Source organism: Adelges cooleyi, unplaced genomic scaffold (assembly GCF_023614345.1).
Source record: "Adelges cooleyi isolate 19-005CV unplaced genomic scaffold, UGA_ACOO_1.1 ACOO_flye_CR_arks_rails_tigmint_CR_PRNA_41, whole genome shotgun sequence".
In the NCBI taxonomy this organism is placed as follows: domain Eukaryota; kingdom Metazoa; phylum Arthropoda; class Insecta; order Hemiptera; family Adelgidae; genus Adelges; species Adelges cooleyi.
This window is the reverse complement of record NW_026096090.1, coordinates 4,229,903-4,460,115: the sequence shown is the minus strand read 5'-3', so window position 1 is coordinate 4,460,115 and position 230,213 is coordinate 4,229,903. Positions and strand designations below refer to the sequence as shown.

General features: G+C 30.5%; 10 protein-coding genes and 1 non-coding gene across 21 annotated transcripts; 5 read left to right on the top strand and 6 right to left on the bottom strand.

Annotated features, from left to right (window-relative positions):
* The first annotated feature begins 3,838 nt into the window (after window positions 1-3,838).
* Window positions 3,839-154,776, top strand: LOC126841928 (metabotropic glutamate receptor 2-like). Of its 2 annotated transcripts, XR_007686248.1 has the most exons (15): window positions 3,839-4,236; window positions 14,084-14,590; window positions 36,332-36,477; window positions 65,377-65,692; window positions 83,766-84,017; window positions 95,165-95,449; window positions 111,286-111,435; window positions 120,112-120,245; window positions 123,331-123,656; window positions 134,376-134,538; window positions 135,391-135,604; window positions 141,198-141,349; window positions 142,158-142,308; window positions 149,711-150,197; window positions 154,489-154,776. XR_007686248.1 is itself a non-coding variant. In XM_050578739.1 (14 exons), the coding sequence occupies exons 2-14, from the start codon at window positions 14,140-14,142 to the stop codon at window positions 149,818-149,820; spliced, it is 2,850 nt and encodes a 949-aa protein (XP_050434696.1). In that variant the 5' UTR covers window positions 3,839-4,236; window positions 14,084-14,139; the 3' UTR covers window positions 149,821-153,217. The 2 variants fall into 2 exon arrangements, 1 of the variants encoding a protein (XP_050434696.1); XM_050578739.1 differs by lacking the exon at window positions 154,489-154,776 and having other exon boundaries at window positions 149,711-153,217.
* A 1,440-nt stretch (window positions 154,777-156,216) lies between these two features.
* On the bottom strand, window positions 156,217-158,982 carry LOC126841771 (ribosome biogenesis protein WDR12 homolog). Its single transcript, XM_050578417.1, has 9 exons — window positions 158,732-158,982; window positions 158,020-158,105; window positions 157,610-157,832; window positions 157,369-157,509; window positions 157,103-157,278; window positions 156,975-157,036; window positions 156,642-156,888; window positions 156,436-156,568; window positions 156,217-156,359 (listed from the first exon to the last, which is right to left on the bottom strand). Exons 1-9 carry the CDS (start codon window positions 158,800-158,802, stop codon window positions 156,218-156,220), a joined length of 1,281 nt encoding a protein of 426 aa, XP_050434374.1. The 5' UTR covers window positions 158,803-158,982; the 3' UTR covers window position 156,217.
* A 1,635-nt stretch (window positions 158,983-160,617) lies between these two features.
* LOC126841770 (formin-like protein) lies at window positions 160,618-189,912 on the bottom strand. 2 transcript variants are annotated; one of them, XM_050578415.1, is made up of 18 exons: window positions 189,253-189,912; window positions 179,650-179,733; window positions 170,228-170,314; window positions 170,052-170,131; window positions 169,187-169,329; window positions 168,890-169,083; window positions 167,512-167,588; window positions 167,274-167,445; window positions 166,543-166,803; window positions 166,216-166,477; window positions 165,858-166,150; window positions 165,583-165,799; window positions 165,365-165,492; window positions 164,065-164,229; window positions 163,717-163,996; window positions 163,371-163,651; window positions 163,157-163,273; window positions 160,618-162,143 (listed from the first exon to the last, which is right to left on the bottom strand). In XM_050578415.1, exons 1-18 carry the CDS (start codon window positions 189,502-189,504, stop codon window positions 161,931-161,933), a joined length of 3,306 nt encoding a protein of 1,101 aa, XP_050434372.1. In that variant the 5' UTR covers window positions 189,505-189,912; the 3' UTR covers window positions 160,618-161,930. The 2 variants fall into 2 exon arrangements, with proteins under 2 accessions (XP_050434372.1, XP_050434373.1); XM_050578416.1 differs by having other exon boundaries at window positions 166,234-166,477; window positions 189,253-189,911.
* On the bottom strand, window positions 178,247-178,318 carry Trnam-cau (transfer RNA methionine (anticodon CAU)). Its single transcript has one exon. It is a non-coding gene; the product is annotated as a tRNA-Met (tRNA).
* An 837-nt stretch (window positions 189,913-190,749) lies between the features above and the next one.
* Window positions 190,750-192,769, top strand: LOC126842017 (translationally-controlled tumor protein homolog). The gene is made up of 2 exons (XM_050578869.1): window positions 190,750-191,227; window positions 192,485-192,769. Exons 1-2 carry the CDS (start codon window positions 190,874-190,876, stop codon window positions 192,650-192,652), a joined length of 522 nt encoding a protein of 173 aa, XP_050434826.1. The 5' UTR covers window positions 190,750-190,873; the 3' UTR covers window positions 192,653-192,769.
* A 971-nt stretch (window positions 192,770-193,740) lies between these two features.
* Window positions 193,741-204,941, top strand: LOC126842015 (exportin-2). Of its 3 annotated transcripts, none has more exons than XM_050578868.1 (21): window positions 193,741-193,983; window positions 198,435-198,519; window positions 198,608-198,759; window positions 199,275-199,476; window positions 199,645-199,802; window positions 199,904-199,996; window positions 200,357-200,449; window positions 200,513-200,680; window positions 201,485-201,614; window positions 201,681-201,844; window positions 201,903-202,089; window positions 202,153-202,354; window positions 202,494-202,597; window positions 202,690-202,846; window positions 202,920-203,011; window positions 203,186-203,394; window positions 203,465-203,562; window positions 203,760-203,927; window positions 204,056-204,202; window positions 204,283-204,443; window positions 204,546-204,941. In XM_050578868.1, exons 2-21 carry the CDS (start codon window positions 198,435-198,437, stop codon window positions 204,698-204,700), a joined length of 2,925 nt encoding a protein of 974 aa, XP_050434825.1. In that variant the 5' UTR covers window positions 193,741-193,983; the 3' UTR covers window positions 204,701-204,941. The 3 variants fall into 3 exon arrangements, with proteins under 3 accessions (XP_050434825.1, XP_050434824.1, XP_050434823.1); XM_050578867.1 differs by lacking the exon at window positions 193,741-193,983 and adding an exon at window positions 198,088-198,344 and having other exon boundaries at window positions 198,417-198,519; XM_050578866.1 differs by lacking the exon at window positions 193,741-193,983 and adding an exon at window positions 198,088-198,344 and having other exon boundaries at window positions 204,546-204,940.
* On the bottom strand, window positions 194,623-196,795 carry LOC126842018 (NADH dehydrogenase [ubiquinone] 1 beta subcomplex subunit 9). Its single transcript, XM_050578870.1, has 3 exons — window positions 196,535-196,795; window positions 196,068-196,210; window positions 194,623-194,958 (listed from the first exon to the last, which is right to left on the bottom strand). Exons 1-3 carry the CDS (start codon window positions 196,630-196,632, stop codon window positions 194,765-194,767), a joined length of 435 nt encoding a protein of 144 aa, XP_050434827.1. The 5' UTR covers window positions 196,633-196,795; the 3' UTR covers window positions 194,623-194,764.
* A 2,757-nt stretch (window positions 204,942-207,698) lies between the features above and the next one.
* Window positions 207,699-210,618, top strand: LOC126841889 (cathepsin B-like cysteine proteinase 3). 4 transcript variants are annotated; one of them, XM_050578652.1, is made up of 7 exons: window positions 207,745-207,809; window positions 208,440-208,468; window positions 209,054-209,233; window positions 209,635-209,829; window positions 209,889-210,033; window positions 210,107-210,229; window positions 210,328-210,618. In XM_050578652.1, exons 3-7 carry the CDS (start codon window positions 209,099-209,101, stop codon window positions 210,522-210,524), a joined length of 795 nt encoding a protein of 264 aa, XP_050434609.1. In that variant the 5' UTR covers window positions 207,745-207,809; window positions 208,440-208,468; window positions 209,054-209,098; the 3' UTR covers window positions 210,525-210,618. The 4 variants fall into 4 exon arrangements, with proteins under 4 accessions (XP_050434608.1, XP_050434609.1, XP_050434610.1 ...); XM_050578653.1 differs by lacking the exon at window positions 207,745-207,809 and adding an exon at window positions 207,984-208,002; XM_050578651.1 differs by lacking the exon at window positions 208,440-208,468 and having other exon boundaries at window positions 207,699-207,809.
* Window positions 210,619-214,493: 3,875 nt separating this feature from the next.
* Window positions 214,494-217,813, bottom strand: LOC126841945 (peptidyl-prolyl cis-trans isomerase FKBP8). Its single transcript, XM_050578766.1, has 5 exons — window positions 217,178-217,813; window positions 216,896-217,104; window positions 216,249-216,357; window positions 215,599-215,985; window positions 214,494-214,808 (listed from the first exon to the last, which is right to left on the bottom strand). The coding sequence occupies exons 1-5, from the start codon at window positions 217,556-217,558 to the stop codon at window positions 214,701-214,703; spliced, it is 1,194 nt and encodes a 397-aa protein (XP_050434723.1). The 5' UTR covers window positions 217,559-217,813; the 3' UTR covers window positions 214,494-214,700.
* A 135-nt stretch (window positions 217,814-217,948) lies between these two features.
* On the top strand, window positions 217,949-219,833 carry LOC126841946 (enhancer of yellow 2 transcription factor). The gene is made up of 3 exons (XM_050578767.1): window positions 217,949-218,233; window positions 218,308-218,468; window positions 219,266-219,833. Exons 1-3 carry the CDS (start codon window positions 218,196-218,198, stop codon window positions 219,364-219,366), a joined length of 300 nt encoding a protein of 99 aa, XP_050434724.1. The 5' UTR covers window positions 217,949-218,195; the 3' UTR covers window positions 219,367-219,833.
* Window positions 219,834-220,326: 493 nt separating this feature from the next.
* Window positions 220,327-227,882, bottom strand: LOC126841933 (catenin alpha). 4 transcript variants are annotated; one of them, XM_050578746.1, is made up of 18 exons: window positions 227,555-227,880; window positions 227,297-227,486; window positions 226,617-226,783; window positions 226,323-226,532; window positions 225,901-226,086; window positions 225,631-225,834; window positions 225,465-225,494; window positions 224,353-224,468; window positions 224,166-224,283; window positions 223,827-224,076; window positions 223,540-223,740; window positions 222,199-222,350; window positions 222,058-222,127; window positions 221,926-221,990; window positions 221,677-221,858; window positions 221,344-221,584; window positions 221,072-221,194; window positions 220,331-220,999 (listed from the first exon to the last, which is right to left on the bottom strand). In XM_050578746.1, exons 1-18 carry the CDS (start codon window positions 227,654-227,656, stop codon window positions 220,841-220,843), a joined length of 2,766 nt encoding a protein of 921 aa, XP_050434703.1. In that variant the 5' UTR covers window positions 227,657-227,880; the 3' UTR covers window positions 220,331-220,840. The 4 variants fall into 4 exon arrangements, with proteins under 4 accessions (XP_050434701.1, XP_050434702.1, XP_050434703.1 ...); XM_050578744.1 differs by having other exon boundaries at window positions 220,327-221,194; window positions 227,555-227,882; XM_050578747.1 differs by lacking the exon at window positions 225,465-225,494 and having other exon boundaries at window positions 220,332-220,999.
* Between the last annotated feature and the right edge of the window lie 2,331 nt (window positions 227,883-230,213).

The window sequence follows — 230,213 nt, the reverse complement described above, 5'->3', positions numbered from 1 at the left end:
AAGCCATTTTATAGGCTTTGATTCTTTGCGTTTCTCAGAGTGAACCGATGACGGTAGCTGAAAGTAGCTAACAAAGTGACAACGATATACTTTGATTTGGGGCCAACGAAAAGGTATCTTTTTAAACATTTTTTTTTTGTTGAAGACGAGAAAATGACAGATGTTTTCTTTGGATTTCCTTTATGTATTGACTACATTTATTTTTATTCACCTTCGTTAACTCACGAGACATGACGTTCTCGTAAATTTTGACAGAAGCTTAACATTTAGAAAGTAGATTTTAATCTACAATTTATAATGTTAATCTATATACTAGTTTTTAAGCTTATCTGGTGACTGATGAGAACAGCCATAAATAGTTGGCGTGTAGTTTAGTTTTGAAATTATTAGATTATGTAAATTATTGTTGTTGATTAACTCTTACTCTATTAACACACTAGGAAATTAAGACATTGTTTAGTAAATTTTATATTGCTGTTTTCAAAAATGGAAATGGCTTAGTGGCATTTTCCAAAGCATTTCTTGGGTACGTTCCAACTACCAAGGCTTTATAGGTGACAACTGATGATATAATGCATACAGATATAGTTCAGACATTAAAATATATATTGAAAAAGGGTAGATTTTTTGAGTTCGTCTCGAGGGTGAATTTTGAGAAACAACAATACCATTTAAATTGTTATTTAGTAAATAATCGTTTACGTGAGAGAAAACCCAACAAATTATTTTATAATAATGTAGTAACAATATTAGTAAATCTAATATTTTTTGTTTTTTATGTGCAACAATTGAACAATCACGCTTATAATGACTATTATTTTTGTGTATGTATATATAATATTTCGTTATTCTGGGTACAAATCCAAAAATGTAATACAGTTTGAGTACACTATAAATTCTATTTGTATGTATATATATATATATAATAGTTTTATTATCGACACGACTCGTGCTTTTATTCATATACAAAGTTGAATCGATTCTATATATGAATGTAAACATTATTACCCAGTCATTATTGACGTCTTCCAATAAGGTACACCAACGAAATTCGAAAAAAACTAAAATTCATTGGCGTATCCACAAGCCAAGCAGGCGATAACGATAATATCACGTATTTATTATTATTTAATTCTATTTTAGACTTTAAAGTTAAAAGAAAACTTACATCAAAATATTTTTCTTTTTTTTACATCATCAGGAATAATTAAAAAAAAAAAAAATGGAAAAAAGACATAAATGAAATGTAATACAAATATTTTTCGATGAAACTTCGAGGGGGGGGGGGTTGAACCCGGACCCCCTCCCTGAATACGGTCATGGTAGTCCATAGCTGACCTAGCAGCAAACGAAGAAGATATAAGTAAGCAAATACCATAAAACGGCTTAACTCAATGCCAAGATCTGATAAAAAGACGGATAAGGATCGTTAAATTGCATTTGAAAAATAAACAATACTCTCTCGCGTTAGTGTCACAAAGGCGCAAAACAGCCATATTCCCTCGACGACATAATACAACGCTAAATGCTCTCTTGGCGCACGTTAAGGACCGTCCTTAAGACATTCAATGCCGCTGATAATATAGGTAGGATCACTTTTTCTTTCGATATCTTTACTTATTTTTCCCAGCTCTCCGTCTCACTTTTTCTTTCTCTGTCCTATTATTTAGTTTTAAGAGTTTACTTGGACCACTCCCCCCATTTACTAATTTCTGGTGCTACTATATACTCCCGCAGCTCTCTGGAGAACCGTAGATAGAGGGGCGAGGGGTAATGCCCGCGCTCCTTTCTCCAAATAGACCGGCATTTCTAAACAGAGCAAGTCAACCGGCCTTTAAATCTGATTTCGCGTTTTCATCTCCAGAACGACCATTTGCTTTGCCTGCTGATTTTCGCCGATTATCACACTTTTGCAATTGTTCGTATTTTCGCTCCAAAGATGCCTTCGATTTCGGTTACGGACCCGACGAGACAAATGTTAGGTGTAGGCGATAGATTATAATATACAGGCGACGGTTTATCTACCAATATAATAGTGCACTATGTTTGATTAAAGCTGTACAAATTTGTATTATTATATTATCTACTACACCTAATTATATTAATATACTTGCGTGGACTCAGTGTCCCGCAATGCTTTTGGAAATTTGATAAAAACAAAAAATCACAATGAAATTAAGAAATTTTCTTCGCTCACGGACCGTACAGATAACCGTCGGACAAATTAAATTTATTGGGTAACGTTAACGTTGTGATTTACGGATTCACGGTAGTTTTTGTTAATGTATACCATAGACCAGAGTATATTTTGTTGGGATATTATGTATAGATGATTATCTATGTTATACCTATCCCAAACAGTCAAATAATGGAAATGAATTCAAAATATTGCCAAAAGCTACTGTCTATATTTGCTATTTTTAAGTTATGATATCAAATTTAATAATCAGATTTTTAAAATTTTACATTTTTTCTGTACCACAGAGGTCAAATAACGCAAGTTACAAAGAGCAAATTTTACAAGGGAGACAAAACAAAAATAAATTAAAAAACTGTCATAAATGGACTTACGATAATATTCCATTTGCTATCTATGCATTTAAGGAACACTGGACATAAGTTTAAATACCTCTAAAAATAGCATTAAATGAATATTTTGATTTTGAACGTCTCATTTTTTTTTTTTTAATTTGGACGTACGATACTTGACCTCTGTGGTACAGATTTTATGTTAATGAACAATTACCTTCATTCCGTATGTTTAATAAAAAATTGTCTATGGTTTTGTGCATTAATTGTTAATTATAATTATTATCATGCACTCTCAGTCAAATAGATTACGATTTTTTGGTCTCCTTTCTTCTCTATAATCTTATTCTCCAACTCGATTCAAGATTTATTCGTTTTTCAAAAAATCAATCCGTTTATTAAAATATATTTTTGTGGTAATCGAGAACTAATAAATTGTACAACGAATTAACGATTGCTGTAATTACAAACGTACATCGCAAGATTAGTCATATGGTACTCGTATTATTAGTTACATCTTTCGCAACACTCGATCATCTCGGCTGACACTGGAATCGTACCGGTATTACTAATACCCAAAGTTATAACTACAAGGTTTAAGATTGTACAAAAGTATTAAATATTATTTGGGGATAGATGTTAGTGGTGACAAGCTTTACAATATATTACCATCAGCATGCAATGGATGAACATGGACACTAAAGTTTTAGATAAAGTAAACAAAGCTATGTTATAATTTACAAATAATAATACAATGTATATTTAGGTATCGTAATAGAAATAGTATCCATCAAACTCATATTTTATTTTGTCGACAAAATATTTCAAAAAGTAACTAACGTATAAATCAGAAAAAAATAATGATTTATATCACACAATAACTTACTTTAATTGTTTAAAATTATAGTGTGGATTTTAATCGTTTCGGTAAATTATAGACAAACGAGCACAAATATGTGTACTATTATGCCATTCAATAATTATTGAAATTAAGTAAATAATCGAAGAAATCCGATATTTTCAATTACATAGATTTTAAATTTGTTACAACTATAATTACTGAACATAAAAAACTTATATTGGTCATTTTTAACCCACTCGCACCACGTTCTGTGTAAGTTCTTTCAAAACGTGTTTGGCAAAAGCACCTGTGGATCCCGAGGGTGGATGGCATGCGCCGACCTTAAGTTGGCGGTCCCCTCGACGTCGCTCTATCTGTCCGTCTCTGTCTAACATCAGTGTTAAAGCCACTGCCATCGGGCACTCGGCGTTCTGAGCCGCGAGGATTTTTCAGTCGCTCCACGTCGTCACGGTCCTTCGGGGGTCCGAACATCGTCCGGCCTGACATTCATTCGTACGGGAAATCATTTTTTCTTTATTGGTCAAATAAAGAAAAAAATATGTACGCAATAAAGTTGTACTGTTAAGTCATAGGTCGTGCCATGTTCAGGTCGATCAAGCCGTCCAAAAGCGCCGGGATTATTCATGCCCCAATGATAGTGTGTGGTATTGTCATAGTTTCCTCGATTTTTTTTTTTGACAGAACAAATAATTGATGATCTCGATCGATTGATTCGCGTCGATTTTTTGTTTTAGTTTCGTTGTCCGTCGTTATTATTGTTATTTAATTCGGTAATTTATTTCCGCGTGTCCGTCGTTTGTGTACCATAAAATAGCGTACTTAAGGATACCCTCTTCTTGTTTCAGGTAAGTAAACAAATCGATTAAATATAATTTGTAAAATACTTTTACTAAAAAAAAATACGTATAACAGTAAATATTAGGACAAGCTAAAGGATGTAAAAGCGTTTAATATAATGAGAATTGGAACTATTTTTTTATCCAAAATTGAGAGTGCCTCTTTTACATCCAAATGTTATTACAATATCAATCTACATAAAACCCGTTAAAATTATTATATACCAACTAGTACTAGGTAGTACTTGCTGGTTTATCGTTTAGATCAGTGTTGGGGAAGTTATTTTAAAAATTTAATCACGTTAAGCAACTTAATAACTTTTCCGTTGCCAGCAGTAAAAGGTATCGATTTAATTACATTAAATTTTCTGACTAGGTTTCTTAAATTGTTTTAAGTGGTTTTAAGTAAGTTAAAAAAAAGAGAAAAGCTGAGTTTATTACAATCATACATATAAGATTGATTTCCCATTTTATTGATGTAATACAATTTAGGTAACCGATAGACGATAGTAATATACATTGGCTATCTAATATGCACTAACACATTACGCAAGGAGTATAATATGAACATATAAAAACATAACAACAAATTTACTAAAGAACAACAAAGAATATAGATCTTCAAAGATGATAGTTGAAGTTTTATGCAAAACTATTATTATTATTTTTTTTAGTCTTAGTTAAACCGTTTCTTTAATATTTTAATATAATTTTGAATAAATAACCATACGTCCTTAAAATATTCCTTCCCCTTAATAAATCTTAGTTTCTAGTCACTCCTTTAATCAAATTATATTGCGTTATATACTCGTACTGCGAATTTAACTACACATTTTATTGTCTTAAAAGTTAAGTGCATATTATACCTCTTTTATTTGAACTTGTAGTTACATTTTTACTGAAAAATGTACTTAAATAATTGTCTGTTATGAAGTTGAATAAACTAAAATGATTTATAATAACACATGTCCATGTGCAATAACTTAATAAAAATCTAATTTAGTTAAAAATGCGTTATTAGATTTTAAATTTAAACTAAGTAAACCCGTCACATTACTGACAATAAAATCTAATTGTGTTAGAGTAACGAGTAAATGAGTAACTACTCCACTCTAGACTATTACTTATTCAACAACGTGTGTTGTTATATTCGAGTTACACTTAAGTAGTTTACGATTTCGTACTGTTATAAATTACTATAAGTCTATGTGCGTGTCTATCAATCTGATAAGATATTGCCTTAAAACTGATTTACAATGATAATGTAGGTATCATATAAGTGCTTAATACATTATAGGCATTATTATTTTTTTTTTTTTTAAGGTTTCAGTATTTGATGCTATTATATCCAAATTGTAAACAATTATGGAGTGACCGGGATAGTTTTAATTTGAAAAATGATTAATTATTAATAAGTTAATATTGAATTACTTTAACATTCTAGTATTTAATGTTTTTTTTTGTTGATACCATATTATTACACCTGCACCACACTCGGAACAAAATTATTTATTATTATATTAGAATAATTATATTTATGTGCGAAATGTTAATTGTCCTTCTAAGTGTATTTATCAATATATTTGTTTATTTGAGTATTTAGAAAATAACTGTTTTACAAAACATTAAATTCAAAGAAGTTTTCGATGTACATTTGTTTTAATTATTTCAAAACTTTAAAAGTGTTTTTCAGCCTTAATTAGATAATTCCATATAATTATGAATTCGCTATAATCAATGATTAAAATGTAATATAAAATATGTATTTTTACCTTATGGCAGTTACAAGTTTAAAGCATTAAAGTTTTTTTAATAATATATCCATTGAGTATTTATTTCATTTCATTAATATTTATAGAGTTTACTAACACCTTTATGATACATTGATAATTTATATTGCGATATTCTATATTATCAATACCTATAAATAATACATTTTTTATTATAAAAAAAACTTTTAGCAATTTAAGTGACACCAAAGTTGTTTACATAACATTAAAAAAAGTTTAAATGAATGTTATTATTATTAAAATTGTATAAACTTTTGAGAACTTTTCTTCGAACATTTAAAGTACCATTATCATAAATTTAAAGTAAAAAAAATTATAATAACTGAGCGAAACCTCTATGGTCACTGTTGGGAAGTAGTAATGTATATTGTGAAAGTTATGAATATTTATTTTTTATTTTTAACACCTATTTTTTACTCTAAATGGCACATTTTTGTTAAAATATTTGTATTTCAAAAAACATAGGGGATGAGGAGGAGAAAGCTCTTTGGGATTTAGCAACTTTCTGGATTCCCACCTTCAATATACTACCATTGGTTCTTTTGGTTTTTAAATTTTATGTCACATAATACTTAACCTTTGTTTATATTGCTTCCTTTTAACGTTTCTAAAAATGTCTTAGTATTTTTATTTTTTAACCTTATTTATACTAACACTTATTTTGTTACACCTGCATTATTGTCATCACAGTTTTATATCATTTTTCCTTAACTCTAAAATCGTTTGTAAGTATAGTTTAAACTGTGCATAAGTATGCTCTATCACTTTATCCAAAATTACAAATTTGTATGGATAACTCGCTTAATTTTAATTTTATATTATTTTAAATAAACAATAATTAATATTATATCCCTTATATGAATAAGGATCAAATAACAATAAAAAAAATGAGAAACTGAAATTTTTTTTTAAGATCTACTAAGTCATTATCGAAAGTTTTAAGTACAAGAACTAGTAAGAAACAATTTTCTATTGTTATTATTATTTATTTTAAACAATATTCAAAAGTGCATTAATTAAATACACAGTTTTTCGAGTTAATTTTATTATGAACAGCTGATTGATATTACAATGTTTGTTGTTTGTAAATTTGTAGATTGTCTTATAAGATTGTAAAAATTAAAATTTATTAAAATAAAAATACAATTTCCAGCACGTTACACTAATTACTTTGGTAATTGGTACACATATTTTACAATTATATACGTATTTACAACGTGTACAGAACGAACAACGTTGACATAAAAGTTGTCTATCAAACCCAGTGATTTCTACAAATTGCAGTGTTTTAGTTGTATAAAATATCCGTGGTCTTTGCTTATAAGACGAGTGAAATGATTTATAAAAATATATAGTTCTATTTATACAAAGCGTTTGTTGTTTTGTATTGTAATAAGAAATCAGCGTCAGCTGAGATTTAAAGAGAAAATCAAATTAAAAGATTCTGGACTGTTAAAGCTCACACGAACAACTCTTTATTTGTCATAGATCGACATAAAAAGTAATATTATTTGTACTCGTTTATCAACGAAGATAAACCTTCATGACAGCTTTCGGACCAACCGATTCTGCTTGGTCTTTTTTGTCGTTGGTTTTTTTTAGTTTGAAAATAATATTTCTAGAGACAAACCTCGAGCCTCACGGGTTAATCGATTTTCAATTTATCATTTGAAGATAGATGTAAAAAGGAACATTATTCTGAGTCTCGGAGCACAATAACGCTCACATGCAAGTACACCCCCCAAAGGGTATAATAATCATAAAAACAAATTTACTGCTAATATACTGCCTTATGATAGGTTTAGAATTGACACCGATACCTATAATGGTTAATAAATACACATTTTATCTGCAAAATATTTATAAGTTATTGGTTTTAGTTATTCAACAATTATGTATTTGTTACGTTTTTCGCTTCACAGAAAATGCAGACAGTTCAACCAGATTTTCTACTTTTGACATTTTAGTACCTATAACCTAATTCAACTTTTATGATACGGCCTACTAGTTAGAACTACTAGTAGTTTTACCTAAAGTTAATATCTGTATTAACTGAATAGAATGAAGCGCGATGGTATGCGTTAACTAGAAAAAAAAATTATTATCACGATAATAAAAAAATAAAATAAAGTTTATTGTAACATTTTGATAGTTGTACATTGATATGAAATCTACCACCAAAAAAGTAATTGTATTGTATTTAAATTGTGTATGTTAGAACTGTTTTTAACTGGGTCGTCGATATTTGATGTAAAATAACGCATTTAAAATAGATTGTGACTGTATACCTTAGTTATCGTTTACTAATTTGTTTATTGTGTATGAATAATACTATTTCAAAAACAATATAGGTGGTTACGAATTGTTTTGTTATCCGTGATTGTATTCTTCTATGTTCTGTCTATGGCTTCTAGTTCTACCGTAAATTATTTAAATACACTTTTCTCAAATAGCAAAGACAAATTCTGTGGTTGTTCATGTACTTTGTGGTGTGAGTAGGGGAATTGGATTACGCCAATAGTGCAAAAAGCGTTTACGGGATAAAAGACGCATCATTGTAAAATCAAGAAGAAGATCCTTAACTTTAGGTTAGCTTTACTGACGTTATTTTGTTTCAACCCCGTTTCCTAACCATTTTATTATGTACATAAATAGTTTTTATTATTGTACTTTAAAGTTTACAGTTTATATTGATTTTGTAATTCAAGTATAAAAAAAATATCAGTAGTACACGTCACAATATACCAGTTGTCCAATTATAAAATACTAATACATTTTGTTCGAAAAATACTAGTCCAGTCAAAAGTTGTTTATTCGAGACTTTTAGATTTCAATAATAGACGTATAAAAAAACTCCCAATAATTAAAAATATTGTTTAATTTGTTTACCAAAACAATTTTCTCTGCAAAACTAAAAATTTTAGTAAGACAAATTGTTCGTTAAAATCCGTACTTTTTGAGTTATATCTCGTGTGTAGTATTCATGGTATGTTTGTTCTATTCATTGGCCGTAACTAAATGTTACAATACATACTTTTTATGTAATCGTTAAATCATACATATGACGTTATGACATGTGTTATTAAAAAATGACCAAATTATCGACGTGTGTTGCTTCAGAATGTTCAGTGTTTTTACATTTTTTTGGCTGTCGACGAATGGATGTCTGTTGTAAGTTAATAAGTATAATGTGGAAAAAGTAGAAACTTATTTCTCGTAATTATATCGCAAATAATTAAATTCATTTTTGCAGCGGTCTTAATATTTGAATTTACCAGTTAACTATTTTTAATTAACTTAAATACTTTGTCACATTAACGGTGCGTTCGCATTTAATAACTGTTCGGTGTTACTACTTACCTATAATATGGTTAATAATTGCACGTGGGTAACTATGAAAAACGAAATTTTATTACGTATAGACTTCCATAGCGAGAAACCGAGTAAATACTTTCATCGAAGGATGAAATATAATATGGTAACGATGTAATTTTACTACACGGCGGAAATTAATTTTGAAGGAGGGGCACAGGAAAACGAGTGTTTTGAAAAAGGTAAACTTTAAAAAGGCCAAAACTTTTATAAGCTAATTAATTTTGGTCGAAAGTAAATATTTTGATAAACCGACTCCCTTTTTTGTTGATACTTTTGATGTTGATCTTTGAAAATAAGTTTTGAATAACAAATAAATACTATCCATTTATAACTACGCGTGTGGAGCATAATTAAGTTGCAAAATACTTTTTATACTATTTCAGCTGTGTACGAAAAAAAATAGAAAATTACTTCACATATGGATTTTAAATAGCTTTCTTCTGCTTATTTCAGAACTTATTTAACTAAGAATTATTTTGAGGTAAACCAATTTTAGTTTATTATTACATGATTTTTAATAAATTTTAAAGAAAATATGTAAATTTTGATTTTAACTCAAAAAGGAAGATGGGAAGTCGTCTGATCAACAGTCTCACTCACTCAGTGGTTTGTTAAATATAAAAAAAAAATCAAAAGAAAGATACATATATCTGTTTTTATAGGTTCATATATTTTTACTATTAAAAGTCAAATGAATCATTTATTCTATTATTTACAAATAGTATTCCAATGTAACAAAAATAATGAGTATAATAAATTCAATTGGATTGATCCTTATAAAATTCGGATATTTAGCAGTTATTATTAGTAGAATGCGATTTCCCGGTTTCCTCTGAGTTCATTCTTTAACAGTTAATTACTAGAAATCATGCATTTATTTTTCATTTTCACAATCACAATACGAAAGATAAAAGATTTATTATAAAAATCAATTATCAGAAGTTATGATTATGGCCAGACTGACTTGCAATAATTTTGCTTTAGCCAATCAAAAACCAATTTTCATCCCCAGTGATAAGTTATCACTGATAACTAGTTTTTAAATACCTATTACTATGCTAATAACTTGTATAGAATCATTTTAACGTAAATCATAATTTAATCAAATTTAATTTTACGCATTTTTAATGACATGCATTTTAAACTATGATCGCCTTACTTAATTCATATCCTCTGTTTGTATATGTGTATACATTTTGTCGTTTCCACGGGTTTCTAAATACTTGGGTGTAATTCTTTTGATCGGTGTATCCGTTCGGCATCTCGTGTCAGGAATCTATAATAACCAACCTTTTGCGCCTCATGCCCGTTTGGAATAGCTTTGGCGATGTCATATTATTATTATTATTATTATTATGTATAAGGCATAATATGTCTGCGGCAAACCCGCGGTGTACGATAAATTAATATGACGTCCATTGCTTGGGCTCACACACATACACAAGGTTATTAAGTCTGTTATTATCATTTATGATAGATTACCGAAGGCTGGGTGTTCCTTTATTAAATTTTCCATCCCTCTTTCGACTCCGCTACTCGCTTATACCATCGCCGGGAAAGACTTTACGAATCCTATTCTCCGTACATCCGTCAAGCAACGGTTTCATTAATCGTATACACCACCAGACTCAATTACAAGGTTCCAGAGTCTATCATTTTCTGATGACACAATCCAACGCTATTAGACTACAATTTTGAAGGTTCGGTAAACACGTCAATACTAGCACCATGCCAACATATACCTTTGTTCCAACTTCATACAATCGAGCCCTACTGTGTCCGTTAACAGCACTTTATTAAACAAATAAAGCGTGTAATATGTTTTTAATTAATTTTAGTAATCTACATATAGATTACTACAATATTTACCCAACCAAAACTTGACTTGTGGTTTTAATTTGCTTAATTGCATAAATCGTATATTAGTTTTCGTTTTAAACGTCAAATCTTTCTACAATCAACTCACTACGATGGCAGTTAAAGTTGTATATGATGTATGCATGTTGAATAGGAGAAAGAAAATAGAACTCTAATGTTTTAACTAATGTAAACAAATCGTGTTACAGTTATTGAAAATTGTATTATCATGAAAATGTATGATATAGAAAAAAATGTGTATTTTATACGTACATAATACATAATAATGGAATGGCCAATAAGCTTCTTTAAGTAACGAATGAATTTACTTTATATGTTTGCAGCGTGATACTAATATAATATGCTTTATATTTATATTCATGTGTGCAGTCACTGTAACTATTTTCGTTATTACTCGAATCGTAGGAAGTTAATAACAATTCAAACGTTGTACGAAAAATGTTTCTATTATTTGAATCGCAATATATTGTACTATTATTATATTGCTATATATATCATGATTAAACGTTCAAAGTGTCTTCTAAGAGTTATACCTACACGGCTTTATTGAATTTAGGTAAACGCGTACTGTGGATCTCCGTTTATTATGCTTTATAACATATTATAATATACGTTATAGTCGCTAATTTCATACATTTAAACAAACAAATTTAAGTCTTTAAAAGACGAGTACTGCGCTGTAGATTGCTATTAGTTACTAAGTTGTTATACTAATTGAAACGATATAGTTTAGAAATTATACTAGAAGTGTTCAGTGATATAGGTACTGTGAGGGTTAAACTGAAAAAAAAATAATTTAAAAAATGTATAATATCTACGCGACTAGGAAACATGAGTAGTATATTTGGTACCTTCCTGGTATGCTTCTTTAGGTTTTACGTTTGAATACTCACGCTAAGAGGAATTAAACGGTGTTATTTAATTAGTGGATTGGGATTACAACTGCTGTTAACCTATCGCTAACCAAAAAGTTTGGGACACGGAGTGAAGGAAGTGTAACAGGGGTTTCTTTAGATAGTTGCCTATTCAAAGAAACCGAGCGTTGAACCAGTAGCGTGTATTAACCACTTAAGGAATATCTTCTTCCACAACCCATCCTCTGTTCTTCTTGGAAAATCTGGAATTCATTAACTTATTGGTTCTTAGACCTTGCGATCGATAAATTCTAGTTTACATTCCTTTACAAATACAATACTATTTTTTTATGATAATTTATGTTCAACATATGTTAAAGTAATTAAACTCAATAATTGTATTTTCTATTATTACTTAAAAATAATAAGGTATTTAAAAAAAATGCCTCCTTCTACTGAATTAATATCGATTGTATTTTATTTTTTTAAATTTTTTTTACAATTTCGTGAGCGTTGTATATTAGCTTGAGTACGAAATCCTTTGCTACTGTATAGGAGTCAATTAACGGAACTTGCTGGTAACTCGGTACGGTCAGCGGTCACTGGTCAGACCGCATGGGGCTAAGCACGGTCATGATGGAAACTCGGTACTTGTCAATTACTGAGAGAGGATCGACTGGAATTAAATAGAACAACGAATATTTATATGAGTGACACTTTATTGTTGAGTTGTATTGGCGACCACGAAAAGGACCAGTCACGGACAGGCTTCAATTATTGTTACCAGTAGAAGTTTATTTACTGTAGGATGGAAATTATATTGTGATCCGGCTAAGTGCTAAACTTTCAAGGCTACAATTGAAACTATTTTACGAAAGATATTTAATTACAAAATCTTATTGCAGAACGATAAATCCAACGTAAGGTTGCACTAGGTATATTAGCGAAGGTTACAATTTAAATTTTAATTCAAATTGTATAGAGCTCTAACAGAAATAAAAGCTAACCTTTACAATGATGTGATAAGATAAAACTAGTAGACTGAAAATTATACGTCCAATTTTTCAAATATCGTTTTATATACTTATTTGTAGGGTTAACTAGGTAGTTTTTACAATTTTATCAACTATAAAACTTACCATGCCTCTGTATTATAAAATTGTATTATTTAATTGTGTTATTATCTGTATTGTTAAAATATTTCTCACTTTATACTATACAGTTTTAATTTATTTTTAAGAAAATGTGTGTCTCACATTTATCAAATAACATGATCGCCAGTCGCCTGTATATATATGTAAAATAACAAATTTCTCAGAGATATAAAACTATTCTACACCATTTCCACTAGAAATTTCTAACTCAAATGCATAATATTACAATACTGCTCACGTATGCATTGCTGAAGTAGGCGGCAATATAGTCAGAATTATTTCACTATATTGCGTCTCGATTTTGTTTATAATCAATGTTTATGGAGTTGAATATGTCAGACTGTTTTAAGTGTATCTATTGAAATAAGGTCATCCCAATAAGCACATGGACCTAGATTTTATAGCTACAGTTTTACAACGAGTAAAATATACGTTTTTATTTTCATTGACTTTTTCTTTGTCTGACATTGTTATATTTTGCTAGTGAGAAAAATTATATAAGGTTTTAAAACATCTTTTCGTTTGTCACCGTTAACATTTAATTATATAACAATATGGATATGACATATAAGTATAATTCAATAATTAACACTGTACTAACGTTAACACTTTTACCAATTTTTTTTTCGAGCCTCGATTTGATAATTTTTTTTTTTTAAACCTACTAATATTAATACTAATACCTATTGTTTAAAAATTGCATGAACGTAATACGATGGAAAAAATGAGTGTTTAAAAAAAATACTAACTATATATTGTGCATTTTTCGTTAAAATTTATCGTTTTCTTTTTTTTTTTTGTTTAGGTTTAGTACAGTGCCGCGTTTAAAAAATGAGAAATTGAAGTGCACACGGCTCGGTAATGCGTTTGGCCGTTTCGGGACGTTTCGCCATGACTTGGTTTACAGTAATCGCTTTACTGTTTCCGGTGTTCGTGGGTTCGAACCATACGGGTTGGTTGCGCCGGGCATCCATACCGCTCAACTTCCCGGAAGTTCGCATGCGACACATGCGGCACTCGGGACTTTCCGCGGATCAAGCAGGCCACAATTTCCCGTGGCCAGTGAAAAAAGAAGCTGTAGTGGAGGGCGACTTACTGCTAGGCGGACTTATGATGGTCCATTCCCGGGAGGATACGCAGTTCACTTGTGGCCCTATCATGGCTCAAGGCGGCATACAGGCCGTGGAGACCATGCTGTACACACTGGATCAATTCAACAAACGCTGGACCAAATTTAAAATTGGGGCTTTGATACTGGACGACTGCGACAAAGACACTTACGGTCTGGAAATGGCAATTGATTTCATAAAAGGTAAGTTTAAAAAAAAAAAAAAATAACAATCCTGTTGTTGACGAATGGATTTCTTAAGACATGATTTATTCTTAAGAACTATATTTTTGAATAATTTTATAAACACTTGAACATTAATCATAATTTATAGTTATATTAAATTTAAAGTGGCATTTTTTATTAAACTAATAGTGTATGTATGCTCAACTATTAATATGGGTGTAGAAATACTGGTATGGTAGGAACGTTACTTTTGGTTAAGAGATATAGTTTATGGTTTACGACAAATAATAGTCTTTGGTCTAATTTAAGCGACAAGTTGTACAAAACACTTTTTCTGATTTATTTCTGTACACTTTATAATCGACCGTGCTCTTTATTCAATGGGCATTTAGTTTCTTTTTGTTTCCATAGAAAACTGGAGACAATTTATGGATGCACTTATTAAATAAAATATTGCCCGGATCTTATCATTATAACTGATAAAAATCTATGTTGGTTATTCTAGCGGTTACAAAAGTTATTATACCGATGTTAGTTTGTTCTTAACGTTGGAAGAAATGTCCCTATTAATTTATCGTAGTCAAGGACAAATTGTCCAATTCTCTGCTATTATTTGTTGTTCAAACCGTTTGGAACTGTGCCATTGGCTTGCTTGGCAATAGAATAACTTAAAAATCACGTGAATCAAAATAGTTAAACAAACGTTGTATGGAAAATGTAAATCCTAAATTAGCATTTAAAAGTTACACAATTATCCAAATAATGAATAAAATATTTTATAATTTTAAAAGAACATTCAAATTTAACCACTAAAATTATAATCCTGAATGAATACTGCAAGAAATTGATGGAAAGGGATAATTAAATCGTTAAATTTGAGTGTATTAATGAATTCGATTTGATAGTTTTAAATAGTATTTATTCACTTTGTTAACAATTAATTTTTCATTCAGTTCATTTTGAATCTCCCATACGAAATAGTTTTTTATATCTCTAAAGCTCATTATTTGCATTAAAGAAATAAAATAAATCATAACATTTTTTTTAAAATTATTAAATTGTTGATAACATAGTCAATTACAATGAATTACAAATATCAGATTATTCAATTAATCATACCGATGGTTAGAAGGTAAAATGGCGTAAGCGACAATTTTTTCAAAATCGACTTTTATGCATATGGTCGTAAGCGGCACAATTATACATCGATTGATCCAAATTATATATCATGTTTATAATCAACAATCAATGTTTTAATATGAGGTCGTACGTGACATAGAATTGGCGAGATATTAGGGTTTTTGACTCTCCTGAACAATTTGGAAATTGGCGCTTACGCCCTTTTACCTTCTAACCATCGATAAGTCATTTTTTAGAATGTTTCTCAACTTGTGAGAGAATAATTTGTTTAAATTGTATAACACTTGAAAAAAAATGCATACCTATTTTAATTTAATATTTCTGTTTTATTAAATAAGTTTACACTTTGACATTTTTACCATTTGGGAATTTTTTCACTATTTAGGGCCATTAAATAGGGGGGAACTAGGTCAAACCTGCAGTCTACAACTTCTATGTTGAACCGTAACATTTACTGCGTATCTAAGATACTTTCTCCTTTGAATTATATTGTAATCGCCGAATTCCACTCCAAGTCTCTAAGGGTAAGGAAACTAAATTATGCACATCATTATACTATTGCTACATTAATAAATAACTAACAATCGTATTTTCAACACTGCTACATAATATTTCTTTTCTATGTAAGACATTTAAGGAAAACTCCTTATATTTTATTCTTTGCGATATCTCTTTCGAGTCTTCTACTTAAAGTTCAAATAAATTACTTCCCGAGTTATTCTAAATGATGTTAACGTTTAAAAATGGTATATATTGTCTTTATTGGAGAGGCGGCTCGATGAGATGTTCATGCGATTGTTGATTATGATAAAATGTTTTTCTCAGTTCTAAGGTCTTAGTGTATCTAGAGTGTTCCGCTAGAACTTTTTTGGCTTTATTATTTTTTTAGTGTTTTAGGAAATCAACACAACAATTTTGAAATGTTTTTCTTACGCTTATCATATACCTATTATCAAATAATTATATATTTTCTAGATACTTTACAAATACGTATTAATAACAACATTACTCATACAATGATCATACAAAACTGATCATTAGTACTATGTTTTATATAGTACAATTAAACTTGATATTTAATAGTAAAAATACATATTTTACGAAGGCTGTACAATCTACAAATAAGTTTCCTTCGATTTTGTATAAAAAGTGTGAAGGAGAATACATATTGAGAATTTGTTTTTTTTTTTGCAAACGGAATCGTCATATGCCATTTGAAATAAGCCCATTATTGTTATCTTATTCGTGATAAATTGTCGGTGTTTGGATTCATTCCAGGAACTTTGAATGCAATGGGCCATTAGTGATGAATGGGAACACGCTGGAGTATCGCATAGAATCTCAGCCATTATTTGTTGTTCTATAGATTATATTTTAATGTTCATATGGGTTCGTAAAGAAAATACACAGATGTAATATATTTTTGTATTTTAAAGCTTGGAGTAATAAAAAGATATTCTAAACAAGTTAAAAAAAAACTTGTTTTAAATCTTTAGTCGAGGATCTTAAATTCGCCACTGGTGCTGTGTACGTAAATTCAATAATAGTTGCTTGTACTACATTTATATAAGCATTATGTTCAACATGTTTGTTCGATAGTAAAGAAGATTAACAAATTTTGTTAAAAGTTAGCCGCGCTAAGGTCACGTTTAAGGACTATTTGAATTATTTTATATTTATTTAATTATTATTGAATTAACTATCTCATATAAAATGTTATTACTTATGTTTTGTTTTTATATTGATTTGGTAAGTTAACAGTATATTTGATATTTAACAAGAGACGACTGTAAGACTTACAGATTTAATAAAAAATGTTAATAAACAAAAACAGTATAGTAAGGATTCTAGATTGAGGTTCAGGTACACCTGCAGAAGGAAATATAAGTGGAGGGGACAGATAATTTTTGGACAAACCCAAAAACAAAATGCTTTAATATGAGATTCACTTGAAGATCTTTCCCTGCTATCGTCTGTGGGTGTTTATTTGTTGGATATAATTAGAATAAAATCAAAAGCGTTTTTTTAAAACAATTTTTTTTTTATTTAGATAAGGTTTTCACAACTAGGAAATATTAACTTCTTAATTTTTAAACAATACTCGTATACATAATATGTTATATTTTTGTGTATAGTTTGGTAAATTTTATTAACGCTATTATTTGATCTACATCGTGTTTATTGGCGGCTTCTTTTAATCTTCCTCGTGTGTCCTGTCCGGTGCGAATTCTGGGCAATCAGTGAATAGTCGAGGTAACGTTGCATGTTTGACATTAATGTTTAGACTTAAGGTTAATTAGATAAGTATACGTGTGTTAGTTGCGGTTGCCGATTGGAATACGACCTAACGTTTTCCCATGTCTGTTGCGTTCGGGGGCAAGTAGTTTGGAGTAATATTGTCAGTTATCTTACGAAGCTTGTTGTTTTGTAATAAGTACCCATGTTGGCGCCAGGTATTTTTGGGCGTTAGCCTGGCATAGGAAGTTTTTTAAATTATTCAACTCATAATTAATTGTTTTATGCGATGGACGAGTTTTGTTTGCATCAATCTCGGACGTTTTCTTAGAAGTTATATATTTTTAAAAGCGAAGGGAAAAAAGGATTTGTTTTGTCTTTTAACGTTCCAAGCATCACCTAGGTAAATGCCTGAGCTATAGCGAGCCTATTCTTATTTAATGCGAGTAAACTTTTTAGAAGCTAGAATAAATTACATAATTTTGCTTTCAGACGCACACGGGTAAAATAAATTAAGTGAAATTGCTGACCTAAAAAGTTATAATACAGATAAATAGTACTCTATAAAATAGTCAATATTGTAATGAGGCAAAATATTTAAGTCTCAGTGACGTCCTACTTAACTTACTTTAAATAATAATTTAAATTCACTCACAGATAAGAGTAACAAAATTCCAGAGGAGTTGTATTAGTTTCTTTTGCATGACCAACAATTAGCATTTTTTAATTGTATTTTTACAAAACTTTTTAAACATTCGTTTTGTTGTAAATAACTATAAAATGCATAATTCTGAAAACTGGATAGTAATTTATCATTTAAGAAATAACATTATCTCTGTACCTAACGGTTAAGGGTATATTTGTTTTAAAATTTAAACATTTTATTTTTTTTAATTTATTTAAAAACACTTTGAATACATTTTGTGAAACGTTAAACGTGTATTTCTCAAACTATGTTTTACTCCTAAATCATAATCAGCTTAATTATAAATTATAAACAATTTCATAATTTTATTATCAACAACAATACAGTACTTAGAAGTTAAAAAACAATAGCGTTGTTAATATTTGATAAATATATCAATTTTTATCAGTAGATAATAAATCAGAAAATATTTTTACTCAAGTTTAGTCCTACAATTAATCCGACCTTTATTGATACATATCCCTAATAAATAGTATTTTTTAAACTTCATCATCATGTTCTAAAGGCAACGCCTTGTCGAATGTGTGTCTGTCTTATATAAGGGACACATCATAGGCTATTTGGGTTAGGGATCTCTAATGCAGTATTTCCCTCTTGCTTAAACATTAATAAAAAAAAAAAATATATATATATATATATATATTTAGAGATTTGTTAGCCTTAACACATTGTTAAACTAATCAACCGAAATCGGCTAGTTAAAAAGTTAATCAGCATGTTAAAATGTATTGTAGTACTTATATATAATATTTATATTATTATAGTTCAGAAATTGTTTCATAATTTTTGTTGACTGAATATATTAGTAATATATAATAATGAATTACACATTTGATGAGGAATTTGTTTATATTGAGTGTTTAGAGAACAATAGAAATTAAAACTTTGATAATCCTTCATTAGGTAAGCAAAAGTTATTTTATGTATGTAGGTTAGGTAAAAAGGAATGGCCCAGACTTGCATTATAGGTTCAAATATCATAATTTATTGATTTTGTAATTTAGATATTATTATTATGTCTTGCTTGTCCTAACAATGGAAATAATTCTTATCACTACCTATCTTTTTTTAGGCCTTCAAAATAGAAAAAATTCTTTTAATGATCTTGATGACAAACTATTTTTAGAAAGGTATAGACTATCTAAACAATGTATTAAACAATTATATTTAAATCATTTATATAAACCGAAACGTAAAAAGAAAATCAAATAATAACAAGCTGACAAATTAAATAATACAATCACTTATCAGTTATCACATATCTTAATAACCAACGAGAACGTTGGAATAGAGGTAACCATTTTGGTAACCCAACTAACGTTTTGTAAACTTAACAAATATAATTTAACAATAATGTTATGGTGAAACTTATTTATTTTTAACCAGATGTTAAATTTAAATGAATTGTTAACTAAAATTGTGTTAACAATGTATTTAATAAATATTTTTGTGAACTAGTTAACATAAAAACCCAATTATTTTTAATTCATTATTTAATTTTGTAAAAAATAAGGATGTAAATGAATTACGGTCATGTAAATGAGAAACCTGTTAATCGTAAACATGTAGGGTGTAGGTTAGGGGTTTTAGAAACTTTTAACATATGATTTATGTAGTGTGTAAAAATCAACTCTGCTGATTAGACTGAAAGCCAGGATAACAAAAACTTATTAATAACCACTCAGATTTTAAGTTTAACTCATTTGACAAGTTAGTAATTACATAATCGTGTATACTCTACTCTACTCTGGCTTACTATATTATATTAGGACTTAACTATTTTGCGAAAATAAATAATTAAAAAGTGTAACCACCAGTCAAAAAATACTATTTACAAAAAGTACAGTTGTTCAGATAATAAAGTACATATCAATAAAAATATATATAATTGTTCACTCAAACAATTATTTATATTTTGTGTTTGTAAATATGATGTGATATTATATTGCCAATAAACATTGAGAAAATTTCAAAAATAATTATTCCTCTAGAAAATTTGGATTTAATATTTAACTGTTAAGATAACCTTTGACTATTGAGAGTTTAGAGTTTTAGTTACTTTTTTATAGGCACAATATACGGAAATAATAATAAACAAACGGTTTTTTTGTCTTAATTTGTGTACAGTATTAATTAATAATGTTATTTAGCTTTAAAAAGAATAAAAAAAAAAATTGGTTTTACAATGATACATGTATATTTTATAATATGTTTTTGCATCTAAACATTTAGATCAGAAATTGTTTACCGGTGGCACTTAATAAAGCCAAAAGTTAAAAAAGTTCATCCCTTTATTACGGAAATCACAGTAAAAAAAAAAATCAAATTGTGTTTGGAATATTCTTTAAAATATGCAATGCTGATCCACATTCCCATGAGAGGTGAAAACTTCAAAAATCTATAGTCAAACTTTTAATTTATTTTTTTGGAAAAACTAAAAGCACTGTTTTGCATTTTTACAGAAATTTCAGAAACAATGTGTTAAACTAAGGTTTACTGCATTATGTAATATTACTGTTTTAAAAGTAATATAAATACCGGAGGATGGGTGATATTATGAACGCCCATGTGCATTCAGATTTCTGTTGTATAATAATATAATTTATATTGAAGAAGCTTTTTAAGTTTCTAATACTCTGCATAAATTAAAAACTGTCTTATTCCACGCATGTTTATAAATTATAAGCACATAAAGCACATATTGTCGGAGACCAAACGCGAAAGGTCTTTATTGAGTTGTAAGTATATAGCTTAGATGCAAAAATAGGAATGCCTTACAATTATTATGGTTTTTTTGTTAATAACATTTTGAAAAGATTAATTCTAAAGAAATACATATTCGAATTATGTTAAATCAATGGTTTCTCATGGTGCCGTTTAGGAATTAAAATAATAAAAACGTAGATAAGTAATTTCAGATTTATAGCAATAATAACAATTAATTGACGGAAAAAATTAATTAAATTGAAACAGTGATGATACTTTTAATAGCAATTTAATTATTCTTTATTTTTTTACACGACTGGGGAATATATAAAAAGTATTTAAAATTCAAGATTTTATCGCTTGGTTTTGTAATTAATTTATAATATCTTTATTACGAGAAAGCTAAAAGGTTTAATGTGCTTAATTACCTAAAGAAATAAAAATAAAATATTTTGATGCGAATTTTTCGTTAGATTTAGAATAGTTATTTTAGTTTTTATAAATTAAGTAATAATATATACGCCTGTAAAATAATTCCTAAATTGATGTCTACAATTTACCGTAAAAAAGAGCCTATTATTTTTGTTACCGGTATTTCAACGTTTTTTGTGAGATGAATTGCTAAAATATTTGGATTTTCATTTACTTGTGCATTAATAAATTTCAATTTCATTGCACCACTTTTCATCAAACTAAAAAAATTGGATAATTTATTTCGTTTGATATTAATTTTGGCCAGATGTACCAACATTTTAATCGTGGTTTGTCGTTTATCGCTATTGAAATCGAGCATTAGATCAGGGAGACTTTATGACACTAGTTATATCGAATAGATAGTAATTAAGAAATGCATCCAAGATATTTTATACAATTTCCTTAGCGTTTAGATGATCTTTAATAAAGATTCCAATGACAAATTTCAGTCGAAGCTTTGCGTTTTTATACTAATTGGAAAGCGAGAAATGGCGGACACTTGTAGTTTTTATTTTATCTGTTAAAACTCGTTGTGTGCAATTTTTTTAAAGCGAAATCATAATAGTAAGTAATTTTGTTTCCAATTAGTGACTGGTGATCGGAGGGTATATTGCTCTGGACTCTGTATTTGGATGTAATGAAAGTTAATCGAATTTAGAAGACGAGTTGGAAGTAGAATGGACGCAGTCGTAGCACACGACAACTTATTGCACGTCTAGAAGATACTGTCGTGTAAATTGAATTACACGGTTTGTACGCTGTGCCCTAACTACCGCCTCTTTGTTTATCATAGTTTCGGGCAAGAATGTTAACGATTGTTCTTTACGTTCATTAATAAATCTGATTAACGTACGAGGCGGTAAGGAAAACGATGATAAACGTTTATGGGCTGTAATGAGTGCCGTCGGTTGGGTAAGCATAGGAGGGCAAGAAAATGCCGTCATTAACGATAAACAATGGATAGAAAAACCAATTTGGGACGTTATGATCTCGCCTCAAATAATGCAAAATATTATTTTCTCTTGTATTTTCAACCGTTGTTAAACCAACCATGATGGTAAACATCACTTTGTCAAATTGATTGCGACCAGAGTTAAGTATATGCGTACAAAATGCGCACAATGTGTAGTGTTGTATCGTGTTGAAAAGTTCAAATTAATTACAGTCGGTAATAAATTAAAAAAAAACGCCTTTTTGTACAACGAAGGTGGGATTTTTTCGAAAATGTTTATCCCTAAAAATGTATAAAAACGATTTACAGGTCGAGAGATAATTAAAATAAAGAATAATTAAAAATACTTTATTCAAATTTATTTTTAAATCAACACCGGATTTGTTTTAAAAAAATGAACAGGGATTTGTTTAGACTGAGTTCAGTGTCAAAGAGTGTGCTCAGGTCTTGCAGTTCATCAACATGCCGAGCTGAGTGGATACATTCGTATCGAGTGCCGAGTGCAATTAAATTGCGAAAACAGTCGATCAACTACTACGGTGGACCCGTTAGGTTGTGTTGAATTGAAATTGTCTGCACGAGACAAGGAGGTGACAGCAGAGTACGACCAGAAACGTACGGCCCAGTAATGCGTTATTATTAATGAGTTTTTAAGGTGAAAGTTCGATCATTATCAAACGCCCACACCTGCCGCGGCGAAAAGTTAAACGTCACAAGCATTTAAGGTACCGGCCGGTGTCATTGTGATTTGGTCAGAGTCAAATTTTAATCGACAGAGATAGGAAAACAATGTGAGTTGAATGGATGACGACGGCCAGTATTTGGGGATCAACGCGGCAGAGAAAGTGGGTTTGTGTACAATCGAAAGCAGACCCGACGTGACGGTGGACCGGAATAATCCTTTTCCACTTGACAAAGCGGATTTTGATAACGCCTTAATACGCAAAGGAAAAACAATTGACAATTATACATTTATACAGTTAATGTTGTTTTACGGCTTTCGTGCGGCTGCTAGACCGCTATCGACACGGGTAACAACACCGTACGGCTGTTAATAATATCTCGATACACTGGACTTTTGAACTTGTGCTATAAACGTTTGTGTTGTACTCTCGTTATCGTACAATAAAACTGTTGGTTAAATCTTATGAAACGCGCCTAACGTCTTCTACGAAAGCAGATAAGTACTTGAAGGCGTCATTGCAAAGTAAATCCGATGTAGCCCCTTTCGGAGTCGATAAACGATTAAACATTGTAAGTAATGAGAAAGTACGGAACGCAGTTAAACTTTTATTACAACACGTCACGTAGGGTATAAACAATCGTTTCTTTTATTAAAACACACCTTTGGTTTTGTGTTAGTTAAAACAAAGACGCAAAGACGTGCTTAATTGTAAACTGCATGGATTTCAAGTTAAGTAACGTATTGCTCGCGGTCGTACATTTTGTTGTGCGTTTTAAACACTAAGTGCCATAATAATACACGTTATTATGACTGATACTACAATAACGCTTATTATTTTATGAATACAATTTTGGTGGCACTCACAGAAAGCAATAAATGTCATAACGGTCGTTTTGATTCAAATACGCACGTCAATACTCGTTCGTTTCTAGAAGTTTTCCAATAACACTCTGGAAAATCGAGAAACTTTAGAACTACCTGGTCCTGAAAAAGGGTAAAGGAAAGTGTTTTTATGATATATTGAACTTTAAGCTGTCACGTATGCAGACTTGAAAGCCAAAAGTTTTCTTAGAACCCCTCAGGACTGAGATAAACAAGATGATTTTTTTGTCCAATAAAACCTCGCTAATCTTTTTCGAAAACATACAAATTTCAATTTGATAACCGTTTTATTGTTGTGAACTTTTACATTTTCATACATCAAACTTTCTATTTTTTTCCTTACCAGGTTTCCTCCAGGTTGTACTATTTATATTTATTTTTATGTTTTATTTATTATTTTTATTTCACACGTAATTTAAATTTGTTTTTTTATAATGCGTCCTTAATGTAACTAAAATACAGAACTGTCAACGGCAAATGTAATTGCATATATTTTGACTTTAATATCAATTACATGTCGTATTCTGATCAAATTAATCATACATTAGGAATGTGTAATGTTTTGTGTTTTTAGCAATAATAGGTATGTGTTTAATAGACTTACAAAGTAAAAAATATAACTCATAAGGACATTTTTAGGTATAAGTTACAAATGTTATTTCATACAATCACCTTTAACGTTTTTAGTATAGTAATAAAGTATTTTACTTGAAATTAGACGAGTACTTTTCTTAAAATAATGCACTTAGCTAGAAGAACATAAATTCTAGCAGTATATGTAAATTTAAATACATAGGATATGATATAACTTTAAAAAACTTGCATGCGTCTAAAAGGTTCGTTAGTTAATCCCACCAACTTCTTTTGTACATAAGTAGAAGTTTGACATTTGTAGTGAGTTAAAAGAATTCAAAATTAAACGTTTTAACAAGTTTATCGTGTTTACAGGAATTTTTGTCCGTTTTCCCAAAAATTCAGCAAGCACGTGTTATTTTTATATTTTATGTGTTAACTTTTTAAATTCATAACGTAACCTATTATATGTCAGGCAATTAAAGAGATGGACTATGAATAAAGGTATAACGAAGATAAGTTCGTTTGAAGTGTAGCTGGTATTTATTTTAAACTGTAACTAAGAAATAAAACGAAATGTCTGGTATTTATTAATGAAAACAATATATTGAAAGAAACAAAGACCGTTAGCGTCATGTTTAAACAAAACATGTCTGTTCTGGGTGATTATCGTCTTTTGTTGTTTCAAGAGAAAATAATTATTAAAATGAGTGTACAAAAGTAAATACGAGATTATTTGACTGCGAGTGTTCGCATTTTTTAATGGCCTATAATTTATTTGTTCCTTTCAAGGTAAGAGTTAATTTTAACGTGGGCTCATAATTTAAGGTCTTTGTGTCTCGAAGCTCTTCGGATTAGCAGTGTCTCTCGTTTTGTTAGTGCATCTTGTAAATTGAATTGAGTGACAGGAGTCTGTATAATTCGGCTTCACAACGGTTGTTACATGTAAGCGTATTCAGTAAACGTTTATAAACATTCTTAGTATATCATGTACGTTAACGCATCTCTTAAACATTTCTATCGGTTGTCATACTATATACATACCTATGAGTTGTTTCTTACTTACTAACATTCTCAATAGTAACTATACTTTCTTTTGGTTTAACCTAAAATACATTTATCAGAATCAAATAATAATGCACTACTGGGGTGGTTTTTAGGATGAAGTTGGCTTTGTCAGTATCAAATCATTGTTTGATCAAACAATTATTTATAATATTAAGTATTCCACAAGGGACTCTAACTTTAATTTTTTTCAATTCTTTACTTCAATCGTACAAATTATTTTATAATAATTTCACAAGCTGTCTAGGAGATTTATGTATAAAAACATAATAATTATTGTTATCGTTAGGTGATTTATTTTTCTGTTATAGAGTTTTATGGTTTTTGTTGTATATAATCGCACATTAATTTATAAATTGTACTTCATTTACAGATTATATATTTTATTAAAAAAATAAGAACTATATTTTGAAAACTTGAGCATTAATAAATAGATTGTTTTTAATAATTATTTTCCATTCGTCAATTTGATATATTTTATTATATGTCCTAATGTTGTAATGCGTTTCGATATATACTGATCGATCATATTTGACACATATCGATAACACGACTAGGTCTTAACGAATGAGAATCAGTTTATATGAAATCGGCACGTTTTTACAGATAATAGAACGTTATCAGATAAACGGTTGATTCCTAAATAATAAATTATAGTTAAGTATTCTGAAACTGATCTAAGTACTGTTCGTATTAAAGTAGTTTTTATACTTGTGGAGTCGGTCAGTCAAATTTTCTTTCTTTGCATTCATCACTGTTTTTCTATTTACAATACGTTGGTATTGGAATATCAAAAATTTGGATTCTCAAAGAAATAATGGATCCTACTATTTCTTACTCTTGAAAATGTTCAATAAAGGTCTAAATGTATTAATAATGTATAAACAGTAAATTATTGTTTTAATACATACTTATATATTGTACTTGTATTTATTATTTATAAGGCTTTCAAATGGTTTAAGTATAGGGGGGGGGGATTTTGTGTAAAATACATATTTTTTTGTTTCTATTACTAGTAAGTATCACTGTTTGCACACCTTTAGGCTCATTATGTATTTATAACATCCACCTACGCACTTAACTCTCTTACCTGTTTTATTATTTATTGTTAGTTTTCAATTTAAAAAAAAACTATAAGTGTACGAGAAAAATGAATTGTGAGAAATTATACAAAGGAAGTAAGATGTGTTTGTTTCTAAATCTTGAATTTTTTTATATTATTATGCACAAATATGGATGTCATAGAAAATATACGTTATGTAGACTGTAGTAGACTTACTTACAATGATGCTACAAGCAACTCTTGTTTCTTTAAGTCCATAACAAATTTTTCTCTCAACAGAAATTAATAAAAAATTAATTTAACATTATATATTATGTATTTTCAAATAACAGTTCAGTTAAGTGAATAATTAATGTACAAAACATTAATAACGAATTTTATTAGTTATTCATAAATAGAGTTTACTGAAAATGCATTTTTGAGTGAGACAATTCAATGTATAGTTATAACCTATTAAATTTATTAATACTATTTAATAGTGTTGGTAAAAAAATAACGTGCAAATTATTGAAATTAAAATGTATATGTAATATAATGTCAATCGACAGATTAATAATTATTGACCTACAAATATTGTTTATTAAAATAAAACGACTTGACAAAACTTAATAATTGCATTAAATGTATAGTCTAATTGTTATTAATCTATAATTAATATTTTAGGCTTATTTGTTTGTATTGGGTATTCTTAGTAATAACTAATAATTAATTCTGTTATATACATTTTTTAAAATAATTTATATTGCCTATTACTTTTAGGATAAATGGTAAATTGTATTTAAAAGAAGTATGTGTGGATATGATAAATAACTTAAATTAAATGTTAATGACTATTATTCATTAGTTGTGTAATTTTTTAAAATTTTGTACATTTTAAGATATAGTTATGTTAAATTTTGTTATAACCTATCGTTCAGTGTTCAAATTTATAGATATTTGTGAGAAATAAAAACAAAGTGTTAACATATTTGAATTTTCACAAAAAACCTTGTTTTAGCATTAAAACTCTTAAAACTACGCATTTTATACACAATTTCGAATTTCGTATCTTATTAGTAATACACATTTTATTTATAGTTTTTAAATACATTTTGTTCGTACAATATTTCTATTTGGACTTGTGCTTATTAGTATTTCACTTTTCACGACTTAAAAATAGTACTGTGTATATAAACCGAGGACAAAATATTAGGCGTTATTGAATTTCACTTGATGGCTAATATTTTTTTTTTTTGCGTGCCCCGCTATTAGATTAGATGATACTTTTAATTAGTAATGACTCACAACTAAAAAATACTTGATATTTTTCTATATGTTAAACGATTTTAATTTTGAACAGTGTTTCAATTAGTGTTAATGGTTTTATCAATATAGTGTTTTATTTTCGCTTTTTATTATGACAATTTGGGTTGTGTCACTCAAGTTTTCAATTACCACTTAAACAATTTTCTATATGAGGTGTGGCAGATTGTTACACCATCTGTTTTCATTGTTTGTTCTGCTTACACAATATAATATATCACGAGTTAACGTATGTCTGGCGTTCGGATCAAATTGTACACAGTGTTCAACTAGCTTACTAGTTACTAAGTATAAGTTATACATGCTAATATTCCTTATAAAATATTCATATAGTATCATAATATTTTTAGGCATACAATTATAGTAATTTTAAACTTCTTGAAATACCATAAATTCCTAAACTTATGACTTATAAATGATAAATGAATTACTTATTTACTCTTTTAATAAAACAACATGATATTAAGGGTATTGGAAGCAGGTGACTTTTTAGTGGTTTTAAATAGGCAATATTTGATTAAAATGTGATTTTAATAAATTTCAACCATGTCAATTAATTTTCCGGTTAATTAGTATAAGTTTTAAGGTACTTTTAACTTATATAGTTACTTATAAGTGACATGAATTTTTCCACTCTAAATTCATTACTCAATTTTATACTTCTCATTCTAATAATTTCATCATATCAGAAGTTAAATGGAGTTTTTATATTTTTAATGATTATATCTTTAAATAAAAAAAGATTATGTTATATAACCTCCGGTTTAACCTACTTTTAATGGGAGCCAATTCAAGAGTACTTTATCGGGTGAAAATGTCGACTACCTGGAATGGGGACCAAATGCTATTACAGCGGAATTAAATAACAATTATACATTATTTGTATTTTAGATCCAAGAGAACAGATGTAAATTTTTGGAAGAAACCACTAAATGTGTAAATATTAAAAAGCCATTTGTATCCGTGTGAAAAACAGAAAGTTGTAAGGAATTTTGTAAAAAATCAAATCCGAGTTTAATAGAAAACAAAAACTTAAAAGCTTGTTTGCCGAAAGGTACATAAGGTTAGATAAGCCTTTTTAGATTGCGTATTATACGTAATTTTTTAAATAGATAATTGAATAAGTCATTCCGGATGTAAGAGATTAGTTGTACGATTGAGTTAACTAAAACCAAATTATACATGTCTTAATATTAAGTTGAAATAGTTGATTAGCAGATTTTTAGGTTTTTAACTTTATATAACCGTATTAGCACGTTAATGTCCAGGCTTGCTAATGACCGCATATTATAATGTATGTGCAATTAATTCACTACTCTGTTATCACTACGCTATCGAATAATTATTAATCGACGTTTCATCAAACGTTATTATACATTTGAAACGCCGTACACGCGGTTGGCGTTGATGGTTTATTTCTAATTAAACGGTGCCCCGGGTCACACCGTCGTTTGTGCCATAGTCGCTGGAGTTGTCTCCAAATGTTACCACAGTAATCCTGGTCGAACCTACGCTGCCGAATCGTTTCCAATTATGAAAAGCCACGTAAAACAGTTTCCGTGTTATCCGTAACATTTGCGTGTGAAAGCAGTCCTCTCTACGTGATGAAATTACACGCGTTGGCACGGGCAACTGCATTGCGCATCTATACACATAAATATAATATTATTTCCAAGCGGGGTTGCTGAAAAATTCAATTTTGATATGCGACCGTTGGACGCACGAGAAATGAAATGAAAATGTAAACGTACCGTACCCGGGAGACGGTGTCGCGGTGCCGCGAGAAGGATAAGCAATATTTATTATTCTTGTTTCCGTCTTCGTTTGGCCTTTTGTTCTTTTATTTTATTATTTTTGTATTTTTTTTTATCACGGCCATTACCCTCTTAACTCGGTGAAAAACGCACGGCCTAAAATAATCGCAATCAGGGAAACTCCCTTATTTGTGGTGGAAAACGAATAACTTAATGCGCAGCTTTGCCCGTTATACACACACCTAATTCGTGTTCTCCCTATATTCACAACACGCATACTTTAACACAATACTTTCTCTGTATAGATCCGCGGTTCTGTTGTTCGTTCTCGTCGTTATTATTTTTTATTATTATTGTACCTACAATAAAATACTTTGATCGTTTCGAGTTTTTTTTAAATACTATACCTAATACCATAATAACAGTATTTATGTATGCCCACGTGAAAATCAACGGAAACGGTATATTATAAAATTACATTTTCGGAAAGCGCGGGGCACTCCGTTTTTGGATTTTTTGTTCATCCCTTCGACTGATTTCATAGTATACACAGTGTCAAATACCAAACACGGTTCCGGGTGGGGAGGGCTAATGCGTTTTAGCCTTTGGACTTTTTAATAAGTATTAGTTTAAAATTAATTATGTATTGAAGAATTTTTTTATATTTTCTGTCGTAAAAGCTCAGTCGCTTATGCGTGTTTACAGGATAAATGTATAATTTAAAATGGATGGTAATTTTGTTTTTTACATTTTTGATTATATTTACTGTTTATCTATTATATAGATTCAAATTTAAACAACCCGTACATAATTAACAGAGTAAATATTTTGACTTATTACCTCACTGACCAATAATGAATTTTGTTTAACTACTTAGATTTGTAAATAATATACAAAACAACCACCTTACAGCAAATCTTAAAAAAAAAAAAACGTTTTTAATGAAAATTACAAAAATGTTGTTTCAATGGACATGGTCGATTTAAGTCGGATATTACGAAACGAGAATTCAATTTCATTATAAGCACTATTTTCTATTCAATAGTTAATTGTATTTATCTTGTTCGGTTATTTTCATCTTGGCTTCGTGTAATAGACTGGATAACCGCAGCGCTTGGTAACAACTAATTGATTCGATACATTTCAAAAAAAAAAAAAAATTCGTAGTACTCATTGTAATTGAAAAACCAACCTCGACTAATTTAAAAATTAGAATGCACTACGACATGTACTTGAAATCTTCTTATTTTTTTTTTGTCTAGCTGTTCACCACGTTGAACGAAATAATAAAATCTAAATAAAACTATTCATTTAGTTATTTAAATCCAAAATATGTAAATACAATTTTAAAATATGCATTAGTTTCATAAAGTGCTTACTATAAAACCATGCTAAATTACCCAATTTAAATTATTTTCAAAATTTATCACTACATTATTTACAGAAATTTATTTTATTGACAATTTTAATTAATTCTAATCAGCTAATCTGCTTTATGCGTGTATTATCTGTTAATATTCATATTTTTTGAATAAATTACTTTATTATTTCACAAGTGCATTATTTACCGGTGGTATTTAAAATAGTTCTCAGGTTATAATATGTTTATTACTTTTGGTCACGTATTAGGCCTCCTGTGATTTACGACGATTTCCTGTAGAAAGAGTTAAAATAGTTAATATTTACTTAGAAATTGCATTAAAGTAATATTATTATGAAGGCAGAATTCATAAAACTTTTGAAGACATTTATCATACATAGTTTTCCAGTCTTTGAAATGAGTTTTATGTTTATCATTTTCACAAATCATTCGGTTGTGACAATATGTTATATGGTACATTTTTTAACTGAAACCAATTTAATGGCGACTTAAACTTTTTACAACCCGTAGGTAAAATTTCGAGTAAAAGCAAAAAACAATATTATTTCTGTGGTTGAGAGGTTCCTAGAAGCAACATGTATATTAGAATTTAGATTATGATGTTTTCTTATGTAAAATTTTTCAGTGTGTGCAACTGAACGGAGATTTAAAAGTAAAATATTCATTTGTATCCTTTAATTTTGTTTAGAATTCAATATTGTTTTAGACTTGGTTTAAAATTTTAAACATAAAAGTAGAGAATTTTCAGTGGTAAGACTAAGTCAATTTCATAACTTATCAAGAGATGCACAAAACGAAATAAAAAACTCTTTAAGCGTCTCTTGATCTCTTAAGATCGACTTAAAGTCTTACCATGCAAAAATCAATTAGTCCACACATACAACTATTATGTATTAACTATTAAATACTATCTAAAAACACCAAATGAGTAAAATGTAAAAAAGTATAACACAATAATTTAAAGTCTGTGAAAGGAAAATTTCTAGGTCACAAGTGGCAATGTAGTAGATACCGTACGGCCAACCAGTGAGGCCAGTATTTTTTCTGGGCAAAAGGGTCATAATAATATAATACTATTAATAATCTAGACACGGCGAATTTGATAGGCAATTTCACTACATTGATGCGTTTAATTGAAACAGTTTTTAACAGTATGAGATAAACAGTATAAATATAATACTTTTATCCATATAAAATAATAATATTATTTGTCATGATGGTTAGTACAGAAATATTAATTTCTGTATATTTCTCCCTAAATTCTACAGGTTAACATTAATGACCCGAATGGAAAATTGTATTTTAGTACAATTTTTATAAGTTGTGTATATCTATGAAAACGTTTTATTGCAGTTAGGTTTTTATTGGTTCTAAATGATTTAATATCATTGATTATATATATAGTACTATAATACTATTTACGTGCTCAGTACATAAACGATATACTTATTTTCGAATTTCGAGTGTACGATTACAGCCGTTCATCGTAAAATAATATTGACTTGATGAACAAAATTAGGTAAATGCATGTTTGTGACATCGTACAAAACACACTACATATAGTACAAATGTGATGAGCTTCATTAGTTTTCTAAAAAACGAAATTTGTAAAAGCGCAAGTCATAAACTTCAATATTTTATTTCTCATCTATAACCAATGAATTATTTCCAGGAAAATAACCTTTGAGTTACTCGTAGCCTGCATTGTGGCAACTTCAGCAAGTATTGATGTTATTAGTAATGTTAAATGAATTGTTAGCATAAGTGAACCGATTGTATTAAAGTTAGATTGTACATACATTAGTTGTTGGATATTAAAATATAGATTTCTAAACTAGGTAAGGAAGGAAGGAATACATTAGGGATTTCAAATGTAAATTTGGAGTTGACATTATGGTAATTATATCACCACGTTCAATAAAACGAGAGCTATTTGTGAAACATTTGCCTATTATATTTACTAATTAGTAACACACACATATATGTATACAAGTTATAAAATATAAATATACTTATAATTTATAAATATATAAATTATACTTCATTTACGTACATAATAAAAAATTACGTTGACGTACTAACGATACACTTACTTATTTATTTTGTGTTTAAAAATGTGTATAAATTAAGTAGCAATTTGATATTTTTCTAGACGGATAAACGAATAAAATTGTTTCTAGATTAAAGTGCATATTTCTCCGAGGAATTGGTCACACCTAATGGACTTTTAACCGAACACAGACTTTTACTACGGAAGTATAAAACCGGATGGCGTGTACTTCCGGTTTTATATTTGGTGGGAGTAGTAGGGAAGATACAACGTCAGCTGGTTTCTCTGAGTAGCGACCTTTTTCGTTATCGCTAAATACAACGTTTAAAGCTGTCAGCTATGCTATAAAATATTATAATATATACACGAATTGGTCATGGTATTAGTTTATATACATATATATATATATATATATTGTGTAATTATCTTCAATAATAATAAATAACAATAGTTTACTTAAAATTAAAAAAATTATTCAAGTATGTAAGGATTACATTTTTTTTTAAATACGTATTTTTGAAATGTTTAAATAATGATTAAAACGAAAACGGAATTGATGTAATAAGCAAAATCTGTTAAACAAAAACGGTTATTTTGGCATAGTATTTGCATTTTAAAGTCTTGCCGTTCGTTTTAAAAGTAAGTTCGACTGCTAAAATTTGACTTCACTATCGTTTTCACCTTAAAAAAACACATATTCCAAAATTTGACCGAGACGAACTGCATGTATGCCTACGCTTAAGCTTGTCTAGTCCATTAAAAAGTAAATGGCTGTCGGCAAGTGTTAACATTAGAAATATTTCTGTAGTCGTAACTCTAATTCTATAGAAGTCAATAATTACATAGATATTGAGTTTAAGTTTGTGTTATAAGTGTATAAGCCCATAAATTCTATAAAACGTATAAAAAACGTATATACAAAACAGAACAAACTACTCGTACATTTCCATCTGTTGTAAATTATGTTGAAGGGGACCGTTTTAAGCAAGCATTCGTTTTTTTTAAACTTTAGATAAAAAGGGTGACGGCCTAATGCCCTTTTCTGCATATTACATTGTGAGCTCACAGTTAAAAGCAAAAATCTAAATGCAAATATAACGACCGTCCAAGTGGTACGACGGCGGTCATAAAAAAATTGTTTTATTTTATCATTTTTAAAACTCTCTTTATTTAAGTTCAACTTTTTATAATTTAATGCAAATTTATCAAAATAAGAATATTTTTATGCACTAACAATTTAAAAGCATATATATTGATTTTACAAAAATGTATTACCGTAGAATATTTATTTCTATTAGTACCTAGAGTAGGTGGATATGGATAGAAATAAAATTCATTTTTTTAGATAATTATTTTGTTTTACTGTACACAGCCATTAAACGGAGGGAATAATAGAACTATTAAATAAAGCCATTCTCAAGTACTTTTTTTCGTTACATCAGGTAATTTAAATTAAAAAAGACAGATGTTCATATATTTTATTCCTCAGGCTGGTCTGGTGAAACAGTCTGGTGATGTCCAGTTGTATTAATTTTTAAAATTCGTTTCTGTTCTACTTTCATTGTACTTCACTTCTTAAAGAAGTATATGATGTATAATTGTCACGTTGCAAGACGATGAATCGAATCTATACGTTTTTGTTATTCTTTCCGAGGTATGTTCTTACAAAAGTTTATTTTTGGAAAACAACCTATCATCGTAAAGTACTAATAATAATACTATAGTTCTACACAAAATAAATATATGTGCTTTGAACGTTAACAATAAGCAATAACAAATGGACGGTTATAATTGTTATTCCTTCAATCATTCAAATACATTGAATTCACTTGTACACATGTTTTATTGAACGCGTCTATTTCGGTAGTAGACCGTTATTGTATGTTGTCATTTGAAAAGTACTCATCAATAAACAGCTCGATGTAACCGCACATTTAGCGATAAATTGAATTCGATTAAAAACTAAAAACCTCCGAGCGTGATTTTACTATGTATGTTGTAAAGCATTTACTAAAGCCGTACTAAATATTATAATATATGCAAAATATATCTACAGTTGCACACCCAATTCATGCATGTAAAACGTGTGTTGGGTTAGACACATGTAAGCTCCCTCCTCAGAATCTTATAATAATATAATTATCATTCCTCGGAAACGGTGTACTCAGTACTTCATTATACAAATTGCAAACTTTCTTTCTATCTACATTATTGTTATTAGTTTTTGTTTGTTTATTTTTTAAGACACGTGTCGGATATGTCTTATACATAATGTGTATAAGTATAATGAAGAGATCCATTTTAAATTAATTTGTTAATCAAAAATAACATTTCAGTTTCAATTAAAATAAGAGCGCCTTTGTGTGTGATTGGACTTTATAGATAGGCTATAACGGCTACAGGATGATGCGAGGTAATTGTAAACAAATGAGGTATATTTAAATACTTTTTTAAAAATGTTTTAATTTTAATTAACATTCACAATCTGTACATAAAAAAAATATACAATATGTAAATAGGTTAACAATGTAAATAATGGCTTGGAACTACGAGTAGGAAAGCTATCCAGTGATAGGAACCTTATTTTTTTTAAAAGAGAACGGTTTTTAAAAAATAATGTTTTTTGAAGTTCTTTGAATTTGAATATATTGGTGTATTACACTATATTAAATTACTATATTATATAATATATTCATGTATTGAATATTCATATACTTATAATCCATGTTTTTTTTATAATAACGAATAAAATCAAAATGTAAATTGAAAGAAATTGTATTATTTTTTTTAGGTTCTATTAGCAACATCGACGACACTCAATATACTCACTGTAATAAATCACAAGTGAAAAAAGTAATATCTGGTGTAGTTGGTGCCGCTTCGAGCGTTACATCTGTCCAAGTAGCGAATTTGCTTCGACTCTTCAAAATACCACAGGTAAGAGTTCTACGAAAATAAATAAATAAATATATATATATATATATATACCAAAGAAATATATCTGTTAGAAAAAATATGCATATTGCTATTACAATAAATTTATAACATTGAAATAGTAAGCTGTATTAAATATTTAAATGTCATCTGTATTAGGTAGGCACTAAGTTTGGTAAAATATATATCGAATCTGCGTATAAAAACATATTATATAAACCTACTTAATGTCATATTTAAATACATAATTGTGGAAAAGTGTAAGTATCATAGTTTAAAACAACTGTCGTAAGATTGAAAATTCAAAATAAGAATTCAATAATACATTCTCGTTAATAGCTTTAAACAGGTCGACTGATTATATTTAATCTTTGTTTATTAAACTTTTTCACATACAAATTAAAACAGGTAAATTCTCGGACGGCGGTTACTGTATTCTATCTAATCCTTCTATCTGAAAATCGACAAAACTTATCTGAAAACCGGACTCAACGGTTAGGTTAGGTATTTGTTAAGATGATTTTGTAAATTTCAGCTTTCAATACAATGTGCAAAAAATAAATATGAAAACTTCGTATATTGTATAACTTTATTATAATAATATTACATTCTAAATAAAGGGTGAAGGTATATTTACGTTGTTAATTTGCCAGCTATCTTATAGTACCTACTTAAACTGTTTGCATAGAATATTTGACACACTTAAGAACTTGAAAATGATAATATATTTATTTACAAATACTTAAAAGCTTTGTTTATTAGTTCATTTTTGAGTTCTCGTTAAAGTAAAAAGAATAATAGTTTTACATTTAAAATCATAATTTTGTTAATAATAAAAAAAAAAAGATCCATTAAACTTTTGTTATTGCGTTGGGCTACTGCATTTTCATTGTGTACTGGTAATTTTATCCTGTCAGTTTTTTTGCGGTACACGTGTAGGTATATAATGGTTTTTTCAGAATGTTTACTTTGATAAAACATAATGTCAACGTAAAAAACGACGGTAGGCCGACACGATAGATACGGTAGCGGTATCATAAATATTCTTCATTGTTGTGTATTCGAAAATATGGTCCTCCTTGTAATAAGAAAAACGCATTTACCTATAGATATTTTGTATTCTTCGAAACAATTGTTTATATTCGCAGCTATTGAATTTTAATTACAGTTATTAATGCTATTGAGTTTTCAACAAAACTCGAGTTTTACAATAAATTTATAATTATACAACGAATCCGTCTTGAAACCATCATCTTAATTCTTATGATGGCAGTGTTTGGCCTTAAAGGCCCGTTAAGCTGGTGGTGATGATGATTATTATTAATTATAATGTATTAATAAGTGTGCGTACGTGAATTTGAACATTTACCTTAAATTGTGTTTGTTAGGTTTGCGAGTTCCACAAAGTTGGTTAAATTTCGAGTTGATTCTGGGTCGTGTCCAAGTATTCGTGAGAGATAATTTGATTGTTCATTATAATGTTGATCGTTTATGCATACATTCAGTGAGTTATGCTTGGATTAACATTAAGGGGTTTCTAAGGAATTCAGGTGAACTAACCCAAGATTACACGCGCATCTTGATTTCATTGCGTTTAATACGATAGTTGACTAATGATTTCTCGTTGTAAAATTATTGAGTTATTAATACATGTTTTGTTATCGTTAATACTAAGGTATAGTTATTTACATAATTAGAAAACCGATAACTCTAATATCTATCTTACAATTATTAGGTCCGAAGCAACGAGTAGGATACACTTAGCTTTAGATAGAAATAAAAATAACTTAAAACAATTAATGTTTTGAAACAAACTTAATTAAGTTTGTTTTCAACGTCGTCGCCCCTCACTGAATACAATCACTGATTTTTTTAGGGGGTAGAAGAGAGTGGGAAGAAAGTGAGTTAAAAATGAAAATGAAGTTGAAAAAATATACACGTACATCTGTATGTATATCTCACAATTATTAGGTCCGAAGCAACGAGTAGCCTTAGATAGAACTTAGCTTTAGATAGAAATAAAAATAACTTAAAACAATTAATGTTTCAAAACAAACTTAATTAAGTTTGTTTTCAACGTTGTCTAAGTATGCACGTTAGAGAGTGTTCAATGAACATGAATTATTCATGTCCGTGTTCATATTTTTATGCATGAACCCTGTTCATGCACATGGATAAAACGAAAATATTAAAAAAAATTACCTTTGCAGTTTTCACGTTTAAAATTCAAATTACATCGTTTACCTATATAAACAGTTATTGGTAATTTACTGTGATTTATATAAATTAAGTAGTACAATATATGTATATAAATGGGCAATAGTGTCACACGCACTACCTTCTGAGTGGACGCAAAGAAAATATCCAAAAAATACGTTGACTCAGACCGAACGTTTTTTTTTTAAAAGTTATAACGTATCAATGCTGAAACTTGAAAAATATGTAAAATATGTCGCGCGTTGTTTTGACGTTTTGGAGAAGGGGGTATTTCTTTAACTTTTCACCCTTCAAGTTATCAACCACTTATGATAATATGTTATCGAGTGACTCAGCTGCTAATAAAATAATTCCATCGTTGTAAAATCAATCATTATATAATATCGCAGTGAACTTAGAGTTCTATAAATAGTGTAGTTTTATAAAATAAAATAAAATAATCAACATGAATAAATACATTAAGTGTCTGGCTGTTTTTTTTAGTAGCATCGTAAAAATAATAATGTCCCAGATCTATACTGTGGAAATACTGCACTTTAAGTTAACTATACGTATTAGTTCAATTTGCTCGTTTCTTGTTTTTGATATTGATCACGTGCCATTTGGTACGAATACATTCTTCGTTATACATTAGATACTTTTAAAATCCTATCATACACGATGTACTACCATCTATCAAATAACATCTGTTTATAGCAGTAAAGATTTTATACGTCAAGTTATTTTAGTCATAGATGAGTAATTTGCCTGTTTTACCCTCGGCAAGCTTGTCACTCACTAGTATATGGATGACACGGACAGCGCAGTAAACAAAATGATGTTGAAACTCTATAAATCATAGCTTATACCCTTAAAAATTCACACGATAAAACAAGTATACCGACTTCGTTAATATTAGTGAACGTATTCTAACGTTCATCAATATTACAATTGTTTAATAGCGGATTTTGTTATTTTCACCTACTTATGAATTGGGTTGCCTAACAAACAAGTTAGTATATACAAAAAACTTTCATTGAAAAATAAAATGATTTAGTATTTGTGAAAATTGGCTGCGTTCCTTTCTTCGACCGTACAATAAATTATTAAGGTATACAATTTATCGCTGAAATATTTTATATAGTATTTATAGTTCTGAGAACTATAAATACTATAAAAGAACTAAAAAGGTAACACACTTTTCATACATTTTATTTATGTGAGTTTTAATTTATTTATATAAATATCAATGTGAAATATATTATTTTATAATTTCAGTAACTGACCCAAAATTGTTTGATAAATCGAGAATTGCATCAATTACATTCTCTCTATAGTTACTAATCCGTAGATTGGTTTGCAGCCATCGCCGGTGTCCTGGGCAAGTAGATCAATTATGGTTCGATGGGTTTCCGTCATCATGCGCTCCAGTCGTGTGGCCATTTCTCTAAAATTATACTAAAAAGTAAAATTAATAAAAATTCCGCGCAAAGTCCATATATTATACATAATTTTTATTATTTAATATAAATAAAATTATTTATATTATAGAGATTTATATGACACAAAATATAATACTATATTTATATTTTCTAATGTGTGTATTTTTAAATAATGTAAAATAAAATCAAATACATTTTATACTTCAGTATCATTCACCATATTTTATTAATCTTTTTATAGTTATTTATTTATTCTAAGATTAATTTGTCCATACCTCCCTGTTTAAGATTAATTCATTTTGGTCATTGTATTTTTCCCTATTTTTGTCCTTCATGATTTGAGTAATATATATTCTGCCCTCGGTCTTTCTCTCCCAATATGTCCTTAATAATACTCTATTTATGAATATAAACCTACAAGGTCTGTTAAGTTGTAAGGTGATGATCATGTAAATGAAAAACGTATTTATTTATGTATTGCTTAAGTTTTCTTATGTGTTAGCTATAATTTTAACAATATTTTTGTGATTTTATTAATGTTAATTTGTCAAACGACCAGAACGAAAGAAACTTTATTTATATACGATAACATACCATAAAAAAAAGTCTACAAATAGATTCCTATTAATGATGTTTAATATTCATTAATCATAATTCAGCTAAATTTAACTATACATTTGTTTGTTAACAAACATAATATACAATAATAAGTCTAGACGACGGTTTTACAAATATAATTAATTTGTCGTTTTTGCTGAATACCGTAGTCGTTAACCCTGAGTAGAATTAAATTTAATATTCTCCGATGTGAATTATATATCACCGGTAGAACAATGACACAACTGCAATATTTTTTATTTTACAGGAGAACCAAAAAACCAAATTATTTTTCACTAAAATGTTATTATAAATGAATGCACGATTAATTATTACAACTACAGTTCCGTCGATCTACCTTATGCGTTCGCTATATCTAAACACATTGAAGCATTTAGTCCAGATTACAAAATTTTGCAGTTGTGTCATTGTTCTACCGGGTGGCGATATCTAGGATTGTATACTGTTACCTTTCGGAAGTCTTGGGAAAAAACATAATAGATATTTTTAATGAAAGTAGTCAAGCGTATGTGTTTTTCTTTTACAAGCAGAAAAACAGCGAGAAATAATATTTAAATAAAACAATAAATAAAAAAAAACAACAAAGCAAATCAAAAGACGGAAGTCACTATTTTAGATGATATTACATTGCAAAATGATAAATGATAACACATTCGTTAAAAACATTTCAATAGAATCTATTTGTCAATAAAAATGTCAAAGTTGTTAAATTATATTCCATGTAGATTCTATTTGAAACAATATAAAAAACACACATTTTTATATTTACGTTATGAAATAATTTTCAAAGTATTTTAAATATTTTATTTTATATTGCGTTTTGCATTGATTTTTATTATACATTTTCAACTTCAACAGGTATTAAATTTGTTGTTATATACATGTTTATATCGAAAATTGTTCATAATCATAATAATAATAATCACACAACACTTAATAAGCCTGCCTTCAAGATATCTTGTGTTTGTTTTAACACTTGGCCATGACAGATATTGTCCGTAAATTATTATCTTTAGTAAACTAGTGCATATAAACTATAAGACCTCCTAACTATTCAGTTTTCTTAAGAGAAGTTTGGAATTGTTTAAGTTTGTTAGCTCTGAAGTATTTAACATAATATCCTATAGAACAATGTAAAAGTTTTGTATAAAACTAGAAAAATCTCACGCGGAGATTAAGTATCATTTCAAAACGTTAAGTACTTAACGATAGAAGTTAGCTTTGATGTGATAATTCTTTATTTTTAGTTTTTTATTAGATAGAGTTAAAAATTTTAAATATACGATTTATCAATATCAAATAAAAAAAATATCCAATAGAGATTGATTATTTTCAACTATTAATTAACCGTATTTAACCATATTAGTGATTATTTTATATTGTATTGCACAATTATAATAGAGATAATTAAAAAATTAATAAAATTTCATCGATTACATTTTATAATTAAATGACAATATTACTTTTGTAGAACATAGTATATAGTTTAGGTAACATGTTTAAAATACATTCGTGGATAATATTTTATTGGACAGATGCCACGCTTTTAATATTATATTTTTTTCAAGCACAAGTTATCGTAGAAAAATATAATTAATATATTTAAATACCCACTAAATATAATACCCATACTAATGTGGGTTGTTAGAGTGGCTGTTAATTCTGCTATTAGTGTGACGGTAATGTCTGGACAAAAGGGTCGAAGCACAATCGAGTCTGTTTATCAGTATAAAAAGTCAAAATTTAAAAAGTAATACGATTTTCGTATTCATAATACAATTTTTATATTTTTAAACCTTCTATTGTGTATGATTTGAAATTTATTTATTAACATAATTCTTAAAAACAATAATGTGACCGAGTAAATAGTTTTGATATAATAAGTGATTAAGGCCGGCAATTCGGGTCGTGGATACGCCTGGCGAATAAACAACAAAATTAAGTATTTGGTTAAATCTACAATGCTCTAAACCGCCAATGATGTCTTCCTAAAAGTGATTATAGATATTAACTCACGGCTTGCTGCATTAATTTCATATGGGTGTCTATTTTACGATACTTTTCAGGTCGATTAAAATATTATTCTTGATTCTTTTATCGCTATCGGAGAAAAATGTATTTTTTGACATTTGTTGTTTTTAAATCGCTAATCGGGTTTGTATTTTAATGATCCATACATAAAATATATCCAAGCAATATAATATTACTAGTTTCAATCTCGATTGAATAATGTAGTTTTTGAGTGCATTTACAAGCACTTACAGATCGCACAAGATAGTGGGTTAAGGCTGTAGACATTGAAATAATTTATTTCTTCTGTAGTTTGCACACCACCATCAGATCGAAACAGAATCGTCCATAAATCTTGGCCGTGACGGTATATACCTGTTTTGTACTTTCCGATTATTGCATATGTTATTGATACAAAATGGATGCATTGTATTCGAACTATATAGATTCTCATTAAAATTCCGTTAGCCTTGCTTGATAGATAATTAAAAACGTATAAGATTTGTTTGATTTTTAAAAATAGATATTATTTAAAAAAGTTAAAAGGCTGGGTTATTAGATTATAATTTAACATTAGTTATAGGTGCTATTAATAGTTTTGCTAATTACTTAAAACGTATATTTAATTTGATGTATACGGGTTAATGAATGCATATTTCATGAAAGGAGTTATGTGTGAGAGGAAGGGGTAGGTTAGGAAGTTAGTGTTAGACCTGCCGAGATCGAGGTAGCGTTTCGGTGGCGTTTAAAGAGTTTTCTTTAGTTTTTGTAATAAGTTTCATTATTAACGATAAATCTTCTTGTATGAATAATGGTATTGTAGAGATTGAAGAAAACTGTTGCGTGTGGAGGTTAAAGACTTAGGCGGCCGTATCTGTGTATTGCTCTTTGTCTTTTTTATAGTTACTTTTTTCAATTATTTGGATACGGTCGCCTAAGTCTTAAACTTTCACACGCTACAGTACTACAACCTCTAACTGCAATATCATATTTTTTACGTTAAGAATTGATAAAAGTGACGAAGGAGACAAAGAACTATAAAATAAATGTATTTATAATAATACAAAATATTATTCATAGGTGTGTAGGTAGGTTAGGTTAGGTTTTTGAATTTCGGTGAAAATCAGCAAGTTGATAAACGTATATTAATTTTACATTGAAAATGAGTAAAGATGATCAATTTACGAGTACATGATTCTGTCAGTTATTTATTATTGGCGTTAAGTATGCTTACGCTTTATCGATGAGCTTAGGTTAGAAATTATTAAACGTTAGCGACCCCTGGTCGGCTGTGATAAAATATATGATATTTTGTTATTATTTTTAAAGTTATTATTATTACTATGATATATTATGTAAGTAAGTAATATAAGTAATATATTGTTTTATATAGAGTCGTGGCGAGAGCGGAATTGGCGAAAAGGGTAGGTGCTCTCGCTCTTTTGGTCTGAACAACGCGGTCGTTTTGTTAGCCAACGACAGGTATGGACTTTACCGGCTATATTATGATCGGTCGACGTTGTGGCGGGGTGTATCCGACGGAAAATTGGTTTTTATTTCTTTTCAACAGCCGCCGCCACGTTAGTTCACCGTGATGTTCGAGGGTGCTTTCGCTGATTATTCGCCGCGGGGATATTGCTATGCTAGTCACGTTCGTCAGAAAATTAACCTAGCATCCGCAGCGTTGTCGTCGTCTATAGCGTAGGTCTGTGGTAACGGTAGAATGACGGTATTAAGTTCGTACCATCGTACTATATTATGGGCGAATTAGAAATTGAAACGGAATGAGCAGCGACCTCGCTTCAGTCGTACAGCATTACATCTGATTGCACTCGCTAGACGCTTGTGTTTTTATTTTGTACAATATTATGTTCTACTCGGTACATTATCGTATTACAAACAATTGAGATTAATTTATTTTCTGTCTGTTTTAAATTTTACATCAAGAGTTCCATCTCGAAAATAACACATAAGATTGTTGATCACAACCAGAGTTGTTCTCGAGTTCGTAAATTATTCGATTGTAGACGCTTTCCATTTCACAAACAAACGCGAGGATTTACTTGAAAATGATCCTTAAAACATTGATCTACAGAAAATTGTATCATTAGGAAAAATGTTCCCAGAAACTAAATGTCTGTTATAATTATAATAGATAAGGAGAGATTATATAACAAGTATAATTATAGAATTAATCGAGAATGAGTGGCCAAGTGGGTAAGGCGGCAGTGTGTTAGCTGTTCACTACAGTGCTCACTGTCGCCGGTTCTACACTTGGCTACGAATTGTCTCTCTTTTTGTGGCAGGTGACTGTACAGAGAGAGAGAGACTACCATTTTCCCCACAGGTAACCGAACTAGGCCATAAAAACTACTCTCGAATAATTATAAATAATTAATTATTTTAAAGAGGCGCGTCTGAAAACTATACTATATCATCGTTTATTTTCGAAAGCAAAAGATGTATATTTAATAAGGAACGTGTAGGATTATACTCATTTTTGGAGTGGAAATAAATTGATAATTGTTATAATTTGTCGATATTTCAAAATACACAATCGTACTAGCTAAATTTGTTTCTACTGTTAAGAACGATTAATTATATTGTGTATTCGTTTATACTCCCAATAAACTTTAACATTTCAAAAACCCTAAAAATTAGTATCAACATTTAAAGCCGCTTGTAGGCATTATTTAAATTATTGCTTTTATATTTTTGGTATCGATATTATATCTGGTAGTTATATTAAATGGTAGTAATTATAATATTATAATGTAAAAATGAACATTGAAAATCATCATAAAGCCATATTTATTTTAAGTGACCGTTATAATAACGCAGTGTCATTATAATATATTAGTTGTTGCTTATTAATCAACCAACATAGTAGTATGTATTGTATGCGTTGAACAGACATTCCCTGAAGAACATCGAATCCCTGTACATTTTATTATGCAAATTTTAGACCCTTAGTGACCTAAAATATGACACTAACCTACCTTTTAGAGGACACAGATCAGGCTTATGCATCTTTTGTTAAACCAGTACACGATCGAACCCCCGGCTCTCAATTTTCTCAGTTACCTACGGCTTTTAATTTATAAATTAAGAACAGGCATTAGTGTAATATATTATCATAAACCTATTAATTGTATGTTTTCAAATTTCCTAAACATGAAATATTATTTAATGAGACATTATAATTACTTTTGGCATGTACTTGTGTATAGATACATCATGGAAAATAAGAGTGAAATTATTTAACAATATTAGGACAATAATACAAATAATTCAAATTTCTAGCCATAGTATTGAGACAAAAATGTCGATAATTAAGCATTTATAGTATAAAGGTTAATATTCTTTAATTTTCTATATGATTAGAAACATCGGTTAATTTTAAACTTATGATTTACATCGCTGTATTCAAGTAATGTTCACATAAGTTCTATTTTATAGAGTTAAAATTACAATATACTGATTATACCGTGTAATCGATTTAATTTTATAATATTGTAAAACAACATAAACAATAAAAGATGTTTTCAAAAAGAAAAATTGCTATTATTTTCCGAGGAAATGACTGGCTTACGTTTAATAGATCACTCTGTATATAATCTTTATTTTGCTGTGTGATAGTTTAATAGTACATAAATCAGAAGTAGCCTTTTTGTTCAAAACTTTTCTATAAACCTATGTTATATTATAGTATGTATTAGCTACAAGTTGGTGGATGTATGTGCACGTTGTTACGCACTAACTCTATTTCCTCAGAGAGGAGGCAACATTTAGCCACATAGAAGGGTTGCACGGTCCAAGTGATACTGTAAATGGTTGCAGTAAATGGAATAGACTTAACAATCGTCAAAACCGTACTGAACAAACCCAACAAATAATGGTAGCGCTATATATCTCCAATTTAGGGTTTTGACATATAAGCACTACGAGATGGCCGTGATGGCGTTAAGAAATCATCAAATTTTGGCAAGTTTTTATACTTGACCGCTCGTTTTAATATTTACTGACATGACTATCGAAATTCTTATCACGAACATCAACCGAAGTAGGATCATCTTTTATTTATATGTATATGTGTGTATGTGTGTGTATGTAATTCATCTGTTTCGTTTCAAAGGATAACATTTTAATATATAATATCTTGGATCAGGATACTTCGCGTTTTTATTTTACATGATCCTGAAGAGAGACTGATAAAGGAGTGAAAAATCGGGTATCGTTAAGTCTTGAAAGTGATATATTTCGTAGAAAATAACTTATTCGGTTACACACAAAAGACAGCGGCAAAAACCTGCTACCGTCTTTAGATAAATTGGTCCTGTGATACAGAGACAGACTGTAGTCACTGGAGTACAAAACCTTTATTTTAGTTTTTTATTATGAGATGGTTTTTTTAAGATAAAATAAGCTATTGGTATATGATCAATGATGTACACCCAGGAGCTTTGTGGACTCAAAACCTATCACAAATGAATATTGGGGCAATATACATATGTGTATGAAATAATCCATGCGGATATAGGTAGGTAACGTTTAAGTTGATAAAAAAATCAACAACCTACAAAATGGCTTTTACAATAAGAACTAAATAATAATTAAATTAAAAAAAAAAAAACCAATAATTCTTTTATTTTCTTATTGAATTGTAATGTAGTTTATGATTTCGTGTAGTTTTTTTAACTATTCTAAAACTATAGAAACTAATAGGACTTTGCTGTTTAATAATTTATATAGTTATTTTTTATAAAAAATATATTCAGTCCGTGATTGCGAAGTCTAATTTTTTAAGAACCCGTGGACCGGACGGTCACGTGGGAGCAAAATAATGGCTAACTGCGGTCCTCTACATGGCTGGAAAGATAATTGGATTATCGTAGACTCCATCGTGACCTTTTTAAATCGCAATAGTAACAACAATATTTCTCTATTTTATTATTATGTATATATATAAATACTTACTTTTATTTAAAATATGGTAGACACCATAAACGGCTTAACGGTTTGTTTAATGTATAACGTCATAATATTATCTAGGTTATATCTTCTTCATCTTCGCCTTACACTCCCAACTAAATAGGTTATGTAGGTTATATAATAGTGTAAAAAAAAAACATTAAGTCACAGAGTCTTTAGATACGTATTACTTGATATTTTTTTAAGGTTTTATATAAAAGTTTAATACGTTGTATCAACATTTGAAAATAAGTATTATGAAGAAGTAACGCTTTATGTTTTTTCAGTCGATAATCCAGTAAGCAAAAAAATGAATAACTTTTGATTTCCACCGTACCTGTTTGGTATTTAAAACATATATTTTTTTAATACTGTTCGATAAATAGGGCGCAGTTATGCAATCGACAAACGACGTACGCATATTGTTGTACCGAGAAATAAAAAAAAATCGCACTCTTTGCAGAAGCTGACACGTGTACACCGTGTAATATAAATTCTGTTTTACGATCACGCAAAAGTGGTGTACAAGAGGTTCTGCACTGAGCAATTTCTTTGGCAATTTAAAGGTTTCCCTATATTGGATATTGACATCAATAACTTCGTTTAATTTCCTATGAAAGTAACGTAAGTTAAATATAGAAACCAGGACTTCAGTTGACGTTAAAAATCTAATTAAAATGACAAATTAAGTTCGTAATGTTCGCTGTTTTCTTGTCCTTGACAAAGTTATTATTTTATTGTAAATGTGATTACAATACGAAAACCTTAAATATTCATGGTTCGATATTTTCAAGTGAAACACTAACAGAGTGTCTGTATGTGATTTTAGAATATAATTAATTTTAAAGAAGTAAAATAATTAAAAATGTAAATAAACCCTTAACCAAAAAAATAATAACCACGAGTGTTGCTAAAGTTTTTTCTATAATTAATTTTCTTTACTCGTTCCAATATGTCGTAAGACAAAAAAATAATTTAGTGACAGTGTCAAGACTCTTGATTGGGTTGCCGACGGTGTCACGGCTTTTTGCGGATGTCTAAGAGCCGTCGTTAAAGTGAGCTAAATAGAGAGATAACGAATGTAGGATACAATTCGAACGAAATGCAAGACACGAGTTCCTAAGAAATTGGAGCACACACTGTGTGAACGAATCGCAAGCTAAGAATACTCGGAGAGAGAGAAATAACAAAGTACGAGGTGCGACCGAATCGTAAGACACAAGTACGTGATAAGGGTAGCCAGGGTGTTAAATGAACGAACTCTTGAACTTAACCTCGGAAAAGCACAGCGACAACCAAATACTCTTGACTAAAGTCGATTGACGATGCATATTAAAATGTTGTGTATTTTTTATATTGATATGATTTTAGCAATTAATCTTTCTTTCATTTTTATTTAACAATTTGATTGTTCAGTTATCAATATCGAGTCGTCGGAAGCTATCGATGTCGTGACAATGATGGACAATGATTTTGCAAATACGAAAAACAATGAGATTTTAGATAATAAAAGATACTATGTGATAAGAACCGGCGATTAAATAAGAGAAATAATAGAGTAATATCGAAACATAATTTTTAAACGTACAATGTTTTATGTCTATGGTTAAACTGCACAAACAAGGTACTTGTCGTACCAATATGGAAGTACAGACAATAAAGAGGACTGAGGAAGGCGCCTCTGTATTACTCAATGTGAGAAATATGGCAAATCGTTGATACGAGTTTTGGTTATGATAAGGAACTACGCGCTCTTTTGGATAGTACAAAGTAACTATAGAAACTACATTTACAATGATGTAAATACATCTTTTCTTTATCACATCTTAAAATAGTCTCATAGCAGCCTTTTAAAAAAAATATATTATATATTTATATTACAAATAATATATACATTATACTAAAATAAAAACATTTTTAGTAAATTAGTTATATTTTACATTAAAATTTTGTAATATCATTTGCTTGATTACGTTAATAATTATTGGTTCGATATAACATTATTAAATCAACAACGTTTACCTTTACAACATTTTTAATAATTAAAAGATTAACATCCTACTAATACCCATGAAATCATTTTAAACTAACTGATAAATTGATCACAGGCGTCTGACACGAGTGGCACACAACTTGCTATGTTATCAAGCTACAATTAAATGTATAATACCTATATTAGCATATTGAAATTACAGAGACCTCTGTTGCTAACTATAATTGGCATGTTCACTCGCAGAAAATTTAACATCTGATCCACAAACATTCCATAATATCTCACAGAACCACTCTATCATTGAATTGCCTAAAGTTATTACTCTAAATATTGCATAGCATATTTCACATTTAATATATGAGCGATAGTCGATAGGTAATATAATCAAAATTGACTATATAATCAAAATGGGATTCTTTTTCATTTATTTTACAGTAGTTATACTTATTTATCTATAAATTGAGCCTCCTTATTATCAAAACCAAAGTGCATTAAATTGCTACTTAATAATAACCTAAATTAAATTAGTACATAAAAATATTTTTATACAATTGTTTATTGAGTCTAATATTTTTCTCTACAGGCATTATGTATTAGTTAGGTTATAATTTTACATTGTTTCTATCGGTGAACCTTTGGTGTTACAGCATTATAAATAATAGAATTTATATATTGTTTAGATTGTGTTACGTTGTGTTCGTTATACTACATTATATGGGGCTAAAAAAATATATTGATGGTGCGAAGGGTTGCTGCTGTAATGTACAGAAAGATTAGGTTCGGTCAAATTCAATATGGGTTACAGAATAATTTTGTTGTTCCACACGTCAAACGCAGCGTGCATTAATCTTTTAGCGATTACACTGTGTTAACGGACTTACTAAAAAAAAAAGACTAATCCTCGCGAGGACTATATCGACTAGATGTTGGGATCCGAATATGACTAGAAAATAACTTTTGTCATTTACAGCAATACATCGACCTAGAGTACAGAATAAATTGTAAATTTATGAAAACTTACAAGACCTATTTAAGTCAACAGCATTAATATTACTAGATACCATATAGAAGTTTTCAGTTTTGATAGACAATGTGATAATTATGTAATAATTGTTTAACTTGTGTATATTAGTAGACTTCAGATAGTGATAATACAATTGTTGACAAAATAATCATGTTGGTTTTACTACAATTAAAGTTTATTTACATTATGATACGAATAAAATAATAATATGTTTAGTTTGTAGATCTTGCAAACATTTTGGTACGAAATATCGACAGAGAATAAGGTAAAATGTTGGCCATCGTGCATTGTGGTTAAACATAATAGCACAAACATAATTTATTCGACTACTGTCTTAAAAATAGAAGACATTTTTTTTTAATTCCCGTTTATTCTAAGCCACACGATTCGTTAGTCGACAGATGTACACAAACAGGGAGATATTAGGCGCGTAAATTATGTTTGACAATAAATTATGATTAAAGACAACGCAACGTTAAATTATTTTTAAACTTTACGTAGAACGTTTTATTTCATAAATCTTGATTATGTCATTATTTAAAAATATATATAATAAGATTACAATTGTGAAGATAGTGACGTTAATTTTCCATACTTGCTTTAAATAATTGAATTTAATCTGAATAATTTATTAAAATAATTTTCACCTTCATTTCGAAAAAAATGTTTAAATATTACTATTTAATCACTAAAATGGTAAAAATTAAAGTTAAAAAATTCTTTTGTAAAGCCTCTTTTTTAACCTACCAAAACGTCCCTATGAAATACAATAAATGTAGGTATTTCACTATTGAATATTAGAGATAATATTTAATATTAAACATTTGGGTGTTATAAAACTCTTAAAATCGCTCTTGAAAAATTAGAATATTATATAACCTAATAAATAATTATTAACTATTTTTCTTTTGTGCTATATAAATTATAACGAATATTATAAAGTCACTATAACGGTGAAATCTAAATTTTTTTGGTGAAAAAAATATTTGAGATGCCCTTAACTATTTTTCATGCTTGAAATTTGACATTGGATGATGATTAAAAAGATGTTTTCTACTCTATACACTAGAAGTGGCCTTAAAGTTCTGATTCTAAATTCAGACACTTATTAATACAGTTTGTACATTGCACTGTCCGTGCTCATAACACGGACAAACAATAACATACCCTTATTTATAACCCTTATTACTTTCGGAATTTGGGAACTGTACTCCTAACCAAATTAAGTAAGCATACTAATTGATTGCTGAATATCTAAATTGAATGATGCTTAAATCTTATGTCTTACTACACTAATGATGAATCGAAACGATGCATAATACAACATAAATGTAATTTAATAATGATTTCAATTGAAAAAATAGATTATAAGGAAATAAAGCTTTTCATTTCATTTTCTGAATTGTACTCATTTGTTATTTATATTTGACTCGACTGCTGTGGTCCAATTCTATTATAAGTTATTTATTATGCAATTGATATTTTTTTACATTCTCAATAGTCTATCTAATGAATGTAATACTGTCATATCAGGTATTTGTTAAAATGAGTCCAAAAATAACTTTTCATGAGTATAATAATTTACTTGTCGCTTTACTATGCTTAGAAATATAGTTATTTATTTCCAGTCACTTCGTATTTTATTTTTTTATTAATGTATTTTAATCTTGTTGCATAACATAAAATATCCTATAAAGCATAAACATATAGTTATATTATTCAATTTATTTGTTTTTTGATCATATCAATTTAATACAATGTATTACTTTAAAGGAACTACGATTTTCAAATAAAACCATCATCTGTACGGCGTTAATGATTTTTTAATGTCTGTAACTTTATATGTTTTACGCATAATGCACATTTCCAAACCAGTGGCTGCAAGTTTTGTGTTTTCCGACTTCATAGTCTAGTTACCAAATATTGAATGCCAAAAATTCAAATTTTTGGTGTTAAAGACCAATTTATTGTTTATGAAACACAATGAGTGGTAATGTACTACAAATGTTTAAACGTTGTTTCAGTAAAATTATACAAAAAACTTAAATCTGTTCGTAAGTTATAAGAATAATAACTTATAAGCGAGGGAAAATTAATGATTGTCGAGTTTTTCTGAATTTGTGAATACACAATAGGTATAGGTATAGATGCGTTATTATATATTATTGATGTATCGTTATATAGTATGTACTAAAGTATGATTGCATAATTTACTTCTATATGTGTCGTTAGAGTTGGTTCAAACCGGTAAGCTGATTATTCTGTCTTTTGCCATAGATCAAAATATGCATTTATCCGTACATATTTAATATAGCTAGAAAAGCCTTGCATCCTCTGACCGATTATAATAATATATTAAAACTCTTTCAAACACTTTTTTCAAAGGCATTCTGAAAAGTTTCCATCGTGCCGTGTTAATGATTAATATGTTTAGCTAGTCAAGAAAGTTGTTAGATGACAGATTCGAATTTATCACAATGTATTTTATCTCATGTACGAAAATTAATTAACAACAGTAAAGTCAACTGCCACCTAACGAAAAATGATCAAGTAAATATTTTTTAAGCGTAAAATTAAACAGGAGATTACACCAATTTTAGACATCAACTAGGAGGCAGAGTTTAGATATTATATTAGTTTTACAACGCCACGTGTGGTTTTTTTATATACCTATTTATTTGTATGAACTATATTTAATATTATCCGCTTTTTTAGACAAACTTAGAGAAAGTGGTAATAAAAAAAATCTTCATCATCTCATTAAATTTAGAATACCTCAATATCATTACATTGTTCTAGTTTGAATTAAACATTAAAAACAATTGTAACTGAGTTATATTTTAAAGTATATTTTCTTATAAATATTTTGTTATTTTTAATTGACATTTAAGGCATTTAAGTGCCGGGAAAAAATTTAAACTTTATACAGTCTTTTTCTCATCGGAAAATTAACTGAAGGTATATATTAAAAAGGTAAACAATTTGTAAGCATAAAACTGCTAAAAACTAAAGGGTTTAACGTCTTGCATCTGTTTTGATTCGTTATAAAATAATATATATATATATATATATATATACAATTAAGTATCTAAGTGGTTAGCTTTATCAGAATTTTGAAAGCGTTATTATAATTTAACAACCGCTACTTCGAAGGCAGTCGACCTTACACATAACAAATTCTTACAACAATCGAGTAAAACCACTTTAAACGTGAATAAATTGAATGAAACCCCGTTTTAATAAGGTATCCCTTACAATAGACCGTATGAAATGTCTTTTCGCCAAGAATGAGCTTACTGGGATTGCAAAATCTTTGTGACACAATACGCATAATATAAATGTGGAAAGATATATATACACCCTCATATTAGTTTTAGCCCTTGCCGTAATATATAATAATATTCTTTGTATATGTATACATTATAATGTATCATGTACATTTTTCATAATTATAAAAAATAAAAAAAATAAAAATACAGATGATTAAGAAACCTCCTACTTTGAGGGGGCGCAATGATAGCCCTACTAAAAAATGGGCCGTTAACGTAGAAAAATGTAAAACGCTAAAAATAATATATATTTATATTTGGTGCAACCTAATGAAGCAAGTGCATCTGCACAAGTTGACATAAAATAGGGCATTAAAAAAAAACGCTTTAAAATCACGAGATTTAAAACATTTTTTTAAAATACAACATTATCGATTGGACCATTTTGCAGTTGCATTTTTCCCATTCACATTTGTGGCTTTAATACAATTATACATGGCTCTTTTGAAAAAAAAGGCATTCTTAGTCTCTACTTTTGAATGCTCATGTATAAAGTAATTTGTTTAGTATATTTTTTGTTACTTGGTTAATCGATATAATTAATTATAAATTGTCTCTCATTATTTTACATTGTCTTCATTTTGATCCGATGAGTACATTACCGAGATGTGTTACTTTTTTATAACTGTCGCGAATGCTTGTATGAGTCTTCTCGATTTTAACCCGCAATCTCATCCGGTCCACTTGTTCTTTTATCAAAGGATATCGAAATTTGTACGGTTCATTGTTGCCGGTTCCGTTATTGTTATTGTTTGTGTAAAGTGTTTGGTGTATTATCATATGCAATATATTATATGCGTTATATACTGTACTATGTGTAGTATATTGAATGCATGATTTATTGTTTGATGACATCTATCGGAAAATACATGTTATCGTCACTCTTACGTTAAAAGTTGTTAAAAACTATTAAGAACGAAAATGTTAGGTATATCATTTTATTGCTAAATAGCTTACCACTATTTTTTTATACTTATGCTTTATAACTCTACCATTTCGAGTAATTCATTTTTATTTGTACAACTCAAAATGATAAAACCTTAAATTTAAATTAAAAATAGTAATCAGTGGTTTATGGCATGATGTTATTTGAAAACAAATATTCTAGAAGTCACTGACAATAAAAAGTATTGACGAGTGGAGATGTTAAATACAATTTTTATTTTTTGTTGCGTGCACTACTCTCCCTGCTTATCTCATATTTGTATATAATTAGCTTCTTCTAACTCGAAAAATACTTCTTTAAGCTGGTTTTCGTCGAGAATTTTTTTGATTTTTATAATGAGTTGTAAAAAAAAAATATATTAATAATCCCAGGAACGAATCGCCCTACGAACGATTTCATACTTTTATACAAAAAAAGTGAATTAAAAAAAATTTACATTAAGGTTTTGAAATTATGACACAGAAAAATTAAGGTACCATAAGTATTTAAAATGTTGAGGTTACCATTTGAATTTTATAAGTTAATTAAGTTTTAAAAATAACTAAAAACCATAAAAAATTGTAATTATAATAATGTTATGAAAAAATGACACGGAAAAAAATGCACAAAGAATAATTAATATAACATCTTTATTGTTTTTAGAGAATATGTCTTATCTTTAAAGAATCACTCTCTGGCGCACAACCAACCAGTGGCGCATTTAACAGATAAACTGTACACGAATGTAGGCGTCTTTGCTGTACCACAAACCGTTAATACATTATACTACAATAACTGTTGTTCTGCATTCATGTGATGTTACGTACGGCACGAACGGATTAAACGGTTTGTAAAATAGGTTGTTTAACTACCGGCGGCTATCGCACAGGAGAAGTTACAAACGAAATTGCTCGACAGTCTTTGGGTACAGTCGCACCCTAAGATTAATACATTCAGGAAGAGGAGGCGAGGTGTGGTAAAAAGTATCCGTGCTCTGGTAAAAAAACAACCTTAAGTTTTTAAATGTTTTTTCGCTGTTTCCGTAGCGTGTTACGCTCGAGTTGAGCTAAAGAAAATAACTTTTTTTGTTTAGCTAAAACGCAATGCTATGAGAGTTTATTTAGTATAATGCCTATCATTTTTTTACCGATATCGAAGTATTATTTTTGTCATCGGTCATTTTGTTGTGTACTAACTGGGCTGTAATTGAAGTTTAAGTATTTTAATGATCCCGAAACAAACCTATATCATTCACAAGCCACAGTATTAATGTTAGCACAATACAAACCTATTCAATGGCGGTCTGGACAAATGGGAGCGATTACCGCCGAACTACCACTTACGAATTCACTAGTATTTACCAGAGTTTCAAAAGTTGTCAATATTAGTATTTACATATTTGGTTTGATACCTCATCGTTTCTGTTGCCTTACCTATAATTTTTTTCCTTGATATAATACATTGCGAACGCTGTTGTTTGGTACGGTGGAAACAAAATGCCATAAAAAACATAAGCATTTTATTCGTTCTAGTACTTATATTGTTTTTTTTTTTTGCAAAAGTGGGTTTTAATAAATGACGAAAGTTGGTTTTAATAAACTATCCCGCGTCATCTGGGAAAGAGTTTTTTCCTTGGACGTTTTTACGGAAACATGATAATACAAGCGCCGTACATTGTTCGGACTTTAGTGAACGTTAACAAAACTCGTTCCGCTTACACGGTTTGGCGATCCGTTTGTAATGTATTGCGCTTGCACCAACGGGTTCTTTAGTTCTTGAGGCGTTTTGTGTGGATACATATATAGACGTGTCTTGTTTTAAATTTGTTTGATATCCTTTGGACTTCCGGCGGCAGCAGCTCTAATAGTATTAAAAATACGCGCTCACTTTGTTTTGTCGAATAAAAATAAAACGGGTAAACATGAGTAGAAAGCTATAAGGTTTTTGTTTTATCCGTTCGAGAGGTCCATAAAAATTGAAACTACCGTAAAATATCCGTCCGGTCATGACGCACACACTATAATATGTACATAGTGCGTGAGCACAGATATTGTGTTATATTATATAAAAATATCATGTTGTTTTTTTCTATTTGCACCATCTCGCTCGGTGGCGTACAATAATGCGTTGTATTACTTGCAACGTTGTGCTAACTGAAAAACAACAAACAGTCCCCCAAACGTTTATTTTCATTTTTCTAAAAAGTAGCCGTCTCGGCTGGTGTGATCTCTTTTGTCCATCCAACCAGCCGGCAAAATAACAATGGCGGCAAAGCAGACCGTACACTGTATGAACAGTCGTTGGTGTTTTGACAGACGGCGTCGATGGAATAACAACAGTTACTCTTTACACACCATGGGCATTGGGCAATATTATATTAACAGCTATACATCCCTTTTCTGCGCATAACACATATGACGCGGTTTATACGTTCCATAACGACACGCGGGTCCGGAGCTTTGGCCAATTAGTGCGGTCAGTGGGCGTAGGAAGTCCGCACTTCCGGAAAACTGACATTATTATTTCCGCAATATTACATTCAATAACAACGGGGTTTTATGTTATTTGTGGCAACGTGTCGATTCCCACTGTCCCGGGCTTTGTGAGTTTAAGAAACTTGTAATGGTTAGGCTACGTTGTGTCTTGGTGGTCATCCGACGGCAAAATATTTTTCACGAGTCAATTGGATTTCGGCGGTGTGTGCATTGGGAAAAGGACTTTTTTTTCAGATTTCATCATGCGCTAGCAAAGTACACTAGCGAATTTCAACAAACAATATCGTACATTAGTTATTTCAAAAAAAAAAAAAATATATATATATATAATATCTTGGTTCGTACACAGGACGTATGTTACAGATTTAAGCAAATTTACGCTTTTGAAATACACTAAAAAGAATCTAATATCACTGCTACTGCGAATTATCCTGAGATCTTGGAATATTAAATTTCGCAATAAGGTGCTTCGTTCCTAGAACGAATAGTTGGTATTATGGAACAAAAAGGAATCCTCTGGATTATTTACATTGCAATATATAGCATATTTATGTCACTATATAAATGTAGAAACTTATCTTCAGACTTTCGCATGGCTAAATAAATTCTAATAAGTTAAGTTCTACAAAAAGTTTGCATGTATATGCATCGAATTTAAAAATTATATTTGATATCTATGTTAGAGAATTTATTTAATTTGGAAAATACATTAAAATGTCTGATCTTTGATTCAATAACGAGTTATATTGTTACAACTTAGGTAAAATGTAAAAAAGTGGTTTTTTTGGTTAAGAGTTTACTTTCAATAAATTTCGATTTGTTAATAATTTATTTACTTGTACTTTATTTTATTGTACTTATGGACAGATGTGTGGGTTGTTTTAAACTTTGAAATGTATTTTGAGCTCTTATATATGAAATATAAACGGACTCTGTAAAGCTCTTATAAAATATATCGATGAGAAATTATATAAGCCAGAATAATTTTTACTGGTGGTAATTAATAATTATACCGTAACCTCTATGCATCCTTAAGAGGATGTCAGTGCAGCGGTTTACCGGCACTAAAACATGTTTACTTTAATTGAAAATTAGTGGCTTTTAATTGATAGTAATGCAAAAATATCTAATAGATTATTTAAAGAAAACAATATTTTGAAAGACATCTCGAAGCCATTTTTTTAGAAGTTATAGGGTTTAAAACTAACAGTTTTTTTTTAAAATAAATTAATGAATGTCCTATTTAAAATAACAAAAAAAAGGCTTCGAGGTGCCCTCAATAATTTTGTTTTCTTTAATTCTGATTAAAAGGGTTTTTTGCTCTAAAATCACTCAGTAAGTCGTATTTTTGGATGTAAAAAACTAAGTTTTTATGGAAAATTTTTTTAAATCACTGTCGCGGATGCTGTGATATTCTAAAAAAATAATTTATCTACCAAAAAATAGTCTTAATTAGTGAACTAGTAATTACACATCACAGTTTAACCTTTAAGGTAAGATATTGTAAAAATTGCCTATACTTTACTCTTTAAAATGGGCTGCGCTGACATCATCTTAATATAAATAACTGTTTACAGTTGAGCTTTCCACGTACGTAAGTTTCTTAATTATTCTTCTCGTACATGTTAACACATTCCCTCAAGTTTTCGAATTAATTTTAACTTTAATTTTACTTTTTCTTCATTTCGTAGTGTTAAAAAAATAGTTATTTTGAAAGTTATACCATTAGTATAACATTAAAAACTATTATTATAAAGGTTTTGCCATCACCTTATTTAAACTCGGTTATTTCCATATAATAATTACATAATACGCTTTGCATGTAAAAATATAATAATTTTGTTCGTGAATTTTGATAGTACGTCATTGTGATTTTTTATTGTTGATACATTTTTTTGTTGACAAATTTTAAAACTTTTAACGTAAGTGTTACTGATTTTGCAATAACTCGAATCAGCTGAGTTGAGCGTTTAAAAATTAGTTGAAACTTAAAATTTGTATTACTTTGTAATAGTCAATTTCGAATTAAATTTGTATTTGAAAATTAATTAAAAGTTTCAAAATATCAATTGGTCGAGAAACACAACGTACGTTAAACACGTCTATTAAGGTTTGACGTTTACGCTTAATGATTATACGTATATTGTCGCTCTCAGTTGCTCGAAGACGTTGTGTCAATGTGCGTTTTATCATCTTAATGGCGGCGACGTCTTTTAATAAACGTTATCACTATGTTCCGATGCCAATAAAACAATTGCGCGTGATCCAAAGCACTCTAATTAAAATCGCATCCCTCGACCAGACCACAAGCAGACGGTACTTTTAATTGTGCACTCGCCGGTTGCAGTTTAATTTCGGGTTGATATTCTATTAGCATCAGTCTGTGGTAGGTTTGCCGTATAATAAAGGGTTTCTAAAGTGCGGCGGCGTGTATAATATGCGGTTACGACTCTGCACGATTGACTTACTGCTTTTTATCGTCTTCGGTCTGACGTATGGTTGGCGGCGTCGACTAAATTAAACCGTGCTGGCCCTTGCCGCCGCGCCGTCTTGTTCGTAGCCCGAGCAAGGTGCAGCGCCTTGTCAATTAAAGGTCGGGTTTATTGCAGCACAATAAAACTGGCTATAGCTGTATTGTATACAGCATAGGTGTATACCTAGCGTGTATGCACTATATACTCAGCGTGGGTAATCCGCTTTTTTTCTCCTTCTCCTTCCGGACATACAAAATCACAAGCCGGCCGTGTCGTGATTCTTTATCGTCGCCCGGTCTGGACGTCCTCGGGGAATATTATTCCACCCCTTTTTTTTTGAAAAAATTTATCCCGTATTATTTATTGTCGGCGACTTTATTATCCCGCAATCGCTCGGAATTCCGTTGGCCGGATTTCGGGTAAGACGGTGGAGTTCGGTGGTCCACGACCGAGCCAAATTTTCTTTACACGCCGGTGGAAATTATTATTCAATACGCATTCACAACGATTGTGCGAGTGACGCACGACTAAACAAATCGCCGGCAGACTGTGAACGGTCAAAACTGCCAAATCAAAACTCTGAATATTATGCTGATGAAAGACGGTATGGTCAAAATGCATGACGCACGCCATTAGCCTACCGATCGTATAAATTCGGGTTATCGCGTCGGTGTCCGGAAGGAAAAGAAAGGCACGCTTATCCGGCTAGCTTGTGGAGAACAATTTTGAAATTTTTACTATAACGGCGACAGAATAGGACCCGGCGGACACATAGTAAAAATTTATAATAAAACAAATATCATAAGTCACCTTTTATACCTTTGCGGAGTAAACAAATCTTGGCTGTAATATGTTGTACCGATTAAAATACATTCGGGGGTCTCCGACAACGATATTTGTCGACACGGCGGTAAGGTCGAAAAAGGATAAGCTATCGCAAAACATACGGCTACTATGAAATGTATCGTACCTTGCATACGGCTAGTGGATGATTAGGCGAAAGCGGGTGTGACAGAGATAGAGTTCGGTGATGTGTCATCATTAGAGGAAAATATGTGAATTTTGCAAAATATGTAATACTTGGGCAGGGAGGGGGTGGACGTTTGTTTTGTGGTACTGCTGACTCTAAGCCCAATGTCCCTATTATCAAGTTCTTCGCCTACCTATTCACAACAATATTAGGCGATTTTATCGCGCATATACCAACAGCATATTATGGACATTTTTTACTTAAAAAAAAACAAAATATCAAACCTTCTAAGGCGTTGTCTTGTCGGCACGCTGCCGATTCTCTGTGCATACTGCATAATATATTACAGTAGATGTAGTTTACACGTATTTCCAATTGTAATTCGCTTATTTACATTCGTACTATATACAAAACGTGAACGTATATTAAACATGCCCAGCCAGTTGTACACTGTACATTAAAGAAATACATACATATGTGTGTGATGTTGCGCGCGCGTTAAAGTTTTTCATTGTGGAATCGAAACACGGCCATAATATGCACCTACTATTCTAATATATCAAAATTAAATGCACGAGTTAAGTTTAAAAATATATTAATCATATAGGCGCGTTGGAGGTGCTCTTTAATTGGGCCCGACCCCCCTCCTCTCCTTCCGTAAACTTGTAAATTACATACCGTACACGATTCTTTACTTTACCCGTCCTGCAAAATTTTCACCGGGAAGTTCTTTTATTATCATTATTAATTAGCCGAATACCTTTATAGGTACCATATAATAATTTAGCACTATGGTAGTTTTGAATATAATTGATAACCACTAGCACTTAGCAGTAAATGTACAGCGTTGTAACGCTGATGTTAACTGTTATGCCATGACGCGATGATAATTCACTTTTAGTCGCATTGTATTCGACGGTCGACAGGTATTATTCGTTGTTCTGTGTGATATATACTTTTATATATTGTATTATTATGTTATAAATGGTAGGGTCAACACAATACAAATATTGACATAAAAAACTAGTTAACTTTTAAAATGTCCTATTTTGTTTACAGTTATAGTCATTAAGGTTGATGTTTAAGACCGGTCAATAATAATAATAGTAAAATTATGACAAACGTTTTAAAATTAATTACGTTGCGATATAGTATGATAAAAAGATGGATTTACCAAATAAAACTTATCGTTATATTATATAATAATGTTCACTTCGGTGCTAATTTAAAATTAAGATTCTGATAAATGTTGTAAAGCCTGAACGCCGTGCCGTAATAAAAATAGAGCGTGTGGCGTTCTTTAAAAAATTTAGCATATGTAGAGACAAATTATCTGAGTGGAATACAACATACCGCCAAAATATAACGTTTTAAATAAGCTCGTGTGTTGTTTAACCAGATTAATAATACAAATCTAGTTTAGGCGGAAAATTACATATTGCTGGCACATAAAGTGGTTTCGAAATTCGGGATATCATGTTGGCGATAATAATAATAATAATTTGTTTAGTACCGTGTGTTCGATGTTTATTTACTACTTTAAGCTTTACAAAACCAATAATTTGTTCTCAAACGCAATGCTTAACGGTATTAATAAGATGTAATCGAGTTCTCGAATATCGAAGGGGAAGCTTGAACAGTATAATATTTTATGCGTATAAATATGATGATAGGGGATGGTTTATGGGAAATCTTGCGTGGGTGTTCGGTGTCAAATAAATATTTACTGAGAAAATATTATTCAACCGCATCGCACCTTAGCATACTTTCACATATGATAATAAGTTGGATTGGAACTACGTATATTGTTATTCATATTATTCGTAACTCGATTTTCGGTAATACTTGCTTCTATAAATTTCAATAATATCAGAGACCCGCCACCATTCTGTCGACCGATCATTTTAACACGATTTCAAGCATTCAATATTAAGACATTGCTTTATTGTTATATTATTATTATTATAATGCCATAAAAACACGTATTTTTAACGTTTTATATTTTATTAACAAATATTGTACTAACATGTTGTAATAAATTGACGGAGACAAAGCCGGATAACTACGCTGACCAGAATATTACCTATATTTGTTGTGCGTGCAGGCGTCATGATAATTATACTAGATATGCAATAGTATGAATACAGAGACTATATTGTTTGGTAATAAAAGGTCGATAAATTATTCAATGGAATAATTAATTAAATAGACATTAGAGTTTGAATAGTTTAAGTTTTAAAGAAATATTAAATATCATTAAAAATATTATTCAACTATTGATACAGAATATTTGTTGTTGAACTGACGTCTAATTGTGCCAGTACCGTGATCAGAGATTATTTGTTAGAAAGGGGTGTCCATAGCAAATTGGATAATGGAAATTACATGTTTTCTTTCTTTTTTGATTGGATTACACTATCTAACTTCGCTTACATTAGGCGTCACACCGCGAAATTTACCTTCAATTTCAATAACTACGAATCAAAGGGAAAACTGGACAACAAAACACGCTGATTGGTAATTTTAATTTAAATGTAATGCATTTTTTTGCGGTAATGTGATTTTACGCATTTAAGTATTTTTTTTTCCTGTGTCTTGTGTTCAATATTTTAATTTTCATACCGTCGGTCGAATAACAATATACCAACGTAGCTCGCACTCATAAGTGTTCCCTCGAATACCATAACAGGAATTCAGGGTTTGCAACAAGACCGATCGCCATAATCCGGCAGTTAAAACTTGTATATATGTATTATGTGTAATACGTATGTAATATATAATATCAAATATTTGTATTCACCGAAAACGCATTATGTGTGTAGGTATTACAGAATGTGTCACGTTGATACATATCTAGTATAATAGTATCATGCAGGGTTCGACGCGCTTGCGCCAACAGCAGCCGGGCTGTGCATAATAATATAATGAAGCAAAAACAATGGGAGACTTAACGTGGATTAATGGCGGTTTTCTAGCGCGCGTTCCTTTATCGCGGACAACACGAGCAGTTTATCGGGTCCATTACCGCCCGATTCGGATTAATGGTGGACCACATTGTATGTGATGTATATATATATTTTTACACGGCAGTTTTTCGGTCGATCAATAAATCTCGTTATACGAATTACACGGCTAAGCAGCTACCTACTGTTACTTGCTAGAGATCAGACTACGGTTAAACGTCTTGTTAAACGATATTAGGCGGTACGACCCACGGTGGTCTATCGGTCAGTCAAATACACTGCATATTAACGAATACGATCAATTTGATCAACTTGAAATAGATAAATTCATAGAATTGGTCACACCCGCGTTCGTTTACCTTTCTTGTATATTATAATATTATCCCTCGTACAGATAAACCGTAACCATCTGCTCGGAAGTCATACAATTTCGGAAACGGTCTGGGCCATTCAAAGATAAAAAAAAAAAAATGGATAGGCCATAAGAGTTTATTATCGCATACAGGACTTGTACATATTTTGAGTAAAGGCACGATTAACCACTTCCCTCCTCCTGAGACTGTTCGAATGTCGGAGGACCCTCGAAATGTTTCAACTGAATGTGTGATTTTTGAATGTTTGACGTATATATTGCTGCCAACGATGTTGCAGTTGCTCCTTTTATAAGATCCGGAATAACATCCATGTACATAATTGTACATACAACTGTATAGTTCTGACAAATTTTAAATAATTTATTAATTCTAACACACGAGTTGGTGGTCAGGTAACAAATCGGTAATCATTAGTAACGGTATTTAGTGATTCAATGTTAATATGTACATTGTACTCGTGTTTCATTAGAGTCAAATAAATATTAAATATTCTTGCCTTTCGGTAAAATTCTTTATAAGTTAATCGAAAAATTCCACCATCAATTTTCGATTAAATTCCAAAAGTAAAATGTTATATATTATTACTTATATCTACTATAACCGCTATATTATGATATTATTTGTTGCAAGAGATATTAATTTAAAGTTTATTTCGTAATATTTTATTAGTAATAAAATATTTTGTGTTTGGCAATCACAATAAACATAAAACGCAAGTGGTATTATACATGTATATTATTTAGATAGTAATTTTACCATTCGAAAAATGGCCATTATTCTTTACAATCAGAAATATAAAATTGTAAATTGATAAATATAATAACAATAATGATCAAATAAATAATAACAATTAATCATCTCTATAAGCGTGATTCAAAATAAACTAGCAATTGACGCAAAGCTCAATTAAGTGTTCACGGTTTGTGTTAATTTTATCTATGAGATTATAATCAATTTTTATTACAATTACAACTATTACACTTATTCGGTTATATTATTGTTGGTTCATAAATATCAGAGTATATTTAAGATGTGTACTTCCAGTGAGTGCATACTCATTTCATTGATTGTTAGACATATTCGATTTTTGGTTTGTAACTCTACTGTTGTTTTTGCAGGTGTCCTATTGGTCGACTAGTCCTGATTTAACTAACAAACAGCGTTTCGAATATTTTTCTCGAACAATACCGTCCGATTTGCACCAAGTAAAAGCCATGGTGGAGATCGTACGGAAGCTCGGCTGGAGTTACATATCTGTCATATACGAAGAGTCAAACTATGGCGTTAAGGCTTTCCAGGAGTTAGAAGTGATGTTGGCCAAGTACGATATATGCATCGCGGCCAAAGAAAAACTGGTCAAAGATTCGGGCGTGGCTGAGGAGAAAGCTTACGACGAGATCGTGTCCAAACTACTGAAAAAGCCGAGAGCCAAAGGTAAGACGATACAGTTTTTATTCTTATCAGTATTTGTGAACACAAACACGATTTGTAACGAATAAAACGTGTATCGCTTAGTATCGGGATAACTTTGTTTTTGGCAAACGCGTGCATGTTTTCTAATTGTCAAGTACATTATCCGAAAACGATTATATACTACCAAGTCTATACAAAGATAACTAAACGAGGCGACGATTGGTGATATCGGTTTTTAAAAACAATTGACATCGTCCCAATGGTGCTGGAAAAGTTACGTTTTTTTCTTATTAAACTAAATTATTATTATTTATTTAATATGCGCCACAAACAATAGTAAAACCTAAGAGATAAGAACTTATAAAAATATATAACAAACATAATGTATAAAATCAGTAATAAGTAAGTATAAGTTGGGTATATCTAGTTCACGTACAATACTCAACCCTGACCGATATTGGAGTAGAAAAGTAAGAAATCGAGAAAACTGTGGTATTTAAGTGGATAGAATGTAATCATTATAAAAGGTTTAAGCAACAGAGATTATTCCTAGACCTCGATTTTTTTAATCCAAGAAAAATTGCAATGACTTAAAATGCATAATATGAATTGGGTTATAATAGTATATAGTAATAGTAATAGTATTTCAGTAATCATATCCATCGTTTATAATGGATCGAGCTTGTGTATTGTGCTTGTAACAAATCGAAGAAAATGAACGTTAAACGGTTTTATAATTTTCAATTATCTTAAATATTCTAAACTCGTTCTGAAGAAAATTATACCAAAAACATGATTGAATATAAATGAGATAGTCGAGACAGATATCTCCATATAAAACTAAATTCATCAGACCGAAAAGGACTAACCAGGGTTTTATATGCTAATTTATGTAGCCATCAGCAAATTACCCTTCGCGACGCTATTTGCGTACGTGTAATTAGTATTTTCGATAGCGAACTTACTAAAAAACATTACTTAGATGATCAAGCGAACGAGCGATAATAACTCTTATACTTACAAAATACAGCACATTGAAAAGCAATAACATTTTCATACTGGTAATTAGTTGAGGTTACACGTTTATTTAATAACAATTTCGGTGTGGACGACATACTTCGAAAATATTATATTCGATTTCATAATAGAATAATGATGACACAATACAAAGAATAAACCTATAGATTAAAATAAATAAACTATCGGGTAGGAAAATTATTATTAAGTACTCATAAAAAAAAGTGTATGATATATAGAATAACTATATCGCCGTTCGCATCTGTCACCGCACTAAGTTGCCGGTCGCGTACACACAGCCCCTTAACCCATATGGTCGACCATTCACCCTTACCTTTCCTCTACAACTTGTTCAACATTAGAGGTTACATAAATGAGCGTAACAGGTGTTTTTTACTCAAAAGTCACTTAAACGATTGTGCGATTATATTCTTCAGCTTGAAAACGGGTGGTATAATGTCCTCTTAAAATGCGATTAGAAATCTGTTTACTTGAACATTTTGAGCCGAGGACATTTAACGACGATAAAGAGATTACGTTAGACCTTAACTAATTGTTTACCTAGAAACGAACAGCATCGAACGCGTATAAAAGTTTTGTTTGCGAGACAATTCTGTTCAAACAATAGCTTTAATCGTGTACTATGTGCATACCGTCCAAATAATTAACATTGTACGCTTTGGACTATGGATATATGTCACAAGACTGTGTTTCTGAGAAAGTGAACGTTTTAAATGGAAAATGTTGCAATGGTAGTCTCTACCATTTCCATTACAATCCCCTATCGTCGTTTGAAACTCTGCCAAGTTTAATAATGCTTCGCAACACATTACAATGCGCCGCGCAAAACCGTAAAAACTTATCAAACAAATTTTAGAAGTATTCCACGCCGTTAAAGCTGTAACTACGGCTGCTGATATTGAACGGTTATTGAAGTAGGTGTATGGTGTATCAAAGTCGTTTGTAGTCGACGGGTTTTCGTTTTGTTTAGTATTTCAACAACGTATATAATATCCGTATTAGTAATGGCAGCAGTCAGCACCGAGTAGTTCCCCGTTCGGCTGTACACAGTACAATATGTTTTACTACTTTTGCAGAGTTTTTCCGAGTAAAACGAAAGCAACGACCCTTGTTGTTATATTTGAATTTTATAAAATATTTGCGCGTTTTTATTTTTTGGCCACTTCTCCCCCAAAATCCGTTTACGGGCCCGAGTTAAGGTCCGGCGCTTAAACGGAAAATGAATACGCCATACCGACAGTTTGTACGATTATTATTTCGTCCGTGTTCGCGGCATAAGAAAATAGCGTCGCCGAAAACGCGTTACGAACAAATGTCGATCAGAAATCCGCGTGTACAAGGCACTGACCGTCCGGAATGTATAAAAGTTTAATAAGCTTTCGGGCAATCGATTCCCGAACACTAGAGTCGCCCCACAGCCTATACCCAGACCTCTAGGATAAAACCAAAAAAGTCGGAATAAAAACGGTCTCTTAGCTTTCCGAAATCGCCTCCGCCTTCCGTCGTCTCGGGCGAAATAAAACAAATCCCTCGACGGTCCCTCCCCGCCACACACAAAAAAAAAAGTCGTTTTTGAAACCCCAAACAACAATAGGTGCGCTGGTGTCTGATACGAGTGCGAGCCGCGAGAGGGGAAAAAAATCGAGTGTTATTAAGCGGGGCGGCACGGACAAAAACCGTCACCGATGCCTTTGGGCAACATCAAGATTAGTAGACCGTGCTCGGTTAGCTTACTCGTGCTGCTAAGTCCGTCCTCGCCGGCAAACGTGTGCTTCGGGCGAGATTTTAAACGTCTGTTCCGTGTTGTGTGCATTGTGTTCGGGTTATTATTATTATACCACGCGACGTCTAAAAGAACGACCGGGTAATACAACATAATCTCCGTCACAGTGATGGCGACGGTTGAGTTTAATAATAATAAAATAATAGCGCAAAAACGGAGATTTCATCTCGTCGAACGAACCGCGCGGAGGTGGCCTTCTTTTCAAGCCGTATGAATATAAAATATATAATAATAAAGTTATTATGCCCGTCGGCTGTCGCGGTTGAGGAGATTTTTGGGGCCAAAACGTTTTCCGCGGGCACGGCGGTATGATGCACGCACACGACGAGAAGGGTGGGGGGTGAAGAAATCGTAATAACGGCCATAACAAACGGCTGAAGACGTTTACGCGTCATTTGAAAGCGTAAAAAAAAAACGAAAGTAGTGTTATGTAGATGCGTATTTATTATATTATATATAATATACATAAAGTGAGAATCGCGACGACGTAACGAGGCCCATTCGAAGGGATGACGTTGATTTGCACATTCTTGGCAAGACCAGAAAAATAAAACCCCCGCAACCTGTAATACCGGTATAGAAATGTTCGCCTTTTATTCAAATTTCGAACGGCCCCGCTGGCAAGACGATCGGTAATATAAACGACCGGCGTGTAGCGATTGTATATATTGAGTTTAATTTAAAAAAAAAACAAAAAACGCTACACTTCTACCCATAGGTCTGACCGACACGAGTCCTATACCGGATTCTCAGGTGTGTGTGTGTGTGAGCTTTGTACATAAAAAAAAAAAAAACGTTACGGCTACAACTACCGGCGCGGTGTTGGTGCAATATTGGAAATGTCAAATTCGTGCGGAATATATTGGCTCGTGTTACAATCCGTCTCGGTCGCTTTTAATGCGTATATTTCATATGTACACATATACTCTTAGGTGACTAGTCGCCTTCTCCATAACACGCGCGACTGGAAACCGTTTTTGATTGATGTCAATTCGGTTTTTGTCGTAACGCCCGAAATATGTTTACCACAGACGACAGTTCAGCTTTATTAGAACCCCCGCGAAGTTTCCGATTGTGACTTGACTGCGTGCTTTGAGTTACTCTCTTGTTACGTTCAGAGAAAACTGCACAAGACCGGATCAGCAGCAATCTTATTTGCGTGTTACGGAATATATTACGCTGCTAAGGGTTGAATGGAAATGTTAAACTCGACGCAATACGGAGAAATCGACTATTCGTGAACTGTGCACTGAACAAAATTATATGCTATGTTGTAATGTTAACGGCAAAGCGCACACGTGTTGCAACTTCACATGAACATCGTGAAATTCACAAAATACACATATTAGATCAAGTATTTGGAGTATATGTTTTTACGATAATAACCCTATCAAAAGTGATATGACGAGGAGAAATAAGCGGATATAAGATAATATAGAGATACGAATAACGATTGATTTGAACTCTTATCGTTGATAAGAGGATATAATAGCTATGAAAAAGATTATTTTTGTTTATAAAATAACTATAAGCAATATTATCATTCATCGTCATCGGTTTATTTTCAAGACGCGCTAAGAAATTAAAACTAATACGCACCTAAGATGTATTATTTTTAAAGGTTTCTAAAATCTAAAAATAAACAAGACAAAGTGATTTTCACTCTTTAACCTCGTATTAGCTACCAATAAATAATATAATCATGTTAACGGCCGAAGTACAAGAGAAGATGACCCAGGGGACTTTACACCGAGTATATACTAAATAAAATCAAACCTGAATGTGACACATTTTTTAGTAAAATCATTTTAATATACTAGGACGTAAAAACGTATGGCAAGACAAAAAGTTTTGTATTCCATTTTTACTCTATCTACGCCACAGTTTATTTTATGTTGATAAAAATAGTGAAACTAGTTGGAGAATGAGATCAGTATACACAGTTGGACTTACTGAATTACTCATGGACTATCCTTATTATTGTTCTACATATTGTATTGTACATGTAGTAACCCGATTTTGTGCACTGTAAATTATTTGAAATTACAAACCAATCCAAAAGTAGAAATAAGTGGTCCTTTTTTTTTTCCATGACTACTCAGCTCGTGTTAATTATATTTGGTGGTTAACGTGCACGCGCGCCTAACTTGACATGGCGGAGCAATAAGACAAGGACAGTTGTCTGGAACAGACTACTCGGATTGTCTTGTGTACACGTGTAGGTACCCGTGTGTGTGTGTGTGTGTGCGAAGTCCTCCCTGGGATGCGAGTTTTGTCCCGGTAGGGCATTGTGTTTCGGTTTGAGCGGAGACGTGACGAGGGAAATTAATTATATTGTTTCTCGGCAACCGTATGTGTCTGGGCGTTAACCGCACACGGTCCGGCCAATTTGTTCTGTGAACGTTCCCGCAGAAATGGCAAACTTACGGGTTCTTCCGCGAATCGGGGTTGAAAAATAAAATAATTCTCGCCGTTCGGTCGAAAACGATAATTGATCGATAACCATGCCGACAAGTTTGCCCGTAGTGCGGTATTGGAAGTCGGTGGCAAATCTACCTTTGTCCGATGACAAATTAGGCGTACGTGGCCCGAGCAGACGATTATCTGCGCCGAGTGTTTTGTTATTTTTGTTAAGTAGGTACTTGAAAAAAAAAAAAGAAGGAAAATCCGGTACTCCTCGGCCGTGTTTCCCGACAACAAAAAAACGGTGGACTTAACAATGTACACATTCTCAAATGGATTAAACTGTTGTTGCTTCTTTTTTCTTTTCGCAAGGCATTTTGCCGGCACCATCTGTGATTTCATCAAAATGGCCCGTCTGACGAAAAAAAAAAAAAAACTAAATACGCGATGAGTAATATATCATTCCTTTGGTTTGTTTTCGAGAACCGCGGGACGTCCGCTATTTTTACTTATATTAACGTTTAACAGGAAAATAAACATGTAGTTACGGGGTAAAAAATAAAAATATATTCGACTCCGAGATATTTCCCGGTTTTCTTTCTCAGCCTGCGGTTATTTTATATACTCCTCCATCTACGTCATCTAACATGACATAACGTAACCTAAATATTTTATTCATAAAAAAAAAAACACATTTTTAAAATTCCTCTACCGGTTTGTATGTATATTATTATTTTTTTTTATTGGCTGTATGCATTACCCGATGGTTTGATGGGCGTGACATAATCGGTGTATTAAATATGTAAATAGCTTTTTCGTAGGCAACATTTAGCGTTAGGTACACGATTTACATAGAGTACTGGCCTATCTTAGAAATGGGACCTTTGGGACCCCAAGCCTATTTAAATACGAAATTACAGTAATATCAATACAATATCGTGTAAACGTTTACAATTTCTTAAACAAAAAGTTTCAGTGTACTTACCCATCTACAGTTATTGCTTTTTGTGTAGCCTTTAAACTACTGTAAAAATCCATTAACTGTGAAAACTAATACAATAATGGATAATGATTTATGTTGAATTTTAACGATTTTTTTAAACTATAAAATTATGAATATATAACTTACACTATAAATTTAATTACAGTTTGTATTATAAGTAGCGGCTCTTTTGTATTTATAAACGATATAGTTGGAATACTTGATAGAAGTATTTAAGTAATTAAAAATGAGATGGTTGAACTGTGTTGATTTTTTTTTAACTTCCTATTTATATCATTAAATAATTTGAGGAATATTGTTTTTTTTTTAGGGCTTTCTTTGTAGTTTTTTTTTAAATAATGAGATTTGAAAATTCTATCTTTACTTCTAAGTTTGTTTACTGATTAAATGTGGAATTAGTTAAGTACTATGTAAATATTATTAACATACGCCGTTTCTTCGTTGTAACTTCTATTTATTTCGAGTAGTAATCTAATAATAACTATTTTTATAAGACAATAGGAAAAATATTATGCCTTCAAAACATAAGTTTACATTGTAATGGCTGAATCGGTAAAAAAATCAACATACAGGATTTTTTTTCGTTGGTACTTGGTATTAACCGATATTAATAAATATTTGCTTGTCAACCGGCACTTCTGGTAGTATTGTTAATATCTGCAACCATTATCTCTTGTTACTCAAATTATAATAAACATATTCATCTAACTTTTTATTTACCTATAGTATAGTACCTCTAGTTTAAGTATACGTTTCGTTGTTACTATAAAGTTTTTAATGTCGGTCGGTATTTTTATGTTTGTAACGAAAACATATAAATGAAAATAAAAATAAATTGGAGATGATTATACCTGAATCCGGAGAGATAACCGTGAACCCGTATTAAATAAATGTTTTTTTTTATATTTCGTTAATAAACTGTCATTAAATATCTCAATATAGTCAATACTATATTGTAATAACAACATTAAATTATAAACGTCCACGTTATATCCAATATAAAGTGAATGAATATTTTTTATATTACTATTAAGTATTAGATCCATTATAGGTCAACGGAGTATTTTCATTAATGTTTCCATTAACGTCCTTAACGGTAAGTAACCGATAACAAGGATTAGCACACTCAAGCGTTGTATTTACTTCAACGTTACACGCAATTATGTTTGATATTAAATTGTGGTATAGTAATTATAATTATAATTACATTACAAGTTCATAATATTCATCGAATCTTTTCAGCATGTTATAATATTTTAACCCTTTCAAAAACTAATTATAAAACCTATACTATACAGCGAATCCGAATAAACACATGTTCCCTGAGCACTTGAATTACTTTTATGTACGTTTAGTGTAAAATTATTACTTTTGATGTTAGCTTCAAAGAATTTTACTTTCACTGGAATGGATCCTAATTAATACTTACTGGCTACTGTAGTACATATTTTAAGAAACTACATTTATGAATAAGAATAAATTAATGAAACAACTCTATGTCCCCGTAACTTTGGCCGTGCAAACATTACTTGATGTTTTAATTTGATATGCAATTTATTTCACATTACATTTTCTTTTTATTTCTATACATACCTTGACCTTGTAATGAAACCATAAATAACTTACCGTCATGTTCGTGTCAAATATTTTTCACAATCTGATATTTCTATCAAAGTTTTCGGTGAAAAATACTCTGTCTTTTATGTTAACTGTTATTAATGACATCAATGAACGAACTACGATGATATCATTAATTGAAACATTGTAGTATTTTTTAAATTATAAACAATAATTATTTTCTTCCTCTCTTTATTTGATATATTTTATTGCGTATTAAAACCAATATAATATTGCTTTTTATATGTTTTTTTATTAACGTAAACCTCTAAATAAGTATTTTGATACGCCATTTTAGGATCGCCATTAATATTACCAAACATAAAAAAAAATCGGATTTCAAAAAATATTTCCTATCTTTTTTTGTACAAGACAATATAAACTTTTTTTATGTCCCAAGATACAAACTGCCTAAAACTATTATGATCATCACAACCACTAATGTGAATAGTTTATGGATTTATTGTAGCGGTTATATTTTTAAAACATTACTTTAGCTTTCTTTTCGACTTAGCTGACTTATTGTACGGATTGATTGCAGTGTGATTTATTGAGCTGCTAGTAAGTGTCAGATTCCAGGAAACAAGCCAACTGTAATTACTAAGAATACTTTACAAATTAGTGGCTTTGCTATTGCGAAATCCCCAGTCACTAATTAGAATCATTTTTAACCACTTTGTAAATAAAGTAATACACGGGCAAATAAACAAGCAATCTTTTTATACATATAACATACCATGTACGATAATTAGCATTATAATAATATAAGCACTGTGTTGATGCATATTATGCAATATGCATAAGATGTACTTACAATTATTAAAATGCGTACTATAGAATCAACATTGATAAAATTAGATAAATTATTCTTCATCAAATAATTACATTTGCTTTTTTTTAACTTATAAAAGTTGTTAAGACCAAGAATATATAAAAGTAAGCTATATGTACTGGTTTAAAAAAAAACATTTGAGTTCTTAATTATTTTTATTTATAAAGTAGGTATCAAGTAAAGCCTAACAATAAAAAAAACAATTTTAAAGTGTAGGCGCAACATAAATCCAGAAAGTGAAACTCATATTATCATTTAAATAGCATTATACATAATACGGATTTCACAGGTATTCAGAAGTTTTGCATAATCTAATGTAGGTACTTGACCCGTTAATATTATAATACATAACCTATTGCATAATTACTTCTACACATTTCCTTTGAACCACAAAAAAAAGGAAATAATATTGGCCATGTTGAGCATTACCAGGTTGAAACAATAGAGTGACTTAATTTGAAAAGAAACTTTAACATAAGGTATAATAAACTTTGCTCAGACGACTAGAAGAAAAACGAGCAATAAGAGTATGCAAACTTAATTTGAAACACAGCCGGTGCGGTGGTAGCAAGGCTAATTAAAACTACATATAGGCATTGTTGAAAAAGTGTCCTCCAAGAAAATTTCAAGCAAGTTACAAATGATAATAGACTAGCAAATATTCTATATTATTTTGTTTTTAATTATATGGTTGTTACATTATAGACATAATATAACATAAAGTGATACCGATACTAATAGCACTGGGAAGAAATGACAAACATGATCGGGATTTATGCATGACTTGGAAATCAAGCAAAATATCCAGGTACAGGAATTTTAAGGTCTTGCAGCGAAATTAAGTGAGCAAGTTCAGCGTCTTATTACCGGACAACTCGAGTAAAGATGATTTTTTAGTCAAAGTTATTATCAAAATTAAATTATTAATTTTTCTAAAGAGCGAATAAGTTTTATTTATTAGGACTAGGAAAATATGCGTACTGTTTGTAATAATTACTGTAGAGTTATGATTTCTTTATAAAACAAATACACAACAACGTAGATGAAATAAATGAAATCAACTCATTTACAAATAAGTTGAGATTGATACTCATAATCTCCCAAGTATAAAAGTCGACATTTTTTTTATTAAAACGATATGTGTATGGCGAGTGGCGACACGAAGTGAAAAGAAAGGAAATGCAGACTAGTTCTCAAGATGTATATGCTCGAAATCCTTATAAAAAAATTTCACAAAAATATGTGAAAAGTCTAAAAAAGAGAAATTCTTTGAAAGAATAACAAATAAAAAAAGTCTTATCAAATTGTATGTTATTGCTTTTTAAAAGAAAACAATTTTGCGGAGTTGCGGCCATAAACGCTATTTGTTATTAAGTTGATATTTGTAATATGATAGTATGTCGAGAATGCCAAAGCAATTTTTATTATCAGCAGGTATAAAACGTATATACTGCTTGAAGAAGGATTATGTCACTGGTAGCGCAATAACGGTCGATAACTGAAATCGAATTATTTTACCTACCGTGTTGCCATAAATTCAATTTGGCCACAGAGAACGGTCCTACATTGTGTCCGCACAGAATACTTTAGTAGGCTTGCGACACGCCTTGTCCTATAAGGAGTATCCAGTTAATCTTTTGCAGAAGTCACGGTGTCTGAGATTCCGCTGGGAGGTCGAAGTGTAACAACAAATACATTTTTTTTTTTTTAAACACCATTAGAGCTTTTTTAACAGTTAATTTATTTTAACGTGACGTGATTATGTTTATTTATACATTTCTTTTGCAACTCGCATAAAAATAATTTTTTCAAATGTAAATGAAATTAATAATGGCCGCGTTCAGCCTAAAAACGAAGTATATTTTATCGTTGTTAAAATAATTGGCTAAGCAATACTTCAATGTTAGGTTAAAATGGTCAGAACGGTAAAAGGACGGTTGTATTTTTAATTAAATAACTCATACTCAACAAAATTATTTAGTAACAGGCATTATGCCGAGTAAAATAAGGCTACTAGAGAAAATAATCAACATACATACATAATTATTTATCTTTCTTCTTTTTTTTTCATACAGCCTTAAAGACCATTGAGGCCCATCGCTGCAAAACAAACATCTCTCCATTTCTCTCTGTCCTGTGCTAATTCACTATAATGGTCTATCCCTAACAGTCTTAATTCCTTCTTGCTTTTATCGATCCATCTTTGCTTTGGCCTTCCTATCGGTCTCTTTCCCCTTGGGGTCCAGCTTAGAACATCATTTGTTATTGATTTGGCTCTTATAATGTGACCAAGCCAGCTCAGTCTCTTGTATCGAATTCCAGCTATTATAGTCGGTTTTCCGAATACTTCCTGTACTTCTATGTTTGACCTAATTTCAAAAATTTCAGAAAATAATTAAAAATGTCCATTACCCAAACGTTAAATTTTAATTTTACCAATTAAAAACATATGAGACGAGCGTATTCAAATACTATTTAATATGGCAAATACTATGTGTGTTTTCGATGAATATTATCTAAATTGTGTTGTACAATGTACACCCTGTTCATATTCAATTTTCCTCGTTCTGCGAAAATCGTCTTATGAGTGCTGTTCAGAATTCGAGTAAATTGAAATAACGGATTTAAGCGTGTCACAGTTAAACATGTATTATTAAACGACGGCTAGACAGTTTATCCCATAGATAAATACTATCTGTATGTTTTGTCAGCGTATACTGTTTGGTTTGTTTTAAACACGTTTGACGTTTATAATGTACGTTTGATCTCGTTAAGTCGGTTCATACAATGTGTTTTCTTCTGGTATTTATTAAGCTTTGATCAGTATATATAAACAATTCATATCATATATACTGTTTTGTGTGTCAATATACTTATCTTGTCATATAAAAGCTTAAACTTCAAGTATGAACCGAAAGGATCGAATTAAATTGAAACTCATTCCTGTATTATTTTGTCTATGTTATTGTTTGTTTTATACTACTTCCCAATTCATTTACTCTGTGTGTACTTTAGTTACAGCGTGTCGCTATAAAAACTTCATATATTTTGTCATTTTGGTGAGACATTGGATTAAAAAGTTCAATGGACCTAACAATTTCTTCTAAGTATTAACTAACATCTGACAAAACAGTATACATACAATTTACGAACTATTCAATTTAAAAACATTTGTGTTCATACTTTATGTTGTGTTAGGTTATGATTCGAGTGAAAATTATGAGTGGGATATACTGCATTTTTATATGCAATTATTATATGTATTGATAAATCGTAAGTATTTCTGGAGCTGTAAGACTAAGTTGATATAAGAACTAATAACCAATAAGGTTGTTCAAATTTATTTCCATAATAGTATGTTGGAAATAAATAACTATTTGTCTGTTCTAAAATAAAACTTAATATTATTTACCTTTTTACTATATAATTTAGTTGTAGAAATTGTCTAACTTTGAAGTCATGAATTCAGATTTCTTTATAACTTATGAAGAAATAATATAGATTAACTGGCTAAACAACCAATACATTTTAATTTCACTGTTTTTCTATTGTCTTTTATCGTTATAAAATATAATTTTTTTAATGAAAGCAACAAAAAACTAACATCTTCATTAATAAGGGGTTTGTCGTTCGTACAGATTTTTTTATCTCTCTACAGTCTACTACAAACATTACTAAACAAGCCACTGGTTTATGGATTTAAGTCTATCATAAAAGTACATTTTGTCTTATCGAATTTAAAATGTATTTTAAGACTATTCCTACTCACTCTATAAGCACATATAGATCTACTAGTTATGCACTTTTAATATATTTTTATGTGATTTTCTTGTTTAAATGTGATTTGAGATTTATTTTAGAGCAATTGTATCTTATTTTATTTGTATTATTATTGTCTGGGTTTACATAGAACTCAATTTAATATTGTTTTCAGTAGCTAAAGCGTTCCGAAATCTAAACATTTTTTAAAATCACCACCGTGTTACCTATCATTATATACTTATTAAACTCAAACTCGCGTGTCCACAACCGCCAAACGGTTAAAAAAGGTGTTTCGATTTAATTGGTTCGGTCCTGGACACTTGGGCATTTGTCCGTGTCGCTTTGCAAGTCACCGTGTAAGATCCATGTAAAAACAATATACATTTTCACGTGTATTTTTTAACCGGAGTAGGAAATAAAATCGATATAGATAATAGAGGCCAGTCGGATACTTTAGTTGTATGTTTTTTTTCCGGTCTGTACAGTGTTCACGGCATCTCGATCGACCGACACGTAATGGAAAAACGATTTTTTTTTTTTTTTTAAGTCGACACTCCCTCGAAATGTTTTGTTTTTGTTGTTGTTGTAGTTGCTACTGCTGCTGCTGTTCGTATTTTCACTCCGAAAACCCCAAACGGTTAAACTGCGGACCCGGTCTCGTCGTCAGAACGTTGTATATACGAGTAAAAAAAAAAAAAAATTAACCGACTTAATGAGCGGGTAACGGCTCATTAATTTAACGCGGCGGGCCTACGTTGGCCGGACCTATTCGTCATGCCGGTGCTAAACGGCCTAAAGACCTAACCGACCACGATACCGATTCCGCGTAGGCGAGAGACGGAATTTGGGGGGGGGGGGGTTTACGATTCGGCTCGGAAGGGTACGCGTGTAAAGTATAATATATTCTGATAATAATATCGAACACACCGAATGGGTGGAGAAAATCCGGCTGCAATAGCGACGAGACGGAGTGGCGTTTCGGTTGGAGCGGCGATGGAAGACGATGGGAAAGGAGCGGGCACGGGTGAGGTCGTCCCCCCTGTGTTTGGCGGAGAGACCATGTGGGTGACGTTCATTAATTTTGCGCATCGACGTTTCGCGGGTCATTTGGCCGTCGTCACCGCTCGCCGCCGGGGCGGTGTGTGACGGCAAAACGGCGGAGGGAACGGACCTCTGCACCGGCCCGATAAAACGCCTGCACGCCTTTGACGTCCCCGGAACTTAACAAGCTTTTAAACGATCCCGTTGCGGACGACACCGCGGTCGTTGCGTTTATCTTGGGCCACGTCATCGCGTTCCCGCCGAGAGATGTTTTATGCGGGTAGCCCACCGGTATAGAGGCGCTACCCTTTTATACGTACGTATAGGTATACTTTGTTATTTTTATTATTATTTTTCTTTACAAATACGCGACCATTGGCGGTTTTGCTCAAGTTTCGGCGTTTACGCGCCACCGTCCGTCCATCCGTGAAATCGTATCTACGCCAACTAAGCACGGCCGTTGTCACTTCAACGGACAATACAACGGCGTCCTATACGTATACGAATGGTGGTGACTCGAACCTCCGATGCTACGGCACGCGGAATAGCTTTATATAATAATATTACAGAGTTTTTTATTGAATCGACAAAACAATCTCAAATACAAACTCATCATGTATATTTCCTGTATACATATTTATTTGTTTGTTTGTTGATATTTTTATAAATATAACAAACGTTTGTAAGAAAATGTAAAATGAAAGATAGGCTGGGACAAAACAATATCGAGTAGACCGTGCAGGCTCTTTTTAATTCTCTGCTGATGTTTATAGGACAAAAAAACATATTTTGCCCCTGTGCGGCAGTTTGGCTTGATGCGGCACTGGCTAGCAGGACAGGCAAATAGTGGAGCAAGTGTAGTAAATCCATAGGTCGAAAGAACTTACTCAGGACTATCTCGATAATATCAATGGCTCCGGACGTATTAGGATCCCGACGGACTGAACTATACTCCAATAGTGGGCGTACAAGAATACAGTTGAGGGATTATATTGAGGTTTTAAATCAGAACTCCTGGGAAGTATGAATAATCAAATCAAGTATCTCGATTTTGTATTGTCAATAAAAAATTTAAAAAATATGTCTGCAATCAAATATATAATATATCAACATCATATTTGATGATTTGATTTTTTAGTTAGACGTAATCTTACAAAATCCATTGGTTTTATAATTTTGAGTTTATTATAGTGTTATATTAATTATACTAGCGCTTCCAAGGAGTTTGCTTTTTAATTATTAATTTTTTTTTTTTGTGCCATTATAACAAATTAAAAATTAAATTCACGGACCACCGTCAAACTCCTTCCATGATTGTTTCTGTGAACAATTATATAAGACAAAAAATTAATGTCATAACTCTTACGACTAATCAAATTTGAATAATATTATGCTTTTTATTAAAAAGTATACTTAAAATAAACAACGTAATAAACGTTAAATTTTGATTATGTTTACGCAAAACAAACATACATTTTTGTTATTTATAATAATATCTACTTATAAAAGTTGTAAGTAGTTTTACTAGAGTAACATTGTAACGAGCCTTAACGCAGACTTCTCTTTTATAGTGTACTCAACTTGTGTTTCTTTAGTGGAACTTAGATTGTATCTTTATTTGTATAATAAATATTTGATAAAATAAATAATTTAACCTCCCATTTTAGCATAACAAAATGTGTATACTTTATAGAACCCTAACCTATTTTATATTCACTTGTGCTTGAAAAAATATAAATGTTTAATTTTGTTTTTATTACATTATTTTTAGAATGCATAATTATTGTTTCTTGTTCACACTTATAATTCTTTGTTTAATTATTTAGATTAACAGATATCTATAAATAGTGTGTATTATTTTTGTTACTTGCTATATTTTTATGCATTTAAAAGGATTTACTTCATAATTAGAATTTAACGTCTATAGTACAGTTGCTTATTATTTAAAATTGAAAATAAAATTCCAATGCAAACTCATTACTATTAGTTTTTGTACAAAAACAATAAACGGTTATTATGGAAAAATGATTATTTTGAAAAAAATAATATTGACAGTGGTAACAATAAAAATATTATTACATGACAATGTTTGTTTATAAAAAAGGAAAACACCAAAACCTAGCATTATTGTCGCGATGAAACTAGTAGTGTTAATAAAAAAAAAAAACGTTATGAATAGTTGCGTAGTCGCGATTACGGCGAAAAATAATAATGATAATGTGTAAGGCTTAAAGATTACATAACGGGCATTTAATGGATGAAATGGATTACAGACATGTAATGTAAACACAAATAAAACGAAAATACTATGAGTTTAACTGTGTTCCACGACACCGACAACGCGTAGAATACCAGCAGTGTTTAGACGATAATTATTGCTATACAGTTATTTTATTGTTTATTACTAGCATATCTTTCTATTACCGCAGCAGAGCGGATAGTTCTAAAGTTCTGTACACTTTATATAAATACATATTCATATATACAGATTATTTTTCTACAAGATAGCTTTTATTATCTTTTATTTAATTGAAGGGCACAGGGGAAAAACGGTAGTAGTCACATTATGAAAATTTTTTTTTTTTCAAATAGTTTTTTTCAACTTATGCCATTAATTTTTTTTATTTATTTCAATATATAGTTTAAATAAATATTTATTATTAGAGTAGCATTTAATGTGTTTTTTTGTTCTTATGTAAGAGGGAGAGGAAATCATGAACTTTGTTTTTGGCATACTCGTACTCTAAAATTTTCATAATGTGACTACTACCGTTTTTCCCCTGTGCCCTTCAATTATATATGAGCGATAAAAAAATAATTTCGAAATTATTAATGAGTATTAATATTTCCATAAATTCTGTCGCATTTTACATGCCGTCGCTTTTAAACGGTTGTTATTGCTGCGTTATTTCTACAAATAATTTACAAAAATTAATACACTTTATTCTCTTTTATTTGTCATATATTATCCGTTTAATAATAAATGTATGATAAAAGTTTCCACGCAGAAGATTCTATTGAACAACGCTATTATATGTATGTGACGTCCAAATTGTAATGTCTATTTTTGCGTTTGAAAATCGTAAATATTTACACACAATAACAACAAGGGACTGCTATCGAAATACGTTTAAATTAAAACTGTAGACACTTGACAATGGTTATTTGTGGAACAACAAAACTAAAACAATACACCAGAGGTATAATCGTTGTTAAAAAATAATATAATCTGCATATTTCATTGTTATCTAACCTTCCCCCCCCAATAAAAATACTACCGCTACTCTATACAATATGACGTATCGACAGACTAACCAGCTATAGAAATATATTGTTTATTTAATTCTGATCGAATGATATAACTCGGTCTAATTATACATGTGGTTTTATTTACACGTAGTACTGGTACTGTATAACTCTAAGCTTATCATGACTTGTTTATCTGTTCAACAAATTTACTAAAATATTGGTTAACGACTACGCTGCCATTTTACGCCGCCGTCAAATAGTGTACAAGTTTAAAATGTATTATTAATGGTCATTTATTAGAATTATTACATTTAGAAATGATATTTATTGCCGGCGCTATGCATAGGCAAAATAGCTACATGCACGCGTGTAATCGCCCTTCTGCTGTTACCATTCATTATTATTATTTTTTATTGCCCTCGTTCACATAAATGTGCGCGGAAACATTTTATTCGCTTGGCTTTACGCTGCATAACCTCGGTATGTGTGTCAATTTTCTTCTTTATTTTATGTGTTATATATTGGTAAAAGAAAAAAAAACCGAAAACATTAAAAAGCGAGTAGTGGTATCGTGGGACTGTCTTTACAGCATTTCTCAATTCGTCAGCCTTTACTTTATCCCCCCCTCCATATATCATGGTATGATAACAATTTGGACCCGGATATCAAATAATAAAACTTAACACATAAATCTCGAATACGGTCGTCGTGGTATAAATGTCTGCACGTTTATAATATGATTCTCCGGGAGTCTGCTGGAGTGTAAATTTACACTTGCATATCAGTACATTGTATTACACTTTAATGGATGAATAAACGATTTTGTCCAATAAAGTGCGCGTTAAAAAATAAAAGAATTAAAAACAGCATTGCATATTAATGCAAATAATTGTTTAATTAATATGATACGAATGCTTAGTATGATAATAGCGATTAATATTAATACCTAATGTTTTGGCAAAATAGTTATGATTGGCTATGAATGAATTGACATTCATGTTATATAGTAGAAAAATATATTGTTGAGATTCTATCTCAACTATATGAACTAGAATTTATCATAACTGGTTTAGCTTCGATTATTAATATCTATAGCGTTATAGAACACACGATTTTCATATATATCAGTTTTTTAAGTTCTGATATTATCATAATATGTTAACAATTAATACTTAAATTAATTATATCACTTTGGGAGGTAGAAAATATTGTTCTTCCTAGACCACGGCAGCTATTGTGGAATTGGAGATTGGTATAAGGCTAAGTTGTTGATTTAGCTTATTGGCGCTGGTTCAGACTATATTGTAAAACAACTTGTTTTAATTTAAAAATCTTATACTTCTATCGCTCGTTTGTTGTTTTACAGGTGTCATAGTTTATGGATCTGACCAAGAGGTAGTGAACTTGATGAAAGCGGTTAGAAGAAATAACGCGACAGGAAACTTCTCGTGGATCGGCTCTGACGGGTGGAGTGCAAGAGACATGGTTTCGGATACAAACGAAGCCGAAGTTGAAGGATGTGTTTCTGTTCAGCCACAAGCAAACCCGGTGATCGGTTTCGAAGAATATTTCTTGGGACTTACAGTGGAAAACAACAAAAGAAATCCTTGGTTTTCAGGTACGTTCATCGATAACCCTCGGCTTCTAACACTTATATACATTTTATAAGTTTGTGTGCTAATTTCGAGGACTTTAATCGAAAAACCATAAAATTCTCGGTTTTGGGTAGTATTTGGTCGATATTACTTGAAGAAATAGCGACTTAACCGACTAGTGACACGAACAGAGTTGTGTCGCACGAAGTTTGAGTTTACAAGTTTTATTTATTTATTGCTCCATAAAAAAATTCAATCTTTAATATTACAAATCAGTACGCGCAAACATTTACAAAAATGTCAATAAACTTTAAAGGCGCGATAAATGATACATATATATATTATTTTTTTTTGTAAAAAAAGTCTTAAATAAATAATAACGGGTTTCTCTTCTGTCAAATGCAGTTATATGGTAGGTCAAGTGTAAAAATAAGTTATCACATAACACATATTTTTAGCGCGTAAGTCATAAGCTACTAAAGTAAAAATATCCACGCATATAATATGTTTCTAACCGATGTATTTTATTTTCTGTTCTCATAAGAAGAAGAATGTTTATATTTAAAATATATTGCAGTTATCAAGAGCAAAAGTACACGGTCTGTTTTGCTATTAGAGGACTGTATCAAACAAATAAGAAGAGTACTATTATAATAACACTAAGAATAAATTATATTATTAATAAGATCATTTTAATCAATATTTGATTATTTTTCTGATAAAGGACTATGAGATATGATCTAAAAGTTTTCTCAAAATATAAATATTTTTTTAAACTTATTAAAACAATTCATAATAACAGTTACCTACATTATGGTCGATAATTTCATTTTTTTTTGTCGATTAATTTACGGTTGCTTTACTTGAGATAAAAATCAATGGTTTATTAAAGTCGAGTTTTGGCTTTAAAAAAAAAAAATAATAAAGCATTACACATGAGCTGAAGTTCTTTGTTGTCTTATCTCTGGGGAAACATTTTTTTTCCAAATGCCAAAAGTCAATAACTCATTTAGGTCAATGAGCTGTCCAAAATTTCAACCATTTTCGGCGATGCGATTAATGAAGACAATCTCTGGGCGGTTTTTTCTTTTTCTGTACATTAGCGAGGAACAGTCCCTACAAAGTCGCTTCATTTACTCGGCCAAATAAATGTACACTGCAATGTAGTACATTGTACGTTGAACTGCGTTTAATGTAAATTATAATAATATAAGTAATTTGGAAGACAAACAAGTCGTGTTCTCGTTTTGGCAACGAGCAACTTGAACGTTATCACTGTCGACAATCGCATCTCCGCGTTCGACCGGATTAGTTTCCCAAATCGAGTGTCAAAAATACTCTCTAAAACGAAGTGTCATATAATATAGATATATTACTTTACAGCCACTCTATAAGAGGAATAATCACCGTTTGGCTTTTTCACATTAAGTAACTTTGGTCGTCGTGGACGGACAAAATCTCTTCAGGAACGCCTTTCGCAGTTCGTTAATACCTATTGAGCGTTTCCAATCGCATTCGAAATATTGTTCGAAATTGCCCAGTCGGCACTTTTAATAATTTTCATTAACCAGTTAACTACGTTATTAAAGTAATGGAAATTATATCAAACACAATCGGGCTACAAAATCAAAATAATATAAGTAAAATATATAATGTTTGAAAATTTGAAGACTTTAATTTGTATGTGCAAATCTAAGCCTAAAGAAATGATTGAGCCAGTCTAAATTTACTCTCTAGAAGAACTTAAGTAAAAAAATAATACAATAGCTGAGACATATAATGAGAAAAGAAGAAAAAGATACAACTCAGTACTTGAATGGTAACCACGGGGAAAACGCTTAATGGTAGACTAAGAAAAAGGCGGTCGACGTGTTTGAAAATACCTAAAGCCCTTGGAAGTAGCTTAATAGAAAAGGGGGTTCAAAACGGAGATATTATGAAATTTATGATATTGGTTTAAATTCTAAAATAGTTGACACGTTGTGGTAACACACAGTTACGTTATCTTAATTTAAAGTTACTTTTACAGAGAGTCAGTGCCACTGAAATAAAATCAAAATAAAGTTGTTGTTTTTTTTTTAGATCATTCTACAAAATATTAGCACCAGATAGCAAAAACACGGTAACATAAGCTATTTGATGCACGTAAAGAATTAAATTTGTTCTAGCGATCGCATTTTAAAAGATCAATTTTTACTTTGTGCTTAAATATATCATTTGGAATCTAGCGAGAATAAATGCATTTAGATTGTAACGACAACTAAAGCATAATGAATACACAAAATCTGCGCTGCAGATGTCATACGCAGAATTTATCTCATCACATTTTGAAGTTTATAATATGAACGATTCATTTTAGTCGAGAAAATCATTTGATGAAACCACGGACTATTGTTGTTGTATCTGATGTAGATATACACATTTGCGTATGAGCTGTAAAACATATTATGTGTTAAAAGCAGTAAAGTATGTCGATTTCGGTTAGCGAAATAAGCTTTCGTTAGAAACTAATTTTGATTTCCGAGACTATTTTGTCAAGCATGGGCAAATACGTCATTTTCCACTCTGGCACGTCTGGCACTATTGCGTTCTCTTTTGAGACATATGTGCATATAATATAGTAGCACCGCGCATTAGTAGCACCGCGCGATAAAACGTTTTTGTAGTATTTTTGGCAACGCTACCGATTAGGTTGACGGCGGTGGCCAAAATTTAATTTTACCCTTAAAAATTCAACCGTATGCTCACCGAAGTGAGTAGTTCATAAATCTTTTAAGCGATGTCGCAATGAGTACAATTAGGTTTTTAAATGTTGAACAAGTATTTGCTGCGCACTTCGAACGCGTTACCTACATTACGACACATATCCTCTACTGTTCTCCAACCGAGAACAGCTAATTTCGCTTACGATGAACCGCTTTCCCAAGTATATTCTGATAAATGAAAAACAGCTTCTACGAGGGGAAATCGTTTGATAAGAGAAGAATTCTGAAAACTTAAATATATCCTACGTTGCTCACTTTAATACTGTAATCATATCACTTATATGTATGCCATTTTCAAAATAAAATTAAGTTCATTAAATTCAAGAAAATGTTTTTTTATTTTTCAATAAAGTTCATGCAGTTATTATGGTAAGAATAGTACGCAATATACTACGCATCGTCGCTCACTTAAATATGACAATATTGTAATGGTCAATCGCAACAGCACACGATTTTTCAAATTTTAATTAATTTTCTAAATCTGATTATTTACCTTTTTTGTAACTTAAGTATTCACTTTATTTGTTTTATGTGAGTACATTGATGGTTAGCGAATAAGGCAAAAAAACTCAATGTTATTGATGGGTTTAAATTTTAGTATCAAAAAAAGTTTAAAAATAGCGATGTACAGTGATGAACTTTTATGATAGTAATTATGATCACTATCATAAAAATAATAGCGAACAAATATTAAATCACCAACGATATATTAATTCGCTTAAAAAAAAAACAGCGTAAGATATATCTGAACGGCCAAATAAAATTGACCACAGCAATCTAATCATTCACAAAAGACCTCACATGCACTAAAAATAATTTGCATTATTTGGCACCACATTTTGTACCGATATCAAGGTAGAATGCCATGAACATTATATTAAACTAAACTATAACATACTATATGAAAAAAAAGTTTGACTGACAGGGAGTTTTTGTCGGCGTTTTAAACATGTACCCTTATGTGGTTTATTAAAAACTATTTCTTCATCGGTGCGCACGAGATGCGCCAAAAATCACCATCACGATGTTAGAAGATAAGGTCGGACCTTTACCGCAGCAAGACGTCCCCTTAGATAGGACATTGTACACAAAATTATTGGAAGCACTACCAGTCCAACGCTTAGTGTTTTTTGGTTAGTGTTACAAAACTTTTGTGTATGATGATTAATTAAAAAATTTGAACCGTTCAACTGAAATGTCCTCTCACACTGACCGTTTCGGATGTGTAGAATCATCAGAAGGGAGGTTTCCAAAACTTATACAGGCATATCGATCGCACCAATATCGGTTCACAGGTGTGGGTGTGTGCGTGCGAGTGTGTGTATGCATTGTATTTTTTTCGATTTGTTTCCGCAAGTAGTAAATAACTAGCGGAGAAAACGGGAAAAAGACAAACAAATATCGTGACCCGGAAACGAAAATGATAATAAAAATAACTGAACAGCGGACAATAACGTTGGCACGAAACTCTCTGGTTTTGTATTACGACCGTGGTGCCGCGAGGTAAGGGAATGCCCCCATAAATATACGATATAAAGTGAAATAAACTCGGCGGCCCTGTTGTCGCGTAGGCCTCATTTCGGTAGAGAGGCGAAATAAGAAGTTGGAAAACTCCACCCCAGATGTTTTTTCGTTTAAACAAAGTCTTCAGAAATATCGTCGGAGCACCTATATTCTGCCGGCAACAACATTCTCTTTGGACCCGTTGTTATAGACTCGTGCCCTTCGATTTAACAACACCGACCGTACACCACTGATCTCGATCATAATCTTCCATCGATCCTACATGGAATTGTACAGGATTAATAATAATGGCGGCGGCGAACGGATTCCCGTTGCACCCGGCAAAACAAACGTACAGAAACTAGTGTTGGCTCCGAATTCAATTCCTAGTTGCATAATAACTGTAATTGTGTACACAGGAACACAATTTTCAAACAGATTTTATCAATTACAGTGGTCAATACAAATTTTCTCATATTATTTTATAATATAATATTCATATTTGCCTTCTGCAGCCACCAGATTTAGATCAAATCTAAAGCCTTTTATTTTCGCCTTCCCTTTGTCTTTCTATTTTATTGTAAATCCATTTCCATAACCATTCTACTTCTCATTTCACCTCTTAGCAAACCAAATCACCTCACTTCATTCTCTAGCCTTTTCTATTATAGATCATGCTTAAGCTTTCTGTTATGTATTGATTTCTTTATTTTACCTTCTTAGTTATTCTAATCAATCAGCTCGACATCCTCGTCCTGTAATTTTTACTCAGTTATCATTTAATGTAATTTGTTTTTCTCTAATCACTTTACCTTTGTAAATATTGTAATTTTGCGATTTTGATTAAAAAACCTTCACTTTACCCAAAAAAGAACAATGAAATATTATTTATTAAAAAATGTCTAACATTAATGATTACTAATATTAATATAGCAGGTTTTAGGGATTTGACAAAACAGTTATAATTTATGTAATTACATATTATATCATTATATTAATATTGCATGATTAAAACACACTGCGAAACAACGGATTGTTTTTAATGATGTTTATTGTTATTATTAAGTTATATTATAATCACAACAATGATTAATCATTTTCTCAATGAATCGGGAAGAATTAATAACTGCGGTTATTACAAATAATAAATACTCGGATTATAGCGGTTTCTCGTTGACGGAGACAATTTCGATCGTAACGCGCTTTCTTAAGACCAAGTCCATTGCTATGGAGTACGATTTAGTGCTTTGTGAGATTTCACAAGATTGGTAAGCCATTCGGAACTCTTAAAAATCCACTATGATGCGGGAAAGCCATAACTTTGGTCGGCCGTCGCCTCATCTTGTATAGGTAAACCGTACAATGTACACGCGGAGAGGTATACAGTTTTTTTTTTGCATTTACCGAACGCGGTGAAACGCAATTTTATAAATGTTTATTTGCCTTCCGCCAATAATTTATCGGCCGTGTGTATGCGTGTGTGTGTAAATGTACGATAAACTTCTCTTCTAAACGCTTGTACAATATGTGGGAACTATCGCGCGGTGGCCGCCGATCGGATTACATGGTCGACCTGGTAATGTCAACGTTTTTTTTTTTTAGAACTATAGGGTTTTCGGAATGGTGTTCGTGTCAATCGTATAGTCGTTGGGCGCACTGCAAAAGTATCGCCAAAATAAAAAAAATAACCTAAGAAAAAGATTAATTCAAGTCGCACGCGGGTCCCGTTTTTCGGTTGCAATGGCGAAGGCCGGGAAAACCACATGTTTTACCCGGCGACAGTAAATTATTATAGCACAACAGTTTGAAATACTTAACAGCTATACGTTGTACGTACAAAGCTATAGACGAACGCGTATGTATGTCAACAGAACATAAGACGAGCGACCACTATAGGTACATAATATTGTATGACGGTTCCGACGTCATTGTGTTAGTGTTATAGGATATTATTATTCGCATAGGTCCATGCATAGTTAATGCGCATACCCAACACTGAAATTACCAAATACTTAACAGTTCAGGTTAAGTCGCGATTTGTCGATCCTCGATAAATTTAGGCGAAACCTATTGTTCGGCGTTATGATGTAAACGGTCACCGTACATTTATTATGTGATAATAGAAAACGATAAAATACATTTTACGAATTTAGGGTACTAAGCAAATTTAGGTTGCACGGTGCTGACGTTGAATGCAACCTAGTTGGATCCCTAAATAATTTGTTCACAACATGCCTTCTGCACGTTTTGAATAGCACAAGTCTGTGTGCTACATAATTATTAATCGATAATCTCGTGTAATATGGTCTTTGTGTTTTGTAATTGGACAAACGTTGTTCGCAAAATATAAAAAAAAAAATCATGACTGTGGACAGTGGAGTAATAAGTAAACTGATTTAACTGATGAAAAATAACGCTGTCGCGACTAATGTGATTCGATAATTATTGTGTTTACCGTTTTCAAATCTACTTGGTAAAACTATGAAATGTCAGTATTATTTTAGTTGTGTTATGCACATTTTATATTTTCTGCTATTTCGAATAGATATTCTCTCTCCCTCTCTCTCTCAAACAAAAATAGTAGTTTTTGTATAATTTAAAATCGAGAAAAAAAGATTTAATACATTTTTCAATTTATTTCATCAATTTTTATAGTTTACGGTTGACCGATTTTTTTAACGTTTTAAAAGAGATTAATCCGATAACTTTGTCGGAATCCCATCCATTATCTAGGTATTTAAATTCAATTTTTATAAACCGTAATTACATTATTTCAAATAAAACGCATTTTGCAATTCAAATAAGTAAGTTTGTATTTTTTTCTTTACAGATTACATTTTTTGCTTGTTTTCCATCAATTTTATCTAGATCATTTATTGGATTTTTTTGTTTGCACTTGCTTGCTAACAAAGTTATAGGGGTTCTTGTAATTTGTTTTTAAGAATACTTTATACACCGTATTTACTCTGTTCTTCGGTAATTGTTGCAGCTAAGCTTGACTCTTTTCATATAAAAGCGGGTTATAGCTTTGTTACATTATTCGCACTTTTTCTAGTGGATAATCAGTTTCCTTTCCATACTATTTAACAATTCATTCATGTATAGTTTACTTTTCTCTTTATAGTACTCTTGTTTTTGGTTTAATTTAAAGATTTCTTTGTATTCTGGAATTTTAAAAGACTAAAACTTGAGATCGATTCTTGGAAGGATTTATAAACTCTCTTAATAGTTTTCTTGTGACTCTAAAGCTTGTATATTTACCCAGATTGCAATTGTACAATACTTTACAGCCCAATAATTATTGTGGATATGTTCACAATGTTCTAACTTTTATTTTTACATTTTATTTCCAAATTACAATTTCTACTGTTCTGCTCGATGCAAAAACTTAAACATTATTGGTGTGTCCATCGTAAAAATACTCCCACGGATATTAGTCACTGCTTTGGGTGGATGCGTGCATGTTGATGATTTCGACGTTTATGAACTTTGAATTCGTTCGCATCAAACAACGTCATTCTGTTGGAAGTTGTATAAAAAAACTCTATATCTAAAATTAAAGATTTCAAATGTACAAAACAAGACCAGTAACACAATAGCTAGTATAGTTTCTTAGCATAATAGTACTATGTAGCCGTTAATTCGTGTTTGTAAAGCTATAATTCAGGCTTAATCTCCTTATGTTCCCATTAGATTTTCCAAGTATATCAATAAATATTTCAAACTTTTGTTGGTGATTTTTTATTAGTTAATTATTTACGATGGAAGTACCAATCAATACATTTTAGGAGAACAGCTACAGGTATCCCGGATTCAATATGCCGGTAAACCGCAAACGTAACAGTAGTCCGTTAAGATTCACCACTGTCCGTTAGTTTGTAGGAAGAACTGATCAAAAGAAAATATAGCTTCCCTCCCACCTTCTGAATTTCAAACATGTTTAATTAGCATTAAGTAACATGTCAGCTATATCACAGAGCGGCAAATGAAACTTTTGTCTGTAACGATTTTACTGCTATATCCAAACGTTAATGACGACAAAGATGAAAAAATTATTCATTTTCTTTAGTATTAAATATTCAGTCAAATTATTTTATATGCAAACGACAATATATATTTTATACAAAAAAAAAAATGTTTAATATTTTAAAGAAAAAAACCAATAATATGATAAAACTACATATACGCGTTATACAATATAAACGTTCAAAACATAAAAGTCTTTTTTATTAAATTTTGAATAAATTTCATTAATTTCGACAGCCACTATATTGTTAAGCATAACTCAGTTTTACAGCTTACTTTTACAGATAAAATAACTTTTATTATTTTAATATTTGGCAACATAGTTAAAGCACAAATGAATAATATATATATATACAAAAAAACTCATCAAATACAGGCAAGTTTTCAAAAGAAGCCTTATTAATATTTAATTTTAATTTAAAGTACTTATGGTGGATTCGCGATGCTCTCTTAAATTTTTAAGTTGGCTTAATGATATCGAACTTTACAGTAACTATAATTTAGATTTTGTGTGAAACTGAGAATTCTAAAATATTAACCAATCAAATATTTAATTATCAATTGTAAAAAAATGTATCTACATTGTTCAAGTTCTGAAGTCTTAATGGTTTGTTAGTATAAATTGTTACTTTGTTGGAGTTTATACTTGAATTAGTATATTATGGATTTGTGAAAATCGTATCTCTTGTAAACAAATTGTTTTAACTAATTTTATAATTGTATATTCATAAAAACATAAAATATAGAATTGTCGTATTTAGCATGTGATTCAAATTTTTTTTTTTGGCTTATGGGTTTTTAATTCCTACATATGTATAAAAGCTATTGTTGACGATAATATATAATTTGAAAAATGACTGTAGTATAAATATAGAAATCACTTAAAAAAAAAAAACATGAAACTGATTTCTTCTAAAATCTGATTTTTAAATTAATAATAATAATACAATTAGATATAATTATGTATACTTAGTACTCTATATAATACTCTTAATATTCGGTAAATATACAAAGTGTGTGTGGGTCCCTAAACATAGTGTGGGTTCATAAACATACAGATGAATTCCCTATTAGTCATAATTTGATAGCTTGCATTTTACCCGACTTTAGGTTTAATATCACCATTTAAGGAGTCATTATATTAACGGTTATTAATAAGACTTTCTATTTAAAAATCATATTACAGTCGTTTGGGTTTTATATAACATAAAACACCGTACATTTTTGCACATGTTGTTTTTTTTTTTTTTTGAAATTTAAAAGAAGTCATCGCGGTTTAAATTAACCTTCGCCGAGGGGTACGCGAACGCGCGCCGAATTCAATACAAAAATCAAATGTTAAAATTTTTTTTCCCGCAAGCCCGACAAGGAAACACGAGTTTCCGTCGGCAATTGAATACCACCAACACGGGCATGGTCGTCGGAGGAGCTGTAAAAACCGATAGAACGTGACGTGCATATAATGATTAATGTGTGCGGTGTGGCTCTTCTCCGGATTAACAACAATGCAATTCCGACAAGGCAAATTGCTTTTCTCTCCATGTTTTTGTGTACGTACTGAACAGCGGCGGTTCCACCAGAAACAGTCCATCGTAAGTCGACACCGTACTGTGCAATCGCCGTCGACCTAGACCGCAATAATGACCCGTTCACGTGCCCATCCTGAACCTGGCCCGAGTTATGATTTATATACGGGAAAAGCCGAGACCGATATGGGATTCGCTTTCTTGCGGTCAAAGTGTAAGAAAAAAAAAATATTTTAACTTGTGCGATCAGTATAATTTTATTATGCAGCATGTATATAATAGTATGCCGTCACTCAATGGTTATTGGTGTTTCAGAGACGCGCCAACTCTTACGAATCGGCTTAGGATTTAAACAGATACGTTTTATTTTCACGAATAAATAAATAAATATCTTCTATATAATATATATATATATATATAATATATATATATATATATGACCATATAGAACCATTATTCTTTTTCGGATAAAGGTAAATGCAAAACAGGTCCATGGATCATGTGAATAAAAATAGCAGAATAGCAGTCTCGTAAAATAGTATTATATATTATTGTGTATATAAAGGTATTTTTTAAGAAAAACGTATTTAATAGCGGTCGAATTCGTGGAAATAAAATAAAATTGTATAGTTAGAGAATCGACTTGAAGTCAACAAGTCAACAATATTATTCCACGGTAAAGTAAGTCTATGGACTTCATAACTCGTTAGATAGTTTTGGAGATACAATTATCTTTTGAACTTTTTAATTTACCATTTATAATCGATAATAACATCCGTGCGACCAATCTACCGACAATTTTCTTATTTGTTTAATAATTTTACAATATATTTTTCTATTCCAGATGATATTATGTATATTAATCATCTTATAACCCACAAGATGTTTCAGCCACCTTTTTCCTCTCTTCCTAATTTTTTCTATCTATCAAATAAATACCTCCAACACTTCCATTTTAATCTCTCTGTTTTAACACGTCGATTTAGTGCCATCATTTTACACGCGTTTTCTTTCAAAATATGTTTTCTCCTATTTTATCGCTATTGACGCAGCTCTCGAGTTACGTATAACGCCCTTATTCTTACCTCGCTATTTAACCGGGTCACAGGACACACATCCATCTCAACCTTTTCGTTTAAGCTACTTCCTTTTTTCTTTCGTTTTTTCCTATTCAATGCAAAACACTATGCTATAACTTCCATTTATCATAAGATTTTCCTTTCGCTCTCCAACTGCCACATTTGCGTTACACAACGCGCGTAGGTATTGTCGGCTCGCCTCGCTCACGTCTCACCCACTCGTGTCACGTCTGCTGTAGATGATAAAACAATTATTTTTCTTACGTTTCAGAATTCTGGGAGGAACACTTCCAGTGCCGGTATCCGGGCAGCATGAGAACGCCGTACAACTCCAACTACTCGGCGGTGTGCAACACTAGCTTCCATCTGACCAAGAAAGTGCCCAAGTTCGAAAACCAATTGCAGTTTGTCAGCGACTCTGTGCTGGCGTTCGCTTATGCGTTGTACGACATGCATTTCGAAAATTGCGGCCCGTCCGCCGTCGGGCTTTGCGAAGCGATGAAACCCGTCAAGGGTCCTGAACTTCTAAAGTACCTGAGGAAAGTCCATTTCAAAGGTAAGTCTCGCGGGTACCGTAAAGTCGTCATAATGTTTTCCGCCGGAGTTAATCGTTAAGCGCGAATTGGTCGCTCGGTAAACTCGGTCGCCGCAACGTTGATTTCGAATGAAATACACTTTTCGAAACTTTTCCGGCGTATTGTACTCGTCGTAAATTGTTTTTAAATTTAAGCGCCGGTACAATAAACACTCAATTGGTTATATTTACATGTACATTGATTCCGTAACATTTCGAAATCATAAACGTATTAGATAAAGCGCCGGTCGTTTTAAACCAGCCGAGTTCAATTGATTGTATAGTTTGAAAATTGTACTGCATAAGTGTAATACTTTGTCAACGTCTCGAAACGTGACGACGTTAATACCTTATCAGTCCTCGCGAGTCGACAGATGCTGTGATACTGATAATCCGCTGTGTCGTTGCGGCTAATTATTTGAATTATGAAGTTTGTTTTAAATGGGGGTTATGTTATTGCTACTTGTTTTTTTTTATGATGAAAAAATCCGGGTTTCAGACATCTAAATTTATGGATTGATCGGATCAGAATTATTCCCGCAGTGAAAACTATATATTTTAAGTTCAACATGTTAATTAGTATGATTTAATTTTCTTAGAATATAGATATATCGTGTGTGGTTAAACAATTACAAATACTACTAAAATAACTTATAGAGTTACAGTAATACATATTGTTTCGAATATACCTATTAGGCAAATCCGGTAAATACTGATTTAAACGTCCAATTACTTGGGATATTTGGATTTTGGTCTCATTCTCAATTGTTTATTTTTTTTGTTTTTCTGAATTAAAATTTATAGAGCTTCTTGTGTGATTTTTTTTATTTCCCTTGTTGTTACAATCCCAAACCTGACATAGAGCGCACTTGGCACTAAAAGACAGAGGTTTGAAACATTCAATAGATTAATGGATTGCCCACATTATACGCATCTGCGGGAATTTGTAGTGTAAGCATTGCGGGGGTTTAATATATGGACGTTTCATTTTTATTATAATGTATAAGAAAGAGCCTATACAAGAAAACATTCATCAAACTGTTGGCCGTTGACTTTAAATCGATGTGAAAAAGTAGTGTAAGAGAGAATGGGATAGGTAGAACGAACGGTCGATGTTTGGTCTTATTAACCCGTGTAGTATTGCGTAATATAATCATATTAAACTTACAAGCTAGACTAGATCTTATTCCATACTTCGTGGTGGCCGCAATACTTGAACTACAAATGTTTGAAATTCTGTTTTTCCACGGTATATAAAACTATTTGGGTGAGCTAATACCTTATTCTAGATTAAATAAAATAAAATATTATATAAAATTGTACTACGAAAGCGTCTATTGATGGTTTATAAATGATATTTTCAGGCATATTCTATATTTTTTATTAAACAAAAAACACATATGGTAAAAATTATGTTTCATTGTATCTAGCAAGAATCATAATTTGATTACGGTTTACACGGTTTCAAGTGAATGTTTACTCAGAATAACTGTTGTTAAATATTGGTTTTTTATAAAATAATAAAAACGTTATCGTTATGTATTCAGTTGTATTTGATTGAAGAGAAACGGCCTAACTCAATTATCCCTGAATAATTTGTATTTTTCAAATTTTACACATAAAACACGTGTGTGTACATGACAAAACGTATTTTTTAATATTTGATGAATATTATTATTTTTATTAATTTTACAAGCCCTTTATTTGTTCAATTGTCAGAACTTAAAAAAGTGGCATCGTTCGATCTAAAAGTTGACCGAATTCGGTACTTGTCGGGTTAATTTCAAAATCCGTATTCACTATACCATTCGAGGTGACTTGAATTTTGTATTTTTTATCTCGTCATTTTAGACATTTCCTTTTTAATGGACAAAAAAAATACATGACAATTATAACAAGATTGTGAGTTCATAAAAACGTTATAAAAATGGATATTTTCTTAACTGGCTTAATACACTAGTGGCACAGCTAATTTGTTGAGGGTAACGTAAAGTAAGGAAAGTCATGTTTGCTAATTATACCTCACAGACCATTATAAAATCGTTAACCGGTAGATTTGGTTGGTGAAATAGTAAATGAGTATACGTCAAATATTTCTTTGCAGAAAATAATGATTATAAAAATATCCTCTAGAGACTGCTTTCTCAATTGGGCATGAAATAAAGTTATTGCGTTTTAATCTTATTGCTACGTCAAATATATTTACATTGGATTCGAAATTTTATTACTTAATTTGTTTTTAAATGAAAAATCAAATAGTTCTCGGAAAAACATAACAGGTTGTAAACACAAAATATAATGTTAAACAAATAAGCTATTAACAAAATCTTGCAAAATATAAAAATCGAATACGATTCAGCATAAAAAAAAACTTATTTAAATTAATAATAAAAAGCATTAAAAAAAATATCAACACAAAAAAGCAAATGAAGCGAAGCGAGGTCGGGCGATCACTACAGGCGTATCCAATTTTAACTTTTTAAGCTTTTGGCCCTCCTAACCTTATTGCTTAAAACACTTTCCTTAAGTAATAACTTTTTACCCAAGGTACTTGCCTTAAGTTTACAATTTCTACAACCGTTAGACAGTATATTTTATGAAGGTCCAGTAAACATTTTACATAGGTCGAAAAACCAAAAGAAAAAAGTTAACAAAACCATCTTGTATGGCATCACGCGTTGAAGAAAATGTTTTTTTTTAGTTAAATTTGTTTTTGTGCAAAATAAACGTTTTTTTACTATATAATTAAATAGTAATCATATCTCAGTTGGTCTACGACGTAATATGTTATATAAACAATTTAAATAACCATTGATTGTAATCTTAATTGATCACGTTGAGGTAACGACCAGAGAACCGCGCTATGTATAAATATTTATGTAAAATAGGCATATTTTCAGGTAACACTAAAGCAAACGCACATTCAGTGTGATTTTATACTCGTTAAGCAAATAATTCATCAAGTATTATCGCTGTAATATTGTCGTACGAGTAAAGACGTCAGATTATAATACCTTTATTATAATAAACTATCAAAATATTTTCATAATTTTTTGAGAAAACTATTTGATATTAAAGTTTTAATAAGTTCGTATTTTTAGGTTAATTTAATGTATAAAAATAAACTTTCTTTTAATTCCTTTAACAGAGTATTATAGAAAAAGTTACTTTTAGATCAATCAATTTACTATATTCCCTCTGTACTAAGGAAGAATTTCTTAATCGTTTGAAATAAAATAACAATAATAAAAATACTGGACAATGTGACACTTAAGCACATTTTTTTTTAATTAAACGTAGGTTGGATTTCTTTTACTTAATGTTATCAAAAAAAAAATTAAAAATAAAGCTATATAATATATATATATATATATATATATATATATATATATATATATTTTATATCATGTCTAATACCGTAATACAGTAATAAATCATATTTGCTTTATTACCGTACTGTAATAGACTATGAGAATAAGCCAAAGACGAATGATACATTATAAAAAAGTTCTTCAAAAACCACGGCGCGTCCAAGTTTAAGGAAAAATCCCTTCCGGCAAATTTTGTCCACGGAGTACCTGCCGCGTATTGTTATTAAGAAAAATAAGTTTCACAAAAGAGAAAATGTAATTAATCTATTTATATCTGAATTTGTAAAATATTTGACTTTCGATTTAAATGGCAGATAAAATGTTTGCAAGGCTCTATTAAAGACTTTCACACAGGTATTACATACATATTATATTTTAACACATTGCGTACGAGTCCGCAACACCACGGGATACATTTTCATGTATCTAAGGTTGCTAGTAGACATATTTTTAGTAACATGTTTTGTGTCTGTACCGAAATGTAACATCATGTTTTTGTGTTCTTCAAAAATATGAGATGACTATGGAAGCCACTCTGTTGTAGTTATAAAATACTTTCTACATTGTTGGTACATATTTATTTAGTTCTCAGGTGACCGTTTAGCAACTGTTAGATAATGTCTCATCGAATACGTTTTGTGCAAACAATAATTCAAATTGAGCTGGATTTTTACACGGTTAGTTTTTTGTAAGATCTGAATTTCAGAATGACCCCAGGCGTTCGTTGTAATACTAACCGCTCGAAAACGGTTATAGAGAAAGTTTTGTCAAACGATTTATGAGCCGATTTACGTTGCAATGACAAAGTATACACCTTGATCTGATATAATTCTAGACACTGTTAACCGTATACAACACGTTTGTATAATTGCATGAGACGCTCACAAAGTTTATCGCAAAATTCTTAACACCGCACCGTATAGTCAGAAACAGATGACTGTTGTTTCCATTAAGACGTTTTTGTGCGAGAGCGGGTCCAAGATTTTGGCAAAGTTTTTTTTTACGACACTTTAGTACTTGTTACAAAATTATCGCGGTAGCTCGTTTTGCACGCACACAAAAAAAAAATCCGCTTTTATTACAATTTTGTTTTTTCTTTAATTATAATATGTAAATAAATTCAATTTAAGTTTCTTGAAGATATTATAAAACTAATTTCATTTTCTAGTGACCACGGGTTAAATGAGAAAACTTACTATACTCGATCGCCGCACTGTGCTGGTTACATTTAAATATCTTACTTGAAACCTAATCAAAAATATTTTGTCACTAAAATTTTCTATGACATTAAACTTACCAACAAACTGTCATCTACTCTATTTTAATGCATAAATACTCAAGTGTGCAGTCTATGGTTTGGAAGTTAAAAATAATTTTTCTATTCAAGTCGAAATGTGTTGTACAAATATTCTAACAGAGATCATTCCGACTTTCAGAATTGTTTTCTAATAGTTTAAACAATTTTCAAGATTTATTAAACTGCATGTAAAGTATTTTTAATTTAAAAAGTTAATAAAATATATATGTTGCTATTTAAGTTTCAAAAGTTGATATAAAAATAATTAGTTTGGCAGGGGTTAAAAACTTAAACAAAATGGGAGAGATATTGAGATCACATTGTTTAAAAAAAACTCTGCAAAATAAAAATTAAATTATTTATTAAACCCTATGATATATTGAGTGTCTCATTATAAAAATAACTCACTGTATATATTTTGTCTCATTTCATAACGTCATAAACTTGTATCCAGACTAAATCTATCATACGTGTGACTCCACAAAACATTTAGCTATTGGAGAATAATCTGATTTGCCACGGTATTGCTTCATTACAACAATACTTGTAGGTATAACTCTCATACAATGATCTTCAACTTTTCAGTTTATAACGTAAATAGTTTTGTTCTCCACAACTTATCTAGGTTAACACTGTACATGATCTTTTTTTCATTACATGTATAAAGACTTTAGAGTTTTAGTTTTTTTTCATTAATTACTCCCTTCACTGCATGATGTTTTTTGTTCGAAAAAAATATGTGCTTTGAAATCACCTACTTAACACTACTTAAAAAAATTTTAAAAAATGTTTTTGAGTTTTAGTTTTGTGAAAAATGAATTGTTTTAATTGTTCTAAGTATAGAACATTGAGCAGTGTAAGGTTGAACATTGTTTTGAAAGAGTTCAAAAAGTTGTTTAAATTTGTTTGTATGATGTATTTTGTTCTCGTTAAATGTATTATGTTTATCTACATACTACATAGTGTATTTTATCATGGTCCACTCTTGTTTCTACTCTCGGCGAAATCATTATGTTTCATTCCACATAAAATAAATAGTCTAAAAATGAAATTAAAAGCTGTCAGTAAAAGTATCATTAAACGCTTTCGACTGACTGTTTAGAATTTCCGCTTAAACTATATGTTGTTATGTCAAAATCAAGATTTGCTATCTTTATACACATTATTTAAATTTAAATTTAGTGGATCCATTTTATTATATTCAGTAAACTAAATAGAGCGAAATCATTTGAAGTGCTGAGTGCTGACAATGTCACCTTTTTTTTTAAGTCGTTACTATTATATTTTAATCATCATATTCTCTTAGCGACGTGTTTCAAAAGAGTGTGTTTAGCGAGGCTTCAAAAGAGTCTCGGGTGGACTTCAGAATTTCTGATTTAGTATTTATGTTACACGATACATCTATGCTAGCTAGAAGTGGGTAAGCTTGTAATATTATATGTTCGCTAAAAATAACTCAAAATTTGTAATTTATACACCTCAATAATAGATTAAAACCCACATTTCAACTTATTCATAATTATGTATATTTAATATTTAATTTGTATACACAATATAATGGTAGTTTAACTTATATGTTTTGAATTTATTTAATTTAAAAAATGTCATTGGCCAAGGTACTGATGTATAATATTATAATTTATTATAAATTATGAATATACAACTAAACAAAACGAGATTTGTGTCCTGCTATATTTTAATGGAAGTCCATTTCTTTTGTTGGCTTATCTTAGGTATACCATTAAATCTTTTCTTCTATATCCGTTACTACTTTCTTTTCGTGCAATTCATTGAAGCGTACTAAATTAATTTAATTACTACCAAGATGTGATTGTCTTCCTTTAAAGCAAACAAAACCGTGGAAAACTTTCACTGAATAAGCCTCCTCCCCCGAGGTTAATATATTCATATATAAGGCTGCTGTATACCGTCAGGCAGACACGTTATACTCATCCACTGAGCCTCCTTTCCGTCCCTTCCTTCTTCCGCATCATAATATTCCGAAAAAAAAAACCACTCTGGGTTAACCTCAGTCGTCGTCCCGACGGACAATTCATAACAAATATTGCAAAAGCTTGACAATGTAATGTGTTTTTACAGTGTTAACAACGCAGCGGGTTATAAATTTTAAAGAGGTCGTAAACGTCAGGTTGCCAATTCGTGTCCACGGGGACCTTCAGATTTATTTTGATGGTGGATACTCGACACGCGATCATTTAGACAATTTTTGTTTGTTATCAATAACTCCCCTGAATTACCCAGTTCAAATTGACATTTTATGGAGTATAAAGTTTCTCCGTTCTTAAATATAGTGTAGGTGAAAAAAAACATTTTTTTGTTATTTTAGTTTCGAATTTTGAGCGAAACTAATAAAGTTATTGGTAAACAAAGAAATATTAAATGTACACAAAATAGTTTTATATCTTTCGAAAACTGCACGAAAAAATATTTCTTAAACACTTCGAATTTATCTTTTATAAACAGAATATTTGATTTTTAATTATTATTATTGTTATTATTATTATTATTACAAATGCCAATCGATAGTATCGAAGATTATTTAGATAGATGTTTAGCATGAGACACATTAGACCTGTTAAAGTTAACATCAAAGGTAATGTCATCAGTTATACGAAATTTTATCGTTATCATTCTGATTCCAATGAAATTCCTAATGAAGCTAACGAATCTCGAAATGCGATTAATGAATATCGCAAAAAGAATTAATAAACGGAAATGGTCCGCTGTAAATGTTTTACTCGTAGCGCTAGAATGGTGTTTCGTAACGCTAAACGTAAAATTAAATTATAATGCTTAATTGCAACGCAAAAACAAAAAGAGAGAGAAGCTTATAATTAATCCTTATCTCTAGACTCATAAGATCATTTATGACAAATAATGCCTTTAAGTGAATTTTCGTAAATACTCATTTTCGTTACTACTTACTGTTATGATCAATTATACACAGGATAAAGTGTACAGTGTATTATGTATCGTATAATATGTACAGCTATATTAATTCGTAAATTAAAATAAAAAGTAAAACTAAACCACGCATATTAATATGAGGGATGTCTCTTTTTAAATAGGGTGTACAACATATATATTATCCATTTAAATACTGAAGAAACCCGTTTCCAAATTAATTAAACCACCTTAGCCCTGTATATGATCCTTATAATTTGCATTGTGTACCAATAATAAAAGAACACAACGAATGACTGCATTATGTATATTTTTTGCTTACTTTTAAATAGTAGGTATCGGGTAATAAACTATTTTTGAGTATTATATAAGACATTATAATCATACAAACTGTAAAAGACGTTAGCGATTTATGAATACCCCCAATCGAGTAAAAGCATTTTTAATTCAATTGCGCGTTTCAATCATGTCACACATTCTTTCGACAAGTTACATACATACCACGTGCGAATGTACTAAACCGATAACGGGACAATAACAAACAATGGAATTTAATTATGGACCGCACATTTCCGTTGTAATACCACTGAAACGAGATTTTCATTCAATACTATAATTATTAGTATGTACATGCATGTGTTTGCACAATCAGCGTTTCTAACTGACGTTTTTTTACGGTTTTGGCGGAAATTGAAGTACCGTTATTTTTAAAATAAGCTACTACAAACCAATTGTAATTGTAAACACAAATATAATCCAAAGGGAAAGTTTTTTTTTTATAAAAATATATATGAATATATTGGTATATATTAATATATTTTATGGTAAATTTTAAACTCCTCCGATAACGACGGGTGTACTCATATTAATTGTTACATCTACTCTAATAAACTAATATGAACTGCTAAATCTTAACCGAAACAAATTTTCTTCACACTCGCTTCATAAGAAAGTTTACCGTATATTTTAAAGGGCATTCGCACGCTTCCTGCAATACACCCACTGAATGTTTTGTACTTGGGCACTGGTTTAGTTGCCACGAATTCTCTGTGTAAACTACTCTCTAGACTGTAAAAGTATCTGCTGATAGCACGTATCATTCTGAGTTCGTAAGACCACCGTGGCATGCCGTCACGAGCTGTGTACCACATTATTTTGAATGGGAGGCGAGGAGTAGCTTACAGTGGTATATTATTATGACATCCGTTACTGATGTGCTTACGTCGAGCTCGAGTTTCAGATGCGAAACGTTCGTTTGCAATGCCCTCTAAGAACATGTATTCGTCGTATCTCTCCCGTCTTATTGCCATGCTCCGCGGTTCTAAGACAGTAATATTTTTATTTATTTATACACACACACATAATATATATATATATGTATGTATATGGTTGAACTTAAAATTCCATTAGTAAATTGGGTATAAGGCTAAAAAATGCCCAGTTGGACTTCAAAGTTCAATACAAAACATACAGTACACCATAGGCGGTGATCAGGGAGTGTTGTGCGACTTAATCATATCCAATACTCCAATATTGCTCCCCGAAAGTGTTTATTCACATTCATTATACAACAGGATTAAGCGTCTACGAGGCTTCAAGTACTTATTGGAGTAGATAGGAACGGAATAAAACTTTATTACGAGTAAGACGTGAAGGAACTCAAAAGCTTACAAAAGTAAAAAAGACGGCAGAATTAATAAAGCCACACAGGAGTTTGCGATAAACTGAGAGGACATATAATGATTTACAGCCAATGTGAAGTTTGAGCTATTCAAACACTGTAATCATGGAGTGGATGTGATATACTTATAACGTGTAATCTACAGCATACAAAATATATGCTGGACGCGTTCAAGCCAGCAATCACCATTAGCTGTATGTAGGGGCTTCAAGTTTCAACCTGGCGATTCGTACCCAAAGATAGGCAAAACGAGGGCACAGAAAATGGATTACATCGCATTAGTCAATTTGAACACTTTTTATGAAACACCTAAGTGCTTTGCAGTGATTTCATAGTCAATATGAGCTTAAATTTAGAACAGGAATAAAATCAAGATGACCAATACAGTTATCGGCATTAAGAAGGTAAATTAACTGAGAATGAAAAAGATAACAGGGAGAAATTTCCGATGAAAATCATAGATCTTTAAGGAGATATTAATTAACGCCTTACCAAATAATTGCATGCCATCTACAAAATGCATCTAACTAAGACTTAGATCTATTTGCAATACTTGTTCTTTGCCATAACTTTGCAATTTTCTTGTAGTTATTTATCAAGTTCGAGCAAGTGTGTAAGTCTTTTCAACTACATCAAACATCAATGTAAACTATTTTTAAAACTAAGTCCGCAGTTTTACGTTTTTTTAGTTCTCCGTACATTTAGGTTATTTATTTTGGCTCAAACAATGCGTGAAACTTTTTTAGCTTTTATGATAACAGAAAAATGCTTTAAAATAGTATGTCCTTTAAAGTGGTTACCGATTATCTATAAATCTATAAATATATTGAATATACTTGTACAAAACTCATTTATTTATCTGTCTTTGAACAAATGTATCTTATAATTATTTAAAATATATAAAAATAACAACAACTACGTAACACAGGAATATGTCTAAGACTTCAAATATATTAAGGAATTACAGATACTAGTAATAATTTAGTTATCATCAAGCTTAATGATATTTTTGAGAAATATTACATAATGCATATTGTATACAATAAGCTTGATGTTTGAAATAGCGCCTCATTTCCTCATTCTCTTAAAATTGTTTTTTTTTTTTTTAAACATGAATAAAAACTACATTCAGACCAAATGGGACTGTGCACTATGTATTATAATATAGTAAATAAAATAAAAAATATTTTTGCATCTCCAGACAGCTCACATATTCCATGTTTACATTACATTACTTTCAGATAAAGATCTTCTACTTCTATAAACAGTTTTTACTACATTTATGCGCATTAAAGTGGTACATTTCATAAACTTTTTTTGTGAATTTATAACCATACGATTTTTGCAGTTTTACATTATCTACATAACGTCAGTGTTTACAAACTTCAATACAAATTACACGTGTACGTCAATAATATTCTTTAAAACGCCTTTTTCATTACAAATACGTCTATTTCAATTTTCTTTTACTCGTTTTACTTTGAATTGCTTCCCGCACTGGCATAATGCCTGAACCATACCAATCAACTATAATCTATATTGTCTTTAACATTACTTGTTAGATTGATTTTTCTCTCTGGAAATAAAATTCTCATGTGGTTTAAAAGGACAAAATAACGTCCACACCGTATTTGGCCATCGTCGCAATTGTTAGCTTCAGTTTTTCACTCACTTTTTTCAATCTCGGTATATTTATTTTTGCGTCTCATCTTAGTTATCTTGGGGGATTTTTTTTTCTGTTCGATTAATATAGATTTTATGTTTTTTTTTATTGAGTAAACTTACAACAGTATCAAAAAAATAAAATGACGTATTGCCTACGTGTACATATAGGTTGACTTGACTGATGGTCGATTGATCTGTTCGCTATGAACGGCCATTCATAATACAACGACACGAAAGACTTATTTATGTTTGCTCGTTGATTTCGTATGCAACGTTCGAAGCGACTGTTATTTGAAGTCGACAAAAATTGTCTCAGAATTCTTGTTATTATGATAGCCTTCATCGGATGAAATTTATACGGTATTCGCTATGACTACTCTAATTTAGCGTCTTCGTTCGGTATGGTTTGTTCGGCAAGACTGCAGTAAAACAGCTGCAGTACGTTTTTTTTTCTATCCGTTTAAACCCTCAGCTGTCAAACTATATATTGCAATGAGATTTCCGGAATATCGACTTGGTGGTTCTTATCAAATTGGGTCAAGGATTACCTTCGAGGAAATAACGTTATTACGAATATTTATAACGTGTACTTACGAGTGTGGTACTTAAAATTGAACCGCTATAGTTTCATATATTAACTAAATAATTTATTAATGTAGATTTACTAGATACTACTTACAGACTATTCGTATCAGTGAACAGACATTTATTTAAATATCACATTAGGTAAGGCAAATTGTTCGCTTTGATTACGAATTCTCTGTAGATACGATTTATTGCCTATAACCTCTATTTTTGGCACGTGTTTCTATACTTTCACTTTAACTTTGATAGTAGAGTAGCATTGGTGCCAAAATGGGGGGTTTGCCTATTTCAGAGATCAAGTGTCTTTGGTTTTCGATTACGGTAGGATATGTAAAATATAAAAAAATACTAACGACTTCATGCACATAAAAACCACAGTTTTCAATATTCAAATACGTATATTATATATATATATAAATATTATTTACATTTCATAATAAAATTTAAGTATGAGTAGTGCCAGATCCGATCTACGATTTTCGTATTACGTAATAACATTTCACTTCGCTCAATTATTACAAATTATCAATTTAAAATAATAAAAAATGCCAATAATTGTTGCAAAACTGGTTTACGTGTATATATGAGTAAAAATGATTTCATTATGTATAATTTTTTTTTAAAATTATTTGTTTTAAGACAATTATTTTTAAAAAAACAATCGAGTTGAACAATAATCAAAGACTAATTAATTATGTATACGTATAATTTGTGCTATTATTATTAGTTTACTTTACTTTAGCTTAATTTACTAAAGTTCAGAATGTATTTTATTTCATTTTAAGTAAAGTATACCTGATAATAAGTAAAACTAATGCTACAATGAGATTTGGAAGATGGACGTATTATATTTTGTACATACATCCAAATTAACAATTTTTATTCAGTCAATTGAACTTTAGATTGAGAATTAGATTATTTCTTTTTAAAATGTAAAAAAAAAGTCGTATCGTAGACTTAAAATATTTTGGCAAAAAACAATTGACAAATAAAAAAAAAAAATAATATTAACAAGAACACTTAAAAGGGATACAATTATTAATGTAAAAACTGACCGTTTCGTTTTGTTATTTCTCGATTGTTAAATATAAACATATATATTGGATGAATACAACTGGTGTTTATTTAAAATGTTGACATTAACGGTTTGCGACGCGACCACGCAAACATTTTCATAATACAAATGTTTATAATAGTAATAATAATAATAATAATCGTCTCATTAATAAAAGCTGAAACCGACTTGTACTGCGGTTTACGGCAGTATTCGGTGGAGCGGCCAAAACGATTCGAAAACAATGGGAAAACCACATTAAAACAGTGTTTATGCGCCACTCATACAACAATGGTTTAATAAACGAAAATCAATGACCCCAGACACGGCATTATACTAACGGGACCAAACTCACAAGTTTTACTAAGTTATATTATTATAATGATTTTTTTTTTAACTATTGAACTTAACGCAATTTTCTACCGATACCTTAGATATGTAGGTTTGTGGTTTTTTTAATTCGGCCTTGGTAACGTTTGAAGTCAAGATTTCCAAAAAAATATCTTTTCCCTACCCCGCTTCGTTTAAGTATACATGAAATGGTATGCACAAACCGAACTCAAAATACTTTAATATCCCACCGTAATACCGACAACAACAATACGGTTATATCGACCGGTAATTTGATTTTATTAAATTTAAATAATTGGATGTCTATATAGCTACTATATGTTTAGCCTATGGGTACAACGAATAAATTGGGGGACACAAAATTTGCAAACCGTTTCGACGAGGAACAAGATGCGACCGGGGACCGGAAGATGACCTAAAAATGCAAATCACATTTTGGATTTCGTGACGAGAATATGATTTTTTGCGTTTTTTTTTTTTCGTTTAAGTATTCGTGCGTTTTATTTTTTATGCGTCTGCATGCAACTTACGATTCTAATACAAAATTCAAACTTGTGGATATAAAGCAAGACGTGTGTATGCTGTACGTGTGATAATAATCCTCTGTGAATGTGTTCGCTGAAGTGATTTATAGATAAATAAAGTATAAAAGTACATGTACCCGTACGCATCACGGTGAAAATAATACGATTTATCACAAGACATTTTATTGTTTATCAGATTGTAATTTATAGGTGTGCCAAAACCCGGTGTTACGGCATTCTCTATTTGTCATCATATACATATGGTTAACACCGATTTCTATTCTCAAATCACTTAAGTATTGAGTAATTTCCATCCTACCGTATACAAAACGAGTCAACAGTTTATGATTAAAGTATATCAATGAGCACTGCGATGATTAGGAAAGTATAATTTTTTAGATATTGTGTAATCCTAACTTGATCAGCACAGCGAAATTCAATATATACTTGTTTTAGTTGAAACTTTCATGCATGGTCGACGTAAAAATTGGTTCGCCTACAACAGAAAATATTGAAATATAATAACTTTTATTGACTTTTAAATAGTATTTACAATCTCTACAGTGTCGCACAATAACCGCATTTTCTAATAATACAAGACAGTGATTGGCATGAGAGGCAGGTTCACGCTAGATTCCACTTAAAAATAAAATATTAAACTACAAACTTAACGAATAGACGTCATCGAAAAACTAAAAAAATATAGTTTTATGGGTATGAACAAGACAAGTATCAAAACAAACAATATTTTAGGCGTTTTAGATTTCAACTTATAACACCACCCTGGCACGGTGCGGGTTAGTAATGTGTGAGTAACGTTATGGTATTACATATATATGTATAATATGCTCTAGAAAATTACACAGCGTACAGTGAATTAATTATGCACGGTAGAGTTACCATGTGCGTTGATTATTAAGGAATATAAATTTCGCACGTTTAACGGGTTCGAACCGGGCGATACTAAGTCGCATGGATAATGGATTACTTATAATTTATTATAATATACAACGGGATTGTAAAAAATCAATTTCATTAGAACACTCTTTTTTTTTTACTCCACTTACCATATTATGTACCTCGCAAGGTTGCCAAGTAAGCTATTTATTACACGACGAGGCCTATCGACAGCAGTTGACCCTCATTTGTTTTTTGTCATTCAACTTTTTTTTGTATACAACCTTTGAATTGTTTTAATTTCAATTTTTAGACGGTAATGTATGTGAGTTTTTGTTTAAACTTACTCGTTACTTGTGGTATATTCATAAAAAAAAAAAATCAACCTATGCTATAATTCAACTTAAGTAATTAGTAATTTAGTAATTTACCTTGACTAATAACCTTACCTCAATATACTTTAGACAGATATTCAAGTTTGACACTATTTGTATAATATATTCTGTTAGTCTATATCAATGTTAATTTTTTCCCTTAAATTCTGTGGTATTTGGACAGAAGGGAGAAAATAAATTAAAATATGCATTTTTGAGTAGAATGTTAATTTTTATTATGTTGAGTATTAATTTTCAAATAATTTGTATGTTTTTTAAAATCGTATGGTTCCATAAATTATGCTTATTTTTTGGATAAAATAAAGTTAATCACAAACAAATCATACTTGTTTGGCAAAGAGGAAGTATTAAACATTCAACTGATCTCATTTTATCTTGACAATGCAAAATTATATAGTTAAATATATATTCATAACAAACAGTCTATCTCATGAGAATAATGTCATTAAAGTTCCAAGTGTTTATAAATATTTATATTTTAATTAAATGTCAAGTCAGTTGGTATATTGGACCAGCAAAAGTCTCTAAACTAATATAATGGTCAACGCTGATAGGGTTTAGAGATACTAATCGTACAGTTTAAAAAATAACTCGTTTAATATTTAAACTTATTAAAAATCGAAAACATCGAAGCTAAAAAAATAGTAATTAATTCTCTTCTTTTACACTGCTTTTTTTTTCTCGTACGTGCGTGTTGCGTTTTTTGTAGATTAGACATGGCTGTTTTTTTTCTCTAATCGTGTTCTATTCACTTTTTTTTCCTTACGGATGCAATCCCTCTGCCCGCTGCAATCCCTCACTCGCTCTTTGTATAGAAACACGAAATACCCTAAAACAATTTAACGAACTACACGGATGTGTTTTTTATCCTTTGCTAAAATTATTATACCGCGGTACCATTAACAAAGGCACACACGTCACCGTGTCGGCCATTACTCGATAATGTACTTTTGTTCCCTTTTGGCCGGCCATTGTTGGTCGCAACGCGATGAGACGTGCCACACTTGTGTATTCAATACTTAGGCGCCTCTGGATGCACTCAACAAGCCCTGAGATTGTTTTTATCGTTACAGGTCTGACCGGCGACAATTTCCATTTTGACGAAAATGGAGACGGCCCGGCTCGCTACAACATCATACACTTTAAAAAAGTCGACCCGGGTACTTACAAATGGATCAAAGTGGGCGAATACTCGGACGGACAACTCAAACTCAACGTATCCGGTGAGTACCGTCCTCGGTTTAAACTTGAACATTATGGCTTAAGATGATAGGTCAACGACACACAAATATCTATAGTTCAGACTTTTTTTTTAACATTTATTATTAAAATACACGATCTGTAATTATTATTTTACAATAAGCGTATGTGATGGAGGAGACATGGCTTGAGGCAGGAGAAAAGAAGCCACCCATTGGAGGCACTTAAGGGTAGGAGTTTATTTTAAATGTGCTATTGTGAGATAATGAGATTGAATACAAAATTAAGGGGAAGTAGAGGTATATACATATTTTAATTTAGTAGATCACGACACCAGGTACGTTTAAGTCGCCTTCTGGGGTCACCAGGAATTGCGTTGGTGGATAGTTCGGAAATCGAGGGATTACGATGGCTGAGGAATTTGGAGTGTGTGCGTTTGTAGAAAGTTTTTGCAACGTTTTGGACTCTCGAAATGGCTAGATCTCTATGTAGAGTGTCGTTAGAAACATAGTAAGGAGCTTTGGTTATTTGGCGTAGACATTTTGATTGGAAGACTTGTATTTTATTTAGGTTGGACGGTTTGGCTGCACCCCACAGTTGGATACCGTAAGTCCAGATCGGTTTGAGTAGGAGTTTATATAGTAGGAGCTTGTTTTTTAGGTTGATATGTTGTGACGTGAGGAGATACCGTAATTGGCGAGAGCGGTTATTTAAGGCAAGTCTTTTGTTATGGGTATGGGTTGCCCAAGTTAGCCTGCGGTCTAGATGTAAACCTAGGTATCGGACATTTTGGGCGGTTGGGAGAGGTACATTGTTGAGGTAGATGGGAGGGCAGACTTTTTGCTTATAGTTCAGACTAAATTATAATATACTATTATCATACATATATAATAAATTATATATGACGACTTATTATGGTTATCATAAATAAAAAAGAAATAATTATATAGGATACACATCACACTTAGTTTTTTAATTTTATAAATACAACTAATTATTTATTTTGTCCATTCTAGTCATCACACCATATACATCTAACTCAAAGTTCTCATGTCCTTAACACCGATTTTTCATTATACCACTATTCATGTCTTTCTGACAAATTTCTTCCAAGCTTTCTCCTACAAGCACCGCATACATTCGCAAACACCATATATAGCTATAAGCGCGTATCTGTTTTCCTTGATTGTGAACTATTAAAAATAAACTTTAATAGAGCAAAATTTCTATCAGCTAACATACAAAACAAATTAATTTTTAGTATAAGCATTGGTTATAATAATAATTATTCTACATATTTAATCTATGACATAAGTAAATTATTTTTTCAAGACATTTAAAACGCGAAAACATAACTGTCGAAGAACGCGATGTAATAGATTTCGTAAATAAGCTGTTTTATGTGTTTTACTTTTATAGTATCGAATTGTATATAAATTTTCCGGTTTGCAAACTGTGAGAATCAAAATACTCTAAAGTGACAAGAGTGTTTATGTTGTATACTTTAAAGTGTATTAAAGTTTTTATCCTCATCGAAGGTTTACATTCTGAAAAAGCAATGGCGAGAAAAGTGAAATGTTGGATGTATGGATTGGATGGACCACAGCCGACAGAATTAAATTAAAGACCCATCTTGCTAATCGCGAGCTAATTTAAATTACTAAATAATAACCAAATGGATTTGCAGACAATTGACTTAAATAAGTTATCAAATAAACAGCGCAGAAACTAAAACGCGTTACTCCCGGCTGCACATGAACACACTTCATGGTGTTACTATAAAAGTAAAACACATTTAGATATTATTTAAGTAAATATGATTCGCAGACGTTAACATAAGGCGTCAGATCATTTCTTGATCATCTAATGAGTTCCGCTAACTCTACTGATCCTGTTCGTGAATATCGATTTTATTGAGCTGACAAATGATATAGCCATGACAGTTCGCTTTATCTAATCCATTTTTTGTCGTTATCCGACTCAGTGGACACGCGATGCGGATCAACTTTTAAGAAAGCGCGAGAAAAATTAAGATGGCCAAAATAAGTTTTCCGTAAATAAACAGGCTTTACAAGTTACTTTCTATAACTCGCTGTAAAATTATTTTATTTAGGCTTATTTTATAAGCCGTTCGATCCAGCGCTAAACTTTCTATGTTAATAATAATGATGAAAAAATAAAACTCAATTTCGAAAATGATTTCACTCCGCAACTCCTATAAGGTCTCCTAAGGACGCGAATATTTTCGTTTAAATAATTTATTCCGTAATGGGTTTAGTTGGTTGTATTTACCTACTTTATGTTGGCATTTAATTTGAATTTTATAGCTACTCGGAGCCGCCTTGCTTCGAAATACAACAGCACGGCAATGATGATTAATGAATCGCAGCATAGATCTATTTGTATACATAGACTGTTCCGTACGTTCCGGGCTCTTAACGATTCAAAACAATGTTAATTCAAGTGTACATTTCGGAGGGTATATTATGAAAGTTAAACGTAAACAGATACTTGCACGTAAGTCGAGTTTCTCTGAGAAGAGTTTGGTGGACGTTTCAAAGGCGACGCTCAGCCGTGTTACTAGTTCGACATTATATTACTGTAAGTATGTTAACTGTATGTACGCCCCCCAGCGTCGTCGCATACACATTTACCTATAGCGATGTCTCAAAATAATTTCATAAAGTTTCGCGAAAGTGTTTAATGTGTAATTAATATTATGTCATTAAACATAAATGAAAACTTCACAGTCTCATAAATAATCATACTCGACAGTTGGAAAGTCGTTTAAACTATTTTACGCCACCTGCACTCTAACCTGTACGGTTATGTGCGTCCGAACGAAATATATTTGGCTTTCGATCCAATAATCCTATTGTCAGTAATACGTTTCCTGGAAATCTGTTAAAAAATATCTCCATCGAATAGTAAACGAATAATATCACCACGTTCATGTAGAATATGCATTTGTAATATTAATTGTTTTTGTATTGTAATTTGTATTAGTGTCAAATCCGCTTAAATCGAAACGTTCGGTGTAGATTATACTGACTGATGAGATAACAGACAATTATTTAATACTTGCTCAATTAAAACTCGCTTTAATAAATTATAATTAAGAAATGCTTTTAACTCGTTTTAGGGATTTTACAAATTAGCCATATGTTGATAATATACTACTCATTGAAATAATTGTTTGCCAAAATAATCAGTTAGACTACTCATTGTATGATATCATCTATAAAATAATGCTTGTACTAGTAAACTAAATGCATGGACTGTGTTGGAAAATAAAATCACTTATGTTCATTTGTTCATTTATTTATGAAATTCAATTTTATTTTTGCGTTTTACTTTAAGTACAATCTTTTAATCTGAAAAGTGTATGTTTACGAACGGTTTAGATAGGTTATAAAAAATTGAATCAAATACCTGCAACTAGTTTTTTCTTTTACATTTTATCTGAATCGGGGATTCGTTAAAAAAATCGTTTTATTCCATGAAAAATTCCTTTACCTTGTGAATTAATTACCTAAAATAACAAGCGAATTCCACGAGTAGTATAATGATTAAGAGTGTATTTTTATATACAATTATTAGAAATTACCTTACCTTAGAAATTCGTTTTTCACTAAAGTAAATCTACTTCGAAGAGACCACGAGTGCATTTACATCACTTATTACTTTTTATACTTACATATTTCTAAGATACAATCTTAACGAAATTTATTGAAAGGTATTATTCGTTATTTATTTCAACGGGTTCAGCAATTGCGAGCTCTGTCTTTTACCATTGCAAACCATTTTCACGCGTTTTTCAAATTGAAAACGCTTAAAGTCATGTACAGCGCAACCTTACTCGAAACGAGCTACCTATATATATATATAGATAATTAATTCTATTAACTTTAGGACGGAGCCGTTTAAAAATAATTGACGGTTTTGCTCTTGACGGTTCATTTTCCAAACTATTTTCCCGCTTAGCCGTTCGGCATCTTCCGTTTTGGCCGTTTAAAGCCATTGAACATTAATAACGTTGCCTTACTTATGTCTAAACATCAAAACTTACTCGGCCATCCTAAACTTCCTTAATTTGCTCGAGTTTTTGGTGTGATGAATTCGATCGTTATGTCACGCTCAATAACATAATATCCAATGCCAGAGTTTGAATGGTAAATAGCTTTGTGACAGAAATTTACCAGTCCTCCAAAAAAATCGAGCCTTTATGTTTTAAATAAGCTTATATTTCATACTTTCTCAGATTCAGCTTATCGCACAGATAGAAAATAAGTGCGTTTATTTTGGAATATTGACAATGAGAAATTAATCGACTAAAAGATGCATTCCAAAACTTGCCTATGTACAGTTATACAATTCAAAATTGGTTTGATGTAATAAAAAACCATAAATTACTAATTGTATATCCACCGCATTATGAGATATAAATTAAGATGATTTTTTTTAGATTCTCTGCATTTTATTTATGGAAATTTGTATAACAGTGGACTATCCATTTTTATATGATAAATAATGCACAGAAATTTACATTACTAGATGATAGAATAAAGTTTTCAACGTTTCAGCACATTAGCTTTCAAAAAACGTACAGTTAAATATACATATTTCACCGCTTTCCGCTATGTTATTTAAATATGTATTAAAGAAACTCTTACAAAAACATAATATCAGATTTGTACAGTGCAATGTGATATAGTATGTCTCTAGCGATATCTCGTATAGGTATCTTCTTCTTGGGTTTATTGGGCCTTTAAGACCATCCCGTCTCACAACCAAGCTTCCATCCTTCTCTGTCCAACGCTAGATTTCTCCAATTGGAACCACCTCCCATCTGTTCAACATCTTCCCAGCGCATTCTTGGTCTTCCCAAAAGTCTTTTACCTACAGGATTTTGTTCAATCACTCCACGTAGTAGCGGATTTCGGTTCCTCCAAGCATGGCCAGCCCACCGTAGTCTTCTTCTTTTGATAACCTTCAATACATCCGAACCACTATATAATGTTTCCGGCTCTATATTCTTTCTTCGTCTCCACTCCCCGGTTATTTCGTCCTTGACTGGGCCATACATTTTCCGCAACACTTTTCTTTCAAAGACAATGAATCTGTTTTCGTTAATTTTTCTAAGTGGCAATGTTCTAATCCATACAATATAACCGGTCGTATCAGGGACGTATATAATTGCTCTTTCATTCTTCGCGATATTGCTCATGAAATTAGTACCTTGTTAAGTCCATAATAACATTTATTCCCAGCTTGTATTCTCGCTGCTACCTCGTTTGCTACATTATTTTTTTCAGTCAAAATAGTACCGAGGTATTTGAACTGTTCAACCCTTTTAAATTCATAGTGATCTATCTTTATGGACTGACAAAACGGTAGCCCTCGTCTACTCAAAAACATATACTCCGTTTTTTCTTCGTTTACGTATAGTCCTACTTTTGATGCTGCTTTATACAGTCTACTGAATAATATCTTCAACCTATCTTGAGATTCTTCCATCAATACTATGTCGTCTGTATAAGCTAATAGACCTACCGCCTTGACTTGTAGTCTAATACCTTCATCGTATAGGTATACTAATATTATATTCGTTTCGTTAAAAATGTAAGTTCTCGTGGGGATTAGATGGCGTCTTGCGTTGAATTTAATTATAAAACTTTTAATTTTTACTACTTAATCTTCATGTCAAAGCCGGTAATGAAAAACTTTAAGCCCAACCTGGATCGTGCGCCGTATTTAGTATTCTACAAAAGAACTTGAGTCGGTCTTTTCGTAACTTTAACACCTTCAAAAAAAAATACAATAAATAAAATTCGCAATTAAGTTTTTTTAGTGTATGGAAAAGTTTGTAAAATAAACATCAAGGAGTCGTTTTTGAATACTGTACATTTATTCGGTGAGCCAATTTCCAATTGTATATATTTACATTCAGGGTGTTCAATAAATTAATTAATCATTCAAAACCCTTTTAACGCACTTGAATAAAGTATAACTTAAAAGAGTTGATGTAATTTCAACAGCGTAGAAAGTTAAGCGTAAAAGTTGTTGGTATATTGATTTTGACTTAATTTGTTTTATCTATTTTAGTTTATTAATTTAGTGTTCATTTCGTTTTGTTTTAAGTTTTGCCTTGACTTCGAACGTTTAATCAAACATTAACCTATACATACATTTAACCGGAAAACAAATGTGAGGGCGATGTAAAATTAAACATAGGATTGCTTAAACGAATTGTAGTACTAAACTATAACGTTGTTTAAACATTATGGTCTTGTTTTAAATTAACTCGGACGTTCACCGAGAAAAACATAGATGGATATAAATGCAAATTTCTACCAGGATATTATAATTATACATCAACAGATGACGTTTGCTTGCAATACACATCGATTGTATAATTTATTTTGCATATAAGCCGTACACGACTTATGGAAATGAACTACTTAATTAATTTTTCGTTTACATAGTCCGCCGCCATATATATATAATCATACTTGGTTTGAACTTTAGAGGCACTGAGAAAAAAAAACATTATATTGTTTTTTTAATGTAAACATGCATTTAGTTTATATTCATAAATTTAGTAGCGCATCCATGCGAATTATAATAGCTAAAAGTATTATATAATAACTGCTATGCTGAGACAATGGTTGATTAACTACTATTTAAAGTACTTTATGTAAGGTCGTCTCTTAAATTTTGCGATTTGGGTCAATAGCAGAGAAAAATAAATGGAATGAAGATGGTTTACCCCTTTTGGTAAAAGTTGTTAGCGAGGAACACACTGTTCACACAAAATACACTAAAACCTGCAGGCCTGCATGGCGTAGAAAACTAAAACTCAACTTAAAATATGTTGATGGTGGAAATCTCAATGCGAGTTATTCCAACATGTTGGACTTGTCCTCAAAAGACAGGGTAGATATTCTAAGAATATCCGGAAGTAAAACTCGCATTACAGAAATTTATAATATTTCAACATACTATACCCGAACGATGAATAAATATAGGATAAAGTTAAGTGAGTACGTTGACCTGGAATAAAAAATTTTAATCAGCTAATATATGATCCACTATTCAGGAGATAGATAAGGGAGAAATCAAAGAGGAGTTGCATTATAGTACACGGAACATGAAATTCAAATTTTAGAGAATTTGTGCCATATTCAGATCGTGTGTTATTACTTCAAGTACTTGCAAATCCCGTCAATATTATTATAATCCAGGCGTATGCGCCAACAGTGTAGATGATGTCATTGAACAATTATATGCTTATATTAAAGTGCATGAAACGTCACGAAATAACGTATCTCATGGGTGTTTTCATCGTTATAGTAGAAAATTTGAATTTTTTTGGAAATTTCCTACGTGGCCTTAAGAACAGCCTCTTACAGCCGATTATGATAGGAAAAATTGAAGAACGTTGAAGGCCCGAAAGAAGACCAGTCTGTCTTAGTTGCAAAATATCCAACAGTGTACCGAACAACAATAGCTATGGAGTTTTTTTTAACTAATTGATATAGAACGTCATACCATTAAATAGTCACTAATTCTGGAAATGGTAATGATTAGCAACATCCTTATCGGATAGCATGGTAAAAAGAAGAACAAAAAAGTTTGAACCAAGCCTCCAGATAAGTTCACGGCAAATTCACATTTTACTCTAAAAAACTAAAATTAAATAACTTCCAGGATCAGATAAACATTTTACACATAAAAAAAAGTTTGTGGAAATGTGTAAGAGAGATTAGCAAGTTAAATTACATAAAAGTAAAAAGAGACCTGAACAAAATTGGATTGATGTTATGAATAAAGACATAACGTAGCAATGTGTAGAAGAAAAACAGAATGTGGGTGGAGAGAATAAGTTTTGATGAAGTAATGAAAGCGAAGAAATATTAAAAATATAAAATAAAATACTTAACAATTTTCTTATTATTTTTCTAATCTTCGATTAAATAATATTTGTTTAGGAAAGTGGTTTTTATTAATAAAATGTATTTAAAAACAATTATATATTTTTATTTATTTTACACGTTTTATCTTTTGATTTTTGAAATTATAGTCTTTAATAGGCTTATGAATTCCAAACAGTACCTTACACAAAAGTGTGTCAGCATGCCGACTTGGTATTAGTATTAATGATCATTGTGTATATGATTCACGCACAAGGAGTTAATCGCATACTATTATGCGGATATTAACGACTTAAGATCTTCAATTGAAGAGACGTGACAATGATGCTGAGTCTCATTGGACGCACTTCCGTCGACTATAAACTAAAAGGTCTTCACATTATAACATTGTCGGCAAAAATGGGTTTCTTTATCCCGTTATTGTCGGTTCTGCGTAATTGTCGAACGCTTGATGAATACAAAAACAAATTGTTATTCACATTCTTTTTTTCTAAGTAAACGAATTCGATAAATCGACTTATTTTTTTTAAAGCAAACTATGGTAACGATTACGTTGTACGATTCCAGTTAAACATCTCTGGTAAATAACATAAAAATAGCTTTTCTCTGAAAATGTTATTGGCTGTTTCTTCTGTTCTACAAAGAAAATTGGATATTTCAATTATTTTAATTAACTTCGATTACTATTAATACTTCAAAGATTGGTGGTATTTTTCATTTTAACGTTGTGACTAACGTTACTATTGCAATGTTTTTGTTATCCAGAATTGCGCTTCAAAACCGAATTGTCGAAACCACCCGAATCTGTTTGCAGTCTACCGTGCCAGAGAGGACAAGCGAAACAGTATCTGGAGGGCGAGAAATGCTGTTGGCACTGTTACAACTGCACCCAATACCAGGTGAGATTAATGATTATATTATTAACATCATGTGCAACATGAAAGCATACCTATACCACGATAACAAATATATATATTGTTATAAACAATTAAAACGGTACCTATATTTTGTGTTAAATTTTATTTACCAAGTTAAGTATTCAATTAAAATTCATTGATATCGAAAAATAAAAACGCTACGATACAAATATAGTTATTTTCTATGTGCTAAGAAAATTTGGTAAATCTACTGGGAAGTTATAAGTTTGTCCCGCGCAAAGTAGTTTGGATGGAAAACAAATTGTAATATTTTTCTATAAAAACTAATGTGATAATCTGATAGAAGAAATAACAACCAATAAATAACACAGTAATAACCATTACTATATTAATACAAAAAATGGCATATATTTTACTATTTAATAAATGGGTGGTGTGGCGTCCGCTTAATATTTATTTTTTCGGTCGGGTAGTGCTTTTAACCTACTGACCCTATTCTATACCCCATTAGATAAAAACAATTCTTTAATCTTTTTTATCCCGAGATCGGTTAAAAACGGGTTTACCTTATGCAATGTGTTGTGAATATATTATTCGGGATTTTTTAAATAATGGCTATTTTCTTAGAGCTAATGTTTAAACATAAATTTCAGATTTGACGTTTCGGTTTATCATAATACGGCTATTATCAAAAAAGGTTCTGGTCAAAATAGAGTTTCCTGGCAATTTATTACATCGAAGACATTCGACGACTATTGAACCAAAATAACCTCAGCTAGAGACGCGTATAAGGGTTTCCCTAAAATACCATACTCATTGGCTCGTCGAACTCAACGACCTGAAACACCTAAACAAATGTATGTTTTACTCGCCTGTGTAGCTTCTGCAAACACCTCTTGATCTATGGACGAGTTTTAGTGTTTTTTGCAAAACAAATTGAAAAAAAAAAAAACAATTCCACACTTCGGATATATCTTTATTTTGCATTTAGTTGTTTTCAGTAACTATCCAACTCGTTTATCGCATTATCATAACGAAGCGCTGGTACACTGTTTTTTACCTAACAACATAATGGCAATTATTATTTTTATGAGTAATGTCGAATTTTTAACGGCCAATCGGCTTTTACAACCGGACAACAGGCGCCACAGTGTATCAACATATATTTTAATGTGCCCTGTTGGAGCATATAACCCGTGAGTTATTGTATAATAAAAACGGGTTCAGAGTTCAATCGACTCGAATAGCGAATTCGTTAGATATTTAAGTGTGTTTCCTCTTTTGTCCGTTTCGACCCTAGGGCTCCTGCCGTATTCGAACAACAACCAATTGGGCGGTAAACGTGAATTCAATGTGGCGAAACTCTTTTATGATATTATCGTGAGCAACCCTGGTGTTTATCCCGCTTTCCATACACAGGCTGGCTTTTGTATCGTGTAATTTCTCAAGGTGTGCGATAGTAAACCAAACTGCCGTTACACTACCATATATTTTGCGAAAAGCCACAATTTCATAAGAGTTTCTACAGTTTATATTAACATAATGATATAATCAATTCAAATTAAGCCAAAAGTTATACAGTGTTGATAAATAAACAGTAGCCATGTTTTTAATCGTGTCTTAAATCTCAAAAAGAGTTGTGGTAGCTGGGAAATGTTATTTTGTCGAACCCACGTGTACATGAATGTGTATTCTCAGATATTCAGTCCTTGTTAATTATTATATAGGGCATTAGGTCTTCATAAGTGAGATGTAAACGTTTGTTGTACAACACAATAAATCGTCAAACGAACCTGCAGATATCTTTTTCTTGAAGTCCGAGCCCTTAAATACATAAAATATTTCTTATTATCACTCTTTCCCCCCTCACCCATCTTTAGAAAAAGGTAATCGTACCATTTATTATGTTCAATTACTAAAGGAAATCGTAACAATCAATTTTCATTATCCAGCGGCCATCGCGTTATAAATAAATCATTCCTTATAATTAAATAATAATAAATGTTCATATTGACTATCTGTACAAAACTTGTAAAAACTAGTATTTATAAAACGTTTTAATAATTATAAACATGTATAATTTTTCAATTTCTTTTTTTTATATTATATGTACTTGACCTTAGCATTAGTTTGATCATTTTCGGATCCATCTATGTTATCATTAGTTAAGTGACGTTTTAAACCCATTGTAGGGTCAATTTTCATAGAGATAGTCATAGTTACATTGTCGTGACTATACTTATTTATACTGCTACTCAACGCTTGTTTCTTTCTACCAATATGTACAATGTACATGTCCGTTTTTGCAGCCGTGTTTTCTCGACCAAGTGGTGTTGTAATGCCTTATATGTGGTTTACTTTGTTTTGTTCTTTTCACAGTTTGTGTCTGTTGTGCTCTTTTTGGCATTCTTTTGCTGTTCCCTTTGTAAAAATGCAATTTTCATTTATTTTGACAGCTGTTTATATTGTTTGGACCCTACAATGGGTTCGAAACGTCAGCTAACAACAACAATGATAGGTTCAAAAATGATCAAACTAATAGTTCAATCCATGAAATATTTAACACGTTTATAATTTTAGCATGTTCAAACTGAATCATTTAATTGACGTAAGTCAAGTTTTTAAAAATATTATTATGTTAGTTGTAAAACATTAAATATTTTAAAACCTGGGTAACTCGAAGATTCTACAAGATAGGATCAAAATAAGAGTAAATATTTAAACCACGGAAATGGAGTGGAGAAAGATGGGAGTCGAATATTTTTAGCCTGTAACAGAAAGTGTCCAAATACCACTGTTCAATTTTCTTTTTAAAAGTAGAATGTTTAATGGTTAATGGACATCGAAACACGTAATTACTGTATTACGATACTAATATTGTATAGGTAAAACTTTAGTTTAATAATTACAGTATTCTGTAACGAGAACTTCAATTTTTTTTGTTAACAATAACATAAAAAATTATTTTTTAAACGTTTAAAAAATATATGAGTATTAAAAATAGGTATTTAGTTTTGCAAAGTTAAAAATCTGTAGGAGACGACTTCGTGTCTGTTTATATCATAGGTAAATGGCACGTCATACTACTAACTATCGTCTGATTTAGATCCGGTCGCCAACGGACGAGCGGACATGTATGCCGTGTCCCCAGGGCACGCTGCCAGACGCCAACCGAGAGCAGTGTTTGGACATACCGGAAGTGTTTTTGCGGATCGGAAGTAGCTGGGCCATCGGTGCCATGACTTTGTCGGCGATTGGAGTGGTCGTCACGTTGTTGGTGGTGACCGTGTTCGTCAAGCATAACCACACGCCCATCGTCAAGGCCACCGGCAGGGAAGTATCGTACGTGCTTCTGTCAGGCATACTCTTGTGTTATCTGATCACGTTCGTGTTGGTGCTGAAGCCTACAGATATCGTTTGCGGCGTTCAAAGGTACAGTCAAAAAGAAATAAAAAATAGTAAAAATAAGAAAGAAAAAGATAGCTTGGGATTTGGCGAGTACTCCAGAGACACGCGTAGTAGTCGTTTCGGAAGTGAAAGTCTCGATGTGAACCTTTGAAAACATTTACACATACAATTGTTATTATACACTATGGTATTATACTGTTATACTTAAAATAACTATTACAATAGTGTGCACAATTCGTGTTTCCTCTTATGTATAAATAAAAATAAAAATGTATCTGTCAGTTGTTTTAGAGCTTTTCTGTTAGCTTGGTAGGTCGGGTGGTGAATTGTAACTTTCAACCAATATTTCCAAATATCTAACACGAATCTAAAACGTATTGTGTGGTTTCAGACATAATACGGACGTGAAATTTGGCAGGACCACTGTTTAAATAATTAGGTTTTTAACTTTTATAGTTGACAAATCGTTAAGTAATCGTTCAAAACGAATTACGAGAAAATGGTAGATACATTTTTATGCATCTCGGTGTCAAGATTCGCTACTTGAAATATCGGTGAGATGCCCTGTATACATTTTCTCGTATCGCGGAAACTACATTTTAAAACCGTACTGCAATAATATACTTTTAAAAAATAATAAATAATAAATGTCAAAATATTTTTACATCATATTTTGTCAGGAAATCAAATATTACTAGGTAACACTGAATGTTTCGATATAATATGTTCTATATATTTAATAATTATACTAGAGTTATTTGCAAACCAAGTATTCACACTTCAAAGTATGCATTCGACCATCAGAGCTCCTTGTGTAATAAATAAACCGTTCGAGTTAAAAGGCTTTTGAAATATCTCGGGTTCGTTTCCGGTAAAGCGCACTCCGCTGGTATTTACCTGTGCTCTTTTGCAGTGTATTCTATATTCTAAGTAGGGTTATTTTTCGACGAAATGCCAATAACACCAAAACCCCACGGTGGTGTCAATACAATTGAATTTAGTACTTGGACCATAAAACTAATTTTTCGTTGCTTGCTTTTCCTCTTGACTTTTTTTACACTTTTTTACGATTCTGTGCCCGGAAACTCATGACAGCTAACCGCATATTATTCTCTCTCTCTCGTAGTATTTCTACTTAAAAGTTTGACAACCCGTGCACTCTATACAATATAATAGCCGTCGGAGGTCATATTATTTTGTTGGGCAGCCATTAATTTACACTTAAAAAAGTTGTAATCTTTGCGCCGGCAAAGATCGGAGGAAGACATTTTCGTACCGTAACCCGATGCAACAATTTTATGCCAAACAAATTATATATATTAAAAAAAACATGATTCTTTTCTATATGTAATAATCGTATACTATGATATTGTCACATAAACCGCATGATAACTTAGCTAGAATAACAAAGTACACAAACTGTGACTACCTCAAACACAATAACATAAAATCGTGTCAGCAGTTTGTATATAGTATATAGGCATGACGTTTTGTAAACATAATATTTCAGATTTTCAGCAGCTCGCCTAACACAATTACTTAAGTCGTAAAACGTCCGTACCGTTTTGCATCCGCGCTTTCAGTAAACAAAATAAAAACGAATTAAACTTTTTATTTTACCATAACCAAAGAGCTATACCGATGGTACGGCTACGGCAGCAGTGTGCCTTTCTGATTGTCGTTTTTTTTTTTTTTATTCAGGAAACAGCGTTTGTAATAAAGACGAATTACCATAACGCGTAAAGCTATTATACAACAGCAATGACAACAATAACAGCAGCGGCAGATTGTTCGTCTAGTTTAATATTTCTAAAAAAAAAAATCGCTTAGTCGACACAGACAACGCGTTTCTGAGCGGAAAACATTAAAAAAAAAACGTAACGGGAAAAAAACATATTCGCATAAATTATTATATTGTTCCGGCGTTAATTATTTTTTATCAATCATTATTACTATATCGTTTTATTTTTGCGTTAACCGCAATAATAATAAAAAAAATGTTGTCGAATATTAAGGCGTTTCCATTAATTTCTAACGCCTTAAAAAAAAAACGTTTCATAATGAATACCCAAAAGTCAAATTAATATTATTATAATAATGACGAGACGGCGTCTCGGTTAGGCAATTTTGCTACGCCCCGGCGTGCAATCTCGGGCTCGTTATTTTCTCTCGTCTGATCTCCACTCCCTCACCTGTTTATTTATTCCTGGTCGATGATCCATTTAATACGGCCGAGCATCCACTACATTATTAATATTATGCATAAGGATTGGACAAAAAAATCGTGTTACGGTATATTCAAATTTCAGATTACAAGCTACTGAGATTTATCGAACCGTGCAATACCAATTGCAAGTATAAAAAATGTTGTCAGAAAAACAATTTTGAATAATTCCCTCGTAACTCGTCCAAAAATATAATAAATTCAGTAAATATATTATGCAATAAGAAAAGAACGGGTCTTACAATTATTGTTAACATAATAAATCTACATGTATAGCTAATGTGCATCTTATTAACGTGGAGCAATATTTAATATTATAATAATATATCGGAGTTCTAGTCGTAGTGAAACGGGGTTTGTAGATTATTTTAACCCAGCGCCGATAAAAAGCTTTACAGCGAACGCAACAAGGTAAATAACCAGCCAAATGCCGCCGGCCGTCTCTACAATGTAACAAAAACATTCGGCCGGCCAGTAAAAATAAAATAACCCCAATAAAACGTGATCGATTTGTACAGCCTTGCACGCCGCCCGTACACTTTATACATACAGATCATATTATTGTTATTATTTTTATTTTATACCGTGTGTATTTATTTTCCGTTGCACTCTTTCCGATTGATTTTCACTACTGTCGTCCATCTACAATTACCCGCCAAACGATAACACATGTGTCCCGTGTGTACCGGTAATATTGTATTCAGTCTAAAGTAAGACGTGTATACGTCAGATGTCCAATAAACGTATTATAAAAGGTATTAAAAAAAAAAATGTTTATACGTTACAATTCGTCGAAAGAAAAAATACCCAATTTATTATCGAGAAACACGGAAACATTTTTAATTAGAGAGAATACGCTAGTGCTTTAATCCCTTTTACCAGCTGCGTCTATGGCTGTGTAGAAATGCGATACTAAGAAAGCTTTTGGATGTAAAATATTGTGTTTTAAACCATTTCTAAAGTATTTCTATAGCTCCTAACGACGGCAAGGAGCTAAAAATTAAAATTATAAAATATTACATGTTATTAAGGTTGAATGCCGAGCGATTTCCCGTTAGGGTTTTTTTCTAAATTATGTTTTCAACTGACTTACAACCACCAGACGTCCATGGAAAGCGTTGCCTTACAAAATGTTCAAAGGTGTAAATGTGTTATACTTCCGGGAAATTGTTTTTAGCGTTATATGTGTTTTTTACGACTCATAAACCCTGTATGATTTTATTTCACCTGCAAAACAACATTATGAACCTTAATTTTCCGTTTTTTTTCAAAGCCAATTCTTACAGAATATGTACTTTATTATGCACAATAATTAACGATTAATTTTTAAACTCAATGTATTAATATATAAAACAACATAACGCACTATCAGATAATTAGCCTGTTAACTAAAATAACCCTTTTTCGAGATAGTCGCGTTCAAAGGTTTTATTTATCATATAATTATATGGTAAAATAATGTGTTTAATTTGTTTATTTGTCGACAATTTTTGAGATGCCACACTGATTTTCTGATAGTGCGATAATTGCAACTTTTTTTTGTTATGTGTTAACAAGCATTACATATATAAACCTTTCTACTGTGGGTTATTTCCATTGTATTATATTTTATATTCAATATTACACCATTCATATACATGAATGTTTTTTTTATTTTAAATTATTAGATAAATGTATATGATTTATATAGACTAATAAACAAATTCTGAATAAATATGTATTTTTTTTACATCATGAATACATTTTTTTAGAATAAAAAAAAATTCTTTATTCGGAGAATAACGTCACGTTAGTTTTAAAATAAAGTAGATTAAAAAATTAATCTAAAAATAACATTTTTATGCGCCTTCAAAAGTATAAAATAACCCTCCGGGGATCTTGATAACCAAATAGGACAGGTGAACTAGAAAAACGTGGGCGCATCTTTCTACTTAGATATTAAAACCTAAGCTTTCATGCTAATGCATTAAGTTGTCTCTCATAATGCTGTCTCTTTAACCGAACGGATCAGAAAGTGATAGTATGACTTTTTTTTGGGGAATGACATTTAATGGATTTCCGTGCCACTTGCCTTAAATTTCATTGCAAATTGAAAAGACTTAATTGCTATTCTCTCCAAAGTTTGTTTTATGTAGGTTGCTTTAATTTTTTTAACTTCCTACTTGCTTAACATTTAAAAAGTAATGTGGTGCTCAATTTTACATGACATGTCATTAAGTATTATTTTATTTAGAAGAGAAAAGATGATTGTGCATTAGGGTGGTCCTTATTTTCGAACTTTTGAAATTTTGATTTCTTAACCCCCCCCCCATTTTGTAAAATATACATAGCTACCTTTAAATAAATTAAATAACATTTTGGTATCTTTTCGTTATTATAAAAAGGTTAATTTCCTACAACATCTGTGACCGAGCCTAACAATAGAGTAATACTGTGTCCTTTTGTCTGGCAATAAACTAGTTTTTGTTACGACATATTAAGTAAATCAGGCTACTAATTTCCGTGGTCCTAGCGGATAAAGGACAGACCACAATACATTTACACAGTTAATGCGGTATTTGTGTTTTATCAAAATGTTTAATTTACACGCATGGAACTAGCGGACTTAATCAAATGGTGTTGAAACCTTTATGTTTTTTTTTTTTTTTTGTTCAATTTACGCCGACAAAATATTTTGGTAACTCATATTGCATTAGTCAACTACACAATACAAACGTGTCCAAATAGATCACGTTTATTAGCTTGTATTCGGGTCGGTTAGGTGCTGTAACATTTTAATGTTTAACTTCCACTTTCTTCCTACCAGGCGGTGATTTTGATTTTTAAGCATGATAACAGCTAACAACCAAATTAGCGTTCTTAAATCAAGTTTGGGGTCTACCGGTAATTGCTTCTCCATAGATCCGTTGTTTATTCACGATATACGAGTATGTCTTCATATTTTTTTTCCCCACCAATTCTTTGACCTACTAAGTAAACTATATACTATGGTAAAAATAATAGAATAAACAATTTAGCTTCTTCGCATCGTCTTCGGCTCGCTTTTTTCACGCGACGAGGGGTCGTCTATTTACAAAAAAAATATATAATATATATCTTTTATACACCGTAAGTGCAATTACTTTTTCGGACGGTTACCCACGGTGAAAATATTTTTTCTTATAATATGATCCGATCGCAGATATTTATTACGACGGGTTTTTTTTCTGCTGGGTTGTTTAAACTTGTAAATCGACCGTAAAAAGCTTTAAAGCAAATTAATCCACATAGCTCGACCTCATTCTTCTTTTGGCCGCAAAAAAAAAAAATCGATTGTAAAAATTATAGATCCGTGGGTAATCGAATAAAAAAATGTCAGGGGGTTTTATGTCACACCCTGACCGCTCTAACGAAACGCCGGTGGCATGTGTAAGCGTGTAATGTGTATATATAACATATATTATACTGTATAGTGTATACATAGTATACCATTTAATGTAGTATATTATATCCATATAATTATATTATTATGATAGTAGTTGTTATTGATAACTGGCTAAACGCGTGGCTGCACCGTGTGAGTTGCTGTTTGGTTTCATGCAATATCTTCTAAACGATCCATATGTACATATTACCCGTGATCTCGCATAATAATTATTATAAAAATATCTTGTACACATTCCTACGCAAACATCCTGTGTTGGATACATAACAACTGCACTTTTTCCGTCCGTCACTCACTGGATTAAACTTATTTTTATTTTTATTTTTTTTAATTCGATAACGACAAGAAAACATTATGCTTATGATACTACTAAATATTACTACTCTTCGCCATAAAAACCAGTAAATAAACGCTCTTATCAGAACATACTTTGGTGAAAATGACACTGAACACGTTCTCCGAGCTGTTCCGTCGCCGTCATGTTTTTACCACTGTAAAGCAAGAGCACAAATAAATAACTCTTAACACACACGCTCTGAAATCTGATCTCTTGGCCATTCGATGCTCATGAATATATCCCAGATACTAAAAGTGTTGTAGACACCATATCATGCATGCGTGAGTGCTGAAAGTAAAAAAAATCAACAAAGTATGTAATTTCAATCGAATCGTTGAAACTATGATTATTTGTATTATTCATTTAGTGGCTACTTCTGCATGGACTGTTCGCTCAAATAAGCTGAAAGTCCTCGTTGCATTATTACCCTCATTGCATCGAATCAGTTTTTAAATTAATATTACAACACGATAATCATTGATAACATAAACTGCAAATTATTTTAAATTTAACAAACAACAACACAACGGCGGTGCATAATATATTAAAACTAAAAATACAAACTAGATTTATTTTATTTTATTCAAATTTATATTATTCCTGCGTATAAATTATTGACACACCTACATGTCATCCAATTTAAATCGGTAAAAATTGATTGATAAATCGTCATCTTCCTTGGGCATTTCGATAATAATTTATCTTTGTCAAATATAATCCAAAATAAAAAAATGAAAATTGTTTGCTTGTACGAATATGATCTTATTATTTTTTTATACGCCTGCTTCATCGGTTTCATTGTTGAATGTCAGCTTTACAACGCCGTTTTCTTTTGAAGAGTTTTTTTTTTTAGTTTGGAAAAACACTTTACGGGATCGGCATTATTCGTTCTTTGGCAACGCCTTATAATATAACGCGCTGCAGGTACTATATTATATTAATAGTGTTTTGATGTTTTTACAACGCTGCCGCTGAAGTAGCTATACGGCTAAGAAGGTGTTGTTATAAAGCCAAAGCCGGATGTCTATAAAACAAAGAAAAAAATCACCGCCATTTACGTTCATTATTTCAACGTATAATTATTTTTTTTTTAACGATAATAATAATAAGTACTATACGGGCGAATAATAATTGGAATGCGTTTATTGTGTGTGTGTGTTTTAGGGGTTTGCTCGAAGCGAACGGATTAGTCGGCGATGGTATAGGGAAGCGCTGTAAAGTGTGTGTAATGGCCTTTCATATCCGTCGTACGTGTGTTTGAAGGGTATAATACGCGATATCTCATAAAAGCAGACCTTGTGCGCTAATAATAATAATAATAATAACGCCATGATCCCATACATGCGAGCAAAAATGTATGATAATGATGATAATAATAATAATAAACGAAAAGATCCCACTAAACAAAACGCACACTCGTAAACATTTTTCTTTAATTTGTATAATATAATGGTTGTGCCGTGTCAAGTGTTTGTGGGAATAAAATTATATTCAAAAGCTACGGCGGAGACGTATCTGGCTTCTGTCGAATATGACATGGCTGTGGCAACTGCTGTATGGCAATGGGTACTTAAGATATTATATAAATAAAATATATGTAAATATTAAATTTATAATTAATTATATTTGCACCATCTTTTTACAAATTCGATATTATTATGAGATGGCCATTTTGGTCCGGCGTTTGTTATAACCATCAAATAAACGAAACTTGTTGATAATATATAGTCGTTATACTATAATACTAATTTATATACCAATTAGTTTTACAATGAGTATTCCTATTCTTAATATGATTGTATTGTCATTCTTCTGATTCGTCTTATCCCATACAAATGCGAATATCTGGATTTCAGTAACCCGGATTATACGAGTTATTTGGGTTTTCGGAATTAAATTTTATTTTTATCCAAAGATAAAATACAAAATTATTATTTAAAATAAACTTTACACACCTTGACAACAAGTTTAATTAAAAAAATATATACAACTTGAAAATCCAGATAATCCATCAAATAATCCAGATTACTTGAGGAATTTCAGTCCCGTTCAATTCTTTAACTTTTGATTTCCAAACGACAGTATAACAATTATAATTTCGTTAACACATAAAACGTAATGAATGAAACAACTGTGGTAGTCCTTTTTGTACTGTGGTAGACAAGTGCAATAAATGCATAACATTTTTCAGGCAGTTGCTCACTTACTACACTTTACTGCATTCAAAAACGATGGAAAAACAAAAAATATTTTTGATATTTTCATGGATATTGACTTACACTCCTGCATCCTCTTGTGTGTATCACTGTTCTCGAGTTCAAAGTTTTTTCAAGTTTATACTGAAGTATAATGTCATTTGTATCTACACAATATATATAAAAAATTGTTAGAACTAGTTATCGGCCATTATTTGAATACTATTTTATTTGTAACACCGCGCGTTATTGTATTATTAAAAACTTAAATATGCTGCAAACTATGCAAAGTTCACAATAATTAAATGTTAAAATACTGAAATATGAAATACTTAATCATACATTTTTCTATAACTAATTTTATTCGTTTTTACCGTTGTATTGTAAAAGTAAAATATATTCACTGAAATACTAAACAAAAAACGTTCCGTTAAAATGATGTTCTAGTAGTCTTTATGGAAACGCCGGCAATAAGACATCAATGGTTTAATTAAATAACATGCCAGAGACATTGTGCTCCGAGACATTTCTCATACAATTGAAATTAAATTCTTTATTTCGTTTTTTTAAATAAAAAAAAATGTACTACATTGGAAAAAATTGCCGTCTTCCTGGACATATCTTAACAGGACGGCACAATTTAATAAATAAAATAGATAATAATTTCGTTTTGTTACGAAATTACTATTTCCTGCAAATAAGTCTCGGCTTTTGATTCCAATAACTTTGTAATAAAAAAAATAATTATTTACAACGTTATATTGTATTTTTTTCTAAAATAAGAAAACGGCTATTACATATAAATGAAAAAGGTAGTTAAAACGTTACAACTATATAGGTATTATTACTTGTGAATGCAAGAATATTATTTCTTCCAATAATCCTTAGGATAAAATTGGAGAATTAAAAATGGTAGGTAATATATAATAAATAATAAATATAAAATATTTTGTTCAATTTTTGATACAAAAAAAAAACCATTTATTTGTAATGACTTTAAAATAATATTTTATGAGCTGTATTACTACAACAGCTTTGCACTTATAGTATTAGCAGCACATAATGTAATAGTATTTTTTTTTTCGTTTACACTACTCAACTACATTACTGCTTACTTAAACTTTTATGCTTATAATATTTGGGGATATTCACTTTTGAACTAATGAATTGATATTATTAAAAGAGAATTATTTAAAGACTCTTAAAAAAAATTAAAGCAGACGAGATAGATTAAATATACAGCAAATGTATATGTCTCCGTTTTTTATTAATATTGTATACTATACCGTTTTGTACACATATTATTATGGACCTCGTTTTTTAATAACTAATTTAACTAATTTAAGCTTTATGTATGTTTTATTACGTTGCATCCTTATATGCAATGTCTTAGAGAAAATGTTGAGAAAATCTAAATAAGTAAATGAACAACCAAAAATGTACTACAACTATCATTATATTTAGTTCTATTTCTCCAGCTACCCCACCTTGACATTTTTCCACCCCACCTCAAGATGCATTTAACAAAACAGAATATTTTTCTGCCTGATAAATATACGAAATTACAATTAATTTAAGTATATTAAGTAGAGATATCAAACAAAATAAAAACACCACCCCATAGATAAAGTTTTTCTCTATACGTTGTGAGAATTCGGTAAATTTACCCTTAAAGAAGGGGGTCGGAGCACAACTAGTTTTTATGCGTTTTAGACCACTAAGTGGTGTTAAATTAGATATACTTCCCATAGTTGGATTCTAGTTTTTAAAGTATGTATGGATTTGTTGACAAATTGTCTAGGTTTCTTAGGAAGCTGATTTTCGATTTAAAATTTGGTATACCTAAAATAAATTTAAATGTAATTCGGGAGTTATCACTGATTTTTCAAAAATAATAAAAAATAATTTTGGAGGTCTTCAAAAGAGAAAATTGAAAATCGACTTCCTACATTCAACACTGGGAAGTATGTCTAATTTAGCACCGCTTATTGGTCTAAAACGCATGAAAACTAGTTGTGCTCCGACTCTCTTAACCCATTAGTTTCCAAGGTTAGAAACATTAGTTTGGGGACTAATGGGTTAAGGGGTAGATCTACTAAATTCTCATAATGTATAGAAAAAAATTATATCAATGGGGTGGCGTTTTAAATTTTTTGATATCTTTACTTAATATTTTTTTGTAAAAACCATGCTGCGGCCCTCGAAATAAAAAATTAGGAAATTATTATTATTGTCATATTATCCTTATTGTTACGCATATCCGTTAACTATTCTAATTACTTATACATATAGTCAATCATTTATTAGAGTAAAATACCTTACTCACCTTTCTTAAGCACAAATATACTATAATATAATATATTGTGTTTTAAGATGATTGATCACATTGTAGTATTTTTACTAACGTCGGTCAATGGTGTAATAAATGTACATTCTACGAAAAAATATACCAGATTAATATTGTGATGACACGTTACTTGTTTGTACTATTGTATCGATATGACTCAATTATGGTATAGTGTTTAATTTTAAAGTAAAATAATTGTTGACACGAATTTTTCAGATTCGGCGTTGGATTTTGTTTCACGGTTGTTTACGCCGCGTTACTGACTAAGACAAACCGTATATCGCGCATATTCAACGCTGGTCGTCGAACCGTCAAACGTCCCAATTACATTTCTCCAAAATCTCAATTAGTCATATGCACCGGACTGATATCTATACAAGTAATAATGATAATATTAATTAATATTAAGGTGCTTACTACTTGCACGCTCGCAAAACTTCCCCGAGAGCACAACTAATTAATTTAACAAGCCAAGTATTGCTAATCTCTCGATCAGAGGAAAACCGCAATTAAAAGCTGTTAGTTACCGACGATTTTCTCGGTCTACAACGTATATATATATAATAAATACTTACACCTAATGACATTGCTCAAGAAATTCGAAATTAATTGCAACCGTCCAACTAAAAAACATTGATTCCGGTTACTTGACGCAAATACATGGAGTTTTCTGAATAGTGTAGTGTTATAGCTTCGATGCGGAGTTGTAAAGTGAAAGGTATTACTTTTACAATAATGTCATTCTTTTGTGTCTGTAAGCCCGTTAACTTTTTTCTATTGGGCCTATTTACTCGAACAGCAGCTTTATAAATCACAAACCGTACGAACGGTATTTCGTATGACCCGAATGTTGACTAAATTTACTACTGCCTCCCCCCTCATTATAGAGAAAACAAATATTTAACGGGGTTTAAACTTTGAAATATTACTTTGCATGGGTAGTAGTCAGATTTAGTAGAACTTCTCAATTCATTAACCAATTTACGTTTAACACCTTCATATAACATAAGATACATCTTGTGTGTACTTGCAAAACAGTATGTTATTATAACCAAATCAATTTATAAAGTTAAAAAAAAAATAGAATACACCCTAACCTAACCAGTCTAATTTTCAGACCTTAGGCACAATATAGCAATTGCTAGAAAAATGTTTATACTTGTATACACATAAGATTTTTCGGACATATATAATGCTAGTTTATAAAAACTTGCTGGATTTGTTTTTACAGGTGCTCATTAATGGAGTATGGATGCTAGTGAGTCCACCCAGGGCCATTCATTATTATCCTAGCAGGGAATCTAACATACTAGTGTGTTCTTCGTTTATCAACACATCTTATGTGACGGCGTTTGGTTATCCAATCGTGTTGATCGTAGTGTGCACTGTGTACGCTGTGCTTACCAGGAACATCCCAGAAGCGTTCAACGAGTCGAAGCATATAGGTGAGGTTACAAAATTTATTACTACCGCTAAGTATGCGTTGTTCTAAAATTCTAAAAGTAAAGTAACAACGCTATAATTACTTACAAGTAAGTAATTTGTTTATATTTCAATGTTCTAAAATATGAATTATGAATTTAATTTTAATTTGTATACAAACCTCATGGCTTTAGTCCATATTGCTCTACTAATATAAAATCATATGTTAAGATAACAAGTAATGACAAAAATAGGTAGTAAGTTGAAATTTACTCAGAAAGAGGGGTTTTTTGTCTGATTAAATTTATTTCCCGGGTGATTAAACTCAATATAAATATATACATAAAACACGACATTTTCTAAAGTTTCAGTAACGATAGAGGTAGGAAAACAACCAACTTTAATTCTGACTTTTTTCAACATAGAATGTGATTGGTCTTCGGCTTATCTTTGAATTTACAGACATTATTTTCTACTGTCGAGAAAAAAGTAGTTCTCAAAAAGTTTCTTGATCTAACAAATTTAATTAAAATCTAAGTATTTTATTTAATGATAAAACTACTTTTCTAAATTCTGGGATGTAAGCCTACACCTCGTACAACAAGTTTGTAAGTAATGGGTTAACGTTTAGCGATTGGCTGCGTTAACGTAATGCAGACAAATTTGAATAGCGCCAATTACTTTAATTAATACAAAAGTCGTTAAAGCGGTTGTTGTAGAAAGATTGTACCTATGTTTTTTGTATGGTCTGCATATTTGTGTTGGACTGTTGAACATGGGAACCGTCGTTTCTAACGTCAAACAAACCGCTTGACGGTATAAAGTTATGGTGCAGAAACTCGGTTTCCTTAAATCGTAGTGCCGTGTATAATTCCCAATAGTTTGTAAGTAGGTATACATTAAGTAACATACGCCATGTTAAATTATAGTCGGTCGTCATAACTCATAAAACAAATTACCTGTGTCTTACTAAATAATTACTGTAATTATGCGCAAATGTACTCTGAAAGTTTGTCGTGGCACGGGACTTTTACAATGTAGTTCTCGTTACTTTTGGCCATAAAAATACCACCATTGCAGTATATGAGAAACTTTCAACTAATTTTCACCGTTAGCTGTGAGCGTACGTGGTACTGCTGAACAAGTTTAATCCATCACAGTTTCAAATCTATACTTCAACATTCATAAGCAACTCGACAAGGAACCAAAGTGCAACCGACAAAAACGTTATGTACTTAAGTCGTAACTTATGTTTGATAAAACATAATTCCAACTTTACACTCAGCCATTGCCATTGCTCCTCGCCTGCTGTATTCACTTCCCAAAATACTCCAGTGGCAGCGTCGAAGACAGTGGGTGTTTACATTGTCCATTGTTTACATTAACCGGTTAGGCTGCTGCTCGCACTGTCAAAAAACCCGCCCTTGGAGGAAGCGTCGGGCAGCGACAATGCGAGGGGTTATAGTTTCGTATGCACCGACATTAACCTAGCATATAAGGTCAACCGTCAAAATTAAGCCTTTTAGTTGTCATGTGATGTAGGTAAGTCCAATTTTGGCAAAATTACGTACACGTGGGTTGTTGGTTTTTGTTTAACAATGAATTTAAATGACATGCTTTTCAGTGGAATAGTGTAAGCTTATCTGATTATCAAAATTCATTATTACATCAGAAACGTCAAACATAATAATATAATCTACAAATAACCGTCCCTTTGAAATAAACAAATTGGCAAATACAAACACCTAAAATATTATTATGAATTACAATAAAAATTAGAGTAAACACAAGTTGGGAAACGTATCAAAATTTATAACTCTGTTACAACTGTAACTTTTAAATATTTTCATGATTTTCAGCTTAACCCTTTAACGTCTACCGGTTTTTCTATATACTTTTGTGGAAAATACAAGTTTTCAAGCTAGGAAATTTAGAGGATATGTTATAGCTGTTCTAATGATAATTTGAGTGTGCCAGATAATTGTTGACAAGTAGTATCTATGCAAGTAGTAAAATGGGATGTCAACAAATAAATTATTGTATTTTCTTGTTTTCACATCGCAATAAAATATACTGTAACTATACAATAAATACATACAATTCCTCTGTTATTTGATTTTAGTAACCGCTGCGTTTCGTGCATGGACTTAGTTAGTATATTCAAACTTCTATAATTGCCTTCAACAGGTTCAGATGCAAGTTGAAAACTAAGTTAGGAACTAAACTATGTATATATGTATTCATGAAAATTAACTATACTGTCATACCTACTATACTCATAAATCTTATAAAAATAGGTACTTTTTGATACATACACCTACATAACATACCGTGGTGGGTTCTGTTTGATTATTATCAAAAATGTACTAGTCATGTTATTTTTTTTAACATACTTTAGGTGATTTCCGTACTGAATATCAAACGTAATCTAATCACAGTATTTTACGATAGCGTATTTTCTAGATCACCAATGTATTATTTTTTTAGATCTTGTACTGGTTTTTAGTAGTCTGAAATAACTGAGATTTTTATGATAAAATAGACCCAGTTCCATATTTTAAAAATACTGTTGAAAATTACCATTATTTTTGTAGTTTAACGGTATAGATAATAATCTCATCTCAAGTCATTACGCTCTATTCTGTAACTAAATGGAATGCACATAATGAAATTCTAAAAATATTTAAATATAAATTACAAAGGGACTTTTTTAGTGACATAAACGCGCACCTATACTTTTTGGGGGAATTTTTAAAAAGTAAATTCCATTGCAAACACAAAATTTTAGCATAAATCAATTTATGACTAAAAAAAAGTATAAAATATAGTTAATAGGTTTTTAATATTTTTTTAAGTATAGAGTACGTTTTAAGTTGACCTACGATAATGTATAACTACTTGTCTAATTTTTTTATACATGGCTAGTTAAAAAACTCTCCTTATTAAAGTTTAAAAAAAAATCATGAAAAGATACATTTTTCAACTTTAAAATAGTCAAATTCATTTCTAAATTTATAAAATGTACTTTTTAGTTATAGCACTACAGATAAACAATCAAAAAACAATACAAAAATCATATCCCTTTTTTTCTAAAAGCTGTGGAACCAGCGAAAGTATTTTTTAATTCGTTTTTTAAGGATAGTGTTGGGGACTTGATGTCTGAAAAGTGGACTGATGGTAAATATAAAATGAGTCTATAAAAAATAACAAAAGTTGAAGTCAAACTTTTTTTTTAACACAATTTGTCACCTGTGTAGTGCTTTTTATTGATTTATAATATTTTTTTGCTCGCCCTACAGATTCACTTCGAAGCGATTTTTATGAAAGGTATTTTTTCAATTCGAGTTCCTTAATAATTCCTGTCACCGGCCTGACTCGATTATACTCCGCCCCCACTTTGCCTCGACTTTCATTCTGGTTGGTTTTTTATCTTAACAAAAATTAATGATAGGTGTTTTTTACCCTTAGATACTTAGACGAGACAACAACAATTAAAATTTACTTCGTAAAATATGGAACTCATTTGTAAACTTTGTATTAGAGTTTTTTTTTCCTTGTTTATATTACAGAAATACTAGATCTCGGTTACGATTACGGAAAATTTTCACGATCAATCGTTTTAATCATATTTTTCGGTCTGGTAATCAATTTAGCACAAAGTCGCTATAGTAACAAAAAAAAAAAATGCATTTTTTTACTGCGCGACTTAGATGACCACACAGACAATCATATAATACGGTTAAAGCAGATACATTTTACGGTTTAATAAAGCACATTGAACGTTGTAAAAAAAAAAAAAAAGATTTATTGACGTAGTTTTAAATTCGATTAGGTTTTCCTCGTCTAGGTGACTAGTCGGTTATAATATAAAATTGTGTTTTAGGCCCCGGAATACATTTTAGAATTGATTGAGAATACTTCAATCATCGTTTTATAGTGTATTTTTAAAACCGAACAAGTTTTTATAAACGTATTCGTGATTTATTGGATTATACCCGAGCTGAGCATATCCTTATTGTTTTTATAACAAAATGTTTTATTCGATGGGTTTTATCTATAAATATATTTTGGCAACATTCCCGTCCCTTATACTGTCTATAAGATGGAAAATTATTTTTTCACTGTCCTGCATTACGTACGGGGATTGAAAATAGGAATTTCCTCATTGATCACTTTACTCAAATAACATAAAACGAACAATCAACAACTGTCATCTCCAACTAAAACTGCAACTAACACATGCGTCTCCAACACAAATAAACAAAACAATAACAATGTGTATTATACTATTATGTGTGACTATTTGTTATCGAAAATAATCGTCAAATGATTTGTCCCAACTAAATGAATTAGAGCACGTTAAATAAAAATTATCAACTACTTAAAAGTAGAAGTATTTAAAACGTAATAAGCTACTTTGTCATTTAATTTAATAGTGACTATTTTTTCCCTGTGAATATATGATTCAGTCAGTGATTAAGAAGGTTTTATTTTAATATCTAGAAAAACAGTAGTTCATAAACTTTTTTCTAAAAAAGTGTATAATATATTACTTCGTAGAAATTTGTACAGTGACGATATTTTTAATTGATGGTTCTAAAAAATCATCTAAAGGGTATTTATTTCGATGAAAAGGGTAAATTTCAATGAATGTAATATTGACACTCAACTAGAGAGATTATTCCAGAGACCAAACCCAAGCTTATTTGGGATTTTGTTTTAATTAAACACAATTTTTAAATTGGAATTCTTTTTTAATAAAATAACTTAAAAATATATCAAACCGAAAAATAAACCAGTAGATATTTAATAACTTTATTAGTAGGTTTTAACTTTATAGTTTTTTTAAAAGTTATTTTTTAACTTAAATAGTATGTATTAAATAAGTATTAAAATGTAAAATAATAAATATGTTGTACAATTTTTGTTTAATTTTTTAACTGCGTTTCATTGTGCATCTTTTTTATTTTAATACTTATTTAAATATCTTTTAATTTATAGTTTTACAAATCCTAGGGGCGTTTAACTTAAACTATTTCTTAAACTTTTTAAACTTTATTAAAACTTATTTTTTTTTACTTTGTAGAGGTATTAATATTTCTGAACTTTTCTTCCATGTAGAACGAATAAATTAATAAATTATTATAACTTTTAAGCTTTCAAATACAGGATGACTGAAAAGACTTGAATTTGTCTGCCACAATTAAGATTTAAGATACTATATAGTTTAGATAGATCTATGACTTCTATAAAATTGATTGTTATCAATATCGGTAAAAAAAAAGCGTTGGACTATTATCAAAATTATACTAAAAATATAGGCTTGATTGGTTAACGCAGCATATTTACAACAATAATTTAACCCTATTTAACTAACCGATCACGCTTTTACAACCAATCTTATTATGATGAGAGGTAAAAGTAAATAGGAACTATCATATTATTGTTATCGACATTAAGAACAATGTTTACAAAAATCATTTAAAATAATTTACTTTTGTGTTCAGGTGAAACAGTGCAAACATTGTATAGAATAGTGTTAGAGGAGTTGGAGGGATAAATACAAATTAATATACAATTATAATAACAGTATATGATTTTTTTCATTTTTTATAGGTTTCACTATGTACACTACGTGCGTTATATGGCTGGCGTTCGTACCGTTGTACTTTGGAACAGGCAACCATACTCCATTGAGGATAACGACCATGTCAGTCACCATCAGTCTGTCTGCCAGCGTCACTATTGTTTGTCTTTTCTCGCCCAAGGTACTTAATATCAATCAATTATACTAGACGACATATCGTATGAAAAGTGCCGCCACACAAAACTTGTCCATTTTTGCTTAATGGATTCTTATAGAGGTAGAAAACTTTATATCGTCTATATCAGACGGGTAAAGAGGTTACTTCATATTTGCAAAGAGTGACATTTCTCCGATTTCCAATTGAAAACTGAAATGTGTTTTAACTTCGATTTTTTCACGCCACATGCTTTTTCGCAATACGTTAGCGACATATTTTAGATTTTTTTTTTTAACATGCAATAGACAGAAAGTGTTAAGATGAGATAAATCTTTTATAGAATAGCAAACAAATTCAAACGCCGCGCTGCGGAGAGTAGTTCATAATCTTCGGTTGCTTTACTTTTCTGCGGTAGTGCGTTTGATTTTTTCCCAGAAGCTTTCATCGTACAAAAGTGCTACTGTAAAATCAAATAGTTACTGATTTATCTCGTTTTGTGGCATATATCTATAATTCAATTTCAACATCGCCTGGGGACTGGCTTCGGGAGACTGAGTCGTATTAGAAATTTCAAGCAAACAGAGTGTATATTTACGAAATATTTAAAACCCATTGTGTAAGACGCCCGCTAAAAAGTTACCACATACCGGAACCCCATGAGGTGAAGTATGATTCAAGTTCGACTTCATAACAATCTCAATGTGTGATCGGGTGGCGTTAATTAGTTTCCTCCAACTTGAAACGTCGTTAGTCCCATATTCATGTCTAACTTTATTTTATACAACATGTTTATAAAGCGTTTTTTCTCATTTAAACACATTCTACATTATAGCTGTACATCATTTTGTGCCATCCTGAGCGCAACGTACGTCAGAGCATGATGCCCAACATGAGGCTGACGGGCACGAAAACGTTTACTACGACCAACACTAACGCCAACGCCAACAATTCTACGCGGAGACACAGCTCGTTGACATATAAAGGTACATTTAAAATTATAATAACAAGTACATACAAAGTTATTATTAGCACACATGCGTTAAGCTGATTTAGCTTGTTTCATCATAATCCGTCGAGGAATTATACTCATTGTTGTGTAAATACCAAGCACAACTGTCGAGACGACGCCACCCACCACATTAATTGTTCGGTGTAGGCAATTTTTCACAGAACTAATTGCGAAAATTGTTTTTTCTATGCTTTAAATGTCCTATTATCTACGGCTACTGCCTCGCCAAAGGAGTAGAATTCTTAAAATATTCTCTATTCCGTGACGGGTAGCTAGTCCTTCACCAGAGAGGACGAGGCGGGCTCCTTTTCACTAGTGTATATGATTTATAGTGTATATTAATTAGTATACAACAATAAAGATTAGTAATTAATAATTAGTTTATTTTTTGATGGACTACCTACAGCCACTTTCATGAAAACAATTGTTTTAGCTGCCCTTAAAATAATCGGATTATTTTAAACATGAAATAACCTATCAATTGCTCCAAAATTATTTACGCTGTGATGCCTTCTGCACTTCATTGAATCATATTTCTTGATTATCCCGTTACTAGTTATAGTTGAGACTTTAGCTGAATTTACAGAGAGTAATATTCGCCTTTTTTCTATAATGTTAGTTCCAAAGATATAAATTTCAAAACCCTAATTTTATTGACATTTCTTGAAATGTTTTTGGAGGTTTAAAGTCCATCAAAAGTGAATAATTTTAAAAATTTACTAAATATCATATGGAGTCGACTAACCAAATATTCTTTTTTTTATCTTAAATACCCTAATTCGATACAAATTTCTATCTTTTATATAATTTCTTTATTCCGTCAACATATCTTTAAATCGTTATTGGTAAGGTCTACACGCTTATTCTTTGGCCTGTAAACACAGCTACGCTAATCTCTCCAACCCGTTTTACCAATTGATTTTCATCTTGATCCGCTCTCTCTCTTACTTTTCCTGCTATCCAAACTAAACTTTATACCCCATCTTCATCCCCATCCCCACCCCCACGGGGTAAATATTACATTTAACTAGTCTATATTTATTTATTTTGTTTTTTTTTTTTTTGTATGTGTGGTCAATTATGAACATGTTGTATTGTATTACTATCAAATTGATAATCGACGGTGGATAATAAAATCCCTTTCTATAACAAACATATGCCCAGATGTAGTATTGTTAATAATTATATATTATTATTTGTTGGTTGTGTGCCCAAATACCGTCAAAATGCCCGCCAAATTTGCGATTACCGTGACAAATGCGACACGCCTTTATTTAATTAGAAATCTGAGAATTATTTATATCAGTACGTACGTTCGCGCTGTACGCTTTTACTATGGCGGATTGCATTCAAAACAATATTAGCTCACGCATTCACAGACAGAAACTTTTACGAGGGGTTATTTTTTTTTCATCTTGTTACGGTATTAATTACCGCGGGTCGGTGTCGCAATTAAACAAAACATGCACTACACACCGACCTACATACCTATAAGCATAATATATACCTACCTTGCGCATATTATCATTGTTTATTACACATCGTCATTCATAGTAATAATAATCATGATAACAATTATAACAACAGACCGATGGGTAAATATTGAAGTAAGGGTTGTCATAACACACCTATATATATATATATATATATATATAGTAAGGACTGGCGGGCTAATGGTTTCGTGGCGGGATAAAAAAACAAAATTCATAAAATGTATTATACAATATGTCGGTAAAACGTTTTGAAATATTATGATTTTTTTTTTTTATTACTATACACAACACGAAAAACGAACAAAAATACTAATACACTGTTATTGTTAAATACGACCCTATACTATGTTTATCGATTTATCACGAATAAATAATATTATTAATCGAGCATGAGTGATTTAATTGTTTTGAACAATTGTTTTTTGTATCAAGTTAACAGTAATAATAGTGGGTTTATTAATTTGTACATATTTTTTACACTAATACAACGTTAAAAATAATTACAATACAAGTACACAAATTAAATCAACCTTCTTTAAGCTTTGATTTTTTTTCTTTTTTTATGTGCAGAATGGGTAGGAGGTGGTACTCAATTATCAACAATCTAGACTTCTAGATATCATAACAAGGGCTGCGAGGGAAAACATTAAGTCAATATGTTCAAATTTTCAGTATTGAAATTCAGAGTTTGAGAATTCCACTTGCTTTACCATTATAATTATTTTTAAAAACTACTGTGAGCTGTAGTGCGGTTCGTGATATTTTTTCTACGACTCGATAAAAGGATCCATTCGTTTGGAAACAAACCATAAGATGGTGTAACTAGCTCATTTTTACGAAAAGTTTACTAAGATAGTTGTTCCTTGCAGCCCTTCATAGGATTTGATGTCGTGGTACGTTTAACAGTCAACCTAATAAATATTATTTACTTTTATAAAAGTATACTTTATTTTAAAAATACATAATAATTAACTTTTTATCGGTAGGTATACCGAGAAATCATCTGTTAAGACAAACAGTTTTACTATAGCTTTCTGAGATAGAATCGAAATCCAAAATAAATCCATAATGATAATAATAACGTAAATTAAATAATTAGAATATAACTGAAAATTGGTTTTAATTAAATGTATGGACATTGTTTTAAATTATTAGCATGATGTGTACATGTATGTATTCTTAACATGTCTTCATAGTTCATATACATACATATAAGACTTAAACTTGTTTTATTTGTTGTTTACTATTATCTGCTTACATCGTTAAAACGTTAGTTTGTTTTAGGCGACACAAAGTGTTATTATGTCTTGTGGCCAATTATTTTGAATTTGTCATGGGGAAAAACTTAAATTAGTAGTTTTTCATTTTCTTATTTAACTTACAGTATTCCGTGTATTAACAAAATAAATCGATTTTAGAACTCCAAAGCCAGTTTCAAATTTAATTTTAACTCGTTTTTTAGTATTATTATTTATTAACAAAAATTGTTTAAATTCTTTTGACTGATATTGAAATAAACTACACACGTCACTTGACTTTTCTGATAACATCTGAGGAAATGCTAAGGAAATCGATTACAATTTTGCCAGAACCGCGTTTCGAATAATTTGGTTAGAAGGCATATTCGGCGATAACGAAATTGTTTTATTGACTTGACACAGATTATTATTTAACGGTCGTTTTGTGTGCTTTTGACAGGGGATCCACCGCAATGTCTGCACGTCGAAACACTAATAATTTAACCCCGACATCGGCTAATTTCTTTAGGTCTGAAAAATTGAGCAATAACCATAATATTTTGGACACTTTTTATAATTAATTTAATGTCAGACCGAGGACGCTAATAAACGCGAGGTCGTTATTGTTTTCCATTTCGTGGTAGAGTGACGTTCGTTTCTAACCAATCTCTCAACGGCCACTCGTTTTCTTTTTCTTATTTTTACCCTGCTATGCTTTATCTTTTTGAAGTACACTTCCGAGTGGTTCATTGAATTTCAAATGTTTCATTTTAACGCCCCAAATATTTCAGTGGCTCGGCTTTTCTCGTAGAGTCGAGTTGTATGTATTTATATATGTACAACTCGTATAGGTAGGTACAAGTTAACAGACAAAACGTTTTACCGGTCCACGAGTATTCTTCGCGAACCGTCATTTCATTTCCCAAGTAGGTATTCTACGGAAAAACAATATTAAATACTTTTTTTATGAGAACCGGAATAAACATGTATTGACTATAAAATAAACCAATTAATATGGAAATAAAATAACACTTGACCTTCAACGCATAATAAATAATATAGCCTGGCGATCCTAGATTGCTTGATAACCGTTGATTTATAGTTGACATTATAATAGATATAAACACGCCACTATTTTAATTTGAAAATCAGTAGCTAAAATGTTAAAATATCTCCTCAATGCACATTTTTGGAGCCGATAAAAAAAATCTTGAATCGATTAACTCGAAATCGACATTACTTTAACTACAGCCACATTTCTAGAGCCTCGATTTTCCTGCTAGATGTTTCTGTTTAAGGCCTACAAATATCAGCTACAAATAATAATATAGAAGCCCAAATTGATCAACTCATTAATGTCCAGCTTTTGGATAGCAAATTTCAAATGCAATTTCCCGTAAGACCTAAGGGATAGATAAATTATTCTATGGTGGTAATCACATTGCTTATAACCTTACAGTACCTAATTTACTCTAACGGGTTTTAATTATAACATTTTTTTGAAATTACAGTAATCGAGTAAAATATAATTTATTATAAATTAAAATAAACCTTCCGTTTTTGTTTTAAATAAAAGTACATTATAATTTTGGCAGCAACCTTTTTCACAAGGGCGAACAACAAAACGACGTACTCCAGAGTTTATTGCAGATTAAAATCCACCTCGTCAACGTGAATACCCATTCCCAACGTTATTTATAATTAATATTCCATCTCTATCCTATTGTGGTACCGTTTGTGATTACCAACAGTCGGTGAGGACTTTGCTATTTTTTAGGTGTACCTACCTATAACTTGTATACTCTATTCTCAAGATAATTCTTCGTTCGAATTTCTAATACCGGGACTAATTAATATCTTCTTCTTCCTCTGGCATGGTTACTCTCTAAGAGTTTTTGCCGCCATTACTACACTTCGCCACCTATCTCTATTTTGTACTGCCTCTCTCCAATCCTCAACTCCAAGGGTTTTTAGATCTTCTTCCACCACGTCAATCCATCTTTTCCTAGGTCAACCTCTACTCTAACTGTTTCGTTCTCCCCTCTTCTCATTATATGGCCTAACCATTGTATCCGTTGGCCCTTAATAAAGCTTGTTACTGGTGCTAGTTCTAACATATCGTACAACTCTTTGTTAAGTCTCCTCCGCCAGTTCCCCGTGGTTTCATCGATAATAGGTCCACATATTTTCCTCCACACTCTGTTCTCGAAAGTCCTCAGATTTCTCTCTATTTGTTTGGTCGTCTTCCAAGCTTCCAAAATTAGGTATTTTGTTGTAATAAGCGGCATTACAAAAAAACAAGAAACCCTAATTTTACATTAAGTATTTTTGTAACTTAAAAGCGTCTAATCCTATTTAACTTTAAACTTAATCTAACTGTAAGTCAGTTTTTTGATGAAATAACTGAATTATTTCTCTTATATAAATTTACTTAAACTTATTATAATTATTTAGTTACTTGGCCAGCGATTCGTAGAAAATACCTTTCGAAAACTTCTCCAAACCGGCGCGACACCCGACGTAATATTTTATAACGTTGGTTAACTGTGTTATTGTCAAACGGGAGAAACGAGGGCTAATCATTTTGCACAGATTTGTCGTGAACACCTAAATTATTACCCTTTTATGCGGTGACGTCGTTTTTACGAGACACGTCCCCTGGATTTCTTTGGTCACGTCGCGTCGTCTTTTAACTCTTTCACCATAACATTTGACGGGACTGAACACAAATTTCAAACGAGAATGGAACTAGGTCGATCGCACCACGAAGACACCTCGTAATCTCAATCGCAAAGGCAGTCACATCAAAAATTCTATCAAAGGCTTTCCACTCGGTCGCGTTAATTCCGCTGACGTTTCAGCGAGTTATTGTAGTAGGTATATACAAAGTAACATATACACACATTCATTCGGTCGTTCGACCCTCGTGTCATATATTAACTTAACCGGCTTACACAAAATTACTGGCATGACTATAATAGTAGTAGAGTAGTGTTATTAAAAAAAAATTTTTTTTATTATTACCTCATAATACTGGGTACTACCAGCTGAAAAAAGTAATTACTGCTGAATAATACTAAAAATAATCATAAAATACGTCGTACTCTGCAAAGACTTTCAACCTAATTAAATCTTAAAACAAATTTACAAATTTTTGCCAAAATCAGATCGTCTTACAGTATTAGAATAAGAATCAAAGTTTGACAATTATCGTTAAAATACCCTGTTGAAAAAAAACAACTCTATTAGTTTCTATACCAATAATTTATTTTTATCTTTGTACAGTCTGCGTAAACAAATTTCACAAAAGCAACTCGCTCAAGTCTTTAGCACGTTCGACCGTTTGCAGACAAACTACTGAAATAGTTTTAAATCACTTTTCGAATCGCCTACCCACATCTAAGAATAACACCTAACAAGGGTTTAAGATAAACGAGAACGTTATTGTCAATTCCGTTTAATGGCTAGATGGGTGTGGAATTTTGCTGCGAAGAATTAGAGAAAAGAATTAGCGGTGGATTTTCGTTGGTCAACTGTTTTTTATACTGTATTCAAACATATATAAACATGACACATCTGTTAGTCGTGTGTTCCCCTCGCCCTATTACCACCCTATCACTCGTTTTTTCGCTACAAGAATAACTAAGATAAATGCGAAATCTCATTAGAAACTTTTGGCTACGCCATGAGGGGAAAAATTTCCTTTTATTTATTTATTGTTTTCACTACCGCGACCACCGCAACGTCTACTCTCGTTCGATCCCGATGACTTTGATCATTTTTTTTTTTTGTCAGACACTGAAGAAAGGACTTCTATCTCTCTCTTTCTCCTTCTCGCTATGTCTGTTCATCCGTTGCTTAAATAATAATTTATTATGTATCCGATGACGCTAATGGGAATTCTATTCGGTCACAAATGCTTTTCTCGTCTCGCGGTAATGGACTTTTATTTCCAGCCAACGCTTTGACATTGTAGAATTTTTTCCCCTCAACCAAACAAATTTAAAACGGATACACAGCGTTGGCGGAATATCTATGAGCGCCCGAAAATTTTTGAATAAACACAATCATTCCCGGCCGTAATCACTATTTACACCATTAACTATCACACAATGAATTTGTCAAATTAAACGTGCCAACGCTTTACCGACCGGTTAAAAAATGGTCGTTTGGCTACGACTGGCTGTTCGTTATCCGAGTTCATCGTCCCCTCTCGAATAGCTAGTGATACCTAACGATTTGAAACCCAAAAGATAACTACCCTTATACAGTGTAATCTGTAGTTAAATTAGTCTATCCGACACCATATATTTGGCCGAATTTCTGGCTAAGAAGTATGGGTGACAAAAAGATAAAACTTTTAAGTTAAAAACTGCCGGCTAATGAAAAACATTCAGTGACAACCACAGTAAAATATTATTGTTCAGTTAATACATGTCATATCACACGACTTTCAAACAACGGAAAAGCGTTTATGACAATAATTTCGATAGGAAAGTGTAAAAATATAGTAATTCTGTCAATGACGTTTGATCATCGAAGCAATTATTCGGGTAAAAATAGTTCACTATTGAAACTCGCATGTTTCAGTGAAGCTTATTAGTTTTTTATTCTAGCCTACTCACTTATTTTGTTCTGTTTTCAGATTCTAGCACAGACATGCAAATTAATTTGGAGAACCGAAAACTGTTACTCGAACAAGGCGTACAGACAGAAGAGACCAGAATACAAGAACAACAACAACCACGGTCGTAATAATCAAAGTGTTATGGATTTTTTTTTTACTATATACGTATATGCGCTTGTATATATCATTAGTATATATACTCGTCGCGTCGGTGTACAATGTGCATGTGAAAAGACTGAAACGATTGTTGTTACCCCGAAGAAGAAACCACGATTAGGTTCGATACGGAGAGAATGCGGTTTGTGATGACAATATTTAGTTAGATAAAACCGCCTTTATCTAAAATAATTTTCAATCGAAATAAAAAAAAATGTATGTCGCCTTGTTATTTGCTTTTCGAACAAGAATGAACTCTAATATATCTACCAAGCCAATTTCTTTCTTTAATGACAAACACTGTTAGGGAGCTTTGTGTTTGGTATACGATAAAGCAATGGCGTACCGCGTAAGTAGGATTTCTTTTTAGAAGGGTACTAATTATATATATATTAAACAAGTTTACATACAAATTATAACATTAACAATAGATCGTGTTGATTATAAAATCGAAGTTTCTTATTGAATGATCATTCCTCTTGTATATGCCACCGTGGTATGGTAGTCATTTTGGAGATATTGTTGTAATGAAACCGGAGTAGTTGCTGTCGGTTTGGCTTTTCGGTTAAGCTCCGAGTGTATTTTCCCGTAAAATAACAAGCATAATGATCTAAGGTATGTGGCGAGGTTTTTTTTGTAAAAAATCCACAAACGTCTGGTGTAGTTTTATCTCGCTACCGCAGCGACCGAAGATTTCTCATTGCAAAATGGTTTGTAAAATCGGACGGGTGAACGCTGCGTCCGATGTCGTCGACCCGATAAAATAATGTGATATTGCATAAAGGTGTTGTAGCCGTTAAACACTTAAGTCGCGGTGGGAAGAGACAGGGAAAACACCGCCAATGCCGTACTGGGTCTTTGCCGCAATCCATCTTGACCGTGCATGAGATAATATTGTGGTCGGATTGCGACTATAGTAGGAAATTCAACCCGTCAACCGCGTGTACAATACTGTTCCGTGTAAAATACTTGGCGACAACACGGCCCGGCACATCCCATCACCTCTTTGGCCGTTTTAAGGACATAGCCGGGGGTAGGTTAAGTAATTGAAAGGAATCTGTCACTTTCCATTTTACTCCAAGAAGTTTTTTCAGGCGTTTAAAGCGTTACTGTGTGTACACACTGTAGTGGATAACGAAATTAGGGGAAGATAGGGTAGATTTGAACTGGATTTTATTAAATCGTTAATAGTAGTCGATAAGGTTTGAGGAAATACAGATTAGGTACCTACAGTATGACCAGCATTCTGTATTTTTTTTCCAACCCTTATCAACTATTATACTGTTTAAATAAATCCAGTTCAAATCCGCCCCATCCTTTCCTACAAATAACTGTATGATTAATATCATGCCCCGTAGTTTAATTAAATTTTTTTCGAGCAATAAAAACCAACATACAAACCCTATAAATTAACATTATTTTTCGACCTCATAAATTATAATAACGATTCACTATTTTTTTTTTTCAATCGCCTGCTGTTATAACATTTATATGTATTGCCAAACATGTAAAAAGTAGGTACAGAGAAAACGGAGATACGTTTGTGTATTTTCATATTTTTCATTATTGTACAATTGTTTTTTTCTTCTTAGGTATAAAATAAATAACAATAATAATACGAGGACAAGCATTGTTGAGCATTTAACGGTCTAATTTCCATAGATTAACATAATATGTGTTAAGGCTTAACGAGACTCGGCAAAACTGAGCGTTGTGTATTAAAACTTTAAACTGCAAAACAAATACCTGTTAGATAATACCATTGATTGTATGCATTTATAATCAATGGTAATACCTTATGTTTAAACAAATTTATAAAAAAAAAAGATTACCATTTTCCCCGTTCTCTTCCATTTACCTTACATAGATATTAAATGAACTAACAGCAACATTTCATACGCTTATGCACTTAACCTGACCAAATGGGTTGCACAAAAATATATAATTTTTGCAGTTCGTGCTTAAGCAATTGTTAAATGTCTAAGGTTCGTTAACCCTTTCATGAACATTGGAATGCACCTCGGAATTGGTTAAAAATACATATTTTATTTATAATTAAATATATATATAATATTCCACTAAATAACATTTAATCTTACGAAATTATTAATTACATGAGTTTAGTTAATGTGATACAATTAGTCTTTAACTAACTCAATAATTGAATGCCTTTGGAAATAAACATTGTTATATTTTTTTCTTTCGTTTTAAGTTATATCGTAAATGAAAATGTTTTTGCGACGTTTATGGTAATATATATTCGTGCTACTTAGTTTTTGTTGTCTCTTGGAGGTCGAATAATGCATTCGCGTATAAACAAAAGTAATATTATTCAAATGACTTATCGAGAGTAGGTTATAATCCCGAAGCTACTTATCACAGTAATCCGTTTATGCCCTTTAAACCGTCGTTAATGCAGTCTACCGGGAGAATGACTAAAATGATAAATACAATTATTCTGAATCGCCAGACCTTTAGCATTAAACACCTACCATACTTACAATGTACAGAATTATTCGAATTTCCAAAATTACCCTACAAGTCGAAGATGTGTACGAGCTGGAAGTGCTTAAAATTATATGAACGAGTTATTTATGGAGCTAATATATTTTAGTGTATATAGGTTTTTTGTTATTGAGATTTCACTATTTATTTGTCGACACTATATATGTGGACTCGGTTAGAACAAGTATATTAGTTGCCAATGTCAGAGAATTAATTAAGAAGGTTCGGGCACGTCGAACGAAGGGACATAAATTAAATAATAAAACAGGCAAGAGATATTAGTGCAGAGTTAATGCTACTTCAAAGCTTAAAATAACTATGTAAAAAATCAAAATTGTTTACTCATGCCAAAAACAAACATTGTTCCTTGACTAGCGTTAACGAACTAAATACGTGATTCATCAACAGAATTTTAATTAAAAATATGTTTTTCATTTAACTAAATTATAATACGAAATATTTTAATTTTAATTTTAAGTCTACTAGATTAGATGGAAAACTAAACTACCTGAGGTTACATTTTAAAATGCTATGAAGTTAGATTAACTTGATTTTTGACAACTTGATCTAAATGTAATACTTATTACATATTTTTTAGTTATTTATGAATATTATTCAATTTCTCAATGCTTAAACTCAAAAAAATTAGCTATACTCATATGTAAAGACTGCTTCTTGGCTTATTAAAAGACCTACGTACACTTATGCCTGAGTCAAAATGATAGTTGGCAGTGCTCGAATTGGAAAAATAAAAGTAGGGGGACGTTTTTACTTTAACAAAAAATAGCGTACCCGCTTTTTTTCGTCCGATTTATTTATACAGAGTCCAATAATGACAAAAAAGGAAACTAAAAATTTGTAATATTTAACCCGTTTACAGTATAAAAAAAATATATATATATTTCTTAAAATCGAAAATTAAAAAAAAAAGTTTTAATAAGCCTTATAATGATTTTCTCAACCGCCGCGAAAAAGCAAGACAATTTTTAAACAAAATTGTTTTCTGTAATAGTTTTTACACCTTAGTCCTTAACTTATTTAACCAGTTCATTCTTTAAAAAATAAATAATAAATAATAATGAACAAAAATATAATTGAAGGGATTTTTTAATATTTATTTTGTAAAACATATTATTTACCATACTTTCCTATAAACAAACAAGTTGTACTTTGTAAATATAATTTGTCCGAAGGTTTTAGATAATCCTTAAAATACATTTACACACAAGTTGGAAAACTTTAAAATTCGTGTTTTGTACCGTGAAAGTATTTTTACTCCTAGACCTTTCAATTAATAATTTACGTCATTTAATATTATTTAAAATACGAATAATTGGCCTAATTATCACAGAGTTCTGTACTAAAAAGTTGGATTCTGTGGAAATTATAGAATTGTTTTGTTCGCTGACTGCGTAAACAAATCCGTGTGTAGCCAAATAAAAAAAACTTTTTTAAATTGCCAAGGTAAAACCTCTTTGGTACCTATGGCGGAAAATCGAAATTTCCACCTACTCATTTTTAAACCAAATTGGTTTGGTTAGACAACAAAATGAAAAAACTAACCAGACAAAAAATAACCGAGATTCGAGTAAAATGCATGTAAGCGTGAAATGAATGAAGTGTAAAACATGTATTATATATTCTATTAGATCATTATTTTATTGATATTTTGTGGTAATATTTGTTGAGAAGATATAAAATTGTTACCTATCTAAGCATCGGAAACATACTAACGAAAAAATTTTAAAAATTGAATTCTTCGCATTTATCTTGCTAATGTGTCATTTTACCTTTTAACAAGCAATTTCATTAATACATCGATAAACTATAAAGTATAAATTTAACTAATGCTTTCTCTATAGCAGTAAAAAAATAAATAATATGTTTATTTTTTTTCTGCGGAATTAACCATTATATTTTTACCCACTTGTCAATTAAAAAAAACGTATACAACGGTCAACGAGAATCGATTTGATAATTTGTCACAAAGGTATTTTTCATGAATAAATGAAAATAAAACATAACCATCATATCGTATTTTCGTTTACCCTAAATTATAATAATAAATAATCCAGATCACTATTAATAAAGTTCAAATAATACAAACAATTATAACAAGACCGTTTATTTTATAGGTACCATGTACTATTTATTATTTACTCATTAAGGTCAACTCAAAATGGACTGAAAAAGGTTTGCTTTCAAATTTCATCATATTATGTTCATAACGATTTTGGTTATGAAAATAGCAAATAACAAGGCACGACATGGGTTCACCATTTGTTATTTATAAACGAGTTGTTGGGTAAATAATTTAATAATAAAGATAATAAATACAATTATTCAAAAATGTTGTTTCATTTATATATATATTATAATAGTATATGTAACAGAATAAACATTATTGTACAGAATTACATATATATGACGTAAGTGTGAAGTAACCAAATTATTATGTTTTAAAAAATTATTTACATTATTAATTAGTAATAATTGCCAGTGGTCCTCTTTGTTGTTGCTTTATGTTTTCAATCGTTATACATTTATTTTACTAAAAGTATTCAGATTTTGTAATAGGGTTTTCGGAAATGTCGGTTGACCGAAATGTAAACATTATAATATTATGTACCTATGAGTTGCTCAATGAATGTATTTTTTTTTTAAAACCCTTTTTTTTTAGTTTTTCGATACAATATTGTTAAAATGATCAACATGTCAAATATATTATTACCCACATACCTGAAAGACAATGTTTTGTTGGTATATAATAAAATATTGTTATTTTTTATTAATCCTGTTTTTGTTTTACATATATATTCAAGTAAATATTAAAAATACGTATTTATTAAATAGATTAAATAACATAATTTCCGGAAGTCTTTTTTTGTGTCACTGCAACAATAAAATATATAAAGCTACTCCAAAACAGTAATCTGTTTCGGTTTCAGTAATCCAACATGAAAAATACTCTTGACTATAATAGTTGGGAATTTTTTTAACAAGTTATATTATAATTTGTTTATTTTACAAAATAGAATTCCTTTTAATATTATCTTAAACATACAGCTTAAATAAAAGTTCTTATGGAAAATCTTTTAATTTATTACAATAGTTTGTTCTCATTTATTAAGGAAAAGGTTAATGAAATATATGGATTATCTTTGTTTTGTATTATACCTAAAGTGTAGCAATAACACTTTTTTTTTTACACATTTATTAGTTATTATATTATACACAAAACCATAATTATTTCTTTACTATGTACTAAACGAATAGATTATGTTTATTACTCTACTTTAAAATTAGTTAATCCTTTATTTAAATTAAAAACATATTAATCCACCTTTTCAATATTTAATTTTCCTGGTTAAACTTATTGCTCATTCTTTTATCCTATTTCTCCGCTCTTTTTCTATATTAAATTCTTACTTGTTCTATCAAAAATTACGGCCTACTTATTATATAATATTTCAAATGGTCTCACATTTTGAAAAATGTATTTAACACTGCGAGATCATACACAACATTTAAAATGTTTTTTTTTTAGCCTACGACCTGTTGGTCGGTTTGAACAACTCTTGCTCTACTAGAGAAGAGTTGCCATCCTAGGGAAGTAGTTATGGTGCGGTGGTTTCCCATTGCCTTCCGCACCAATCGGGAGCCATTTCTCTCTCCAGACGGTTGCCCGCCCAGCTAAGCGACCGAGATTCAAACGACGGCTAGTGCGTAGAAACACTGCCGCGGTAACTCTCTCGGCCACAAAGCCACGACGTATTTAAAATGTTACAAAATGTATTATTCATAGTAACAAAATATATTGCAACAGTAGGTTAATTAAAAGAAATATAATGTAAACATTTAAAATTAATCGCTTACTACTTTTTTATTTTTAAAAATTCTTACAGTATTATCTGCCCCTCCAGATAGTATTAATTTATTATTTGACCAATCACTACACAAAACTTTTTCTTCGTGGCCAGTCAACTCAAATAATGGAACTTTAGGACTGAAACGAAAATATGAATTAGTTTTCACCATAAAAACAAAGCAAGCATAATTATAATAAAAAATATGACAGTTACCTTCTTGTATCCCACATTTTCATTTGGTTATCATATCCACCAGAAACAAATTGGTATTCATCTGTTTTTGACCATCTAACAGTGGTCACCCATTGCTTATGCGATGAATAAGTGCCTTTTACCAATGAACCCTCTAAAAATAGTATAAAATATGTATATTTATTTGTTTAGTTTTAAATTATTTAAATAGGAATCGAAGACATTACCTTTAGATCTGAGATCGTATAAGCGTATATGTCTGTCAGATGAACACGTAATAACTGATCCAGTTAATTGGGAATAATCGTGATCAAAGAAAGATTTATTACCAACAATTTCAGACTTAAGACCACCCAGCTCACCATCCCAATGCTTTATAGTGTGATCCCAAGACGCGGTTAATAAATCTGAATTATTTATAAAATGGACGGATGAAATGTTTTCTTTGTGACCTTTTAACGTCATAATCGGAGGCTATGAAAAATAAATTATACATTTTTAATGCAATTTGAACTATTTAAATAAAACACTGATTGTACATATTATCAAAAATGATTTACCATAACTTTCGTTTCAGATTTCTTTTTCTTAGTGGGTACATCAGCAGGCTCGTAGTTGGGATCTATTGAATATTTAAATATAAACTAAAAACTACAAACACAGATAAAACGTTTAATAATAATTTTACCTGAAGACCAAATTTTCAGCAAAGCATCCCATCCACCTGTAGCAAATCTTGTAGAATCTGGACTTACACTTATACACTCAACAGCTCTCTCATGTCCGCGCCCGATTTGTAGGCAACTAGTAGTTCCTTTTTTAATATCCCAGTCCCACACTCTAATTGATTGATCTTGAGAGCCACTAAACAAATAAATTATAGTGATGACATCCAATATGAATTAATAACAAAAAAACTTTATGGACATAATAAAAACTAGTCACTAGACAAACCTAACAAATACAGCAGAGTCTTCTGAAATCGACACCCATTGTACAGCTTTCACAGGACCTGTATGTCCAGCAATACCAATCTTGTGTTTACCTTTACTGTTCCATATATGAACAGAGTTATCATAACACCCTGTTAATATCCTGTATAATATTTTTTTAATTAAGACACCGAGAGTAAAACATAATATTATAAAGTAGTATACTTAAAGTATATTATACTATTAAGCAAAATTAATCATACCAAGGACTTTTAAAATGTATGGCAGATACCCAGTCGTCATGTATAAGACAATCCAGTGGTTCTGGAGATGGAGTAGCTTCCATATATTCAACGACCACAGTACTTTCACTGGATACATTCTTTTGAGACAAATGTACATCCAAAGGAGAACGTAACAATTCATCATTGACCAAAAAATCAAAATCCACCTTTTTACATGCTCCATTGTCATCAGATAATTTTTCTAAAAATGTATAAATAATATATACATAATATACATGATGTTATGTTATGCGATAATTGAAAGTTTCTAAATTACCAATTACTCAAAGAATATATTACATCAAGCAGTAATTTTTTATAAGAATATAATAAAAAAAATAAGCACACATTTTGAACTATTGATTAAATATTCATATAAATACACGAACCTTTAAGTAATTCGTTGACGAGGTTATTTAAATTTTCACATTGAATTTTGGAATCGACAGCAAAAGGATAATCTGGCACAGCATATCTAAATAATTGAATTAATAACATTTCAATATCAATTAATTTATTAAAAGAACAATGCAACCAATATAACTGGTACAATAAAACCAGTCTGAAGACAAAATTGCAAAGAAACAAAAAAAAATTATGTTTTATACAGTTTTTAACCATATTCAGTATACACTATACTATATACTATATACTATATAGAAATTCCATCTTTTCCGATTTTACAGTTTATTTAGAGTTTGTACGAGACAATATTCATTGCACATGGTTTTCATGGTTAAATGCAACAGAATTACGTGACCAATGAGATAATCTGTCTATTGGACACATGAATGCTGATTAACTACAAATACATAGTAAGTAGCATAATTAACAGTTAAGAGCGCATAGGTACAAAACATTTATTTGTGCTTTAATATAATATATATATATATAAACCTATATGTAGATGTATACAATACAGAAGTGCCTAGGAAGTACTATAGATTCTCTACATAGTATTGCTTTTTAACATTTATAATTTTAGTCGTTAAAGGGTACATTATGTAAAGCAAATTTACTGGTTGCTACTAAATGCTTCAATGTAATAGGCTGTGTTAATTTGATTAACACTCGCTGTATAAAAGTTAAATGTAAACTCACTTTTCTTGTTTGGTAATAAATTTGATTTGGATCTGTGAACCTAGATCAGTTTTTTTTCTCTGGACAGCCATATTATCAAAGTATAAAAACTAAAACACAAAACTGAAATTCAAAATATTAAATTAAATAATATATAGAATACTAAAAACGTCATTCATCTATCTGCATTTATTGTAAAGTGTAAACACTTAAAGTTATTAGTCACAAATTTTAATTTAAAATTTAAAAGCACGTGCTCCATAGTAGTTGTTATCACCTTGTTCCTTAATCATAATATCAAATTAATACAAGTTTACCAACTGTAATTCAACTACTACTTAGGTTGGTCATACCCGAGTTGAATTATCTGTTTGATTATCTAATCAAAATATTTTTGGTTAGAATTACTTAAATTAAGATCTATGATATATATTATTTGACGTTAGAATAACATATTAATTTGTTATTTATACTCATTAGTCATTATAGTCATTTCCAAACCACCCATGAGATAGAGTATTCGGCTCGTTTTTTTAACGTGGTATCTCCATGTGTGATGTTTCTAATTATTGTGGTAGATAAAACTCAATTATATGTATAGTGGAGGCATCGATATAAAGAATACACAGTGTGTAGTGGAGGTGTCTTTACTTTAGTAGATAAATTAACTTGGGTATAATACACGGTTATAGATAAATAATATCATCAGACGTTCATACAACGGGCATTCGACTTATCTGTGGGGTAAGCTTTTCGGACCGCATATGTACCAGATGTACTCGCTGGTCTTATATAGTATATCTCGCACATTCATCATACGCGCTTCTATGAACAGTCGAGACATAGATACCTAAGTCTAATACTACCCATAAAAAATATATGGAAGTAGTTTATGTGAAAGAATTAGTGAAAAAGTATAAATTAAATTGTCGATGGTGAACTAATGTGCGAATTCTGTTGTACGAGTAATAAAATATTTGGTGCAAGGTGGTTGGGATTAAAGTATAGGAAATATAATAAGGAATTTTCGAAAAAGAAAGAACAATATATTGCTTTTCACTATTTTCTTGATTACTTTAAGTGGGCGTAAATTTGCATGACCTTTATTTCATTCATAGTTAAATTTTTTAATTTTAATTTTTCACAAAATGTTTTTAATGTATGCAGTAAATTGGTGCTAGGTCTGAACCATAGACATATGACCATATATTTGATGGGCTAAATTATCGATATGAACTTAACTAATAATGTCCAAAGCTTGACATTAATTGAAAATTTTTTATCTAACACCAATTTTCCACCATTTTTTGAAAGAAAAACTGAATTTGAAAACCACCCATTATCTTTAAGTTATAATTAATATATTATAAAAATTTGAATATTATAATAATAACACTAAGAGTTTTTTTCTCGGCTTTTTTAAAGAAGTTTGCATTCCAACATGCATTGTTAGTCCCATGCCGGAGCGAGGAAAGTGACTCCTTTTCACTGGGCAGTTGCTCACATGATAAACAAAGACGTTTGGAACTAATTGTTTAACAGGGCACAATAAATACAGGACGAAGTCCCACCCTGTAATACTCACACAGATACTCATCTTCCATTAACATACCTCATTTGTAGGTACTTCAGACAAATAAATCCTACAAAACATTTTCTTATATTATAACTTAACTAATTTTTTTTTTATTTCTATGAAGTCAGGCAACATCTTCTGTTGGCATCCTAAAACAATATTCATCATTTTTACAATAAAAAATACAACTATATAATTAAGTACAAATATTGAAGACAAATTTAGATAATAAAAACAATTAATCGCGCTACATGCACATATAATAATATTTACTTTTTTGTATAATTATAATTTAATTCAGACATAACATAACATTCTTTTAAACTAATAAATAATAGCATGGAACTAGGAATACAGATTTATTTTTTGAACATATTACCTACTTTCATCGATGGCACTTAATCTAATCAATTTAATATTATTTTTCACATTTAAAAAAAAATACAAGACATCAGAACAAGATGACTTATTTTCTAAAGAGTGAAGAGTAGTTGAAAATCAGTTTGCCTACAATGTTTATAGTTGTAAATATTTTCAGTAATAGGCAAAATTTAGAAAAACAAAATCAAAAACTATAAAAGTATAATTAGTAGGAAATCATTAAAAAAAATGTAAATACATATTATTATATACATCTATATAACAATATATTTATATTATAAAATACAAATTATGCAATACTTACTAATGTATAAAAAAAATTCACTATACAGTCAAATATGGACTAATATAGTAAGAATTTGCATAAGTTAGATTATCAAAATACTGAAATTTTTTTTCAATTATGATCAAATGTAAAAAAATTAATGGTACAATGAATATTGACTAGTAATTAAATTGTTTACTGTCCTCAGTTTCCTGTACAAGCCCATCTTAATTTTTTGTTTAAAAAATCATTATAAAAACATAACCTTTTTAAACTAAAAAACATACATTTTTTATTTATGCAAACTCCAAGTAATATTATTAAATATAAAAAATAATAATAAAAAGAGTAAGAGTGATGGGTTATTGAAGTTTATTACTATTTTTTTTTTTTTACGTCTTAAATAGTTTTTGATAATACGCATAAATGTTATAGCTATAGTAATCTTAGTTTCCTAAGATTTTCCTAATTAAATTTTAAAATCTTACCTTTTAAAGTTACAGAATGAGAAGACTACATTTCATTATACAAAAATAAATAATCTATCTTAATTTTAATGGTATAAATAAGTTAGAACAACATACAAATAGACTATTGGCATCAATAATAAACATAACTAAATAGTATGTGGCATACTAAAGTTAACAAGTTCTTTATCAAAAGAGAATAATTGTAATACATTTCATACGATATAACAAAAACCCTAAAAAGAAATTGTAATATTTATAACATTATTGTGCTTAATATAATAAATAATATGTAAAATAACAAGCAAAATTTTAACAAATAAATAGATTATAATAGTATTTTCAATAAATAAAATTGTTTTATCGAGTGGAATGCACTAGGTTAATTTTTTTAAGAAGCCCCCCAAAAAAAAACTGTCAAAAATGTTATTTATAAAATACAGCTAATTTTCATAACCTGACTTGTTATCGTAAATGAGATTCTGTAGTGGATCAATTAATTTATATCTCACATATATTAAGAGGGTTACTTTAAAACTCTAATTCTTCCAATGTTCTTGACAGCCGATTATTGTCAATACGCCTTCGTTGGCTTCTTCGAACAGCATCAGCTCGGCGATAGGGTTCATTTTTCAGACCTAACAAAATATCCTCCAATGCTCCATTATAGACTTCATCTTGGTGCAACAACTTTTTCTCCTTAACCATCTTAGTTTTGTTTTTCAGTTCATTTATCACAGCATCCTAAAAATTTAAACACAATTTACAAATAACAATCAAAGTTGTTAGAATATCGAATAACCAACAACAAATTTTAAAAAGTAGAGGGAAAATGTATAAGAACACTGTTATTTTAAACTGTAACAAAACAACAATTGATTAGTAAATTGTGTAAGTCTGTTTTTTCTACAAAAATAAATAATAATAGAATATCTATCAAATGTTCTCGTGTTTCTTCAACCAAGGAATTTAAAACAAACAAACTGTAGCAAAATAGACAAAAATCCCCTTTTGGATGATGTATGATTATAACGAGTTTACTATGTGTAATTGCATGAAGAAACTTTTTTGTCTAATATTACAAAACATTTAACATAATTTGGAAAAACCAATTAAATTAGTACCGAAATTAACCATACACAATTAAAAACATGTCAATACTGGCTGTATATACTACTATTTAGAAGAAAACGAACAATTCACTGTCCAACCTGTATTTAACTTTCCTGTATAACAGAAGTCCATAGCACTTAACTGTATATTGAAAGCTCCCTGGCTTAAACCTAGTTTTTCTCCCAATTGTTCTTGTATTTACTCTATTTCTTTTATTCCCTCTACTTTAAATATTATTTAAAGAATTAGATTAGTACCTATACAAATATTGAATTGATCTCACATCAGTAGCTGTGTTATGAAGTGCAGATTCAAATAAACTTCAAGCGAATGAATGGTGTTTCGTTAGTATTAGGAGTGTAATGAATTGCATATTCAAAAAATAAAAAGCACAATGCGAAAAAAAAAATACACAAAATAAAACATAAAAACAAAATGAAATATTTTGGGACAATGCAAGATTTAGATACAATTATAAACACATGTTACAGATACAACAAAAATGTAAAAACAAAAAATATAAAATGAAAAAAAAAACAAATAAAAATAATGTGCGCAAAACATAGATACATCAATTAAAGATTTTCATTCAAGGTGTTTGTTAACTATCACCGTTTAATATATTTGGAATAAAATGGACGTACTTGTTGCATTTTTTGATTCATTTTATTTTTGGATGCTAAATTTTCAGTACTAGCCGCCTTTATCTGACATGCAGCTTCTTCTAACCGCCTTCTTTGTTCATTCTCAGTATCAGAAACCTAAAAATGTAATAAAACATTATTTCAATAAATGATTTTCAAAGATACAGAAAAATTAAAAAACATTTACATGGTTTTTAATTAAATTAATATTCACCTTAAACGCTTTAACAAATCTGACGAGCATAGAGAAGAAAGTGTTAGCATCAGTACCTCGACGGGGTTCACCAAAATATTCTACACAATCTCTAAATGTATCTTGAGCTGTTTTAGACTCGTTTTTTAATCTTTTCAGTTTATCTTCTGAATTATTTAGAAAGTCTCTTAACACCAAAACGTTTTGTGCATTACCATGACCTCGTGTCTCACACTCTTTCTTAACAATTTCCATATTCTTTTCCAATTCATTGACATCAGTAATGACATTTTCCAGCGACACTACAACATAATAAATTTTCCTTAATTTTTACATACTCACAATAAATTAATAATTTTAATCATACCAGTTGCAGCTTTATCAATGTACATAAATTCTGAATCAAAATTCATGAGTTCTGGCATCTTGGTTCTAATAGTATCAACAATGTAATGAAGTAAACACATGCGTTTATCACTTGACTTAGTATCCACTAGTGTATCGAGAGATTGCAGTTTAAATCCATATGCCGGACCACGTTTTGCACTGTTCATGTAATTACCAAAAGCCAGAACTACTTCTAACACCTTACGGAACTTCTTAGAATTTTTCACAGAACTCGAAGCTGATATAATTGCATGTACTTGCTGCAGCAAAAAATAAATGTAAATACCTACTCGTTTATGTTTGAAAAAACATCAACTAAGAAAGTTACCGGTGATATCAAATGAAGGTTGTCCAAAAAGTTACCCATATAATTCATTATGGATAGTTTCGTAGCCAGTCTTTCTACTTTGGTTAATTGCATTAGGAACTTATCTTCCTCGGTAAACATATTCATGTCTTTCTTTTCCAATTGATATTCCCTATAAGCCTTGACCTACATAAACAATAAAAATAAATTTATTTTATTTTATGTTATCGTAAATTATAATGTTTAAAAATGAAGGCAATATTAATTTGTAATCATTTCATGTGTAAAACATTACTTTTTGTTTCCCAGCTTAAATAAGAATTCTTATTATGGAATAAGAATGTAAAAGCTTTCCAAAATATTGCCTTATGTTATTTTACATTTATTAATACCAGTCTATCTTTAAAACCCTATTATTAACTATCTACATCACCTAAAAATGGTAACAATTACATCTGAACACTGGAGTGTTATCTACTAATGGATAATACATTATACATACATTTATAAAAATTAAAAAACCATAGTAATAAAAATATAAACAACAAATATAATTATATTGTTAAAAACAATTTAATCTAGAATTTAATTTGTAGTATATGGTACATATAATGGCATTTGTCAACAGTTTAATACCAAACATAAAAAGTATAGATCCCATTTTGCAGTTGAAAGGTGATGTAGGAAATAACTATATCAAAGAAAAAACAAGTGCAACCATAACCATTCAAAGACACTTCCGGGGTTATTACACTCGTAAGTATATCAATAACCTCAATCAAGCAGCATTAATCATTCAAAAACATTGGAGAGGATACTTGGATAGGAGGTATTTTTATTTTTAATACAAGTTGTTGAACATAATAATGTAATGGCTACTATAATTTTAGGTATGTTGATGAGTTAACAGTGAGAACGTTCATAGCAAAATCGATTGACCATTACAACAAAGCAGCCACAACAATACAATCATGTTATCGGGGTTACTATACAAGAAAGTATTGTGCAGACATAAGAAAAATAATGGAGTGGGCCAAAAATGCGGTAAAACAAAATGAAGTTTGCTCAAAAGCTATGCTCGATTACAGACAAATGAAATGTCAAGAATTTGAAAAAGTCGCCAAAAAAAAAGTAAAAGAAAGATTAGCCAAATGGATAGGTTGCCTCCATCCCATGTTAAGAACTAAAAACACTAAAGGAGTGTTCAGCACAAACGAATGTAACCACGATGACTCAGATCTTGAAAAGTTAATACGATACATGTTCTCAGAAATACATACACAAAATATCCAAGTATAACCTATTCATATTAAGAACTTGCCTCTTGGTCTGTAGGAATCATTCGCTGTAGAATCTCAACACTTTCCAAAGGTACTTGTTTCAGATCTAACGAGTTGACAGCCATTATAACGCGATCAACCGGCATATCTAGTTTTCTCCTTGAAATAGCTAAAACATAAATTGAATAAAAAAATCATTTTAAAACTATTATTATTTCTATTATATAATCAAAAGGTTTATTCACTGTTGACAATTCACCTATATTCCTTAATCGAGTATGCTCCAAGAGGGAAATACTGTCTTGCTTTTTCATTCGCTTGCTAGGATAAGTCATTAATCCATCGTGTCGATCAGAATCTCCATTGATTAACGCACGCCCAGCCGCAGTCAATTTGAACTTTTCTTCAAATTGGCTAAAATCTATCACAGCGTGTAACTTGTCGTCATCTAATTCATTAAAAATTGTACCTCGAACCTGAAAGTTGGATAAAAAAATATAATAACACCGATTAAAAAAAATGTTTAATCAGTACTTGATTCGGTTTCATGGCAACCCAGTTCAAAGTCGGTAACTTGTACTTGGTCAGTACTTTGCGTTTGATAGTCATAGCACCATCTGGCGCTTGCATAGTCCCCGCTAAAGGTGGTGGCGCGGGTATGCCTGTGGGTTTAGAAGACATCGGAGGAGGTGGTGGTGGTGGTGGCGGTGGGGGACCAGCTATTGAAGGAGCTGGTGGCGGAGGAGGAGGTGGTGGTGGAGGAGGAGGAGACGTAGATATACTATTGCTGCCCGTAGAAGAACAACTCGAGACACCACTGCTAGAGCCTTAAATACAACAGAAAAACGAGTTAGGTACTATTTATTTAAATCTAAAATATTTGTTTACTAACGTCTATGATTTATCATACTTAAGTCTGGATGAGCTCCTCGCGAGATCAGCTCCTGAATTTTCTCTTCGAGTATGGATTGCCTGGATTGAGACTCTCGCTTTTGGTCATTAACGACTCGCCTTAGTGTTGCTACTTCTTCTTCAACAGCGCGTTTGCTCTCGGCCGCCGCGTCCCTTTCCGCTCGCGCCATACCCAATGCGCTCTCTAAAGCCGCCAGTTGAGCCAATGACTCGTGTTCCAGTTCACCCAGTCTATCGTGAGCCTGAATACAACATTTATAACTTTCGACTGTTGATAGTTAAAAAAGTCTAACGAATAAAAACATACGTGCGCCAGTTCGTCCTCCAGAGATTCCACTTTTTCTAACGCAGCCGTTTTGGTTTCACTGTCTTCCATCAAGGCAGCTACATCAAACACATTGTCAAGATACGCCGAAATCTGGACTTGCAGTTCTTCGCTTTCAGTATGCTTGAGTTTGTCAAGATAATCATCTAGGCCGAGCGTACTGAATTCGTATTGCAAATGGACCCGAAAATTCATGTCTTCCACCGAATGTACAATTATATTTATGAATTGCATACAAGCAACCTGTGCATGTCATTGAAAAAATATTAAATTATTTAAGGACATAATTTTGTCTATTTATACACGTTTTTAAAGCATTTTAAACGAACGCCAAATAAACGCTGTTTAAAATAATTTAAAAAAACATTTTACGCCCATGAACTTTTCAAAGTTGCAGTTATAATTCATACAGTATAATACTAAGCTATAAAAGTTAAATCACAAAAATTCTGTTTACTTTATAAAACGTTTAAAATAATTATAAGTAGTTTATGTAAACAAAAAACAAACGAGTGTAAAGAAAGATTATTTAAAATAATAATAATTAAATGTCTAAATCAATGTTGAAATAGGAAATGTTTTACCATTAAGATAGTATCATGATAAAATAAATTATTAAACACACCCTTTTATTTCTGATCATAAAAATAATAATAACTACTCGGCCGGACATGCACTTATGATACATTATTAATTTTGAAATTATACCGTACCATGAATTCGATATGGAAGACTTCGTAGTTTATAAAGTAATCCATTAGAGTTTGAAAACGTTTTTTTTCTTGACAAACTTCTTTGAAGTTATCGAAAGCTGATAGGATGATCTCGTGACCACCCTTGACTAGACATATTGCAGCCAAAAGCTCTAGCACTAGAGCTTTTGTTCTGTAATAAAATAATAAAGCAATTAAAAATTTAAAAAGTTCGCGTGAAGTATTTACAACACCATACCTTAAACTTTTGTGCATCAGACTCAGAGCGATACTATTTATAGCATCAGTATGTTGAATAACCATATTCAATCCGTACTGTAACAGAAAAAATTAATCAAAACCGGTAAACATAAGCCACTGTTGTTTATTAATGCGCTTGAAAACCGCTGACTTCGCCCGTTGGCCATTAGTTTTTTTATTTATCAGCGAAAATCCATCCCAGGGATTCCTATGGGAACTAACCTAATATAGACCGGTTACAAAAAAAAAAATAGCCTCAAGACAATACCAAACGATAATGGCATCTATACGAGGAAACATTAAAATATAACGCATATAGCACATTCCAGTCATAGTATTTAAGAATGGAAACTGAACAATGAACGCAAAAAACAGAATAAATAGAAACAACCGACAACATTAAAATGTTTAACAGATTTTTTATCCGCTTTCCTACAGTATTAACGTGTTACCTATTAAAGACTTAATAGGAGGTCACCTACAGTTGATATTGTAAGCAAATAATATGATTGACATAGTTACGTTCGTCCTGCCGAATGTGTACACAATACAAATAATGTCGAAAGTGCATTTTGCTGACATTTAAAAAGTAAAGGTCCTCAAAGACTACCGGCGAAGAGACCTTAACGGAAATGCCATAACTGACAAAAAAATATATAGGTACCAGCCAGTTTTGATTAAAGTTCAAAGACAAAATCAATACGAAAACATTTCGGGTCAACCGCGACGAATTATGTTTTTAGTAATAACAAAATAATACAGTTTATTTGCCAATTTTGATATTACACTAAAAGGGACTATATTTTTGGAGCGATCAAAGGGCGGCATTTCCTTTCAACATTTTTTCTATACCTTTTTGCCAGCTAAAATGTTTGAATTATTTAATAATATGGTGGAAGTACATAGTAATATTTTTTTTTTATAAATAAGGTGACATTTGGTTAAATGAGGCTAAACGAATCGTGTACACTATTACAATTGCATAGAACGCGCTCTATTTCGGATTATTGTTTTGCCAATATAATCGAGGTGCTTACAAGCCAAAGGATATCCTTTCTGCACTTAAGCCCCTTAGGTTCCTCAACTGACGTCTCACGCGTAACTAATAAGCAATCGAAATAGTGACATCCTACAAATTTTGCTTGGCAAACGATAAACGCGTTACATAAGCGCCAAGTAGTTTAATTTGACAACTTACAAGTAAAAAAGTACACGATATTTTTTATGATCTATACACACATGAACAACGTCGTCACGCCACACTCGGTCAAACGCTAAACGCAAGTGGTGTGCACTGTGCACGCCAAAAACGTGTCAGCAAAGTACATTATGTAATACTGTACACACACACACGGCAAAACCTCAGGTAATTTTACCTTATTGTTCATAATGGCCCGCAAGCACATGATGCAAACGTGTATGTCGTCTTTGGTATCGCCCATGTTCAGCCTGGCAGCGTGCCTCGATCTCTTCTTTATGTCGGGACTGTCCAGCACGTCTAAAGTGGGTCTCGCGTGATTCACCGCATTACCGTTACTACCAACGCAGTTTGCATGAGCATGGTGATTACCTTGGGTAAAACAAAAGCTGTTTTAAGTACAAATAAATAAGTGGGTAGTAGGCTATAAACGCGTAGTTTTCGCTCTCCACAAAACACCCCTCGTTTTATTTACTTTGAGTTAGCTTCTCGGTAGAAACGTTAGTGACGTCCGCGCATGCCCTTTGCTCGTGCCTCATCATCACCAGCCTAAAGCTCAGGTAGTCGATCAACGAGTCCAGTCCGTGGTTTTGGTCGTCGAGAAATTCACGGACCCACCTAAAAACAAAACCAGACAAGTATGTTAATTAAGGTCAAACACTGCCCAAGGGGGTAGTAGCTGCACACTGTGTAGTATAATAGTAAAAAAAACGCCATAATAAATTTGTCGCGACACCTTGAATGAGGTTGACAACATAATATATGATCAAAACCCGTCAAGTTGAACAATTAAAATTGAAATGACCTTCCAAAGAGAAGAGTATTTGCCAGTTAAAAACTTAGAAACGTAAAATGGAATACAGTATTATTATTTAATTTTGTTTTTGTTTTTGTAGAACTATCTTTGTCACAGCAACGCCAACAGATAGTGTCATGAAGAGGACATATCTTTACACGCATTAAAAATGTAAAAGTTTAACCATATTGCCGCCGCTTATCATGATTCGCAGACGGAAAATCATTAAAAATGCACGAGTCACTGATATATTTCTCGTTAAACTGAACCGCGAGGGCTCCTCAATTTCGTTTTGAACTCAATTTTTAAAATGTATTTTCAAACCATTAATTCCGAGTTAAAATAAATCGACTGTTTCTTACTTGATAATTTCTTATTTTTTATAATATGAGTAACATCTACAATCTTCATAAACACAATTATATAACATACTAAATAGACAGCCTATAATCTATATTATAATTATATCATCAAAATATTTGAGGAGGGGTATGCAGATTGCGTGGATACTAATATTTTATACTAAGATTAAAATAATACTTACTCTATGTGGTTGGTCCGCAAAGATATTTCAAGATCCCTTAGGACTTGAGTGGACGTGGCGTCTCCGACCATTTTTCGTTTCTAAGTAATAAAAAAGTTCATACAATTTTTTTTTTACTTATTCAGTAACGATCAATTAAAATTATTGGTTTGTTTGTTAAAACAAAACTCACTTACTCTTGAACTCCGGGAAGCTTTTGGATCCAAGTAGGTCCGTAGTCTAAATAAATAATGAGCAGGTGGATCTTTTGCTTGAACCCTTTCCTAAAAAAATTAATGATAAAATAAACATTAACGCAAGTCATTTTTTTTTATAGATTTCTTATCAGTTCTTGGTCGAAGAAATCTAATTGAATTTATAAGAATTCGAATTGAAAAACTATTAGGCAACGAAGTGTTTATCATGTATCAGTTATCAATTTCAAATTAAAATTCGTAAATTGTATAGTGTGTAATGCTACACTGCTACAACATTTACAGCTCACGGCCTTCCAAATCTAGTATTAGCTGTTAACGATCGAAATGTGTCGATTTAAGATATCATAATATACTAAATGTGAAACAACTTGTTTGAGAGTTCTAAATTATAGTATCCAAAAGATATAATAGTATAATAATATTATCATCCATGTCAACAAAACATTATAACCTAAGAACGTAACGTCCCTGTCTATTTTGGTTTATCGTCAATGGTAATATTTTTTAGAGGTTTTACCAATTTAAAGATACTATTAAATGCGCTAACAAACAGCAAGATAAGTGTTTAAAAATGATATACGCTGTACGCAAACAGCTGATACCTAAGTTACAATATTATAGTGCAAAAATATTAAAAAAATGCTGTTTTTCTAATAGCATGGTTAGTTTTATTACTAATATAAGCCATAACCCATGAATACCATGTTATTGTGTAGTCAATTCAGAGCACTGTAATACTAGAGCACCATAGCCTTTATGCAAGTAATTCTGTAGTTATATGATTATCGTATCTATAAGACGTCTTCAGACGAGACCGTTTGGAAGAAAAAAACTTTTCATCTTATTTTATATTACACAATGGATAGACGGGGACGACTACACGGCGTCGCATTGATTGAACGTCAGGAGAGTGTGGTGAATGAGTCAACTCGAAAAGTGATCCCTCGTAAGACCGATCCAAAAATAATATCCTCAGCCAACACAGATGGCGCACCTAACAGACAAACTATGGTATTAAACACCCAAAGCTAATACTGCACGTCTAAGAAATAATTCGCTTTCTGGCGTTAATGCAATTAACGGGACAGCAACATCAGCTCCTGAGGGATTAGAACTTTCAGACCATTTAGGAAAGAACACGGAATAAATTAACCCGACGTCGATCACAGCTAATAAACTCTATCGCATAAACGCAGTGACCTAAATAAATTGACTCCGGACAACCGCATGCGAACTACACTGTTATGCAACGTATTATAATACTACTGTATTGTTGTCTGAAATGATAATCGAATGAAAAAACAAACACTCCGCGTGATCATTTGGCCTACAAATTTAGCTAAAAATGATCTCTATACATAAATATGTGAACATTGAACACATATGATATATTTGAATGTATATATAAATTATTTTATCATTCTAGGTAAACTAGTCTAATATTATATAATATTAAAAAATCATAAAACATCTATTATGATAATTGATAAGGTATGAAGAATGTGTTATAAGTTATGAGTAGTACCGACATTTGAGTGATACCACCATCAAGTGGGAAGCAAATAATATGATTTTGGCCAACGTTTATTAGATGACAGTAATATCGGTTTCATTATTTATCAACAGTTTCATTTAACAATTTATAGTTTAAAAAATACACCAAAAACAGGTAAAAAATGTTTAAAAACTGATGCTTAACATTTGTATTGATTATCCGAATAATACATGTGTAGTAGTTATGTTATTTGTTCACGCGACACACGATACATGTAACATAGTTAACTAATAATTTTTTAAATTTGAAACCACTAAAAAATATATTAGTGTTTTTGTCAAAAAAATTTAATGTGTTTTGAAGGTAATTTTGACAAGCCGTAAACGTTATTGTACAATTGATCTTATCACTTTAAACTATAGTAATTCTAGAAAGTCTAGAAATTTTAGAAAACCTATCCCAAAACACTTCGTTCCCACTTTGCCGCGCTGTGCTGGCTAATTTTTTAAATAAAATAATACTTTTTACATTCATCTTCATTAACATTAATAATTTTGTTTTATTTTTTCTTCTATTGCTACGGCAGGACCTAGGCTGCTACTTCTTATAAACGTATTTTTTAAGTTGTTCTCCCTAGTCACTCTCTATCTTATCTTACTCTATCTCAACATAATTAGCCATCCTAAAGTCCTCGTTTTTACCACACTCATCCTCTGTTACATTATCGTGTATGCGCTATAAAACGAACTCCAAACAAGGAAAACAAAAATAAGCACTTTAACTTATTAAATCTTTTACTGAATTAACTGACGTCTGGTTTTCCAAGTAATTAAGGTATTTTTTATATACGTTAAGAATTATTATAGAATACAAAGACATCAACATGCGGACATAATAAAACACATTTGTTATTCACATAGTACAATTTCTCCTGTATTAACATAATACTGGCAACTGCCGCGAATATGAAATACAATATAAATCGCGTTCCAGGTAATTCGCAAGTGGGTCTATTATATTGGTCCGGCATCACATCATGTTATGTTTAACGGTCGAGTAGGTATACTAAAAATACCAAAATGTACGTAGGTTATTACTTATTATATTTTAAAGCGAAAATCAGTAGGTTATATTTATGTTTTTAATGACTGCCCTCATACACAGAAATTGCAGATTCAATACATATATACATATTAATACCTATCTACACACGTAATATTGACGGCGGTTGACCTCGTGGCTGGGAGAACTGAGGTTAACGGGGAACACACGATGAGTCACTACTATAAAAAAATATACACTGTCCACAGTAATAGTTACTCACATGATGAATACCTTTTATTAATATTGCACACATGAGAACTCGTCGTGTTAATTTTACACTTTCCCGTAACTGATAATAAAATTATCTCTAGGACATATAATCATATTGAACATTACAAATAAATGATAATCGCAGATTGATCAGCCTTGAATTACTGATATAGGACACACAAATATAGTTAATATGCTACAGCACTGTTAACCTAGAGTGAAATAAACAGCTATCATATAGAGTACAATTTGCGTACGTTTACGGTATTATTATTGTTATGAATTTAATATTAACGTGAAATTAGTTACATAATTTAAAAAAAAAAACTGATTTAAATTCATTAAATTGAAATTGAATTCCAAAATAGATGTAAATAGTCACAAATCTCATGGTAGAAAAGTGAAAACTGTCCTTTTTACGAAGCAAATATTATTATTAAATTGTTAGGTGACAGTAAAATATCTATACACGTCAATCGCACAAGCTACAAAATGCAGACATCGCGTCAATGACTAATCAAAATTAATTATACAAATATGAACACCCGAAAATTTGTTGTGGGTTTCGGCTTCGATTACCAACGCTAACAAGCAGTATTTTCCAAGTTAAAAGTCTTAGCTATGCCATTAATCACAACCATTCCTGACTCGCCCATTTAAAACGGGCGCGAATGGCATATCGTTTACATAGGTATTATTATTGTACCTATAATCCATAAATACTGCAACGCCCTCGAATAACGACAAAAGCGCTTTAGTAATAACTAATAACAACGAAAAGTAAAAATGCCTACTGCCAGCATTCTATAGGTAAACGACCAGGCCAATGTTCGAATCACGTTTTCCAGTTCGGGCAGTTATTATAAATACAACTATTATTATATAAATTACAATATCAACTCACGACAACTGCACACTGACACCTATACATGCCTACAGCACAGAAAGCAAAAACTGTAGGCGAAATAAGAACAAACTACACAGGGCTGCGACTTTCCCACCAGTCGAATCGAATTGAAAAAATACCTTCCGAAAGCACCCTCGAGGGTTTCCAACTGCTTAGCTATCAATAAAGTTATTCGTTTAAATCCTACGCATTACGAAAATCGTTCAGCTAAATCCAAAAATACATTTGGCCTATTATTATCAGACGTTTAAAATTAAAAAAAAAACAAAAGGACGATTAACATTTAACGATAAAACCGTAATACGACTGTAATGAGTTTTGTATGGAACAATGCTTAACTGGTTTTATCGCCGCATAGTCCACGCCAGCGCATGGGGCTACCCGCTACCCGTACAAATAGGAAACGTCACAAAAAGTAAAAAAATCACTAGGCCCTCAAGCTAATGACCACGTTCATTATTCATTTTCGTTCACAACATATACGCATACAGAATGGACACCCACAATGTTTAGCTTCGGATAGTAGAATTCATCACAGCAGAGATTCGGGGCACATAAAAATACTGAACGGGGAGGGCCACAGTCGACCACTTTCGTTTGTCCGGGATTATAATAATATACCGTTTTGGATTTAAAAAATCGTAAACATGCACTAACGGACGGAAGGTCGAACAATGCACTAATTAATTTGTTTATAATGGCGTATGATAAAACAACAATGCATGGATTGTCTTCTCCACCGAGCTCTATGTACCGTGACAAAATCAAAACCAGATTTATTATGTTTTTTGAAGACCCGACGAACAAAGTGCAGGTAACACAATACACTGCACGAGCGCGCCCTGTATACTTAAAGACTAGAGATTACACAAAAAAATTTAAGCGATCGATAGTTTGTCCTACGACGATTTAGTATTCTTGGTTTTTAACGGTTTCCTACAATCAAATATTTGAGAGCAGATTGCTAATAATTATTAAACGCTGAAACAATAAAGTATGCTATACATTCGTTTCTTGAGAATCTTCTGAACATTTCTCGTTTAATGTGTTTTATAGAACTTAAACACAAACGCAGGATTTCATAAATGAGGGAAGGACTAAAACACTAAAATAATTGTTTATCCGTGCGGTGTATGAGAATTACTTTCAATATTTATAATATCCCAAAAGACTGCTGTAATAGTACATTAGGGCTGACCCTAGACGAGACTATAATGGCCTAACCCTACCGACTACCTGAATTTGGATCAAGCTAGGTTCAGTAAAAAAAATATTTCATATTTAATAAAACATAAGAATACATAAGAGGTGAGTAATAAAGTAATTTTGTAATTTCTATTACAAACATATTATAACTTAACAATTGGTTCTAAGTGAATACATTTAACCTATTAACCCCTCTCCTTGCGTACACCACTGATAAGTAAGGCTTTTTGCTATCTTTAAATTTATACATACCCATAGAGTAGCTTTTAAACTCGCAAAATATTATATTTTTATCTATGTTTAAAACACAAAATTAGCTAAAATACCTAAGCATTGTTTGTTTTATTACAAAATGAGACATCCATTGAAAATAATTATTGCCTTAAAAAAAATGAATTTTGTTTATAAAACTAAGATCAGGAGGAAAGGTAGTAAAAACTATATAGATATGTTTATAATCTTTACTACGCTATTTTAGTTAATCTAATAGATATTTAAAAATTCTCCGAAAACTGTCCACACTGATCGAGTTGATACCTACAGATAAAACCGATGTCATTTAATTGATCTGGTTTGAAAAAAAAACTTGACGGAGTATGCAAGTGGCGAGTTTGTTAACGATTCATTAAGAACGTATAACCCGTGTACACTGTCAAGGACAGCACAGGAAACGATTATTATTATTATTGCCCGTTTTGAATGACACATAAATCCCATTACTAGTGGACATTAACAATACTTCTGTTCCGAGTAATAGGTTTTTAAAGAATAACAAAAATATATTTAATTTGTACGTGCCCTATATTAACAATAGTAGAAAAAATCATATTGGCGTCTTGTTATCTTCGCTAATAAATAAGACAATTTATGATCTTTTTAACCTTGAATTGTGCTGTGTAGTTTAAACACCAACAGGTAAAAAACGTCAAAGATAACCCATAAAAATGTACAGCTGATTTATACTTTAACCTTAAGCATACAGGTAATGGTAATCGCAACAAGTGCAAATGAGTCCAATTACAAAAGTGGGAGTTTTCACGAAATTACTTGTAATGAAAAAAGGAGGAGGTGCATCAAAAATCCAATTCTAAAAGTATCCTGTCCACAAAATCACATCACGTCATTCGTACATGTATTTTAAACATTTTTCGTACTTCAAATCACTATTCACTTAACTGTTACTAAATAGCTTAAGCCTTGCATTTAAAAAAGATAAGTCAAAAAGTGACTGGTGAAGGCAAACACTCAATCTTAACTCTTTATACATATCTGTGTATCTCGTAAGATAATTTTATTTTCTAAAAACATAATTAGTGATATCGAATAATTTGTGAAAATTACATAAATTATGATTCATAATTGATTGGTAATCGTTTCTCATTTATTTGTTTTTATGAAACATATATGTTGTCTATTATTTACATATTATAATCTCGTTAAAACTGATAAATATATAATCCCATGAGTGTAAGCAGAAGAGCAAATGTACCGAATTCGATTAAAAAATATGAAAACGTGACGAATGTGTGAATGTGTGAATAATCTTATTAGAGTTTTAAGTAATCGCTTGTAATAATTTTCTACCGATTTTATTCATATTCACTGGTCACTAAGTAAACAAGATAATTTAGCGGTCCAATCACGTTTTTTTTTACTTCTCGAGGGTAACGCACTATACAGGCCACCACAACCAAAAAAAAAACACAGGAAGTGTTCATTATCTTTTCGTGCACTTCCTTTGCACACAAATTATTTCCGATTAAGTACAGGAAAAATAATCAATTTGAAATCTAAATATTTTTTACGTATTATCAAGATAGGTGGCCGATTAGTCACTCGTCTTCGTGGACCACCGACCATGCAAATTATTGGCAATACCATCTGCAATTTCACACAATATAACACTTTACACTAGCTCGTGAGTTCAACATAAGATAATAATAATTTTACAAAATTTCCTCCATAAAACATTACAAAATAGTCAAATTTGAGAAAACCGAAATTATTTATTTACAGTATACTTTCATCTAAAATGTAGATCTATATTCGAGGGTAAAAACAAAATAGCAAATTATAAGGAAACATTTTACGTTAAAAATTTGTAAAATTATTAGAAGAAATTTTACTTAGGCGTATTTTAAGATATGAAGTTGTTGAGTCAAATTATAATTTTTAAGTGATACAACAAAATAGACGTATTCAACTAAACATTAAGTACAATTATGTATACAAGAACAATTTTTTCTAATTTGTTTACAAATCTTAAAAACTGAGTTATGCGTTTAAAAATGGTATGCATAAACAAAAAGTATTTGTATAGAAAAATACTACAAAATAATTATTTAAAAGTATCTACAATATTATGTAAACTATATCACCTACAAGCCTGTACACATACGGACGGACGTATTGCCATATAGAATTTTCAACTATTAGGTACTTTATACTTAATTAACGTTAACGCGTAGTCGATAGTAATAACTATTAATATTATTTGACACGTGTATTTTTTAAAATTAAAAACGACCTTCATCTCCGACGCTTCCTTTACTGTCGAGAATATTGACGAAACCAAGAAGATATTAATGATGGGAATGTAATGATAATATGTGATTAAAAAAAAAAAAATGTAAAAAGCTGCGTGGTGACGTACTTAGTTTCTTTTAAAATTATAACTATGACATGTGTTCTATCTTGGTTCACCGTGAATGCACAATATCCGGTGAGTACACACTGCGCAGCGCCGGTGGGAATAATGTCATGTATGTGTCTCCTTAACCAAACATCACTCGCATACAGTAACTACACTACATTTCTCTACATCATTATTAGTGCAGTGACGGTCTATTTAAATATTAAATTGGATTCGGAAAAAAATAATTACGGGATGTTAATCCTATTTTAACGTTCATCTTAATGTAATTAATAAAAATGTGAGTGATAAGCATATTAGTTACTTCATATGCGAGAGTAAATAAAAAAAAGGCGAGTAAATTATAACAGAAGAAAAATGTTTACACATTAGTATGCACTGGGTTCAAAAAGCAAAAAATTAAAAAAATGCAAAAAGTTAATCTAGCAGAGCGTGGTTTCGATCCACGGACCTCTGGGTTATGGGCCCAGCACGCTTCCACTGCGCCACTCTGCTACGTGTCGAAAGAGGTTAAAAAAGAACTATTTAAACGCAACATGTTCAAATATGCTAGCATAATTCTATAAAACGGGTTTAAAGGTTACAATTTTCATTTTTTTTTTACTTTACTTAAACGGGATATTATATTGCACAAAATTATCAACTTATTTTTACTTCATTTTACATTACACCTACTGTATAAAAATAATTATTAAACACAATAAGTAATAAACAAACACTTATACGAATTCGTAATTATTAACATTAATAATTATTTTAAAAACATTATATTTTAGGTTTTTGAAAATAGCTTATCATACACTAAAAGAATCCAACCAACTTTGCCATCACATCACTTTTGCATTTTTTGAAAAAAAATTAATTTTAAAAATTGTTCTTGACAAGGACCTAGGCCGTAGCTCTACACATTTTCCAAAGGAATGTTTAAGTTTTGCAAGGATTAATATTATTTTCCAAAAACAATGCCTTTTTAGCAGTTAAACAAAATTTCGTAACAAATAATTTTGTTGTTTATTTTATAGAACTAAAATTGATAAACGGATCACAAAAATAGCTCCTCCCAAACGTGTACGAGATTCTTTTTGTTAAATTTAATTAGGACCTAATTTATCGCATAGAATACAATGGAATCTAAACATTAGGTTATAATTATTACTCGGGCCTTTTTTTATACTACCTTTCAGACAGAAATGAATGATTCATAATAATCTATTACTATTATTTCTTCTAAAAGTGATACTTGATAAAAACTAGGTATTGGTGTAGTTTGAATAACAAATGAAGGGCTGCGAGGAAAAAAGATCAATGTTAATTTTTTTTGAAAACGAGATTTTGGTATCAAATTTTTTGTATTGATGTATTGTATCTTTTATTCGCTCGAACCAGGGAAAAAATAGATTAGTCGAGAGTAACGACCGCCGGAAGTTTAGGCATACAGGCAAAATGTATTAAGTTTTGAAATTAAAAACATGATTTTCTCAGAATGTTAAGAAATTGACATTGCTTAAATACATATTGTATGCAATTCCAACAATTGATTCTCGTGAATTAAAATTTTAATAATTACTATTTTACTAAATTAAATTAAGTCGTAAAATACAAAATATAATTGAGTTCACTCGTCTTTCAGGCTATCAAACAACAGCAAATAAAAGCCTATATCAACAATCTTAAAGTTATGTACTCTAATAACGAATGTAAATTCTAAAATACAGAAGTTTGCCATTACTGATAACGAGTTCAATAATTCGGAATGACTTCGAATTTCGACTTGTAACATTAATTTAATGGACGATACACAATACGTTATTAATTACATCTCTTACCTGATCGCAAATAAGGTCCCATTTCTTTTCGTCGTCGTACTGTTTCAGGAGCTTCGCTTTGTCCGCAGGCAAATTCATAGATGCCTATAACACAGAACAAAAACAAGATGAAACGAATAATAATAAATTGAATACATAATATTTAATTATTGTTACCGATTCGCTATAACATGCGATTGCTATTGTATAGACGCAAAAACGAACAGCCCATAGGCTTATTTTAGACTGTAGTAGTTTGCTCAATATAGAGTTCTTACTCTACCTACCTAGTACCTAGTCAATAACATAACTTTTTTATAGGTCCGCCGGTTGAAAAGTGTAAGCCAATTTAAAACACATAAATGCCAGAATAATTTTATAACCATTTACATTAACCAATATTTCTATAACTAATGGTGATAGTTTTATAAATTATTTATTCGAACTTGGCGATTAAAAACGTTGTCAGCAACATACTACAAATACACCCGACAATACATCGTAATAGGCACTTGAGAAAGCAACATATTTGTTGATATGTTTTTTCATTCGAAATAGATACCCGATACGTTTGGTTTTCAAACAGCTAAACAGTATACTATGTTCGAATTTCAATATAATAAACAAGGACATTAACCTCTCATTGTAGATTATATAATTCGTGATTTCCAACAACTAGTTTACATACAGATATAGATACATACATAAAATAATTAAAAAATACAATAAAAACATATTTTTTAATACCGACCTCCCTACATTTTTAATGTATAGTGTACAATAATAATTGAATTATGATGCGTGGAAATTTAAGCAAAACCTCTAATTATCCCTTCATATAAAAATTTAGTATTTTATAATTGAAAAAGAAACTAGAGAAATAACATTTAAAAATCGTTTAAAATATGGATTTTTTGACCGCCTTTATTGTTACATCGCTACAAAAACATATTACATTTAAATGTACTTGTATTTGTTGTACAATACAAAAAATGACCAATATTATTTACTTAGTCAGACAAAATATAATTTACGATAGCCGATAGACGATGATGTTCATTAATGAACATATGATATTCTGAGTCATGTTATATTGACAATAATACTATTATGAAAATGAATAAGTCATTAAAATTATATACGTAATGAATTATTAATACTATTTTCAACGGTAATCAACGAAATTGTACTTTTTACGCAATTAATTATTAAATCAAATAATTTTTTTGTTAAACTAGATTTAAATATTGACGTAAACATTAAATCATTATTAATTATTGATGTATTTATTTCAGAGTTTATATTCCAATATTTAAATAAACAAAATCATTTTACAATAGCTCTGTTCATTCAAATTAACTATGAAATTTGAGCGCAATGAAAGAAAAAAGTTAAAACATATGCACCGAGATTGGAAGAATAGTGTTACTTACTGGATATTAAAATCGATAATTGCCAACCTTCGATATCACTCACTAGGCCACATATTACAATTATATTATATAAGCTATAAATATAAAAGGTTTACATGCATTCTATTGTTTTAATATTTGAATTATATCGCGTTGATTCATCACCACGTATAACCTTCAAAATAAAGATGCCTTTATTGAAGAGACTAAATTTCTTTTATTTAAAAAAAACAACAACAATACCAGTCCTAATTATTCTTAATATTAAACAATGTATTCAACCATACAGGCTATTGAAACCAGATGTCACGAATGACACGCCAAAATCAGTTATGATTAAAAATAATGGAATTTAATCGAATACCTGTTTTTTTGGAAATATGATATTTGTTGCACAGGAAACAAAACCTTAACTTTCTACAGAGTATGAATAACTTGCCAAACCATGCTTTTATAGTTTTCACAAATTTAAATAATAGTATAACCTATATATTTACTCGTTTCAAACGGATATACTATTTGCATTATATATAGCCTTTGTATTAGTTAAAAATATAAGTATAGCCTTAATAATATATTGTATACTTTAGTATTAGTTAGTATACAGTTCAATTCATTTCTCAATAGGACGTGAGCAACACAAATAATAAGATTAATTTATAACGACAAATATTTCGTGTTCAAATACTATTAATATTTCAGAACGTCCGATAAATAATCATTGCACAGCACTCTTGAGTCTTCAGTCTAATAAATTAATTTTTTTGTAAAATAAATAGTTTCAGTAACATCCGTGGAATCAATAAAAAAACATTAAAGAATAATAAATATCATAATCATTGACAATTCTTCATTTATTTAATCGAAAAGGCTACTGAAATGGGCTTAATTATGACAGATGAGGTAACAATCGGGACTTTTCGGAAAATCATTAAAAAGATTTCCCTAATTAACATATTAATAATCCCAACCCCTCTGCTAAATTTTTGAGGGGGTTAAACACTCCCAAAACTGATTCTTTTCAAAATTCTTTAAAAATATACTTATTCTACAAAAGTTGTTTCTTGCATAACTTTGCTTTTCTAAGATTTGCTTTTTATACATTTTTATGTAAGGGCAACTGAAAAGGTTAGGTCAAAAAAGCAGTCCGAAATTGACTATTTTAAAATATTACTCTGATTGTTTACATTCTCGTGGCGGAAACATAATTCTAGACACTATTTAATAGTAATGTTGTATTTGTATAATATATTTGTGAAAATTATTATTATATAAATTTCCCCTGATCATGGGAAATTTTACATTTTCAAGGAAAATGTATTTTTATTTTTACGTAGTACCTTGTTCGCCCCGATGTGTTACACACATCGATGATATTTTAAATCATATTAGCAACGTGGTCATTACCACGTTTGTGTTTTGAAAGATGCACAGGAAAAAATAAACAACGTTACTTTTCCTTACATAACCGACAAGCACTATCATTGTTTAATGAAAACATTACTCAACCGTCTCCGTATATTTTTTCCTTTCTCTAGAGTCTATATAGTCATATAAAAACCGTTATACCTGAACTGGGGATAAAACACTTTTGATTACCCATCTGGAACCGTGATTAAAATCTAAAATCTGAATTACACATTTAACTTGAAGTCCACATTACATCACCTCGAGACAAGTGTAAGCCACTAGGACGTTATAGTTTCGAGGATAGAATATTATTTTTGTTTCTTTTTTATGGTTTATTGTCTTAACGTTATTTTGACGAGACGTCGAACCGGCGTGTCGGCCACTGAAGTTCATTAACGGCGCACAATGGCGTTATATTATTATACCGGGGGTACTTATAAGTAAGAAAAAGACCGCCTCGAGGAATTCTGTGAGTGAATCAAAGTATCTCAATATTTCTATTACAAAGCAATAAATTATCGAATGCGTACAATGTAAGTATGAACACCGCACCACACCCGTTTGAAATGATAGCTGCAGGGGTTAAGGGATCCATTGTGTTTTTTAAAACCGAAGGGTGTGGTTCCTTAGGGTCTGAGGGTTCCGGCGAGCGCATAAGACACGCAAAGTTTTCTTTTACGTGTCAGCTGTCACATTATACGGTACATACAAATTGCAATGCACCATAACATTTTTTATAATATTTAAGACTAAAGTAGTAGTACCATTTGTACTTCATTTGTGTGACGTTTAAGAGAAATTAAATAAATTCATACTGGTTTACCCCCTTTAACTACTACTATAGAGCACGGGTACTGTAAAGAGAGAGATAAGATTCCAGGTGACCAGAGGGTAATACATTAGTCGAGAGTGTCATTGTTCGTAGAAGTGAATTCAAGCAAGTATCAAGTTTTTCGCACTGGATAATATGGCGCCTCGAAATTCTATCCTTTTGTATTGGCTTAGAACACCTAGAACAATATTGAATGCAGCACACCGGTGTACATCAATGATTCACGTTCATTTAGTTTCAGGTATACCGATTATGTATCGCACGTATCTCAATAGATTTTTCCATATTTGTGCACATGGCTAATGCTCTGTAGGCTCCGACAGCTGTAACTAACATCGGCATTGTGGTAACAAATGAGCTGCTCACATGTAGCACAAATAACATACAGGGCGTTTCTGTATTATAATATAAATATAATAAATAGGATAAATGCATCCGGGAAAATAATTATAAGGAAATGCAGTATAGAGAAAAATTGTACAACACGGAAAATACAAATCCACGAATCTTAAGATATTATCCTCTAACGTCCGTCATAATTGCATTTACAAGTTCTAATTATAAGTATAATATTAGTTCTAAACTAATATTATACTTCCCACTGTATATTTGAAAAAAATTGATTAACTCTTATATTAATATAAAGAAGTTACTAATGCTGTGTAAACAGAGCTAATGCATAACGATTTTTTAACCCGAATACCGAGAAAAATTTAAGAGCTAATAATAACATTTTCATAATAATGAGAATTGTTTCATACAATATTGCTATCTAGGCTTGCGCCAATTACTATTAATAAATTAATACTCCGAAAAAAAAATCGAACTTCAGACACAACGTCACAACGTTTTTTAATCAGTTTTTAGTGGATTACTTAATTTAAATATTTTGTTATGTCTATTTACTGTAATAAAGACCCAACACTCATTAGTAAAAAAAGACGTTCTCACGCTGCCCGATTGACCCGCTCGATGACGTGTGATAATAGGTTCACAGAACTAATGTCAAAAATTTGCATGCAAATATAAACTGGGTCACTTGTACACTATTATTATAGTTGTATTGTTAAGTACGCACCAGCATATGTTTGGACATAATGAAACTGTGATAAAATGTTTTCAATTTATATCTATTAGGGATTGTTGAATTTATAGGGGCGTTTTAAGGCCATCTGGTGCCGGTAGACAAGCAGTGTATCATTCAAAGTGGTTTTGGTTTATTTGCTCAATGGAATACACAAATATTTTAATGCTTATGGACTCCTACCCCCTCTGTAGAAATCTGTGATGTATAATAGCCACCTATTATACATCACCATTAACCGAGGATTCAACATGACAACCTCACTAATATTTCCACCATAAAATATGTCCTAATGTAATTTTAATTTCGAAATTATGAATGAATGAATTCATATAAAAAATTAGAATGATATTTGTTTTGAAGAATAATTTATAAATGTCATCGTAAGTAATTGAAGATATAACTCAAGTAATCGTTTTGATATAGAATGACATAAAAATATATTTCCTAAAACGAAAACCATTGGAAATAATTAAATAATAAATGATTTAATAATAAATAATTTTAAAACCAATGAAACTAATTATTTAAACAACAAATGCCGAAAGAAGTGCTATAGACAAATAAATGTGCCGATTTAGGTAACTATTCAAAGTGATAGTTGTGTAGGTGTAGTATTTTTGGTAAATATAAGTCATCAAACTACATTTATCTTACTGTACAACAACCAAAACAAAAAAAATCATTCATGTTGTTAACATTACTTTCATGAAATTAAAACATCAACCGAAGTTGAAGTATGACATAATTATTCATATATGTACAATTATTGTACATTGATAATCAAACCAGCTCAAAACCACGTAGCAGTACGTCGCAAGTTATGCACTCAGCAAAATATTGCATGTTATAATGTATATTATATATTATGTATTATATTAGCGTTCATTATGTTTTATCATCGCTCAATATGACCCAAACACATACGTGTTCGGTACAATGAGATATTTTTATGCGGGCCCATGTTCTATGCCATAAGACACCCTAAGCACATTCTTACGGTGTGTGACTGACTGAATGGAATACATCAAAATTAGGCAATTTATGTGCGGGATGGTGTCGTTAAGAAATTCGCGCAGGTAAAAAATATTATGGACGCCTTCCGGATTTTCAGATCATAATCGACTATAAACCGTTATAGTTCAGTTACAAGCTGTTGATGAAATACATTAAACAACATAAGTGTCATTAACACAGGTAGAAAGTACTTTCAAAATACACAAATAATAAAAAAAAATTACATTTTGTTATTTGCTACACTTGGGACAATTTTCGCGGGAAACACATCATATCATATTGTCAGTTTCAAAAGAAGAAGGACGTGTAATTATGATTATTTGCTCGTCCGGATATTTAACACACTGACTCTATGTGTAAAAGGTAAATTGCATCTTAACGTATCGTAAAGACAAAATTATAATTATTGTATATTAGCGTTACATTTTTTTACCCATCAAATATCGTACCTACGCCGTTCGTTTCATAAAATAACTTAAGAATACGTGACTTACTAGAGTAACGGCCATAATAGCGCATGTGTTGTGCACATAGAACAAAAGATATACTAACGAAAAATGTTTCAAAAACAATGAGGAACAATCGAAAATTATTCTGTTCTACGGGCAAAATTTGCTTGGCGAATATTTATTGACGTACAGTTTGTTATATACATCCCGGATAAGAATAATTACCAAGTATAATATATTATTAAATGCACTATTGTATTATGGTGTTGTAATCAAAAATCATAAACATAGAAACAAAATCAATCGAGCTAAAGGCGAGATTTAACGAAATAGAAAAGGTTTGAATTTTTTATCGTCTTCGCAGAACAATAGGGCATTCTCTATTCCCACGACTAGTATAATATGCGAAATAAAACAAATTTCCGAGACGGTGTGATAATTTAGTTTACATCAATCAAGCAATAGTGAAAAAAATCGATAAATATAAACCATGCGGCCATTCGGTGATTATGACAATAAAAAACAAAATGTATTTATGTATAGATGATAACAATATTTTAATTTTATTATATTTGAAGCGATGATCATGTTTTTATTCATTAGTCACTATCAACTACGAAGTGCTTAACAATACTAACTTAACCTTGACCTCTTACATACACGCATACGAAAATTTTAAATGAATAGAGTACATAATTGATTGACATAAGGCGAAAAAACGTTTATGGGAAAAAAAAAAACACAAACTTGTTTTAAATACTTGGCAATAATTCAGTATCGATTTTTTCTACTAGTTACAAAGCGTTAACAGGTCTATAAAGATCGCATCAAATGTTCCCCATAGCAAATAATAAACCAAATATATCAACAGAACATTAATTTATTTCCCTAAAAAAAACTTATTTTTTCATCATCATAGGTTAAAGGATATTGCTCTATCTAGACACAAAGTATTATTATGACAATGCACACCGTAAAATTCATTAAGCACAAGATTTACACCTAGTTTTCGTCATGGAAAACAGAACAAATCACGAACGGATTTTAGTCATTTCAAAGATGGTAACAATTAGACTCGGGTTGGTTTTTATTAAAGATTAAAATAACAATGACAAATGAGTTTTTACTGGACGAATTTAGATTAAAGACAGTAATTAAAATAAAAAAAGCTATTAATGTTTTAACTATTAAAGACTGACATAAAAATTGTTAGGAGCTATTGTTATTACAAATGATTCTAACGGAGAATCATAAAATAAAATAAATGAATAAACAATTATGGCAACTGTTGTCTTATTAATATTCCTATGCATATATTTGGTTTGTACGTAAAGTTCACTATGCTTATATCACTATATAATGTTGTACCTCAATATTATGTCAGCTCATCATGATACACCCTGCATACTAAAATAAAATTCATATATGCGTTATCATTGACTATTTGTACAAACATTAAAGGACTATTTTAGGTCTAATGAAAAATTTAAATAATTTTAATTAAAAATATTTTCAATAAAAAGTTTAAACGAAATATAAAATAATAAATTAAATGTAGAATTACGTTTTATATTAAACAATTTAAATTAAAATTGTTTTTATTTAATTTTAAGCATTAGCCTTGCTCACTAAGCTAAGTCACTGGCGAAAGAATTATAATTATTTTATTTTAATTTGAATACAGTCATTTTATAAAATATTATAATTATAATTTTATAAAATATTAATAAAAAATAAAGTAATATATGGATGGTTACACGCAAAAAAGGGTTTAAGCAATAATTTTCAGTTTTTTTATTGACAATTTGTTATTTTAAATAAAATACTTTTTTATATTGTTGTTTAGATCCATTTTATGAGCAGAACAAATATAAAGTTTCGTTTATATCACAAACTTAAAATAAAAAATGTTCACAACTATTTTTGCGTATGCAGATTGGACGAAACACATTTTTTTTAACGAATAGTAGATGCCATTACACTTAAAATCAAAGTGTTGCTAGGACCAAGTTGTCATGTAACCATCAATATTACAATGAAATTACGCTTTGGTAATTGATTCCCTGTGCTTTCGAAAAGAAATTCTTATGCGTTCAAAGTAGGCTATAGGTACATGTTTATGTTAAGTAAATATTTGATTTAAGTAAAATCGATTTTATATCTTAAAAAATCTATTAGTAGGTACCGGACAATTACTTTAAGTGATAAACCAAGTGTTGTTACTCTTATTTTATTAAATCTATTTCAAGGTAACTGGTATTTTCAGTAATATTGTATTGTTAAATTTAATTAAATTATGTTTATGAACAACAATAAAGTCTATTTACATCATATTATTCCTGTTCTCAAATACTATCAGACTACATCACGTGTTAGGGAAACGATGATTAATTCTTTAGTATTAAGCAAACCAAGGTAACTAATATATTATAATTGTACATTTTTTTTATTCATAATATAATATTATAATCAAATATACAATGTTTTCATAGTATTTATACTTAAAACTTATTTTCAGTAGACAATATTCCAAGCGTAAAACCAAATTTGGTATCAATATAATTACATTAAAAAAAAAAAGAAATATTTAATAATAAATATTGACCTTAAAATCATAGTTAAGTATGTAAAATAAATTATAAAAGACCTGAAGAATATCAATTGGTAGGTTCACTCATTTAATTGTTTATCAAAAAAAACTTGTAAATCAAAAATTAAATTGAATAATAGTATACAAAACATAATCACATATTTTATACTTTTAAAGCATTGAATTTGACAATAATTGTATTAATTACCTATAGCTTTTAATATAATCATAGAACACTAAAAGAAATATTATTTAAATATATTCAAATTCTCCTTTTCTAGTCAATGATTTTAACAGTTGAACCGTAAAGTGATATTAAAGCATTTATAAGAGACAAATATTAACACTTAAAATATAGTACATAGCTTTTACAAATTTAGTGTAATATAAATAAATATGTTTTTTTTATCTCTGGATTTTAAAAAGGGTTTTATAACATTTAGTGTAGTGTAGTGTTTTGCAATCATGTGAGCATCTTTTTTAGCTGTAACATACTACATAATTGATAACAGAAGTTAATTGAAGGTTCTTTGGCATCTCTATAAATGGATGTATTGTGTTTGGATAATGACAATGTATCAAATACATACTACACAAAAACCACTTAAAAATTTAGAATAAAAAACACGCTAAGAAATTTAAAAAAAATATATAGATTTTTTTGTACAATTAGTATTAAAAATTAGTATTTATAGAAACTCATAAGAATATTAAATTTTGCTATGAAGTACAACTAAAAATTACTTAACTTATAGATTGGTCAATAATCCTTTGTTTTAAGCGTAGTTACCTAATAGAAGGTAAAAAATGGTATTTCATAAATTACTCACCAAGACCTTCGTGAACCGTCTCTCTAGTTCATTCTTGTCCGGCAAAGGTATTTTAGTTCGTATACTAGCTCGCAAATTGTGTGTCTTGGGCAATTCCACCGGCAAGTGCAGCTGGTGTTGCGGAGACGACACCGGCGAGCTGCACTCAGATTTGCCGCTGTGCGAGTTGCCCATTTTTGAGTCAACCGGCTTTGCTTGCGACACGAAAAACTTTAAACAACATATAACTCTCACCTCATCACCATTCCGCATTTAAAACAGTCGTGATTATACTCACACTGTAACTTAAAAAAATGAAAATCAACCGAAACGCAACAGGTGTATATCCGAGCATATGGACGTACAGTACGCAATTTCCAAAACGATTCACATGATTATAAGTACATACACGAAACTCGAAAGATTTCACTAGACGAAAATAAATAAAATAATAATAACCAACGGCTGTCGCACACCGACAAATTTTAAATTAAGCGAAAAAAATAACAATAACAAATTCAAATTCTTCTATCGCGGCAGTGCATAACCACAACAATTGCCGTCTGTAGTATCACTGGCGAGTGGCGACTGGCGAGACTGAAAACAACAATAGGCGGCATACCGCGTAGCGGCGAACGGCGGTGAACGTGTTGTAAATCTAAAGGACGAAACGAGATGGCAGCTTCTGATTAACACAAGTCACAGTGCAGCCGTGTGTGCTACTAAAAAACTCTTAATAACAAATAACCTAGACACAATAATTGTATGTGTGCATAAAAATATTATCATAATGTTAATTTTATATTACTTTTCTTTACCGTTGTATGGCATTGAAAAAAAATCGATTATCTTTCCAATCCTGAATTGACTCTTAAAATTAGTTTTTGATAAAGTCATTGTATATTCTATACATTTATTATTTAGTAGAAATTACATTGCATAATAATACAGCCATTAGCGCAACTTGTTATAAGAGGAGGGCGGGGAGATTGTATTTAGATATGAATTTGGCAAAATTCTAAGTAAAACAGAAATCGTTTTTTTTAATTTTACGATTTTTGTTTTGCTTTGTACATTTTTTTCGAATAGTAGAAGTACTGCATTTTCATAAAGAATGTAATTCTTGTAGACTGATATTGAATTATTGTAGACTGTAATTCATTTTGACTACGACAAATATACGATGTATTTATTCTTCAAAATTATTAATTAAAATGACTTTAAAGTCCATTTTAATTTTTAAGGAACGTCTATTAGTTATTAGTTAATAAACGACCACAGATATATAAACAATGGTTATTTATCTGTGTAAACGACAAACGTGAACCGACATAGATTAAATCTTCACACAATTTCTAACGAAAATCTAAGGAATTTGGGCGGTAAAATCTAATGTCCAAAGACGTTCGAAGTATCAAACTGTTAACTTCTTTGAAAATGGCAAAATATTTTTCACTATCAAATGATAAATTCCACGTTATTCCCTTTCCTCGTTGTTTCTGTCCTTTTGTATGTTTAACGTGAGATGTGTGTTGCTTGGTCTTTTGCTCTCTGTCCGCCGCCCTGAACGCGTGTCGGTGTACGGTTGCCAACAAAATCGAATTTTTACGGTTCCTGTGTTAGCACATTTAATCCAAAAACAATGAGGATCTACAAAGACATTTTCTCCGGCGACGAGATGTTCTCGGACACCTACAAATTCAAACTAGTCGACGGAGTTCTGTACGAAGTATACGGCAAGCTGATCACGAGGAAACTTGGTGACGTTTCACTGGACGGTGCTAACCCTTCTGCCGAAGAAGCCTGCGAAGGCACAGAAGAAGCTGTTGAAAGCGGGGTCGATGTCGTGCTCAATCATCGACTTTGCGAAACGTACGCTTTCGGCGATAAGAAATCATTTACTTTATACCTCAAAGAATACATGAAACGGTTGGTCGACAAAATGACCGAAAATGGCAGCACAGAGATAGACCTGTTCAAAACCAACATAAACAAAGTGAGAATGAAATCTATATATTATTATGCTTACCTAAATTACTTCGTAATGTCTACGAAAATTAACATAATATACTTGCATTAATAAAAATAAAAAAAACAACTTAATAGGTTGGGAAATACACTAGTATCATGACAAACTGTTGATTAGTATCATGAACTAAGATAGTTCATGATTAGTATTAAGAATATAATCAGAAAAACATGCCAATATGCGTTTTTATGTTTTGTGTGAAACAACTTATTGAGTTGTTCTATAAACCCAGTTATTATAAAATAAGATTTAAGATTAAAGTCCTCTTCATATGAATGGTAACCTATTTTCACAGCTAATTATAAATATATTTTAATTATCTATAGATAATATGCTATTCAAGATTTATTAATTTGTTGCAATCAATTCTTGAGTTTCCTTTTGCAACAAGTATTCCTGATCTTATAATTTCTTAAAATTGTAATAATCATATCGGGTCTTACTTTTTTAATTAATTGATCTCATCTGCTTTTTATTTTATTTACGTATTTTTGGTTAAAAGATCCATTCCAAGTTGCACTTAAAAATGTTTAAATTTACTGTTCATTAAAACTGTTTTGACCAATCACGGGCCTAAATTACTCAACTTTATGTATGTGTTGGTGCAACTCTCCAATACTACATTTTAAAACTTTTTACTAAAGAATAAAGGTGATGTGTTATTTTTTATAAAACTACAACTTTTTTAACTTTTGTTGTGGGAACTCTGCTTTTACAAAATAAAGGTTAATTTATACATGTTTAAGAGTCTAATTCATCTTTGCCAAAAATTTACATTGGCCCTTTTAAATATATAATAAAATCATTTTCTGTAACCAATTTTGAGTTATTATGTAAAGTTACTAGGGCCGTGCTAAAGGTGGGGGTTGGACAAATTATGGTGCATAAATTTAAGGGTCACTAGTTTTATAATAATAACAAGTCAGAAACATAGTTACGGGTGAGCAGCAAACAGTGGTCACCTTAGATAACTAGAGTAGGGTCCTTCTTATTATAGTTTGCTCTACACTGCTAGAATGTAAAGTGTGGATAAGTATTATGCGTAGATAATGATGTGTTTTTTCGAGGTTACTACTTAACTCATACTTAATAACATAAATACTTTTTTTTTTTTATGAAAATAACAAATTACCGATAAAGTAATTTTAAATATTTTTATAATAAATAAATAATTTTAATGTGTGATTGTTTTAAGTTTATTAAAATACATTTTCTAAATTTTAGGTAATGAAAGATTTGATGTCGCGGTTTAAAGATCTTCAATTCTTCACTGGTGAAAACATGGATATTGAGAATGGTATGGTCGCTATGCTTGAATACAGAGATATTGGAGATGACAATGTACCTGTATTAATGCTCTTCAAACATGGGCTGGAAGAAGAGAAATTCTAATCACATTACTCAATTGAATTAAAAAAGATGTTACGTTGTCTATTATATTTATTGGTATAAATGATCAGCTTTTAACAACTACTTCGAAGGATATAAAAATCATTTTTTTAAACAAAATTTGTTGAAATTATTTACTAACATTTTACCATTTATTTTATAACAATATAGTTCATTTAAGATCAATGATACACCAATTGCCTATTACAAAACTAAATAAAAGTGTTATTAGAAGTGATTAAAAGTGGTTATGTTGACCAATAAAACTAATAACTTTTTTAACTATTTAATCAATATACTCAAGTACAAATTATGTAAATGTCAGTCAACTAAAATTGTGCCCATGTGCTTTTGTGATAGTATCACAAGTGTCGTATGTTGCTCAGTGTTATTGAGTGTTGTCACTAAAATACTTAGAAATATATTGAATATATTTTAAATAATTTTGATTAAAATGTATTAAAATTAGTGCCTATGATTTTAAACGTGTAATTTAAATACACGTGTACACGAACCCCGTGTAGTTATAAATACACGTGTATGTTAATTACACGTGTAGATCGAATACACGTATAATAGGGACCTCTAATTAAAATAAATTCTGAATATTTCTTATAATATAATTAACACTGAGCAATGTTGAAAAATATAAATATAAGAACAGATGGGAATAAGTATTTCTGGTTTATATTGACGGCCCAACATGACTTTTTTGTAATGTAGTAAAATTAATTTTGTGCACTTGCAGCATAAGAACTTTTGCATTAGGTGGGCCAGCCAGGTTGAGTCCAAAATTTAAACTCTATATTAACCCATGGTGGCTATGCCCCACACCCACTAAGATCACATACAACAGTAGGCACATCATTAATTGTTATATTACATAACTAAAAATATTTTAAATTAAGAATAAATATTTAATATTTTACCATGCCGATTCCTATATACAACAGATTCACACGGTAGGAATTCTTTTTTCAATAAAACAATATTTAAAAGATGAAAATATGTTTAGTGTTAACCACATTATGTTACAATTTGTATTCTTTTAAGTCATAAGATCATTTCTAATAACGGACTATAATGTATTTTAAAATCAAACAAATTATAGTTATGAATCTGAACTAAATTTATTAACATTTTAGGGGGGTCAAGACTTTTTAAAGTGGGCCCAAGCCCACCCTAGCGCTGCCACTAATTTTGTGTAGGAAGTGTTGTACTATATAAAAAAAATATTTTGCAGGTTATCAATTAGCTAATTCAGTTATTATTTCTCTCCCAAGATTTGAAGTTTTACTATTCATTAACAGTGAATAGTAATACCTGCATTAAAAGTGAGTAATTTACAAAATTCTTTATTTCATAGTAAAATTATGAGGTATGAATTATTGTTTTGTCGTTCAAATGTATTTAGAATAGTACTCATTAATTACTTCAGAGTATTTTATACAACACTCGTATTCTTTTGAAATATTCTTATAACAAAATGAGGATTAAATTACAATTAGTAGAAAAACCATAATAACATTATATTATATTATTACTACCAAGATCATAACACTATCAGCATAATTTGTAAGTATTACAGAGGTACTAATCCAGAATTTAGGTCAGCTAATTTCTTAAAATTGGGTTTCTTAGCAATACTTAAATTTTAGGAATTCCATTCAAACTTCAAAACATTTAAATTATCCTGAATTCTAAATAAAATAAATATCATACAATGTGAAGCCAGAATAAAAATTAGAGTAGTAAATAAAGATAGAGTTTATAGAGTTTTAAATTTAAACACAATAAAATAGTACTAATTACTTTTATTTATTCAAATTAAGGTTACCAACTTTTATAGACACCAACTGCAGTAAACGTTAATTAGTGGGGTATAAATTTAAAATAGTTAAATGAATCCACATTATTTTTTTTTTTAACTTTATTTTCTTTACTTTTGAAGTTAGTAGCTGAAAAAGTAAATATTTCTGTGTACACTGAAACTTGGTAATTTTATTCAGAAATCTAAGTTAATAATTAAATTTACATACATAATATATTTTCAATAAAGTTGCTATAATTATTAAGAGATGAATCAACTAAACATGTTTGAATAGAACAATTAACTTAATGTTCATCATGTGGTATAAATGGTTTGCCCCAACGTTTTTCCCATATAGCTGTATATTCCTTTTTAAGTTCTTCTCGTTTTGCAAAGTACTTAGGATATTGAGCTTTTTCCAAAGGATGCCAACTGTCTAAAACCCAATCTGGAGGGAAACAGTCGCGTTCATAAGCTGTTCCACCAGGTGAAGTCGGAACTGAAAATAAAAACAATTGTCCACGTGATATGCATCATTTATAACTTATAAATAGCTGATACTTAACTAAGAAATATTTGTATTGCTTGTATCTAAAGACATATGATTCCCAACCCACTTTAAAATTTCTATTGAAAATTTGGAAGTCGTTACTGCTTATATTTACCTACATAATTATTAAGCTGATATTTTTTTCTTAAGACAAAACATACACCCAATTTTTCAGGCTTAAAACATACCTATGCAGAATGTATTTTATTTGCTCCGTGACTATTTAAAGAAAAAATAACTATAACAAAAATGAATGATGACAAGACTGGAGACAATGTCATATCATTTTTTTGATAAATCTAATATTTAGCTTAATATTTTAAATAACATTTTTTACTTTCTTTAAATAGCTATAACTTTTTTCACATTACTATTTTCAAAATCGGATATGACATTGTTTTTAAAATGTTATCTTTTGATTTCATAATAGGTTTGGTATAAATCAATATTTTGTTTTAAAACAACCATGGACCTAGTAAAACGCATTTTACGTAGCTATGTTTAGATGAATTTTTTCTTAACTGCTGTTAAGGATGCTATGATAATCCAAAAAATAATTTAACTACCAAAAAAAGCCCTAATTATTATTAAACAAATTATTACACATTACAGTTTAAGCTTTAAATTAAAATTTTACAAAAAAATTGCCTATACCTAACTTTTAATAACTAGAGTATCACATCTTAAACTATTATTGAACTTTCAGAATCGCAAAACTGAAATGTTGGGGTTTTATTAAGATTACACATCATAATGTGTTTAATGGATTTTAATAAATTTATAGAAAATTAGGGTTTTAATAACTAAAATATTCCTAATCTGGAAGGAACACTAAAATGTTATACAGCCTCCTCCCATATAATTTTCTTTTAAAACGTAAACAATTTTGAGAATATTGTATAAGAGGCCCCCTAAAATTCTTGTCCTAATTTTTAAGGATCTATCATCTGTACTATTTAAAGGCCTGATATTTTTATTATAGTATTATTATCAAGGCAGTATTTTTAACTAGGTTAGCTTATAAAGAGGGTGCATATTTTGATATTATTGTTACTTACATTGATGAGGATAATAATGTTGATTAGACCATAATTCTTTCTCTCCCTTTTTGAGTAATTCTTGAGCTTTTATTACATCAATGATATTCTTGTTATCATCAAAGCGCTTTCTTAGACGAATGACATTAATTCGCATTAATGGTCTGCAAAAATATTACATAAATCATTTTTTATAAGTTAATATTACATTGTGTAAATAATAATTATTCAAATATTGATATTGGAAACAGTGTGCATCAAACATGCTTCTCAGTATAGAATTTGTAAGGTAGCAATGTCAAGACATCATTTTTTATACCTTTTCCACTGTCATTCTCAATTTTGTAAACAAATTTAATTAACAAAACTATTTGAGAAATAAATATTTATAACAAATATATTAATAATTACCTAAGCATAATGTAATTTATTTTTTACCTTGATGAATAATAAAACGTTAGAAATTGTATTATAAAACCAACACATACCTGTAATGATACCAATCTTCAATAGTTCTACAAGCTTTTTTGTACAATGAACACACTTGTCGTTTGTGTGAAAATACTTCAAATGGGATGTGAGCCATTATAAATGATAGTAAAACACACTTACAACAAAATTACTTTAATCTCAATGGAAATACATAAAAATACGAAAAATACTTCCGTTCTGGACTCTGGTAGTCTTCGGATATGATCTTTAAAAGTGAAAAGTCAACACTTAAATCCAAAGTTATCAATTGCCAAATAATTTTTCGTATCTGTTTCTGTTCTGTTATCACTTTTAGAGGAATCGAGCATATGTTTTTCCGAGAACATGGTCGCCATATCTGCTAAAAGTCTTCCGGTACGCCAAAATAATAATTACGTTACGTCCTTCAGCCAGCAGAAACTTGTAAAATTCAAAAGTAATAAATTACAATTTTAAATAAATTCGTATTCTTATTTTAAATCAAACTAGTGTCCTGCGACTAAAATAATATTATATCAAAAATGTTCCCTCTGAACAATTTATTTTTGCATCATTGTGCTAACGACGCCCTTCAAATTTAATTTTTACTCAATTTTTTTTTCTTATTTATAATAACTAATTATTATATTAACAACTCGATATGATGTACAAAATGTTTTAATAGGTCAACTATAGTACAGTGTGTACTTTTTACATGCTTCTTTTCGCAGTAAGTTAAGCAGTGTTTGAATTGGGATAAGAATAAATATGAAACACGCTAGTATTAAGTTTCACTTCACAGCTCTCTGGAAAAAGAATTAGTAAGGGGAAATCGAAATGCTTATATTTACGAAAATTATTGGTTAGTGTAAAAAAATATAGTAGATGTTTAGAATAATAGTTTATACAAATATTAACTATTAGTTATAATATACATTTTTATTTGGGTATTTTATTATTGTTTTTTATTTAACTTTTTTCCTTTTCAGCCTTATAACTCTGACTTGTACTAAGATAAATTTAGTACAAATAATTTGTAAAAATATCAAATTTATTCATTTAGTTTTTATTCGATTTACCAATTTTCATCAAGAATTTTATTAGTTATACATTAAAATTTGTAATACCATTGTTTAACTACACATAGTTAGCCTGCTTAGCCCACGGCGTGTTAAGAAATTGCCGCTCATAAGTAGGAACCAGTAGTTCCATAGTGTTATAATAAGCTGGAAGTGCCAGACTATGTATAGAAGCGTGGTTTCCAATTTTCATATTACTATGGACATTGCTTTTTGTAATTAATTAATGGTAAATTATATGTATTTTTTTTAAGAGTTAGCATATGACTCATAATATTTGTTTTCATTAGTAATGGATGAACTTTTTGAGTTGGCTCGAGGCTAGAGTTTTTTAAATAAATAATATATATATTTCAAACTGCAAACAACACAGTTTTTAAAAACAATTCTCGAAATTCCACAAAGAGCGCCAAATTCTACAGGCGGTAAATTATTCCCATAATAATATTGGTTATGTTGGTACATTAATAGATAAACAACTTTGTTAACTTGATAACAACTTGTTTGGTCTTTCCCTCGCGGATAGCCGCACAGAGAAGTATACCGGATTTTTCGTTAATTGTTATTCGTTATTTTTCGAAGCTCATAGGCCCGCTGTATTCACAATCGATTTTGAGCTTTTTCATTTGTTCACCAATTAACTTTTCCATACTATTTTTATACACATTCGTTATTGCTATTTCCATTACGTTTATTTTAATTAAATTATTTTCTCTTTACTCTTCGCAAACTTTTTACAGTACATATCGTTAGTCATAGCTATATCGTGGTTAGTATACAAAATGTTTTACTTATTATTTTGCTAAAAATTCCGTAATTGTATTTTATATTAAGTTATTAGAGGTTATTGTGATTTTAGATGGATATCACACCCGAAAATATCAACCATTTGGTCAAATGTTTACAAGCGACTCTAAGTCCTGAACCTACTGAACGAAAACAAGGTTTGTACACAAAAGAAGTTAACAATGTTACGTTTAAGTAAAATAAGATTTTGTCGTATCTAATTATATGTATTATATATATTCATAGCCGAAAACTTTTTATTATCAATTGAATGCAACAAGAACTACCCGTTATTATTGTTACACATCATTAGTGCATCAAATGATATGAATGTTGAGTTAGTGCGAAAAATTGGGGCTGTAACATTCAAAAACTATATAAAACGAAATTGGCCTGTTGTAAGTATAATCTATATTGTTAACAAAAATCATATTGTACATATTTTATTATTATTCTTTAATATTACTGCTATTTGGAAAGCATTAGCGTTATACTATATCCTCATATATTTTAACCAAAAAACCGTGTAATGTGTTATGAATTTAAGTTTAAATGAGTACAAGTAATTTAAATAATATGTAATATAATATAGATAATATAATATTATTTATTTTTAAGTATTTTTAAATCAATTTTATTTTAAAAAAAATTTCCAAAAACTTGAGGTTTTCTTTAAACAACCGTTTATTGTTCAAACTTCAAAGCTTACAATTTATTATAAAAATAATTGTATATATTAGTAAGTTTTCTAACTAATCTCAAGATGATCAGTGATTGGAATTTTTGAAAAATTTAATGTTTTATTCTTTATGACCGTTTAGAAAAACAAAGAAATGATGAATAATTGTTAAACATTTCCATTCTAGGTTTGTTTTATATTTTAAAGTATGATTTAAACAATGTTTTCATGTAGGATGAAGAAACTTTAGAAAATAAAATACATCAAGATGATCGTGTTTTAATTAAAGAACAGATTGTGACTATTATGTTAAATTCACCTGAAGCAATTCAAAAGCAATTAAGTGATGCAATTTCATTGATTGGCAAACATGATTTTCCAGACAATTGGCCTAATCTATTACAAAAAATCATCGAAAACTTTATGGCATTTGCTGGTATTTCTTCTTTTTTAGAACTGATGTTAAAAATAATTGTTAAGTTTTTTAATTCAACCTTATTATTAAACCAATCCTAATTCTTTTATACTGTGGTAATATGTACATTTTTATTTTTAACAACATTATGTCTATTATTTATTATTTTGTATTTAATTACTTTTTTAGCTGCACCAACTGGCGATTTAACTCCTATAAATGGTGCATTAGAAACAGCTCACTCTTTATTTAGGAAATATAGATATGAACTAAAGTCACAAAAGCTGTGGACTGAAATTAAATTTGTTTTGGATACTCTTGCAAAACCTCTAACCGAACTATTTGTTGTAAGTTATTTTCTTAACGAAAATAAAGATAGATAATAATTAATTATTAATAAAAAATATCTTGATTTCATATTTAAAAAAAATGTGTTATATTCTTTCAGCTTACTATGAATTTGTGCGAAGTTTCAAAAGATCCTAAACTTTACAATGTTATATTGTTGCTTACAAAAATATTTTACTCGTTAAATTACCAGGTAAAAAGTATTTTGTGGTTGTTATTTTACTATACTCTATCCCATTTAAGAAAAGTAGTGCTCAGAAACTAAACACATTTCTCTTGTATGTGCCATATAGGAGTGACACATTTGGATTTTTGCGCAGTACCACTTTTATATAGGATAGGGTATATTAATAAGTTTCATGGTAGCTAAAATAAAAATGTCTTTTACAAAAGTAATATCAAAGATTTAAATTTCTATTGTATGGATAGTTTGAAATAGGTTTCCTATTAGTTTCTACAAGCTAATGTTTGTATATTATTAAAACGAGATTTAGTAAGAACTGCCATATAAATTTAACAATGGCCTTTAAAAAGTTAATTTTGTTTTTAATAGGATTTACCAGAATTTTTTGAAGACAACATGCAAACATGGATTGGTAATTTTCAAAAACTTTTGGAATTAGAAATCAAAGAGTTGGAAACAAATGTAAGATCATAGTATGATATTAATATCTGCTTTACATGTTTATCATTATAATATTATTTTTAGAGTGATGATGAAACCGGCATATTACATCAAATTCAATCACAAATCTGTGAAAACATATCGTTGTATGCACAAAAGTATGAGGAAGAATTTTCCGCTTACATGAAAGATTTAGTTACAATTATTTGGAAATTATTAATCAAAACTGGTTCTGAACCAAAATATGATACTGTAAGATACTTATTAAACTATATATTGTATTCATATAGTAACAGTGTTTAAAATGTTTGCATTTAGTTAAGGGGACGTCGTACTGCTATTTATTAAGGAGTTGGGTATAGGCAATTTTTTTGCAAAATCTCAATTTAAAGCTTAAATTGTAACTTATAATTATTAGATTAGTAATAAGAATTCTTTTTCGGCAGTTAATTTATTTTTCGGACTATCGCAGCATCTTTGTTATTGATTTTAAATATTTTTTTCATCTAAACATAGTTTTCTAATTCCAAAAACGGCTTACTGTGTGGTTTTAGAGTAAAAAACCCAATTATAAATGTTCTGAGGTGAGAACTTTTTCTATGTTTGTTGGAAACTAACTTTGATAGTTGGTTTGGATATGAACAAAATGGCATAAATAAAGGATATATTTTTAATTATTCAAATGTATGTATCTAAAATTAAAATCTAATTCCAACAAAGCATAGTTAAAGTTCTCATCGTTCAAACAATTTATAACTTATATCCCTGCTTGCAGTGTAGACTTCATACCATTGGAAGTACAAAAGTACTATTTTGGTGCTTATATTTTGAGGTGCGACGTCCCCTTAAGATCAATTAATTGGAAACATTTTGAGTACATATTATTTATTATCATTGATAAACACTGTGCTCTGTTCGCCAACAACAAAAACGCATAACTATCATATGAGCAGTTAGGAGTTATTCTGTTTTGTTTCTACGCAAGCATGTTCTCTGGACGGACGGAATATAAATATTATTATATTTTTTTTAATAATGTTTGTTTAATGTTTTAAGCTTGTGATAAATGCGTTACAATTTTTGTCAACAACTGTGGTTAAACCACAATACAATGAGCTATTCAATGATCCATCGGTATTTTCTGCAATTTGTGAAAAAGTGGCTATACCCAACATGCAGTTCAAAGGTAAAGTGAAAAATGGTTATACTTAAATACACATTTATTTTCACTAAATTTTTTATGTTTTTTTAGCGTCAGACGAAGAATTGTTTGAAGACAACCCAGAAGAATACATACGAAGAGATATTGAAGGATCAGATGTTGATACTAGAAGAAGAGCTGCATGTGATCTCGTCAAAGCACTTTCTAAAGAATTTGAACAAATTACGATGTCATCGTTCGGTTTATACGTGAAGGTAATATTTTACTAATTGTTGATGTTTAAATGAGATACTCATTTGATTATTTCTGTAGTCTATGTTAGAACAATATGCTGCAAATGAACAAAACTGGCGTAGTAAAGATGCTGCATTATTTTTGGTCACTACCCTCGCCTCACGTGGTAGCACACAGCGCCACGGAACAACTAAAATCAGTGAACTCGTGAACTTGGAAGAATTTACCACGTTGCATGTATTACCTGAGTTAGCTAATCCAAATAGTAAGTAGTTAAAATATACAATACATTTTCAACATCTTGTGTGACGATAGTGTTCATTTGCAGTAAATGGAATGCCTGTTATGAAAGCAGATGCTATTAAATATGTTGTGACGTTCCGAAGTGTATTACCACCTCAGGTTGTGATAAGCACGCTACCGGCTCTTACAAAACTTTTGGAAGCTGAGAGTGTTGTTGTAAGAATTTACGCAGCAGCCGCAATCGATAAGATTTTACTATTAAAACACCCAGAAACTAAAGCTCTCGTGTTAGTATTTTATTAATAAAACACATAATTTAAAAATCAATACCTAATTTTATTTTCGTGTCAAACTTATAATAAATTGAGAACATTTTTTGAACTAGCTTAGTAGTTTTTGATTGCAAATTTTAATATTTATTTTTAGCGTTAATGCTGCTATACTTGCGCCGTTTGCAGAACAGTTAATAAAATCTCTGTTTGGAATATTAACAAAACCTGGTTCTGAAGAAAACAGTCACACAATGAAAGGTAATATTAGATAATTACATCTTAATGTGTTACATTTTATTTTTATTAATTTATATGTACTAGTTAAATAATTTATAGTTGATTGTTTACAGCTATAATGAGGACATTTTTTACTCTAAAGCAACAAATAATACCTTTATTGGCAGAACTTTTGCCTGTATTAACCGACAAACTTATAGTAGTGGCACGTAATCCAAGTCAACCAGAATTTAATCATTTCCTCTTTGAAACTATTTCGTATTGTGTTAAGTAAGTTTTACTGTTCAAGACAATGTTTTATTAAAATAGTTTCTATTTAATACAATATTTGTAATTCAATTAGATTGGTTTGTACTGTTACACCCGAAGGAGTTGCTTCATTTGAAGGCGTATTGTTCCCTATATTCCAAATAATATTGCAACAAGACATATTGGGTAAGATTTCGATTAACTATGTTTATTATTAGTATAGAAAATGAATAATTTTTATATCAATTTATTAAAATGCCCAAGCTATGAATACCACATTGTGGTTTTTACTGTTGATTATATTATCATTCTTGGTAGTTTCTATTAAGGAATATAAATAATTTTTGTTTTTGTTTTTAGAATTTATGCCTTACACTTTTCAACTTTTGGCTCAGTTACTAGAGTTCCACAGCTCTGGTGATGTGGGTGAAGCGTATACAATATTGTATCCATTTTTATTAACGCCTGCTTTATGGGAGAAAACTAGTAATATACATCCATTAGTGCGATTGCTTAGGTCTTATGTTGGAAAAACTGCACCGACAAATTTCGAAAAATCTTTAAATATTGTGAGTATTAAAATAGTTAAAATAACTATTTGTTCCTATAAAAAAATTATAAAAAAATATTTTTGTTTAGAATGGACTACTAGGTGTGTTCCAAAAACTCATTGCCTCTAAATCGCAAGATCACGAAGGTTTCCGTTTACTAAAAACTATACTTGAACACTGTCCTGTGTAAGTAATTTGTTTGACCATTATAGCTTGATCACTGATAAAATATAAATATTGTAGCTAAAATGAATCTGTACCCTGTGTCTAAAAGGGTCACTGGGTTATTGACCAAAATCTTGGTAACGTCTTGAGTAGATTTTGTCATTATTTCTAAATAAATATGCAATTAAATAATAATCATAATAATCTAATGTTTTCAGGGAAACCATACAGCCTCAATTGAAAAATATATTCATTCTCTTATTCCAACGACTGTCTTCTTCAAAAACAACCAAGTTTGTTAGAGAACTGATAGCGTTTATATTTTTCTGTGTTATTAAGTATGGAGCAACGTCTATAGTTGATCTCATCGACTCTGTTCAAAATGGGTTAATACATTATTTTTAAAAATATTTTTTTTTCTTTTATTATATTTATTTGTTTATTTAGAATTTATTATTACAAATTATCTGTAGATACTTTATGTGGTTACTAATTATTTATATCTCAATTATAGAATGTTTGGAATGTTGCTTGAAAAAATCATATTACCTGATGCACAAAAGGTAACGGGAAATGTTAACAAAAAAGTAACTGGAGTTGGTATTGTTAAAGTACTTTCCGATACTCCTAAATTAATAGATGGACCATATGCTCAATTTTGGTAAATTAGTTAATTGGTATAATTAGTTACAGAAACTAGGAACTAAAATATTAAGTGGATATTAAATTGTTACTGTGCAGGTCCCGTCTTCTCGAGTCTGTCATATGTTTATTTGAACTTCCAGAAGATGAAACAGTGTATTCAGAAGATAGATTACTTCAAGACGACAATGATAACTCGTATGAAGCTGGTTATTCACAACTTGCGTTTGCCAGCGAAGTCGAATATGATCCTTTATCTGGTAATTATTACAAAATACCAAAGTATCCTTTTTATTATTACTCGACTGCTGTAAAATTGTAATGTGTTTATTAATGAAATCATATTTTTATTTTTCATTTAGGAGTTGATCCAAAATCGTTCCTAGCTCAGTCTTTAACTAAATTAATGAGTCAAATACCTGGTCGTGTTCCTCTTTTGATAAATCAAGGACTTGCAGAAGAAAAACGTGTTCAAATACAAAATTATTTGGTTAGCATTAATGTACAAATTGTATAATTTTTTAAATCTTCTATTAATATATTTTAAGTGAGTTTTTGTACTGTTTAATGATTTAGTGTAAAATTAATATTAATTTGGTTAAGCAATGAGCCTTACTTAGCTTGCCACCATTGGTTATATTGCAGTTTAATTTTTAATGAACATATTTTTTTTTAAATCTTTAACAAAGTGTACTATATTTCGATTGAAATACTTTATTATTTTATCATATTTACATGTCTACTAATTATTTATATTTTATTTATAAATAAAACAAACTCATCATTTATTTGGATTATTATAATATATTTTAATGATGATATATACAGAATAACTATTATAGAAGTAATAAAATATTAAATCTAACAAATTAGTTTGTCCCATTATAGTCTTAATAAGTTCCAGCTGTCTGGAATGGAACAGAAGCGGTTTAGAGCCGTTTCAACCAAATAGTTTTTGATATCAGTCAGTTCGTAAAAGTCAGATGGATTGTAATCCAACTTGCGGTTGAATATGGCGGCTATTTCCCGTGACGTTACAGTAGTGTATTTTTGTCCAAGTGTAGTGGAACTTGTCAAACGGGTACACGGACAGTTTTTGGATACAAACACTATGAAATGGTTTTGTATGTCTGACAGAAGTTGGATGAACTTGTATTTGGAATATTTTTTCAACGATTCCACTAACAACTTGCGGATCCAACGGAAAACATCCGCTTGCACTCGAAATCTGTCAACGACCCACACGATGATAGCGTCTAGCAACCGGACGAGATCAATGGCTATAGAAGCGGTTAACTCGTTTGATCTCGAGTACGCCTGGCTAGTTGGTTTTGTTGAGTCAATTATGTAGTTGTTGAAGTCCAACAGGGCCAACCCATAGGCAACAATCAACGACAAGCATTTGCTGGCCTGGCACATCAGACCTTTGCTGATCAGGTCATAGGCCCGGTCACCGCTACTGTCAACACATCTTCGTGAGTACTTGACGACTTTTGCCACTTCATTTCCCAAAATCCTGCTACGTCCTCTCACACAGATCTTCTCGACACTCAGCCATTCCCACGCGTCAGTCTTGATGATTCTGTTGACAATGTCGTCGACTTCGCAGCACGTGATAGCGTACGACAACAACACCGACAAGGCGGTCAAAAACCGAAGTTGCGCTTTCATGTAGGTCGATTGTCAACCTAAATCAAAATTGCCATGTTAAAACAAGCTTCCATTAAAATAAAAATTAGCTTATCGTCGAAGTTCAAACAGTGTGTTTCTTGTTTTAAACATTTTTGAAACTGTATTTTGTTTGTTTCATAAACACGAATTTTTGTTAACCGAAAAACAACATTTTCAATAATGCACGCAGTCGTTTTCTATATGGCATGCTTGTACGTCTATGTTTATGTTTTTTTCTGTACAAATATTTGCTGTACTTTGTGACGTAATTATTAGGTGTAAACATTGTACCGATCACCGCCATTTGTTCGTAAGCAAGTTAAAACACAAGCCTATGAAAAATCTGTCGGATTTTTTCTTTTGCACTGCGCCGTACTCAATTTTTGATATTTTATGATGCATACAATACGTTAATAAAGACTTCTTAAAGTTAACAGTTTACTTTTTATAACGAAATAAAATTTTTCAATTTTAACTTAAACCCTGCGACGTGATCCACAAATATCGTATAGATTTTGAATAGGTAGTGCAAATTATTGACAACTGTTAATATAGGAATTTGCGTAGAACTTAATGTATTGTTATTTAATGCTTGATATAAAGTTGAGTTATGTAAATTACTGTAAATTGCCGAAGGAAAAATGGCTGGGATTCGATAAGTTTTTGGTTTTGTCAGTGTTTCTCAGTTGAAACAATTCCCAACTGTCCGGAATCCAGCAAAACTCGTTGAGGGCACTTTCGACTAAATCGCGTCTGTTCCTGTCTGTCTTATCAAAATCGCCAACCGCGTCACCGTGTTGCTTACCGTCGTCGATGACCAGACCCACGTCGTCGGCTGACGTTATGGTAGTATACCTGTGCTCGATGCGGTCATGAACGTCACCGCCACCTCTGTATAAGTTGTGTATAGTGCTGTTCCTATTGCACGGACAGTTTTTGGCGACCAATCGGTTGAAATGCGTTTTGATTTCCGACAGCGCTTGTGGCAAATCGTATTTTGTGTGACTGCTTAGAGTTCGCACCATAAACTTGCGGGCCGTATCAAACGCGCTCGCTGCCTTTATGAGGAATCTTTTTTTCGTCCACCAGACGATCACGTCCAACACTTGTACCAGGTTCAACGCTATGGAAGACGCCAACTCGTCCTCCATCGTGTACACGGTGATCGTGTTGCCCGCCTGCGCAGCTTGCAGCTGTTTTAACGACAACCGACAGTAAGCGGCTATCAACGCGACGTACTTGCTTGCCCGACACATGAATCCTCTCTTGATCAAGTCGTACGCCCGGCCATAGCCGTTCTTTTGTTTGTTAACTATCGCTTTGGTCACCTCTTTGACTAATCCTGCCGCCCGGTTGTTGACGCATATCTTTTCTGCAGCCATATTTCTCCACGCCTCTGTGTCCAGTATATCCTTTATGTTGAACTCGTTATCGCCACGAACTACCCAACTAAAAAACAACACAAGCCACAGTGTCGTCCATCCTTTCGGACCCATTTCGATTAACAGCATCGCATCAAAATTACTGGAGTAGACTATCCGATTTCGTGTTGCTTATACCCACTGCTGGAAACCACCGGGTACGGTAGCGGTAGCTCTAACGCTGCTCTAATTTAATTAGCCGATATTGCATTATGTTTGGTTATAGTAAAGGCGTTATACATTAGTCAAGCCAGCAACTGTGAGCACAAGTGTGTAACTGCAGATGAACTTAAAAAATAAAAACAAAAAACACCAAACTACAAAAAAAACTATACACATATTTCTCACACTTACATAGGTTGTATAGGCTCATATTCAATATATTATAATTTATATCATTTGTATGTAAATATGCATAGTTACATCTATTTTAATGTGTGTTTACCTACCCTAGAGTCTAACTCTCGACTATTGTATGCGACTTGATAAACGTTATGAATCACCAGAAACATTGTTAATTACATTTTAAGTATGGTAAGTAGGTATATCCTCAATTATACTCCTTCTAACCCTAGTTCATACGGCATCTAAATATTATAAGCGTTATACTTCAACCAAACTCAAGACGAAGTGTTATTGAAAAAAAATCACACTCAAGTGGCAACGATAAGGTTAATAAATATCGTTAAAGATATTATAAATAATTAATGACTACCTGAGTCCTGATGTAAGTATGGATAAAATAATTTTTAAGTTATTTCTAAAATGTTTGGATGACACATATCCGATGAAATGTTATTTTGTTACAATATCACGAGGTTCTTAAAAACGATAAAACATTACAAATTATCTTTATAGATTATTGTTTATCTAAAACATAGTACTATAAATACTACGGTATAAAGTAATCATAGACCTGTTATTAATTAATTATTATTATTAATAGGTCTATCAAAATAATATATGTGTGCACTCTTAAATAGCAATTAATTGTTAACAATCTCGCATTAAAAATTATATTAGCAAATTAATAATTGCGTATTAACTTAAATAACATTTCATTTTTACGCACGTTATACGCTACGATGAGTACTAAAATAGTCATAGGACTTTGTTTGTTATTGTCTCTTAATTTTTCCGAATCATTAATTTTTCAAAATCCAGCTGATTTAGAAGAAAACATTTCTATTAAGGTAAGTTATCTTTTTATTGCGTTTAATATAATAATTTTTTCAGATACATAATATATTAATTAAGAATTCATTTTTTTATTTTCTGGCTTAAGGAATTTGTACTTAGAAGGGCAGCATTCCTATTAAGAAATTTAATTATTATTTGTTCGATTGGTTACATTCTACAAGTTACTACAAAATTTCACATTTTATTTGATCTGATATTTTCCAGCACTAGTTTTTTTAAATCGCCTAATATTTTTGTAAACAAATTAAAAATCAATACTAATGTTTTCTAATATTATTTTGTAAGTATATTAATTATCAAATAAAAAGTCTCTACTCATTAATACCTGTGTTGGTGAATCCTAGAATAAAAAATAAAAAAGTAAGTTCTATAGCAATTTAAATAATACACATTTAAATTAAAGTATTATTTTTTCATTAGCAGCATATACAATAGATAGCCAAGGCCCAAGTTTAATGTAATTCTTAGATTTTAGATAATTAATTTTTCTATTAGACAGGATACGGACTGTATAGTATTTTAATGTATTAATTTCAGTATTTTATACTAAGAATTTATATTACAAAAATAAATTTCAGGATGGAAGATTACTCAGCGATTCCGGCGAACGATATAATATAGAAATGAATTTGTTTGAATCTCAAAACAAATATATCAATAACTTTTCTCTGCCCAAAAACTTTGACGCACGCAAAAAATGGACGAGATGTGATTCATTAGGTGCTGTTCGATATCAGTCAAATTGCAATTCTGATTGGGTAAGTTTGAAATTAACAAGTCGAGATTTTAATAGCATTAAAAACGAATTTTAATAGTTAATTTTGATTATAATTTATAAGCTACTAGACAGACATTATACGTTTTTTTAATTTATTATCTAGTAATAAAAGTAACAGTAACACAAAAGTAAATGCGTTATGTGTTATTTTTTTTATTAAATACGCGTACATTAAAATTACAGAAATTGTATACGATAATAATAAATAAATGCGAATATTAAACGTATAGAAACACATTTATAAATCCATTAGAGGACATTTTTTAAAAATTCAAAGAAACCTGTGCACCCGTGCAAAACATATTATGTATCATAGGTACACGCTGTCTTCACTTTTCACAGTAATACTTTCATAGCTGCCAAATACGTTTTACTCCGCAGGCTATTGCTGTTGCTGGCGTTTTCAGCGATAGGCTGTGGATTAACAGTAGAGGTAAAACGGCAGTCACCATATCGTTTGAACACATTCTCACTTGCGCTATAAGTGACGGGTGCAAAGGAGGTGAACCCGATAACGCTTGGAATTTTCTCAAGAACAACGGAGCCGTGACTGGAGATGACTACAGATCTAACGAGGTAATACGCTTAGACAATGCCTTTTTATATACAAATTTTATCGTTCACAATATGTTTAGGGGTGTCAACCGTATGAAATAGCACCTTGTTCATCTAATGGTTATCGGAAATGTAATCAAACCATAGCAGACACGCCAGTGTGCTATAGGAACTGTACGAATTCCCACTATAGAATAAGGAATTTTGAAGCTGATTTGCACAGGAGTAAGTTTTACACCTATAACCGCGTTAATCATTTTCTGTCCAATGTACAGAATTTATTGTCGTTGAATTTTAGCTCGTGGAAATTTTAAGACAATTTCGCCCAGTAGCGAAACCGAAATTATGAACGAGGTTTATTTCAACGGTTCGGTGGCAGTTGCATTCGATGGCTACAAAGATTTGTTTGATCACGTAACAGGTGTGTTAAATTTCAATTCACCATTAAAAAAAATACTTTTGAATACGGTTAAAAACAACAACATTTATTATATATTAATGGTATTCATTTGTTTTTAGGGATCTATGTTAAAAAGTCTGACGAGTTTGTCAGGCGGCTTTCGGTAAAAATAATTGGCTGGGGTGTTAGAGGAAACCAATTTTACTGGCTGATGGTCAATTGTTGGGGTAAACTATGGGCCGACCATGGACTGTTCAAAATGGAGAGAAACACATTGAATACTTTATCCGGAAGCATCACCACAGGATATGCTTGATATATGGTGTATTATAAATGTTATAATTATACAATTTACATAAGCTATATAAATATAAAATAAATTTTAGTTTATTAAAATATAGGTAATCGATTTTAGTTGATTTCTTTTATTTAACATCTCGATCATTTGTTGTATGTATTTAGGTTACATGTTTAATGTTTTTTTTTTCCAATTACTTAGTATCTTTACATTTATTATTCTAAAGTTTCGTCTACATTAGCGACCCATAACATAAACGTGTTCCAGCTAAACGTTGCACAGCAATCAATCTATAATGTCGGTATTTACTTTTTTGACAAACCTTTAATGTGTCACGTACTTATCGCAGTTCGGTATTTGGCTCGCTAGAGTGGATGAGGTTAAAAGGAGTAAAAGTATCGTTTGTCGACCGCCTTCTAGAAAAAAGGACAAATAATGAATAATATTTATATAATCTATATAATAAGTAAGGACCACTTCGAAAGAGCTATGTAGACATCGTAGAAAAAGGTCCAAGTAACCTCACTCCTCAGAGTACAGAAATGGAGGGATAGCATAATAATTAATAAGCATTAAACATTTTTCTCATTAGGCAAGATAGGACTATGGTCTCCAAATAAAAGGCATTCACTTTAAATATACACTATTTGTAGCAAATATATTTTTGTGAAATATTTTTAGAACAATTTTTTTTTACGCAACAAAAGAAAACATATTTTAAAGAATAAATTATTCAAAATATTCAAGTTGCAGATTTCCTAATTGTATACCTATAACCAGGGTTCCGTAACGTAACGAAGTAGGTATAACGTTATAAACTCAATTATTTCGTTTACCAAAATAAAGTTCCCAGAACATAACATAATATTAGTTTATGTTTGGTGAACGTTATAGGGCCATTCCACGTGAAATAACCTAATGGGTGTGCGACTATACTTCAAAAATGTTTGAAGTTTTTATTATACATTCTTTATAGGTCCTTAATAACAAAAAAAATTTTTTTTGGACCAATTTTTAAAAAAAAAAATATCCAAAAACACCTCATGTTCCCGACCCTGTAATTTAACCACCGATAGTGGTATAGACATGAAACCTGCAAAGTTAAAATTCTGATTAAGTGTACTTTAACCACATTTTAAGAAAATATATATTTATTTTATTTTTTAACCCTAGAAATTTTTTTTGAATTTTTCAAAAACTTTTTTTGGGGCCAAAAGTTAAAAATTAAAAACAAATATTTTGTTTATATACAATTTAAGTTATGTTCTTATGACCCATATCATCTTTGAGCTCGGTCTTCTACATTTCGTTCAATCACCCCCGCTATCATCATATCACTCTGTATTCCGTCCACCCATCTTTTCTTTAGTCTTCCTCTTTTCCCCTCTACATTCATCTTCATTACCCCTCTCACTGCCTCTGTCTCATCTCTTCTCATAACATGACCGAACCATCTCAACCTGTTCTCTCTTATTTTCTCCACATTCAAGGTGTATAACTATATAATAGTATTCATAATGACGTTCTCCGAACAAATATATGTATAGGTAACGATATAATACGATATGTATAACGATATAATGTATATTAAGAAATTCTCGGGGCAAATAAATTAAAAACGTTATTCGGTATAACGTTCTCGGGATAAAAAAAAATTGTAACGTTCTTCCTAGTTTACGTTCATGAGCATAATTTTGAACTGAACAAATAAATAACGGTTAACGGAACCCTGTCTATAACAATACAATACAAATTCATTTTGTATGACTAATAGTCGAAACATGGGCACAATATAAATTACCATGTACCTGTAATAGTAATTAATAAGAATATTTTCAATTTATAAATAAATAATAAAAATATTTGTTGTTTTTATTAAATAAACACCCGAAGACATAAAGTACAGTTTGCTATAAGCAGATGTAAACAATAATGAAATTAAACTACCAATACATAAACTAATTGGGAACACCCGAATTAAAAATTAATCATAATAAAACTATAAGTATTAGAAGGCTATATTTAATAAAATTACTAGTGTGAAAAATATCAATAAAAAAAAAAACGTATTATTATTCAATCGAGTGAACCCTAGTGGTAGTAGTAAACGGTATAATAGACAATTATAATAGTAAACGGGGAAAACAATTTTGGGAATTCTTTTTTTATTTTTCATTAATTACGGTTCAAAATGTCTAAATCAGGATCTCACAAGACCTACACTCTAGAGGGATTTGGTTATAATGGCAAAAACTTATAGAGAGTACCTAATAGAAATCGAAAGAAAATTAAAAATTGCCAATTCTATCTATTAATATACGATATCGTAGATTATAAATCTAGTGTGTTATATTATGTGTTCATAATATATTATTATTAAATAAGAACAAGACTCATAATGATTTGAATTAGTATAATTTAAAAACAAAAAAACACACTTTTTTATAATACTCTAACATTGAATAATAATAATAATAATTAATTTATATCATAACCTTCAATACAATGTTTACAATACATTTACAAGACAGTGCGTACAACTGTCACATCTAGTATTATTCCAATTTCCATGGTACATATTATTAATAGAATATAGATAGAAAATAATATTTCTACCTAGATATTCTACTATTTACTCAAGAAAACTTGACCTATTTGATTGCTAGTATATAGGTAATTTAATTCTTAAAAATTGAGTCTTATAACATTTGTATGCAAATAATCATAGGTACCTACACTTATTTGCCTATTCTAGAGTCTAACTCTCAACTATTGTCAGTTGTTAGTGACTAAAAGAAACTTTTTTTTTTATCAACTAAGATTCGAAACAAGGGTGGATATTCATTGTCAAATAGAAAAATAGTTTCGTCCGGCAAAAAAGAAAACATCACCACGTCACAGCGTTTATTCATATTAACGTTATGAGTCACCAGAAACATTGTTAATTACATTTTAGGTATGGTAAGTAGGTATATCCTCAATTACTACTTCTGACCCTAGATACGGCATCTAAATATTAAAAGCTCTATACTTCAACCAAACTCAAGTTTAGGCAGACTAAGTGTTATTGAAAAAAAATCATTTCCAAGTGGCAACGATAACGTAATAAATATCATTAGTTATTATAAATAATTAATGACTACCTGTTGTAGGTATGGAAAAAAACAATTTTCATTTGTTTTTAGAATGTTTGGATGACACATATATGACGTCACCTAATCGAATTACGAATGTAATGTTTTTTTGTTACAATATCAAGAGGTACTTGTTGGTACACTAGAGAAAAATAAATATGTAATTTAATAAAAACGATAAAACATTAGATTAATCATCTTCACAGATTAATCGTTTATCTACAACACAGTACTTTAAATATTATGGTATAAAATAATCATAGACCTATTATTAATTAATTATTGTTAATAGGTCTATCAAAATAATATAAGTGTACAGCTTAAATAGCAATTAATTTTTAACAATCTCGCATTAAAAATTATGTTGACAACTAAATAATTGTATATACTTAAAAAAACATTTAACTTTTACGCACAGTACACATGATGAGTACTAAAATAGTCATAGAATTTTGTTTGTTATTGTCTCATTATTTCTAGTTTTATTCAATGGTACATGTTATTGATAGAATATAGATAGAAAATAGAATGTTTCTACCTAGATATTCTACTATTTACTCAAGAAAACTATGACTTTCTTGATTGCTTGCATAATTTAATTTTTTAAAATTACACAAAACACAATCTTTTGAATAACAAATTTAAAGATATTTACACCTACATTACTTTTGCTTATAATAAATTAGTGTTTTACAGTCGAATTCAAGCTACAGCTAATAGTTACAAAGATAATAGTGGTGTAATTTAAGAATTTATATTATACATAAAATAAAAACAAAAATATAACAGTATAAAAAACATATCTTTAATTGGTAAATACAAAACAATTTAAACCATTTAAATTATATACAAAAAATAACAATAAGGTAGCTAGTGGAATTGAATAAATATTAAAATATATATTAAACCCCATTTTTTAAATTGATTTTTCAGTCATCCAATTATTTTCAACTATTATTATAAGTTAACCCTTTGTATATAAAAATGGTCAAGAGAATCTCAATGAACTAGGTAAGAGAATGTTTAGATAAAAGAGATTTACAAACTGAACCATAATTACTTAAAATATGTTGAGTTTACCGAATGGGTAGTTACTGTGTAAAATACAGAATCCACCGAGCAATGCTACTCCAGCAACAACAATCCCGCTGATTATAAATGTTGTATTCTAAAACAAAAAGTATAAATTTTCATGTTATGTAAGTTAATAGTATTATTTATATATTGTAGCATACATTTTTATTTAATCTACAATAATAGTTTTTTTTTTTTGGGATGGCAATTAAACAAGAACAATTTTTTCAGCATGATGTTCTAGAATAAAGTATCTTAGTACAATTTGTGCACTTTATTTTTACTGTATCAAATATAAAATACATACATTAATAAAATTATAAAAGTCAAATTATAACTTGGGTTGTATTGTAATTAGTAGAGTAATTGGAGCACACATTTTTAAGTGGCTTTTTCATTTACTGACAGATTTATTTTCTAAGCATGAGACAAACTAAATACAGAAATATACATTGTTGCCCTAATCAGCTTCCGATCAAAACTAGGTGAACTGATTAGATTAGGTTATTTGCTTATTAACTCACAGCTTAATTTAAACCTGCCACTTAAGTTGTTTTTTTTTTGGCTAAATATTAAAATATATTACAATAATTAGGTTTATTTATGGTGTTATTTTTTCTGGTTTTTCATTAGGTAGGAACAATTTTTTTTTTTGTGATTAGGGTGTGTGAGGTACATATTTAGCAGCTTCTCTGTTGATAATATACTATAATACTACTGATGTTAAATAAGAACAATTTAATTGCCCATGACAGCAATATCACAGAAGTTATAATTGGATTATTTTAGTGATTCAATATATTAACGATTAATCAATATCTATTTTGGCAGTTCTTGTTACTTATTATGAAAAGCATAATATACTGTAAAATTAATCATCTTACCGATGTACTATTACTACTATTAGTTTTGTTCTCCTTGTCATCACTTTTTTTTTGTCCCAACATCTTTTTATACAGCTCTCTTTCTTGTGCTCTTTCTTTGACTAACACATTTTCTACATTAGCTAATAAATTTTGAATAGTTTTATTATTTGGACTAATATGTAATGCTTTCTTAAATTCATAGGCAGCAGCACTATTCTGTCCTTTGTCAGATAATATTTTGCCTTTTCTCATTATTGCTTTTACATTAATAGCATCAATTGCAAGTACACTATCCACCGACTGCAGTGCCAAGTCCATACTATTCATAGCCATGTGAACCACAGCCATATTATTCAAAGTTTTTACACGCTCATTTTGAATTAATTGTTCCAAAGCATCATCGTTCTAAAAAAAGTGTAAGAATTTTTCTATAAAAATGATTAAATTTAAAATAAATATAACTCTTTCAATTACAAACATAATATGATATGTAAAAAGTATACTCTATAAATAGGATGGCTTCAAAAAAGGTAAAAATATTTATCCAAATACATTATGAATTAATATTATGGCACATTTTTTGAAGTCTCCAAATTTTACAGTAATATTTTATCTGTGTGTTATTTATTTCATCAAATACGGACAATAGTGTAAAAATAAAGAATTACCACTTCTCCTGATCCACCAAAGTATTGAATGGCTTTACGATATAAGTGTAGGGCCATAGTGTTTTCATTACGTGAATACCACCAATTTCCTTTATCTTTCTTTTGTTGCCTAAACATAACATAATTTAGTCAATATAAAAATATTAGCAAGAGGATTATTGCCAACAAATAAATAAGAAATAAAAGTAGTTAAACGCAAAAGTGAAATTAGCGTAGAATAATTTTGAGTGGCAATATCATGGCATAAAATATCAATTCGGCAAATTTAAAATTTGGGCCACTAATTATACACATATATTCTTTGGTAAGATTATAAAAAATAGTTGAAATAGATTATAAAAATGCAACTCACGGAGTGATCACCTACATGCTTTCTGGCTGATTTTGCCAGTGGTTTAAACTGAAGAAGAAGTGACTGGATGTTATAAATAAAAGACAAGGGAGATGTGCAAAATTAATAAAGAAATGGTGATGAATATAGATTGAGAAAAGAGAATATTTGGCTGGCCTACATAATCGTTTTGGATAAGGTGAAGAAGAAGAATTATTATGTAGATTTTATTTTGTTTGCTTCATTATTATTATTATTTATTATCCGACTATGTCAAAATATAAAATATAAACTCGTTTCAATACATCTTACTAACCCAATTTTAAGTCTATCAGCTGGTGTGAGTTCTTCTGGCTGAAGTTCTGGCCGTGCACTAATTAGCTCTACAGTATAAGTTAACTTTGCACCACCAGGCACATCAGGTTCCAATCCTTTTTCTCCATATCCAAATCGGGGTGCAATATTTAACACTGCTATTTCACCAACATTCATCAGGCTTAAAGCTAAATCAACTCCTTGAATTACCTATAAAGAAACAAATTTACATATTAATTAAGTAAATAATTATATAGATACAAAATAATTTTTAATTTCATACTTCACAGTCACCCAAGGTTATTTCTTTATTTTCAAATTTTTCAATAACGTCATCTTTATCCTCTAATTTTCCAACCATATTAATTACAATTTGTTCACCCCTAGTTGGACGATCATCTTTGTTCCCATGTCGAATTATCTTTTTAGTAAGATCACCAGATCCTAATATGTCCTGAAATGTCTCTTCTTCCTCTTCATTATCTTTGGCTACTATCTCAGGCTCTTCGTTTGTGATTTCAAAGTCGTTCAAATTTATGTTGGAGTCATTTGACAGTACTGGAGTACTCTCTTGTTCGTTGACGATGCTATCGGAAATAACCGATTTCGGCAACTCATCAGAAACTGAATTTTCCAGTTTTGATTGAGGCTGGATATTTTCCATCGTTAATAGTTTAGTCCTATTTAATTTAAATACTGAATTAAAGAATGAACGTGAGTTATAGAAATAACAAAAAATTTTAAAATAACATAAAACAATAATGTTTTTTGTAATATCGGTACAATTATAACAGTACTGCAGACAATAGACCGTAGGATGCAATTTTTAAATGAATAATGAGAAATTTTAGAAAAATGTACTTTGATAAGGATTACATGGACTTGAAACACCTTTCCAGCAGCTGACCAGAATTACATTATAACCTATAAATAATGAATCGTGTTACAAGAATTTTTTGACAAATAAAATTATTCTTAATATTATTATCATAATATTGTTATCTATTATTTAGACAATTAATTTTTATCAATAATAAATTATTTAATAAACAGTTAACAGTAAACTTATTATAATTCATTTATAAACAAATAACCATGAACTAAGTTAAATTTTAATAAAATACAATAATTAAATATTACATTTTTAGTTTTATGAAAAACATAAGTAGTTATTAAGTGTTTTGCTTGTATTGTAAATATTAGATTGGTAACAATAAAAAACGGTGGATTATGATCAGATAAAGTTGAAATACTTAAACAGTTAAGCTTATATTTAACAAACAGAACTTAACGAATGAAAGATGTCTCAAAATGAAGTAAATCTTGAAGATGAACAAAAGTAATAATTCAAAAGCAACAAAATAAAATATATTGTTTACATTTTTTGCTTAATTCAATTATTTTTTATATCAGATTCAAGTCGTTATTGTGTCGGAGACTAGTTGAATCAGGTTGGTTAGATGAAGTTACTATATTGTGTAAAGAAAAGTTGAAGGAACGATTATCGAAAGGACAGTCTGTGAGGTCAATAACTGAAAATGATTTATTCAATGATATTGCCCCAGATGCTAGAAGTAAGTTGTATTTTGAGTTTTAAATAACTACTAATTTAAATAATTGATAAATCAAAATGTATATTAATACAACTTTTAACTAGCAATAATATCATTTTTTTTATACATTTTACTTGTTTACTATAAAATATAATTGTTCTCTTTCATCCAACTGCTGTAAATGCCTGGTGGCTGGTAGGTTGAGATGATTTAGAAATATCAGTAAAGAATTTGCATACAGTAATCTAAATTGTCTTGACCGTATAATAATATTAAATTCTTCTAAATGTACTCAAACTACTACTAGGTAACGAAAAAGACCTTAAAACACATTAAAAAAAAAAGAAGAAATAAACTAAATTGAATGTGTTGTATCAAAGATATAACACAATAAATCTATGATAACGCTACAATCCCCAAGTAGGTGTTAACTAGACTAAATACAGGTAGCTGATATACAAGCAGTAGTCTTTGAGTTAAGAAGCTCTTGGGGTATGGCTTAATAGGCGATTAGGATAGTATGATGCATTTGTTGATTGCCATTGCAATTTGTGTATTAGAACAGACCGTAGTGATGACAATCTTCCAACCAGATCAGAATTTCAATTGGTTTCATCTTTAATAGAATAAAGAGAAAATTGAGTTAAAAATTAAATATTACTCTCTAAAAGAATCTATTTTAATTTAATTAATATATAAAGTATGTCTAATCCCATTCTTATGGGTTAAGTTGAAGAAAATCAAAATTATTTAACAAATAATGTACACTTTGTATACAACTCCATTTATAAAAAAATTGTATACATTTTTTTTTACAGGAAAGTTACCAGATACAATAAAAAGAGAGCTGAAGGTAAAAGTGCAGAATCATTTGTTACAAACTGCAGGATATTTCGATGATACTGACAGTGAATCATAAAAAGTTTAATTTAAAAAATATTTTTTATCTTAGAACATGTAAAATATGTTTTTAATGTAACTAAAAGGTCGAGAGTGTAAATAATTCAAGTTAATACATAGAAGATATTTTTTTTTTATAATTTTATGATGTCTATGTTTATACACTTAAATTTTTTTATTTTTATGAGAATTTAGTACAATATTTTAAAATTGAACTGTAATTTTTTATTTATGTACTTCTATATAAATTAAAAATTCTACAAGTCTGTGGTCAAGTGGCTAGAAATACAGGGTTCTTAGGCACATAAAATCATGATTTTATTCCCCGGTAACCAAAATATATTTTAATAGTCATTACTCATTAGCGTCAGGTCTCTGAAGCAAGCCGGCCAAAATTCCATAAACCCAATATTATTATTTTTTATCGAAGTATAATCATAAAAAAAATATTTTATAATAGTGCTGGTAAAGAAAAATGTTATTATGTTAAGTCATTTTATATAATTAGTTAGATGTAATCTAACTAATTTTTGAGCTCTAAACATACCAATAGAAAAATAATTATACATTTAGGTAGAACAAATGTAAAATGAGTTGAATCAAGTTATTAAATACCTTTATTGCAATAAATTTGTATAAATTATTAGTATATAATATAAAAGTAAAAATAATAAAAATAAATAATATAAATGTTATCATAACTTTTACTTTTATTACAATAATCAAGCCATAAATGAACTGGGAAATAATCAATCAATATTATTTAAAGAGGTAAATTACAAATTATTATATGACAAATATAATTACAAATATATAATAAATCAGATATAGTTGTTTGTATTTAAATGTTCTAAAATTTTAACAGGCTTTGCTTTTAAAACCAATTAAATAATAAGCACATTGTTATTTATATTTGTATAGCTTCATTAATAAACATTGAATGACATTGCAACAAAAATAATACAGATAATATTAATATAAAAGTTCATAAAATGTTTACTCTAAGGACGGTATAAATAATAATATTATAAAAAATTTACATTCTTAATTAATTAGGAAAATTCTAATATTATCAAAAAGCGTAGTACATTTTTAGTGTACTACTTGACAAAAATTACTTAACATTATTTCACTTAAACATTTAACTAGTAAATGTATCTATAATTTATGAATACTACATTTCTGATAACTACATTCAGCAACTGATTTGGATGTTGAATATTAGAAACACGTAATTTAAAAAAAAAACAGTTTTCTTAGAGTTTAAAAAAGGTGCGTTTTGTCATATTAAGTATGATATTTGGCAAAATGTGTGTCGAAAAAACATGTATTATCAATCATATAAAAATTATATCATCACTGCATTACCATAATTATATTTTTGCAATGTTAATTTGGCATTTAATTATATTTGATTAATTAATGTATAATTATAATTATGTAGTTATATAAACAATAATAAAGATATTAGTAAAGACCTATTAGTATAGGTCTTAAACCGATTCTGTAGCACTCTGGAATTCGCTTAATGCCTTTATTGGATTTTGAACAATCTTTTGAGAACCTTTACGCACTTTAGCTCGTACTTCTTCTGGTTTTTCCGGTCTCACAAGTGGCTTTTTCTCAGGAGCTTTCATCTTCCACACAACGAGCTGCACAAATATAACAATCAATTTTAGAACCAATATTGCATTTTTTTTTAAACAAACTAATATAGTATATACTTTTTGTAAATCTGCTCCTTGTCTTGGGTATTTAGTACTTGCTACGTATGAAGACTTCACAGTCAAAACAACTGCATTCATTAAATTTTTAGCTGCTTGAATTAAAGACGTAGCACTATCCAACTAGAAGCACAGAACAAAAATTATTATTTATTACGAATATACGGGCTGAGCCCTTTTAGTACAATTAACGAGTAAATATTTAAAGAAATTATTAATGATTTTGAAATTCCTACTTTTAAAAAAATTATTATAAATTAAAAAAATCATACCCCAGAGACAATGAGTTCACCACTAATATTTTGTACATCAGCCTTCACTTTAGAAGTAATATTAAGCTGATGGCAATATAATGCAATCCGTTGAAGGTAAGCCAATAAATCCTTTTTAGTCGAAGATTCTGGACACTGATCAGCAATTTGTCTAGTAAGTTTATCTAATTTTGTACCTGCTTCGGAAATCTTCTTAGCTGCGTTAATAACATCCATTGTGGTTTTTAAAGGACCACGTCCACTATTTAAAAATAATTTAACAATAAACACAATCATTAATATCCTATTACCTAGTAAAAAACTTTTGACACAATTTTATCAATAGAAACTTACCGTGTGAAATCTGTCATTTCCATCATAATCATACACATGTGTTTTGCAAGTACGATTATATCGTTTCCAGCGTCATCCCATTTGGCTACTTCACGATCAAACTTCAATTTTTCACTTCTGAAAAATTCAACTTGCTGTGCGATTTTCTGTTTATCTTCTTCTGTCATCTTCCTCATGGCTTCCTATGAAAAAAAAAATAGATCAATATTATTTACACACAATTTTTGAGTTGTTATGCTAAAAACCTACTCTTGCAGTAGTAATGCCGCTAATATCCGGATATTCGTCCAACGGTTCTCCAGTGTGAGCGCTTGCTATAAAAATATCACATTTTAATTATTTCTTTAGGTGATACGTTAAATATAATAAAAATAAACCTACATCTACTACGTGTTTCAACCGTATAATGTTCATCAAACTCTATATCTTCAGGATCCAACTCCTCGTCGGTCTGTAAATAATTAGGTATTCATTGATTTTTAATATTTATATATACAACTACAAATAATAAAAATCGCTTACCCTATTCATGAGAACCGCACGGCGAATTTCTCGAACTCCGTCATAAACTAGTCTAGAGGCGTCAATAAAATCATTTTCATCCACTTCTTTAGGAGGGTTCGTTGACAACGCATCTACAGCCAACTCGACACGTTGAGCAAAATTTGGCATTACTACAAAAAAAAAAAAAAAATTAAATAAAACACTGAATAAATAAATTATTGAAACAAACAAGTTGGAATACTCTATAAATATAAGCCCAAAACAATCCTAAATACTATTATTTTAGTTTTATAATAAGCTAAACTGAAACTTATCTTAGTGTGTTGCATAAAAGAGAACTAAAAAAAAAATGCTAGTTTAAAATATTTTAATTTTGATTATGAAAAATAGGGAATTTTAATAAAAACAATTTTATCTGTAGATCTGAAAAATCAATACCTAGATTTCAAAATATGAGTATTTGAGTATGATTTTATTAAAAAATATAAAAGTAACTATCCCAAAAGATTTTAAACACTCCTCTAAAGTTGATTCATATGCGCCAAGCCAAACCAATACTATCAGGGTCTGAATTTCAAGAAGGAAAACCTTCTTTTCAAATTGGTTTATATTTTTAAAAAAATCATAGCTTAGCCAAAAATGTATAAATCAGTTTACGTTAATATTCATATTTTTATATATTCTACATTTTACAACTAAATTTATCAATACACTGTACACATACATACATTTAACATTTATATGTTGTATAAGTGTACATACATTTTATAGGAATTTTTTTGTTGAATCAAAATTTGGCTTCAGTATTTCGCTAGCTCCTCAATTTGTTTTATTATCAATTTTGAAGTTGTACACAACTTAAAAAACAAAAATCAGAATTTTAAAATTTTCTTTTGAAAGAAAAAAAAACCTAAAATGTCTACATTATTTATGAAGCCAGTTCTGAATTTAGCAAAGAAAAAATTTAAAAAAACTATTTGAAATTAATTTTACATAAAATACTACTATAAATAACTTTTTTAAACATACAACTGAAAATACTCAAAGCGGTAATTTTTAATTTTACCTAACTAACTGGAGTAGCAGTTCATTAAGTTAGTTAATTAAGCTCATTTTAATAAAATAACTAGACTTGCTAGAGAAATTCTGAAGCACGATTTGGATTCAGCATGAAAAAAATGTATTTCGGTATTTGTTCCAAAAAATTGGGTTTGTACATTGTAGCTATTTATGAAATTCAAGAAAAATATAAAATACAATTATTCTGTTTGTCGTATTCCCTAATGCATATAGAATATTATATATAAATCTGTCAGATAATAAGTTAAAAATGTATCAACAATTAAAATTGTGTCCTACCTTGATCACGTAGTACTTTAATCGCTTCTAATACTCGTTCTGTATAAATGCCTGGTTCATAATTATCCATCTCAGCAGCCACTACATTACACACTCTTGCAGAACGACCTCTGATTGCACCAGCTGTTCTGTCCAACGGATCAGCTGATCCTTCTTGAAGAGCGAGTACACATTTATTGACATCTTCTAGGATGTGGCTTTCTAAAATTTAAAATAAAAATTATATTATTAATAACGCTAGGTAATACTTATAAATATTTGTATGTATTATTAAATGTTAATATTACCAGAGACTGCTAAAAAGTCATCGATTGTTGTTATATCATCTACGGCTTCAGTAAGTAATCTAACTTGAGCTTGCCAAGCATCTCGAAAAACATCCATGTTATCCTGAGCTAGTTTCGAACGAGGTCGAACAGCTAAAACTCTAGCTGCATTTATAACTTGGGGACATAAATTTTCAATCTGAGCAGCAGCCGTGCGTACCATTTTTACTCCATCTTCGTTACTAGACATACTACAAGCAAGATTTGCAACCTATAAATTAAAAATATATGTATAGATATATATAAATATAAAAACATTTTTATTTTAAAAAAATAACAATAATTTAGAAATCTGTTTACCTCAACTAGTTTGTTAGCATGTTCAGTAAACACGAGAGCACATTCTTCAACTTCTTTTTCATCACCCGAATGTGCTGCTTCAATCAAAACTAGTAATGGAACACTGGTTTCTAAGAAACTGAAATGGTGTTTATTATAATTTGTATCTAATGGTATAATGTTTTCTAATTACTATTATAGATTTTACCTGTCAGAAACGTGATCTACAACTGCTTTACGAAGTTGACGTCTAAGATCTCTAGTCTTACGACACATATGATCAATAGCCCGTTCTAATCCTTCACTAGTCTCTTTTACACTCATCTATTTAAAATAAATAAAAAATAAATAACATCAAAAGAGTGGAAATAATTTTTCCATAAATTTGTGAAATAAAATAACATGGGCAACATGCTCACAGTGCTTTTTTTATTCATGCAAAATGAAAAAAAACTCATCATTGTGCTTGTAGAGTTAAGAAAATCAAGACAAAAACAAAAATATAATTTTGGTTCTTGTTTATAATGTAGATACAATCATAGTATAGTACAGTAAGTAATAACTACATGCTATAAGGTTGAAATGTTTAAAAGGAAATTGAACTATAAAGGTAACAACTAACAAATAGGTGTGGCATCCGTTTCAATTTAAATCACTGTTCTTTAATTTAAAAAAATAAATTATGCATACATTATTATTATCTAAAAAAATACTAGACAGTCAATTTAAATACATAATGTTTTAGATTAGTAAACAGTAATTTAAATTTAAATTTATTTAATTTGTAAAATTTAGAAACTAACTTTTAGTACTACAAAACCTCATTTCCCCCCCCCCCCCCCAAACATAACAATACAAATAACAATTATTTTATTTTTTTAATTAATTTTTTTATTACAATCCTTTAAATCATAATTGCTTGGTGTATGGGGGTGAAGTAGACAACTCAAATTTTCTTATTCTTATTCATGTGAGAAAATAGCACTAAATTTATTCCAGATTTAAGTTCAACACTTCAGTTCTAATATGCTATGTAAAACACAGATAACTTTGATAGAATAATAATATTGTAAGCACAATAATTGTTAGTCATTACTAATTATTAGTCTACTTTTGAAACAATCAAGTGTGCATAACTGGTTTAAGGGTAAAACATATATTGCACGTATATTTGTAAAATAGGTAAATACAATGGTGGTTATATTCTACAGTGAATTAAGTGGTGTAACATTGGGAAGTCTAATGGTTTAATAAAAACTGTGTTGTAAAATTCAAAGACTACTCCATTAAAGGCTAGTTTGTCTATAGTATGAACCATACCCTTTTTCCGACCCTTTGGAGTTGCACTTGCTGCAAACACCAAGATAAACAAAATAATTATCGTTACTTGATATGTATATAAATTATTTCAAAAACAAGTTTAAATTTAAATTTATGCATTTATAAATAGCATTAATATTATAATAATGTAAGTTATACTACTTACATTTGACATGTATTCAGATAACAAGTCTTGCAATGCTTGACGTACAGCATTACACTCGGCAACAATTCTTTCTCTTCTCTCATCACGAGTACAAGAAGAATCGGCCATGAGAGCTGCACCACTAATTATGCTTTCAAGACGTTCCTCTAATGATGGTCTAGTGCGTACTTCGTTATAAACTAAAGGATCCATTACCATTCTTTCCTAAACATTAAACAAATATTTGTTTAAACATTTTAAAATGTACTGTCAGTTTTCTTTTATATTTACGTCAAAATCATCAAGTGCTGCAGCCAGTTCACCCGGGCCATCATAAATCTGATTGCCGTTATCATTTCCAGCTGCAGAGCGACCTTGAGCAACATCACTTATAGTATTGACAGCTTCGCAGACTTGTTTTAATACAAAATCACGATTAGCTTTAGCTGCAGCAAGTTCTGGATGGCGCACATAAACCTAAATAAAAAAATTTGTTACAATTTCATTCTGACCTCAAACAATAATTTAGTCATGTTGATATAATTTCATAATTAATCATTTGTACAATAGATTATTTGTTTACAAATTCATAAAAATGATTCAATTTAATTTTAATTTATTTTAAAGAACAATTAAATTATTATAAAAAACTTTAATGAGTCCAAGTAAAAATAAAATATGTACATAGAATTTAATCAAATTATATTTTATACCTTAGAAGCAGTTAAGAGCATGGTAGAATGTTTTTTTAATATTGCACGGGCAGCAGCGAGATCATCACGTAATTGTGGATCTTTAAGTTCTTGTTGACGCTTTGCAGCTTGGCTCATAAGTTCGCTGGCACTTCTACCAAAAACTTTTATGTTATCAAGAAGCTCAGCTTGGCTCGAAGCATTTTTCACTTTCTCCAAATCATCTTCAACCTAATATTATAAAGTTAAATGCATGCGTTAATTTAAAAATAGCCAATGACCAAAAAAATCGAACAATCTAAGTATTGACTGTACCACTCTTAACGATTTTAACAACAAGTGCACATCGACCATATCAGCAAGTATAAGTAGACGAGTCACTGCAGATAACAGATTCCTAGCAGCTCTAACCATATTACTACGTTTAGCGGAAGCGCATGGATCTTCAGCAAATTCTCTTGCAGCAATACTCATAGCATCACCTACATTAACAAAAAAACATTAAACATATTATTATGCTTTTTAAAATAATGTATAAAATGTACTGTATATCGATGGGTTCACGACAAAAGGGGGCAAGGGACATTTTCTAAGGTTTTCAGGAGAGTACAAACGGATTATTTGTTATTTTGAATTTCAAACTCCAACAACTTTTTTTTGAACAAGTTTCAAAATTTACTTTAAAAGTTACATATAAGTAGATTTAGTCGTATTTAAGACTACTATTTTCAATTAGTTTTAATTGTTACTTATGTGTTAAGGACCATTTTATGAAATAATTTGAATTTGTAGTGCTTATACCTCATTTTTCTTAGGACTAATAATTTTGAAGTATTAGAGAATAACCGACGTCGTTTGGTCCTCATATATATTTTAATACTATTGGTGTTTATTCCCTAAAAATGTCACTTAGACCCTTCACCAATAGTATATGATATGTCGCTTACTCCATTTGGTCGTGAAGCTATCGCTATGTATAACTTATTCAAATTTACCTGTTTTCCTAACTTCTTCAACAGCCGCTAACATTTCTTGTTTAATATCTGGGTTTTCATATGCAATTTGTTCACCAACTTCAATAAAGTTTTCAGTAGCTTTTTCCACAGCGGCTACTAATACGTGAGCACGCTTTGAACGTCCTTTCTTTTTCCGAGATGTACCTTTTGTATTCACCAAAGTAGTCACCTAACCAGATTTATAAATACACAAAATGTACAATACATATTATTGATACAGCCATAAATTACACTTACTTGTAAAACAAGTGGTTCTAGAGTCTTTTCTACAGACATTGTCCGTATTTCCAGATTTTTGGGATCCCATTTCAACGTTATTGGACCGAAGTGATCGGTCATTTTTATAATTGGCAGCTTACAACAAATTGCACCAAAAAACACAGTTAAAATGTAAGTTTTATAGATAGAATTATGATATAACTTTTAAGGAATTGTAGGTCCCACAAGTACTGTAGAATATTACAGGAAATTAGTAAGATAACGTATTAGTCGTAGCTGTATAATATGTGATGGCTAATGAATGATATCATCAATATCAACATTTATTAACATTAAACGAGACAAAAATTTTACAAAATATTTACATTCCTTCTTCGAAATTGATAATATACTTTAACAAACGGTGAGTCAGTAATGAATCATCGGTGACGCCCGGTTTGTTATTGTAAAATCCAAAGACGTTATAAATACGCGGGACTAATATAATTTTCAAATAATAAAACACAGTTTATTATTAATAGGACGTTATATCTATTTATTTATAGAGGAGCTCGGGTGTAGGTAATTTTTCGAATAATCGTAAATTTAGCTAAAAGTATTGTGTTCTTTATTGGTAGTTAATAACAAAATTAGCTACTAATAATAAAAACATTTTGGCCATTTTAACGAAATCAGCTGAATAAGAAATAGCTCTTGGTAGCTTTTTAATTTAAATTATACATTTTTGTCGAGGAAAATTGAAATGTTTCTTAACTTATAAAATATTACATTTGATGAAATAAAAAACAAATCGTAAAATGTTTATTAGTTGTCCTATGCAAAATAAATCATGAATGTGCTTTAATTAAAACTGTTTTCAAAATTGTGTTAGTTAATAAAATATTTTTTAAGAGGTATAATAATAAATTTAGGTTGGCTAAAATAGACTGTTACACAAAACCCTATAATTCGATGAACGCAGTTATAAAATACTTACCATTCTCCATTAAACAAATAATTAAGTGACCCAACTTTGCTAATTTCTTACTGTACTGATTTATTCTGATCTTGGTTTGGACTATACTGGTTTAGACTGTACCTGCGCGGTTTCATTAATCTAGTATTCATTCACTTTTTTCCTTAATTTGTTTTTTTACTTGTTAAAAATGAGTCAAGGGGATCGGTATAGGCAATCTTTTGATGATCGTAAATATATAAAACAAATAAAGTTTTGTATTTTTTTTTTGTATTGTTAACCAATTTTTTTATCAGGTTATCTCAACATCCATTAGCTACATAATTTAATATTTTATTTCTGTATGCGTAGGATTTACCTCAGCTATAACATGAGCTAAAAGACAATTATTTTATAATTTATATATATTTTAATAATTGATAATTATTTATACTTGCGAATTAGAAAGTAAGCTTTTAAAAAAATGATTTCAAAAAAATAGTGCTGTTGAATTTGGGTCTTAAGTTAATAAATTATTTAATATTACTTCCACCACAAAAACCTGTTAGAATAACTTTTAAATTCTATTCGATACTTGTAATACAGTTATACATGTTTATATTAGACGAACTATAGTTCGTTTTAATGTTATAACTCGCAAGCCTCAACACCTGTTATAATAAAATATAATGCGTAAATCACATTCAATGATATGAACAATATTTTGAACGTTTATATTATATATATATATATACTTACCATATCTAAATGCGGTAACCAGAATAATGTTTGCAGAGGTGTTAAAATGTTAGACCTAATATTTTCTTAGTTTTACAAAGGTATAATTTAATTTAAATTTCAAAAAATTTGAAGGAAAGTTATACTTTTAAATAATCCTAATCCCCTATTAACAGTCAGTTAGAGATGTTAAACAGGTAAATACTAAAATTTAGGACACATCCCAGTGAGATCATTTAATTTGAGTAGTAATACAAGTTTGAAAATAAAATAACCATATATAATATAACAAAATACAAATTCTAATACAACATGACAAGAAAGTATTATAGCAACTATATTTGTTCATAATCTAACATATAATGTCATTCTAACGTTTATTCTAATATAATTTACACATATTTCTCAATATATTTATCTACTTATATCTACTTTTATCTAATCAATATAATCTGTTTGTCTTGTGTGTTTCATTCATATTGAATTTGAATTTGTATTTGTATTTTATTGTTTTGCTATACTAATATGTCTACAACAGAATAAATAAAAAATATTTAGTAGGTTCGCAAATTGTTTTAAAATGCCATAAACCAAAAGACCGGATGAAATCTTATCAAAGTCAGGCAAGGGATTTAAGTGGACATAAAAACTGACGAGAATAGCTTGAAAACTCGTTGTGCCCATATCGAATCAAAAGTAAAAGGATGACGAACATTGAGCACTCAATTTATGCAGAAGTCAATCGAAGACATTGGAAAATTTATCATAGACGATTCGCTACAAAAAATCAGCCCTAATGATGATGGAGTCAAGTTCGACAAAGGAGATGTGATGCCTGATTGTCGGTCAAAGTATTTTTTAAATTTAAATATTGAAAAACTATTAAATATTATTGAAAATTTATTTTGAAATTTTCTTTCATATAACGATATTTCTAACTTCACTATTTAAAATTGATTTTATTATTATAGTTAATTAATAATTGTTTTATAATGCTGAAAGTTT

What these genes read in the sequence shown, in the direction of transcription:
- LOC126841945 (XM_050578766.1), bottom strand. Translation starts at nt 217,558, where the DNA reads ATGGAAAATATCCAGCCTCAATCAAAACTGGAAAATTCAGTTTCTGAT. An exon ending in TAACCTTGGGTGACTGTGAA is followed by an intron (nt 217,105 to 217,177) that starts GTATGAAATTAA and finishes GTTTCTTTATAG; the next exon opens with GTAATTCAAGGAGTTGATTT. An exon ending in GCTGATAGACTTAAAATTGG is followed by an intron (nt 216,358 to 216,895) that starts GTTAGTAAGATG and finishes TGTTATGTTTAG; the next exon opens with GCAACAAAAGAAAGATAAAG.
- LOC126841933 (XM_050578744.1), bottom strand. Translation starts at nt 227,656, where the DNA reads ATGACCGATCACTTCGGTCCAATAACGTTGAAATGGGATCCCAAAAAT. An exon ending in TAGAACCACTTGTTTTACAA is followed by an intron (nt 227,487 to 227,554) that starts GTAAGTGTAATT and finishes AAATCTGGTTAG; the next exon opens with GTGACTACTTTGGTGAATAC. An exon ending in GCGGCATTACTACTGCAAGA is followed by an intron (nt 221,859 to 221,925) that starts GTAGGTTTTTAG and finishes TTTTTTTCATAG; the next exon opens with GAAGCCATGAGGAAGATGAC.
- LOC126842015 (XM_050578868.1), top strand. Translation starts at nt 198,435, where the DNA reads ATGGATATCACACCCGAAAATATCAACCATTTGGTCAAATGTTTACAA. An exon ending in AAACTTTATGGCATTTGCTG is followed by an intron (nt 199,477 to 199,644) that starts GTATTTCTTCTT and finishes TTACTTTTTTAG; the next exon opens with CTGCACCAACTGGCGATTTA. An exon ending in ATCGACTCTGTTCAAAATGG is followed by an intron (nt 203,928 to 204,055) that starts GTTAATACATTA and finishes TCTCAATTATAG; the next exon opens with AATGTTTGGAATGTTGCTTG.
- LOC126841889 (XM_050578650.1), top strand. Translation starts at nt 208,361, where the DNA reads ATGAGTACTAAAATAGTCATAGGACTTTGTTTGTTATTGTCTCTTAAT. An exon ending in TGAAGCTGATTTGCACAGGA is followed by an intron (nt 210,034 to 210,106) that starts GTAAGTTTTACA and finishes GTTGAATTTTAG; the next exon opens with CTCGTGGAAATTTTAAGACA. An exon ending in TTTGTTTGATCACGTAACAG is followed by an intron (nt 210,230 to 210,327) that starts GTGTGTTAAATT and finishes ATTTGTTTTTAG; the next exon opens with GGATCTATGTTAAAAAGTCT.
- LOC126841771 (XM_050578417.1), bottom strand. Translation starts at nt 158,802, where the DNA reads ATGGCTGTCCAGAGAAAAAAAACTGATCTAGGTTCACAGATCCAAATC. An exon ending in ATACATTTTAAAAGTCCTTG is followed by an intron (nt 157,510 to 157,609) that starts GTATGATTAATT and finishes AATATTATACAG; the next exon opens with GATATTAACAGGGTGTTATG. An exon ending in GCTGAAAATTTGGTCTTCAG is followed by an intron (nt 157,037 to 157,102) that starts GTAAAATTATTA and finishes AATATTCAATAG; the next exon opens with ATCCCAACTACGAGCCTGCT.
- LOC126841928 (XM_050578739.1), top strand. Translation starts at nt 14,140, where the DNA reads ATGCGTTTGGCCGTTTCGGGACGTTTCGCCATGACTTGGTTTACAGTA. An exon ending in GAGGAAAGTCCATTTCAAAG is followed by an intron (nt 95,450 to 111,285) that starts GTAAGTCTCGCG and finishes TTATCGTTACAG; the next exon opens with GTCTGACCGGCGACAATTTC. An exon ending in ACAACTGCACCCAATACCAG is followed by an intron (nt 120,246 to 123,330) that starts GTGAGATTAATG and finishes CGTCTGATTTAG; the next exon opens with ATCCGGTCGCCAACGGACGA.
- LOC126841946 (XM_050578767.1), top strand. Translation starts at nt 218,196, where the DNA reads ATGTCTCAAAATGAAGTAAATCTTGAAGATGAACAAAA. An exon ending in AATCTTGAAGATGAACAAAA is followed by an intron (nt 218,234 to 218,307) that starts GTAATAATTCAA and finishes TTTTTATATCAG; the next exon opens with ATTCAAGTCGTTATTGTGTC. An exon ending in TATTGCCCCAGATGCTAGAA is followed by an intron (nt 218,469 to 219,265) that starts GTAAGTTGTATT and finishes TTTTTTTTACAG; the next exon opens with GAAAGTTACCAGATACAATA.
- LOC126842018 (XM_050578870.1), bottom strand. Translation starts at nt 196,632, where the DNA reads ATGGCTCACATCCCATTTGAAGTATTTTCACACAAACGACAAGTGTGT. An exon ending in GAAGATTGGTATCATTACAG is followed by an intron (nt 196,211 to 196,534) that starts GTATGTGTTGGT and finishes ATATTTTTGCAG; the next exon opens with ACCATTAATGCGAATTAATG. An exon ending in ACATTATTATCCTCATCAAT is followed by an intron (nt 194,959 to 196,067) that starts GTAAGTAACAAT and finishes TTTTATTTTCAG; the next exon opens with TTCCGACTTCACCTGGTGGA.
- LOC126842017 (XM_050578869.1), top strand. Translation starts at nt 190,874, where the DNA reads ATGAGGATCTACAAAGACATTTTCTCCGGCGACGAGATGTTCTCGGAC. An exon ending in TCAAAACCAACATAAACAAA is followed by an intron (nt 191,228 to 192,484) that starts GTGAGAATGAAA and finishes TCTAAATTTTAG; the next exon opens with GTAATGAAAGATTTGATGTC.
- LOC126841770 (XM_050578415.1), bottom strand. Translation starts at nt 189,504, where the DNA reads ATGCGGAATGGTGATGAGGTGAGAGTTATATGTTGTTTAAAGTTTTTC. An exon ending in TACTCGATTAAGGAATATAG is followed by an intron (nt 165,493 to 165,582) that starts GTGAATTGTCAA and finishes TTTATGTTTTAG; the next exon opens with CTATTTCAAGGAGAAAACTA. An exon ending in CATTGATAAAGCTGCAACTG is followed by an intron (nt 163,652 to 163,716) that starts GTATGATTAAAA and finishes ATTATGTTGTAG; the next exon opens with TGTCGCTGGAAAATGTCATT.